General features: G+C 39.8%; 3 protein-coding genes and 3 long non-coding RNA genes across 6 annotated transcripts in view; 3 read left to right on the forward strand and 3 right to left on the reverse strand.

Annotated features, from left to right (window-relative positions):
• Nucleotides 1–4,042: 4,042 nt before the first annotated feature.
• On the forward strand, nt 4,043–125,598 carry LOC129534642 (uncharacterized). Its single transcript, XR_008681292.2, has 6 exons — nt 4,043–4,105; nt 5,960–6,049; nt 112,732–112,821; nt 115,613–115,754; nt 118,170–118,330; nt 125,377–125,598. It is a non-coding gene; the product is annotated as an uncharacterized lncRNA (long non-coding RNA).
• SDHAF3 (succinate dehydrogenase complex assembly factor 3) lies at nt 111,299–180,087 on the reverse strand. Its single transcript, XM_004045798.4, has 2 exons — nt 178,854–180,087; nt 111,299–112,069 (listed from the first exon to the last, which is right to left on the reverse strand). Exons 1-2 carry the CDS (start codon nt 179,025–179,027, stop codon nt 111,866–111,868), a joined length of 378 nt encoding a protein of 125 aa, XP_004045846.1. The 5' UTR covers nt 179,028–180,087; the 3' UTR covers nt 111,299–111,865.
• Nucleotides 150,699–178,169, reverse strand: LOC129534643 (uncharacterized). The gene is made up of 3 exons (XR_010134710.1): nt 178,020–178,169; nt 153,973–154,118; nt 150,699–150,982 (listed from the first exon to the last, which is right to left on the reverse strand). It is a non-coding gene; the product is annotated as an uncharacterized lncRNA (long non-coding RNA).
• A 92,466-nt stretch (nt 180,088–272,553) lies between the features above and the next one.
• Nucleotides 272,554–277,247, forward strand: DLX5 (distal-less homeobox 5). Its single transcript, XM_004045794.5, has 3 exons — nt 272,554–273,116; nt 275,010–275,194; nt 276,314–277,247. Exons 1-3 carry the CDS (start codon nt 272,762–272,764, stop codon nt 276,641–276,643), a joined length of 870 nt encoding a protein of 289 aa, XP_004045842.1. The 5' UTR covers nt 272,554–272,761; the 3' UTR covers nt 276,644–277,247.
• Nucleotides 277,248–285,348: 8,101 nt separating this feature from the next.
• Nucleotides 285,349–288,358, forward strand: part of LOC101153017 (uncharacterized) — a 46,660-nt gene continuing 43,650 nt past the window's right edge. The window contains exon 1 of the long non-coding RNA XR_008681395.2: nt 285,349–285,542. This is a non-coding gene — a long non-coding RNA (uncharacterized lncRNA). The remainder of the gene's footprint in view (nt 285,543–288,358) is intronic.
• Nucleotides 286,158–288,358, reverse strand: part of DLX6 (distal-less homeobox 6) — a 5,976-nt gene continuing 3,775 nt past the window's right edge. Inside the window, exon 4 of the mRNA XM_004045793.5 lies at nt 286,158–287,563. Coding sequence (XP_004045841.2) covers nt 287,312–287,563 — 252 coding nt within the window. The 3' untranslated portion in view covers nt 286,158–287,311. The remainder of the gene's footprint in view (nt 287,564–288,358) is intronic.

Below are 288,358 nucleotides of genomic sequence, written 5' to 3' on the forward strand. Positions count from 1 at the left end.
AATAAGCTCTGTGAGGATAGAGATCACTTATATCCCACTTTCTGTTGCATCTTCTGCACCAAGAATGTGCTCTGGTACTTTGTGTTTCCTGAAGAATAAAGAAAGAGGAGGCATTTGACCTAGGCTTGAAAGATATAAGGATATAGACAAAAGACTCTTAAAAAAACACACATTTGTAAAAATCAAAGTTACACTTGTAAGTCTTATTTCATTAATTCAGTTCTTTTCCAGCTTGTGATGAATGGCAGAGTGTGGTTCCAAACCTCCCTCTCTGCATTGTCCTGTAACTGCAATCCAGAAAATCATCAACAGGCCTAAGGGCATTGTAAGCCCAGGAGGTATCATGGTTGCTCCATCCAATGAGTGTAGCATCTTTCAAAGGAGTCGCTTTGAAATACACTAAACAATATCATTATTCAATATACACTTGAAACTCTTATTTATAAAACACCTTCAGAATCTGCATCAGTTGCTTTTAAACATCATCAACATCCTCATATTCACAAAGGATCAGAAATCAGAATGGCCTTAGGTCCCTTAACAAGCAAAAAAAAAAAAATCAAAACAAAAAGACAGTTGAGCAAAGTCTGCAAAATTCTGAAGGAACAGGATTATGGGACACATTTACTATGTATATTATAGGTTTCTGATTCATTTTACCCTTTTCAAAGACTAGGTAATATAATATATTATAATAGTAGTTGGGGAGAAAACAAAGATTGAGAAAAAAATCTGTGTTTCCCCCACCCCGATCACTCTAGCTTGACTAAGAAAAATGGAAGCCCCTTTTCTAAGTATAAATTCCAACTCAAGAGTTTTTACTTCGACCTTTGGTAAAAATATACCCTACCCCATTGTTGCTTCTTTTTTAAAACAAATTTGTTATCAAATATTTAAGACACATAAAAAGATATAAAGATTTATAATCATGAACACCTAGATGGCCACCATTCAGTTTGAGAACTAAAATATTATGATAGCTTAAGCTCGTCACATTCCCCTTTTTCCTTCCTGAGCAGGCAGCGATCATCCCAAATTAGATGCTTCTCATTCCTCTGCATTTCTTTATACTTTTCCTACATCTGCATAGAACCCTAAACAATATATTTTTTCATAAAATTGTAAAACTTTAAGCAGCAACATACTACAATATTCTTTTGTAATTTCTTTTTTCTTTTTTTTTTTTTTTTTTGAGACAGACCAGGCTGGAGTGCAGTGGCGGGATCTCAGCTCACTGCAACCTCCACCTCCCATGTTCAAGTGATTCTTATGTCTCAGCCACCTTAGTAGCTGGGATTACAGGCGTGCACAGCCATGACCAGCTAATTTTTATATTTTTAGTGGAGACGTGGTTTCTCCATGTTGGCCAGGCTGGTCTCGAATTCCTAACCTCAAGTGATCTGCCTGCCTCAGCCTCCCAAAATGCTGATTACAGGCGTGAGCCACTGCGCTCAGCCTGTAATGTGTTTTTTGTGCAACATTATGTTAATATACATAGTTATGGTTCATTCATGGACTTACAGTTTGTCTCCTTTTTTTCCTGTTAGGTTGGTACAAAAGTAATTGCAGCTTTTACCATTACTTTCAATGGCAAAAGCCGCAGTTACTTTTGCACCAACCTAATACTATAACCAATACGACCCTGAAGATTTTTGTTCATGTATCTTTGAGTTTATGAGTGAGCTTTTTTCTTTAAGTTTTGTACATGCGAGGAGATTTTCAGGCTTTTATGGATAATACGCATTATCAGTTCACCATCTATTACCAAATTGCTTTCTACAGTAGTTGAATTGATTTGTATACTCTCACAAGGAGTGTATAAAATTACACTTGCTTCACATCATCCTTTATACTTTTAAAATTTTGTCAATCTGATAGATATTTTAATTTTCATTAAAATGACTACTAGTAAGGTTTGTGTGTGTGTGTGTGTGTGTGTGTGTTTCCTCTTCTGATTGCTCTTCTGTGAATTGATGATGATGTTTTCTGCCCTTTTTCTATTAAGTCGTATACTCTTTTTTAAAATTTATACAAGTTCTTCATATATCTTGGATATATGTTGCAAAACTTGTACATGTTGCAAATGGCTTCTTCTAGTCTGTGGCTTGTCTTTTTACCATAATTATGTTATCTTTTGTTAAAAGTTTCAGTTTTCACGTAGTCAACTTCCTCAATTTTTTTATGATAGTTTGTGTTTCCTATACCTTTTTTATCTTGTGCTTTTAAGGGTATTCTCCTATATTTTTTCTAAAATGTCATATATTTTTTCTTTTTTTTTAGGTCTTTAATCCATCTTTTGTGTGTGCTGTGAAGTAAGGATTTGACTTTATTTTTTTCTATTTTGGTAACTAAATGTCTTGGCACCAAATACTGGCTACTAATCTATAAAGCCACCTCTGTCAGATATCAAGTTTTTATATATGTCTGTGTCTAGACTATCCATTCGTTTCCATGGTTTCTATCAGTTCCCATGTTATTATAACACTTTTAAAGTCACTATAACTTTATTATCAATCTTGTTGTCTAGTAGAACAAATCATACCCATTCCCATCCTCCCCCTTCTTCTTCCTCCTTTTCTTCTTCTTCTCCCTCCTCCTCCTCTTCTTCTTTCTTTTTTCTTCTTTTTCTGTCTCAGATGATTATGCTCCTGTGATGTACATTTTCGACCATTGCTCTTTTCTTGCACATTTTCAAATTAGCTTGTCAAGTTCCATAGAAACTGTATTTTAGTTTTGATTGGAATTACTAAATAATGTTTTGGATGAAAGCTCTACAAAATCAAGCCTAAACTGACAGATGGGACTTTTATAATGTGATTCTGTGTAAGACACAAAAAAATTTGCTTTTTAAGTAGCTAAGACTCTGTAAGAGTATGTAGTCCTATCTATTACTTAACTTAATATTCTTTTAACTCTTCTGGACCAAGAAACTGTAGTCATTTTATGGTTCTAAAAAGAGACCAATTTTAAGCTTTTAAAATTTTGGTAGCTCTTATTTTATGTATAAACATTTTACTTTTGATTTTTTAGAAAAACAAAATTTCGGCCGGGCACGGTGGCTCACGCCTGTAATCCCAGCACTTTGGGAAGCCGAGGCGGGCGGATCACGAGGTCAGGAGATCGAGACCATCTTGGCTAACACGGTGAAACCCCATCTCTACTAAAAATACAAAAAATTAGCCGGGCGCGGTGGCAGGTGCCTGTAGTCCCAGCTACTCGGGAGGCTGAGGCAGGAGAATGGAGTGAGCCCGGGAGGCGGAGCTTGCAGTGAGCAGAGATTGCGCCACTGCAGTCCAGCCTGGGCGACAGAGCGAGACTCCATCTCAAAAAAAAAAAAAAAAAATTAATAATAATAATAATAATAATAAAATAAAATGAAGAAAAACAAAATTTCTTTCTCAGAACTGGGATCTTCATTGTAATTAAAAGCATGTTAAGCAGGCACGTGATAACCAGCACTGCCACATATTCTCTGCCACAATCATCTAATAATCGTCCATTTACGTGAAGAGCAAAACAGGCAACAAGAGAGAAAGCGGTATTTGAAGGTTGAAAAAAGAAAACAACATAGTTTGTCTCTTCTAATGAGTATTTGTGTTGGGGGAGTACACAAAAGGAAAATGGAGGATCAAAATAATTTGAAAGTTACAGAAGAAAGCAATTGAGTTAAAAACAAAAATGAAAAAATGGATCTATTGATTAGCTTGATTGCAGCAATTATTTCACTCTATATGCATATATCAAAACATCATGTACACTTAAATATATGCAACTTTTTCTTATATCTCAACAAAGCTGCAAAAATACTAAAGCAATGACACTAAAAGTGGAATAAAAAAGAATAAACAATAAAGTAATATATTTTTAAAGTAAAAATTTAATTTAGAGTATGTTTTAGAGGAGTCAGCAGTATTGTTTTATCAAAAATGCTCTTAGTAAATATCATTATATTTTCAATTCTCATCTCTTCCCAGCCTGTTTTGTAAATCTCCATTTTTGCTGTGTCTTCTGATTTTTTGACTAGCTCTTACTTGTATTCTCTATCACTTTAGTCTAACAGCTTCAAATTTAATTAACTGCTGATTGTTCCTGAAGATATGCTAAGGTAAGGGTTTCTACAACTTTTTTTTTTTTTTTTTTTTTTTTCCAGTTTGCTGAATGAATGAGAACTGGCTGTTGTGGTTCCTCAGTTCCTGGGTAACTGTGAAATCTCAAAAGCTTTAGTAGCAGTACACTATTAACAGCTAATATTTTTAACGCCAAGACTATGTGCCATGTCAAAAATTATATGAGAGTTTATTTTATGAGGCTTAGCAAAATTAACTTGCCCAAGTTCACACATCCAGTCAATGTCAGATATGAGACTTAAACCCAGAGATGTCCAGCTCTAAAGTTTACGAGAGAAAACATCAATGTGTCTGTTATTTATTGATATTGCCGTAACACACAATTTACTTCTGTAAAAGCATGTGAAATGCATTCTGTTTTTCATATTGTTAATTTCAGCTGAAATAACACTTTTATATATATATGTTACAGAATAGGGGATATTTGCAGCCAGAAGGAATAACTTCCTACTCCCTAACCTTGTGTTTTAACTGTTATAACCTATTATTGTTTCCAAAACTCTTCTGATTTCTTTATTCTCTTTTTTTGCTGCTCTGATCCTTAGATTTGCTCAGGTGATTATCAGAATTTCAAAATTATATCACTAAAGCTTTTATAATGCTTAAGAAAGACAGAAGTATATGTCTCAATCTTTTCAAGCTGCTATGACAAAAGATCATAAATTGGGTGGCTTATAAACAACAGATACTTATTTTTCACAGGTCTAGGGACTGGGAAGTCCAAGATCAAGACACCAGCATTGGGTATCTGGTGAGGACTGACTTCCTAGATGGCCATCTTTTCACTGTAGCCTCACCTGGCAAAGGTGTGAGGGATTTCTTTCAGGCCTCTTTTATAAGAGCAGTAATCACATTCATGAGGCCTCTGCCTCCTATAACCTAATCACACCCAAAGACATCACCCCCCACCTCCTAATACCATCCCCTTAAGGGTAGGATTTCAACATATTAATCTGGCCGGAGAAACAATAATTCAGACCTTAGCAGATAAAATAAATTAAGTAATGTAGAATGAAAAAGAAAAGATTTTTTTCTTTTTTTCTTTTCTTTTTTTTCTTTTTTCTTTTTTTTTGACAGAGTCTTGCTCTATTGCCTATGCTGGAGTGCAGTGGTACGATCTTGGCTCACTTCAACCTCCACCTCCCAGGTTCAAGCAATTCTCCTGCCTCAGCCTCCCAAGTAGCTGGGAATACAGGTGCCCACCACCATGCCCGGCTAATTTTTTGTGTTTTTAATAGACATGGGGTTTCTCCATGTTGGCCAGGGTAGTCTCGAACTCCTGACCGCAGGTGATCCACCCACCTCAGCCTCCCAAAGTTCTGGGATTGCAGGCATGAGCCACCTCACCCAGCCTAGATGTTTTCCTTAAAAATCTCAATATTCTAGACCAAATATTATTCATAAAATAATACTCCAGGAAATTAGAGGAAAATAAATTATACAGTGATTACTTACACTGAGTGATCTATATATATTATGCCCCATTTATATTTTATAAACAAACAATTTTTAAGAGCTATTTGGGTTTCCAAGACTAAGTAATTAAAATGGCAATTGTCATAATACTGTTACTTATTAATCTAATAAATGATTATCCCACTTGGTACTCCAAATATGTCAAATTGAAAATAGCTTCCTGGCCAAATAAGAATATATACAACTTTCACTAAAATGATTACAAAAGTATATTTTTTCATAGCATTAAAGTAAGTATCATATATATTTCTAACCTGAATAATGTACAAAGATAAATTGTTCTGATAACATTGCTGGCCTCAAGTTGTATAACCAGCCAAAGCCTCTGATACTTAGTATCTCTATTGCTTTCCTAGAGATCAAGATTCCAAAAAAATCCAAAGAACGGGGTTTACAGAAGAAGACTGAGTATTGTCTGACCTCAAGCTTACGGGATGCCAGACCAGGTAAGTGAATTTGTAAAAATAAATAACGGGCTTGGTATTTCTAGAAAGAAATAATAAACAAGAACACCTAGTTCAATGTGGTAAGGGGAAGATATTTTTTAAATGGTAGGACATATCTGGGACTTGATAATTAAAAAATGAAAATAAAAATACATGATGTGGTAAAACTGGCTTTCCAGTTTGAAAAAAGAAAGAAATAGAACATTCTATTTTCTCACATCTTTCTCCAAAATAATTTCCAGGTAGATAAAAAAATCACAAGAAAAAACAGCTTATGGATAAACATTATTATATATTGGAGGAAGGTCTTCCTTACCATGAGATACCATGCCAAATCCAAAAGAAAAATATTGTTGAATTTAACTCCCAGAAGTGATTTAAAATTAATAAATAAATAATTAAAATAATAATAATAGGCAAAGCTAAAAGTAAAAATAAATCTGTATATTTGCATTAATATGATAGAGGATTAGCTCCAAGAAAAATGGTTTCAATAACAGATGGACTGGACAGTAAAAAAAAAAAAAAAAAAAGATACTAACAGGCAGTTTCAAAGAATTAGAAATGCAAATGGTTAAAAATCACATGAAATGATAGAAATGCAACTTCAGACTTGAGGATGCTGTTTTTCACTTATCATATTAGTAAGTATCTTACAAAACATTAAAAATATCCTGAATTCATAAGGGCATGATGAGACAGGGTTCCCACATGCTATTGATAAGAATATGAATAGGTACAACCAGATTTGTAGGGTAAGTAGGCAGTATCAGCTAAAAGTTTAAGTGTGCATATCGTTTAACCCAACAATTCTACTTCTAGGTATTTATCCTAAAATGTTTACAGTATAAATATGTAATGTGTAATGACCATGTATCTAGTCCAGCAATTTGATTGCAGCATTATATGCAAAGCAAATGTGTAAACTAAGCTAAACATACATACTTAGGAGATTGATTAGATAAGCTATTGTACATATAGCTTTTTTAAAAATTGAGTAATTTTATATATATTACCATAGAAAAATATCCGTAATAATTTAAGTGAAAAAAAGTAAGTGAAAAGTAATGTTTTAAGTGAAAAAAGCAAGCCGTAGACTAACATGTCTAGTACATTTGTTTAGAATAATCCTATCTATAACATGTTTATATATGTGTGTATATTATGTATAATTTTATGTATGTATCTATGTTACACAATATTGAATTTGTTATAGAATTATATATTTATTATTACAATTGATAATAGAATAGATGGATGGATAGATAGATCAATAGATCTGATTTTCTTCCTCTTCGTCTCCTATTTCCATTTCTCACTTCTTTGGTAAGGTATCCTTTCTTATTTAGGATGGTGACACTTCAAAGCTATGCTAGAGAGCTGGTTAATATGAGCAAGAGAAAGGTGTGTAAAAGCTTCCATTGTGAAAAACCAAAAAGACCCTTGCCTTGTTCCCAAGGAGGACCTCCCAGGACCTTCCAGGAGGGAGCCAGGCACCAGTGTCATTACCTTGAGAGCCTTCCAGAAGGGAGGGAGTCCTCCATAGTCTGGGACAGACAGGGAAGTATCTGGAGTGGGGAGTGGAGAAGGAAAGAAACTGGAATGAGAAAGGCCTTCCAAAGTCCATTGCAGGCAGACTCTGAATGGACTAAGGGCAACAACTTGAGAAAAATGAAGAATTACTTTGTAGTTGTTTGTTCTGTATTCTATTTGTATTATCAGTGGATGAATAGTAAGAGAGTTATCTTTCTTCCTCTTTCTGGTAATGGAGTATACCTCACACTTTTCCAGATGTTGTTACAGGAAGCACTAGGAATATTTATCAGAAGATTCTGAGATTATGCACTGAATTGTTAAATCCTAGGAAACAGGATGGGGATGAATGTAAAATATTTTTCTACTTCATTCAGTTCTAAATTTTTCAGTTTTTTAGAATTAAAACATAAATTACTAGAAAAAGACTATTATCAATCTTTTTTTCTGTTCCTGTTTTTCCTTAGGCAAAGCATCTCAGAAAGATAAAGATTTGGTTTCCACCATTTAATTATTTTCATCCATCTTTAGTAGAAGAGGATGTAGGAATCAACACATATTTATAAAGCATGTGTTATGTGAATATAGCATTCTGCTCTAGAACATGAAGAAAAAAAAAGATGTTGAGCTTTGATTTTGGGAAACCAGACTACACACATGAAAAGTGATTAATGTAAAGCAGAAGTTACATACCTAGAAATAGTAAGCTTTATGGGTGATAACATATGACGTGAAGTAACTAAGGTCAGAGAGAGAGATTCGTATAACCAAGGAAAAGATAGTCAAGTCACTACTCTAAGCCAAAATCCATTAGTAAGCTTTGAGTATGTGGTGTCAGCAATGTGTTTAGAAGTTAGCTAACAGAGACTGAAAGAATTATGAGAAAACATGAGTCTAAATTGGAGGCATGTGAAGAGCCTCGAGAAAGCTCTTCTCTTCATAGAATCATAAACTTTAGCACTAGCAGAAATCTGATAAATCAGCCTCTTCATTTTATACATGTAAGTAAGTGAGGCCTGGGGAGGATCAAATAACCAGCCAAAGGTCTGCAGCCCGTGAATTAAGGCTGGAATCCAGACCTATTGGCTTGCTACCATTCACAAGAATTACATTCTTTAAGTTATGATTTTGGGTTCTTACTGTCTATCAGTAAAACTAATGTTCAAATATATGTTCTTTTTTAAAGCCTTTTAAAGTATTTTAAAGTCTTTGAGTGCCTATCCATGAAATCTAGGAAGCCATAGATGATCATTCTATGCTTTTTTAGAACAAGATTACTGAGAATGCAACTGAATTTTAGAGACTACCAGTCACCAAGTAAGTTGCTCAGTCACTACTCAGATTATCCCGATAACATTTGGATGTTCAGGAGGGTCTTGGTTAGCACCAGTGCCTATCCCTGCTTCTGCTGAGGATTTTAGCCACAAGTAGGCAAAGATCCCCAAGGTGATAGCAACAGTTTGAAATACACCATTTATGGCTGTCCAGGCAATCTTTCAAGCAGATTAAAATTGAGTCTCTGTCACTGGTTTTAATGGCATAGATTTAGTACCTTTCAGAAAGTCTTTTACTGAAGTGTTTGAAAATTGGAGACACTATCAAATCACATTTCTATTTTATACTCACAACCTTTCAAGAATTTATAGAAATGCTTTATTTTATGGGATTAAATGACTTAATGTATAATGTACATGGAAAATATTGCTTTGAATTATCTTTCACAGAGTTTAGAAACTATTATGAAAAAATGACCTGCTAGTCAAATATTAAATGGTAATGTTTTCCTTCATAATTATTATGCACTGGGGCATAGTGCTAAAATTGCTAATTAATGGCTGTATTAGGCAGGGTCCAATTAGAAGACAGAAACTACAGAGTAATTTGAACAGGCAAAGTTTAACATAAAATTTAATACACAGAATTATTCACTGTAACAGGGGATGGAAGAATTAGCTAGTGAGAAGTAAAGAGAATGCTCAAGAATATAAGAATAGCAGTTGTAGGAGCAGCTACTGCCCTTAGGGCTGAGACATAGCATTTAAAGAAGAGACAGATCTGGGAAAGACCCCTTCCAGAGATCCGTACCCCATTAGAAAGAGCACAGCCATGGTTCAGTGGATGGCAGAGAAGTCTGCTGAGGCTTTGTTTGCTGCTGGTGTACTGGGGAACGCTGTTCACAGGGCTTGCAAGGCTGGCAGCACTCTGCTGCAAGACCTCCTGTGCAGATGCTAGGGGCAGTCACCCACAGAGAAAGTCCAGGTGACATTGGCCACTGGCTGCTGCTGTAGCCTGGCATGGCAGAAAAAGAGCCCACAACAGGAGCCTGCCCAGAAGAAGACACTGCTGCCAGGAAGAGAAAAGTCACTTCTCCAGCATCCCTTGGGCACTCTTCTGACAAAGCTTGACAGCTGGCCAGCTGGCAAAGGAGAAATATTTTCAGGGTCCCGCTGCACTGCTCCAGAGCAGAAAATGAAGGGCAAAATTGGGCTGAGGTGCAGTCAATTGATTAGCAGCACAACTGTTCAGTTGGGTTCTGAAAAACAGTTCTGGTTATCTGTTGTATTAGTCAGGGTTCTCTAGAGGGACAGAAGTCATAGGATAGATGTATACATAAAGGGGAGTTTATTAAGGAGTATTAACTCACATGATCACAAGGTCCCACAATAGGCTGTCTGCAAGCTGAGGAGCAAGGAAGCCAATCTGAGTCCCAAAGCTGAAGAACCTGGAGTCTGATATTCGAGGGCAGGAAGCATCCAGCAGAGGAACAAATGTAGGCTAAGCCAGTCTAGTCTTTTCACGTTCTTTTGCCTACTTTTTACTCTGGCCACGTTGGCAGTTGATAAGATTGTGCCCACCCAGATTAAGGGTGGGTCTGCCTTTCCCAGCCCACTGACTCAAATGTTAATCTCCTTTGGCAACACCCTCACAGACACACCCAGGATCAATACTTTGCATCCTTCAGTCCAATCAAGTTGACACTCAGTATTAACCATCACATCTGTATTCTTCAATTTTATCTCTGTTAAAATGACAACTCCTGTTTAACTGATATTAGTTGTGGGTATGGAGGGTAAGTAAATATCTCCTTTTCACCTCACTCATGTTTCATGGGGGGGAACTTCCTCTCTCCACTGCTTCATCTGGGAGTGGTGTATCTGATTGACCAGTTTGGGAGAATAAACAGGAACATTTGGCTCAGTGGCTTCCTCCTGCTCTTTCCAAGCCAGCCTGCCTTCAGGATGTGTACTTGTTTCATCACCATGAAGGTACATTCAGAAGGACTTGTGTCTAATTCAGGGGCAGAGAGTGTTAGGTGTGCACACATCTAAGCCACATTCTTCAATTCAGCTTTTATCAGTAATAGATAATTTCAACCTCTGCCTTATTTCTGTATGTCCACTTCTCAGTTGGTTCTGAATTCATGTGGGAAAAGACAGGAATGATATTTCATTTACCCAGCTGAAACTCCAATATTAATCTACCCAGCTTCTTAAAGAGAGGCCTATGAATTTCTCATTTCAGCCTGTAGAAACTCTAAATTTGCCCTAACCTCAACCCTCCCTTTACAAGCCCTACCCTAACCACCATGGTGAAGTATAGATTTTGCCCTACAGGAACCCTGCTTCCTCCTTTCCATTCTCTCTCCTCTCCACAGTTTGATGTACAACATGCACTAAAACACACACATACATACACATGTTCATTTTCAAAACTTGACTTTCAGTCATTTCATTGCCACCTCAGTAGTAAAGCTATGTGTTATCTTTGCCAAGGGTGATGAGTTTTTGAATCTGTGTTCTAACTTTGAAGCCTAAGGCTATGAGTAAAATATCCTGCATCAGACAGCTGATGGGGCCACACATATTTTTCCTGGTGCACTTGAAATTGTAGCCACAGACAGTTCCTAAATGACCTACCCAACTTGCCAGTTTTCTGCCTGGGTGCCCCCTGCTTTCAAATGCTAAGACTGAAAGCTTCTATTGACATATGCCCAAATTCCAAAGCCCTTTTCACTTAAATTTGACATTCCCTTGCAAAAATGTGTAAGGCCTCAAGAAGAAAATGAACCACATACAGTTTGTGTGCTCAAGAGTTTACAATCTAAAAGTTAAAATAAAACAAGTACAGAAAAGAGTTACATACGTAACAAATAATATGGGGTTCACAAAAGGTGAAATCACACTTGCTTGGAGTCAGCAGGAAAGGCTTCACTGCAGAGTTTGCATTTGAGAAGGCTTTGCAGCGTAGATATGATTTGGACATACGGAAATGGCACAGGGGCGAGTGGGTGGAGGGTGGGGGATGATAAGGTATGCTGGTGGCAGGAATAATACAAGCCTTCTGACTCTCCAGCCAGGCTCTCAAAGCTTCCATTTACTTTAGGATCTTTAGTACTGGGGCAGGAACGCCACCCACATTGCATTGTTTGGACAGTCAATGACATCTGAATGTTAAAGCTCCTAGGCCCATTCCAGGCACAGAATAGATATTCAATACATGACAGCTAGTGTGAGCAACATTCTCTCAGAAAGGCCAAGCAATACACACAGAACAGTAAGCAGTCGCTTTACCGGGAACTGTAGAGAGAGAAGATAGAAAACTAAGTTTGGAACAGATGGCGGAAAGCCTTTAGTAGCTGATTAAAAAGTGTAGACTGTATGCAATTTGTGCAGTAGAGTCAAAGATTTTGAGCAGGAGAGCGGCATATCTTTTCATTTCTTTTCTTTTCTCTCTCTCTCTTTCTCACCCTCTCTCCTAGAGAGGCTTGTGTTGTCACATTTGTCCTTTTGGAGGGCATACTTTTCAATTTTGTTCCTTACGTGTATCTTATCGTATTATTTTCTCTCACGTCATTCTCCATTCCCGTTCCCATTTCCTTCTCCCACATTGATTGTTCCTCCAGTGTTAATGTTTTTGGAAATGTATGTATCTGTGAAAAAATATACATACTGTATGTAATTTTAGATATGGGTATCCCTGTTTAATGTGTGTAATTTAATATTTTGTAAATATACTGTAGAGACTTTTCTTTTGCACTGTAGAGATTGTTCTTTCTTGATCTACATAAATGCTTTATCTCATAGAGGCTGTTCTCTTCCTTACTTTTTTCCTCAATAGTGTTTGTAATACCTCTCCACGTTGCTGCTCATTGTGCATCTAGTTTATTACTTTTCACTGATGCAGAGAACTCCCTAGTTGTTTCTTCCAGAGCTTACAAATGATTTCCCTCGTGATCAATAACTACATTGCCTCCGACTCCCTGCTGTCATAAGCAATGCTGCAATAAATATCACAATTCGTATCCTATTTACCGAGGACTTGGATTTGTGGAGTCAAAGGGTCATTGTATATTCAATTTTACCAAGCCCCAGAAAGGCTGTGCCCATTTAAATGTCCAATAGCAATGCCTGCAGAGTCCTGTTTCCTCACATCCTCACTAACACTCTATATTCTCCAATCTGTAGCTTTCGTCAGTCTTACAGATATTGTGTCACACACAAACATACATACATACTTATGTACAGATTTTTTTTCTTAGGATAAAATGTGGAATTAAAATATTGTTAAGCATAATCAACAAAAACAGACTACTTTGAACCTACAGAAGTTTTGAATAGATGCTGTGCTCTGAAAGGCCTTATTTTGATAGGAATTTCTTAACAAAGCTTATTGTAGCAACAAATGTTGACTGGCTAAGCCAACAGAAGCAAGGTGCTGATAGTAAATTTAACTGTTTTTCTTTATTTGATATAAAAAGGTAATAAATCAGGTCAAAAAATCTCCCATTGCATTTAAATACCTGCAATGTAATCTTGATGTTTTAAGCCTGAATTAGCTTATGAAATACATTCCTGTTATCCTTTTTTTTTTTTTTTTTTTTTTTTGAGATGGAGTCTGACTCTGTCGCTCAGGCTGGAGTGCAGTGGCGTGATCTTGGCTCCCTGCAAGCTCCTCCTCCTGCATTCATGCCATTCTCCTGCCTCAGCCTCCTGAGTAGCTGGGAATACAGGCACCCACCACCAAGCCTGGCTAATTTTTTTGTATTTTTAGTAGAGACGGGGTTTCACCGTGTTAGCCAGGATGGTCTTGATCTCCTGGCCTCATGATCTGCCCACCTCAGCCTCCCAAAGTGCTGGGATTACAGGCATGAGCCACCTCGCCCGGCCAATAACATTTTCTTTTCTTTAGCATACTGTATTTTTGCAAATACTGTTATAATGTATAACCCATATAACATACAAAATCTGTGTTAATTGACTCTATGTTATCAAGAAGGCTTCCAGTCAATAGTAGGCTATTAGTAGGTAAGTTTATGGGGAGTCAAAAATTAAATGTGAATTTTCAATTCAGTGGGTGGTTGACACCCTTAAACCCTTCATTGTTCAAAGGTCAACTGTATATTCTTTTCCATAAAATAATCTGGTTTTCCATTGCAGTGAGATTTTTTAAAGTTATTTCCTGATTGATGTGTGAGGCCAAGTGTATTATAATGTCAAGATTGACTATTTATTATGTAAGGATTATCTCTGGGCTCTGCCCCTTTGGTCTATTTTTCTACTCTCATGTAAGTTCCAAACTTTTTAAATATTATATTTTCAAATCTGAGAGAGCATGCCCCTCACTTTCACACTTCATTTTCAAAATTATCCCAGCTATTAAAAGACCTGTATTCTGCCATGTTATGCTGATTGTTAAGGTACGGTCTTTCAGCTTGCAGTTAACCTCTGTACTCTCTTTGTAAAATTACATTTCTCCTTTTCCTAGTGGCTTCCTTTTAGACTCTGTCACTGGGGGATATTAAAGGGTGCCTGGGAGGAGGAAGACAAGGGACTTGTTCTTTCCTATCTGCTTTTTTTCCTGTTAGTGTTGCCCCAGCCAAACTTCTTCACCCCGACAGCAGTGTATAACCACAAATATTGATTTATTTGTTTTTCCCCATAGATCCATTTATTGCTGCTTTATATACTTGAAGCTATATTATTATATGCATATATGTTATTAATCGAAACTTCGGTCTTTTTTTTTTTTTCTTCTTTTTTTGAGACAGAGTCTCGCTCTGTCACCCAGGCTGGAGTGCAGTGGTGCGATCTCGGCTCACTGCAAGCTCCACCTCCCGGGTTCACGCCATTCTCCTGCCTCAGCCTCCCAAATAGCTGGAACTACAGGTGCCTGCCACCACGCCGGCTAATTTTTTTTGTATTTTTAGTAGAGACGGGGTTTCACTGTGTTAGCCAGGATGGTCTCAATCTCTTGACCTTGTGATCTGCCTGCTTCGGCCTCCCAAAGTGCTGGGATTACAGGCATGAGCCACCGCACCTGCCCCCCGGGTCTACTTTTAGAATCAGTATATATACGTGTCCTCCTTTATCTCATTTGTTTTAGTTTTCAATTAGTTTTGCATGATGTTGAATAGTTACCACATCATTATTTGGTTCATTTTTCTGTGATACACATTTTTTATTTTCAATTACTCTGCATCCTTTGGGTTTAAATATGTTTTTAAAGACAACACAGTAATAATCCGATTTGAGAGCATCTGTCTTTTTATTGGCATTTTAAACACATTTACATGCAAATTATTATGTTAGTGTTACATTCAGATTCTGATTTCTGCTTTTTTTTTTTTTTTTTTTTTGAGGGGGAGTCTTGCTCTGTCATCCAGGCTGGAGTGCAGTGGCATGATCTCGGCTCACTGCAACCTCTGCCTCCCAGGTTCAAGCAATTCTCCAGCCTCAGCCTCCCAAGTAGCTGGGATTACAGGCACGTGCCACCATGCCCAGCTAATTTTTGTATTTTTTAGTAGAGACAGGGTTTCACCATGTTGACCAGACTGGTCTCAAACTCCTGACCTCAGGTGATCCATCCACCTTGGCCTCCCAGAGTGCTGGGATTACAGGCGTGAGCCATCGAGCCTGACCTGATTTCTGCTTTTTTACTTTCTGTTTTCTATTTCCACACTTTCTTTGTTTAATTTTTTCTTTCTTTCTACCTTCCGTTGAATAGGTAAATTTTTCTTCTGTTAGAAACTTAAAACGTATATTGAGTGTTACAGTAGATTTTCTTGGGCTTCCCCCCCCCAAAAAAACAAAAATCTTAGCATACACTTCCCTTGCTCTGCTCCTGTTGCAATAATAAAAATAGGAGAAAAAAGAAAATATTTCTAGTAAAACAATCCAATAGGTTCCCATTACAATTACAACAGTAGTGTAAAGAAACAATCAGGTCATGCAAAACTAAGGCACACCAGCTGATTAAGATGATATTGTAATAATCCAAACAATGTAATAAGAACTTGATCCAGAGGGTTGGGAATGGAAATGTAAAAATTAATTGAGATTTTTAGTTTCTTAGAGCTAAAATAAACTTAACCTCGATTTCTAAGTTCTACATATAAACATAAAGGACACATTCACAACTTTATCAAATTTTCTTTTCATATATGTGAATATTGGATTAAACATGAATGAACAAGGGGGAAAATATCTGGTTATAATTGAATTAAAATGTGAGAAGAAAGCCTTAACCAGGACATCTGCAGCTGGTGGGCTCGCACTATTCCCACTGGAGTTCTAGGAAACTTGAGTTATTGAAACTGAATTGTGCTAGGGTTATAAATCACTCTGAAAAAAACAGCAGAACAAGCACACAGCTTTATAGAAAGTGTAACAATTCAGCCTATAGCTGAAGCCTGAGGAAGTACTTTTACAATTAAGTGCCTGGTATTAGGTCTAGTCTCAGTAAATAATTTCTCAGTGATTAATTTTGCCTGGTTTAATTGCTGATGATGGATGGCCAGCAGTTGGAAGACTAAATCAAAATTGCAGAAGCAAAGATATTAACAAAATACATTTATTCATAAGATAAACATAGTCTACCCTAGAAAAAGAATGTAACTAAATTAAATTATATTTCTTTATTGCATTGGAGTCTTCATTTTGACCAACCTAGAGATGGTTTTGGAGAATATCTCATGATGAATAAATATTAGCTAACAATTTTTTAAGCTCATTACTCCCTTGTCAACATTAATCATTGTGGATCTTTCCTTCTTCCACAGAAGTAATGCAACATGACATGTAGACTGTAGTTGAAGTTTTAAGAAAGAGTTTACAAGATTTTAAGTTTGAGCTTCCTCAAGTTCCATAATTTCACGTCTTTGAAATGAGTATTTATTGAAATTTAGATTTATCAATTCAACTAACATTTGTCAAGCTCCTAATATGTGTCAAGCATTATACTACTTGATGAGATACAGAATTTCTGCCCACAGGTCTTTCTGAAGTGAGTAGATGAAAATAGAAATGTGGGCATAAGTTTTGCAAGCGAGTACACTAGGGACCCAAAGGGAGGAATGGTGGATGGTACTATATATGTAGCCCTGTCAGGTATAGTAGAGAGATATAAGAATGTTGAAGAGGAAGCCCTTGCTCTGTAAAACAGTTTTGCACTATAAGAAAGGTCAGTACTTTGCCCAACGTTATAAAGCTGCTAGGAAGCAGAGCCAGGACTCAAACTAGCCCTATCCTGTAAGTAAAGAGAAGGCAGTGTGATTTGTCCCCAGCCCCAAATTTGAGAGCTTTTCTGGCTCCTTCCTGGGAATTTCACTTTAAAGCCTTCTGACTGACACCCCTCCAAACACAAACACACACACACACACACACACACACACACACACACAGCTCAGGTCAGACCTGAGTACCTAATTCTTCATTCTTAATAATTAATAAACAACCAAAATCACCAGACATATAGAAAAACACAGCTACATGAAAGGAAAAGAAACCAGACTATTTAACCTTGTACGTAATTGTTATAGAAACAAAACAGAGCTTAAGATGGAAGCCCTTAAGAAGTCAAGAAACTTGAGGCCGGGCGCGGTGGCTCACGCCTGTAATCCCAGCACTTTGGGAGGCCGAGGCGGGTGGATCACGAGGTCAGGAGATCGAGACCAAGGTGAAACCCCGTCTCTACTAAAAATACAAAAAGTTAGCCGGGCGTAGTGGCGGGCGCCTGTAGTCCCAGCTACTCGGGAGGCTGAGGCAGGAGAATGGCATGAACCCGGGAGGCGGAGCTTGCAGTGAGCCGAGATCGCGCCACTGCAGTCCAGCCTGGGTGACAGAGCGAGACTCCGTCTCAAAAAAAAAAAAAAAAAGAAGTCAAGAAACTTGAGAAGCTAGTTCAACCATAAAACAAGAACAAGATACTAAGGAACCAATTACAGAACAAGGAAGAACTTTAAAAAGTTAAAGTAATTGCTCTAGTAAAACAATTCAGTAAGACGGATTGAAAAACAAAGCTGAGAATGGTTCCCAAACACAAAGCAAGAAGACAAAGATATAGAAAATATGAAATAAAGAAAAAAAAACAAAAATGAAATCAGAAGGTCTACCATTTGACTAACAGTGACCCCAAGAAAAGTGAATGGAGAAAATGGAGTGAAAGAAGTTAATAGGAAAATTAGAGAAAAAAAATTTCTGGCCACAGAGAAGGCACACAGAGTGCTGAATACAGTAAATAATATACTTTTTAAATCCTAGAAGCATCCTGATGAAATATTAGGCTGTCAAAGATAAAAAGAAGACAGTAAAAGTTTCCAGAGAGAAGAAAATAAGAAACAATTGAGAATCACATGGTTGTTATTTTTAAAACCAACGTAATAATGGTGGATTACTACAACCTTAATGTTATAGTCCCATCCATCAAGGTCCCTTTAGCCAATACCCAATATTGTTCAAATTGCTCATCCAATTCAATCAGGAACTTCTAAATATTTTACTCTCATAGACTGGCTAACATGTTTTAGTGCCTACTTCAACAATCTCTCAGCTGCAGTTTGCCTCTACCGCCAAAGGGACACAATATACCTTTTCCAGGCTACTCATGGGGTAGGTCTCAACAGTTTGGTCATCACGCACAGTCTCTGCAGACAAGTTCTTAATTACATCCATCATCTCCAGGAGCACAGTTACAGCATTATGTCAATGCTGTCCTCCTCCAGTGAGGTTCATATGATACACTCTTTAAGGACATGTAATTCAATATCTTTTCTTACTTTTTGGGTTCTGAAGGCAACGTATTTACCATTTACAAATTAAAATCAGCAGGCACTCCTATTAATGCCCTCATTAATTTCCCTTCTCCTTCTCTACACTTGAGAACCTCAGATTAATTCTGAGGCTTTGGCAACCTCTTCTAATGCTTCCCAAGATCTCCAAACCACTTCTGATGGCTATAAGTTGCTCTAGAGCCTCTGATGCAAAAATCTGCCTATTTTCACCTCAGGGTATACACCATTAAAACAATAAATGACTGTCTACCCACTGCCCTCTACTAAAAATACAGATTCTTGTTGACCTCGAGCCTGTGACACTCTATACCCAGGTGCTCATTATGCATTAGGTTATAGAAACAGTGCCCCACAAGCTCAGCATGGCTACTGAGGCCTCAATACAGGATGGAACCAAACCTGGGGCCTCTGGTATATTCCACCTGAAGGAGGAGTTGGCTTCCCTTGTCCCCAGTTTCTTGCCAGATGCCAGAGTACTGGGGAAAGTCATTCCTCCCCCTGACCTCTTGACTATCTGGAAAGCCCCTTAGGATAAACTGAGTGAACAGTAACAAGAGTTTGTAGACGATGCATGCATGTGGCACTCTTAACTATCATATGTGATGAGCTTAGTGGAATACTGCCACTTTCTATCCCTTAGCCGTCATGTCCCTAATAAAGAATGGGACCCCAAAAAACACATTTAGCCAAACCTAAGAGAGCTGTCTTAGTACTGGATGTCCTGGTCTCATCTTCATTTTCGTTATAAACCCTTGGGTCATTACCTAAAACTTGTACCTTTCAAAATTTAAAAAAAAAAAAAAAAAAAATCTGGGAATCTCTCGCCTCACAACACCCAAAAGTTTGTTTTATCCAGGTCTTGGCCTATCTTAATAAATTTTCAATCTTGCCCCCATTCCACAAGGGCTGGAGGCCAGATGGAAGGCACATACTTTCCTGGGACTCATTAATAATAGATTTTCCTATAGGCCAGGCATTTGCTCATCTGATAACCCATTTACACCTAAACTTCCACATGCTCAAAACAAACAAACAAGCAAACAAAAACACCCTGTCAGATGCAGCTTCACACCATTCTGTTGATGGCCTTATCACTATTGGTTTGGGCATTTATACTGATTTGCAATCCAGAGGCCTACATCAACTTAAGTAGGTACCCACTTAAAAGGATACCCCAGTCCCACAATCCCACACAAGTTTGCAAGGGCCCAAAATAACGCTTCAGCTGTCATTGCCTAAGATGACATTGCAAGACCATCCCAAGACCTTATTGTTGGAGATGACTTTGCCCCCTGTGCTGGAGACTTCACCTCTTACACTAAAGTCTCCACTCAGCAACACCCATGGGCTGCCTGTCCTAAGGCACAAAATTGACACGTTTAAAATTTTCTTTCTGAACTCACTGTCTGCTTAGCCCGTGATCCTGGTATAGTCCTTGCTGTCTTCTAAAATACACCCCTACACTTCCATGCCTAAAGGAAAACCTGATAGAGGTTACTAAATTAATGATGATTATTGCTTTCCCCAGGAGGCACCTATCTCATATTAAACAACCCCTTGGCCCCCTGGGGAGAAGACTGACTACTCTGTGGTGCCTTCTCCTACTGTAACCCCATCCAGCTTTCTACCACAGCCTCTTGACTTGCATCTCCAACCACAACCACTCCTTCCTCTTGGCTAGAAACAATACCACTAATATTTACATATACTTTGCTCAATTATTAGTTCATAACCAACAACATAACTGCCATACTGAATGCTTAATTTCTTGGGAATGATATTATTCTCCTTGCAGTCAATATCTTCACCACTCAAGCTACAACTGTCTTACATTTAAAATATCATGCCAGGGCACCCAGGGGTGGATTGTCATCAATTTGTTTAATAAAGTGCTGCCTCAGCACCCATTTTTAGGACTGCCATAAGTTATTTGAAGCCCAGTCATATACTGTCACCTTTGGCCCAGTTAAAACTTTCCCTCCCTGTGTGGTTGTTTGCAATACAGCCCGTTTTTTCCTCATCTCATTGAACCAAACCCAACATATTCCACAGGTTCTGCCGTGATAAAACTTAATGGTTAACACCAGAGTCTTGTAAACAAGTTCCCCAATTCACAGGTGTTTTCTTTAAAGTAAAAAATTCACAACCCCTGAGGAAAGTGTAAGGGCTAACACCCGTGCACCTTAATAAAGTCCTGGCCCCACAGCTCTCCTCTCTGTCTCTTGCTCCCCACCCGTTGGTTGAGCTCCCTGCCACCTCTAGCCTTGCCGTCAGCCTCCTGTTGACACCCCTAACCTCTATGTGATCTGTAAGTAATAACCTTCTTGTGTTTCATGCATTTGGTTTTACATCCTCATTGTGTCTCACCTGCCTGATACACCCGAATCTAACTTTCTCCTAGTCAGGGCTCTCCTAGAAAGTGGTTATCTTGGTTTATGGTCACTCTTGAGAGAAAGACCTCAAAATCAAATTAAAAGTAAACCATAACAATAGAAATCATAACAGTGACTTTTGCTATTAAGAAGGCAAATTTGCTATTAATAAGATGTACTATAATAGGAAAAAGCTATAACCCATAGACACATCTAACCATAGACACACTCAAAGCATATCAATCAGCCCTCTGGATGGAAGCGTCTCAGAAATTAATCGAGAGTAGTTTTTGGCTAACTGCCTATGCTGATTCTCTGACGTTACAGAGCAGTGCATTCTAAGGGGACAAAATGACTTAATCAAGGAAGAGCATGAATAAAGCCATTTTCAGACAAGCAATGACAGAAAATTTAGCCTTTCCTCAAAAGTCATTTAAAGATGTATTCAAAATGCAGGAGGGAAGGAAGAAAGCACAGTTTAAGAAAACTGTATAGCTCCAACCCAAAACGGCCAGGAGCGGGGATTCCTAGGACGATGGTTATGCAGTGAGCCTAGAAAGCAGACAGGAGCCAGAGGCTGCTTCAGAAGGGAGTTTTCAGGGACAGGGCTACTACAAACAATTGAAAAAATGGGTGAAAAGTGAATCCACATGATCATGAAGTTGCAACATTCTCCCTGGTGTATGGATCACTTGATAGTAACCCTGGACCCCTGAATAAACCCTGCACTTATCTCCAAACTACTAGTTGGTATTATATTAACAATTAATTGTTTGGTTATTCCACTTTCAATTCATACATGATATGGAGTGGGTGTAGGATAGAGAGGGATGGGGAGACTACAGCTTCTCAATTTTAGCTCTTTGTATTATTTAATTTGATACCATTACATATTTTGATTTTTAGAAATTTAGATTGATAGAAATCACTAGGTATAACAAAATTTTAATATTGTCTGTTTACAAAATCTTCACTCCGAAACTCTCACTGTATTTTTCCATTAGTTGTATTCATGCTGCCTCAGTTTTCTGGGAAAAGCCATTTTACCTTCCAAAAGGAATTGTCTTTGGCTTTTGGACAGAAAATAAGGCACTAATTATGTAATCCCTTCCCAGGAACTAACTTCATATAAAGACTAAAATGCCAGTATGGTTTTGATCCTTGAACAACACAGGGGTTGAGGGAAATAATCCAACACACAATCAAAAATCCATGTGAAACTTTTGAACTCAATAATTCCAGTGATAGTCTCTGTAGTAGTAAGTCCCCAGCAGGTCAGAACTGGGATCTGGAAAGTATTTCTGGAGACCTAGGCTAGCTTCTACTCTTTTGCCTGCCCTATACTTTCCTAAGCATTGATTCCTGCTATTAAATCTCTTCCTGATTAGTAATTGAAAGAAGCCATCATTTTTCTGCAAAGAACCTTAACTCCAAAGTTGTATTTGGTTCATTCTCTTTCATTACACCCCAAGCTAAGCAGTAAATAAGTCCTGCCAGTTTTTCTGCCATAATTTTTCTTGTGCCCAGCCACTCCTTTTCCTTTCCATATTTTTATAATGTAAAGGGAAGAGCAACCTTGGATCCTAGAATCAACTGGCGGCCTTGCTATTCCTAAGCTATGTTTCTTTGGACAAATCACTTAATTTCTTGGAATATTCCACAGTTGTAAAAGGAGATTGTTGCCAGTTTATAAGATATTGTGAAAATTAGAGATACTATTTGATGCTCTGCAAAAATCATCTGGCCTAATGTTTGGTATTTAGCCTTAGCCATGCTATTATTATTAAACTCCTACCTGCTCTTCTTGTTCTTGGATCTTTCTCAGTCTATCTCTGGAAAGAGAGTATGTCCCGAGTATGTTTTGAATAACCATGGAAATACAAAAGTAGCCCTTGACCTCAAGGAGGTTTCAGTCTAAATAACAAAACTGAAGTTTTCTGAAAAGCATGACTCAGATTTGAAAACAAAAAAAGTGACCTGAGATTGGTTTTGGGGGTTTTAGACTAAGAACCTTTTTGGTGAAATCAATGGAGGAATTTTTAGTGTTGATGATCTCTCTGACCAACCAGTGATTGAATTATTTTCCCTCAGTGTCTGAGATAAAATGATTAACTTCAAAACTCAAATTATATTTGCTTTTGGAAAGATGGAGTAAGTATATTTTTCCCTATTCCTCCTGATAAGTGCAACTGAAATCTCTGGAAACAGTGTAAGACAAACAAGAAAATGCTGAAAGGTAGAGAAAATAAGCTGGCCATTAGGGAATATGGGAATAAAGAACAACATGGTGATGAGTTATCTGGGTATTTTTCTTTGGCCTCAAATATTTCAGACTGGAATGAGATTACCATTTGAGTTCGGAGCCTGAGTAAAGCAGATTGTTTTCCCTAATGTGGGTGAGCCTCATCCAATTACTTGATAGTCTGACTAGAACAAAAGGGCTGACCTCTGAGTAAGAGAGGATGTGTTCCTGACTGATGGCCTTTGAAATGGAACATTGTGTTTTGTTGTGCTGTTTTCCTGGCTTTGAACTCAGCTGAAACATTGATTCTTCCTGAGTCTCAAGCTGGCTTTTGGCCTGGACTACATCAGTGGTTATCCTGAGTTCTCAGGTTTTGGGGGGACTGGATTATTGGGAATGAAGGAAGAGAGTAAGGAAAAATATGGGTAAACACTAGGCTTTTCTTCTCCTCCTAAGTTTTCTAAATTATGTTTGGTTGTGGAAGAAAAAAGTATTGGCCAGGTGTGGTGGCTCATGCCTGTAATCCGTTTATTTTACTAATAACTTCCCTACCTACCCCCACATCTACTCCTTGACACTCAAAACAACCTTCCCCTCCCCACCATGGATAACTGATACTTGACTTTTGTGGTAATAATTTTCTTGCTTTTCTCTACACTTTTCCCACCTAAATATGAGCTGCTATACACTATAGCTAGGCTTTCCAGATTTTCAGTGAGATTATTCTTAATCTCAATTATGTAAGGAATAATTTCATTTATGTAAAGATTAAACACCTGGAAAGCTAAGCTACACTGTTTAGCAGTTCATACTTAGATGGGAAAAGTATAGAGAAAAACAAAATTATTACAATTTTATTACAATGTTGCTTACATGGATAAGTTCTCTATTTGTAATTTCTGAGCTCATAGTGCACCCGTCACCCAAGCGGTGAACATTTTACGTGATATTTAGTCTTTTATACTTTACCCTCTCCCAACCTTCCCCCGCAAGTCCCCAAAGTCCATTACATTCTTATGCCTTTGCATTCTCATAGCTTACCTCCCACTTACATGTGACAACATAAGACATTTGGTTTCCCATTCCTGAGTCACTTCACTTAGAATAATTGTTGTTCATTTTTATTGCTCGACAGTATTTCATTGCATGTCTATTCCTCAATTTATTTCTTTTTATAATTAACATAATTCTATATGTTTATAGCATAAAATATGATATTTCGATATATGTATACATTGCGGAATGTCTAAACGCCTTACTAATACTTTTTTAATTTTGCTAGTTATTACGGTAAAGGGATCCCCCAAGGGACACCATCATGACATAGCAATTGTAAATCCTAGGTTATATCCTGGAGTTTTTAAAAGGTGCATCTACTCTCCACTCTTAGAAAGGTAGGTGATTTCCCAATTACTCTTTTCCAGGGATCTTCTCCCCTCTCATTATCTTCATTTTCCACTTCCATCCACCTTCCAAAGACCACCAAATTCAATGTGCATTCCCATTTGGCATTCTTGTTGGCCGAAAGAGGAAACCCTAGGTTATGTGTGGAGAAAATAAGTGCAGCCTGGAGACAGTGGCAGATTATTTCTCTCTCATGGCCCTCTTAGATTTTAACATGCCTCCCCCATGACTCCCTGCCAAGACCCTTTTATTTGCAAAGGTACCTCTATGGTCTCAGCCTCCAGACTTTGGATCACTTCATCAACTTAGAAACACTAGGGATTCTGTAGAAGTAGAGCTATAAAAGCCCTTTGAAGTCTAGAAAGAGTTTTCCGTAATTCAGGCAGAGTATTCTTACTGGTTCCTACAGTAACGTTTCAAATGATGACGAATGTTTCCACTGACCTTTCCTAGGCAACATGCATGCTAATAGTTCTAGTAGGAAATGTCTTTGCATGGCTTGGTACACTTAACAGGTGATTTACCAATGGTAAGAACAGAAGCAACAGACTTAATCTGGAAAATAATTTTAGTTGCAAAATGAGTAATAGTTCTTTTTCACAAATTAACTTTTATTGGCACTGAACTGGTACCAATACTGTATTTCATGGGAAATAAAGAACTCTGAGTAAATTTTTGAGCTCCTTATCTGTGAGCCACTGACCCACATTTCCTCCTTGAGTACACATACCCAAACCTGACCACTTATCTATACGTTTCCTTTCAAAAGAGTGCTGTGGGCCACTGTGCTTTCTAATAATAAAACTATTACACACTTCTTGTAATAATTTAGCTATATGAAAGTATGTGATATAAAATTAACTCTTGATTTTAATTAATCTTTCTATGCTTATAGGAAATATGTATATACACGTATAAGGGTCCTTATATTTCTATTTTAATTTAAAAATCCAGACTATACATATTGTCCTAAATTTTTTCATATAACATATAGTAGACATTTTTCCAAATCAATCCTTTCTTGACCACATATCATAAATCACATATGCCACATATCATCTGAGTTTCTTATAGTGGAGAGGAACCCTCACATTGCCAGAAGCAGATAGAGCAGGTCTCCAGATAGCATGTGAGGACTACCATGTGCCTGTCAGAAATCCACACATTCGGCCGGGCGCGGTGGCTCACGCTTGTAATCCCAGCACTCTGGGAGGCCGAGGCGGGCAGATCACGAGGTCAGGAGATCGAGACCACGGTGAAACCCCGTCTTTACTAAAAATACAAAAAAATTAGCCGGGCGTGGTGGCGGGCACCTATAGTCCCAGCTACTCGGAGAGGCTGAGGCAGGAGAATGGCGTGAACCCCGCAGGCGGAGCTTGCAGTGAGCCGCGATTAGGCCACTGCACTCCAGCCTGGGCAACAGAGAGAGACTCCGTCTCAATAAAAAATAAAAAATAAAAAAAAAGAAATCCACACATTCATGATTAACATTTTCACATATACCTAGTCGTCTGTTTTTGGTGATAATGAAATAAAACCCCCCTCAACTAGAGCTCTTAATTGCTTGAGAGTAGAGTTGAGGATAAGGAGAAAATACTGGGGCTCTAAAAAGGGGAACCAAACCTACAACTTTTAAATTATAATCAAACTAGTGGCCCCAATGTACTGAGTATTTACTGTGTCATAAGCATTGTGGTCAACAATTCACATACATTCTCACAACAACTCTATGAAATGGCTGCTATTTTCCCATTTACAGGCGGGGGGCTGGGACATCGAGAGGTAACTTGCTCGAGGTTATCTGGCTGGTAACTGATTACATTTTCAATTTTTTTTTCTGATAAAAAAATATAATAGTACAAAACAATTTACAATAGAAGATAAATACCAATTCTGCCCACCCAAACGTCAGTTCTGTTATATGTCAGGGATAACTTCTTTTAACTATTTCTGGTTTTATGTTTTCTGACGGTTACAAAGCAATAAGTTATGATTTAACTCTGTATTTTGAATTAACACCTTTGGGCATTGTCTACTGACTCCTAACTATGAAAGATGGGAATTTAAGTCCTTATGTTACCCCCCAAACTGCCCAACTCTCCTCTACATTTTTGACATTTATATTATCTTCATCTTACTGTATACTTTTATGATATGGAACATACATAATCAATGCTTATGACTTTTATTAAAATGTTTCAAAAAACATTCAAGTAGAAAGAAAAAAGATAATAACCGGTAGAGTTACTACTCTGAGATGCTTAACTATTAACATCAATTCTCATTGATATAGAACCTCAGATATTTAAATTATGGTTAAGAAAAATGTACTGTATATTTCCAAATAGCTAGAAGAGAATAATTGTAATGCTCCCAACATAAAAAGATGTTTGAGCTGAGGTGATGGATACCTCAATTACCCTGATTTGATCATTACATATTGCATGCAAGTATCAAAATACCACTTTTACCCCTAAAATTTTAGTGTACAACTATTATAGATGAGTAAAAAACTTTTTTTAAGAAAAGTTTTCATCACCAGCAATAACTAAAACTCTAAAAGAAAGTAGAATTTAAAACTTGAAAGTAAAAAAAAATCAGATGTAGAAGTGTTTAGATAAACTGGATATCACATGTGAAATTCTAGAGTAGATGCTTAGTCTTTTTGAGATTTTTGCTTCCCCATTCCACTTCTCCTCAATTGATCAATGTAAACAGTTTCATGCATGTGTTTTCACACCTTAGATGGTGGTTTTAACATCAATGATGTATACAAATGTAGACCTATGCTTTGGTGGTGGGAGGTGGGGGGACTGTCATTGCTTTTTTTTTTTTTCCATGTGATAATCAATCATATACATTCCAGAGTCTTGCTTTTTGTCACTCAGCTATACATGATGGAAATCTCTTCAAGTCTACTGTTACAATTCAAGCTGATTATGTGTTTATTTTAATAAATATTAAGTTCCTTTCCAAAAGGCTATAACACTTCCTATTTTCATTAGCAATATGAGTACCTTCTTCGCCACTTTCCCCAGTTAACTGCAAGCTCCATAAGTACAGAGGTTTTTGTCTCTTATTCACTGCTGTATCCTCAACACCTGGAATCATGCCTGGCTCATGTAAGGCACTTAATAAATATGTGTTAAATAGAAGAATGCATGAATAAAGAAATGCCAGAACTAGGTTCTCATTCTTGTTAATTTTTGCCATTGTGATGAACAAGAAGTGATACGTCTATATTACTTTAATTTGCATTTTCCTGCTTTTTAGGGAGGTGAAACATCTCATGTTTATTAACCTCTGGGTATTCTCTTATGATTAATTGCTTTTTCATAGCACTTGTTCACTTCTCCACTGGGTTATCTTTCTCATATTGATTTACAGCAGCTTTTTGTAAATTATGTCTACTAACCTTTTTCCATCATATATATTACAAATATTTTTTCACAATTGGCATTTGACTGTGGGTGTGGTGTTTCTTACCACACAAAAAATATTAAATTTTTCTATAGTCAAGTATTTCCATTTCTTCCTTTTGGGTGTATTGGTAGCCAGGCCCAGTGGCATGCACTTGTAGTACCTCCCAGCTACTCAGGAGACGAAGGCAGAAGGATTGTTTGAGCCAGGAGTTTGAGATTGTAGTACACGATGATGGTACCTATGCATAGCCACTGCATTCCAGCCTGGGCAACACAGTGAGACCCCCATCTCCTAAAAAATGATCAAAATGCAAACATACAAATTTTTTTTTTTTTTTTTTTTTTTGAGACGGAGTCTCGCTGTTGCCCAGGCTGGAGTGCAGTGGCGCAATCTCGGCTCTCTGTAAGCTCCGTCTCCTGGGTTCATGCCATTCTCCTGTCTCAGCCTCCCGAGTAGCTGGGACTACAGGCGCCCGCCACCACGCCTGGCTAATTTTTTTTCTATTTTTTAGTAGAGACAGGTTTTCACCATGTTAGCCAGGATGGTCTCGATCTCCTGAACTCGTGATTCACCTGCTTCGGCCTCCCAAAGTGCTGGGATTACAGGCGTGAGCAACTGTGCCTGGCCCAAACATGTAAAATTTTAAAAACTACCTGGTTCCTATTTTATGCTTACACTCTCTGAAATTTTTTCCAGATTTATATTCTGTTTTAGTAAGTTTATTTTTACATGTCCTTATTTAAACTGTGTGTGTTCCAATAAAACTTTGTTTGTAAAAACAGGCAGTGGGCCAGATTTGGCTCACTGGCCATAGTGAACTCTTATTAGAATGCATCAGGGTGATAAAAATTGCAGGGAGGAGCCAAGATGGCCGAACACGAATAGCTCTGGTCTAGAGCTCCCAGCGTGAGCAACACAGAAGACGGATGATTTCTGCATTTCCATCTGAGGTACCGGGTTCATATCACTAGGGAGTGCCAGACAGTGAGCGCAGGACAGTGGGTGCAGTGCACCGTGTGCAAGCCAAAGCAGGGCGAGGCATTGCCTCACTCGGGAAGCGCAAGGGGTCAGAGGGTTCCCTTTCCTAGTGGAAGAAAGGGGTGACAGACGGCACCTGGAAAATCGGGTCGTTCCCATCCTAATACTGCGTGTTTCCGACGGGCTTAAAAAACAGCTCACCAGGAGATTATATCCCGCACGTGGCTCGGAGGGTCCTAAGCCCACGGAGTCTCGCTGATTGCTAGCACAGCAGTCTGAGATCAAACTGTGAGGTGGCAGCGAGGCTGGGGGAGGGGGCGGGGTGCCCACCATTGCCCAGGCTTGCTTAGATAAACAGAGCAGCTGGGAAGCTCGAACTGGGTGGAGCCCACCACAACTCAAGGAGGCCTACCTGCCTCTGTAGGCTGCACCTCTGGGGGCAGGGCACAGACAAACAAAAAGACAGCAGTAACCTCTGCAGACTTAAATGTCCCTGTCTGACAGCTTTGAAGAGAGCAGTGATTCTCCCAGCACGCAGCTGGAGATCTGAGAACCGGCAGACTGCCACCTCAAGTGGGTCCCTGAACCCCAAGCAGCCTAACTGAGAGGCACCCCCCAGTAGGGGCAGACTGACAACTCACATGGCTGGGTACTCCTCTGAGACAAAACTTCCAGAGGAACAGTCAAAGAGCAGCATTCGCGGTTCACGAAAATCCGCTGTTCTGCAGCCACCGCTGCTGATACCCAGGCAAACAGGGTCTGGAGTGGACCTCTAGCAAACTCCAACAGACCTGCAGCTGAGGGTCCTGTCTGTTAGAAGGAAAACTAACAAACAGAAAGGACATCCACACCAAAAACCCATCTGTACATCACCATCATCAAAGACCAAAAGTAGATAAAACCACAAAGATGGGGAAATAACAGAGCAGAAAAACTGGAAACCCTAAAAAGCAGAGCGCCTCTCCTCCTCCAAAGGAACGCAGTTCCTCACCAGCAACAGAACAAAGCTAGATGGAGAATGACTTTGACGAGTTGAGAGAAGAAGGCTTCAGATGGTCAAACTACTCCGAGCTACAGGAGGAAATTCAAACTAAAGGCAAAGAAGTTAAAAACTTTGAAAAAAATTTAGACGAATGTATAACTAGAATAACCAATACAGACAAGTGCTTAAAGGAGCTGAAAACCAAGGCTCGAGAACTATGCAAAGAATGCAGAAGCCTCAGGAGCCGATGCGATCAACTGGAAGAAAGGGTATCAGTGATGGAAGATGAAATGAATGAAATGAAGCGAGAAGGGAAGTTTAGAGAAGAAAGAATAAAAAGAAACAAACAAAGCCTCCAAGAAATCTGGGACTATGTGAACAGACCAAATCTACATCTGATTGGTGTACCTGAAAGTGACGGGGTGAATGGAACCAAGTTGGAAAACACTCTGCAGGATATTATCCAGGAGAACTTCCCCAATCTAGCAAGGCAGGCCAACATTCAGATTCAGGAAATACAGAGAACACCACAAAGATACTCCTCGAGAAGAGCAACTCCAAGACACATAATTGTCAGATTCACCAAAGTTGAAATGAAGGAAAAAATGTTAAGGGCAGCCAGCGAGAAAGGTCGGGTTACCCACAAAGGGAAGCCCATCAGACTAACAGCAGATCTCTCGGCAGAAACTCTACAAGCCAGAAGAGAGTGGGGGCCAATATTCAACATTCTTAAAAGAATTTTCAACCCAGAATTTCATATCCAGCCAAACTAAGCTTCCTAAGTGAAGGAGAAATAAAATCCTTCACAGACAAGCAAATGCTGAAAGATTTTGTCACCACCAGGCCTGCCCTACAATAGCTCCTGAAGGAAGCACTAAACATGGAAAGGAACAACTGGTACCAGCCACTGCAAAATCATGCCAAATTGCAAAGACCATCGAGGCTAGGAAGAAACTGCATCAACTAACGAGCAAAATAACCAGCTAACATCATAATGACAGGATCAAATTCACACATAACAATATTAACTTTAAAGGTAAATGGACTAAATGCTCCAATTAAAAGACACAGACTGGCCAATTGGATAAAGAGTCAAGACCCATCAGTGTGCTGTATTCAGGAAACCCATCTCACATGCAGAGACACACATAGGCTCAAGATAAAAGGATGGAGGAAGATCTACCAAGGAAATGGAAAACATAAAAAGGCAGGGGTTGCAATCCTAGTCTCTGATAAAACAGACTTTAAACCAACAAAGATCAAAAGAGACAAAGAAGGCCATTACATAATGGCAAAGGGATCAATTCAACAAGAAGAGCTAACTATCCTAAATATATATGCACCCAATATAGGAGCACCCAGATTCATAAAGCAAGTCCTTAGTGACCTACAAAGAGACTTAGACTCCCACACAATAATAATGGGAGACTTTAACACCCCACTGTCAACATTAGACAGAGCAACGAGACAGAAAGTTAACAAGGATACCCAGGAATTGAACTCAGCTCTGCACCAAGTGGACCTAATAGACATCTACAGAACTCTCCACCACAAATCAACAGAATATACATTTTTTTCAGCACCACACCACACCTATTCCAAAATTGACCACATTGTTGGAAGTAAAGCTCTCCTCAGCAAATGTAAAAGAACAGATTATAACCAACTGTCTCTCAGACCACAGTGAAATCAAACTATAACTCAGGATTAAGAAACTCACTCAAAACCGGTCAACTACATGGAAACTGAACAACTGCTCCTGAATGACTACTGGGTACATAACAAAATGAAGGCAGAAATAAAGATGTTCTTTGAAACCAACGAGAACAAAGACACAACATACCAGAATCTCTGGGACAGATTCAAAGCAGTGTGTAAAGGGAAATTTATAGCACTAAATGCCCACAAGAGAAAGCAGGAAAAATCCAAAATTGACACCCTAACATCACAATTAAAAGAACTAGAAAAGCAAGAGCAAACACATTCAAAAGCTAGCAGAAGGCAAGAATAACTAAAATCAGAGCAGAACTGAAGGAAATAGAGACACAAAAAACCCTTCAAAAAATTAATGAATCCAGGAGCTTTTTTTTAAAAGGATCAACAAAATTGATAGACCACTAGCAAGACTAATAAAGAAGAAAAGAGAGAAGAATCAAATCGATGCAATAAAAAATGATAAAGGAGATATCACCACTGATCCCACAGAAATACAAACTACCATCAGAGAATACTATAAACACCTCTATGCAAATAAACTAGAAAATCTAGAAGAAATGGATAAATTCCTGGACACATACACCCTCCCAAGACTAAACCAGGAAGAAGTTGAATCTCTGAATAGACCAATAACAGGCTCTGAAATTGTGGCAATAATCAATAGTTTACCAACCAAAAAGAGTCCAGGGCCAGATGGATTCACAGCCGAATTCTACCAGAGGTACAAGGAGGAACTGGTACCATTCCTTCTGAAACTATTCCAATCAATAGAAAAAGAGGGAATCCTCCCTAACTCATTTTATGAGGCCAGCATCATCCTGATACCAAAGCCGGGCAGAGACACAACCAAAAAAGAGAATTTTAGACCAATATCCTTGATGAACATTGATGCAAAAATCCTCAATAAAGTACTGGCAAACCGAATCCAGCAGCACATCAAAAAGCTTATCCACTAAGATCAAGTGGGCTTCATCCCTGAGATGCAAGGCTGGTTCTATATACACAAATCAATAAATGTAATCCAGCATATAAACAGAACCAAAGACAAAAACCACATGATTATCTCAATAGATGCGGAAAAGGCCTTTGACAAAATTCAACAACCCTTCATGCTAAAAACTCTCAATAAATTAGGTATTGATGGGATGTATCTCAAAATAATAAGAGCTATCTATGACAAACCCACAGTCAATATCATACTGAATGGGCAAAAACTGGAAGCATTCCCTTTGAAAACTGGCACAAGACAGGGATGCCCTCTCTCACCACTCCTATTCAACATAGTGTTGGAAGTTCTGGCAAGGGCAATTAGGCAGGAGAAGGAAATAAAGGGTATTCAATTAGGAAAAGAGGAAGTCAAATTGTCCCTGTTTGCAGATGACATGACTGTATATCTAGAAAACCCCATTGTCTCAGCCCAAAATCTCCATAAGCTGATAAGGAACTTCAGCAAAGTCTCAGGATACAAAATCAATGTACAAAAATCACAAGCATTCTTATACACCTATAACAGCCAAAAAGAGAGCCAAATCATGAGTGAACTCCCATTCACAATTGCTCCAAAGAGAATAAAATACCTAGGAATCCAACTTAGAAGCGACGTGAAGGACCTCTTCAAGGAGAACTGCAAACCACTGCTCAGTGAAATAAAAGAGGATATGAAGAAATGGAAGAACATTCCATGGTCATGGGTAGGAAGAATCAATATCATGAAAATGGCCATACTGCCCAAGGTAATTTACAGATTCAATGCCATCCCCATCAAGCTACCAATGACTTTCTTCACAGAACTGGAAAAAACTACTTTAAAGTTCATATGGAACCAAAAAAGAGCCTGCATCACCAAGGCAATCCTAAGCCAAAAGAACAAAGCTGGAGGCATCACGCTACCTGACTTCAAACTATGCTACAAGGCTACAGTAACCAAAACAGCATGGTATATTGGTACCAAAACAGAGATATAGATCAATGGAACAGAACAGAGCCCTCAGAAATAACGCTGCATATCTACAACTATCTGATCTTTGACAAACCTGAGAAAAACAAGAAATGGGGAAAGGATTCCCTATTTAATAAATAGTGCTGGGAAAACTGGCTAGCCATATGTAGAAAGCTGAAACTGGATCCCTTCCTCACACCTTATACAAAAATTAATTCAGGATGGATTAAAGACTTAAACGTTAGACCTAAAACCATAAAAACCCTAGAAGAAAACCTAGGCATTACCATTCAGGACATAGGCATGGGCAAGGACTTCATGTCTAAAACACCAAAAGCAATGGCAACCAAAGCCAAAATTGACAAATGGGATCTAATTCAACCAAAGAGCTTCTGCACAGCAAAAGAAACTACCATCAGAGTGAACAGGCAACCTACAAAATGGGAGAAAATTTTCACAACCTACTCATCTGACAAAGGGCTAATATCCAGAATCTACAAAGAACTCAAACAAATTTACAAGAAAAAAACAACCCCATCAAAAAGTGGGTGAAGGACATGAACAGATACTTCTCAAAAGAAGATACTTATGCAGCCAAAAAGCACAAGAAAAAATGCTCACCGTCACTGGCTGTCAGAGAAATGCAAATCAAAACCACAATGAGATACCATCTCACACCAGTTAGAATGGCAATCATTAAAAAGTCAGGAAACAACAGGTGCTGGAGAGGATGTGGAGAAATAGGAACACTTTTACACTGTTGGTGGGACTGTAAACTAGTTCAACCATTGTGGAAGTCAGTGTGGCGATTCCTCAGGGATCTAGAACTAGAAATACCATTTGACCCAGCCATCCCATTACTGGGTATATACCCAAAGGACTATAAATCATGCTGCTATAAAGACATATGCACACGTATGTTTATTGCGGCACTATTCACAATAGCAAAGACTTGGAACCAACCCAAATGTCTAACAATGATAGACTGGATTAAGAAAATGTGGCACATATACACTGTGGAATACTATGCAGCCATAAAAAATGATGAGTTCATGTCCTTTGTAGGGACATGGATGAAATTGGAAATCATCATTCTCAGTAAACTATCGCAAGGACAAAAAACCAAACACTGCATGTTCTCACTCTTAGGTGGGAAATGAACAATGAGAACACATGGACACAGGAAGGGGAACACACTCTGGGGACTGTTGTGGGGTCGGGGGATGGGGGAGGGATAGCATTAGGAGATATACCTAATGCTAAATGACGAGTTAATGGGTGCGGCACACCAGCATGGCTCATGTATACATACGTAACTAACCTGTACATTGTGCACATGTACCCTAAAACTTAAAGTATAATAATAATAACAATAATAAAAGAAATTGCATAGGGAATAAAAACAAAAACAAAACAAAACAAAAGAACCCAGGTAAAGGTGGAAACCCATCTGCCATTGTGTTTTACATGGGACTCTCCTAAAGCATAATTCCTTATGTAAGTGCATTGGGCACACTCAGGCCACTCGGAGGAGGCAGGAAGTAGGATGCACAGGAGCCTCAAGCACTGGCTTCACCTGCACCAGCCATGTGGCTGAAAGCAATTATTTACTGCTCATGCTTTAGCTTCTCATCTGTGAAATATTTGGGAATATAGTTTGAAATAAGTCATCCAACTTAATTTTTTCAAGTAGATAGCCATTGCTATCAATAAAGTTTATTAAACTATCCTTTTCATACTAGATTGAACTATTACCTGTCATATATTAATTTTCTAATTACTCTGGAATGTATTATGATAGCCTCTATTTTGTCTCATTCACCTAAATGTATTTCTCTGGCTAATAAGCTATTTCAATTGTGTGGCTCTATTTAATAAATTTCCCCCTCACAGCTTTTATTTTTGATAATTTGTGACTGTTCATATAGTCTTGTATTAAAATTTAAGATAATTTTATCCAATATTCCCCCCAAAAAGCATTGGAATATTAATTAAAATTGAATTATATTTAAAGCTTGAAATAATTGAATTTTTATCATTTGTTTTCCCACTTAATGTTAAATGTCTCTTATTTGTCTTTCAATAAGTAATTTCTTCATGTTGATCCTATACATTTTTTGTTAAATTCATATCTAAATACTTTACAGCTTTATTGCTATTAATAATAGATTTTCTATCTCATATTACTAGAGAAGATGTTTGAAATTGTATATATTTTATATTCACTCACATTAATAAATAATCTTTGATTTTATACTTAAAGTTTTGATTTTTATAGTTTTTAAGAAGTAAGCCTTCTAGAACTTTGTGGGGATAAAATTTAATGATCGGCAAAAGAGGTCACTTCTTTTTTTCAAAAGCTATGCCAATGATTTCATTTTCTCGTCTTATATTCTATGTAATCTCTAGTCAAATGATAAATTATAAATGTGATAGTTTTAAAATATATTTTTGTGGGAAACTTGAGTTCTATTGATTCCTGTTCTTGTTTTCTATTTGTATAATCACATAATTTTTATTGATAGTCTGATTTTGGATCATATTTGCATGCTAGGATAAAATCCTGCTTGGTATTATTGCATTATAATTTTCCTATTTGGCTAGATTTAATTTGATTTTTTTTTTTTTTGGTGAGAAAGTCTCGCTTTGTTGCCCAGGCTGGAGTGCAGTGGTGCAATCTTGGCTCACTGCAACCTCCGCCACCTGGGTTCAAGCAGTTGTCCTGCCTCAGCTTCCTGAGTAGCTGGGATTACAGGTGCATGCCACCACACCTGGCTATTTTGTATTTTTAGTAGAGACAGGTTTTCACCATGTTGGCCAGGCTAGTCTCGAGCTCCTGACCTCAAGAGATCTACCTGCCTCGGCCTCCCAAAGTGCTGGGATTACAGGCATGAGCCACCACACCCAGCCTGATAATATTTTTATGTAGAATTTTTACACATGAGTCAGATTGGTCTACAGTTTTGTTTTTGTTTTGAGATGGAGTCTCACTCTGTAGCCCAGTCTGGAGTGCAGTGGCCGGGTCACTGCAACCTCCGCATCCGGGATCCTGGTTTGAGCAATTCCACCTCAGCCTCCCTGAGTAGCTGGGATTACAGACACACACCACCATGCCCAGATAATTTTTGTATTATTAGTAAAGACAGCATTTCACCATGTTGGCTAGGCTGGTCTTGAACTCCTGACTTTGTGATCTGCCCGCCTCGGCCTCCCAGAGTGCTGGGATTACAGGCATGAGCCACTGCGACCAACCTAGTTTCCTTTTTTATACTGACTTCATCAGCTTTTGCTGTTTAACTTGAATGCTGGCTTCATGAAATTGTTGCAGTATTCATGCTTTGTCTGGAATTGTTTAACATTGTAATTGGCTATTCGTGAAGCTATTTGCTTCTGGTATCTTTTGTAATGAAAAATTTTGACTCTCAATTTTTTAAATTGAATTGATCCATTGAAATTTTTAACTTATTTTTGGAATAATTTGTTAATTTATATCTTTTAACAAATAATCTTTTTCTGTAGGTTTTCAAATTTGTTGCCATAGAGTAGTTGCAGATAGTACTGTTACAATTATTTTAATCTCATTCACTTTCATGCTTATTTTCCTTATTTTGCCATTGATAATCTTGTATGATTTTGTTATTGCCGTATTAATTCTTTCCCTATCAGGCTCTTAAAGGTATTATCTATTTTTTGTTGCTTTTTCATTTTCTAAAGATGGATACAAAATTCCTTTATTTTAGCATTGTATCTTTAATACTAAGTACTTTTAAACCTATAAGTTTTTCTCTGAACTGCTTCAACTGAGTCCCATTGGTTTAATACGAGGTGTTCTGTTTTATTGCTTTATAAATATCTTGTCATTTCAGTTTTAATGTCCTCTTTGATTCAGGGATTATTTAGACTCTTTAAACTTTAATCAGTTAAGTTTTTATAATTCATCTTCTAATTTCTAATTTCATCAGATAAAGATCAGAGTAAACGGCCTAAAGAATTCTCAACTTTATTTTTAAAAATGGTAAGGTTTTCTTTGTGGTAAAATGCAAATTTATAAAGAAAAATATTTAGATATATTCTATCTATGACACTAAAAATTCTATACCTAGCTATTAAATAAAACTGTAGACTCTTCTATATTCCTTTTATTGTATAGTATATCTTATTCTGAAAAAAACATTAAAATATTTATTGTACTTTCATCAACATATTCTTGCATATCTAATAGTTTCTTTATACAATTAGCTGCATTGTCATTGTATGCATATAATTCATCATTGTTAAATCATCTTCATAAACTGTACTTATGATGCATCTACTTTTAAACTTATTTTTATTGGCAAAAATTGTATATATTTATGGTATACAACATGTTTTCATATCTATACATTGTAGAATCAATGTATCAATGTTAGTCAAGCTAATTAACTATGCATTACTTACATTTTGTGGTAAGAACACTTAAAATCTACTCTTAGCAATTTTCAAGTATATAATACGTTATTGTTAACTATATTCACCATGATAGTTCAGCATGATAGATCTGTTGAACTTATTCCTCTTGTCTAACTGGAGCTTTGTATCCTTTGATCAACATTTCCCTAATGCCCTCCCATTCCCACCCAAGCCCCTGATAAGCAATATCCTACTCTCTACTTCTATGAGTTTAGCTTTTTTAGACTCCACATCTAAGTGAGATCATGCAGCAGTATTCAACCTTCTGTATCTGGTTAATGTCAGTTAACATAATGTCTTCTAAGTTCATCCATGTTGTTACAAATGGCAGAATTTCCTTTTTCAAGGCTGAATAGTATTCCATTGTATATATCTATATCACATTTTCTTTATTCATTCATCTATCAATACATACTTTGGTTGATTCCATATCTTAGCTATTGTGAATAATGACACAATGAATGCGGCATGCAGATATCTCTTCAATAAACTGAATTTATTTCCTTTGGATATATACTCTTGCTGGATCATATGATTATTTTACTTTTAACTTTTTTAGGAAACCCCATACTGTTTTCCATAATGGCTGTACTAATTTCTACCAACAGTGTACAAGGGTTCCTTTTTCTCCACATCCTTGCCAACATTTGCTATCTTTTCTTTTTGGTAATAGCTATTCTAACAGATGTGAGGTGGTATCTCATTATGGTCATAATTTGCATTTCCCTGATTAGTGATATTAAGCATTTTTATATATAAAAAAAGTGACCATTTCTATGTTTTCTTTGGCTTAAATGTCTATTCAAGTCTTTTGCCCTTTGTTTGAGTTATTGTCTTACTATTGAGTTGTTTTAGTTCCCTGTATATTTTGGATATTAACCCCTTATCAGATGTATAGTTTGCCAATATTTTCTCCCATTCCACAGGTTGCCTCATTACTCTGTTTTCTTTGCTGTGTAGAAGCTTTTTAATTTGATACAATCCCATTTGTCTTTTTTTGTTTTTGTTGTTTGTGATTTGGGTCATATCCAAACAGTCATTTCCCAGACCAATATACCAAGAGGTTTTTTTTTCCGTTTTGTTTGTTTTTTGTTTGGTTTGGTTTTTTAGTAGTGTACAGTTCATGCCTTACATTTAGGTCTTTAATCCATTTTCAGTTGAATTTTATATATGACATGAGATAAGTGTCTAATTTCATTCTTCTGCATGTGGATATCCAGTTTTTCCAACACCATTTATTGAAGAGGCTGTCCTCTTACTGTGCGTTCCTGATACCTTTGTCAAAGGTCTATTGACTATAAATGCATGAGGTTTATTTCTGTGCTCTACATTCTGTGCTCTACGTGGTCTATTTGTCTGTTTTTATGTTAGGATCATGCTGTCTTTGTAGTAGATTTTGAGATTAGTAGTATGATGCCTCTAGTTTTGCTCTTTTTGCTCAGGGTTGCTTTGGCTACTTGAGGTCTTTCAGGGTTTTTTATTTCTGTGAAAAAATGTCAATGGAATTTTGATAGCAATTGTATTAAATCTGTAGATTAGATTGGGTAGTATGGACATTTTAACAATATTCTTCCAATCCATGAACACTGGATATTTTTCCATTTATCTGTGTTTTCTATTTCTGCCATCAGTGTTTTATAGTTTTTAGTATACAGATCTTTCACTTCCTTGGTTAAATTTATTCCTAAGTATTTTATTTTATTTTTGTAGCTATTGTAAACTGGATTGCTCTCTTCATTTCTTTTTCAGATTGTTCATAGTTACTATACAGAAACACTACTTATTTCTGTACATTGATTTTGTAGCCTGCAACTTTACTGAATTTGTTTAGTAGTTCTTAAGATTTTTTGGTGGAATGTTTATGGTTTTCTATATACAATTATGTGTCACTTAAGGGTAGAATGCATTATGAGAAATGCACTGTTAAGTGATTTTTGTCATTGTGTAAACATCATAGAGTATACTTACACAAAACTAGTTGGTAGAGTAAAAATAAGGTTTTCATTATGGCCTTATGGGGCCACCATTGTATATGCAATCTATCACTGACTGAAACATCATTATGTGGCACATGACTATATAAGATCATGTCATTTGAAAACAGGGACAATTTAGATTCTTCCTTTCTGGTTTGTATGCCTTTTATTTCTTTCTCCTTCATGACTGCTCTGGCCAGGACTTCCAGTACTATGTTGAATAGAAGTGGAGATGCTATTTTTTCTGATATTAATATAGCCACTCGTGGGAAGCCCATTGTTAAGTTTGTGACTCCCAAAGTGTCATTAGGTGTAGAAAACTACTATATGGCAGTATTAACATATAAACTATAAAACTTTCTATTTCTTGGATTATTTATTTAATTTCTCTAGAGTAAACCTCTCAGATTTTTGGCCTGGGAATATATTCTCTCTGGTCTGTATTTAGGGAGGTTGAGGATAGGATTATATACGAAGATATCTTTACCGGTAAATTTTTCTTCGTCAACCTCACTTTTTATTCCTGGCCTCGGTTACAACTGCTGAGTCTAAATCAGAATTAATCTGAGGTTCCCATGCAGAGAAGGAGAAGGGAAATTAATCTGAGAACATTTATTTGCTTAGGAAAGTTCAAGATCTTTTAGTACAAATACTTGTTAATATTCCTGAGGGCACAGGATTGGCAGAAGATGGAAGTTTGGCTGAAGAGCCAGGAAAATGTATTTTCTCTCCATTCGTCCGTCATAAGAAGGCTTCTGTAGAGATTACTAGTTGCCCCAACTTTTTCTTTTTCTTTCCAGACAACATGGTTGTTCCCAGTGCAATATAGGGACAATTAACAATGAGGCATTTTGGTTTCTATCAGGTTGTAAGCATGGAAAGATAGATTCTTCTCATGGTTCCATTATTGACTATGGGTCTATGATTGGAAATAGTACCTAGTGGTAAAAGATATGAGTTTAGACATAGACTTCATTGACTCAAATCCTGGTTCCATCATTTAGCAACTTTTGTACGCTTGGCCAAGTGTCTTCATTTCTATAAACTTCAGTCCTCAATTTAAGAGGATGGCTATAATTATGCCTATCTCAGGGTTAACATGAGGAGTAAATGATACAATGTGTTTGTGTTTAATACACCACCTGCCACCTAGAAACCTCTTAATAAGTTGTAGCCGTTGTTGCTACTATTATTAATATTGCTGCGTAACATCATGCTTCAGTTTTCTCATCTTAAGATGCAGTGGGTGGCAGTTAATTTAATTGCTATCTCCTTAGAAATGTGCACATGCAGATTTTCTCTGACAGCCTCTCTGGCTTAAATGTATTTACATCTATTTTAAATGTTGAGACATATAGTTCTTGTTGTCTGACATGGTATTAGTTTCATCCCATTATCAGCTCCCTGTGGTGCTCAATGCTTACCACTTACTAATTACTATAGCCCACCTAGTACTTAGAACACCACTCCTGTAGCTTCGTTTTCTCAGCAGCAATTGTCTGTTACACCCTTGACTAAAGGACTTGCGTTACATTTCTGGCCTTGAGGCACAGGAAGAGAGTGCCTCGAGGTTGAGGGAGTCCATGTTTTTTTGTTTATTTGTTTTTAATCTAAAACAAAATGAGAATTACAAAGGAACTCTGAACTTATACAAATCCCAAACAACACATTGGAATTTTGTTGGCCTTCACTAAGGAAGTAGAAAACCAGATTTATTTGTTGACAAAAGATGACAATAAAACACTGTAAAACTAAGAATGAGCACTTAGCTGAAGTCCATGAAGGGAGAAAGAAATGAGATTCAAATAAGCCTAAGAAAAGTTAAAGCAAAAATTATAAGGACAGAAGTGTGCAATATGCTAATGCTGTTTGTATTAATATGTCAAATAGGCATTTTTTTCTTTTAAAAATGCTCATAGGGATGTGACTAATATAAATTTTTAGACTAATCTAAAAACCATGTTTAATCACAGTTTAATGAATTAGGCAATAGTCATCAGTCTTATCTATACTTTATAGAGTCCAAGGCAAGTGCATCAGTCACAAAGTAAAACCAGCCATTTTGCAAAAGAGGACAGGCGTTGGAGTTAGGGCGGGCTCTGAAATCTGACTCTGTGATTTACTATCTTGGTGACTTCAGACATGTTTTTGTTTCACCTTTGAGCCCCAGTTTCCTCAATTATAAAATGTCAGAACAGCTACCTTAAAATATTGCTGCAGTGACTGGAGATAATGCTCATGGCTTAGAATATATAAGATAATTAAATGGCAGCTATTGAGACCAAAGGATCATGTGTCAGTACTGATGTGAGAAGTATACAGGTATTTAAATTTGTATTAAGATTTGTGTATCATCACCATGGAATACTATTTAGCCATATAAAGAAACGAGATTATGTCCTTTGCAGGGACATGGATGGAGCTGGAAGCCATTATTATCAGCAAACTAATACAGGAATGGAAAACCAAACACTGCATGTTTTCACTTACAAGTGGGAGCCAAACAATGAAAACACATGGACACATGGGGATGGATAACACCCACTGGAAACTGTCAGAGGGGCAGTGGGAGGGAAAGCATCAGGAAGAATAGCTCATGGATGCTGGGCTTAATACTTAGGTAATGGGTTAATCTGTACAGCAAATCACCATGGTACACGTTTACCTAAGTAACAAACCTGCACATCCTGCACATGTACCCCGGAACTTAAAGTTGAAAAAAAAATGATTTATTTGTGTATTGGGAGGAACTTAACCTTGCCTAAAGGGAGGTCTGGCTTATGCTCTCAGCTCCTGGGAGGTAATCTTCAAGCTCTTAGAATGTCCTGCCTCATAAAGATGTTTTCGTTTTTTTTAACCTGGGGGCCTTGGATCACACCAGATAATCTAACAGTATGACTGGAGGACAGTAGTCCTGAGTTGAGTGAGACTGAGTTCAGCCATGTGGGTGGCCAACCATGTCCACGTGACTGAGCCCCATATAAATTCTGGACTCGAAGCTCAGGTGAGTTTCTCCGGTGGGCCCTATTCCATGTGTACTATCAGACATAATTTTCAGGAGAAGCAAACACAGGCCATGACTCCAGAGGGAAAGGACAGCTGGAAGATCAGTGCTTGAAACTTTCCTGGACTCTGCATTGTACATCTATTCCCTTGGCTGATTTTGGTCTGTATTCTTTTGCTGTAGCAAACTGTGGCTCTGAGCATGATAGATTACAGTGAGTTCTACAAGTCCTTTTAATCAACAATCAAACCTAATGGTAGAATTGGTGAACTCTGGACCTGCAACTGGTGTTAGAAGTGAGAGTGGTCTTGGGAACCCAGAAATCTGCATTTGGTGTCAGAAGTGACAGTGATTTTGTGGATTGTTCCCTAACTTTCCTATTGGCTTTGAAACTTCCCTGTAAATCTAAAATTATTCCAACTAAAAAGTTTTTATTTAAAAGCAAAACTAAAAAGAACATAGAATCTAGATAGATAAAGCCAAAAGTCTTGGGCTTAATATGGGATATTAGGTAAAGGATTTTCAAAGCTAAGGAATGAAGCACCAAACAGCACCATCAAATTTCTCTGTCAGCAGTAACTTGACTTTACTACAACCACTAGTAATGCTGTCACCAGGGCTACTGCTGCCTCAGAAACATAACTTTGCGAACTCTGGAAAATAACCACCACTGCTGCTCCTGTCACCTGTACCAGCAAAAATAAGAGCCCCATTTACAGTAGACCAATCAAATGTACACTACCTGTAAAGAAAGCTTAGAATTTGAGTTCTGACATCTCCCTTGGGGAGGGATGACTTATTTTGTGGGTAGAGTATTTTGTGGAAAAGAGGTATAACCAAGTAGATGATAGAACAAATATATCAAAGAGGAATACAGAGGAATAACTTACTTATATATTATTAGAAAGATATTATTAACTACACAGAGAGGTAGAGTTGGCAAATAAAATAGCAATAAGAGATATTATTAGTTCACCATTTATTATGTGCCAAGCACTGTGAATGTACTGCCTCTTAACTTCCCAACCTCCCAGTATAGCAGGTATTACTATCCCCACACTATAAATGTCAAAACTGGAGTCAGAGAAGTTAAACATGACCAATATCACACAGCCAGCTGAGCTAACTGATTCCTCCCCTTCCTCATACTGCTGCTTTCAGCATGCCACCAAAAGAGATACCTGAAATTAGGTAAACATTTTTACATAAATGTAGAAAAGCTATATTTGAAGTTCATTTATATTCAGTTTTTCTGGAAGAATGATTTTGATTCTAAAATCTTAGTCAATGCCATGTGATCCAGGCATTGTTGTAGTAGAAATGTCTGAGTCCAGCTAAATGCTAATGAGTAAGAAGTCAAGAAAGGCGTCCACTGAGATGGTCACAGTGTGGAATGTTATACAGGTGATGTTCGACATGAAGGATCAGGAGGATCTATCTGGCTTCAGGAAGAGTATGGAGGTTCTTCTTTTTGGAGAAGGGAAGACTGAGTCAGGCCATCATCCCTCTGTTTAGCTCCTCATCTGGTGGAGCCTGCTGAGGCCATGGTGATGACACACAGTAAAAATGGCCTTGCCTGTTTTTACACTTACAACAAGTTTATCATTAGGAAATTGTTTATCTTTTACCTTGTGAACTGTCATTAGGTTTTTGCCAGAAACTTAAAATATATACTTCTATATTTAGCTGAAATATTACTGGTTGAAGATTATAAAAATTTGCAATAGAAATCTACATATGGGAAAATATGAAGGTGGCGGGATAATTATTTTGACTTGCCACATTTAAAAATTTCTCTTATCTGTGAAGATTTCAATGATACGGACTTACTTTTGCAAGTCTGTGGTATATGGTTCAGTATCTATGAACAGTGCTTTCTTTAGTATCTAAAAGAAAGTGTACCGGAGTGATCTATTTGGTAGGTAAATTATATCAGCTGATCCTCTGCTTAAAACCCTTCAATGGCTCTCCTTTGCTTTTAGAATAAAATCCAAATTTCATACCGCAGTGAAAATTACTTGCTTGCATTTTTATTTTATTTTCTGATTATAATCATATATAATTATGAAGTACACAGTGATGTTATGATATATATATATATACACACACACATATACATACAGTATGGAATGGTTGAATCAAGCTAATTAACATAGCCATCTTAAATAATTATTTATTGCCTACCATCTAACTGCAACTTTCTACCCTTTTACGAACATCTCCCCATTTACCCCACCCTTCAGACTCTGGAAACCAGCATTCTACTCTCTGCTTCTAAGAATTCCATTGTTTTAGATATTTCACATGTAAGGGAGAACATGTAGTTTTTGTCTTCCTCTTCCTGGCTTATTTCAATTAATATAATGTTCTCCAAGTTCATCCACGTCATTGAAAAATGGCAGAATTTCCTATTTCTCAAGGCTGAATAGTATTCCATTGGGTAAATCTACATTTTCTTTATCCATTCATCTGTTGCTGGATACTTAGATTGACTCTATAACTTGGCTATTGTAAATAACACTGCAATGAACAGGGGAGTGCAAATACCTTTGACACATAGTAATTTCAAGCTCTTAGAATATTTACCCAGAAGTGGGATTGCTGGATCATACAGTAGTTATATTTTTGGTGTTTTCAGGACCTTATATATTATTTTCCATAATGGCTGTGCTAATTTATATTCCCATCAACAGTGTGCAAGGGTTTCCTTTTCTCTACATTCTAATCAACATTTGTTATTCATATTTTTCATGGAAATAAAAAGACAGCTGCCACACCATTCTGAGATGTATGAAGTAAAATTTCATTGTGGTTTTAATTTGCATTTCCCTAATGATTAGTGATGTTAAGCATTTTTTTCACATACTGGTTGGCCATTTGTATGTCTTCATTTGAGAAATATCTATTCAGGTCCTTTGCCCATTTTTAAATCAGGTTATTTGTTTTTTGCTATTGAGTTTGAGTTCCTTATGTTTTTGCATGTTAACCCCTTACTAGCTGTGTTGCTTACAATATTTTCTCCCAATCTGTAGATTATCTCTTCACTCTGTTGATTTCTTTGCTGTACAAAAGCTATTACTTTGATTAAAATCCCAATTGTCTTTCTTTGCTTTTGTTGCCTGAGCTTTTGGGGTCAAATCCGAAAAAAATACTGCCCACATAAATGTCATATAGTTTTTCTCCTATGTTTTCTTTTAATATTTTTATAGTTGTAGGTCGTTCATATAAGTCCCTAAACCATTTTTAGTTGATTTTATTATGGGGTGAGATAGGATCCAATTTTATTCTGTGTAGTTTTTGTGATTGCCTAGCTTTTTCAGCACTCTATTGAAGAGACTTTCCTTTCCCCATTGTGTGTTCTTGGAACCTCTGTCAAAAATCAATTGAGTATAAATGCATAGGTTCATCTCTGGGAGCTCTATTCTGGTCCATTGGCTGCTGTTTTTGTTTTGATGGCAGCGCCATGCTGTTTTAATTACTATAGCTTTGTAATATAGTTTGAAGTCAGGTAGTGTGATGTCTCTGGCCTTTTTCTTTTTGTTCATGATTGCCTTGGATATTCAGGATTTTTGTGGTTCCATATGAATCTTAGGGTTTTTCTATTTCTGTGAAAAATGACATGAGAATTTTGATTGTATTGCATTTATAGAAAATTTGGGGTAGTATGGACATTTTAACAGTATTCTTTCAATCTGTAAACATAGAATATCTTTCAATTTATGTCTTCTTGAGTTTCTTATATCAACAGTTTATAGTGCTCAGTGTACACATTTTTATTTTGTAGCTGTTATAATAAATGGGATTATTTGGCCAGGTGCAGTGGCTCATGCCTTTAATCCCAGTACTTGGGAAGGCTGAAGCAGGCGGATCACTTGAGGTCAGGAGTTCCAGACCAGCCTGGCCAACATGGCAAAACTTCATCTCTACTAAAAATACAAAAATCATCCAGACATGATGGTGCCTGTAGTCCTAGCTACTCGGGAGGCTGAGGCAGGAGAATTGCTTGAACTGGGGAGGTGGAGGTTGCAATGAGCTGAGATAGCACCACTGCACCCCAGCCTGGGCGACAGAGTGAGATTCTGTCTCAAAAAAAAAAAAAAAAAAAAAAAAAAAAAAAAAAAAAGGTGGGGGAGATTGTTCTCTTGATTTCTTTTTTGGATAGTTGGTTAGTTCATAAGAATGCTACTGATCTTTGTATGTTGATTTTTTTTTTTTTTTTTTTTTTTTTTTTTTTTTTTTTGAGACGGAGCCTTGCTCCGTTGCCCAGGCTGGAGCAGGGTGACGTGATCTCAGCTCACTGCAAGCTCCACCTCCCTGGTTCATGCCATTCTCCTGCCTCAGATTCCCGAGTAGCTGGGACTACAGGCACCCATCACCACACCCGGCTAAATTTTTCTGCATTTTTAGTAGAGACGGGATTTCACCGTGTTAGCCAGGATGGTCTCGATATTCTGACCTCGTGATCCGCCTGCCTTGGCCCCCCAGAGTGCTGGGATTACAGGCATGAGCCACCACGCCTGGCATGTATGTTGATTTTTATATCCTGAAACATGATTGATTTTTTTGTTATCAGTTCTATAATAGTGTTTTGGTAGAGTTCTTAGGATTATCTATGTATAAGATCATGTCTTCAACAATTTTGCTACTTCCTTTCCTATTTTTGAATGCCTTTTACTTATTTCTGTTGCCTAATTGCTCTGGCAAAAACCTCTATTACTATATTATATAGAGAAGTGATGAGAATGAGCATCTTTGTCTTGCTCCTGATCTTAGAGGAAAAGCTTTCACCTACTTCCTTCCTTATGTGGATGCCTTTTAGTTTTTCTCTTGTCTAATTGCTCTGGCAACGCTATGTTTAATAGAAGTGGTAAGAGTAGGCATCCTTGTCTTGTTCCAAAACTTAGAGAAAAGGGCTTTGTTACTGTTGAACATAAAGTTAGTTGTGGGCTTGTCATATATGGCCTTTATTGTTTTGAGGTATATTTCTATACCTGATGTGTGAGGAGTTTGTATCGTGGAAGATGTTGAGTTTTGTCAATTTTTTTTCTGCCTCTAATGAGATGACCATATGGTTTTTGTCCTTCATTCGGTTAACATGATGTATCACACTTACAGATTTGTATATGTTGAACCACATTTTAATGTGTTGTTAAATTTGGTTTGCTAGTATTTTGTTGAGGATTTTTGTGTCTATGTTCATTAAGGTTACTGCACTGTAATTTTCTTTTTTTATAATGTTTTTGCTGGCTTTGATATCAAGGTAATGGTAGCCTCACACAAAATGCTTGGAAGTGTTTCTTCCTCTTCAATTATCTGGGAGAGTTTGAGAAGGGTTGGTATTAGATCTTCTTTAAAGGTTTGGTGAGATTCAACAGTGAAACCATCAGGTTCTGGGTTTTTCTGTGATGAGAGATTTTTGTTACTGATTCCATTTCCTGACTTGTCATTGGTCTTTGAAGGATTTTTTTTATTTCTTATTGATTCAGTAGTGGTAGGTTACATGTGTCTAGGAATTTATCCATTTTTTCTAGGATGTCCAATTTGTTGGTATATGATTGCTCATAGTAATATCTTATGATTCTTTGTGATACGGATTTTATAATATCTCCTTTTTCACTTCTGACTTTATTTGTATCTTCTCTTTTTTTCCTAGTCTAGGTAAGAATTTGTCAGTTTTGTTTTCAAAAAGCCAGTGTTGGAAGGAGGGGAGACAGTTTGATCAATGGGTACAAAATTACACTTACATAAGAGGAATAAGTTCTGGTGTTACATTGCACAGTAAGGTGATGATAGTTAACAGTAAGACATTGTATATTACAAAAAAGTGAAAAAAGAGGCTTTTGGATGTCCTCATCACAAAGAAATGATAAATGAATGAGGTGACAGATATGCTGAATATACTGATTTGTTCATTATGTAACATATATGTATTGATGCATCAAATTGTACCCCCATAGATATCTGCAATGACAATGTGTGAATACAACAATTTAATAATTTAAGTTTTTAAAACCAACTCTTGGCTGGGCACAGTGGCTCACGCCTGTAATCCCAGCACTTTGGGAGGCTGAAGCGGGCAGATCACGAGGTCAGGAGATCAAGACCATCCTGGCTAACACGGTGAAACCCCATCTCTACTAAAAATACAAAAAATTAGCCAGGCGTGGTGACAGGCGCCTGTAGTCCCAGCTACTGGGGAGGCTGAGGAAGGAGAATGGCATGAACCCGGGAAATGGAGCTTGCAGTGACCCGAGATCACACCACTGCATTCCAGCCTGGGCGACAGAGCAAGACTCCATCTCAAAAATAAATAAATAAGATAAATCAAATAAAATTAAGTTAAAAAAACCAACTCTTGGCTGGGCGCGATGGCTCATGCCTGTAATCCCAGCACTTTGGGAGGCCGAGGCAGGTGGATCACGAGGTCAGGAGATCGAGACCATCCTGGCTAACACAGTGAAACCCCGTCTCTGCTAAAAATACAAAACAATTAGCCAGGCATGGTGGTGGGCGCCTGTAGTCCCAGCTACTGGGGAGGCTGAGGCAGGAGAATGGTGTGAACCCGGGAGGCAGGCTTGCAGTGAGCCAAGATCGCACCACTGCACTCCAGCTGGGCAACAGAGCAAGACTCCGTCTCCAAAAAAAAAAAACCAACTCTTGATTTCATTGATTTTTTTTAAATTGTTTTTCTATATATTTTATTCCTTCTCTGGTGTTTATTTTCTTCCCTCTACTGACTTTGGGCTTAGATTGTTTTCTAGTTTCTTGAAGTATAATGTTAGGTCATCTATTGTAGATTTTTCTTCTTTTTTGAGATAGAAATTTATTGCCATAAATTTGCCTCTCAGAACTTATTTTGCTGCATCCCATAGGTTTGATATGTTGTGTTTCCATTTCTGTCTGGCTCAAGATATTTTTTGATTTCTTTTTTTCTTCTTTGGCACATTAGATATTTAGTAGCCTGTTGTTTAATTTCCACATACTTGTGTGTTTTCCAAGATTTCTTATGTTATGGATTTTGTAACTTGATACTATCATCTTCAGAAAATTTTGTTCAGACATGTTTTATTTCTTTTGTATTTGAGACGGAGTCTCACTCTGTTTCCCAGACTGGAGTGCAATGGTACGATCTCAGCATACTACAGCTTCTGCCTCCCAGGTTCAAGCAATCTTCCACCTCAGCCTCCTGAGTAGTAGATATGCAACACCATGCCCAGCTAATTTTCATATTTTTAGTAGATACAGGGTTTTACCATGTTGGCCAGGCTGGTCTCAAACTCCTGACCTCAGGTGATCTGCCCACCTTGGCCTCCCAAAGTGCTGGGATTACAGGTGTGAGCCACCAGGCCCAGCACATTTTGCTTCTTAATATATGATTTATCTTGGAGAAAGTTCCAGGTACCCTTGAGAAAAATGTGTATTCTGTTGATGTTGCATAGAATGTTCTGTATACATCTGTTAGGCACATTTGGTCTAAAGTATAGTTCAAGTCCGATGTTTCCTTATTTTTTTTTAATTATACTTTAAGTTCAGGGATACATGTGTATAACGTGGAGGCTTGTTAATAGGTATACATGTGTCATGGTGGTTTGCTTCACCTATCAACCTGTCATCTATATTTGGTATTTCTCCTAATGCTATCCCTTGCCTAGCCCCCAACCCCGCAACAGGCCTTGGTGTGTGATGTTCCCCTCCCTGTGTCTATGTGTTCTCATTGTTCAACTCCCACTTATGAGTGAGAACATGGGGTGTTAGGTTTTCTGTTTCTATGTTAGTTTGCTGAGAATGATGGTTTCCAGCTTCATCCATGTCCACGAAAAGGACATAAACTCACCCTTTTATGTGGCTGCATAGTATTCTGTGGTGTATATGAGCCACATTTTCTTTATCCAGTGTATCACTGATGGGCATTTGGGTTGGTTCCAAGTCTTTGCTATTGTGAACAGTGCTTCAGTAAACATATGTGTGCATGTGTCTTTATAGTAGAATGATTTGTAGTCCTTTGGGTTATAATCCCAGTAATGGGATTGCTGGGTCAAATGGGGTATTTATGGTTCTAGATCCTTGAGGAACTTCCACACTGTCTTCCACAATGGTTGAACTAATTTACACTCCCACCAATGGTGTAAAAGCATTCCTATTTCTCCATACCCTCTCCAGCTTTGTTCTTTCCTTTTTGATGGCCATTTTAACTGGCGTGAGATGGTATGTCATTGCGGTTTTGATTTGCATTTCTCTAATGACCAGTGGTGATGAGCTTTATTTCATGTTTGTGGGCCGCATAAATGTCTTTTGAGAAGTGTCCGTTCGTATCCTTCACCCACTTTTTGATGGGGTTGGTTTTTTCCTGCAAATTTGTTTAAGTTCTTTGTAGTTTCTGAATATTAGCCCTTTGTCAGATAGATGGATTGCAAAAGTTTCTCCCATTCTGTAGGTTGCCTATTCACTCTGATGATAGCATCGTTTGCTGTGCAGAAGCTCTTTAGTTTAATTAGATCCCATTTGTCAATTTTGGTTTTTGTTGCCATTGCTTTTGGTGTTTCAGTCATGAAGTCTTTGCTCATGCCTATGTCTTGAATGTTATTACCTAGGTTTTCTTCTAGGGTTTTTATGGTTTTATGTCTCATGTTTAAGTCTTTTTTTTTTTTTTTTTTTTTTTAGGTGAAATCTCTGTCACCCAGGCTGGAGTGCAGTGGTGTGACCTCAGTTCATTGCAACCTCCACTTCCCAGGTTCAAGCAATTCTCCTGACTTAGCTTCCCAAGAAGCTGGGACTACAGGTGCCCCCCACCATGCCTAGCTAATTTTTGCATTTTTAGTAGAGATAGGGTTTCACCACGTTAGCCAGGCTGATCTTGGACTCCTAACCTCGTGCTCCACCTGCCTCAGCCTCCCAAAGTGCTGGGATTACAGGCATGAGCCACCATGCCCAGCATATTTAAGTCTTTAATCTATCTTGAGTTAATTTTTGAATAAGGTGTGAGGAAGGGGTCCAGTTTCAGTTTTCCACATGTGGCTAGCCAGTTTTCCCAGCACCATTTATTAAATAGGGAATCCTTTCCCCATTTCTTGTTTTTGTCAGGTTTGTCAAAGATCAGATGGTTGTAGATGTGTGGCATTATTTCTGAGGCCTCTGTTCTGTTCCATTGGTCTATATATCTGTTTTGGTACCAGTACCATGCTGTTTTGGTTACTGTAGGCTTGTACTGTACTTTGAATTCAGGTAGCATGATGCCTCCTGTGTTCTTTTTGCTTAGGATTGTCTTGGCTATACAGGCTCTTTTTTGGTTCCATGTGAAATTTAAAGTAGTTTTTTTCTAATTCTGTGAAGAAAATCAATGGTAGCTTGATAGGGATAACATTGAATCTGCAAATTACTTTGGGCAGTATGGCCATTTTCACGATATGGATTCTTCCTATCCTTTTTTTGAATCTCACTCTGTTGCCTAGGCTGGAGTGCAGCGGCGCAATCTTGGCTCACTGCAACCTCCGCCTCCTGGGTTCAAGCGATTCTCCTGCCTCAGCCTCCTGAGTAGCTAGGATTACAGGCACATACCACCATGCCCAGCTAATTTTTATATTTTTAATAGAGACAGGGTTTCACCATGTTGGTCAGGCTGATCTCAAACTCCTGACTTCGTAATCTGCCAACCTTGGCCTCCCAAAGTGCTGGGATTACAGGCGTGAGCCACCTCTCCTGGCCGATTCTTCCTATCCATGAGTGTGGAATGTTCTTCCATTTGTTTGTGTCCTCTCTTATTTCCTTGAGCAGTGGTTTGTAGTCCTCTTTGAAGAAGTCCTTCACATCCCTTGTAAGCTGTATTCCCAGGTATTTTATTCTCTTTGTAGCAGTTGTGAATGGGAGTTCACTCATGATTTGGCTCTCTATTATTGGTGTATAGGAATGCTTGTGATTTTTGCAATTGATTTTGTATCCTGAGACTTTGCTGAAGTTGCTTATCAGCTTAAGGGGATTTTGGGCTGAGATGATGGGGTTTTCTTTTTTTTTTTTTTTTTTGAGATGGAGTCTCGCTGTGTTGCCCAGGCTGGAGTGCAGTGGCGCGATCTCAGCTCACTCACGGGTTCATGCCATTCTCCTGCCTCAGCCTTCCGAGTAGCTGGGACTACAGGTGCCCACCACCAGGCCCGGCTAATTTTTTTTGTATTTTTAGTAGAGACAGGGTTTCACTGTGTTAGCCAGGGTGGTCTCAATCTTCTGACCTCATGATCCACCAGCCTCGGCCTCCCAAAATGCTGGGATTACAGGCGTGAGCCACCACGCCTGGCAGATGGGGTTTTCTTAATATACAATCATGTCATCTGCAAACAGACAATTTGACTTTCTCTCTTCCTATTTGAATACCATTTATTTCTTTCTCTTGCCTGATTGCCCTGGCCAGAACTTCCAATACTATGTTGAATAGGAGTGGTGAGAGAGAACATCCTTGTCTTGTGCAGGTTTTCAAAAGGAATGCTTCCAGCTTTTGCCCATTCAATATGATATTGGCTGTGGGTTTGTCATAAATAGCTCTTATTATTTTGAGAAGTTCCATCAATACCTAGTTTGAGAGTTTTTAGCATGAAGAGGTGTTGAATTTTGTCAGTGGTCTTTTCTGCATCTATTGAGATAATCATGTGGTTTTTGTCATTGGTTCTGTTTGTGATGGATTATGTTTATTGATTTGCATATGTTGAACCAGGCTTGCATCCCAGGGATGAAGCCGACTTGAGCATGGTGGATGAGCATTTTGATGTGCTGCTGGATTCAGTTTGCCAGTATTTTACTGAGGATTTTCATATCCATGTTCATCAGGGATATTGGCCTGAAATTTTCTTTTTTTGTTGTGTCTCTGCCAGGTGTTGGTATCAGAATGATGCTGGCATCATAAAATGAAAGAGGAAGGAGTCCCTCTTTTTCTATTGTTTGGAATAGTTTCAGAAGGAATGGTACCAGCTCCTCTTTGTACCTCTGGTAGAATTCAGCTGTGAATCCGTCTGGTCCTGGACTTTTTTTGGTTGGTAGGCTATTATTGCCTCAATTTCAGAACTTGTTATTGGTCTATTCAGGGATTCAACCTCTTCCTGGTTTAGTCTTGGGTGGGTGTGTGTGTCCAGAAATGTATCCATTTCTTCTAGATTTTCCAGTTTATTTACACATAAGTATTTATAGTATTCTCTGATGGCAGTTTGTATTTCTGTGCAATCAGTGGTGATATCCCCTTTATCATTTTTGTGTCTATTTGACTATTGTCTTTTCTTCTTTATTTGTCTGGCTAGTAGTCTGTTTTGTTAATCTTTTGAAACAACCAGCTCCAGCCAGACACAGTGGCTCATGCCTGTAATCCCAGCACTTTGAGAGACTGAGGCAGGTGGATCACGAGGTCAGGAGATCGAGACCATCCTGGCTAACATGGTGAAACCTCATCTCCACTAAAAATACAAAAAATTAGCTGGGCATGGTGGTGCATGCCTGTAGTCCCAGCTACTTGGAATGCTGAGGCAGGAGAATTGCTGGAACCTGGGAGGTGGAGGTTGCAGTCAGTGAGATTGTGCCACTTCACTGTAGCCTGGGCAACAGAGCGACACTGGGTCTCAAAAACAAAAAAAAAAGTACAGAAAGAATAAAAGAATAAAAAGTTTCTGTAATCATTGATTTTTTTTTTTTTTTTTTTTTTTTTTTTTACGGAGTGTTGCTCTCACCCAGGCTGGAGTGCAGTGGCGTAATCTTGGCTCACTGCAAGCTCCGCCTCCCAGGTTCCAGCAATTCTCCTGCCTCAGCCTCCCAAGTAGCTGGGACTACAGGTGCCCGCCACCACGTCCAGCTATTTTGTATTTTTTAGTAGAGATGGGGTTTCACCGTGTTAGCCAGGATAGTCTTGATCTCCTGACCTCGTGATCCGCCCGCCTTGGCCTCCCAAAGTGCTGAGCCACCACACCCAGCCAATTGTTTTATTTTTTTTTTAAGGGTTTTTCATGTTTCTGTATCCTTCAGTTCTGCTCTAATCTTAGTTATTTCTTGTCTTTGCTAGCATTTGAATTTGTTTGCTCTTGGTTCTCTAGTTCTTTTAATTGTGATGTTAGGGTGTCAATTTTAAATCTTTCCTGCTTTCTCCTGTGGGTATTTAGTGCTATAAATTTCCCTGTACACACTGCTTTAGCTGTGTCCCAGAGATTCTGGTACATTGTATCTTTGTTCTCATTGGTTTCAAACAACTTATTTATTTCTGGCTTAATTTCCTTATTTACCCAGCAGTCATTTGGAAGCAGGTTGTTCAGTTTCCATGTAGTTGTGTGGTTTTGAGTGAGTTTCTTAACCTTGAGTTCTAATTAGATTGCACTCTGGTCTGAGAGACTGTTTGTTATGATTTCTGTTCTTTTGCATTGACTGAGGAGTGTTTTACTTCCAATTATGTGGTCGATTTTAGAATAAGTGCTATGCGGTGCTGAGAAGAATGCATATTCTGTTGATTTGGGATGGAGAGTTCTGTAGATGTCTATTAGGTCTGCTTGGTCCAGAGCTGAGTTCAAGTCCTGAATATCCTTGTTAATTTTTTGTTTTGTCGATCTGTCTAATATTGACAGTGGGGTGTTAAAGTCTCCCACTATTATTGTGTGGCAGTCTGGGTTTCTTTGTGGGTTTCGAAGTACTTGCTTTATTAATCTGGGTGCTCCTGTATTGGTTGCATATATATTTAGGATGGTTAGCTCTTCTTGTTGCATTGATCCCTTTACCATTATGTAATGCCCTTCTTTGTCTTTTTTGATCTTTGTTGGTTTAAAGTCTGTTTTATCAGAGACTAGGATTGCAAACCCTGCTGTTCTTGCTTTCCATTTGCTTGGTAAATATTCTTCCATCCCTTTATTTTGAGCGTGTGTATGTCTTTGCACATGAGATGGGTCTCCTGAATACAGCGCACTGATGGTTCTTGACTCTTTATCCAATTTGTCAGTCTGTGTCTTTTAATTAAGGCATTTAGCCTGTTTACATTTAACTTTAATATTGTTATGTGTGAATTTGATCCTGTCATTATGATGCTAGCTGGTTATTTTGTTTGTTAGTTGATGCAGTTTCTTCATAGCGTCAATCGTCTTACAATTTGGTATGTTTTTGCAGTGGTTGATACCAGATTTTCCTTTCCATATTTAGTGCTTCCTTCAGGAGTTCTTGTAAGGCAGTCCTGGTGGTGACAAAAATCTCTCAGCATTTGCTGGTCTATACATGTTTTTATTTCTCCTTTGCTTGTGAAGCTTAATTTGGCTGGATATGAAATTCTGGGTTGAAAATTCCTTAAGAATGTTGAATATTGGCCCCTACTCTCTTCTGGATTGTAGGATTTCTGCATAGAGATCCGCTGTTAGTCTGATGGCCTTCCTTTGTGGGTAACCCGACCTTTGTCTCTGGCTGCCCTTAACATTTTTTCCGTCATTTCAACCTTGGTGAATCTGACAATTATGTGTCTTGGTGTTGCTTTTGTGAGGAGTATCTCTGTGCTGGTCTCTGTATTTCCTGAGTTTGAATATCAGCCTGTCTTGCTAGGTTGGGTAAGTTCTCCTGGATAATATCCTGAAGAGTGTTTTCTAACTTAGTTCCATTCTCCCCATCACTTTCAGGTACACCAATCAAATATAATCAATCAAATACCAATCAAACCTCTTTTTGGAGGCCCCAGCAGACAAGAGTCCAGCTGCCCACATCAGTAACCCCTCATCAACATACACTTTAGTGACTCTCTTTCTTCACTGTCACACTTCTCCATCCCCTTCACCATGCTTCCACCACCCACCTCCCCCATAAATTCTTGCACCTAAATGTCATCCATCAACACTGTGTTGCTCTTTCGGTACAATTGTTTGCTGCTCATCGCTGCTTATACTACCGAGACAATGGCACTGCAGTTCTAGGAAACACACGACCATTTTATTGTCCTGGCTTGATGTTTTTGTCACGTCGAGTTCTTCCCCAATCTACATTGAATTCCAAGACCCTTTCAGCCCACATTCTCTCTGATAGAGCTCAAGTAGTCTCAGTTGGAACAACAACAGATTTTATACACAGATTAGTTTTACATACTGATTTATGAAGGATTAGTGGTCATAAATATATAACCACATCCTATAAGCAACAGAGTCTTTGAATGGTTTTTAAGCAAGGAATAACATGAATTTTGTTTTACAAAAATCACTCTGGAAGCTAAAGTGGAACATGGGATGAAGGAGGGTAAGAATGAAGATAAAAAGCAAGGAGGCCATTTATAATAAACCAGTTAAGAAAATGAATTCAGGGAATACAATTGGTGACCAGGAGACAGATTAGAGAGAAATCATAGTACAGTATTCTTAAAATACTCTACTATGCACCTAGAGACAGTAAGCACAAATGTCTCTAGGTGCCATAGACATTTGGTGACATCAAGTTTTTGTTTATATTCAAAATTATGAGTTCTACAAAAGGAAAATTAATAACAATAAACAACATATCACAGTCTACAACTGCCTCAAATGGTCTCTAGAGCTGGGACTTAACTTCTTAGGGAGTGCTATGAAAGAGTTTTCCAGAATCTGGAAACTACTGATGGTATGTATGTGTAATTATGTGTACTTTTGTGGAGAGATGGTTCATAGCTTTACAAATACTCCAATGGGTCCAAGACTCAAAAGAGAAAGCTTTAGCCCAAGAAATGAGACAGATTTCAAACACCATTCCTTCTCATTGAAGCCTGTAAGCCAGCTGTTGGTGCATGTTATGCAGAGCTTCTTCAGAATGGAGAGTAACTAAGCCCTGCAACATGCAAGTTTACACTGATAAAATTCTAATCAGTGAAGAAGACAAGGCCTGGATATTAAGGCAGGAAAGTATTTGGCAGTAACTGATAGGAAAGTGTGAGATGGAGATACAGCACAAAGGCCTTCTTAAGTTTATGTCAAGTACCTCCATCAAAGCTGACTGAGAAAATCAGCTTGGGTGCAGTGTCTCATGTCTGTAATCCCAGCACTGTGAGAGGCCAAGGCAGGAAGATCACTTGAGCTCAGTATTGGGGGAATTTGCCTCCAATATTTCAATGTAGTTTCTTTCTATTTTCCATAAGTGTCGGCCGGCTGAGAAATAAAAAGAGACAGTACAAAGAGAGGAATTTTACAGCTGTGCCACCAGGGGTGACATCACATATCAGTAGGACCATGATGCCCGCCCAAGCCTCAAAACCAGCAAGTTTTATTAAGGGTTGCAAAAGGAGAGGGGGTGTAAGAACAGGGAGTAGGTACAAAGATCACATGCTTCAAAGGGCAAAAAGCAGAACTACTGATAAGGGTCTAACAAAGATCACATGCTTCTGAGGGAATAGGACAAAGGGCAAAAGCAGAACTGCTGATAAGGGTCCAACAAAGATCACAAGACAAAGGGCAAAAGCAGAACTAATGATAAGGGTCTATGTTAAGTGGTACACGTATCATCGTGATAAACATCTTAAACAACAGAAAACAGGGTTTGAGAGCAGAGAACTGGTCTGACCACAGATTTACCAGGGCGGAGTTTTTCCCCACCCTAGTCAGCCTGAGGGTACTGCAGGAGACCAGCGCATATCTCGGTCTTTATCTCAAACGCATAAGACAGACATTCCCAGAGCGGCCGTTTATAGACCTCCCCCCAGGAATGCATTCCTTTCCCAGGGTATTAATATTAATATTCCTTGCTAGGAAAAGAATTTAGCAATATCTCTCCTACTTGCACGTCCATTTATAGGCTCTCTGCCAGAAGAAAAATATGGCTCTTTTTGCCCAACCCCGCAGGCAGTCAGACCTTAGGATTGTCTTTGTTCCCTAAAAATCGCTATTATCCTGTTCTTTTTTCAAGGTGCACTGATTTCATATTGTTCAAACACACATGTTTTACAATCAGTTTGTACAGTTAACACAATTATCACAGTGGTCCTGAGGTGACGTACATCCTCAGCTTATGAAGATAACAGGATTACGAGATTAAAGATAGGCATAAGAAATTATGAAAGTATTATTTGGGAACTGATAAATGTCCATGAAATCTTCACAATTTATGTTCCTCTGTGACGGCTCCAGCTGGTCCCTCCGTTCAGGGTCCCTGACTTCCCGCAACAGCCCAGGAACTTGAGACCAGCCTGGGCAACATAATGAGACCCCATCTAGAATAAAAACAAAAATTAGCTGGGTACAGTGGCACACTTAGATCCAGTTCTTAGGAGGTAGAGACAGGAGGACTGCTTGAGCCCAGGAGGCTGCGGCTTCAGTGAGCCATTGTTACACCACTGCACTCCAGCCTGAGTGACAGAGTGAGAACGCCTCTCTTAAAAAAAGAGGAAAATAAATAAGCACAGGCTTACAGGCTTTACAGAATGGGTGAGGATAAACGAGAGCTGTTTTCAAATATGGGAGGGGAAGATGGAAGCAGTATCAATGCCTAAGGGGCCAAAAAGTGACCAGAAAAAATGCTATTGGTCAAAGCTATACTAGCCCACATGGTGCTTTGCGGATTTTAAAAAGCCTCCCTGCTTTTTCCAAGGGGATGCCATCTTGAGACAGGGCCCACAGCTTAGTGTGAGGCATCCAGACTGGATTCCAGACCCCACCAACCTACTCAGCTTGCTGTTTAGTGCAGGGCTACACCTGCACAGCAGTACACATGGCCCTGCCTCTAGCCTACATGGACATTTGGGTCAGCATATCCACAGCCCTCCTGCCACATCCTTGCAACATTCCCTAGCCATTCCCTTCTCTACACCCAGCTCTTCAGACCCCTAACCCCTATCAGAGCCATGCTAGATATTCCCTACACCCTTCCCATTATCTAGACAAAAAGTTTGTTTACTCATTATCACCCTCTAACAGGCTTCTTAGCCAGGTCTTCCAACATCTTCCCAACCTCGCCCTTCTCAAGGCCACCTCTATTACATTTACACCCTGTTGTTGAGATCATCCCTAATATTATGCACCCATGATTTTCCCAGAAGCCTCTCTTCCCTTTTCTCATTCTTTTTTTCTTCACATTTCTCTCTTGCTTTCCTGATGTGTGTTATGTGAGCATTTCTTTGCCACCCATTGGTGTCTGCCATTTCTTCCCCTGTGGTCTAGTTTAGTATGGTGGTGTTTTGCAGAAGAGGATGGTTCTCCAGCAAAGGCCCCACCCTCAAGCCTGGATCCCATGGCCCTAGGTGAGAAGTATTCTTGTTTTTGTGCCCAAAAAGTTGCCTTTTGGCCTGCCATGCCCCCTATCCTGTACCCACATAAACTCCAAATCCCAGACTCCAGAAGCAGCAGACAAGGAGACAAACAGTAGAACAACACAGAGAAAGAGAAGGAATGTCTGGAGGAGTTCAGGTGGGGACAGTTAGAGAATCAGCCACTGGACGGCCAAACTCCAGGGGAAGATAATCTTCCCACTACATCCCTTGTCCAGCTCCCCATTCGTCCTGCTGAGAGCCACCTCCACCACTCAGTAAAACTCCCACATTCATGCTTCAAGTCTGTGTGTTTCTCAATTCTTCCAACACGCTGGACAAGAGCTCAGGATACAGAAAGCTGTCACACTGGCCCCCTGCCTTTGCAAAAAGGCAGAGGGCCCACTGAGCTGGTTAACCCTTAAGCCATCCCTGGACAGTGAGGCTAAAAGAATGCACTGTAACGTGTCCACTTGGGCTTTGGAAGTCAGAGACACCCACCCATAGATGCTGCTGTGGGGCTGGAGCTCAAAAGCACTCACCCCAGTTCCTGCACCTGCCTGTGTGCCACCTCTCTGGTAAGGGGTTTAAGCTTGCAGCTGCTGAACAGAGAACCACACCCCTGTCACACCTCCTGTGGCGGGGGCCAGAGAACTCTCCCATTTCACTAGGACCCTCATGGCAGTTACACTGCCAAGGTCTGCAAGATCCTCTGTTGCTCCTAACTAGAGCTAGGCTGTCAATGTTCAACGTCAAAGGGGCTGATGTCTGCCCCAGGGGGTGTCATCTGCCATTGATGCTGACACTCATACTGCTAGCATCTTAGGCTGTCAACATCTCATTATCCTTTTATCTTTTTATTTTTTATTTTGAGGCAAGGTCTTGCTCTGACACCCAGGCTAGAGTGCAGTGGCAGGACCACAGCTCATTTGTAGCCTTGGCCTCCTGGGCTGAAGCAATCCTCCTGCCTCAGCCTCTGAAGTAGCTGGGTCTACAGGTGTGCACCACTGCATCCAGCTTCACCATTCTTTTCAATATATTCCCATGCTATTTTTAAGAATTAATTAACCTGCTTTTCTCTTGTTATATACCAATGTTATTAGAATTTGAGCTGCCAACAGTTTGGTAAATTATCAAAGAAATTTCAGTTAACATGAAATAGCAGTGAATATTTGTGAATCTAATATCTGGGTCAAACCTGTGTAAAGAATAAATAGTATTTCATTCCACTGACAATTATAAAGACTTCAGTTTAATTAATTTTCATTCATTTAATATTAGAGGGGAGCCCTAGGTGAGAAATACATTTATACCACTTCAGAGATTAATGAATTTCCTGCTACAGTACTTTCACCTCTTTTCCCTAGAAATGTTCCATTTCTGGCTACTATTTATTAAAGCTGCCTGTGATCTTAATTCTAAATCAGGATTCAATTGTACAAAGATAGAGTGGAAGGCATAGACCATGACTACTGTGGGATTTCCCCTAAGATCCTTACTATATGTTTTAGGTTGAAGTGTACCTCCAGAAAGATGAAGCCCTAACTTTCAGTATCTCAGAATGTGAGCTTATTTGGGAATGACATCATTACAGATGGAATTAGTTAATACATGATCATACTGGAGTAGGGTGGGTCCTTAATCAATATGGCTGGTGTCCTCAGAAGATAAAAATTTGGACAGAGAAGGGAGACAGCCGTGTGAGGACTGAGGTAGAGATTGAAGATTTGCTGCCACAAGCCAAAAAACACCTCAGGCTACCAGAAGCTGAGACAAGGTAATCCCAGCACTTGGGGAGGCTGAGGTGGGTGGATCACCTGAGGTCAGAAGTTCAAGACCAGCCTGGCCAACATAGTGAAACCCCATCTCTACTAAAAATACAAAAAGTTATGTGGTGGTGGGCGCCTGTAATGCCAGCTACCAGGGAGGCTGAGGTGGCAGGAGAATCGCTTGAACCTGGGAGGCGGAGGTTGCAGCGAGCCGAGATAGTGCCACTGTACTCCAGCATGGGTGACAGAGCGAGACTCCAACTGGAGAAAAAAAAAAAGGGATAGATTTTCCCCTTTGAGACAGGAGAGTTCCCCGGCCCCCCTCATAAGATGTGCGACAGGGGTGTGATTGTCTGTTCAGCCACTGCAAGCTGAAACCCCTTACAGGACAGGAAGCAGGCACACAGGCAGGTGCAGGAACCAGGGTGGACACTTTCGGGCTCCCGCCCCATGGCAGCATCTAGGGGTGGGTGCCTGCAACTCCTGAAGCCCCAGTGTTATGGTGCTCTTTTAGATCTGCCATCCGCAGACAGCTTAAGTGTTAACCAGCTCAGTGACCCCTTGGTACCTGGGCCCTTGTCCAGTGTCCCAGAAGAATACGGCCACACACGACTTGAAGGATGAATGCAGGGGTTTTATTGAGTGGTGGAGGTGGCTCTTAGCAGGATGGATAGGGAGTTGGAAGGGGGGATTGAGTGGGAAGATGATCTTCCCCTGGAGTTTGGCCATCCAGTGGCTGAACTCCTGTCTGACTGCCCCAAGTCGAATTCCTCTCGGTGTTTAGACATTCCTTCTCTTCTCTCTTTTTCTGCTGTGCTGTTCTGCTGTTTGTCTGCTTGTCTCCTCATCTGCTGCTTCTGGAGCCTGGGGTTTGAGGTTTATATGGGGACAGGATAGACGGCATGGCAGGCCAAAAGGCAACCTTTTGGGCACAAAAACCGGCATGCATGTCCTCACTTAGGACCACGGGTATCCAGGCCTGAGGGGAGGCCTTTGCTGCGGAACCACCCTCTTCTACCTAGTATTTCCCTGTCTCCTGTCCATATCACCTAGAGAATCCAGAGGGAGCATGACTCTGCTGACTCTAGAACCATAGGAGAATATATTTCTGTTGTGTAAGCCACCCAGTTGGTGGTACTTAGTTACAGTAGCTCTAGGAAACTAAAACACCATCCAAGCAATAACCCTGCCGTTAGTTCATTTGTTGAATTAGTCAGCAACCACTTATTAGGTGTCCACTGCTGGCTCCCTAGGCTAAGTGCTAGGATACAGAGATGAATGACATGGTTTCCGCTTTTAAGGAACTCACAATCCCAGGGAAGTGGGGTCGGGGGCAGGGGGCAGACACACCAGCAGCCAGGACTATCCAGAGAGATGCATGGTAAAAGACAGAAGTAGGTACCAGACACTGTAAAAGTAAACACATGAACTTAATGCCTAAGGCAATTGAGGAAGTCTTGATGGAGGTGACACTTAATCTAAGGAACAAGTAAGAATTCTATACAATGAAAGGAATAAGGGCTTTCAGAGACAGAGGGAACAGCATTAGGAAAGGAATTCACCATGATATTTTGCTGGCATGGCAAGTTAGATCAGATTATCAACTACATTGAAATCCACAGGGATAACCTCCTATATTGGCATTGAGGAAAACAATCATAGAGCTCTGACTTCTAATATTACAGGGAATTATCTTAAATTATTTGTTTGACTGCTCGAAATAGGTAACTGTTGTCAAATGATAGACTCCTTCAAAAACATCGGGCTTAGGCTCATGCCTGTAATCCCAGAACTTTGGGAGGCTGAGATAGGTGGATCCCCTGAGGTTTGGAGTTCGAGACCAGCCTGGCCAACATGGTGATACCCCATCTCTACTGAAAATAGAAAAATTAGCCAGGCATGGTAGCACATGTCTGTAATCCTAGCTACTCAGGAGGCTGAGGCAGGAGAATTGCTTGAAACGGGGAGGTGGAGGTTGCAGTGAGCCGAGCTTGTGGCACTGCACTCTAGCCTAGGAGACAGAGAGACTTGGTCTCAAAAACAAAAAACAAAAACACCTGGCTTAGATAAGGTACAATTCTCCCTAAACTGTTCACCTTAAATAATTTTAGTATTAATGTCTTCTAGAAATAATAGGATCCAAAACAGTCACTAGTGCCAAATGACAGGTTCCTATGGTGAGAGGCATTGGTGCTTTTGCTGCTAGTGAGACCAGAAGAGGACCATTGCATTTCTGTCAGATTGATTAGCTGACTAGCAGAGGGTCATTTGGACTAAATGAGAGCTAAATGAGTTCATTTAGGTGGTGTCAACCTGTGGCAGATTGATTTATCTGTTTTTTATGCAGAACTCCAAGGGAACAATGCCAATTATTTCCACAAATGGAAAGGAACAATCCAGCTATCTGGGGAGTGTCTTTAACATGCCTATTTCTTTAGGGAATTAGACGTTTCTTTCTTCTTTCCTTTCCCTCCCCATTCTTCTACTTTCCTTCCTTCCTTTCTTCCATCCTTCTTCTTTAGGAAAATTATTTTGAAAATTAAAAAGGTAAAGTTCAACATAAGTTTAAATTCTTCCTAGGCCTTTGCTAGGAACATCAACATTGTCAGGGACATCAATTGTTAGCATTTATTGACTACTTTTTATTTGCCAAGCACCATGTTAAGAGCTTTACAAGTTCTACCTCATTTCATCCTAATAAGTCTTTGAGGTAGGTATTACATTTCCATTGTGTTGCAAATAAGAAAATTGAGGCTTAATGATATGAAGTAACTTGCCCACAGTGGCAGCTTTAGAAGAAAGACTATGACAGGTAGGACTCGACTCAGTCCTTCTAACATCATAATCCATCTTCCCAATTGCAGTCCTAGTGCTTCTTAAACTTAATGTGCATGGAAACTACCTGAGACCCTTAAAATGAGGGGCCTGAGATCATGCATTTCTACCAAGTTCCAGGTGATAACAGTCAGCAGCCACCTTTTGAATCACTAGGCTATTTACTGACATAATCTGCTCTTTCAAGAAAAGCAGAATCCCAGTTTCCTGGAATGCTAAAAGTCAAATGGTGAAACTACCTGTTCAATTTAAAGTCTTCAGATAGCTTCTATTCCTCTGTGCTCTGCTGATTCATTCCTCCCTCTCTACTAATAGACTTCTCTACTAATTTTCATCCCTTTTTGTCTTTTCCCCTGTCATTTAGGACAACCCTTAAATTAGCAAAGGAATGTTCTTTCCATAAATCCTTCCTCTGTACCATCATGCTCCCAGGTAAAACCTCAGGTTCTTAGTCTGTATTTTGAAGTCTTTCCCCATCTTTATTTAGCCTCTTTCACTTCCTGCTATTCATCCTACTCTTTATTTTACCCAATCCTGAAATACGCCCTCTCAGTCCTTTCTTTAATCCATCAGGAGCAAAACACTACTTAAATTTAAACCTGCAATCTTTTCTATGTTAGGATCATTTTTGTGAGAAAACAAGTTTAGAACCAATGTCATAAAATAATAAATATTTGATTAGCCCCAGACTTTATGAAGTCATCACAATTGAATCTTTGGGCACATTTTAAGTGTGAAATGAAGACCTGTGGATCTCAAGAAGGCTTGGCAATTTGTTTGTTTTCATGTCACTGAGGTGAACAAACGAAAGGAATCATATTGTATTCCTTTTTTCCCAGGGGTTGATAAAGTTCCAAAGAGCTCTTTTGAGCCCCCGTTCTTCTGGCCTCTCCATATTCGCTCCATTCCCCAGTCAATAAAGTCTCTAAGACCTTTTCAGGCAAAAGTATAGCATACACTGGTCTCTAGCATTGCTATAAAACCAAGGGGAAAAAGCCAAAAGAGCTGGAGGTCATTCTGAGAACTAAATAACTCAAGATCTATAACGTAGGTTATTAGTTTCAAAACTGAGAGCTGAGGCCGGGCACAGTGGCTCAGGCCTGGAATCCCAGCACTTTGGGATGTCGAGGCTGGGGGACCACTTGAGCCCAGGAGTTGGAGACCTGCCTGGCCAACATGGCGAATCCCCATCTCTACTAAAAATACCAAAAAATTAGTTGGGCTTGGTGGCGCATGCCTATTGTTCCAGCTACTCAGGAGGTGAGACAAAAGAATTACTTGAACCTAGGAGGTGGAGGCCACAGTGAGCCGAGATCACACCACTGCACTACAGCCTGGGTGACAGAGCAAGACACTGTCTCAAAATAACAACAACAAAAACAGAGAGTGGCCCATGAAGAACAGTGAAAGCAAAACTCAGAACACAAAACTCTCAGTGGATGCGCTTCACCAGCTATGTCCTCAAAAGAACTGGTTTCAACTGCACAGGAAGTCAGTCCATTTATTAACATGTTGCATAATCTATATATACTGTCCAATTAATCACCTACTGTATTTGCCAAACTTTACTGTTTTCCAAAATTGAGCTCATCTTCAAAGAAAGATAAACAGCCCCTAAGAAATACTCAAAATAATTTGCCAAGGATATTTATGGTCCGCCCCTGCCCCACGAGATGGAGTCTTGCTGTCACCCAGGCTGGATTGCAGTGGTGCAATCTTGGCTCACCGCAACCTCTGTCTCCTGGGTTCAAGTGATTCTCCCATCTCAGCCTTCTGAGTAGCTGGGAGTACAGGTGTGTGCCACCACACCCGGCTAATTTTTGTTTTTTTTTAGTAGAGATGGGGTTTCACCATGTTGGCCAGGCTGGTCTCTAACTCCTGACCTCTTGATCCACCCACCTCAGCCTCCCAAAAGTTTTATGTTCTTAATCTCTTCTTAGTTATCCTCGTAATCTGGACCAAATGAATTGTTATAATTAGGTTTCAGTTCATTAAGTTTATAAAAATACACTGAACTGAGATTTTTGGTGAGCATGCTGCAGTGAGATGAATACCACTTGTCAGTGAGAGGATTTTTCATTTCTAAATGACTTAAATCATCTTTCTCAGTCCTCCTTCTGTAATAATTATGCCCCTTCAACATCTTTCTGAATCTTTATATCATTCTAAGTAGGTAAGGATATTCCTATGGCAAGGACTTAGGAAACAAGTTGATGAAGAAAGGTAAGCCAAATAGATCCCAAAACAGCAAATAAATGGTTACATCATTGATATTCAATCATTGATTTTTGTTTTGTTTTGTTTTTACTTGTGTACCACAGTTCCTTTAGGGATTTTTTTTTTTTTTTTAAGAGACAGGGACTCATTCGGTCCTCCAGGCCATCATAGCTCACTGCTGCCTCAAATTCAAGGGCTCCTCCAGCCTCAGCCATGCAAGCATCTGGTACTACAGGCCCATACCACCATGGCTGGCTAACTTTTAAAGTTTTTGTAGAGACGAGGCCTCACCTTGTTGCCCAGGATGGTCTCAAACTTGTGGGCTCAAGCAGTCCTCCCACCTCAGTCTCCCAAAGTGCTGGGATTACAGACATGAACCACCATGCCCAGGCCCTTTATGGATTTTGACTCAGGGTGTCATGATCTGGTTCTTCTCTTCATCATGTTTTTAGGTCCCATTGAGGCAGTGCTGTGGACTGAATTGTGTCCCCCACCCAAGTTTAAAAATTAGAGCTCTAACCCCCAGTGTGACTGTCTTTGGAGATAGGGGCTTTAAGGAATAATTAAGGTAAAATTGATTTTGGACGTCCAGCCCCCAGAACTAGGAGAAAAGAAATTTCTGCTGTTTAAGCCAAAAACTCTGTACTCTGTTAACTTCACTGTTATGGCAGCCCAAGCAGACAATACAGGCAGTTTCACTTTTGCCTCAAGTTGATAAAATGCCACCCAACACAATTGTTTTGTATGTAATGCTATTAATAAAATTTTTCCAGAAATTAAGTGCGTTCAAAATAATATAAAATATGCTTAGAGAGTTTAGGCTTGTAAAACTGAATATTATAAATGTGAATTGAAACCAACTGACTTCTATACAAGTCATATTAGAATAAGAGTGAGTAAAATACTTCACAAATCTGGAAATAGCACAGAGATAAGAGCTAGTCTGACATGGCATGATATTTTAATTCAAAGGTATCAATTACACATAGCCTATCTGGTCATGTGTCTTCTGCAGTGCTAAAGCTCGGAGATTTAGAATAGATTTGCCCCCAAATTATGGAATTATATAATGTTACAGCTGAACTAACTGCTAAAGCAATACAGTCTGAATCTCTCTTGTGGCAGCTAAGGAAGCTGAAAACCAAAGTGAGCAGGTAATTTGTCCAAAGTCACAACTTAGGGCAGGTAGTTTTAGTGGCCCATCACCAGACACCAAGTCTGGGGAATTTTTAGGTTACCTTGTTTTTGCTTTTAAGTGGTCAGTGTTTTGGTCCACACAATATCTATTCTAACCTCCTTATTTGACTTCCTGGGGCACTGATGTCAGAAAAGCTCAAAACTGCAATTCCCAGACTCCCTTTCAGCCAGAATTCCACATGTGACCTGGTGAAAGATAAGAATTAACAGCTGGACTGTCACTCTTAGTTTCAGGGATGCTTGAACATAGTTTGATCTGTAGTTGAACTTCTTGACATATCCACTGTGGCTAAATAAGACTTCTAAGACATTCCTAAGTACTGTACCTAGTTGTTGAGATGGTTCATTGTCTAAACTGTAATATATGGACCGTAGCTGCACTAAAGAATGGAAGCATGGCATACAGCCTTTGGAATGCTGAGGATTAGCTGAGACTTCAGGCTTCAGGGATCCTAAACTCTATGACTTTCCTATGTTGATGTGATCCACATTCACTTCAGCTTGTCATTTGTTGTGACCAAAACATGCCCCAATGTATGTGCCTGGGGACATCAGAAACTGCACCCAAGGCTTCTGAGACACTGTTGCTCTGGATGCTGTCTCTTCTGTATCCTTTCTAAGAGCTAGTTAAATGTTGTGGTGGTAAGTTTGTGCCTTGAAAGTTTGACTAACAGTTCAAACTAGGAACTCACTCTAGTGACTATGCACCTAGGGTCTGCCAAGCAGATCCACCTGCATGAGACTTGGAGGCAGAAGTGAGCACCAGGTGACCAGGTGATGAAGCCCACAGGAAAAGCCATCAGATCTTTTAGTGGGCATGACAAAAGTATTTGGTTTTTCTGGGGCAACTCCAGTGTCTATTGTCCAGTCTCTAGCATCATCAGTACAAGCAGCAAGCTATTGCAGCAGGGATTTTTTTCCGTTATAACCAACTCAGGTATGGTGGGATACTTTTCCCTACTCTTTGCTCCTGACTACTTAAATTCTGTGGGCCAATCAGTTCCTTTAAATATGCATCTTTTTATTGGGTAGAGGGGACTCTTTCTGCATTAAGAACCCTGGTCAATAAAATTAGAACCTTTTGTCTATCGCATTGAAGGGATTATTCTGAACATTTTACTTCAGTTTGGCTTTAATTCCTATGTAAAACCCAGGTCTGAATGAAAGCTATTCATCTACACACTGTAAAGTTCAAGACTTGTTTCTAAAGGCTTCTGCCTGAAATTCAAACTCCCACAAAGCTTCCTACAACTTGTTTATGATTCTTTGATCATCTCCTGAGGTTTTCAATCAGGCAGTCAGACAACCAATGGAAGAGGGAAGGAAATTGAGGCCCATGGTTAGCTCTTTCTTGGGACCCCATTGCTGTGAGATGTTTGGATAATTCGGGAGACCTCTCTGGCCTCGTGAACATTAAAACAGTCAAAAACAAGGAAGCTTTGGGAGAAAGAAATGTTTCACAAGAGCCTGGCTTACCACAGCAGAGGAGGGAAGAAAACCAGTACAATGGAGCAGTCCCTATGCATCTTGCCAAAGTAAAAATGCTTCACCCTGACTCTCACTGGCTACCACTTATCACATCAACATGGCTTAGCTTTAATAGTCAATGGGATAATTGGCCAAAATATGTTTATGGACCATCTGATAGGTATTGAGACATTGTGAAAGCTACAAAAAGAAAGACACACAAGAAGTTTGTGTATAAGAATTAGTCTCTTTCAATGTGTTTGGCAGTGTTAGAAAAATTCCGGGGAAGGAGACAGAGATCAGTGTGGAGACAGATGGAGACAGAGAAAGCAGAATGGGTTGGCCCATGGTAAGGACCCTGAAGCTGCAGGTCTCTAAAAATGAAGAGGCATCAATGGAGAGGAGAGGAGGAAGGCAGAAGGCTTTCTATACAGGGGGAAAACGGTTTGAACAAAGTACCAGAGGAAACAGAAATGGAGACAGAACTGAAACTCAGTGGACTTATTTGCTTACAGAGAGATGATTACATGGGTGAAGCAGGAAAATAAAGGACAGTGGCTAGAATAGGGTCCTAAGTCTTTCATTTTATTGCTCTGCCTGCCCTCAGATAGAGAAATGCAATACTGCAGCAAGTAGTAAGGCTCTTTTCAGTGTGCAGCTGCCTCCTTTATGTCTTATGAACTTACGATTCAAATTGAGTGGCTACGAATGTGTAAGCAAAGCCTATAAGCTTTCAAATGAAATAAGGAACTACTGGCCATTTCTCATTCTGATGTGTGTAGGGAAATGTTTCCATCCATTTGCTCATTTATTCAATAAGCATTAAGTACCCAATAATTAAGTATTAATTTCAACTGAGCACTTACCTGTGCCTGGCTCAATGCATTAATGTTGTAGCAGAGACAGACAATTGCTTCTCATTTAACAGAACCCAGGACTTAACCCTTTTTGTATTAGAAATGACAGTGAATTCATCTAAAAGACTGTATTCCTCAGCCTCCTTTGTGGATGTGGGTGTGTGGCTCAGATCGGGCCAGGAGCAGTTGGATACAGGGGTTCTGGGAAAACTCCTTAGAAGGGATGCAGACTCAGTCCTTGATCCACCCTCCTTTCTGTTGCCTGAAACATGGCTATGTTAATGGACCTTCTCCCGCTGAATCATGGTGGCATAAGGAAGCCACAGTCAGCCTAGGACTCTAATGACAACATGAAGCAGCCATACCAGGTCTTTACTGCCCACTTCTTTTTTTTTCTTTCTTTCTTTTTTTTTTTTTTTTTTGATATGGAGTCTCACTGTGTCACCCAGGCTGGAGTGCAGTGGTGCAATCTCGGCTCACTGCAAGCTCTGCCTCCCGGGTTCACGCCATTCTCCTCCCTCAGCCTCCCAAGTAGCTGGGACTACAGGCGCCCGCCACCACGCCTGGCTAACTTTTTTGTATTTTTTTTTTAGTAGAGACGGGGTTTCACCATGTTAGCCAGGATGGTCTTGATCTCTTGACCTCGTGATCTGCCCGCCTCAGCGTCCCAAAGTGCTGGAATTACAGGCGTGAGCCACTGCGCCCAGCCCTCCTTTTCTTAATATACACGATAAAAATGAATGCCTACTTATCTTCTTTAAACTGACCACAATTCCTAACTGATGTTATCTCATTTAGTATTCATCACCTTATGCCCTTAACATATGTAAGAGCAGGAAGAATCCATTACAAACAAACAACAAAGCTTAGTATCTGAGAGTTAAGCTCATTCACAGAATCCAAGAAAGAAGAAAAAAGTTTCTGTTTGTCTCTTAGTCACCTGTTAGTCCATACTAAGTTCTTACACGAGCAAACATAAATCCACCTTTTTCTTTTCTTCATTCAAGTATTGTCAACTCATCTTTTAATCTCTTATCTCTTCCCCTAGCGTTACACTTCTTTTCTGACTGTTCCCCCAGAGCTGGTCATTCTGAGTTCTCTGCTTTGCCCTTTGGCCAAGCTAGGATGGGGTTAGAGTAGGGAGTAGAGGTTGGGAGTCAGGGACTGAGGGGGGAAATGGCATCAGGTGAAGGGCCCTCTAAGCAGGAAAAAATAGGATAAACAAAGTACAGAAAAAAATAGGAATGGGGAGGGAACTGTGAGTGACCCCCCATTTGCTTAATGAGAGAGGATCAATATGGACAAAGGAGGGGGGATAATGAAAAAGGAAAAAAGCTTGAGCTGAATCCTGAGATTCTGAATGTAGGAAAATCAGACTCAGGAGGAAATCGGTCCTTTATGGGTCAGTTTGATGATAAAACATTTATAACAAACATTTTTAATTCTAAGATTGTCGCCTCTTAGTATAATCAATTGCATTTCCTGGCTAACAGAATGTGTACTCTTCTCTGTATTACCAAAAGGTCCCCTTTTATTATCCTAGTCGGGCATAGACCAGAGACCCAGGAGTATGGATGTACACTCCACTTCAGAAGTGGGATGTTTACTCCTTTGAGATAGTTACTATTATTTCCATTTATCATATGATAAAAAAGAGACCAATAATTTAAGTAATTTGCCAAAGATCACAACTGGTCAAAGGCAAAGGGAGAACTCAAATATGGATATGCCTCTACTACTCTACTACTTCCTTTGATGTCTGACACCATGTGTGGCACAGGAGATATAAGGCTGGGTAAAAAATGGTTCTTGCCTTAGGGGATTTCTCAGTCTATCTGGTAGCTTGATATACAGTAAACACAAATAAATAATACTAAGAGAGCATAGAGGAAGAAACAAACAAATAGGCAATGGTTTATAGAAAAGTCTCTTACAGGCCGCACGCAGTGGCTCATGCCTGTAATCCCAGCACTTTGGGAGGCTGAGGTGGGCGGATCACAAGGTCAGGAGATCAAGACCATCCTGGCTAAAATGGTGAGACCCCGTCTCTACTAAAAATACAAAAAATTAGCTGGGCGTGGTGGCGGGCGCCTGTAGTTCCAGCTACTCGGGAGGCTGAGGCAGGAGAATGGCATGAACCTGGGAGGCAGAGCTTTCAGTGAGCCAAGATCGCACCACTGCACTCCAGTCTGGGCGACAGAGTGAGACTCCGTCTGAAAAAAAAAAAAAAAAAATCTCTTACAGCCCTTGAAGCAAAGTCTCTTGAAATCACCTTTCTTTTTTGACCCCATCCTTAGGGTTTAATTGAAAACTGGTGATTTTCTGGAAAGTCTTAACTTATTCACTTGTGGTATTTCAATGAATATTCATTGAATACCTTCTGTGTGCAAAGCACTGTGATTTATGTTCCTCTAAGGGGTTGACAAATGGGTGAGGAATGGTCCTACCCTTCAAAAAGTTTAGAAGAAAAAGTATAAAAAATTAAAGGCATAAAAATCATAGGCTAACAAATTCTGTAAGGGGAATCAAAGGTAAAAGGTAAGAATACCAATGTGCTTTCATCTGTGATCTTTGGTCTCCTTTAAAGGTTGATTCATTCATCTACTAACTCATTTGTTAAAATTTTTATCGAGTCTTTACTAGATAAGTACCACGCTAAGCTCTGGTAAGTCAACAAAGAACAAGAGACAACATATGCCTCAGGAGTGCTTATAGACCACGCATTCCCAAGAAGGGGCATCGGAAAGGGGGAAAGTAATATCACCCACAGAGTGGATAAAAGTTGGCTGTTGGTGGAGGTGGAAGAAAATCTTTTTAAAAAACATATAAGACACAGACATGCAGTACAAAAATATATAGCATATACAGGTCATTACATTTTTAAGGAGGAAGGGAATGGTGATTAGGAACAAAATGTCTAAAAAGATTCTTTAGATGGGTGATGATAAAAAGGGCTGAGAAATGCTGATATAAACGATTTACCAAGCAATTTCTACATAATGTGCTAAATGCTGTGATAAGAATGAGTCAAGTGGGCTGTGGGAGTACAAAGAAGGGAGACCTAACCCAGATTTGGAAGACAGGAAAGACTGCTTAGCAGGCAATATCTAAGGTCAAAAAGCATGCAAGAGCCAGAAAAGGGATAAAAATGTGTTCTAGATATATGGAGCAGTATATGCAAAGTGCTAGGGCTGAGAAAGAAAGCATGCGGCACTAATGGTACAAACTTCACCATAAAGTTCAAGTTTGAAAGGGGAAGGGATGATATGAGGCTTCTACTCTTATCCAAAAACTGTTTTTAAAAAAATTCTAATAGGTCACTTGGCTGAGACAGCCATCGTGCTTTAGGTTTCTATGTGAGCAGACCAAAGCCCAATGTAAACAGTAAAATGAAACAAGAGACTTTGCCAATCAGAAACTGCCAACTAACCTCTGAGATTGTTTCCACGTGAAACCAATCAATGTCTTTGTTTTCCCTCCACATAAACCTCACTGCCCATGCTGCTGTGGTGGTGCACTCTGAACCTCTCCTGAGTTCTGCCAGATTCATGAAATAATCTTTGGTCAAATAAACTCTATTACATTTCTGTTGTCTAAAATGTTTCTTTAAGGGTATTGCATAAGGGTGCCACCTTTTGAATGTGGTCCAAAGCAATAAAGGGCTCTGTAGCAAGTCAAGACTGCAGCACAAGCTATTCTTCCACTTGGGACTTATGATTAGCAGATCCAATGAGACATAAAATGGCTGTAGCAAACAGAAATGATGTATGGAGTCTCTGACAGACAAAATAAGAAAAATCACAGCATAGGCTTCTAGGGTTGAAGCAAAGTCACACTCCCGTCAGCAGATAACTATCCTCATTTTGAGAAACAATCTTTTCTATGAGGCAATGGTATAGACTAAATGCTAACTGTATCAAGTGAGCATGCAACCTGGTGTGTCTATAAAAAACTGGGTGTTACCTGATTTGCTGAGCCATAATTTGAATATATACAGCAGCCATCTATTTTCAAGTTCTATAACTAGATGGCTCAGATTTCTTTGACACTTCTGTTGCATTCCCTCTGTTTTTTTTTAAATCAATCCACACTTATGGCCCCATGGGAGTTCCTATGACTAAGAAGGAAAAAAGTCAGTACTGGTTTGTAGATGTCTGTATACAGTATATTAGTACCCACCAGAAGTGAATGGCTGTAGCATTATAATCCCTCTTGAGAGGATTGGTAATGAAGGGCATTAGTAATAGAAATTTATCTCAATGGGCAAAACTTCAAGCAGTTCATTTGATTGATCACTTTGCATCAGAAGGAAGACAAAAGAATGTATCTATATTGATTTATGGGGATTTGTTAACACTTGGGCCTGATGATCAGGGACTTGGAAAGAACAAGATTAGAAGATTAGTGACAGCAAGGTCTGGAGAAGTATGAGGATAGACCTCTCAGAATGGGCACGGTGTGAAAATATTTGTATTTCAACTGATGGCTTATCAAAAAATATCCAAAGCATGTCAACCACAAAGCAAAAATCTGTATCAGATACACAAAACAAAAATATAAAGGATTTAAAGTGTGCCACTCCAAAAAACAATCACACTACAAAGTCAGCAAAAGAGGAAAAAAGAAAAAAGTCTATAAAACAACCAGAAAACAATTAACAAAATGGCAGTAATAAGTTCTTACCTATCAATAATTATCTTGAATGTAAATAGATAAAATTATCCAATAAAAAGTCATAATGACTGAATAGACAAACAACAAGACCCAACTATATGCTGCATTCAAGGAATTGATATCAGTTTTAAGGACACATAAACTGAAAGTAAAGAGATGAAAAAAGATTTTGTACAAATAGAAACCACAAAAGAACATGGGTAGCTATACTTAGCAGACAAACTAGACTTCAAATAAAAAACCGTAAAAAGATAAAGACAACATTCTGCAAGGGGGTCAATTCATCAGGAAGATATAATAATTGTAAATGTATATGTACACAACATCAGAACACCTAAATATATAAACTATTAACGGATATGAAGTGTGAGAGAGAGATTATAGCACAATAATAGTATGGGACTTCAATAATGGACACATCCAGACACAAAATAAGAAAACATAAGACTTGAAAAATGCTTTAGACCAAATGGACCTAACAGTGATAATACAGAACATCCCCTCCAACGGGAACAGAATACACATTGTTCTCAACTGCACATGGAACATTCTCCAGGATCATATGTTAAGCCAAAAGACAAGCCTTAGCAAATTTAAGAAAGTTAAAAATATCAAGCACCTTTTCTGACCACAATGGTAAAAAACCAGAAATCAATAAGAAAAATGTAAACACAACATACTAAAACATGAGATGCGCAAAAGTAGTGCTAAGCAAAAAATTTATAGCAATAAACACATTGAAAAGGATATCAAATAAACAATGTTATGCTTCAAGGAAATAAAAAAAGAGAACTAAGCCCAATGTCAGTAGAAGGAAACAAAGAGATTAGAGCATAAATGAAAGAGACTGGAAGAACAATACAGAAGATCAGTGAAAATAAATTTTTTTTGAAAAGATAATTGACTAATAAAAGTCAGAACTCAAACTTGGAACTGAAAAAGACATTGCACTAATAACACAGAAACAAAAAGGATCATGAGAGACTATTATGAAAAATTACATTCCAATAAATTGGATAACTCAGAAAACGAATAAATTTCTAGAAACATATGCCACGACTGAACCAGGAAGAAATAGAAAATCTAAACAGATGAATAATGAGCAGCAGATTGAATCAGTAATTAAAAGTCTTCCATCATAGAAAATCCCAGGACCTGATGGCTTTACTGCAGAATCAACCAAACACTTAAAAAACTGATACCAACTCTTCACAAATCCTTGCAAAAAATGGAAAAGGCAGGAGTACTTCCAAACTCTTTTTATGAGGCCAGCATTACCCTGATAATGAAACCAGAGAAAGACACTACAAGGAAAAAAACACATTCAAAAACACTGCAGGCCAATGTCTTCAATATACATCAATGTAAAAATCCTCAACAAAATATTAGCTAACTAATTTCAACAACATATTAAAAAATAATTTACCATGATCAAGGGGAATTTGCCCCAGGGATGCAATGATGTTTCAACATACACAAATCTATAAGTGTGATACATCATGTTAACAGAATAAAAGACAAAAGCCATGTGGTCATCTCATTAGATGTAGAAAGAACATTTGACAAAATTCAGCATCTTTGAGGGCATTCCAAGACGGCCGAATAGGAACAGCTCTGGTCTGCAGCTCCCAGCATGATTGATGCAGAAAACGGGTGATTTCTGCATTTCCAACTGAGGTACCTGGTTCATCTCATTGGGACTGGTTGGACGGTTGGTGCAGCCCACAGAGGGCGAGCCAAAGCAGGGCAGGGTGTTGCCTCACCCGGGAAGTGCAAGGGGTCAGGGGATTTCACTTTCCTAGCCAAGGGAAGCCGTGACCCACTACCTGGAAAAACAGGACACTGCTGCCCAAATACTGTGCTTTTCTCAAGGTCTTAGCAACTGACAGACAAGGTGATTCTCTCCTGTGCCTGGCTCAGTGTCTGCCATGCCCATGGAGCCTTGCTCACTGCTAGTGCAGCAGTCTGAGATGGATCTGTGAGACAGCAGCCTGGCTGGGGGAGGGGTGTCCATAATTGCTGAGACTTGAGTAGATAAAGCTTCCAGGAAGCTCGAACTGGACAGAGGCCACCCCAGCTCAACAATGCCAACTGCCTCTAGACTCCACCTCTGTGGGCAGGGCATAGCTGAACAAAACACAGCAGACAACTTTTGCAGACTTAAACTTCCCTGTCTCACAGCTCTGAAGAGAGCAGTGGTTCTCCCAGCACAGCGTTTGAGCTCTGAGAATGGACAGACTGCCTCCTCAAGTGGGTCCCTGACCCCTGTGTAGCCTAACTGTGAGACACCTCCCAGTAGGGGCCAACAGACACCTCATATAGGTGGCTGCCCCTCTGGGACAAAGCTTCCAGAGGAAGGATCAGGCAGCAATATTTGCTGTTCTGCATCCTCTGCTGGTGATACCCAGGCAAACAGGGTCTGCAGCTCACTCGAACAGACCTGCAGCTGAGGGACCTGTTAGAAGGAAAACTAACAAACAGAAAGGAATAGCATCAACATCAACAAAAAGATCATCTACACCAAAATCCCATCTGTAGGTCACCAACATCAAAGACCAAAGGTAGATAAAACCACAAAGATGGGGAAAAACCAGAGCAGAAAAGCTGAAAATTCTAAAAATCAGGGTGTCTCTTCTCCTCCAAAGGATCGCAGCTCCTCACCGGCAACAGAATAAAGCTGGATGGAGAATGACTTTCACAAGTTGACAGAAGTAGGCTTCAGAAGGTCGGTAGAAACAAACTTCTCTGAGCTAAAGGAGGATGTTCGAACCCATCCCAAGGAAGCTAAAAACCTTGAAAAAAGATTAGATGAATGGCTGACTAGAATAAACAGTGTAGAGAAGACCTTAAATGACCTGACGGATGTGTCACGAGAGCTTCGTGACACATGCACAAGCTTCAATAGCCAATTCGATCAAGTGGAAGAAAGGGTATCAGTGACAGAAGATCAAATGAATGAAATGAAACAAGAAGAGAAGTTTAGAGAAAAAAAGAGTAAAAAGAAACAAACAAAGCCTCCAAGAAATATGGGACTATGTGAAAAGACCAGATCTATGTTTGATTGGTGTACATGAAAGTGATGGGGAGAATGGAACCAAGTTGGAAAACACTCTTCAGGATATTATCCACGAGAACCTACCCAACCTAGCAAGGCAGGCCAACATTTAAATTCAGGAAATACAGAGAACACCACAAGGATACTCCTTGAGAAGAGCAACCCCAAGACACATAACTGTCAGATTCACCAAGGTTGAAATGAAGGAAGAAGTGTTAAGTGCAACCAGAGAGAAAGGTCAAGTTACCCACAAAGGGAAGCCCATCAGACTAACAGTGGATTTCTCAGCAGAAACCCAACAATCCAGAAGAGAGTGGGGGCCAATATTCAACATTCTTAAAGAAAAGAATTTTCAACCCAGAATTTCATATCCAACCAAACTAAGCTTCATAAGTGAAGGAGAAATAACATCTTTACAGACAAGCAAATGCTGACAGATTTTGTTACTACCAGGCTTGCCTTACAAGAGCTCCTGAAGGAAGCACTAAACATGGAAAGAAACAACTGATACCAGCCACTGCAAAAACATGCAAAATTGTAAAGACCATCGATGTATGAAGAAACTGCATCAATTAATGGGCAAAATAACCAGCGAACATCATAATGACAGGATCAAATTCACACATAACAATATTAACCTTAAATGTAAATGGGTTAAATGCCCCAATTAAAAGACACAGACTGGCAAATGGGATAAAGAGTCAAGACCCATGAGTGTGCTGTATTCAGGAGACCCATGTCACATGCAAAGAGGCACATAGGCTCAAAATACAGGGATGGAGGAAGTTCTACCAAGCAAACGGAAAGCAAAAAAAAGCAGGGGTTGCAATCCTAGTCTCTGATAAAACAGACTTTAAGCCAACAAAGATCAAAAGAGACAAAGAAGACCATTACATTATGGTAAAGGGATCAATTCAACAAGAAGAGCTAACTGTCCTAAATATACATGCACTCAATACAGGAGCACCCAGATTCATAAAGCAAATCCTTAGAGACTTACAAAGAGACTTAGACTCCCACAAAATAATAATGGGAGACTTTAACACCCCACTGTCAATATTAGACAGATCAATGAGACAGATGGTTAACAAGGATATCCAGGACCTGAACTCAGCTCTGCAACAAGCAGACCTAATAGACATCTACAGAACTCTCCACCCCAAATCAACAGAATATACATTCTTCTTAGCACGACATCACACTTATTCTAAAATTGACCACATAATTGGGAGTAAAGCACTCCTCAGCAAATGTAAAAGAACAGAAATCACAACAAATTGTCTCTCAGACCACAGTGCAATCAAATTAGAACTCAGGATTAAGAAACTCACTCTAAACCACACAACTACATGGAAACTGAACAACTTGTTCCTGAATGACTACTGGGTAAATAACAAAATGAAGGCAGAAATAAAGATGTTCTTTGAAACCAATGAGAACAAAAACACAACGTACCAGAATCTCTGGGACACATTTAAAGCAGTGGGTAGAGGGAAATTTATAGCAGTAAATGCCCATAAAGCAGGAAAGATCTAAAATTGACACCCTAACATCACAATTAAAAGAACTAGAGAACCAACGGCAAACGAGTTCAAAACCTAGCAGAAGGCAAGAAATAACTAAGATCAGAGCAGAACTGAAGGAGGTAGAGACACAAAAAACTCTTCAAAAAAATCAGTGAATCTAGGAGCTGGTTTTTTTAAAAGACCAACAAAATTGATAGACTGCTAGCAAGACTAATAAAGAAGAAAAGAGAGAAGAATCAAATCGATGCAATAAAAAATGATAAAGGGGATATCACCACCGATCCCACAGATATAGAAACTACCATCAGAAAATACTATAAACACCTCTATGCAAATAAACTAGAAAATCTAGAAGAAACAGATAGATTCCTGGACACATACACCCTCCCAAGACTAAACCAGGAAGAAGTTGGATCTCTGAATAGACCAATAACGGGCTCTGAAATTAAGGCAATAATTAATAGTCTACCAACCAAAAAAAGTCCAGGACCAGACGGATTCACAGCCAAATTCCACCAGAGGTACAAAGAGGAGCTGGTATCATTCCTTCTGAAACTATTCCAATCAACAGAAAAAGAGGAAATCCTCCCGAACTCATTTTATGAGGCCAACATCATCCTGATACCAAAGCCTGGCAGAGAACCAACAAAGAGAATTTTAGACCAATATCCCTGATGAACATTGATGGGAAAATCCTCAATACTGGCAAACTGAATCCAGCAGCACATCAAAAAGCTTATCTACCATGATCAAATTGGCTTCATCCCTGGGATGCAAGGCTGGTTCCACATATGAAAATCAGTAAATGTAATCCATCACATAAACAGAACCAATGACAAAAACCACATGATTATCTCAATAGATGCAGAAAACGCCTTTGACAAAATTCAACAGCCCTTCATGCTAAAAATTCTCAATAAACTGGGTATCAACGGAATGTATCTCAAAATAATAAGAACTACTTAGGACAAATCCACAGCCGATATCATACTGAATGGGCAAAAACTGGAAGCATTCCCTTTGAAAACCGACAGAAGACAGGAATGCCCTCTCTCACCACTCCTATTCAACATAGAGTTGGAAGTTCTGGCCAGGGCAATCAGGCAAGAGAAAGAAATAAAGGGTATTCAATTAGGAAATGAGGAAGTCAAATTGTCCCTGTTTGCAGATGACATGATTGTATATTTAGTAAACCCCATCATTTCAGTCCAAAATCTCCTTAAGCAGATAAACAACGTCAGCAAAGTCTCAGGATACAAAATCAATGTGCAAAAATCATAAGCATTCCTATACACCATTAACAGACAGAGTCAAATCATGAGTGAACTCCCATTCACAATTGCTACAAAGATAATAAAATACCTAGGAATCGAACTTACAAGGAAGTGAAGGACCTCTTCAAGGAGAACTACAAACCACTGCTCAATAAAATAAAAGAGGACACAAACAAATGGAAGAATATTCCATGCTCATGGATAGAAAGAATCAATATTGTGAAAATGGCCATACTGCCCAAAGTAATTTACAGATTCAATTCCATCCCCATCAAGCTACCAATGACTTTCTTCACAGAATTGGAAAAAACTACTTTAAAGTTCATATGCAACCAAAAAAGAGCCTGCATTGCCAAGACAATCCTAAGCCAAAAGAACAAAGCTGGAGGCATCACGCTACCTGACTTCAAACTATAATACAAGGCTACAGTAACCAAAATAGCACGGTACTGGTACCAAAACAGATATATAGACCAATGGAACAGAACAGATGCCTCAGAAATAACACCACACATCTACAACCATCTGATCTTTGACAAACCTGACAAAAACAAGAAATGGGGAAAGGATTCCCTATTTAATAAATGGTGCTGGGAAAACTGGCTAGCCATATGTAGAAAGCTGAAACTGGATCCCTTCCTTACACCTTATACAAAAATGAATTCAAGATGGATTAAAGACTTAAATGTTAGACCTAAAACCATAAACACCCTAGAAGAAAACCTAGGCAATACTGTTCAGGACACAGGCATGGGCAAGGACTTCATTACTAAAACACCAAAAGCAATGGCAACAAAAGCCAAAATTGACAAATGGGACATAATTAAACTAAAGAGCTTCTGCACGGCAAAAGAAACTACCATCAGAGTGAACATGCAACCTACAGAATGGGAGAAAAGTTTTGCAATCTACCCATCTGACAAAGGGCTATATCCATAATCTACAAAGAACTCAAACAAATTTACAAGAAAAAAACAAACCCCATCAAAAAGTGGGCAAAGGATATGAACAGACACTTCTCAAAAGAAAACATCTATGCAGTCAACAGACACATCAAAAAATGCTCATCATCACTTGTCATCAGAGAAATGCAAATCAAAAACACAATGAGATACCATCTCATGCCAGTTAGAATGGCAATCATTAAAAAGTCAGGAAACAACAGATGCTGGAGAGGATGTGGAGAAATAGGAACGCTTTTACACTGTTGGTGGGAGTGTAAATTAGTTCAACCATTGTGGAAGACAGTGTGGTGATTCCTCAAGGATCTAGAACTAGAAATATCATTTGACCCAGCAATCCCATTACTGGGTATATACCCAAAGGATTATAAATCATGCTACTATAAAGACACATGTACACGTATGTTTGTTGCGGCACCATTCACAATAGCAAAGACTTGGAACCAACCCAAATGTCCATCAATGATAGACTGGATTAAGAAAATGTGGCACATATATAACATAGAATACTATGCAGCCATAAAAACGGATGAGTTCATGTTCTTTGCAGGGGCATGGATGAAGCTGGAAACCTCCATTCTCAGCAAACTATCAAAAGGACAGAAAACCAAACACCGCATGTTCTCACTCATAGGTGGGAATTGAACAATGAGATCACTTGGACACAGGGCAGGGAACGTCACACACTGGGGCCTGTTGGAGGGGGTGGGGGATGGGGGAGGGATAGTATTAGCAGAAATACCTAATGTAAATCATGAGTTGATGGGTGCAGCAAACCAGCATGGCACTGGTATGCCTATGTATGAAACCTGCATGTTGTGCACATGTACCCTAAAACTTAAAGTATAATTTAAAAAAAAATAGAATCAATTAAATCAGTGGCTTTCAAAAAAATTCAACATCTTTTGTCATTAGACACTCTCAATACATTAGATATAGAAGGAATATACCTCAACACAATAAAGATCATATATGATAAGCCCACAGTAAATATACTCAACAGTGAAAAACTGAAATCCTTTTCTCTAAGATCTCGAAAAGACAAGAATGCCTACTCTGATTATTTCTATTCAGTGTAGAGTGGGAAGTCCTTGCCAAAGCAATTAGACAAGAGAAAGAAATAAAAGGCATCTAAATAGGAAAGGAAGTAGTGATATTATTATTGTTTGATGACAAGAACTTACATATAGAAAAACTACAAAGATTTCACCAAAAACTGTTGAGTTAATTTAAGAATATAATAAAGTTGTAGAATACAAACTCAACATACAAAAATTAGAGGTCTTTATGTACACTAACAATGAACATTCCAAAAGAGAACAATCCTATTTACAGTAGCCATAAAAATAATTTAGAAATAAATTTAATCAAGGAGATAGAGACCTGCACACTAAAAACTATAAAATGTTAATAAAATAAATTGAAAAAGACACAAATAAATGGAAAGATATCCCATGTTTCTGGATTGGAAGAATTGACATTGTTTAAATGTCCATAATACCTGAAGTGATATACAGATTCAATGCAATCCCTATCAAAATTTCAATGTCATTTTTCATGGAAAAGAAAAAAACAATCCTAAAATTCATATGGAACAACAAAAACCCCAAATAGCCACAGCAATCATAAGGGAAAAAAAAAACTGGAGGCATCACACCACCTGACTTTATATTATAAAGCAGCATGGTACTGGCATAAAAATAGACTCATTGACTAATGGGAAGAAATACAGAGCCTGGAAATGAACCCGTGCACATATGGAGAACTGATTTTCAACAAAGGTGCCATGAATACAGGAAAAAGACAGTCCTTAATGAATTCTGTTGAAAAAAATTGGATATCCAGATGCAGAAGAATGAAATTAGACCCCTATCTCACACCATATGTAAAAATCACCTCAAAGTGGATTAAAGACTTAAACATAAGACCTGACACTATAAAACTACTAGGGGAAAACGTTCTGGAAAAACTACAAGACACTGGTCTAGGCAATGATTTTCTAGATTTGACCCCAAAAGCACACTCAATAAAAGCAAAAAGAGATAAACAGGATTACCTCAAAATAAAAATCCTCCACACAACAAAGGAAACAACAGAGTGAAGAGACAACCTAAAGATCAGGAGAAAATAGCTGCAAGCCATGCAGCTGATTAGGGGTCAATATGTAAAATATGAGAGTCAATTCTATACAAAGAAAACAAATCTGATTTAAAAATAGGTAAGGGAACTGAATAGACATTTATCCAAAGAAGATCTACAAATGGCCAACAGATACTAGAAATATTGAGCATTTTTTCATAATTAGAGAAATGTAAATTAAAACCACAATGAGATATCCCCATACACGTGTCAGAATGGCTATTCAAAAGATGAAAGATAATGAGTATTAATGAGAATGTATAGAAATGGGAACACTTGGACACTATTGGTGGAAACATAAATTAGTACGGCCATTATAGAAAACTGTATAGAGGTTTCTCAAAAAACTAAACATAGAATTACATATGATTCAGCAATCCCACTTTAGAATATTTACTCAAAATACTTGAAATCAGTATATTGAAGAGATGTCTGCATTCCCATGTTCACTGCAGCACTATTCACAGTGGGAAAGTTATGGAGTCAGCCTAAGTGTCCATCAACAGAGGAATAGATAAAGAAAATATGGTATTACACAAAATGGAATACTATTTAGTTAAAAAAATTTGTCATGTGTGGCAATACGGATGGAAGTAAAAAACATTATGCTAAACTAAATAAACCAGACACAGATGAAGACTGCATGTTCTTATTATATGTAGAATATAAAACACTCAAATGCAAAGAAGCACAGAATAGAATGGTAGTTACCGGGGGTGAAGGTGGGGGGGTTGTACAGGAGGAATGAGGAAGATGATGGTCAAAGAAAACAAAGCCTCAATTAGAAGAAATATTTCTTTTTCCTTTAGATGTATTGCATTGCAGACTGAATATAGCAAAATAACCTATTGTACATTTCAAAATCACTGAGAGTTAATTTCAAATGTTCTCACAACAAAAAATAAGTATTAAAGGTAATGAACATATTAATTAGCTTGATTTAATTATTCCATATTATATTCATAAATATCACTTTGGGCCAGGCATGGTGGCTCATGCCTATAATCCCAGCACTTTGGAAGGCTGAGGCAGGTGGATCACCAGGTCAGGAGTTCGAGACCCGCCTGAGTAGCATGGTAAAACCCCGTCTCTACTAAAAACACAAAAAAATTAGCCAGGCGTGGTGGCACATGCCTGTAATTCCAGCTACACAGGAGGCTGAGGCAGGAGAATCGCTTGAACCCAGGAGGCAGAGGTTGCAGTGATCCAAGATCGCACCACTGCACTCCAGCCTGGGCTACAGAGTGAGACTCCATCTCTCAAAAAAAAAAAAAAAATCACTTTGAACCCCATAATTACATGCAATTATAACTTGTCAATTTACAATTAAAAGTTTTTTTATAGGCCTGGCACAGTGGCTCATGCCTATCTCAGTATTTTGGGGGCTGAGATAAGAGAATTGCTTGAGCTCAGGAGTTCGAGACCAGCCTGGGCAACAGTGAGACCTCTTCTGTACTAAAAAACAAACAAACAAAACAAACACACAAACAACCTAATAAAAACATCTACGGGCCGGGTGTGATGCCTTATACCTGTAATCCCAGCACTTTGGGAGGCCAAGGCTGCTGGATCATGAGGTCAGGGAGATAGAGACCATCCTAGCTAACATGTTGAAATCCTGTATCTACTAAAAATACAAAAAATTAGCCGGGCATGGTGGCACCACCTGTAGTCCCAGCTACTTGGGAGGTTGAGGCAGGAGAATCCCTTCAACCCGGGAAGCAGAGGTTGCAGTGAGCCGAGATCACACCACTGCACTCCAGCCTGGGTGACAGAACGAGACTCTGTCTCAAAAAAACAAACATCTATGGTAGAGGATATTCCCAGTAATCAGGTGAATAAATTGACATAGTTTGTGAATATCTTTCAACTTCTTTCTCCAACCACCCTAGTGCTTAATGGGCCTATGTACAAAGTGGCCATGGCGGCAGGGATATGGTGGCAGGATGCTATGCATGGGCTGAATAACATGGACTTTCCCTCACCAAGGCTGACATGGATACCACTGTTGTTGAGCCTAATCTATCAACATCAGAGATCAATGCTCAGCCCTTTGATGTGCCAGTACCCGCTAGGAGACTAGATAGATATCTGGTAGCAAATTGATTCCATCAGTCTCTTCTTTATGAGGAATAGGCAAGGATTTATCCTCATTGGAATGGGTATGTATTCTGGATATGAATTGGGCTTCCCTGTTGATAATACACTGCCAGCATCACAATTTGTGAACCTATGGATTGCCTCACTCAGAATTATGTGATTATACGAATGTTGCTGGTAACCAGGGAACTCATTTCAGAGCTAAAGAAGTGCACAATGGGCTCATGCCCATGGAGTTGATTAATCTCCCAGCACCAATCACCTAGAAGCAGTTGATCTAGTAGAATGCTAGAATAACCTAGTGAAGACTCAGTTATGGTGCCAGTTTGGAGACAATGCCCTGAAAGTATGGGGTTCTATTTTACAGGATGAAGTTTATAGTTTGAATTAGTGACCAATATTTGCTGCTGTCTCTCCCAAAGTCAGGATAGATGGACCTAGAAATCAACATGCAGAATTGCATGTAATTCCCCTCACTATTAGTAACGTACTTGCAGAATTTTTGCTTTGAACTTTGCCAATTTAGAAGACATGGTTCCAGGGGAAAAATGTTTCTACCAGGGGACACAATGATGGTTCTATTGAATTAGAAGTTAGGGCTACCACCTGGCCATTTGGGGTTCTTCATGCTACTGATCCAACAGGCAAAGATGGGGTTAATCAACTGGCTGGGATGATTGACTCTGTTTACTAAGAGGAAATGGGGTTGCTGCCTGCACCGGAGCTGGGAGGACTATGTTTGGAACCCAGAAATGTTTCCGCCTCAAAAGGGCAGGTCCACTGAAGATTCAGGTCCTTCAGAATGAGAGTTTGAGACATCAAACATCACCAGGTTAAAAACAACAGTAAAGACAACTTTGATCTGGTGAAGTTACGGCTGAGAACAAAAGAGACAAGGGATTGGTAGTGAAAGAAGAAAGTTATAAACTATTACCTTGGGACTAGTTATAGAAGTAATGACTAATGTATATATTTTCTGTTTATTGTATAAGTGAGCGTTCATCTCTGTACATATAAATACAAATTTTTCTTTCATATGCTTCCCCTTATTAATTTTCACAAATTTTGTTGGCAGGTAAGTTTACTATTTCCTCTTTAGGTGACCAAATATTCAGATGGAACTGTGACTGAACTTTGGGAGTAGTTATCATAGCCCAGAGATAAATCATTTATGGATGTGGATGCTCTTATTGTTGTAACTTTAGGCTCCTCATTTTGAGAAAAGGATGAGAACATCTTCATTTGTAAAAAGGATAGTTGCATTTCTAAGTGAAAACAGAGTTGTTTTTGTTGTTTGTAAGACAAATACACATAGAAGGATGCGAGCGTGCTGAATAGCTAAAGGGATGGATTTTGCCACTTTCTGAGTTATTGTCCTTTAGCTTCAAACCCACTCTTCTAACTCAGCTTTGTGATGCTGGTGTTAGGACTCTACAAGCTACATTCCTGCTTTGCCAGATGGTTTCCTTAGGCTCTGCCAATAGGGGATACTAGAGGAAAACTACTGGATTGGAGAAGGAAAAGCATTGTTACTTCCAGTTTGCCTCTTATTCTTATTCCTATCAGTGTCCTCCAGGCTCTTCTCACTCTAGAAGCTGCCGCCCATTCTAGTAGCAGCAGTTGAAGCAAATTTACAGTTTCTAACATTTGCAAAACTAGCTGCATCATACTCACTCCACCTAAGACACACCAGCTGTCCGCTGCCCCTCTCCTCCGAGGCCTGAATTTCAGCTACTCGGGGCACACTTCTTTTAAAGTTTGATAATTTTAACCTCTTCCCGTTATTCCCTCAGCCCTAGAATTGATAGCTTCTTCCTGCATTTGCTACCTCTATGACATCTTATTGTTCTCTTTTGCTTTATCAGTTCTTCATAACTAATAAACAACTTTTCATTTTCTGTCAATGAAAATGACTCGTGTAGTTTCTGTCTTTTGAGAGTGGTTTCGGTCTTCTGACTGGAGTCAAGTTCAGCCTAAAACTGCCTTCTCACGTATTTTAAGTTCAGCTTAAAGGTTTCTCCATACAGACAAATACTGTAAACCAGAGGTGTAAACAGATTGTAACCTAATCTTGTTTCAATCAAGAAGTTTTGGCCAATTGAAGGCAGCCAGCTGTTCAAACCATGTTCAAATAAAGCAAACATGAAGATGTAATCAATCCAGCTGTTTCTGTACCTCAACTTCCATTTTCTGTATGTCACTTTCCTTTTCCTGTCCATAAATCATCTTCTACCACAGAGCTGTGCTGAAGTCTCTCTGAACCTATTTTGGTTTCGGGAATGCCTGATTTGCAAGTCCTTCTTAGTTCAATCAAACTGTTTAATTTGTCTATGGTTGTTTCTTTTAGCAACTCTACGTGATTCAAGAGGTAAACTCAAGCTAGATCGTAAAGCATCTAACGATATGCATTGAGGAGTTTGGACTTACCTTAAACAAGATAGCATTGAAGGGTTTTTAAAGCAAGGAAGTGACATAATCAGATTTGAATTTGAGAAAAATTACCCTCATGGCACTCTAGAGAACAGATTGGAGGGGTCAATACTAGAGGAAGTTAGGAAGATATTGGGGAAATCCAGATGAGATAATAGGTTGAACTAAAGTGAAAGTGTGGATAGAAAAAACTGAGTGAATGTAAGAGTTATTAAATAGAATAAACAAGACTTGGTGATAGGTTGAATAAAGGTGGGGAGGGAACAAAAGGAATGTATTTCATGCAGAGGTAAGGAAGAGAAACACATCAAAGATGACACCCAGTTTCTGGTAATGACAGCTAGGTGATTGTTGATAAAAAGAAGCCCAGACAGGGTGATCAGGTTTAGGGCAATTGAATGAGTGGAGTTTTGAACTATGGTCTTTGGGTTTTAGGATAGCTAGGGGTAGATATCTAAGGAATTCTTGGATTCAGAGGTATGGAGCTCATGAGAGAGATGTAGCCTGGGGAGAGATCTGGATATCATCAAATACATGGTTCAGAGAGCCAAAGGAGTTGATGGAGTACCCAGAGGGGGAATGGAGTAAGAAAGATCTAAGACCAAAATCCTAAGAACAAAATGTGAGGATGTTTGGTGTGGTACTTTGAGTAAGCAGGTGTTTCTTTTTCTTGCTTTCTTTTCTTTTCTTTTTTTTTTTTGCAGACAGAGTCTCGCTCTGTTGCCCAGGCTGGAGTGCAGTGGTGCATCTCCGCTCACTGCAAGCTCCACCCCCCAGGCTCATGCCATTCTCCTGCCTCAGCCTCCCAAGTAGCTGAAACTACAGGGGCCCACCACCATGCCTGCCTAATTTTTTTGTATTTTTAGTAGAGACGGGGTTTCACAGTGTTGACCAGGTTGGTTTCAATCTCCTGACCTTGTGATCCGCCTGCCTCGGCCTCCCAAAGTGCTAGGATTACAGGCGTGAGCCACCGCGCCCAGCCACAGGTGTTTCTTTTCATTCCTAAATTTGAAAGGTACCATTAACTGTGTCCAGAGTTAGGGCTCATTTACATGATCTCAGGAAATTTGCCTTGCAGTCTTCTTTTGGAAGAGTTACTATCATCTAGTGTTGACTGCCATGCCTGCACTGTCTCCCTACACAGGCGACTCTACTGGGACTACCCTATTGGCATCACTATTTGATGACCAGTACGGGGTGCTCGTCTATGAGGAACTGATGCAGAGGTACCTAAAGGAATGCTTGGCACCCTACGAGCAACATGAGAACCTTTGAGTGGGTAAGACCACTGAAAAGCAAGTGTCTAAAATGTCACTTGATGAGGACACAACCAATAGGTGCTGAGCCAGTAGGTTACCTTTAGCAATTCAATAACATTTTCCTCTGGGAGGAAGTGTAATAGGATAATGGTTAAAGGCATAGGTGCTAGGAAAACTAAAAAGGTTGAAATCCCATTTCTTGCTCTTATCAGCTATTCAACACCTAGCAAGTTACTTCATTCCTCTAAGCTTCAGATTATTCATCTATAAAACAAATAGCAAATCATAGGGAAATTGAGGTTTAAATAATTTATGTAACATGATCTATATAATAGATGAATAGCTATATACTATATGTAATCTAATAATAACCAATATAAATCTCAGTATGTGGCATACATTCTATGTTAACTACATGTGCTTGATGTCAGTTTATTGCCTCTCTTCTCCAAAGTGATTCTGCCTTACTAGCTCTGTGATGATGGAGATTTAAATATTTTTCCTTTGTAGTGAGAAAATATCTAGCTTTATCAGTGGAGAGTGCTGGAGGATCATTGTAAAAGCAGGGATTTATCTAGTGTGCTGCCATTTTTGCTTCTCCTTTGTTCCTACTGCACGGATGCCAGCAGCATGTGTGTTGGGACACCAGCATACTCCGCCTACCTGCGCGTCCAGGATGTATAGTCTCTTGCCAAGCTTGTAGCCTGGCCTGGACTGGTGATCACCTCACCTGGCACTCAGGACATTATCAATGAACATCTCATGCTATGGGGCACCCTGCTCACAAGTAAACTCCAGATGCCCTGACTCCCTCTTTGTGCCTACCTGGCTATCAGCCTCTGCCCATCCATACCTGAGTTGCTTATTGTGTAACTCTAGACACAAACACTGTGCACTCCAAGCCACACATTTCCTTAGGCCTCATACCCTCTGTGTGCCTGTTACCATCCTCAACCTGCTTGCATTGCATAAGGTTGTTAAGACGCCCAGATATCCACACTACATATCCATCTGTACACGGCCTTACCAATGAGCAGAATCTCCAAACTCCCAATTCCTCTGTAAGCCTGCCTGCCTGCCAGCACCATCACACCTGCCAGAGGGTAGTTTCCTGCTTGCTTAGCAACTATACACTAGCTCTAGCCTGGGCAACACAGCAAATGCCTCTGCTATCCACTAGGTTCTGAATCCCAACCTTGGGAAGGGCCTCTCTTTCCAGGTTTGTTCTTCTGTGGGTACTCTGCCTTATCCCTAGGGTATTCCTTTGAGTTCTCTTTACAGCTTTATAACAGTTTTACAGTTACTTCCCTACTTAATACTTTTTATATTAAACTTTCCATATTCAAATTGATCGTTTGTTCCAGAATGAACACTGACTACTATACTATTTTTAGATATTATTTTATTCAACTAATATTTATGGAGTCCCTGCAATGTGGCTGGCACTTTATAAGTATTGGTCAAACATCAGAGAACAAAACAAACTATCTGACTTATGGAACTTGCATTCTCCATAGAAAGACTGAGATTGGGCTCTCTCCTCCTGCCACCCAAGATGCCAAAAAGAAAGGCCAATGGGAAGAAGCAGGTGGCCAAGAAAGTGGTGAATCCCCTGTTTGAGAAAAGAATTAAGAATTTTGGCATTGGACAGGACATCCAGCCCAAAAGGGAGCTCACCTACTTTATGAAATGGCCCCATTGTATCAGGTTGCAGCTCCAGAGAGCCATCCTCTATAAGTTGCTGAAAGCGCCTCCGGCGATTAACCAGTTCACCCAGGCCTTGGACCGCCAAACAGCTACTCAGCTTCTTAAGCTGGCCACTGACCAGAGAAAAAGCAAGAGAAGAAGCAGAGGCTGTTGGCCTGGGCTAAGAAGAAAGCTGCGGGCAAAGGATATGTCTCTGTTAAGAGATCACCTGTCCTTCAAGCAGGAATTAACACCATCACCACCTTGGTGGGGAACAAGAAGGCTCAGCTGGTGGTGACTGCACAGGACATGGATCCCATCGAGCTGGTGTCTTCCTGCCTGCCCTGTGTCATAACATGGGGGCCCCTTACTGCATTATCAAGGGAAAGGCAAGACTGGGGCATCTAGTCCACAGGAAGACCTGCACCATTGTAGCCTTCACACAGGTTAACTTGGACAACAAAGGAGCTCTGGCTAAACTGTTGGAAGCTATCAGGATCAATTATAACGACAGATATGAGATTCCCCATCACTGGGGAGGCAACGTCCTGGGTCCCAAGTCTGGCTCACATTGCCAAGCTGGAGAAGCCAAAGGCTAAAGAACTTGCCACCAAATGGTTAAATGTACACTGTTGAGTTCTCTGTACATAAAAATAATTAAAATAATACAAATTCTCCTTTAAAAGAAGACTGAGATTGGGGCAACAGAGTTAAACAATGTGAGATGTGTCTTTGGGTCTAGAAGACATAAAGGTACCCTCACATGTTTCATAAAGCTAAGCTTTGAGAACAACTGCAATATTTTGAAGATATTCACTATACTATTTTACTGAAGTGTTACAATGTTGCCTTTCTCCCTACTGTAGATTAGTTGGTTTAAAATATTATCTATTCCAAATCCCATTCATTCAAACGTTTTTACCATAATCTTTTTCTTTAGTCATATTTTAAAATCAAATTGCTATTGAGTGAGCTTATCTTACAAGTTCATTATGATATACATTTTAAATGTAAAATTTTACTATTCTTGTAGCCTGGTGCTTTGTTCTCCTTTCAGTCATCTAATGTGAGTGGCAGCATTTGTTAGATATGCCATTACTATGCAGATAGTTATTCTTTTAATGTTGCTTAGCAACAATTATTCAACATTCAGCTCCTTTCAGCTTTCGCACGGATATATTTTGAAATCCTGAAAAGGGTGTACTATTTCAGGTATCTGGCATTGAACTCTATTATTTCTTTGCTAAAACATTATAAGCTAATCTTACAATTTGTACAAAAATAATACATTTCCTAAAGCCCATAACTGCCAACGGACCCCAGCACTTCTGCATGTTTCTGTAAGTCAGACTTAAAGATGTCTAAAATACTCAACTAGTTGGAATAAGTGAATTTATATTTCAAATTCATTAATCTCGAGAGTCAAAATGCATTCCTTGATCAAATAAGTTCTGAAAATAAAAGGGCAAAAAATGTAGTTAAACTAGATACATTTATCAGCCTCTTGAAATTCCATAATTTTATAGGAATCAAGTTGATATAACAAAGGTCCTGTAGTCTTTCCTCTATCAGGTCTCTTAACAAAAGGAAAATGCAAACAACCCTCAAGTGTTGTTCATTGTAAAACCAATTTTTTGAAACACATCAACATAAAATGCCAAGAGCTAGAAAATAAGGAGCTTTATAAAAAATGAAAGCAACAATTACAATCACAAAAGTAACCATTAGGTCAATTTTCCCTCTTAAGCAGATATATTCCTACATGACATATTAACCAAATTCTTGAAGTGTTATGAATAATTCAAAACTGGGGGGAGTTGGATTACATTGAAAGGGAGCTAATCACTATAAATGAAAGAACCTGTGGTTGATCCTTAATTGAAATAATTATTTTCTTATTTTTTTAGTTTTACTCACTCAAGGTATGTTGTTGGTTTAGTTTGTTTTTAATATAGCCGTGAAAGTCAAGCCCAGAAACCCATCAGAATTTCCTAGACAGCTTTTTTTAAAAGTACAAATGCGGTGGCTCACGCCTGTAATCCCAGCACTTTGGAAGGCTGAGGTGGGCGGATCACGAGGTCAGGAGATCGAGACCACCCTGGCTAACACAGTGAAACCCCGTCTTTACTAAAAATACAAAAAATTAGCCAAGCGTGGTGGTGGGTGCCTGTAGTCCCAGCTACTCAGGAGGCTGAGGCAGGAGAATGGCATGAACCTAGGAGGTGGAGGTTGCAGTGAGCCGAGATTGCACCACTGCACTCCAGCCTGGGCGACAGAGCGAGACTCCGTCTCAAAAACAAAAAACAAAAAAAACTACCAATGCCTAGGCTCTATCCTACACAGTTTCTTCAGGGTGGGCACCCAGCAATTTGTATTTTTTTAAAAATCCATCATTGTACTCAATGGTAAAACACTCTCATTTATAAGGCTCAATATGCACTGGGAGAAGGAGGAGGGGTTCCATATCATGTCCACTCTTTCTTTCCTTGATCTTGAGCAAATGTCTCCAAATGCCTTTGGACTGTCCATTTAGAGATTACACTTTATCTCTCTTTCCCATGCCCACACTTTGAACAATTATCTTTTCCACTCCAGAAGTTTTTAGTAGCTTAAAAATGGAAGTCAACGACATACACATACAATTTGAAGAATAATTATAAACACTCTTATAAACATAACACAGCTTAGAATATGAAACATTGCCCCCAAGGATCCGAGAAGACCCCATGTCCCCATTTCCAGTCACAACCTTGTTAGTGGAGTTAAACACTATTTAATTTTTGTGATAGTAATTTGCTTGCTTTCTTTAACGTTTTACCATGAATACCTGCATTCCTCACGATATTGTTTTGTTTAGCCTGTTTTTCAATTTTGTACTAATGCATTCACACCATATTTATTTGACTTCTTTCTTCAGTGTATATGAAAATAATAGTTCATTCAGGTTTGCTGCTATATGACTATATCATAACTTTTTTTCCATTCTACTATTGAGGGACATTAGCATTGTTTCTGGTTTGACAAAAACAAGCAGTGGGGAAAGGATTCCCTAGCTAACAAATGGTGTTAGGAAAACTGGCTAGCCATATGCAGAAAACTGAAACTGGACCCCTTCCTTATACCTTATACAAAAATTAACTCAAGATTGATTAAAGACTTAAACATAAGACCTAAAACCATAAAAACCCTAGAAAACTGAAGCTGCTAAAATAATTCTTATATGAACATTCTTGTATAGTATCCTAATTCACACATGCACAAAATTGCCTAGAACTGGTTTTGTGGGTTGCAAAGTAATAGTAACAGCAATAACAATAATAAATGCTTTGTAGTGTTTATTACATTCCAGGTACTGTTCTGAACATTTCACACAGACTAGCTCATTTAATGCTCACAACACTATGAAAGCAAAAATTGGTTTTGGGGTGGGGAGACAAACTTTACTTTTATGAATCAAGTCACATGTTCAAGGTGAAAAAGCTAGGAAAATGAAATTCAAATCAATGCAGTTGGCAGAAGTGTCTGTACTCAACCATCATATTACAGTGTAATACCATGAATGCAATAACATGAAAAATGCAATAGTATCATGCATAATAATCTTCAAATTTACTAGAGAATATCAAAATGTATTCCAAAGACATTATACTAATCTACACTCCCACCAGCAGAATAAGAGTTTTTATTATTTCCTTATCTTTGTCAACACTTGTTATTGTCAGACTTTATTTTATTAAACCTGGAAGTTGTGTAATGTAATCTGATTGTAATTTCTATTTAAGTTTCCCTATTACAAATGAGGCCAAGGATTTTCTTCTGTTAACTGACCATGTAAATTTCCTTATTTGTGAACTTACTCTTCAATATCTTTGCCCATTTTCTATTGGAATTTACCCCTTTTTCATTGATTTATAGGAGTTCTTCAGATGTTGTTGGCCATTAATATGTGTAGCAACGATCTTTTTATACTCTGAGGCTTGTGTCTGCATTCTTTACTACTTTTAATAATAAGCTTTATGTTAATCAGACTTATTCATTTTGTTCTTTAGAACTTGTTGCCTTATTTTAAAAGTTCTCTCCTACTCCAATATTTTGAAGATACTCTGTATTATTTTCTTGCAGTGTTGTAATACTGCCTTTCATATTTTGATCTTTAAGAAACCTATAACCAATTTGAGATACCAAAGTTTATTTTTTCCTAGAAAAATACCACTTTCCAGAACAGTTTATTGAAAAGTAGTCATTTCTCCATTATACTGCAGTACATCATTGCCATAAGTCAAGGCACCCTATAATAAAAGGCTATAATATCTTAACAATTAAAGCTATATTTTGACATCTGGTAGGGTAAGTTTGATTATATTGTCCTTAAGGGTGACTTGGTTATCCTTGGCCCTTTACAATTCCATATAAATTTTAAAATAAGCTTGTCAATTAAAAATAAAAACATTTAGAAATTAGATGAAGACTGTGTTGAAACTACAGACCATTTGGAAACAAGGTATTTACAATATTAAATATTCTAATCCTTGACTGTGGAGTGCCACTTCCTTTAAGACTTCTTTAGTGTCTTTAAGTAAAAAGTTTACGGCCGGGCGCGGTGGCTCACGCCTGTAATCCCAGCACTTTGGGAGGCCGAGGTGGGCGGATCACGAGGTCAGGAGATCGAGACCATCCTGGCTAACACAGTGAAACCCCGTCTCTACTAAAAAATACAAAAAATTAGCCGGGCGTGGTGGCGGGCGCCTGTAGTCCCAGCTACGTGGGAGGCTGAGGCAGGAGAATGGTGTGAACCCGGGAGGCGGAGCTTGCAGTGAGCCGAGATCGTGCCACTGCACTCCAGCCTGGGCGACAGAGCGAGACTCCGTCTCAAAAAAAAAAAAAAAAAAAAGTTTACAATTTCCTCCAGAAATTTTTTTTTTAGTATAGTTAATTCCAATTATTATTTTTAATTTTTTTAAATTATACTTAAGTTCTGAGGTACATGTGCAGAACATGCAGGTTTGTTACATAGGTATACACGTGCCATGGTGGTTTGCTGCACCCATCAACCTGTGATCTATAATAGGTATTTCTCCTAATCCTATGCCTCCCATAGCCCCCCACCATCTGACACACTCCCAGTGTGTGATGTTCCCCTCCCTATGTCCATGTGTTCTCATTCTTCAACTCCCACTTATGAGTGAGAACATGCAGTGTTTGGTTTTCTGTTCTTGTGTTAGTTTGGTGAGAATGATGGTTTCCAGCTTCATCCATGTCCCTGCAAAGGACATTAACTCATCCTTTTTTACGGCTACATAGTATTCCATGGTATATATGTGCCACATTTTGTTTATCCAGTGTATCATTGATGGGCATTTGGGTTGTTTCCAAGTCTTTGCTATTGTGAACAGTGTTGCAGTAAACGTGTGCATGTGTCTTTATAGTAGAATGATTTATAATCCTTTGGGTATATACCTAGTAATGGGATTGCTGGGTCAAATGGTATTTCTGGTTCTAAATCCTTGAGCAATAGCCACTGTATTCCACAATGGTTGAACTAGTTTATACTCCCCCCAACAGTGTAAAAGTGTTCCTATTTCTCCACATCCTCTCCAGCATCTGTTGTTTCCTGACTTTTTAATGATCGCCATTCTAACAGGAGTGAGATGGTATCTCATTGTGGTTTTTGATTTGCATTTCCCTAATGACCAGTGATGATGAGCTTTTTTTAATATGTTGGCCACATAAACGTCATCTTTTGAGAATTGTGTGTTCATATTCTTTGCCCATTTTTTTGATGGGGTTGTTTTTTTCTTATAAATTTGTGTAAGTTCTTTGTAGATTCTGGATATTAGCCCTTTTCAGATGGATAGATTACAAAATTTTTTCCCCATTCTGTAGGTTGTCTGTTCACATTGATGATGAGCTTCTGCACAGCAAAAGAAATTTTTAATTTAATTAAATCCCAATTGTTAATTTTGGCTTTTGTTGCCATTGCTTTTGGTGTTTTAGTCATGAAGACTTTGCCCGTGCCTATGTCCTGAATGGTATTGCCTAAGTTTTCTTCTAGGCTTTTTATGCTTTTAGGTCTTACATGTAAGTCTTTCATCCATCTTGAGTTAATTTTTGTATAAGGTGTAAGGAAGGGGTCCAGTTTCAGTTTTCTGAATATGGCTAGCCAGTTTTCCCAGAACCATTTATAAATAGGGAATCCTTTCCCCATTGGTTGTTTTTGTCAGGTTTGTCAAAGATCAGATGGTTGTAGACGTGTGGTGTTATTTCTGAGGCCTCTGTTCTGTTCCATTGGTCTATATATCTGTGCTGGTACCAGTACCATGCTGTTTTGGTTACTGTAGCCTTGGAGTATAGTTTGAAGTCAGGTAGTGTGATGCCTCCAGCTGTGTTCTTTTTGCTTAGGATTCTCTTTCTTCCGCTTGATCGATTCGGCTATTGATAGTTGTGTATGCTTCACAAAGTTCTCGTGCTGTTTTTCAGCTCCATCAGGTCATTTATGTTCTTCTCTAAACTGGTTATTCTAGTTACCAGTTCATCTAACCTTTTGTCAAGGTTCTTACCTTCCTTGCATTGGGTTAGAACGTGCTCCTTTAGCTCGGAGGAGTTTGTTATTACCCACCTTCTGAAGCCTACTTCTGTCAATTTGTCAAACTCATTCTCCATCAGGTTATGTTCCCTTGCTGGTGAGGAGTTGTGATCCTTTGGAGGAGAAGCAGCATTCTGGTTTTTGCAATTTTCACCCTTTTTGCGCTGGTTTCTCCCCATCTTCCTGGATTTATCTGCCTTTGTTCTTTGATGCTGGTGGCCTTCAGATGGGGTTTTTGTGTGGACGTCCTTTTTGTTGATGTTGATGCTCTCAACCTTTCTGTTAGTTTTCCTTCTGTCAGTCAGGCCCCTCTGCTGCAGGTCTGTTGGAGTTTCCTGGAGGCCCACTCCAGGCTCTGTTTGCCTGGGTATCACCAGCAGAGGCTGCAGAACAGCACAGATTGCTGCCTGTTCTTTCCTCTGTAAGCTTCGTCTCAGAGGGGCACCTGCCAGATGCCAGGTGGAGCTCTCCTGTCTGTCGACCACTGCTGGGAAGTGTCTCCCCGTCAAGAGGCATGGGGGTCAGGGACCCACTTGAGAAGCAATTCTGTCACTTAGCAGAGCTCAAGCGCTGTGCTCAAAGAACTGCTGCTCTCTTCAGAGCCAGCAGGCAGGATGCCTGTCTGCTGAATCTGCACCCACAGCCGCCCCTTCCCCCAGGTGCTCTGTCCCAGGGAGAATAGGGGTTTTCCCTCCAGAGAATTTTTAACATCTTTTTCTAAATTGGTTTCTAAGTATTTAATATTTGTTGATAAAATACTTACAAATTTTCATGCTGCTTTTTGCTGCTACACAGAAATTCAATTGATAGCAATTATTGCATCCAGCAAACTTCTCTTATTCATCTGAACTTGTGGAAATTTGTGGATTCTTCTAGATTTTCTACATATACAATTATATTTTCAGAGACTATCAGTTTTGAATTCAGAAGAAGAAATGACAGATATCCTTGTCTTTTTCTCAATCTTAAAGACAAAGCTTTCGACGATTCATCATGTTTGCTGCTGATGTTCAGTAGAAACCCTTTCATTGATAAAGTGCCCTTTATACCTGGTTTGCTAAAAGCATTTTTATCATGAATGGATACTGAATGTTTAGCAAATGCTTTTTCTCCATCTAATGAGATGGTCATAATTAAATCTCTTTTAATTTATGTGATCACAGTAATTGATTTTTTTATGTAAAAACAACTTTGGATTCCTGGCATAAACCCAACTAGTTCCTGATGAATCATCCTTTGCTGAATTTGTCTTGCTAATACTTAGTTTAGAATTTTGAATCTATGTTCCTAAGTGAAATTGGCCAGTAATTTTCCTTTCTCATACTTCATTTGGTTTCAGGTATTTGCTGGGCCCATATAGTTAAGGAGTACCCCTCTTTTCTGAAAAGGCTTAAGTTTGGAATTACTTTTTGAATACTTGTTAGTACTCACCAAATAAGTTGTTTAGGCATGGAATTTTCTTTCTGGGAATATTGTAAATTATTGATTCAGTTATTTTGATGGCTATTGAACTATTGTATATTTTGGTAAGCTATGTTTTTATTAAAATTCATCAATTTCTTCTACGTGTTACAAACTTATTGGTTTTAAGTTATTCATAATAAATTTAACATCATAATAGGAATATTTATGTCCTCTTCTTCATTCTAGATACAGGATATGTGTGCCTGCTTTTTTCCTTAACTTTGTCAGAGGTTTATCACTGTTAGAAATCTTTTTCAAAGATAAAACCTTAAAATAAAATTCTGCTCTAGTCTTTATTGCCTTCTAGTTTCTTTCAGCTTATTTTGTGTTGTTTTTCTATAACTTAAGATACATGCTTCTTTCATTAACATTTAGTCTTTCCTTCTGCTAGACACGTTTAAATCTATCAATTTCTTCCAAGTGCTGTTTTAGCGGCAACACATACATTTTAAGTATTTTCATCACTGTCCAGTTCCACTTATATTTTAGGTTAGGTGAGCATTTCTTTGACACATGGGTTACCTTGAATTGCGTTAACATCCTCAAATATGAGGCTGCTTAATCATTTACTTACCAGGTAATGCCAAACTTTTTTTTTTTTTTTTTTTTGAGACAAGAGTCTTGCTCTGTCACCCAGGCTGGAGTGCAGTGGCACGATCTCAGCTCATTGCAACCTCCGCCTCCTGGGTTCCAGCAACTCTCCTGCTTCAGTCAGCCTCCCAAGTAGCTGGGATTACAGGCATGCACCACCACACCCAACTAATTTTTGTATTTTTAGCAGACACCGGGTTTCACTGTGTTGGTCAGACTTGTCTCAAACTCCTGACCTCAAGCGATCCACTCACCTTGGCCTCCCAAAGTGCTGGGATTACAGGCGTGAGCCACTGCACCTGGTCAGTAATGTCAATTTTGAATTACCTTCCTAGTGGACTGAAATTTTCATTATATGACTCTTTCCCTAGCAATTTCTTTTTTCCAATACTAATATATCTACATCAGCTTCCTTTTGGTTTGTATAATTTTACCCATCACCTTACTTTACAAAGGTTTGTATTTTATGGTTTAGGTGTTGTCTTTTATAACAGAATATAATTGGTTTCATTTTTTAATCAGTTAACAATCTGCCTTTAACTGGATAACTCAATCCATTTACATTTAATGTAATTACTCACATTTTGGTTATGTCTACTAATACTGTCTCATTTTTTTCTACTTATTCTGTTCCTTCTATTTCTCATAATTTTTTCTATTTCATTTTTCCACTCTACTAGTTTTGAAGTTATATATTCATTTCTATGTAACAATCATTTGTAGTGGTTACACTAGAAATTACATCTATACTTACATCTGTTAATATCTTTTTTTCTACTTACTCTGTTCCTTCTATGGTTTTTTCTATTTCTTATTTTATAATTATTTTTCCTATTTCATTTTTCCATTGTACTAGCTTGAAAGTTATATATTCATTTCTATATAGCAGTCATTTGTAGTAGTTACACTAGAAATCACATCTATATTTACAATTAATCAGTACATTTTATTCACTTCTCACACCATCTAAACTTAAAGCACTTCCTTCAATCATTACCATACCAATTGATGTATTATTCTTGTATATTTTTAAATCTCTCATTTTTAACCCCATGAAACATCAATATTCAATATAATAAAAGCTCCTTCAGAGTCATCCATTTTTACAATCTAATTGGTCTTTTATTTCTTCTCATTACACAAATAAAGCACATCCTTTTTTATTAAAAAGAAACTTTTTAAGTTCAGAGGTATATGTGCAGGTTACATAGGTAAACTTGTGTCATAGAGGTTTGTCGTACAGATTACTTTGTCAGGTATTAAGCCTAGTACCCATTAGTTGTTTTTCCTGATCCTTTCCCTCCTGCCACTCCCCACCCTCCAACAGGCCCCAGTGTCTGTTGTTCCCCTCCACGTGTCCATGTGTTCTCATCACTTAGCTTCCACTTATAAATGAGAATATGTGGCATATGGTTTTCTGTTTCTGCATTATTTTGCCAAGGATAGTGGCTTCCAACTCCATCAACATTCCTGCAAAAGACATGATCTCATTCTCTTTTATGGCAGAATAGTATTCCATAGTGTATATGTACCAGATTTTCTTTTTACACTTCCACCAACAGTGTATAAGCATTCCTTTTTCTCCATAACCTCACCAGCGTGTTATTTTTTGACTTCTTAATAGTGGCCCTTCTGACTGGTGTGAGATAGTTTCTCATTGTGGTTTTGATTTGCATTTCTCTAATGATCCATGATGTTAAGCTTTTCTTATATGCTTGTTGGCCACAGGTGCATCATCTTTGGAAGAGTGTCTGCTCATGTCTTTTGTCCATATCTTAATAGGGTTGTATTTTTCTTGTAGATTTAAGTTCCTTCCAGATAGTGGATATTAGAACTTTGTCAAATACATAGTTTGCAAATACTTTCTCCCATTCTGTAGGCTCCCTGTTTGTGCAGCTCTTTAGTTGGAATTAAATCCCATTTGTTAATTTTTGCTTTTGTTGCATTTGTTTTTGGCATCTTCATCATGAAATCTGTATCCGTGCCTATGTCCTGAATAATATTGCCTAGGTTGTTTTCTAGGGCTTTTATAGTTTTGGGCTTTCCATGTAAGTCTTTAATCCATCTTGAGTTGATTTTTGTGTATGGTATAAGGAGTCCAGTTTCAATCTTCTGCGTATGGCTAGCCAGTTATCCCAGCACCATTTATTTATGGGGAGTCCTTTCTCCATTGCTTGCTTCTGTCACGTTTGTGGGAGATCAGATGGTTGTAGCTGTTTAGCTTAATTTCCAGGCTCTCTATTCTGTTCCACTGGTCTATATGTCTGTTTTTGTATTAGTATCATGCGTTTTGGCTACTGTAGTCATGTAGTGTAGTTTGAAGTCGGGTAGTGTAATGCCTCCAGCTTTGTTCTTTTTGCACAGGAGTGCCTTGGCTATTTGGGCTCCTTTTTGGCTCTGTATGAATTTTAAAATAGTTTTTCCTAGTTCTGTGAGGATGTTATTGGTAGTGTAATAGGAATAGCATTGAATGTACAAACTGCTTTGGGCTGCTATAAGGTCATTTTAATAAAATTGATTCTTCTTATCCATGAGCATGGAATTTTTTTCCATTTGTTTGTATCATCTCTGATTTCTCTGAGCACTGTTTTGCAGTTCTCCATGTAGAGATCTTTCACCTCCTGGTTCACTGTATTCCTAGGTATTTTATTCTTTTTGTGGCAACTGTGAATAGGATTGCATTCCTGATTTCACTCTTGGCTTGACTGTAGTTGGCATATAGGAATGCTACTGATTTTTGTATGTTATGTATCCTGAGATTTTGCTGAAGTTACTTCAGCTTAAGAAGCTTTTGGGCTGAGATTATGGTGTTTTCTAGATACAGAATCATGTCATCTACAAACAGAAATAGACTTCCTCCTTCCTATTTAGATGCCCTTTCTCTTGCCTGGTTGCTCTGGCCAGGACTCTAATACTATGTTGAATAGGAGTAGTGAGAGAGAGAGAGAGTATGCTTTTGCCCATTCAGTATGATGTTGGCTGTAGGCCTGTCATAGATGGCTCTTATAATTTTGAGGTATGTTCCTTCAATACCTACTTTATTGAGAGTTTTTAACATGAAGAGGTGTTGAATTTTATTGAAAGCCTTTTCAAAGCACATCCTTTATAATTTCCCTTAGTGAGAATCCGCAGGTGGCAACCTTGCTCATATTTTGTTGTCTGACACTATCTTTTTTCTACCTTCATTCCTGAAATACACTTGCTAGGTATATAATTTTAAAATGGAATTTATTTCTCTCAACACATTAGAGATAGTCATTCAACTGGTTTCTGATTTCCATTATTGTTCTTGAGAAGTCAGCTTAAGATTAGTTGTGAGGAAGATTCACTGTGCACTGCTTACCACTTTAGCCCACTGCATCTTGCACTGCAGTCTCTACTACTTCCAAGAGTCTGGTGAGACAGGACATTCACACACACGTTTCATGAAGTCGTCTTATTAATTGTAGGTAGGCAGTAAGGAAAAACAGTAGCCCAGGATTCATGACAAGCAAGTCTCCAAAGGCTGAGGAAAGCTGCCTAGGGCAGATTGGGACTCATCTGTGCATACTCTACTTGCACTGTCACTGAGAGCCCCTGGGTTTTGAAAGCCGTACGCCCTAGGAGGTGACATGGGCTGCTGGGTTAAAGTGGTGAAGGACACCCTGTTCCAGGAGGGACAGGAACAGAGCCTGGGTTGTTCTGGACAATTCTTTATTAGGATGTTGTATTCCTGGCACATTTCTACAAGAACTACAAGTGAGAAAGTGGAGAATAGCTGGGTCACCAAAGCCATCCAGGGACTTGTCCTGTACTAGCTGAGGTTCCCTTGTGACTTTTGTTTCGGCTGCTTTTACAAGTTATTGGCATTCTGCTGCTTCAATACGGTATGTCTAAGAATGAGGATTTTGTATCTATCCTGCTTAGGATAAATCCATAGACTATGTGTTTCATTGATTTGAAAAAGTCTCAGGAAATATAGCTTCAAATATTGGTTCTGCCTCGGTATCTATCTGAAACTATTAGATATACATTACACTCTTGTGTTTTAACCACCTCTCATATCCTCAAGTTTGTTTTTCATGCGGAATTCTGGATAATTTCTTTTGGTTCTATATTGCAGTCACGTATTCTCATCATTTCAAGTCCATCTTGTCTTTTGAACTCGTCCATTAGGGTTTATTTTTTAATTTTAGTTATTCTATTTTCTACTTCTATAAGTTCTATTTGGTTCCTTTTCAAATATGCCAGGCTACTTTTTATAATGCCTTGTTTCTTGCAGATATTTCCAAATAACTTTTAAGTTTAAACATGTGAACACGTTTTATATTATACATGTGTTAATGCCAATATCTGAGTTTTCTGGTGGTCTGTCTCTGCTGCCTCTTAGTCATGGTGCTAGCTTTCCATGTGGAGTCTGCTTGTTTACTGAAACTTGAGGATTCACTTTTCTGGAAATTATCTGTGACCCGAGTATCCTCAAAAGCTTGTTTACATTTGTCAGGTACTCATTCTGGGGCCATATATTAAATTTATAGCTTAAGTTTTGTTTTAGTACACAGATGACTTGAATCCAGGATAGCCTGCAATTCTGTACAAGTACTGGAGCAAGTTTTCTTCTGGCTCACTCTAACCCTGAGGGTATATATAGTCTTTAGGGTCCTGTCTTTCTGGAAAAACCGTTTATGACTCTCCAACTTACGCGGGTTCTGTGCTTTGTCTTCTGCCCACTGTGTCCCAAAGGACCATCAAAACCAAAGTAGAAATTCATCTTAGGGTAAAAGAGGCTTTGCCAGTTTCACTTAGCAATATTGGCCTTATAATTAATCTCTTAGGGTATTGCCAGCTCCTAGAAGCTTCTAAAAAATACTTTTTCTACTCTACCTAAAAGTTTTCATTTTCAGCAGAACTGCTCAGATTAGCATTGTTTGCCACATTACTGAAAAGAAAATCTAAAATTTTATTTAAAATCCCATATATTTCATAGCATCATTTTCTCACCTATCAATGTCAGGAAATGTTCCATGTCATTAAAAATTCTTCATAAACCTACATTTAAACTACTTCGTTATACATGTCATCACAACTCACTTAACCTTTTAAGTATTTGGGGGAGTTCTGCTGTCCCAAATTCACTCAAATATCATTTTTAATAACATGATTATGTGAAAAACTGCACATTCCTGAATATCTTTTCTTTAGGATAGAATCTTAGAAATAAAATTTACGGGTTCAAAAAGTACCATTGTTCTTAAAGTTCTTAATACATATTTCCAATTTATTTTCAATAGGCTGTATCATTCCTCTCAACCACCAAGTACAATGGTAAGAAGCCAACTGTGCCATGTATCACTACCATTAAGTACAATCCAAACACCCTCCTCCACTCCAAATGTTAAGCAGGGAAATAGGATTTGCCTATCACTAAGGTGACTGGCTGCAAATAACATACTAAAAAAACAGGCTGGAGACAAGAAAGCCACATATAGATTGCTACAGAAAAAAATTGTAAGTCTAAAGTATCAGACTAATAGTCGGAAAAGGGGGAATGAGTGATTTAGAGACAGTAAGGCAGTACAGTGTATCAGCCCTAACTATATAATAAACTGCCCCAGAATGTACTGATTTAAAAGAACTGCCATTAATTTAGCTTGTAATTGGCAATTTGGACTGGGATTAGCTGTCATGGCTAAGTTCACTCATATAAATGTGGTTGGCTGAGAGCTGGCTGGTCTAGGATGACTCACCTTTGCTCCACATGATCTGATCCTCTGGTAGGCCAGCCCTAGTTTGCTCACATGGCAGTTGGACAGATGTCCAATAGTGCCGGCAGAAGTATGCAAGGCTCTGAGGGCCTAGAACCTAAGTTTGCATAATATTACTCCCTCATTCTTTTGAGCAAATCAAGTCACAAGGCATGCAGATTTGAATAACTGAAAAACAGATTAATAGGACGCACTGCAAAGTTACCTTGCAAAGGGCATGGGTATAAGGAGTGGTAGAGAACTATGAGCATTTTGTGATCCACCATGTAGTGTTGTCAGAATTGCTGAATAATGAGGAAGAGGCCTGTAGGGAAATGGTGAAATCGAAGCAAAATTGCAAAAATCTGAACTGGTAAACTGTGTACATGTTATTTTTTTATTTTTATTTTTTATTATACTTTAAGTTCTAGGGTACATGTGCACAACGTGTAGGTTTGTTACATATGTATACATGTGCCATGTTGGTGTGCTGCACCCATTAACTCGTCATTGCGCATATGTTGTTATTCACTGAAAAGGGAAGAGAAGTATATTTGATTTTAAACATGAGTTGGAAATGTCAGTCTCAAACACATATCTGAAGTTCAGAAATGAGATTAAGAGGCTCCATCAAAAACTACAAGAACTGATAAAATCAGTAAAACTGCAAGATACAAAATCAACATATAAAAATTAATAACATCTCTGTATGCCAAAAGTGAACAATCTGAAAAAATTTTTAAATCCCATTTACAATAGTTACAAATAAAATTAAATACCTAGGAATTAACCCTTTAATCAAGAAGTAAATGATCTCTACAATGAAAACTATAAAACAATGAAAAAAATTGAAGAGGACACAAACTATGGAAAGATATTCCATGTTCATGGATTGGAAGACTCAATATCATTAAAATGTCCATATTAACAGATTCAATGCAATCCCTATCAATGCCATTCTTCACAGAAACAGGAAAAATTCTAAAAATTATGTGGAACCACAAAAGACCCAGAATAGCAAAAGTTATCATGAGCATAAAGAAGAAAACTGGAGAAATCACATTACCTGACTTCACATTCTACTACAGAACTATAGTAACCAAAACAGCATGGTACTGGAATAAAAACAGACACATAGAACAATGGAAAGAAAGAGAGAATCCAGTAATAAATCCACACATCTCCATACATCTACTGGCCAGGCGAAATGGCTCATGCCTATAATCCCAGCATTTTGGGAGGCTGAGGCAGGCGGATCACTTGAGGCCAGGAGTTCGGGACCAGCCTGATCAACATGGTGGAACCCCATCTCTACCAAAAATGTAAACACTAGCCAGGCATGGTGGCACATGCCTGTAGTCCCAGCTACTCAGGAGGCTGAAGCACAAGAATCACTTGAACCTGGGAGGTGGAGGTTGCAGTGAGCCAAGATCATGCCACTGCATTCCAGCCTGGGTGACAGTGACACTCTGTTTAAAAAAAAGAAAGAAAAAAACAAAAAAACCCCACACATCTATAGTGAACTTATTGTTGACAAAGGTGCCAGGAACATACATTGGAGAAAAGACAGTCTTTTCAATAAATGGTAGCGGGGAAAACTGGATATCCATATGCAGAAGAATGAAACTTGACCCCTATTTCTCACCATATACAAAAATCAAATCAAAATGGATTAAAGACTTAAATCCAACACCTCAAATTGTGGAACTACTATAAGAAAACACTGAAGAAAATATCCAGGGCACTGGTGTGGACAGAAACGTAATACCCCACAAGCACAGGCAACCAAAGCAAAAATGGACAAATGGGATTACAGTACATTAAAAAGCTTCTGCACAGCAAAGGAAATAATAAACAAAGTGAAGAGAACCCAGGGAATGGGAGAAAATATTTCCAAACTATCCATCTGACAAGGGAGTCATAACCAGAATATATAAGGAGTTCAAACAACTCTATAAGAAAAAAATCTAATAATCAGATTTAAAAATGGGCAAAAGATCTGGTAGACATTTCTCAAAAGAAGACATTTAAATGGCAAACAGGCATATAAACAGGTGTTCAAAATCACTGATCATCAGTGAACTGCAAATCAAAACTACAATGAGATAGCACGTCACCCCAGTTAAAATGGCTTTTATCCAAAAGACGGGCAATAACAAATGCTGATGAGAATGTGGAGAAAAGGGAACCCTTGTGCAGCTTAGGTGGGAATGTAAATTAGTACAACCACTATGGAGAACAGTTTGGAGGTTCTTAAAAAAACTAAAAATAGAGCTAGCATATGATCCAGCAATCCCATTGATGGATACAGATGACAAATAAGAAAAGTCTGTATACTAAAGAGATATCTGCACTCTCAAATTGCAGCATTCTTCACAATAGCCAAGTTATGGAATCAGCGTAAGTGTCCATCAACAGATGAATGGATAAAGAAAATGTGGTATACAATAGAGTACTATTCAGTTATAAAAAAGAATGAGATCCTGTCATTTGCAACATGGATGGAACTGGAGGTCAGTATGTTAAGTGAAATAAGGAATGAATAATACCTAGTATTTCACAGCACAAGGTGACTATAGTCAATAATTGTACATTTAAAAATAACTGGATTGTTTATAACACAAATGATAAATGTTTGAGGGGATGAATAGCCCATTTTCCATGTGATTATTACACATTGCATGCCTGTATTAAAATTACCTCATGTACCCCATAAATACATACATCTGTGTATCCACAAAAATTAAAAATTTAAAAATGAGATTTAGGTTGGTGTTAGTGATTTAAGAGTAGAGCTAATATTTGAAGCAACAAATGTGTAATGTGAGAGTCCTGAGGATGAAATCCCACAGAACATCATATTTTTAAAAGTGGGGGTAGGGAGGAGAAAATTTATAATCTAAAGAAGTAGGCAGTATAAAAAGCAGAAGTGGTTTAAAAGCAGAAGAAATACTATCAAATCTTCAACTTATCAACCTTACAGTGATTAATATCCCATTGATTTTGGCAAGTGAGTGGTTAGCCTGGCTAGAGCAGCAGGTGAAGTAAAAGAAAAAGACATGGAAGGTACTGCTCAGTGGCTGGCTGAAGTGAAGGATCACAGAAACTAGGGAGTCTGTAATGGAAATAAAAGCAGTAGTAGAATGACACTGAAGGCACCAAGTAGTCAAAGGACTGATAAGTTTATGTATCAGTTTACTGTTAAAGACCACTCCCTATTACCCAAACTTTTAGTTCACGAACTTGGTGTCCCAGTATTAGCACAGTGCATCTAGGCAAAACAGCAAACAAAACTTAGTTTTGTTTATTAAGTAGTCCAAACAACTTATTTGTGCCAAAACAATTTAGCACCTGTTGGACACTATGCAACTTACACTGTAATCATATTGACCAACACTACCTACATTTTCTGTTACTCACTCATCTTCTGTGATATTTGCATTTTTATCACAGCAACCACTAAAAGCCCAGCTTCACAAAAATCTGTCATTAAAAAGAATGTGGCAATATAACTGTAAAACTGAAAATCCTTGCACTAGTAATGTGTGTGGTGTCCAGCAAACACAAATGTGACTGTGATTTCCTCAAAGTTAAAATATCCTGCAGCACCCCTGAGTTCTCTGAGGTGCCCAGGGAATCTCAGTTTATAATTTCGGAACCATAGCCCTATTCCCTATCCTTGCTTTTATTTTTCTCAATAGTACTTATCACCCTACATATTTTATTTCTCTCCTTTAGAATGTGAGTTCCATGGGGGTAGCAGACTTTTTGTCTTTGATAAGTGCTATATCGCTAATACCTAGAATGACATCTGGCAAATGCAGGTTTTTAATAAGTATCTGTTGAATGAATTGTGCAGTGGGAGTAAGAAACTGATTATATTGTTAAGAGATAGTGGCAAAAGCACAGGATATTGAAATTCATAATTTCAGATGCAAAACAATTCTGAACAGAGCGAAGGTTTAAGTGTAGCCATGGCATGAGTGAGTGGTTGAATGAAAGTGAATAATGCCAGATAACTCTCAGTCTGCTGGTTAAGTAAACGACATAAATACTAAGTCACCAAAATAATGGCAAGATTTGAGGTTAAGTCAAGTGCCAACGAACAGAAGGGAAGTATACCCTAAAAGAAAAAAAGCCACAAAGGAACGAGTTCTTAAGCGAGGGTGGCATAGTGATGGGTTGAAAGGGACAATAGGATGGGTCTCTTGTAAAGTGGGAGTTGTGGCCCACTTTACAAGACTACAGCGAAGCAGCGTCTTCAGAACTATTAGGTTTCTATTAGGCATGATGAAAAGGATAATGCTGTAGAGTTTGCAGATGTATTTGTTCATGATGAACGAGGGCTCCTGAATGCACAACTAGATTTTAAACTTCTTGAGGGCAGGAGCTTTGTCTTCTCCATTGTTGTATCCCTGAAGCCTGTTATAATATAGACGGAATAATTATTGATTATCTTTCTCAATGAGAAAGACCAACAACAGATCAGACTGACTCAAAAAAAAAAAAAAAAGGATGGAAGAACGGACTACGGTGGCCCTAGCAGGTATATACAAAGAGAGAACACATGAGACACCAACCCAGAGAAAACATGTATCAGTTTCTAAAGAGATGACATAAATTGCAAGTGCATCTAAAAAAATGATCGTTTCAGAATCTTGGAGTAAGCCTTCCTAACTGTCTTAGTCTCTTCGGGCTGCTGTAACAAATTACCATAAACTGGGTGGCTTATAAATAGAAATCTGTTTCTCACATTTTGGAGACTGCAAAGTACAAAATCAGGGCACCAGCAGAGTCAGTGTCTCATGAGGGGCCACTTTCTGCTTTAACATCTTCTCATTGTATCCTCATATGGTAGAAGGGACAAGAGAGCTCCCTGGAGCTTTTTTTTTATACGGGCACTAATCCCATTCATGAGGGCTCTACCACCTAATAGTATCACACTGGGAATCAGGTTTCAATAACTACAGATACATGTCATTTAGCATAATATTTTTTAAAATCCACATTTTAGGTTGTAAATGGGGTTACCGTTTTTTAAATTTGAGATCTTAGGAAAGTTTCTTATACTTAAGTTGATTTGTAATGTCCTCAACTATTTGAGAGTCTCAATGTAGCTACACATTATTTCAAGGGTTGTTATTAACAAACAAACACTGGAGGAAACGTATTAACTTTGTAGAGTTTATTATACAAATGATGATAGTAAAATAGTGAATTTTAAAGCTTCTTCCTAACCTTTCATTGTGAAGGAACAGTGATGAAGGGAGAAGAGACATTCAGAAGAAAAATCATGTATGTATTATTAAAGTAGAAATAATAAAATGTTCAGAATGACAATGTATTTAAAAAATAACCTTGTTGGAATTGTACATCTATCATTATCACAACATACTTATTTGATGAAGCTAAAGAAAAGCCAGAAGACTAATATGGCTGGATGAGAATAGCATTTTAAAACGTTTTCAGCAAAATTCTAGAAATTTGTCCATTTTAGATCCATTATTTGCTGTTTAGTTCCAAAACTGAATTTCATACAAGTGCTATTATTCCAATAGTTTTTTCAATTGTCACTAGTGATCTTGATCCATATATTGCATTCATAATATCAAAAATAAAAGAGTATTTCATTAATAACAGGTGTTTTCAAAGCTTAAATATATTTCAAAAACCAATGACAGTTAAAGTAGGGGTTCTAAATTTTTGCATGTCTTATTAAGCTTCTTTGTTGTATAGACTAAAATTTTGGTTTCGTAGACTCAGAAATACTAAATTGCCTATTGGGTTTTGTGGCTTCTTGCATCAGCTCCTGCAACTGTCCAATTTGTTCATCACGAAAGTCATTAAGTTTTTCTTCTGGGAGGAAGGTGCCAAAACATGCTTTTCCAGTTGAATTTTGTCTGTTTTCATTAGCCTGTTGCGATAACACTGTTGCATACACCTAAAAAGATAAAGAATGAAGGTTATAGATGTAAAGTTTAAATAATATTTAACATTAGAGGACTTGAATTATAATTCTGAGTCACCTATTTTTCCTCATCAGTAAATGCAGAAGCATTTGGTTAAGGAGATATAAATATAGTTGTGAAGATACAATTCATTGATAATTTCATGTATATCTATTTTTAGCACTTTAAGCTTTTTAACCAACTTTTAGCAAAATTTTTAACCTGGATATAAGTAAAGAGTGGTGAGTCCCTGGATGGGCTTCAGAAGCATGCATAAACCACCTCAAACCATATGCAAAATTGTATTTACACAAGTACGGACGTCATTTCTGGGGCCATAGCTTTCAACGGATTCTCAAACAGGAACCATGGGTCTTTTTTCCCCCAACTTTTATTTTAAACCTGCACATATATCCCCTAGATACAAGGGGTACATGTGCAGGTTTGTTAGATGGGAATAACTGCATGATGCTCAAGTTTGGGTACAGATCCTGTCACCCAGGGAGTAAGCACAATACCCAACATGTAGTTTTTCAACCCATACCTCCCTCCAGTAGTCCATGCTGTCAGTTGTTCCCAGTTTACATCCATGTGTGCTCAATGTTTAGCTCCCACTTAAAATTTTATTTTTCTGTTCCTATGTTAATTTGCCTAGGATCATGGCATCTATGTTGCTGCAAAGGACATGCTTTCATCCTATTTATGGCAGCACAGTATTCCACGGTGACATGTAACACATCTTCAAGTGAGTCTAAATTCGTTCCTATGTCTTCAATTACAATTTTAATTTAAAATATACTAGAGAAAAACTTCTTAAACCTTTAAGCCTTCAATGTTTAACAACCATCTGTGTCAAGAAAAACTTTTTCATGTTCTAATTTTGCTCTTATTAAGTACATTCAGCCTAATATTCCAACTATCCCCATCTGCACGCACAAGTGCCACTGTTTTGAAACAGACTCACTCTAAAATTAATCTTTTAAGCAGACAAAGTACCAAAGTATTTTAGTTCATGAAGTTAAAGTGAATGAACTGGCTAACTCTGGATAATGCTGCTACCTGATCTAGCTTGAGATATATAAATTGCTTGTAATTGCTGGAATGGCAGCATTGCCAGAGCAACTTTAATTCCAAACATTCCAAACCTATGGAGAAAATATTTTTTCCATGATTTACAGAAATCCACTTATTAAGATGAAAACATTTCAAGTTTTATCAATTCCACTTCTATATGCTTCAGGGCAGGCAGGGTTTTTCAACCTTGGCACTATTTTGTGTGTGTAGGGGGGGTAGGGGTGGGGAGGGGTCGGTGAGAGTCTGCATTGCAGGATGTTTAGCAGCATCTCTTGTCTCTGACCACCAGATGGCAGTAACACCCCTCTCCCAGTCTTTAATCTAAAATGTCTCGAAACACTGCCAAAGGTTTCCTGGCAAGGCAAAAATCACCCTACCATCCTAAAGAAACTTTCAAACATGTGAACAAGTACCATGCACAAGAATGCTGATTGTTAAAGCAAAAAAAAAAAAAAAAAGAAATAATTGTACTTCAATAGGAGAAAAGTCAAATACACTGAAATTTACTCAGATGATAATAAAGATGTCACAACAAATAAGCTACAAGTCTATGTATCAACACGGATGAAACTCCAAAAAATAAAATCTAAAAAGCAGGCTTTAAGAAATTATTCATTTGCAAAAATGGACAACTAAGGAGCTCTAAATAGCAAAAACAGAGGACTCACAACTCACAATTTCAAAACTTAACTAGAAAGCTACATTAAACAAAAGTGTGGTACTGGCATTAGAATAGATATATAACACCAATAGAATGAGGAGTCCAGAAGTAAATCCTTACATATATAGCCAATTGATTTTTGATAAAGATGTCAAATCCATTCAGTGGAGGAAAGAATAATCTAGGCAACAACTGGTGCTGGGAAAACTGAATTTCCACATGCAGAAGAGTGAAGTTAGACACCCCATCTTCTACCATATACAAAAATTAACTCAAAGTGAATCAAAGACCTAAATATAAGAGCTAAAATCATGAGAATCCTAGAAGAAAATATATAGGTAAATCTTTATGACCTTTGATTTGGTAAATCTTTATGACCTTTGATTTGGCAATAGGTTCTTAGATATGACACCAAAAGCCCAAGCAACAACAACAAAAATAAACTGGACAGTATCAAAATTAAATACTTCTGTGCATCAAAGGACACCTAATAGTAAAAAGACAAACTACAGAATGAGAAAAAATTTGCAAATCATATCTGAAAAGGGTTTATTATCCAGAATATATAAAGAACCACAACTAAAAGACAAATAGCCCAATTTAAAAATGGGTAAAGCACATGAATAGACATTTCTCCAAAGATATACAGATGGCCAAGTACATGAAAAGATGCTCAAAATCGTTCGCCATTATAAAAATGTAAATCAAAACCACAATGAGATGCCATTTCACCCTAAGATGTCTACTATAATAATTTTTTAAACCCCAGAAAAGTAACAGTTGGAATAAACTAGAATCCTCATACATTGATAATGAGAATATAAAATGGTATAGCCACTGCAGAAAAGATTGGCAGTTCCTCAGAAAGTTAAACACACAATTACCATATGATCCAGCAAATGCACTCATAGGTATATACCAAAATAACTGAGAACAGGAACTCAAACACATACTTGTATACATAATAGACGACATTTGGAAAATAACCTAGATGTCTACCAGCAAGCAGATAAACAAAATGTGGTATACACATACAATGGAATATTTATCACCCTTAAAAGGGAATGAAGTTCTGATCCATACTACAACATGGACAAACCTTGAAAACATTATGCTAAGAAGCCAAACATAAAAAGACATATTGTATGATTCCACTTACATGAAATATCTAGAATAGGAAAATTCATAGACAGAAAGAATAGATAATACTAAGGGCTGGGAGGAGGTAGGAGAGGGTGTTATTGTTTAATGGCCACCGAGTTTCCGTTTGGGTGAGGAAAAATCTAGAATAATGTCTCTACAATGTATCATTTACAGTGTCCAGGAAAAAAATTAAAAAATTATTACAAACAGTTAAGAGAAGAGGCAATCAATGGAGACCAGTGCCTGAGATTATTCAGACATTAGAATAAGCAGAGATAGATTTTAAAGCAGGTACTATAAATGTTAAGTATGTAAAAGAAAATACGGTCATCATAAATGGGGCAGATAAATCTCAGCAGAGAATGAGGAATTATAAGAACCAAATAAATTCTAGAACTCAAAAATGCACTATCTGGAATTTTTTAAACGTCACTTAATAGTAGACTGGAGATGAAAGGAAGATTCATGAACTTGAAAATACAGCAATAGAAATTATCCAGTTTTAAACAGAAAAAAACTATTTAAAAAATGAGTAAAAGTTCAGTGATCTGTGAAACAATGCCAAAAGATCTACCGTAAGTTTAAGTGGAATCCAAGAAAAGAGTAACTGTCTTAGCAGAAAAATAAATTTTAATGGGTATCTTATTTTTTTTTTGAGACGGAGTCTTGCTCTGTTGCCCAGGCTGGAGTGCAGTGGTGCGATCTCAGCTGACTACAAGCTGTGCCTCCCGGGTTCACACAATTCTCCTGCCTCAGCCTCCCCAGCAGATGGGACTACAGACGCCCACCATCATGCCCAGGTAAATTTTTTGTATTTTTAGTAGAGATCGGGTTTCACTGCATTAGCTAGGATGGTCTCAATCTCCTGACCTCATGATCCACCCGCCTCGGCCTCCCAAAGTGCTGGGATTACAGGCCTGAGCTACTGTGCCTGGCCGGATATCTTACTTTTATAAAGTTTTATGAATTTTAATGAATATTTTAAGGAAAAATAAATTCAAGAAGCTTAGCAAGTTCCAAGCAGAATACAAAATACTATACCTAAGCATATGATAGTTAAATTGTTGAAAAATAAAGCAAAAATATTTTTTAAAAGTTTAAAAATATATATATATCATTTACAAATATATGCAAATGTACAAAACATAAAAACAAACATGGAAACAACCAACATCAGGATCCTGATTACCTCTGAGGAGTAAGAAGGGGGAATGGAATTTTAGCTGTACCTTTTAATATTTATTTACTTTAAAAAAGTGAACTAAATATTTCAAAATATTAATATTTGTTAAATCTGAGTGGTGAATACATAACTTTCCCATTTTTGAAAATTTTCATAACTTTGTGCATAATTTCAGAGAACATTTCACTTAGGGTATAATTTATAATAATTATGGGAATAATGTTTTTTATGGAAAGTAGAAATACATTTCATGTGTGAGAAATGATCAATGAATGAACATCTTGGGTAGAAAGACTCACGAAAAGGAACAAAAAAACCCAACCTTTCCCCCGTACACCACCCATTACCGACTAGTCTTTGACTCCATGTACTTGCAACAGCATTCCTTTCCTGGCAAGAGAGAAAAATGGCCAAAATAAAAATAACTTCAGGACCACAATTTGGAGGTTTCCAGATATAGGAAGAAGCAGCAGTAAAATGTGAATTTATGACTAAGTCACCCCGCCAAGCATATCTACCTGGAGGGAAGAGACTCAGAACAGAAAAATACTACACTACACATTAACTAACAGCATCCTTTGGTTTCAAACTGTTATGCTGGGTTCTAAGAATAAAGCTATCCCGAAAGTTAGAAGATTCCTATGATTGCTCTCTTGAACCAAAGAGAATGTGCAGTGCTTCCTCAGGGTAAGTTAAGCAGCTGCTTCAAGTAGCAGAAAGCTGTCGAAGAGAGACACTTTTGAGTATGGTGAGAGCAGGTGCAGTGGGCTGAATGGTGTCCCCAAAAGATGTCAAGTCCTAATCTCTGAAACTGTGTTACCTTATATGTATATTACAGGTTTTTATGTATATTACAGGTTTTGCAAGTGTGATTAAGGATTCTGAGATGAGATTATCCTGATGGTCCTGAAAATACGGTCACAAGTATTCTTAGAGGGGATGAGAGAAATTAGGCATACAGAGGAGAATGTGATATGAAGAAAAAATAAGTTTGGAGCGATATGGCCATAATTCAAGGGAATCCTGGATCCACCAGAAGCTGAAAGATGTGGATTTCTTCCCTAGAGCCTCTCACTCTTTAATTAGGCCTCTCCAGAATACACTACCATTGTTTTAAGTCAGGCTGTGGTAATTTATTACAGCAGACACAGGAAATTAATACAGCAGTGAACTACAGAAACACAGTCTTAAAGTCTCCTAGTAGAAAAAAACTAACCTTCATGCTATACTGTTTCCCACTAGAGTTTTTGAAAAGGCAGAGAAGCTGTAGTACCAGTTTGTCAGTGATAGAACAATTAAATATTATAAGGCCAGCTGTGCCTTCACTCTACTCTCTAATTCTCTACCTGTATATTAAACTTGCTTATAGTCTGAATCAAATTGATACTATTAAATTACTGGTATGGTCGAGCACACTGGCTCACACCTGTAATCCTAGAGCTTTGGGAGGCCGAGGCAAGAGGAGTGCTTAGTTTTTAGTAAACCAAACATCACACATTCTCACTTGTAAGTGGGAGCTAAATGATGAGAACTCATGAACACAAAGAGGGGAACAACAGACACCTACATAAGGGTGGAAGAAGGAGCAGAAAAGATAACTATTGGATATTGGGCTTAATGACTAGGTGATGAACTACTAATCTGTAAAACAAACCCCCGTGACACAAGTTTACCTATGCAACAAACCTTCACATGTACCCTCAAACCTAAAATTAAAATCTAAAAAACGTGTCAGTTTAATAACATTAAGAAAACAATCAAATTATAAATTAACTTAAATTACTTCAATTTTAGAACTCATTTATCTATTATACAGATGTTTTTAAAGAATAGAAATGAACTATCTTAGATTTCTTCTTACCAGCATTTAGAATCAAACTAAATAAACCATTACAAGGAATAACATAGAGAAACAACCAGATATTACATGCCTTCTGATATTAGTACATATTACCAAAACAACAACAACAAAACCAAAAACAAACAAAAAAATACACCTAATAAGCCTCTACATCTAATTATCAATTTACAGGAAACACAAGAGACCTAAGTGTTAAACATCACCATGGGAATGCAATCAGCATGATTCAGACTATGAAAAACTACATAACAACGCCAGTCTCAGAATAAAGGAAAAATAGCAACTTTACAGTGAAGAAAGGTGAAAGATACCACCTCAATGAAATGATCAAGGTAAACATGACCGGTAGTAAGTCACACTGCCCTCATGTACCTCCCGATAATTAGGCACTGAGAAGATGTATCACCTCGGTGGTATTCTTCCCAATAATGCACAACCTCAGTCTAATCATAAGAAAACATCAGATAAAGTTCAATTAAGGGACGCTCTATAAAATAACTGATCAGTACCCTTCAAAAGTTTTAAGGCCATCAATGACAAGGAAAAAGGAAGGAAGGAACTATTACAGATTAGAGGAAACTAAGGAGCTCTGATGACTAAATGTGATGCAGGATCTTGCATCAGGCCCTGGAACAGAAAGAAAAAATTCCTATAAAAGCTGGTGAAACTGAATATACTCTGTAGTTTAATTAATAATAAAATATTGCATCAATGTTCGCTTCTTAGTTTCTATAACAGTACTATAGTTATGTAGGCTATCACAGGGGAAGTAGCTGCAGAAAGGTATAGGGAACCTGTACTATCTTTGCAACTCTCTTCTGTAACTCTAAAATTAACTCAAAGAGCTAAACAAAAGAATTTTAGATTTAACAGGTGTATCAACTAATTATAATACTTTCTTATTTGAACAAAAATGCTCACAGTGGCTCATGCCTGTAATCCCAGCATTTTGGGAAGCTGAGCTGAGTGGATCACTTGAGGTCAGGAGTTCGAGACCAGCCTGGCCAACATGGTGAAACCCCGTCTCTAATAAAAATACAAAACTTAGCTGGTGTGATGGCATATGCCTGTAATCCCAGCTACTCAGAAGGCTGAGGCAGGAGAACTGCTTAAAACAGGAGTGGGAGGTTGCAGTGAGCTGAGATTGTGCCACTGCACTCCAGCCTGGTGACATAGCAAGACTCTGTCTTAAAAAAAAAAAAAAAAAAAAAAGCTGCTAACAAAAAGAATCAGGAAACTTTAAAAACTGACTGGATGTTTGGTATTAAGAATTATTTTGGCCAGGTGTGGTGGCTCACGCCTGTAATCCCAGCACTTTGGGAGGCAGAGGCGGGCAGATCATGAGGTCAGGAGATTGAGATCATCCTGGCTAACACAGTGAAACCTCGTCTCTACTAAAAATACAAAAAATTAGCCAGGCGTGGTGGTGGGCGCCTGTAGTCCCAGCTACTCGGGAGGCTGAGGCAGGAGACTGGCATCAACCTGGGAGGCGGAGCTGGCAGTAAGCCGAGATCACGCCACTGCACTCCAGCCTGGGTGAGACAGTGAGACTCTCATCTCAAAAAAAAAAAAAAAAGTTCTAATTTTGGAGGTGACATAATAGTATGGTCATGACTTTAAAGAGTCTACATTAAAATATCTAAGAAAAATTTTATGTTTGTGATTTAAAAATCTGGGAGAAAGAGAAATAAGTGGGGGTACAGATGAAACCTGATTGGCCATGAGTTGACAACTGTTGAAGTCGAGTGATAAGTACACGGTTGTTCATTATATTTTCTCTACATTTTATATGGTTGAGATTTCTCTAAATTAAAAAAATGCATATATACACATGCATATATACATTCATATATAACTTAAAATTAGAAACATTCAACTAAAACTATTTCAATAACTTCTCACTTTCAACTATGGGTTTGAAATTTCTTCTCAACAAAGCTTCCCAGGTAGTGGTGCAGTCCACAGCCTGCTAGGAAGCAGGCAAGCGTTACCACCTGAGCTCTACCTCCTGTCAGGTCAGCAGTGGCATTAGATTCTTACAGGAGCATGAACCCTATTGTGAACTGCCTATGCAAAGTATCTAGGTTATGTGCACCTCATGAGAATATAATGCTTGATGATTTGAGCTTGATGATCTGAGGTGGAGCCATTTTATCCCAAAACCATCCCCTACAACCTGCAGAAAAACTGTCTTCCACAAAACCAATCCCCAAAAGGGGACCGCTTACAGTTCTTTGATAAAGCCTTGATTTACCAGTAGTTTTTCTTCTGTTTCTAGAAATATTTCTTAAACATCTTATTATAATAATTTTTTACAATACACATTTTTAAAATCCAAGTAAGGCATACCAAAATCATTTTTAAATAGGTTTCACAGTAATTTCCTCATCAAAACAGTGGGATTTCAGAACTGTCACTTTAGCACATAGCTGGTGAACCTTTATTTAATAATTCACTTTGTGTACCATTAATATTTTTATTTATAATGTAAATCATTGAAATTCCCCACAGGCTAGAACCAAAGTGGCATAAAATTCCTTATATAACTGACATACAAAAATTGAGACTGAGACTGACTGGTTCAATAAACAAATATGGGCCACAATTTAAGATTCCAATAATGAACAGTGTTGGAAGAGAATTGGATTTGAATATGGAAAGGTGATAAGAGTCACAGAAAGACAAGAACCAAGAAAACAATGGATTTCGGAGAGTTGAGGACTCTGAGTAACAGGACTATGAAGGCAGAAAAGCTACTGGACCCATTCATCCCTTAAAAAATACATGCATATAGAAAGAGGTATAAGGATTGGTCACATTAACTATAGTTCATCTAGACTACAAAAGAGCATGCAATAGTTAAAAAGAACAAGGTCAAACATGTACTGACATGAAAAGCTTCCCAAGTAAAATAATCAACTTGCAAAATATCATGGATATATGCCATTTGAATATGCTACAAAACATGTACAAATTTAAAGAGGCTGAAAGGATGGCCAGAAACTTTTGAAGAATAGTTTTTCATATTTTGTTCTGAACACCTCAACCCTGTACTGTTTTGATATTTTATAATAAATATCATTTAAGTAACTAAATGAAAGGGAAAGAAAGGAAGGAATAGCTATAGGAAAAATTTGCGGATAAGGAAATTACAGCTCCAGTATTTCATTTGTCCTTAACAGCAGAGATCAAAGCAATTTTGCAGATTGTAATTAATATAATTTGAACACAAGCTTTAAAAAAGAAAATCTAAGTTCTCATTATTTTGTTTAATCACGTATCTAGTATTTGCTCATCTGTGTTTTCTAAAACAAAATTACAACTAAATGGCCCCAAAGTAATAATGATATATGAAAATCCAAACTGTCAAGCTCTGTAAATAAAGATAATTAGTTGCCTCACAAAAGGCTATTCTTATTTAGAAAAGCATGTAGCACAGGCCTCCTTTAATACTAAAACCAAATGGTTTAAAACATTTTATGAAAATAGCATTATTAAGGTACTCATCAACTGTATAGAGTTCAAGAAAATACCAAACTATATGACATGTCCCATTAAAAACTTGACTTTTTAAATATTTTATATACAAATAATTTCCTCAATAGCATAAAAAAAGATTTTAGGTTAAATCATAAAAATGCTGTCACAATCAGAATTAGTCTGATGCCTTTCTTTTGAATTACAAAAATTATAAATTCCCTTTAAAATAGGCATAAATTGTGCTACTATTCTCACAACTTCCTGGATAGCTAAAATGACAGTAATTTTTTATAGTTTTGAAAAATTATTTGTATTCTTCAATGTAAACAACCAAACGAAAGCCAATTATTATCTAGGAAAGAAAAAGGTAACTTTCCCCCAAAATTTATTCAATTATTATAAGATTCTCTTTAGCAACACTGAACCAACAAACCTAAGTTGGGAGCATTTGGTCAAGCCTTCCCTAGAGAACTTATTAAAAATATCATGCCTCCTAGAGGAGCAAAAACAAAAAACACTCCTCTCCACAAGAAACCTGAAAGTTACCTGAATTACAATAACTAAATTCAAAGACACTTTGGGGATTTGAAGCACATCTACCCAAGTCATTAATACAGAATAGAAGCACATCTACCCAAGTCATTAATACAGAATATATTATAGAAAAAGAAAAAAGAACCTATGTTGGCAATGATAATAAATTTGGTTTCTTGGGCTCATTCTGACGAGGTTTTATGATTTTCAAGTCAAAGATGATAGCTTATACATGCTATTTCTTAGCCCACAAACACTTGTAATATGTAACACTTTGATATACAGAGTGCAAAGAATAGAAAGTAACACTAGTGTCACTAACAAGTGAATTTCTCAGGTGGCCATGAAGCTTAGCCTCTGTGAAGTCAAATTCCCCAGGTTCCTCTGTAAACCAAACTCAAGATTCACCTGTGACTCCCAGAGATGAGCAAAAAAAGGTGTTAGTTGTGACACAGCACAGCAAAGATAAAAAGAAAAAAAAGCAAGAACATAGAAAGTTCTTGGCTAAGGAAGTAGTAAGGGAATGCCATAGAAAACCTAGTTCACAAATATTCTTTACATTTGTCTACTATAAACTCTATGTCCATGATATTGGACACTTACAAATCAAATGTCATAATGTCAGAAATGAGAAGTCAGCACAGAAAATAAGCACATTCTTGTTTATGAAATTCATCCCAAAGTTCCCAGAAACAATAATAGCACTGTACTTAAGATAATATTACATAACTTATTTTACTTAATCTAAAAATGTATTCATAAAACTAATTTTAAAAATACATTTTCCTGATCATTTAGGTGAATGGACTACTTGTACATTTTATGTTATATATATAACCTTTAATTTATTCTTTAGTAATGTTAGAATACAGTGAGGCACAAGGAAACTTTCTGGAGTAATACATTTTTGTTACCTTGAATGTGGTGACAGTTTCATGGGTGTATACATATTTCAAAACTCACCCAAGTATACACATTAATACGTGTGGTTCACTATGCATCAATGACACCACAGTAAAGCTGTTACATTAAAAAAAAAAAAAAAAAACGAACTAGCCAACTCCTTACCTTACTCACTTATACCTCACTGGAGGTGAGGATGGGTTCTAGCAAAGTAGCAAGAAAATAAGTTTAACTGTAATACCTAAGGATGACAATGATCCAGTTAGATAAGAATGTATATACACTACTGATTTAAAAATTGATGGGGAACAAAAAACAGCATATAAAGCTAATATACAAAACTCAAAAAAAGCTTTTGAAAAAATTCTTCCAAATATTTTACTATCAATATTAGTCATCAAAAACAACTAAATTGTAATAGTTAAGAAAACAGAACAAAAAATTTCACTCCTAGACATTAAAAACAAAGAGTTCAAAACTATAATTTTATTTTTCTTTTTTTACATTTTTTATAATCAGGCTTTTTCTTTTCACTCTACAGAAAAACTGCATTTAGCAATAGATTTTTAACTACCTGTTCATCTGTTGTAATGCAGGTTAATTCTATATTTAAAAAAATTATATAAACTAAAGGACATGATGCATTCAAATTCTATTTTGATGTAATCTGTTTAGAAAATCACCAATTTATTGAGAAAATAAAATTAGTATGTTTTATAACAAATTATTTACATCATTATAGCTGTCACCAAAAAAATGTATAGCAATCTGCATAATTCTTACTCTCCAAAGGAATCTATTATAACATCAAGTGAGTTGCATCAAATCAAGTATTTTAAAAATTATATTTGATATATATTGAAATTGACAGTACTTTCACAGTTCAATTTGGGGTAATACTGATCCAAAGCAGACGATCATGATATTAATACTTTTTTTTTTGAAACAGTTTCACTCTTGCTGCCCAGGCTGGAGTGCAGCGCCGCGATCTTAGCTCACTACATTCAAGTGATCCTCCCGCCTCAGCCTCCCAAGTACCTGGGATTACAGGCGCCCACCACCATGCCCAGCTAACTTTTGTATTTTTAGTAGAGGCAGGGTTTCAACATGTTGGCCAGGCTGGTCTTGAACTCCTGACCTCAAGTGATCCGTCTGCCTCCCAAAATATTGGGATTACAGGCGTGAGCCACCGCACCCAGCCCTGAAAGGCAAATTTTAACAGAAAATTTAAATATATTCTAATGTCTTACAAGTTATCTTCTGCATTTGTTATTCTAATTAACCAAATGAAAGAGTGTAGCATTATCACAATCACATTTCACGTTACCCAGAGTCTACATATCCGTAATCAAACTAAAATATCAAATAAGATAGCTTACTCACTAAAGGAGAATATAAGAATAAGTATATAAGAAATGAACAGGATATTTATTTATAGGCTAGAACAGGATATTTATTTATAGGCTAAAAGAAAAGGGAACAAAAATTAGTTAAGTAACATAATAAAAAATGTAAAAGGCATGAAGAAAACACAAAAGCCAAGTGTATGAAACCTCTCACCTTGGAGTCAGCACCTATCCCAATAACACCCCCGGTTAGCAGGAAGAAGTTAGAGCAGGTGTCACACTTTTTCCATCTTCATTAGCCCACACCTTAAGATTAAGGTGTTATAAAACCCAAAGGAAGGGATTGAAACCATCATTGCAAAATTATAACTAAGACAGTGAAAGAGATCTGACCTAACCAACTCCATCTTGCTTCTCATGTCCAAGGTATCCTTATTCATTCCTGGGCACAGGTTGAATTAACTTTGGGAGAATTTAGTTTACAGTTTGAAACAAAGATAACACATCTTTCCCAAAACAAACCCCCTTCTTGCCTGGGAACTAGACTGCTGTTGTAGGACTAACAAATTAGCCAAAAGATTATGATTTCAGACTCATGCAGCTGGAGGCTACAAGATTCTGACCCTCCCCCAAATTGCTCCTGGGGATAATATCACTATTATGAAACTTAAGATTGATGCAGGATTTTTTGCTCTAAGCTTAGTTCAGCTAAATCCAGGTTCTTGTCTCATGACCAGGAAAAATTAGGCACGTGAACACGTTGAAGGGTGATGAGGGCAGAATTCATTAGGCAAAAAGAGGGGGTCCCACCAGCAAGCTCCCACCTCACAGACTGAATACCAGGGCTCCCACACATAAGCTGAAGAGACCAGGCTCCTCCCCTGCATAAAGCACGAATTCCTGGTGGCTCTACCCCATTCCCCCCAGTGCATGTGGGCCTCTAGTTCACTGTGGGCATGCCCAGGCAAGACCCTGTGCAGGTATTCCCTTATCTGCACAAAAACATCCAGTGTAAACACTTGTGGGTGGATCAGAGATTCCCTAGGGACCCTTCCCTATCTACCTAGGCATTTGTCTGCCTCCTGCCTCTGTCAAGATCAGTGCTTGTTTTGCAGCCCCTGCACTTGGATCAGCTGGCACCACCCAGATCGATAAACTGGCTCATCTGATCTGTGGGCCCCCCACCCAGTGCAAGAGGATAGCTTCAACTCTGTATGATTTTATCTCTGACCCCACCAATTGGCACTCCAGACTCACTGTCCCCCACCCACCAAATTTCCCTTAAAAACCCTGATCCCAAATGCTTGGAGAGATTGATTTGAATAATAATAAACTCATCTCCTGTACAGCCGACTATGTGTGAATTACTCTTTCTCTATGGCAATTCCCGTTTTGATAAATTGGCTCTGTCTAGGCAGCAGGCCTGGTGAACACATTGGGTAGTGTATTAGTCTGTTGTCACACTTCTCTTAAAAAAACTACCTGAGACTGGGTAATTTTTGAAGAAAAGAGGTTTCATTGACTCACAGTTTGTTAGCCTTAACAGGAAACATGACTGGGAGGCCTCAGGAAATGTACAATCATAGCAGAAGATGAATAAAAAGTAAGCACCTTTTTCACATAGCAGCAGGAGAGAGAGCCACACTTTTAAACCATCAGATCTTGTGAGAACTCACTATCATGAGAACAGCAAGGGGGAAATCTGCCCCATAATCCAGTCACCTCCCACCAGGCCCCTCCTCCAATTCGACATGAGATTTGGGTGGGGACACACATCCAAACCATATCAGGTGGTTACACGTAAATCCACCCTAACACACTCCTCTTTAACTGCCTTGGCATGAAAAGAAAAAAAAAAAAAATCACTGAAAGTTGTAAAATTTTATCAAGCATTGTCAAGAAAGAAAGTGCCTAGATCAGTCAAATTAGTATGTTGATGCCCTGAGCGAGACACTATAGTGGGAAAAGAACATAAAATCCATTTTAAGTTTAGTCATAAAATCCATTATGCATTGTTCTATGCTGAATTAATAACTTTTAGACAGCAATTATTATTTCTACTATTCTATAAGGTCCTTCATCTGGCTCCTTATTTCACCAGCATCATTACAAACTACCTATAATTCCTATAAACCTAAAGTAAAATTCTAAGCCCCCCCCGCCCCCGCCAACTAACTGGCCCCTTCTCTTGGCCAAGGGCATTCTAAAGTAAACCTGAAATATTAGTTCAGGTCATGATGGGAAAGGGTGGTCAAACATGCCTGATCATACCTTCTTCCCTTTGGAATTCAGGCACAGCTGACCAGCATTAACATTAAAACAGAAACCTTAAAACTAACAGAACAGACTCTGTAAGTCTTATAATCTGTTCTCTCCAAAAGCTGCTATCAGGAGACTTCATCTGCATAACAAGAACCTTCCACTCCACAACCCCTTATCTTAACCCGGACACTCCCTTTTATTGCTTTCAGGTCTTTAAACTCTTTCAACCAATTGCCCATCAGAAAATCTTTGAATTCCTCCTATGACCTGGAACTCCCACCCTCCCCAATTTGAGTTCTTCCCGCTTTTCAGACTGAACCAATGTACATCTTACATGTATTTACTGATGTCTTATGTCCCCTAAAATGTATAAAGCCAAGCTGTTGCCCAACCACCTAGGGCATATGATGTCAGGACCTCCTGAGGCTGTGTCACGAGCATGTCCTTAACTTTGACAAAAAACTACTAAGTTAATTGGTTGAGACTTGTCTCGGATAGTTTCTGGTTTACATTCCCAAATATTCTATACCCATCCACGCATCAGCAGCCATATATTCTATTTGGAATGTCCTTATTTACTTCATGGAACAAGATGTCAAGACTCAGTTCAAATGTCATATTGTTGAGGACACCTGTACCCCTGCCCCAGGTTTGCCTCTATGCTCCCTTGGCAATTTGTACAAAGTTTTTTTTATAGCAGACTTCTTACTGTTGATGTTGACAGCAAAGTCCTCAAGACACAGGATCATGCCAAGACACCCACATCCCTTCACTGTCTAGCAATACCAGGCATTGATACACATTTATTAAAGAAAAAAGGAAGAGAATAAAATGTGTAAACTGTGCTGACCAGCTAAAACCTGTATTCACAATTCACCTGACAAATTTTGTTTTACAAGGCAAACTGCCAACTTAGCCTTGCAGTCTGCATATTAACCTCTTCAGTTTCACAAAAACACATAGAACTTGAACAAATTTGAATGGATGAGCTTGCAAATCTAAATATCAGAATTCAGACCGAGGTTTATCCCAAGAAAATGAGGATACTCAGTGAGGATTAGTATAAACATGATTATTTGGAGGTGTTTCTCCTTTACACCATTTTACAAAATCTCACCTAGTCATTTAAATTCTTCAATCACAAAAAAAGTATTATTAAAAAGGCAGCAAAGTCCCTTTAATTCCACATTTGAAAGTCAAATGTTGATTTTCAAATAAATACCCATAAAAAACATGCTAATGGAATGCTAACTGGTAACCAAAATAAAAACAAGCAAAAAAAAAAAAAAAAAAGTAGGAAAATCCTTTGAGATACCTGAATTGATGTGAAGTCAAGAAATTTACTTTATTTTATATTTTCTTTGAGATGGAGTCTTGCTCTGTTGCCCAGACTGGAGTGCAGTGGCACGATCTCGGCTTACTGCAAGCTCAACCTCCTGGGTTCACGCCATTCTCCTGCCGCAGCCTCCCGAGTAGCTGGGACTACAGGTGCCCGCCACCACACCTGGCTAATTTTTTTGTATTTTTTTTAGTAGAGATGGGGTTTCACCAAGTTAGCCAGGATGGTCTTGATCTCCTGACCTCGTGATCCGCCCGCCTCAGCCTCCCAAAGTGCTAGGGATTTAATCTTTTAAAGAGTGAGTTATATTCAAAGAACTCCAAGCTATTGTTTTCCATTACAATTTCGTCACAGCCATGACACATTATTTCAAACTATGTTCCCTAATAGGTTTATCTTGCCATCTTTCCTATAGTTTCAGTTCACTATGTAATTGTTTATATAATAATATGTTGCTTCAGTATGATGCAAATTATGGAAATTATGTTAGTCTATCATCCCTCCATCCCCACATTGGTAGATCAGTTTCACTTCAAATCTCCACCACTAGTTACTCACTGTGTGTGATGAATTCACGCAACTCAAGATGACTTAGGGCATAAATGTCATAGCTATATAAAAGAACTATGAACCGGAAAGGCACGGTGGCTCACGCCTGTAATCCCAGCACTTTGGGAGGCCAAGAGGGGTGGATCACCTAGGGTCAGGAGTTCAAGACCAGCCTGATCAACATGGAGAAACCCGTCTCTACTAAAAATACAAAATTGGCCAGGCGTTGTGGCGCACACCTATAATCTCAGCTACTCAGGAGGTAGAGGCAGGAGAATCGCTTTAATCCGGGAGGTTGTGGTGAGCCGAGATTGCGCCATTGCACTCCAGCCTGGGCAACAAGAGTGAAACTCTGTCTAAAAAAAAAAAAAAAAAAAAAAGAACTATGAACCAATACACCTTTAGTTTAGAGATAATAATTACCTTGCCGCCATACAATCTGTTAAATAAGCAGGAGGCCATTAGCCTGAGGCTGTCCTAAGTAACAAACTGCAAGCTGATTTTGTAACAAATAGCCAGTTTCAACCAATCACAGTCAAGCTTTAACCAATCACAAGCAACTAATAAGAGGTGACAGCCCGCTGGCAGTCCTCACAGCCCTTGCTCGCTCAGGGCGCCTCCTCTGCCTGGGCTCCCACTTTGGCAGCACTTGAGGAGCCCTTCAGCCCACTGCTGCACTGTGGGAGTCCCTTTCTGGGCTGGCCAAGGCCAGAGCTGGCTCCCTCAGCTTGCAGGGAGATGTGGAGGGAGAGGCGCGAGCGGGAACCAGGGCTGCGCGTGGTGCTTGCGGGCCAGCTGGAGTTCTGGGTAGGTGTGGGCTTGGCGGGCCCCACACTCAGAGCAGCCGGCCGGCCCTGCTGGCCCTGGGCAATGAGGGGCTTAGCACCCGGGCCAGCGGCTGCAGAGGGTGTACTGGGTCCCCCAGCAGTGCCAGCCCACCGGCGATGCGCTTGATTTCTCACCGGGCCTGAGCTGCCTTCCCGCTGGGCAGGGCTCGGGACCTTCAGCCTGCCATGCCTGAGCCTCTCACCCTCTCCATGGACTCCTGTGCCACCTGAGCCTCCCCAACGAGCGCCACCCCCTGCTCCACGGCACCCAGTCCCATCGACCACCCAAGCACTGAGGAGTGCAGGCATATGGCACAGGACTGGCAGTTAGCTCCACCTGCAGCCCCCATGCGGGATCCACTGGGTGAAGCCAGCTGGGCTCCTGAGTCTGGTGGGGACGTGGATAACCTTTATGTCTAGCTCAGGGATTGTAAATACACCAACTGGCACTCTGTATCTAGCTCAAGGTTTGTAAACACACCAATCAGCACCCTGTGTCTAGCTCAGGATTTGTGAATGCACCAATCGACACTCTGTATCTAGCTACTCTGGTGGGGATGAGGAGAACCTTTGTGTCTAGCTCAGGGATTGTAAACGCACCAATCAGCGCCCTGTCAAAACAGACCACTCGGCTCTACCAATCAGCAGGATGTGGGTGGGGCCAAATAAGAGAATAAAAGCAGGCTGCCCAAGCCAGCAGTGGCAACCCGCTAGGGTGCCCTTCCACACTGTGGAAGCTTTGTTCTTTTGCTCTTTGCAATAAATCTTGCTACTGCTCACTCTTTGGGTCCGCACTGCTTTTATGAGCTGTAACACTCACCACGAAGGTCTGGAGCTTCACTCCGGAAGCCAGCGAGACCATGAGCCCACCGGGAGAAACTAACAACTCCGGAAGTGCCGCCTTAAGAGCTGTTAACACTCACCGTAAAGGTCTGCAGCTTCACTCCTGAGCCAGCGAGACCACGAACCCACCAGAAGGAAGAAACTCTGAACACATCCGAACATCAGAAGGAACAAACTCTGGACACGCCGCTTTTAAGAACTGTAACACTCACCGTGAGGGTCCGTGGCTTCATTCTTGAAGTCAGTGAGACCAAGAACCCACCAATTCCGGACACACTAACATGCCACCATGCCCAAATACTTCCTGTGTCTGTGTATCCATCTGAATATCTGAACATGGGACTTAAGACTTAGTTTTATAAAATGACTGCCTCTAGGAAGCAAACACACAAAAATGGGAAGGGATGAGACACGGCAATGATGCTTTTAATGCTTTGATACTACCTGATTTTTGAGACTATGTAAACATAAAACTTAAAAAAAATTAAAAAGAATGCTTGATGATTATGTTTTTTGGGAGGTAGGATAGGAGTTTCTGAACTAGGCCCCATTTTGCCAGGGTCTCATTCCCTGCTTCATACATTTCTAACCTGCCATCACCTCCTGAAGTGAAGTCTTTCTTCTGGTTTTCTTGGTTCATCCTTATCTCTGCTGTTTAAATTTCTAAGAGAGAAATAAGTCAGTATCAGCATTGCCTGGATTTTGTTAGAAATGCACATTCTCAGGTTTTGTCTGAGATCTACTGAATGAGAGAACAAGATTGGGAGGCCAGGAATCTGTGTTATAAGAAGCTCTCCAGATTTTTCTGGTGTAACTTAAAATTTGAGAACTACTCCTATAATGGTTTAACGTTCTTCTTTTCCTAATTTCTTCCACAAAGGCTACATCCTCTCAATTTCCATACAAACACCTACAAAAGTGCACAACCCATGCAGAAGATACAGTCTGTGTAAAATAAATACCATAAATGCCTGGGGAAAAAGGGGGCAATTATCATAAACACTACTCTTTATTCTGCTCTCAAATGCCATGAATTTCTAGATGTTTAATAATAAATCTGAAATGTTTTAAGTGGTTAATGAAAAGAAACAGTATGGAAGGGATGTCCCTGAGTCCTTTTCAACAAATAAGAATCACTCTCTTTCTTACCTGCAAGTTAAAGACATCTATCTTAACACTAAAAAGATGGGTGTACTTACAATACCACTCACTTTTGACCACTTTGATTCATGCTCTCTTAATTCTTAAAATCAAATAAAACCACAGAAGGCTTTCTGTGGCACATGTCCATAAATACTAATAAAACAAAGCTTCTAAGGATTATTTTTAAATCAAATAATTTTAAATCAAAACTTTTAAAATCAGATTTACAATAGCCCAGGAAGATGGGGAGAAACCAGCGGAAAAAGGCTGAAAATTGCAAAAACCAGAAAGCCTCTTTTCCTCCAAAGGATCAACTCCTCGCCAGCAAGGGAACAAAACTGGATGGAGAATGAGTTTCATGAATCAGAAATAGGCTTCAGAAGGTGGGTAATAACAAACTCCTCTGAGCTAAAGGAGCATGTTCTAACCCAATGCAAGGAAGCTAAGAACCTTGAAAAAAGGTTGGATGAATTGCTAACTAGAATAACCAGTTTAGAGAAGAACACAAATGACCTGATGGAGCTGAAAAACACAGCAGGAGAACTTCATGAAACGTACACAAGTATCAATAGCTGAATTGATCAAGCAGAAGAAGGGATATCAGAGATTGAAGATCAATTTAATAAAATACAGTGAGAAGACAAGATTAGACAAAAAAGAATAAAAAGGAACTAACAAAGCCTCCAAGAAATATGGGACTATGTGAAAATACCAAATCTACGTTTGGTATACCTGAAAGTGATGGGGAGAATGGAACCAACTTGGAAAACACTCTTCAGGATATTATCCAGGAGAACTTCGCCAACCAAGCAAGACAGGTCAACATTCAAATTCAGGAAATACAGAGACCACCACAAAGATACACCTCAAGAAGAACAATCCCAAGACACATAATTGTCAGATTCATCAAGGTTGAAATGAAGGAAAAAATGTTCAGGGCAGTCAGAGAGAAAGGTAAGGTTACCTACAAAGAGAAGCCTATGAGACGAACAGCAGATCTCTCTGCGGAAACCCTACAAGCCAGAAGACAGCAGGGGCCAATATTCAACATTCTTAAAGAGGCCGGGCCGGGCACAGTGGCTCACGCCTGTAATCCCAGCACTTTGTGAGGCTGAGGCGATAGGATCATGAAGTCAGGAGATTGAGACCATCCTGGCTAACACGGTGAAACCCCGTCTCTACTAAAAATACAAAAAATCAGCTGGGCCTGGTGGCGCTTGCCTGTAGCTACTCAGGAGGGTGAGGCAGGAGAATTGCTTGAACCCGGGAGGTGGAAGTTGCAGTGAGCTGAGATGGCACCACCGCACTCCAGCCTGGGTGACAGAGCAAGACTCCATCTCCAAAAAAAAAAAAAAGAGGCCAGGCGCGGTGGCTTGTGTCTGTGATCCCAGCACTTTGGGAGGCTGAGGAGGGAGAGGAGATCGAGACCGTCTTGGCCAACATGGTGAAACCTCGTCTCTACTAAAATATAAAAAAAACAGCCAGGCATGGTGGCACGTGCCTATAATCCCAGCTACCTGGGAGGCTGAGGGGGAATCGCTTGAACCTGGGAGGCGGAGGTTGCAGTGACCTGCGATCGTGCCACTGCATTCCAGCCTGGCAACAGAGCAAGACTGTGTCTCAAAAAAAAAAAAAAAGAATTTTCAACACAAAATTTCATATACAGCCAAACTAAGCTTCGTAAGTGGAGGAGAAATAAAATCCTTACAGACAACCAAATGCTGAGAGATTTTGTCACCACCACTACAAGAGCTCTCGAAGGAAGCACTAAACATGGAAAGGAACAATTGGTACCAGTCACTGCAAAAACATACCAAATTGTAAAGAACATCAACACTATGAAGAAACTGCATCAATTAACAGGCAAAATAACCAGCTAGCATAATAATGACAGGATCAAATTCACACATAAATATATTAACCTCAAATGTTAATGGGCTAAATGGCCCAGTTAAAAGACACAGACTGGCAAATTGGATAAAGAGTCAAGACCCATCAGTGTGCTGTATTCAGGAAATCCATCTCACGTGCAAGGACACACATAAGCTCAAAATAAAGGGATGGAAGAATATTTACCAAGAAAATGGAAAGCAAAAAAAAGCAGGAGTTGCAATCTTTATCTCTTATAAAACAGACTATAGGCCAGGCGCAGTAGCTCACGCCTGTTATCCTAGCACTTTGGGAGGCCAAGGCAGGCAGATCACAAGGTCAGGAGTTCAAGACCAGCCTGGCCAACAGGGTGAAACCCTGTCTCTACTAAAAACACAAAAATTAGCTGGGCATGGTGGCGGGTGCCTGTAATCCTAGCTACTTGGGAGGCTGAGGCAGGAGAATCACTTGAAACTGGAAGGCTGAGGTTGCACTGAGCCAAGATTTCACTGCACTAAAAATTTAAAAAAAAAAAAAAAAAAAAAAAAGGACTTTAAACCAACAAAGGTCAAAAGAGACCAAGAAGGGCATTACATAATGGTAAAGGGATCAATGCAGCAAGAAGAGCTATCTTAAATATATATGCACCCAAATTCATAAAGCAAGTTCTCAAGAGACCTACAAAGAGACTTAGACTCCCACACAATAATAGTGGGAGACTTTAACACCCCACTGTCAATACTGGACAGATAAATGAAACAGAAAATAAACAAGGATATTCAGGAGTTGAACTCAGCTCTGCACCAAGAGGATCTAATAAATATCTACAGAACTGTCCACCCCAAATCAACAGAATATACATTCTTCACAGCACCTCATCGCAATTATTCTAAAATTGACCACATAATTGGAAGTAAAACACTCCTCAGTAAATGCAAAAGAATGGAAATCATAACAGTCTCTCAGACCACAGTGCAATCAAATTAGAACTGATGATTAAGAAACTCACTCAAAACCGCACAACTACATGGAAACTGAACAACTTGCTCCTGAATGACTACTGGGTAAATAACGAAATGAAGGCAGAAATAAATATGTTCTTCGAAACCAATGAGAACAAAGACACAATGTACCAGAATCTCTGGGACACATTTAAAGCAGTGTGTAGAGGGAAATTTATGGCACTAAATGCCCACAAGAGAAAGCAGGAAAGATCTAAAATTGACACCCTATTATCAAAATTAAAAGAATTAGAGAACTAGAGAAGCAAGAGCAAACAAATTCAAAAGCTAGCAGAAGATAAGAAATAACTAAGATCAGAGCAGAACTGAAGGAGATAGAGACACAAAAACCCTTCAAAAAAAATCACTGAAGCCAGGAGCTGGCTAATATCCAGAATCTACAAAGAACTTAAACAAATTTATAAGAAAAAAAAACCCCATCAAAAAAATGGGCAAAGGATATGAACACACACTTCTCAAAAGATGACATTTATGCGGCCAACATATGAAAAAAAGCTCATCACCACTGGTCATTAGGGAAATGCAAATCAAAACCACAATGAGATACCATCTCACTCCAGTTAGAATGGCGATCATTAAAAAGTCAGGAAACAAAAGATGCTGAAGAGGATGTGGAGAAATAGGAACACTTTTACACTGTTGGTGGGAGTGTAAATTAGTTCAACCATTGTGGAAGACAGTGTGGCAATTCCTCAAGGATCTAGAACTAGAAATACCATTTGACTCACCAATCCCATGACTGGATATATACCCAAAGAATTATAAATCATTCTACTATAAAGACACATGCACATGTATGTTTACTGCATCACTATTCACAATAGCAAGACTTGGAACCAACCCAAATGTCCATTGATGATACACTGGATAAAGAAAATGTGGCACATACCACCATGGAATACTATGCATCCATAAAAAAGGATGAGTTTATGTCCTTCACAGAGGCATGGATGAAGCTGGAAACCATCATTCTCAGCAAACTATCACAAGAACAGAAAACCAAACACCACATGTTCTCACTCATAAGTGGGAGTTGAACAAGGAGAACATATGTACACAGGGAGGGGAACAGCACACACCAGGGCCTGTCAGAGGGTGAGGGGGGCTAGGGGAGGGATAGCATTAGGAGAAATACCTAATGTAGGTGACGGGTTGATGGGTGCAGCAAACCACCATGGCACGTGTATACCTATGTAACAAAACTGCACATTCTGCACATGTACCCCAGAACTTAAAGTATAATAAAATGAATAAGTAAATAAGAAACCAGCAGAGAAACTTACTGTTGTAATCATTCCTTGTGTAATCCCAACCAAACAGCAGCTAATTGTGAAGTCGAGTCCCATAGACTATATAGATGCTTGCTGACTTATGATGGGGTAGTGTCCTGACAAACCCACTGTAAGGTAAAAATACCAATAGAGGAAAATAATTTAACACACTTAACCTACCCAAGATCATAGCTTAGCCTATCCTACCTTAAACATGCTCGGAACACTCACATTAGACAACAGACAGGCAAAATAAACACTGGCAACACAGTATACTGTAGAGTACTGTGACTGAGTGGCTGATTGGGACCCAGCCACTGCCCAGCATCATAAAAGGCTATTGCACTGTATATCGCTAGCCTAGGAAAAGATCACAATGCAAAGCACAGTTTCTACTAAATGTGTTTCACTTTTGCATCCCTGTAAAAGTAAAAATATTTTAAGTCCAACCATCGTTAAGTGGGGGACCATCTGTACTTTTTTTTTTAAGAGATGACAAAGAAACTGAAACAAGTAGAAATTAATGTTTGTTTATACTAAATTCCAAAAATAATTTTCCTACTTAAAAAAGAAAAAGAAAAGTCATATTGCGCCTACACTGACCGTTCTCCAAAGCTCAGGCTTCAGCAGCCATTTGTCATTCCTTCCACCAATACACCTCTATGTTCCAGAGCTTCAGCATTGCCAAATTCAAAACCTAATCTCAAGTCTGACCACCTCTGCCTTTCACCACAGTCACATATTTACAACCGCCTACAGCGCATCTCCATTTGGACACTTTTCCATTGGCCTATTCTTTTTTTTTTTGGGTGGGGGGGTTAGGTTATAGATTAACAGCATTCCAAGGCAGAAGAATTTTTCTTAGTACAGAACAAAATGGAGTCTCCTATGTCTACTTCTTTCTACACAGACACAGTAACAATCTGATCTCTCTTTCTTTTCCCCACATTTCCCCCTTTTCTTTTCGACAAAACCGCCATCATCATCATGGCCCGTTCTCAATGGTCGCTGTCTCTTCAGAGCTATTGGGTACACCTCCCAGACGGGGCAGCCGGGCAGAGGCGCTCCTCACTTCCCAGACAGGGCGGCCGGGCAGAGGCGCTCCTCACTTCCCAGACGGGGCAGCCTGGCAGAGGCGCTCCTCACTTCCCAGACGGGGCAGCTGGGCAGGGGCGCTCCTCACCTCCGAGACAGGGCGGCCGGGCAGGGGCGCTCCTCACTTCCCAGACGATGGGCAGCCGGGCAGGGGTGTTCCTCACCTCCCACACGGGGCGGCCGGGCAGGGTGCTCCTCACTTCCCAGACGATGGGCGGCCGGGCAGGGGTGCTCCTCACCTCCCAGATGGGGCGGCCGGGCAGAGACGCTCCTCACCTCCCAGACGGGGCGGCCGGGCAGAGGCGCTCCTCACTTCCCAGATGGGGCGGCCGGGCAGAGGCGCTCCTCACCTCCCAGACGAAGGGCGGCCATTGGCCTATTGTTAACAAATCCTTGTCATTATCTTTCCTTTCCTAATGTCATCGGGATAGTACCATCCTCAGACAAAAATCACAGAATCAGATGGCAGCAAATATGGCGGAGTAGAGAACACCAATGGTCTAACCCTCCAAAAAGCAATAAATAAACTGGCAAATACTGTCAGAACCAACCTTCTTGAAACTCCCGAAACTAATGGAAAGCTTACAGCAACCAGGTAAATGTTTAGTCAAGAAAAAAAGAACTAAATCTCAGTAGGACAGTTTTGTGGCTTTTTAACTCACTCTTATCTACTTCCATGTTCCCCAGATGACCAGTGGCCTTGAAGACATCAGCCCACACTCCTGGTAGACATACTCAGTACCAGAGGGAACTGAATAGGCCTTATTCTTTAATAAAAAGGAAAAAAAAATTGGGGTTGTTTGTTATGACTTATTTGGTGATTTCCTGGAGGACCAGCTCAAAGGGACTGCCTTTCTCTTGCTTGACTTAGAACTCTCCCTGTGCTGAGGGGGCTATTTGGGAAACTTCAACAAAAATATGTAAAGCAAATGTTAGTCAGTGCTGCCTGGGGCAAGGGATATTGGGGGAAAACAACAGACTAACCAAAAAACTTGGGAGGAAAGTCTGGTGAATGTGATGCTCTGGTGAATAAAGCTTTGAAAAGCACCCACATATTTCTGGAAATCTAAAAGGTCATACACATGGCTACAAGTCTAAAATGTTAAGGAAGTTTAGATTCTAGCATCACTGCTTAGAGGAGATTACCCCCAGGAGAGCTGCCTCAACAGGAACATCTACGAACTATGTTTTAAGAACAAGACATACATTTTTATCATACTAAGCCACTAAGACTTTGGAATTATTTGTTATAGAAGCTGGCACTAATTACGTGGAATAATACAGACTTGAAGGAATCTAAAAGACGTGTATGCCATTTTGCTGGAAAATAATAGAGAACTTATTTAAATAAAAATGCGTAACTTTATACTATGTTCTGTTCAGTTAGAATCTCAGCAACTATACTTTCCTTATATCATTGAATTGCTAACAGTAAACAGAAAAAAGAAAAAAACAGGTTGTTTACACGTGTATACATTTTTCACTAATTTACATTGAGCCTTACACTGTAACAATTTTAAAGCTGTATGAATCAAATTTTTATAAGTTGAAGTATTTTAAATTAACTACAGAATGAAATAGTTTATTCCTAAAAAGTTAGCTAAAGTTAAAAATCTCCTGTTAGTCCTATTTTATCACAGCTTAAGGTCATAGTCCATACACTGGGTTTCTTATAGTGATCCTGGTCTATATTATTTTTTAATTATTTTTTCCAATGACACTGGTCATGCATCTTTCCATTTCAAAGAATTACTCATAAACATGGGGAAACTCGCTGGGTACAGTGGCTCACATCTGTAATTCCAGCACTTTGAGAGGCTGAGGCGGGTAGATCACCTGAGGTGAGTTTGAGACCAGCCTGGCCAACATGGTGAAACCCCGTCTCTATTAAAAATACAAAAATTAGCCAGCGTGGTGGCAGGCACCTGTAATCCTAGCTACTCAGGAGGCTGGGGCATGAGAATCGCTTGAACCCGGGAGACAGAGGTTGCAGTGAGCCGAGATTGTGCCACTGCACTCCAGCCTGGGCAACAGAGTGAGACTTTGTCTCAAACAAACAAAAACACGGGGAAACTAAGATGTTTATAGGATCAGAAGAAATGGAAACATTAAACAACAAAAAAAGGTTCATGGGTAAAAGCTTTCATATTCTATATTCGTGGAAATGTAACTGTTAGCCTGCTATAAGTGTTCTCTCAATTAACCTAGTCCCCAAAAGGAAATTTTAAGACAAGTAACCTAGCAATGATTGTATTTTTTTTTTTTATACTTTAAGTTAACCTGTGCACAACGTGCAGGTTAGTTACATATGTATACATGTGCCATGTTGGTGTGCTGCACCCATTAACTCATCATTTACCATTAGGTATATCTCCTAATCCTATCCCATCCCCCACACCCCACCCCACAACAGGCCCCGGTGTGTGATGTTCCCCTTCCTGTGTCCATGTGTTCTCATTGTTCAATTCCCACCTATGAGTGAGAACATGCAGTGTTTGGTTTTTTATCCTTGGGATAGTTTGCTGAGAATGATGGTTTCCAGCTTCATCCATGTCCCTACAAAGGACATGAAATCATTTTTTATGGCTGCATAGCATTTCATGGTATATATATGCCACATTTTCTTAATCCAGTCTATCATTGATGGACATTTGGGTTGGTTCCAAGTCTTTGCTATTGTGAATAGTGCCACAATAAACATACATATGCATGTGTCTTTATAGCAGCATGATTTATAATCCTTTGGGTATATACCCAGTAATGGGATTGCTGGGTCAAATGGTATTTCTAGTTCTAGATCCTTGAGGAATCACCACACTGACTTCCACAATGGTTGAACTAGTTTACAGTCCCACCAACAGTGTAAAAGTGTTCCTATTTCTCCACATCCTCTCCAGCACCTGTTGTTTCCTGACTTTTTAATGATCGCCATTCTAACTGGTGTGAGATGGTATCTCACTGTGGTTTTGATTTGCATTTCTATAAGGATTCCCAGGGTTCTAACTAACTACAAGGTTGGAATTCCAATATACAACCCATCTTGTTTGTCAGGAAATAGAAGGGAACTGTCACAGCAAGGATACCAGGTACAGAAGTCTAACTTGAAAAAGTCTAGAGAATGTAAAAAAGAATCAACTCAGGAAGCCAGTAAAATGACGACTTTTGAAATTCTTTTAGTACTCTACTAGACAATTAGTATCCAGAGTCAAACGTCAGTACCCCAGGGATACAGAGATTATACACAGCAAGGCAATCCACTAGGGTAAGGGGAAAAATAACAGAATTCCTATTTAAATTTTCTGGTTAGAAAACCAAACACCACATGTTCTCACTTAAAAGTGGGAGGTGAACAATGAGAATACATGGACACAGGGAGGGGCCTGTCAGGGGCTGGGGGACTGGGGGAGGGATAGCATTAAGAGAAATACCTAATGTAAATGACGAGTTGATGGGTGCAGCAAACCAACATGGCACATGTATACCTGTGTAACAAACCTGCACATTGTGCGCATGTACCCCAGAACTTAAAAGTATAATTAAAAACATAATTCACTCCAAAAATATACATATGTAAAACATTAAAAAAGAAATTTTTTATTAATATTTATAGATTATCCTTAGCATCCTCATGACTGTGTAACATACAGTCTGGGTCACGTAGAATACAGGCAATAAATAATATGAGGGAAGAACAGAAGTTCTCCTGTTCCCCTGCACTGAAGAAACCTCCACCTATACCCCTGTATTTGCTTTTGATGTATGCTATTTATATGTGCTACAGTTTGATATGTCAGTTAAATGGATTTAAATTTATATTATCTAGTTTAAACTAACCCCTAAAATGGACAGATAACTTCAAAAGATGCCCATAAAGAATGTTCTGAAGACAACATTAATAATGCAAGCACAAGCAAAAGATAACAGTGGAGAATACTTTTCCAACTATTAGTGCAAGCTCATCAGCCACATTAATGAGGTAAAAACAATGGCAATAATGTACACCTGATATGGTGGGAATGGCACTTTACCTCTATGGTTTTCATCCCAACAACTCAAAACCCCAGTTTTTTCATGAGAAAGACATTAGACAAATCCCAGTTGGGGGACATTCCACAAAAGACTATGTGTACCTTCAAAACTGTCAAGGTCATCAAAAACAGGGAAAGGCTGAGAAACTGTCACAGCCTAGAGGGCTAAGGTGACATGACAACTAAATATAATGTGATCTCCTGGGTGGAATCCTGGAACAGAAAAAGGTCATTAGGCTAATGACCTAAGTTAATGTGAATAAAGACTAGGCTAAATGTGAATAAGAATGGACTTTAGTTAGCAATACTGTGTCAATATTAGTTCATTAGTTATGACACACGTACCATACTTTTTTAAAAAATGGCAATATAATTAAGTCTAAAAACAACCTAAAACTTTCAAAAATATCAAGAAGACTACTTGGAATGCAAATTGATATCTACTGTTATTAATGAACACTCCCCACTAGGTAATGTATCATGCTTCGGATATTAGCTAATTGTAAGACAGTTCAGAATTTATAATATATATAAATATATATGCTCCAAAAGTTTAGAGACTACAATTCTAGAAAATAAGTAGTCACCATGTAAATAACTAGATGTGATACTACTGTCCATATATCCCCAGTTACTTATTGTATATACACCGAATATCAAATGCTAAGGATATAAAGATGATCTCACAGTTTCTGATTTAAAGCAGCTTGTAATTCAGTGGGAAAGCACACAAGTAATAAGGTAGTTAATCACCACACAATATAATGAAGAGCAGCAAGTGCATAATAATTGCCATAAATACAAATGAACAGAGTTCAGTGGGAGCACTTGGGCTGAGAAATGAGGCATGGGGCAGAAAAGGTTTCCAGGAAAATGTGCCATCTAAGCTGAGTCTAAAAGGATAAGAAGTTGGCCAAGCTAAATCAAAGGAAGGTGTTCAAGAAACAAGGACCAGTATGCACAGGAGTCCAGAGCTACACTGTCCAATAGAGAAGCCACAAACCAAGATGACTACTGAGCACTTGAAACATTATTACTGAGACTGAATGAGGAACTCAATTCTTGATTTGATTTCATTTTAACTTAAATTTAAATTTTAAAATTGAAGCAATTCAGCACAGAAAAGATATTAATGCTCCCCAAATTGACCTCTAGTTTAATGCAATTCCAATCAAAATCCCAGATATGGTTTTTGTACATAAAGACAAGCTTATTATAAAATGTACAGTGGAAAATAAGGTTCTATTATAGCCAAAGCAATTTTGAAATAGATGAATTAAGTGAAAGGAGTAACTCTTTCTGATGTTAAGGATTAATGTATTGTCACAGGTAACAAGGCAGTGTGATAGCTAACAGACATGGAATAGAAAGAAAACACTAGACTGACAAATATGCCTAATTGATTTTTTACTAAGGTACCCGAGTAATTAAATGCAGGAGAAATAGTCTTTTAACAAATTACGCTGAAGCAACTGGATATCCCTAAGCAAAAAATAAATAAATAAACCTTGACCTAAAACTTCAAATCATATGGAAAAGTTAATTCAAAATAGATCATGGGCTTAAATGTAAAACATAAAGTTATCAAAAATAAAAATAAAAACAAAAAACAAAACAGGAGCAAATCTTCAGGACCTAGAAGTAGGTAAAGAGTTCTTATACTTGACACCAAAAGAATAACCCCAAAAAGGAAAAAATGATAAACTGGGTTTCATCAAAATTTAAAACTTCTGCTCTGAAAAAGACTGTGTTAAAAGGATAAAAAAACAAACTACAGCCTAGAAGAAAATATTTGCAAACCACATAACTGACAAAGGACTAGCATTTAGAATGTATCAAAAACTCTCAAAATTGGAAAAAAAAAATCCAATTGGAAAATGGGCAAAATAAATGAGCAACATTTCACCAAAGACAATATAAAGGTGAAAAATAAGCACAAGATGTTCATCATCACTAGTCATTAGTGTCAGGCCTCTTAACCCAAGCTAAGCCATCATATCCCTTGTGACCTGCACATATACATCCAGATGGCCTGAAGCAAATGAAGATCCACAAAAGAAGTGAAAATAGCCTTAACTGATGACATTCCACCATTGTGATTTGTTTCTGCCCCACTCTAACTCATCAATGTACTTTGTAATCTCCCCCACCCTTAAGAAGGTTCTTTGTAATTCTCCCTACCCTTGAGAATGTACTTTATGAGATCCACCCCCTGCCTGCAAAACATTGCTCCTAACTCCACCGCCTATCCCAAAACCTATAAGAACTAATGATAATCCCACCACCCTTTGCTGACTCTCTTTTCGGACTCAGCCTGCCTGCACCCAGGTGAAATAAACAGCCTTGCTGCTCACACAAAGCCTGTTTGGTGGTCTCTTCACACGGATGCATGTGACAATTAGGAAAACGTGAATTAAAACACGAGATATCACTATACACCTTAATTAAAACAGCCAACATCCAAAACACTGAGACCATCAAAATGCTGGCAAGGATACGCTACAGAAACTGTCATTCACTGCTGGTGGAAATATAAAATGGTCACTAAAACGCTGGCAAGGATACGCTACAGAAACTGTCATTCACTGCTGGTGGAAATATAAAATGGTCACCAAAACGCTGGCAAGGATATGCTACAGAAACTCTCATTCACCGCTGGTGGAAATGTAAAATGGTACAGCCACTTTGGAAGACACTTTACAATTTCTAACAAAACTAAACATACTCTTACCATATGATCCAGCAATTGCATTCCTTGGTATTTATCCAAAGAAGTTGAAAAATCATGTACACTCAAAAACCTGCAAACAGATGTTTACTGCAGCTTCATTCATAATTGACAAAACTTGGAAGCAACCAGGATATCCTTCAGTAGGTAAATGAACAAACTGTAGTACATCCAGACAATGAAATATTAATCAGAGCTAAAAAGAAATGATCAAACCATGAAAAGACACACAGGAAACTTAAACGCATATTACCAAATAAAAGCAGCCAAGAAGCCAATTTGAAAAGGCTACATTCTGTATGATTCCAACATGTAACATGCCAGAAAAGGCAAAACTAGGGCGAGAGTACACAGATCAGTGGAGAAACCACCTTTGCAAAAATTACAAGTGAGAAAATTATGACAGCGAAAGAGATATGATCTAATCAACTGCATCGTGACTTTAACCTCCCAACTGCCCTTGTTCATTCCTAGGTGTAGGTCTAGCTAACTTTGTGAGGAATTTACACTTTAATTTTGAAACAAAGACAGTGACAGGCCCTCCCCAAAACAAACATCCTCCTTGCTTGGAGACTAGATCACCTTTGTAAAACTAACAAATTTGCCACAAAATAAGAAATAATGGCTCAGGGCCAGATGCAGTGGTTCATGCCTGTAATCCCAGCACTTTGGGAGGCCATGGCGGGAGACCATTGCTTGAGGTCAGGAGTTCAAGACTGGCCAAGATGGCAAAACCCTGTCTCTACTAAACCACCACGCCTACAAAAATTTGCTGGGCATGGTGGCACACATCTGTAGTCCCAGCTACTCAGGAGGCTGAGGCACGAGGATCGCTTGAACCTGGGAGGCAGGGGTTGCAGTGACCTGAGATTGTGCCATTGCAATCCAGCCTGGGCGAAAGAGCGAGACTCCATCTCAAAATAAATAAATAAATAAATAAACAAAATAATGGCTCAGAAGTCACGCAGTCAGAGGCCATAAACTTCCTAACCTCCTCAATTGCTCCTATGGATAACATTACTACTGTAAAACCTAAGACTGATGTTTGACATGTTTTTCAGACCCTGCATTCTAATGGATCCACTGGTGTTACCCAGACCCATAAACTGGGATATCTGGTCTTGTGACCTCCCACCCAGGAACTGACTCCATGCAAGAGGACAGATTCAACTCCCTATTATTTCATCCCTAACTTAACCAATCAGCATTTCCCATTCCCTAGTCCATGCCTGCCTAATTATCTTTCAAAAACCCTAGCTTCCAAATTTTCAGGGAGGCTGATATGAGTAATACCAAAACTACAGTCTCCAATTTAGTTGGCTCTATGTGTATGAAACAGTTTCTCTATTGCAATTCCCATCTTGATAAATTGGCTTCATCTGGCAGAAGGCAAGTAGAACCCATTGGGGGTTACAGTTGTGGGTTATCAGAGATTGGTGAGGGGGATGAACCGGTAGGGCAGAGAGAATTTTTAGGGCAGTGAAAATATACTATATACTACTATAAAGATGGATACATGTCGTTATACATTTGTCTAAACTCACAGAAAGTAAGAAAACAAGAGTAAACCCTACATGTAAATGATGAACTCTGGGTGATCTTAATGTGTCAATGTAGTATTGGGGCTCAGAAAATGATTCCCCAAAGTAAGGCTCTTTGGTATCATGACTGGGGAACAGCAGGGAACCAGTGGATGCAAGCTGAAGTTTTCTCTGAGGACCCCTAATCTGCCTAAAGATGGATCTGGAAAGACCGTACCACAGGAAAAAGAGACTAAAGGTTGGCCGAGCGTGGTGGCTCATGCCTATAATCCCAGCACTTTGGGAGGCCGAGGCGGGCAGATCACGAGGTCAGGAGATCAGGACCATCCTGGCGAACACTGTGAAACCCTGTCTCTACTAAAAATACAAAAAAATTAGCCAGGCATGGTGGGAGGCGCCTGTAGTCCCAGCTACTCGGGAGGCTGAGGCAGGAGAATGGCATGAACCCGGGGGGCAGAGCTTGCAGTGAGCAGAGATTGTGCCACTGTACTCCAGCCTGGGCAACAGAGGGAGACTCCAACTCAAAAAAAAAAAAAAAAAAAAGGACTAAAGGTTAGCAACCTCACCCAGAGCAGCTTTACCCATTCTTTGGAGGGCTGCTCGAGATATTTTCATCTATGTAACAAGACAACCTTTGTTCACTAGATTTCTTCCCCTCATCCTCCCAAAGCCTGTCTGTCCTCACCTCCACTCCCTAGAAGCCCCAAGCCCCTATTTCTTTCTGCAGCTACAGATATTATAAAAATTCCAATCATCTGGCCTGAGTCTTTTATTTTGTGAGACTCTTGTGTATATGCACATAATAAATCCGTATGCCTTTCTCCTATTAATCTGTCTGCTTTCAGTTTATCAAAGATTCAACTACAGAAACTTCGGAGTGTGCAGTAAAAGTTCCCGTCACCCCTACAGTTTGTTCATCTATTGTAACAAATGTACTACTCCAGTGGGGGATGCTGATAATGGGAGAGGCTATGCATATGTTGGGGCAGAAGGTATATGGAAAATCTCTGTGCTTTCCTCTTAATTTTGCCATGAACCTAAAACTAATCTTAATATATTAAGTCTTAAAACACACTAACAAACAACTGACAGCCAGGCGCAGTGGTGCAGGCCTGTAGTCCCAGCTACTGAGTATTTTAACCCCACTATTCAGACTACTGATCGGAAAAAGATTCCTAGGCTGGGCGCGGTGGCTCACACCTGTAATCCCGGCACTTTGGGAGGCCACGGCAGGAGGATCACAAGGTCAGGAGATCAAGACCATCCTGGCTAACACAGTGAAATCCCATCTCTACTAAAAATACAAAAAATTAGCCGGGTGTGGTGGTGGGCACCTGTAGTCCCAGCTACTCGGGAGGCTGAGGCAGGAGAATGGCGTGAACCCAGGTGGCAGAGCTTACAGTGAGCTGAGATCAGGCCACTGCACTCCAGCCTGGGGGACAGAGCAAGACTCCATCCCAAAAAAAAAAAAAAAAAAGGAAAAAAAGATTCCTTTCAAAGTATTACTGCTCACTGACAATGCACCTGGTCACCCAAAAGCTCTGATGGAGCTATACAAGGAGATTAATAATGTTTTCATGCCTACTAATACAACAACCATTATGTAGCCCCACGGATCAATTTTGACTTTCAAGTCTTATTTTAAAAATACATTTTGAAAGACTATAGCTGACGTAGATGGTGATTCCTCTGATGGATCTGGACAAAGTAAACTGAAAAACTCCTGGAAAGAATTCACCATTCTAGATGCGATTAACAGCATTTGTGATTCATGGGAGCAGGTCAAAATATCAACATTAACAGGAGTTTGGAAGAAGTTGATTCCAACCCTCATGGATGACTTTGAAAAGTTTGAGAATTCAGTGGAGTAAGTAACTGCAGATGTGGTGGAAACAGTAAGAGAACTCTACTTCAGAAGTGGAGCCTGAAGATGTAACTGACTTGCTATAATCTGATTATAAAAGTTGAATGGCTGAGTTCTCTCTTATGGATGAGCAAAGAAAGTGATTTCTTCAAATGGAATCTACTCCTGGCAAGGATGCGTGAACAGTGTTGAAATGACAACAAAGGATTTAGAATATTACATAAACTTAATTGATAAAGCAGCAAGAGGACTTTGAGGGGATAGACTTCAACTTTGAAAAAAATGACTACTCTGCATAAAATGCCATCAAACAGCATTGCATGCTACAGATCAATCTTTCCTGAAAGTGTCAATTAATGCAGCACACTTTATTGTGGTCTTATTTTAAGAAATTGCCACAGCTACTCTAAACTTCAGCAACTACCCCCCTCATCATTCAGCAGCCATCAACATTGAGGCAAGATTCTTGATCAGTAAAATTATGACTTGCTGACAGACAATCATTAGCATTTTCAGCAATATTTTTAAATTAAGGCATGTATATTCTATTTTAAGACAATGCTATGACACACTTAGTAGATAATAGTGTAAACATAACTTTTATATGCATTGGGAAACCAAAAAACCCACATGGCTCATTTTATTGCAATATTTGATTTTTATCACAATATCTCCAAGGTATACATATGTGCAGTTTGCTCCTACTACAGTGGTTTTGCCATTTAGTATACAGTACAAATCTGCAACTATGTATTGTTTGGCAATGCTTTTTATTTTGCAACTAACCCTTCTGGCACCAGTAAGCTTTAAAAAGAAAGTGTATCTTGAGTGAAAAACTGAAATTTTTATTTCTAAAACCCAGTTGACAATAAACATGCAACATGGAGACTACCGCAATCTCACAGACTAAATGTAAATCAAAGACACAAATCAGCCAGGCACGGTGGCTCACACCTGTAATCCCAGCACTTTGGGAAGACAAAGCGGAAGAATCGCTTGAGCCCAGGAGTTCAAGACCAAAGCCTGGGTAACATAGTGAGACCCATGTCTCTACAAAAAAAATAGGAAAAAAATAGCCAGGTGTGATGGCGCACGCCTGTAGTCCCAGCTACTCAGGAGGCGCAGGTGGGAGGATCACTTTGGCCTGGGAAGTTGAGGCTGCAGTGAGCCAAAATCATGCCACTGCACTCCAGCCTGTGAGACAGAGTGAGATCCTGCTTCAGAAAAAAAAAAAAAAAGACACAAATCTACTGATTGTGCATCAGAATCTACTTTTTAAATTACTGTACATGGAGACAATAGGTATAGCTACAGATAATATATATTTACATATTACACTGAGAAGCACAATTTTTTCATTTAGATCAAATCACTAATCATCTAAGTTAATTTCACTCATTTTTATTCTAGGTTATCTTACGCACATATAAAAAGTAAAGCAATAGTTGTTAGACTGTTAACAAAAGAACTACTTTGAAAAAAGTTGAATGCTGTTAGCTTTGTATCAGTGATAGTAGATGCTTCAAATGGAAAAACCAGTTAAATTAAATCTAGGAACAGGCTGAATTGTTTATCAAATTCATGGAGTCAAAGTAAAACTATTGGTGACTATTTGTTTATTTTTATTTTTAAGAGACAGGGTCTTGCTTTTTCGCCCAGGCTGGAGTACAGTAGGGCAATCATAGCTGGCTTCAGCCTCAAACTTCTGGGCTCAAGCAATCCTCCAGCCTCGGCATCCTGGGCAGCTGGGCCTACAGGCATGAGCTGTCATGCCTGGCTAATTTTTAAAACGTTGTAGAGACAAGGTCTCACTTTGTTGCCCAGACTGGTCTCCATCTCCTAGCTTCAAGTGGTCCTCCTGCCTCGGCCTCCCAAAGTGCTAGGATTATAGTTGCAAGCCACTGTGCCCGGCTGGAAATTCATTCCTAAAGGTGAAACATCTGATGTTATCATGTTATTGTAAATTCAGTTTTTAAAAAGTTCAGCAGTGGCTCACATCTGTAATCCTAGCACTTTGGGAGGCTGAGGTGGATCACTTGGGGTCCGGAGTTCGGGACCAGCTTGACAACATGGTGAAACCCCGTCTCTACAAAAATTATCTGAGCATGGTAGCATGTGCCTGTAATCCCAGCTACTTGGGAGGCTGAGGTATGAGAATTGCTTGAACCTGGGAGTGAGAGAGGTTGCCGTGAGCCTGCACTGCAGCCTGGGAGACACGGCAAGACTGTCTCAAAAAACATAAAAATAAAAATAAATAAATAAATAAAAAGTTCACCACTGAAGATAAAATTATTTTTTACAGTGATAACACATTTTGGTGGAGCAGAGTACCAAAGTAAGAAACAATGTTCTTATTACAGTCTTTGAGAGGAATGTACATGCAATTGGTGGTCCGTACACAATTTATAACCATGCCCAAACTGTGACATTCTAATAATCAAAACAGAATCTGCTGTCAAATTGACACTTGGCTAAAAATCTGTATTTATACAGTAAGAGTAATATATAAAATTTTTGTAACAAGACTGCTATTGAGCACAAGCACTTCCCCATGGCAGCATGAGCTTTCCTTTTGGGCTGCCTATCATATAGATTTTAGAAATCCTGCAGCCTTTTCAGAACTAATTTGCAAATCAACCTAAGTACCCTACAATGATGCTGAAATTTCTTATAAACTAGTTCCCTAGATTTTGGTTGCATTTTGTTCAAATCAGTAGGAATTATTTAATCAAAGTACTGGACAAATAAACAAAAAGCTTAAGCTTTTAATGAAGTGTTTTTGAAAACAAAGCTTATAACTAGAAGACAAATTTACTAAAAAAAGAAACAATGAATTATGAGAGCACAAATAATGCACAAGATCTAATTTTGAAATTCTATAATTGCGTATCTATCTCAACTTCTGAAAACAATCTTTTGAAGGAACTCCTAGTTATACTGCGTATACTTATATTCATACCCAAATAGAAGAAAATTGAAAAGGCCTATGATTTTCAAGCATGTGAATTTGGCAAAACGTTTAAAATAATCCTAAATACAGATAATTTATCTGACATGTTTTATCCTACAGAAATATCTGTCAGAGAAAACTAATCTAAATGGAGACAATAAGAGTACCTACTGGCCAGGCGCAGTGGCTCATGCCTGTAATCCCAGCACTTTGGAAGGCCGAGGCGGGTGGATCACGAGGTCAGGAGATCAAGACCATCCTGGCTAACACGGTGAAACCCCATCTCTACTAAAAATACAAAAAATTAGCCAGGCGTGAGAATGGCATCAACCCGGGAGGTGGAGTTTGCAGTGAGACCAGATCGTGCCACTGCACTCTGGCCTGGGCAACAGAGTGAGACTCCGTCTCAAAAAAAAAAAAGGTACCTATTAAAATCTTTGGGCTTAACTATTTATAATTTAAATGCAAAAAAGTATTTATTTGAGAATATCCTCCATTGGGCAAAATTTGCTGAGTTTCTTTGGTATCCCAATATCTATAGCAGAATAGTTTTCTCTATTAATCATAAAATGTAACTTCAAAAAAGATATCAGGCAATTAAAAAAATTAAAACCAAATTGCAAAATCTGTATTCTTCAGAGACAAAAAGTGACACTGTATTACAGACAGGAACAGATAGAAAGTACATAAATATGTCTCAAGAACAATTATTTTATGTTCTTTTTGTAACATTTATACAATCACAATAAAAAGTGTTTTGCCTTCAAGTATACAAATGTTTTATATTTTGGAAAATTTTTGAGAAGTTATAAAGAACTGTTTCATAGTTCTAACAACATAATAAACACAATTTATATGTCAATAAATACACATTTCAAAAATGTGTGTATGATGTGATTTTAGTGTTTCTTTTACTCCCACAAGTGTCCCAGTTTTGACAACAAATTATACAGCCAAACTAATAATAGACAGGACAAAACATCAGCACATTTAAAAAGGCCAGAATATTACTGGCCAAAAATAAAAAATGTCATGTTATCTCTTTGCTTTTTAAACTAAATTATCTGTCATCTAGCGTTCAAAAGCGGGGGGGGGGGGGGGGGAAGCCTATTTAAGTTTTCACAAAATTTCCAAATCTCTATTTTTATCTTTTCCAAGTCATCAATGATATAACTCATAATTTCACAATTAATCTGCTAACTATAAAGCAGCATCTTCCTTAAAATTTTTATTATAAATATATTTTATTGTAGTAAGAAGTACAAAAATTTACTCAAAAACAATCATGTGTTTGATGGCTGCCTTCCAAGACTGGGAAATCCCGAAAACGAAGATTCTCTCTCTGTTGGGGTTTTGAATTACTATGAATCATCAGGCTATAGAGCAGGATCTGAAACATGGAAGGCATTTAATAAATGTTTATTGAATGAAATAATTTCTTCAATTAAGACAAAGAAAATTTAAGAGAACACTTGACAGTGACAGGGAAAGGAAGCAAGAATCAAAATGGTAATGAGACAATGAAGCGGTCATTCAAAATTCTAGGTAACACAAAAGAATGTATGTTGAACCAATTCCTTAATTTCTAAAATAAAGTCAAATAAAATTTCACATATTGGGTTTCATATATTCATCTAGAACTGGTAAATAAATGCCTTCAGTATCCCTTAAACTTACTAAGAAAAATGACTTTTACCAAACCAATTATTTAAACACTATTCAGTGATTACCCATGAAGCCTTCAAAAATGGATTAACATTGTATATAGTAGAAAAAATATTTACTCCCTTTTAAAATTAGTTAAAACATATATATAAAATAGTCAAAGTGGCAACAAATCTGTAACAGACAATTCAAATATGAAATGTACTAGTCAGAATGTAAAAAGACAAATACTACTTCAGATAAAATTTAAAGTTTTCATTTAATCTTCCCAGACATAAGTATCTTCTGCCATCATGTGGAAATTTCTGAAATTACATGTACACACAAAATTAATGTTATCAAGCTCCTAGAACTGATAAAGGAATTCAGCAAAGTTTCCAGATACTAGATTAATGTACACAAATCAGTAGCTCTTCAATACACCAATAGCGACCAAGTGGAGAATCAAAACAAAAACTCAACTCCTTGTACAATAGCTGCAAAAAAAAAAAAAAAAAAAAATACTTAGGAATATACCTAACCAAGGAGTTGAAAGACCTCTACAAAGAAAACTACAAAACACTGCTGAGAGAAATCACAGATCACACAAGGGGAAACACACCCCATGCACATGGATGGGTAACATCAATATTGTGAAAATGACCATACCGCCAAAAGCAATCTACAAATTCCGTGCAATCCCCATCAGAATACCACCATCATTCTTCACAGAATTACAAAAAACAATTCTAAAATCCATATGAAACCAAAGAAGAGCCCACATAGCCAAAGTAAACTAAGCAAAAAGAACAAATCTGCAGGCATCACACTATCTGATTTCAAACTGTAAGACCATAGTCACCAAAACAGCATGATATTGGCATAAAAACAGGCACACAGACCAATGGGACAGAATAGGGAACCCAGAAATAAACCCAAATACTTACAGCCAACTGATCTTCGACAAAGCAAACAAAAAAGTAAAGTAGGGAAAGGACAACTTTTTCCACAAATGGTGCTAGAATAATTGGCTAGCCACATGTAAGAGAATGAAACTGGATCCTCATCTCTTGCCTAATACAAAAATCAACTCAAGATGGATCAAGGACTTAAACCTAAGACCTGAAACTATAAAAATCCTAGAAGATAACACTGGAAAAACCTTTCTAGACATTGGCTTAGGATTTCATGACCAAGAACCCAAAAGCAAATGCAATAAAAACAAAGATAAATAGCTGGGACCTAATTAAACTAAAGAGAAAAGGACAGTCAGCAAACAGACAACACACAAGAGTGGGAGAAAATCTTCACAATCTATACACCTGACAAAGGTCTAATAACCAGAATCAACAATGAACTCAAACAAATCAGTAAGAAAAAAACAAACGATCCCATCAAAAACAGTAAAGAATGTAAGTAGACAATTCTCAAAAGAAGACATACAAAAGGCCAATGACCATATGAAAAAACGCTCAGCATCACTAATGATCAGGGAAATGCAAATCAAAACCACAAAGTGATACCGTCTTGCTCCTGCAGGAATGGCCATAATAAAAAAAATAAAAAAATAATAGATGTTGGCGTGGATGCGGTGATCAGGGGACTTCTACACTGCTGGTGGGAATGTAAACCAGTACAGCCACTATGGAAAACAGTGTGGAGATTCCTTAAAGAATTAAAAGTAGAACTACCATTTCATCCAGCAATCCCACTACTGGGTATCTACCCAGAGGAAAAGATAATCTTTTTCATTATTTGAAAAAGATACTTGCACATGCATGTTTATAGCAGCACAATTCACAATTGCAAAATCATGGAACCAACCCAAATGCCCATCAATCAATGAGTGGATAAACAAAGTGGTGTATACACACACACACACACACACACACACACACACACAGTGGAACACTACTCAGCCCTAAAAAGGAATGAATTAACAGCATTTGCAGTGACCTGGATGAGACTGGAGACTATCATTCCAAGTGACGTAACTCACGAATGGAAAAACAAATATTGTATGTTCTCACTGATACGTGGGAGCTAAGCTGTAAGGATGCAAAGGCTGTAAGAATGATACAATGGACTTTGGGGACTTGGGGGAAAGAGTGGGAGGGGTGTGAGGGATAAAAGACTACAAATATGGTGCAGTGTATACTGCTCGGGTGATGGGTGGACCAAAATCTGACAAATCACCACTAAAGAACTTACACATGTAACCAAATACCACCAGTACATCAATAACTTATGGAAAAAGAAAAAAAAATTAATGTATCAGACTAGGGTATTAGCTTACCCTAGCAGTCTCTAATATTTGAAAAGATTAACCCAGTTTTTAAACAAAGTGAATATTCTTAGAAGAATTTAAGAAGGGGCCGGGAGTGGTGGCTGACGCCTGTAATCCCAGCACTTTGGGAGGTGGAGGTGGGTGGATCACTTGAGGCCAGGAGTTCGAGACCAGCCTGGCCAACATGGTGAAACCCCCTACTAAAAATACAAAAATTAGCCAGATGTGGTGGCGTCTGACTGTAATCCCAGCTACTCGGGAGGTTGAGGTGGGAGAATCGCTTGAACCCAGGAGACAGAGGTTGCAGCAGTGAGCCAAGATCGCACCACTGCACTCCAGCCTGGGCAACAGAGTGAGACTCTGTCTAAAAAAAAAAAGAATTTAAGAAGAAAATAATCCTGTAAAGTTGCTCCTTCTTCCTGAGAGAAGATAGTGGTGTTCATTTGTACCTTAAGGAAATTGCATGCAGACACTCTGTTTCATTTTCTTTCCAAGACTCAGCAGTTATGGCTCTTCTAGGCCTTTTCCACTTCAAGATCTTAAATTCCTTAAATACTGTCTCCTTTTCTCTCCCTCACTTTAGGCACTTAAAACCCTATAATAAATCGGAAAAGAAACAGGAGTATTAAGCTACTTTAACTTGTTCTGAATAATTAGAAACTAGAGATGCTTGATACTAGTTCTATAAAGACAAAAGCTTATTAATAGCCAAATAGCAAAAAAACAAAATTAAAAACTGAACCAGCTATGCATACAATCATATGCCTAATGGGTTGACAGTATTATCTACATAAAGACATGAATTAAAGTGCTTGGAATAAGCCTAATGCCCTAAATTCTCATATATTTATAAAATACAATTTCAGAATTTAAGACTTTGTTTACATTATTAATCTTTATAAACACTACAATTCAGCCCAGGCGCGGTGGCTCACGCCTGTAATCCTAGCACTTTGGGAGGCCGAGGTGGGCAGATCACGAGGTCAGGAGTTTGAGACCAGCCTGGCCAATACAGTGAAACGCCGTCTCTACTAAAAATACAAAAAAATAGCTAGGCGTGGTGGTATGCGCCTGCAATCCCAGCTACTCGGGAGGCTGAGGCAGGAGAATTGCTTGAACTCAGGAGGCAGAGGTTGAAGTGAGCCGAGATCACACCACTGCACTCCAGCCCAGGCAAGAGGGCAAGACTCTGTCTCAAAAAAAAAAAAAAAAAAAAAAAAAAGACAACAATTCACACATTTCATTGCTCAATTTTTTATCCAGCTGTGGTAATTAGCATATTTGGTCTTTGTCAAAAAATAATCACTCATTTTTCTTTTGGGGGGGGAAAAAGACTTACTGAACATCTATTAAAACATACTACTGTCCCATTAATTTTACAAAGATAAGTAGAACATTGTTTTTGTTCTCAATGAACTTACCATCAACTAGTGGCAAAAAGGTGTACATAAGCAACTATAATACAATGTAGATAACATTAAGTACCAAAAGAGACTGTAATCCCAGCACTTTGGGAGGCCAAGGCAGGGGGATCACGAGGTCAGGAGATAGAGACCATCCTGGCTAACACAGTGAAACCCCGTCTCTATTTAAAAATACAAAAAAATTGCCAGGTGTGGTGGCAGGCGCTAGTCGGTAGAGCATGAGACTCTTAATCTCAGGGTCGTGGGTTTGAGCCCCATGTCGGGCGCCAGATATCGGGGGAAATTCACCCCCGATATTTCACATAGGTTCTTTTCTATTTTCCCTAAGTGTCAGCCAGTCTGAGAAATAAAGGGAAAGAGTACAAAAGAGAGAAATTTTAAAGCTGGGTGTCCGGGGGAGACATCACATGTTGGCAGGTTCCGTGATGCCCCGAGCCGTAAAACCAGCAAGTTTTTATTAGTGATTTTCAAAAGGGGAGGGAGTGTACGAATAGGGTGTGGGTCACAGAGATCACATGCTTCACAAGGTAATAAGATATCACAAGATAAATGGAGGCAGGGCGAGATCACAGGACCACAGGACCGGGGCGAAATTAAAATTGCTAATGAAGTTTCAGGCACGCATTGTCATTGATAACATCTTATCAGGAGACAGTGTTTGAGAGCAGACAACCGGTCTGACCAAAATTTATTAGGCGGGAATTTCCTCGTCCTAATAAGCCTGGGAGTGCTATGGGAGACCGGGGCTTATTTCATCCCTCAGCTACGACCGTAAAAGACAGCCATCCCCAAAGCAGCCATTTCAGAGGCCTCCCCTCAGGGATGCATTCTCTTTCTCAGGGATGTTCCTTGCTGAGAAAAAGAATTCAGTGGTATTTCTCCCATTTGCTTTTGAAAGAAGAGAAATATGGCTCTGTTCCGCCTGGCTCACCGGCAGTCAGAGTTTAAGGTTATCTCCCTTGTTCCCTGAACATTGCTGTTATCCTGTTCTTTTTTCAAGGTGCCCGGATTTCATATTGTTTAAACACACATGCTCTACAAACAATTTGTGCAGTTAACGCAATCATCACAGGGTCCTGAGGCGACATACATCCTCCTCAGCTTACGAAGATGACGGGATTAAGAAATTAACGACAGGCATTGGAAATCACAGGGTATTGACTGGGGAAGTGATAAGTGTCCATGAAATCTTCACAATTTATGTTCAGAGATTGCAGTAAAGACAGGCATAAGAAATTATAAAAGTATTAATTTGGGGAACTAATAAGTGTCCATGAAATCTTCACAATTTATGTTCTTCTGCCATGGCTTCAGCTGGTCCCTCTGTTCGGGGTCCCTGACTTCCTGCAACATGTAGTCCCAGCTACTCGGGAGGCTGAGGCAGGAGAATGGCGTGAACCCGGGAGGCGGAGCTTGCAGTGAGCCAAGATCGCGCCACTGCCCTCTAGCCTGGGTGACAGAGTGAGACTCCATCTCAAAAAAAAAAAAAAAAAAAAAAATACTACCAAAAGAGAAAAATACAACTTGAGGGAAATTTAAGACATAGAGATTTCTTTCCATTTGAAGAATTAATCAATTAAGAATTGACAGCACCATATGAAGGTTGTTTTGAAAGACACTTTAGGGTTTGGCCATGCAGACAAAGACAGTAAAACATTAAGCCAAATGAACAGTCAGAGTCAAAACAACTTGAGGCCACTTTCAGAGAGCAATGCTCAGTTAAGTGACTAGAACATAGAATTCATGTCAAAGAACATTGAGATAAAGGTAGGAAAAATATATTCGGGCCAGATTTTGCAGTTTTGAACGTCACGTTAAAGAGAGGTCAATGGGAAAACACTGATGGGTTTTGACAAGGGTAATAAAATGATCAAAGTTGTATTTTATAAGGTGACAGTTAAAAGAGACTAAAGGCAAGATTATTCATGAAATAACTATAAACATCCAGAGGTACTGACAATTGGAATGGAGAGAACAGGTCAGAGTTCTGATACCGTAAAAGAAAACAGTCAACAGGATTTGGCAACTAACAGCATACAGAGGATAAGAAAGAAGAAAGACTTAATTAAGAATAACAAAATTACAAAATTTGTTTTCAGAGCACTCTTACCTGGAATTCTTGTCTCCTTCCTGTCAACCTACTTCCTACCCCACATTGATAGCAGCAGGAGGCAGACAAATGCCTAGGCAGACAGGGGCAGGTCCACAGTGAAACCTCAATTTCAAACCAAAGGCAGTTTAAAGCTTAAAAGTCAAGCTATGAGTCTCAGATACATCTACAGGCCAGACTGAGAACCTCTCTTCCTGTCTGGTGCTCTTTCCTCTGATTGATCCTCACCCTTCACCTATTTTACATACACACACCCTTCCCTAATTGGCTTTTTTACACTGTCATGCCTACCTTTGAGTGGTGCCTTTGTTTTAGCCTTTTTTGCATACTCACAAACCAATCAGCATACACTCCCCCATTCTGAGCCCATAAAAGCCCCAGACTCAGCCATATTTTGGAACTGCCCGTCTCCGGGTGTGGGGGACTACCCACCTTCCGGTGGGGGACCACTCACTTTGAGTCCCCTCTCCACTGAGAACTGTTCTGTTGTTCAATAAAACTCTTCTCTGCCCTTCTCACCCTTCAGTTCTCAGTGTAACCTCATTCTTCTTGGACACAGGACAAGAACTCAGGAACCACCGAACACAGGTAGGAAAAAGGCTGTAACACTGTGGCCTTCTGCCGGCACCGGGCAGCGCCCCCATGCAGTGAGAAGCAGCAGCAGGGCCAGGCCAGCCCCCAAGGCACTGCTGGGAGCAGGGCAGTGGGACTGAATGAGCTGTAGCACAGGCAGGCTGGGGAACACCTGGCCAGACACAGGCTGAGTGTGGATCCCGTGACAAGCACAGGATCTGGGCCAGAGTGCAAGCCAGGCGTGGTCCAATGGACCTAGTGGGTAGGCGCCTCCTGCAGTGAGCCTGGGCACAAGCAGGGACCAGATGGGGGTGTCACTGGCCACAGAGGTCTCCAGCTGGCAAAGCAGCACCAAAAAAATACTGTGTCAACATTAAAGCTAAAATATCTAACATTTGTTGAACACTTACTACGTGTAAGGCACTGGACAACTATTATGCATATACTGTCTTATTTAATCCTTAACCTTAGAGGTAAGTACTGTTGCTATGCCCATTTTACTGATGAGGAAACCAAGGCTTAGAATGGTTAATCAAATTACCCAAGGTCACAGAGTAAGTGGCTAGATGTTAATCAACGTCAGATAATCATTAAAAGTGTTAGTCATATTAAATTTAAAATGTAATCTCTCATATGGATATACATATTTTTAAAATAAACTCAAAGATAAAATGACCTTCAAAAGCCAATGAGGGCTGGGCAGTGGTGGCTCATGCCCATAATCCTAGAACTTTGGGAGGCCAAGGCAGGTGGATCACCTGAGGTGAGGAGTTCAAAACCAGCCTGGCCAACATGGTGAAACCCTGTCTCTACTAAAAACGCACAAAAAATTAGCCAGGTGTGGTGGCAGGCACCTGTAATCCCAGCTACTCAGGAGGCTGAGGCAAGAGAATTGCTTATACATGGGACGCGGACGTTGCAGTGAGCTGAGATTGTGCCACTGCACTCCAGCCTGGGAAACAAAGATTCTGTCAAGAAAAAAAAAAAAAATGCCAGTAGGGCTTGGCACACAGGCTCACCCCTGTGATCCAGCAATTTGGGAGGCCAAGGCGGGTGGATCACTTGAGGTCAGGAGTTCGAGACTAGCCAACACGGTGAAACCTACTAAAAATACAAAATTAGCTGGGTGTGGTGCCACGTGCTTGTAATCCCAGCTACTCAAGAGGCTGAGGCAGGAGAATTGCTCAGACCCAGGAGATGGAGGTTGTGGTGAGCCAAGATGGTGCCACTGCACTCCAGCCTGGGCGACAAAACGAAACTCCATCTTAAAAAAAAAAAAAAAAAAGCGAATGGAATGAGGGCATATGAAGGAATGGCCAGTGACATGGCAGATATATTGGGTAGATAATCATAAATTCAACAGCTAAGAAAGAGAGACGCTTTCCCTCTCGTACTCATACTACTCATACTCCAAATCACTGTCATGCTGCCAAAAGACCAGCATTCACAACTATTATTCTTTAAGACACAATGGGTCTCACCCTATCACATATTGATTTGTGGCAGGCTCATAAAGTCCTTAAAGATCCTGACTATGTATTAATATCCATAACCCCTAAAAAATAGTAGACATTGAATAACTGAGTAAACAACTGAACTCAGTTGGGCTGCTTCTGTCTAGTTCTCTCCAACATAGTGTGAACACCCTCACATAGTTCAAGGCCTACATTTTGAACAATTTCTCCATATCCTTGACTTGAACTTGATCCTGAAACCTCTGCTCCTGATCTGTTGTCTCCTTTCTAGTTTTGAACTTAATAATGTCCTGTGCATTATCCTTGACTCTCAACTTGTTAAGGTCATGGACAAATATAGCTGGCCTGATTTATATTACAAGTGTTTCTCCTAGTTTCCAGGAAATTTCTAAGAGTTCCCTAACCCACAGACTCCCTCCTCAGTTATCAAGGAAAGGATTTAATTTCCATGGGCTCTAACAGAACGTATGTTAGATCATGAAAGGGTTCTCCTTTGACTGACAATGTAAATCTAGTAGGCTATGCAGAGGATGTGAGAGATGTGGACAAGTTCCCAATGTTCTCAGCTTTAGTTTGTATAAACTTTCCCAAAGAAAGAATATAATAAATACTAGTGAGGCTCCCAGACAGCCCTGAAAAACAAACAACCAAAAAAAAAAACAAAAAAACCCTATATTTAAAGAAAATGATGCGGTTAAATATTACACAATAGGAATCACATTTTATTTTATTTTATATTTTCAGTATAAATCTACCATTTTATATTATATTAAGGACTAGGTAACTGCTTACGGCTATTTCAAGCATTCAAACTAAGAAGATGAATTATCATTACTATCTTCCAAGTATTAAGCAGAGCAATAAATTGCTGGATATTAATCAAACAATAGTAAGTAGTAAGTGAACAAACATTATATTTAAATGCACCATATACATCTACTTCTTTAACTACAGACTAAGCTAAATTTAGCAAAATAATTTCAGATTCCAGTTATGCTTTTAAAAGAGAAAAAAACTTCTGAATAACTTTTTAAACTTTGCAAAACTTCACACTACCCATTACTATTTAAGAAAATACAGTTTAAAAGCATACTGTACATAGTTCAATCTTACATAAACTCTTGTCACCCCCTTAATTTAGGCTGTAAAGAATATTTTGATAGCATTTTGTTAAAAAAAAGTGGAACTAAAATAATCTGGCAGGTCTTACTTACTGAAAGTACCAAATCGGAATTCTTCACATGAAACAGAAATTTTCTTTTCAGATACATGCATCAAGATTTCTAGACATACCCTATTTAAAACAAATTTGATTTATGCAAATACAGGTTTACACAAAGAAACAAATTACAGGTTGATAATTCACTTTTCAAAAGGATTCACAAAAGAACTCTTTTAATTAGTAAGTTTGCCAATATACCTAAAAGTTATATTTCAAAAAAAAATCAGTTTATAAAGAATTCTTCAGAAATACACTCAAGGGTATTAAATTAGTTACAGTTAGTTATAAGAGTATCAAGCTTCAGAAACTCCTATTAGTCTTTGTCCTAACAGCTCGACAAATATTGCAGGTGAAACCAAATACATTAACTGAAAATGGCATAGAAATGCATATTTAAGATAGTCTCTGATAAATACATTTATATCTATCCTAATCATCATGAACCTACCAAATTCTTCTTTAAAAATATATACAGGGACTAGCCCGGGCACAGTGGCTCACACCTGTAATCCCAGCACTTTGGGAGGCCAAGGCGGGCGGATCACGAGGTCAGGAGATCGAGACCATCCTGGCTAACACAGTGAAACCCCGTCTCTACTAAAAATACAAAAAATTAGCCAGGCATGGTGGTGGGCGCCTGTAGTCCCAGCTACTCAGGAGGCTGAGGCAGAAGAATGGCGTGAACCTGGGAGGCGGAGCTTGCAGTGAGCCGAGATTGAGCTACTGCACTCCAGCCTGGGCGACAGAGTGAGACTGTCTCCCAAAAAAATATATATATATACACACATACACACACACACACACACACACACACACGCACATACATCACACACACACACACACACATACATATGGGGACTAGCAAATAATGCAGTCAATAATGACTAAAGGTGACCCCAAGAAACCAATGGGCTAAAATCTACTTTCCCTTCTTTGTATAGGCCAGAAGTACAAAAAGAAAAATCCAGAGATCCCCATTAGTGTTGCAGGTTTTTAAGAAGTCCTCTTGCAGGTCGGAGACAACGTCTAAGAAAGGAAATCTAAATTTGATGATCTGGGAATGAAGCATTTTGGAGCAGCTAAGAGAGGCAGGAAGAAGGATCCTAATGTCCACAAACTATCACTGCCAGCTAGCTTCTTGTTCTGTTTAGAGTTGTATCCTAAGAACAAATCCACAAACACTGGCATCTTAACTGAAGACCAAAATGTTAGGTATGATGTAGAGTACCCTTACTGATAACAAAAAGCAGCCTTACAATAATAAGGAGGTAAAGCTGAATGAGAAATATGACAAGGATGTAGCCACTTCAGGAAAATTTGACAGTGCAAAGGAGAAAGCTAAAGTTCCTGGGGGGGAAAAAAAAAGAGGAGTAGGATGAACAGGATGACAGGAGAAAGAGAGGGTTAAGGAAGGGGGTATGAAGAAGAAATAAAACTGAGCATCTCTTTCCATGTAAAATCCAGAGTAGGGAAAACATCATAATACACCTCTCTGAGAATGTCTCTGCCCTTACTAGATTTAATTACAAAATTAGAATATGATCACATGTCAGTTTCTCTAAAAGTGTTCTGAAAATCTTAAGTATGTGCATTAAACAGTCAGGGGTGTTATGAGCACTCAGAAACTGTATCAAACTTGCAAAAATGTCCAAACATTTTAAAGTAAGAACATCTTCTCAGCTGGGTGAGGTGGCTCACACCTGTAACCCCAGCACTTTGAGAGGCCAAGGCAGACGGGTCACCTGAGGTCAGGAGTTCAAGACCAGCCTGGCCAACATACTGAAACCCCATCTCTACTAAAAATACAAAAATTAGCCAGGCATGTTGGCAGGCACTTGTAATACCAGCTACCTGGGAGGCTGAGGCAGGAGAATCACATGAACCTGGGAGGTGGAGGTTGCAGTGAGCTGAGATCATGCCACTGCACTCCAGCCTGGGAGACACATCAAGACTCCATCTCAAAAACGAAAGTTCTTTTCACTCCGTGCATCTTTCTCTTAGCCTTATAAAAGCATTTAATGATAGTCACAGCATTTTTCTTTTAAAGTGGTGTTCATTCTGGTTATTCACCAGTAATCCAGAGTTATCAGTTATATATATCTATAGCTTATAAAATAAATAAATCACAAACTCTTGAGGCCCATGATTGGAAGTGTGAGGCAATAAACATGTTACTTTTGGGAAGGGCCACATTCAAGGCATGTGGTGTGAAGCCAGATTCACTGAGGCTGCAGGTGGCAGCCATCTCACCCAGGTAGCTGCTGTAGCTGTTTTTGCAGTTATGTGTTTGCTATATCATCTGCTGCCATTCTGAGCTTTGGAAAGTGGGGAGGGAGTCAGCTGCATGAGAAGTGTATGGATTGGTTTTTAAGTGGGATAGTTCTTAAACAAACTATAGACCTCTTCATCAGTAAAGAGTTATTGCACCAAAGTCCAGAAACCATTCCTACTTAACCTATGACATGTACAATAATATTCCGGTTTTGGCCTTGGGTTTTTGTTTGTGTGTTTATAACAATGAAATGTCTTTTAAAGGAAAATAAACCATACTATAATTTTTAAATCTATTCGAATAAAGCACAAATATTTTAGTGTTTTAGAGCTCTGAAAGCAAAGTGCAATTTACTTTAGAAATGCTTTGAGTTACACTGATTTAGGAGTAAAGAAGAGCAAAAACTTGTAAATGAGGCAAATACCATTCTCCCTCCTCTAGGGTTAAGCTAATTAAATTTACACACAAAGAGAAGAATCTGAAATTTTTCAGGCCTAGGAAAAATAAGTAAGTAGTAGTTTAATCCATTAACATGTGTAATAGTAACAATGATACCTCAACAGAAAGAAGGTGGTAAACCTAAAAATAAAGGATTGAGGGCAAACTTACAATATGCATTCAGTACTGTTCAGGAAAAAAGGGCAATGAAGCTGTAGGACCCATAAAAATAATCACTAAAGGGATGTTTTCTACTGCAGACACAGTGAGGTCTGATGAAAAAAGCTCTCACGCCTACCCACTCCCTGTCATTTTAATTCCATGTTTACCAGGCAACCTTCTAAACACTAATTCAGTTTCCCAGAAAGCTTAATAGAGGTCCACAATCCCCTGAAGTCAAAGAAGTTCTTAAGAACAAAAGCTCTTTCAGAACTTATCTGGCAGCAAATCCTTACATAAATGTACATAAAGTCTTTATTTACTCCACTTACTGTGAATATTCAAATTTTTTCTGCAGACATACTAATGTATTTGATTACAGTACCACCCTAGATCCCACTCGGTGTTTCTTAAAATTCACTAAATACTACTTCTTCACTTTCTAAAATCTAAAAAAAATACATGATTCTGAAACATATCTGAAAGGGTTTCCCCTGGAAGTAAATATAAATATTCTAACTCCTGGAAATGAGAGCCCTCTTCACTAGCCCCCACTCCCCTAGCAGCAGAAAAAATAAATCAGTATTCTTATTTATATTTCAATGTTATACAAATTTAAGTAATGTGAGTCTGCTGCCAAAAATCTGATCTTTTCTGGTTATGTTGGTAAAGTCCAACTCCAGACTATAAGATCAATTACCAGACCCTATATGATCACAATCAAGGTGGCACATAGCTACCTAGAATATCTTTCTGAAGCCTACTGGTTTCTAAGCCAAGGGGAGCCTATTTACCTGTCTTCCACCCTCCCTGATTGATGTGTCAGAAGAAGACAAACCAACAGTTAACCTATACCCCTCCCAATCCTACCTCACTGACAGCCTTCATTCACCTTCTATAAAACATAGGGGACAAAGGTAAAAAATTAAAATGGAATACAGTTACTACATGGTAACTTAATTTTTATCAAATTTAGTGGAAAATCATTGAATATTTAAGTATGATCTCTAAGAAATTAAACATAAGATTATTCACATTGCTTAACAAGACATAATACTAGACCAGATAGATGACACTGATGATAGGTACCAAATAGATAACCATGATGATTTTCTGATCTCAGTTTAGAGCCCTAAAGATTCCAAATATTTTTTCTAACGGTTACGTAAAAAAGAACTATTTAGATACATTTTGAATCTACACGTTTAGATTTTCATTTATTTCATTTACAAAACTCAACAAGAAATCATACAAAATATATAGATGACATTAACATTTATTAAACATGAAAAAGTCTGAATTGAACCTACAAAATTTTAAAGGCAAAATTAGGAAATGTATATATAAGGCGCTAGTAGCTGACTCACTGAGCATGTCTGCCTCAAGTCCTTTGTGAAAAAGACTGGTAAAAATATTAACTACATCCAGTGCATTTAAAAAATTATCCTTAATAACCTTCTTATGATTACTAAAGTAACACCTGATTTTTGCAGATAATCAAGAAAATCTGAGGTACACAGAAGACAATTACAATCATTCTTAATCTTATCATCCAAAGATAAAGTTTATATGTAATTATGTTACAGTTTTTCCATGTTATTAGTTCTTCTGAAACACCATTTCTAATAACTGCATACTAACCCATCCATCATGTGGCTATAATTTCATTATTCTATCATTGGATATCTACAGTAATTTAAAATTCTCACTTTACTACAGATATGCAACACAGCAATTAACATCTTTGTACGTAAATCACAGAATGACCTATTAGAGTCTCTTTTGCCCATTTCTTTTAGTAAAGCTTTAAGTTTTTTCCTATTGAGCTAAATAAGTTCTTTTCATATTAATGTGACCAATCACATATTAATCCCAAACATTCTATTTGTCTTCATAATTTAACCAAGCCATTTGATTCAATAGTTTAACTCGCCTCATAATATAATCACATCTTAAGAGGTAAAAAGGAACTTTTGGTCCATCCCTAATTCAGGGGTAAAATATATTTTCCCTCTTGAGACAACTAAGGCCCAAAGAAACCTTTCAAAAAAATCACACAGAAAACAAATATGTGCCTGATTATTTAAAAAGTTTAACAGTTACAGCCCAGCAATTTCCATTCTCATCTCATTACTGAAAACAATCTTTCAAATAGAAATATCAGGCAATTAGCACTTCAGGCTAATAAACATAAAAACAAATTATTACTTAAATAATATTTAGACACTGATTTACAAGACATTGTGCTAGAAGTGTAGAAGATAAAAAGATGATTAAGAAGATATCTTTTCCCTCAGGAAAAATATAAAAACTGAAGAATCAAATAGACAAATTGTAACAAGCAAACAAGCAAGATTCAAAGGAAAAAATCTGTAATCATTTTACAGCACAAAAGTTTAATAGTTTTTTGGAAACACTAATTTTAAATCTTGACTAGACCTTCATAAACTAAGAACACAACATTTTTGTCCTATCTAGCTATATGATACTGATAGCAGCAGGAGACAGACAAATTCCTAGGCAGACAAGGGCAGGTCCAATGAAACTGACTTTCAAGCCAAAAACAGCCTGGAGCCTGAAAACCGAGCTGCCAGTTCCTGGCAAAGTCCATGACCAGATAGAGAACTTCCTCCCTGCCTTTTCAGCCAATCAAATGGTGTTTTTTCCAGGCCTGCCCATGGACCAATCAGCATACACTCCTCCATTCTGAGCCCATAAAAACCCCTGGACTCAGCCACAGGTGGAGACTACCCCCCTTCAGGTAGGGAATACTATCCACTTCAGGTCCCCTCTTGTGTGGAGACTGGAATAAAACTCTTCTCTACCTTACTCACTATGTGGTTGTCCCCATAACCCTATTCTTCTTGGATGCAGGACAAGAACCTGGGACCTGCCAAATGGTCGTAGCCCTCCCACCCTCTGCCATCACAGGGCTGCGGCCACACGTGACGGGAAGCACTGGAGGGGCAGGGCCAGCCCAAGAGCCACAGGCCAGAGCAGGGCAGTGGGAATGAACAAACTATAACATGAACAAGCTGACCAGCTCACCCAGCTGCAGGCAGTGACACACTCCCACCAGCTGGGCTACAAAAGAAGAGCTAGGACCCTTCTGGGGGACCAGACCCCAGGACTTCCCGAGCCAGAGCTGTAACATGCCCCAGTTTGCTAGGCTGCAGACAGCAGAAACAAGCTGTCTTGTTTACTCATTGTCGGTGTTTTTGTGATGGTTTATTGAACGGTGATTTGTCACACATATAATGTTTTCTACATCAAGTTTTTTTTTTTTTTTTTTTTTTTTGAGACTGGGTATCACTCCGTCACTGAGGCTGGAGTGCAATGGCACTGTGTGGGCTCACTGCAACCACCTTCTCCAGGATTCAAGCAATTCTCCTGCCTCAGCCTCCCGAGTAGCTGGGATTACAGGTATCCACCACCACACCCGGATAGTTTTTACATTTTTAGTAGAGACGAGATTTCATATGCTCTAACGCCCCCTTTGGGGCTCCACAGTTCCTGGCATCTCCAAGTTTTGGGGCTCCACTGCCTTCTCCTCATCCTGATGCTGGCACCCAAGGTGGAAGCTGCTGTGGTATGCCTGGTCCAGCCACGGCCTCGCACGAAGCCAGTGCCTGAAGCTGCCCATCCCACCGCAGACCCACCACAGCAGCCGGCACACCTGGCTGTGCACCATGGCTGGATCCCACACTCGCTTGCTCACATACCCTTTGCTGCTCTGTGCCTGGCTCGCCCTCAGCAGACATGGGATCCAGGCTGGTAGCGTAAGCCGAGCGCAACCTGCCAGCCTGGGTGGGCAGAGCATAGAGACTAGTGGCCAGCTCAGAACTAAGTGAGGCCTGGGCAGGGGTGCTGCCGGCCAGAGATTTCCGGCTGGCAAAGCGGCACTGAAAAAATCCTGCATCAGTATCAAACAAGTCATTTTACTTCTATAGGCCTTAGTTTCTTCATCTTTAACATGAAAGGATTTCCAAGTAAAGATGGCAGACTGGGGATATCACGAGAGCTTATTTTTTATCTCCTCTCCCTTCCAAAGCCAGACTAAACTAGCAGTAAAGCAATTTTTAAAAGGAATAATCCATAATGACTAGAGAACAAGAATGGAGCCATTAGCAGCCAAGCAATTTCAACAGATTTTCTGAAGATGGAAAGCAGAACAGTGTAAATAATGAAGCAAAGCAGACACAGGAGGCCACAGTTCTGAATACGAACAGAGAATACACCTAGAGACAGCCAAGCTGCCAAAATCAAGTGAACTCAAACACCAGGTAGGCAGGAAATCAGGAGCAGGAAGCAAATACAGGCAAGATTAACCTAAAAGTAATTTCCCAATCAACAAGCCTATCTATATGTATAGTTCTTGGTTAGTTTCTTATTGTTTTATTCATAAATATGGACAGATAACCAAAATTCTCAAGACATTTGGAACATGAAAGAGACCAAAATAAAACAAAAAATGTCCCCAGAAGAGATAAACAGGAAAGAGTACATTGCTTTTTATTATAAGCCCTTCTACACTAATTAATTATTCTAAGCCATATGTATCTATTACTTCAATTTAAGAAAAAAGTTAATCTCTGCTACTAAGGAGGCTGAGGCAGGAGGATCACTTGAGCCTAGGAGTTCGAGAGCAGACTGGGCAACAGAGCAAGATCCTATCTCAAAGGAAAAAAAAAGTGCACCAACTGAAAAACAGGGGCTTAACAAAACAATCAGAAGCTCTCTTTCAGTTAATTCTACTCCCCATGTAAAACTTCAGTTGTATACAGTGTTCTTATTAAGCAACCATAAACTACATTTATTTAATAAAATAGTAAGAATAAGGAAAATTAATATTATCCACATATTCTTTCCCATATTTTTCATGAATTGTAATTTCTTTTTATTTTCCTTTCATGCATATATAATTATCACCTTAAATTTTGTACAAAAACTTCAAATTTTAAGATTGCACATTACCTATATACATACCTCTACACACACAATGTTTCAGAACTATGACCACTAGCATATTAACATTATCATGCTATTACTATTATTTTAAATCTGAAAATTTAAATAAATTTTGAATCATTTAAATAAAAGAAACATACACCTGTCTTCCAGTAACATACCATGAAGTCAATAATATATGCAATATTGATCAAACTATAATTTTTAAATACTTTGTTACTTTATCATGAGCATTGTTGTAACACATTTTATAACACCAATAAAAATTAAATATTCCTAAGTAGTAATATCTTAAAAGCTTCACTAATAACGCAAGTGTTTCAGACATGAAAAAGTAGAAAACATTCATGTTGCAAGGATAAACTGTTTTGTATCTTCTCTTGTACCCCTTTTTAAACCATTAATTAAGGACCACAGTATGGCTAAAATGTTTTAAAAGTTAAAACTTGACTTTGGGAGGCCGAGGCAAGTGGATCACTTGACGTCAGGAGTTTGAGACCAGCCTGGCCAACATGGTGAAACCCCATCTCTACTAAAAATATAAAAACTAGCCAGATGTGGTGGTGGACGCCTGTAATCCCAGCTACTCGGGAGGCTGAGGCAGGAGAACTGCTTGAACCCAGGAGCAGGAGGTTGCAGTGAGCCGACGCAGTGCCACTGCACTCCAGCCTCAGCGACAGAGGGAGACTCAGTCAAAAAAAAAAAAAAAAAAAAAAACTTGATGTAGAAAACATGTATGTGTGACAAATCACCATTCAATAAACCATCACAAAAACACCGACAATGAGTAAAATGCAGAATTAACAATTTGACTGAGACCCAACTGACCCACTCATACTTGGGAGATGTATCCCTGACACATACAATCCATTCACTAAACAGAGAAGCAGTTCATTCCTTTTCTACTGCAAGCTAAAACTATAAATCAAGATGTTCAAGAGCAACAAAATGAGGTCCACAAATTAGGTAAGAGAAGCATACATTTATAAAAACTAGCCAAATACCCATCCAATCCTAATTATACTAAGGAAACTCTAAATATAGGTGACATGCCACTTAATAATACATGTGTATATATGATACATACATACAAATGATGATCCACTTCAAAATCATATATAAGAAAAAGACATCCCATGAGAGTTACAAAGGGATGGCTACCTGAAGTCTGAAGCATTTCCTCCTCTCGAACAAATGCAACAAAATAAAATGGGAAAGAAAATGTTATAATATCTAAATTATCACACAAGTATAAAGAATTAAACATAATCAAGAAGTAAGAGCAGTTACAGTCAGTCCGTGATACCGGGATCATTGCCTTTACTTGAAGAGAAGAAAAAGAAAATGGATTCTCTTGGATCTGGCAAGATAGCCAAATAGGAACAGCTCTGGTTGGCAGCTCCAAGCGAGACCAATACATAAGGCAGGTGATTTCTCCATTTCCAACTAAGGTACCCTGTTCATCTCACTGGGACTGGTTAGGCAGTGGGTGCAGCCCATGGAGGGCGAGCAGCAGCAGCATGGGGTGTTGCCTCACCCAGGAAGCGCAAGGAGTTGGGGGGAGGTGAGGGGCTCCCTTTCCCAGCCAAGGGAAGCCATGAGGGACTGTGCTATCCGGCCCAGATACTATGCTTTTCCCATGATTTTTGTAATCCGAAGACCAGGAGATTCCCTCGTGTGTCTACACCACCAAGGCCCTGGGTTTCAAGCTCAAAGCTGGGCAAGCTATTCGGGCAGACACCGAGCTAGCTGCAGGTTTTTTTTTTTTTTCCGTACTCCAGTGGTGCCTGGAACCCAGGCGAGACAGAACAGTTCACTTGCCTGGAAAGGGGGCTGAAGCCAGGGAACCAAGTCATCTCGCTCAGCAGGTCCCACTCCCATGAAGGCCAGCAAGCTAAGAACCACTGGCTTGAATTTCTCGCTGCCAGCACAACTCTGAAGTCGACCAGGGATGACAGAGCTTGGTGGGGGGAGGGGCATCTGCTATTACTGAGGCTTGAGCAGGCTGTTTTCCTCTGACAGTACTAAGGACTGGGACGAACTCAACATAATGCAGCAAAGCGGCTGTGGCCAGACTGCCTCTCTAGATTCCTCCTCACTGGGCAGGGCATCTCTGAAACAAAGGCAGCAGCCCCAATCAGGGGCTTACAGATAAAACTCCCATCTCCCTGGGCCACAGCACCTGGGGGAAGGGGCAGCTGTGGGCACAGCTTCAGCAGACTTAAATGTTCCTGCCTGACGGCTCTGAAGAGAGCAGCGGATGCTGACAAGGAGGGCTTTCGCAGGACGGTGCTTGAGCTCCACTAAGGGACAGACTGCTTCCTCAACTGGGTCCCTGACCCCCATGCCTCCTGACTGGAAGAGACCTCCCAACAGGGGTTGACAGACACCTCATACAGGAGAGCTCTGGCTGGCATCAGGCCGGTGCCCCTCTGGGACGAAGCTTCCAGAGGAAAGAGCAGGCAGCAATCTTCGCTGTTCTGCAGCCTCTGCTGGTGATACCCAGGCAAATAGGATCTGGAGTAGACCTCCAGCAAACTGCAGCAGATCTGCAGAAGAGGGGCCTGTTAGAAGAAAAACAAACACAAAGCAGCAACATGAACATCAACAAAAAAGACCCTCACACAAAACCCCATCGAAAGTAAATCCATGAAGATGAGGAAACACCAGCACAAAAATGCTGCAAATTCCAAAAACCAGAATGCTTCTTCTCCTCCAAATGATTGCAACTCCTCTCCAGCAAGGACACAAAACTGGATGGAGAATGAGTTTGATGAACTGACAGAAGTAGGCTTCAGAAGGTAGGTAATAACAAACTCCTCTGAGCTACGGAAGCATGTTCTAACCCAATGCAAGGAAGCTAAGAACTCTGACAAAAGGTTACAGGAACTGCTAACATAATAACCAGTTTAGAGAAGAACATAAATGACCTGATGGAGATGAAAAACACAGCACGAAAACTTCATTAAGCATACACAAGTATCAAGAGCCAAATCAATAAAGAGGAAGAAAGGATATCAGAGATTGAAGATCAACTTACTGAAATAAGGCATGAAGACAATATTAGAGAAAAAAGAATGAAAAGGAACGAACAAAGACTCCAAGAAATATGGGACCATGTGAAAAGACCAAGCCTACGATTGACTGAGGTTCCTGAAAGTGGTTTCTTTGAAACCAATGAGAACAAAGAGACAATGTACCAGAATCTCTGGGACACAGCTAAAGCAGTGTTTAGAGGAAAATTTATAGCACTAAATGCCCAAATTAGAAAGTGAGAAACACCTAAAACTGACACCCTACCGTCACAATTAAAAGAACTAGGGAAGCAAGGGCAAACAAATTCAAAAGCTAGCAGAAGACAAGAAATAACTAAGATCAGACCAGAACTGAAGGAGAGACATGAAAAACCCTTCAAAAAAATCCATGAATCGGAGCCGTTTTTTTGAAAAGATTAACAAAACAGCCGCTGGCCAGACTAATAAAGAAGAAAAGAGAGAATAATCAAATAGACACAATAAAAATGATAAAGCATTCCCTTTGAAAACCAGCACTAGACAATGATGACCTCTCTCACCACTCCTATTCAACATAGTATTGGAAGTTCTGGCCAGAGCAATCAGGCAAGAGAAAAAAATAAAACGTATTCAAATAAGAAGAGAGAAAGTCAAACTGTCTGTTTGCAGATGACATGATTGTGTATTTAGAAAACCCCATCGTCTCAGCCCAAAAACTCCTTAAGCTGATAACTTCAGCAGTCTCAGGATATGAAATCAATGTGCAAAAATCACATGCATTCCTATACGCCAATAATAGACAAGCAGAGAGCCAAATCATGAGTGAACTCCCATTCACAATTGCTACAAAGAAAATAAAATACCTAGAAATACAACTTACAAGAGACACAAAGGACCTCTTCAAGGAGAACTACAAACCACTGCTCAAAGAAGTAAGAGAGGGCACAAACAAATGGAAAAACCTTCCATGCTAATGGATGCGAAGAATCAATATTGCTAAAATGGCCATACTGCTCAAAGTAATTTATACATTCAATGCTATTCCTATCAAGCTACCATTGACTTTCTTCACAGAACTAGAAAAAAAATTACTTTAAATTTCATATGGAACCAAAAAAGAGCCCGCATAGCCAAAACAATCCTAAGCAAAAAGAACAAGGCTGAAGGCATCACGCTACCTGACTTCAAACTATTACTACAAGGCTACAGTTACCACAAGAGCATGATACTGGCACCAAAACAGACATATAGATGAACGGAACAAAACAGAGGCCTCAGAAATAACACCACACATCTGCAACCATCTCATCTTTGACAAACCTGACAAAAACAAGCAATGGGGAAAGGATTCCCTATTTAATAAATGGTGCTGGGAAAACTGGCTAGCCATATGCAAAAAACAGAAACTGGACCCCTTCCTTACACTTTACAACCAACTCAAGATGGATTAAAGACTTAAACGTAAAACCTAAAACCATAAAAACCCTAGAAGAAAACCTAGACAATACCATTCAGGACATAGGCATGGGCAAAAACTTCATGACTAAAACACCAAAAGCAATGGCAACGAAAGCCAAAATTGACAAATGAGATCTAATTAAATTAAAGAGCTTCTGCTCAGCAAAACAAACTACCATCAGAGTGAACAGGCAACCTACAGAATGGGAGAAAATTTTTGCAATCTATCCATCTGACAAAGGGCTACTATCCAGAATCTACAAGGAACTTAAACAAATTTACAAGAAAAAAAAAAACCATCAAAAAGTGGGCGAAGGATATGAACACACCTTTCTCAAAAAAAAAAAAAAAAGACATTTATGCAGTAAACAAATATGAAAAAAAGCTCATCATCACTGGTCATTAGAGAAATGTAAATCAAAACCACAATGAGATACCATCTCATGCCAGTTAGAATGGCAATCATTAAAACGTTAGGAAACTACAGATGCTGGAGAGAATGTGGAGAAATAGGAACACTTTTACACTGTTGGTGGGAGTGTAAATTACTTCAACCGTTGTGGAAGACAGTGTGGCAATTCCTCAAGGATCTGGAACCAGAAATACCATTTGACCCAGCAATCCCACTACTGGGTATATACCCAAAGGATTATAAATCATTCTACTATAAATGCACAAGCACATGTATGTTTACTGCAGCACTATTTACAATAGCAAAGACTTGGAACCAACCCAAATATCCATCAATGATAGGCTGGATAGAGAAAATGTGGAACATATACATCATGGAATACTATGCAGCCATGAAAAAGAATGAGTTTATGTCCTTTGCTGGGACATGGATGAAGCTGGAAACCATCATCCTCAGCAAACTAATACAGGAACAGAAAACCAAAAACCTCATGTTCTCACTCCTAAGTGGGAACTGAACAATGAGAACACATGGACACAGGGAGGGGAACATCACATACCCGGGCCTTTCAGGGGGTGGGGGGAAAGAGGAGGTAGAGCATTAGGACAAATACCAAATGCATGCAGGGCTTAAAACCTACATGATGGGTTGATAGGTATAGCAAACCACCATGGTACATGTATACCTATGTAACAAACCTGCATGTTCAGCACATGTATCCCAGAACTTAAAATACATTTTTAAAAAAAAGTACTTCCTTTGCAGCAGTAGCTAGGAACAACTACATACAGATGGAAAAAAAAAAAAAGAAAAGAAAAATTCCAGCACTATACAACTACTTTCATTCTCTTAACTCCTAAATGTTAATGTTCTATCTTTGACCAACTTATACCCAAAAGGGGCACTTCCACCCACATCTTTAGTCTACCAACTACAGGTAATAACTTCCAAATCTCTGTCTCCAGCCACAATCTGTCTCCTGAGTATCAGACCAACACATATCTCTCTGAACATCTTCACTTAACTGTCCATGAGAATTTTTAGCACAAAGCACACCAAACTGAACTCATTCCCAATCTGTTCCTCCTATATGACTATTCTGGTTACTGGTATCATGCTCCAAACCTGAGAGTTATCCATTCTGTTTTCTTCTCCTTCACTAATACTGTATTAGTCAACAAGTCAAGTTCCACTCTACTTTAAAAGAAAAAAAAAAAAACCTCATAAATCTATATCCTCCATTTTCAAGGCCTCTGTCTTGGTTTAGGTATATACCTATTTGAGACTGGGATTACTACATCCATCTACTAACAGTTCTCCCTACTTTCAATCTGGCTTTTACTTCAATTATTCCTCTATATTGCTGCTAACATGATCTTTCTAGAATGTAATTTAAGTCATTTCCACCATTTAAAAAGCTTTCAATGATTCAAAATAAAAACTTAAAACCCTTAGCAGAATATCCTGTCTCCTGCCACCTCTTTAGCTTTATTTCTTCCTCATCTTCCGTGTAAAACACTAAATTCCAAACACAACACTGCAGTTCCTGGAAAAAAGTCATACTGTTTCGGCCGGGCGCAGTGGCTCACGCCTGTAATCCCAGCATTTGGGAGGCCCAGGTGGGCGGATCATAAGGTCGGGAGATCAATACCATCCTGGCTAACACAGTGAAACCCCATCTCTACTAAAAATACAAAAAATTAGCTGGGCGCAGTGGTGGGCGCCTGTAGTCCCAGCTACTCAGGAGGCTGAGGCAGGAGAATGGCATGAACCTGGGAGGCGGAGTTTGCAGTAAGCCGAGATCACGCCACTGCACTCCAGCCTGGGCGATAGAGCGAAGACTCCGTCTCAAAAAAAAAAAAAAAAAAAAAAAAACCTCATACTGTTTCTTACCTCGATGCCTCTGCATATGTTATTCCCTCTTTCTAGAAGGTTCTCTTTTTGATATGGTAAATTTGACCTACTCAAGACTTAACCATCTTGTGTAGCTTTCAACTTCCTCCATTACTCCTTAATCCCACAGCATTTAATAGACACTCTTTCATACTATATTACAATTGTCTATCCTTTTCTACTAAACTTTGAACACTGTGAAAGTAAAATACATTTATTATTCATTTTTGTGTCTTAAATGCCTAGCACGTTGTCTGGAAATAGTAAGTGATCAAAACTATCTGAAAAATGTTTCTGCCTTTTTCTAGAAACAAAACAGTTAAAAAATATTCCCCAACAGACACAGAACAAAACAGGTACTTAAGAAAAACAACAGGAACCAGGCAAGAGACAACTCAGAAAAATACATGGGACAGAAAAAGAAATACACATGAAGTCTCTTCAGGTAGCTCCTGAGAGCACACTCTTCTGTGCTCTTTGTCTCATATTCTCTCACCAACATGTTTTATCTATTTAATCTTCAATGCTTATTCTGATTTCCTAGAAAATAAGTGGTAGGCACAGAGAGAAAAATAGAAAGCCTTACTTAAACAACTATTCCTCAAAAATGAGCACAGTCAGAACTTTTAAAATGCCATAATAAGACCCCTGATCTATGGAGTCTCAATTTCACTTCTAATAGTTACCTCCTAAGAGTTGAGATTACAATGCACATTTTACAAACCAGTTATCGTACATTCTCCCTTAATAGATTCCCAAAAACTCTTCCTGAACTTATATTTTTTCTCTTATGGTGAGAAATTACATAAATCCACTGTTTACTCTGTAAACATGCTTTTACATTTCTATACTTAAAATACTTTCCTTCCACGTTGCCCCACTTGGTCCCTGAACAAAAACTCCCCCCAGCTGAATTCCCTCTACTATTTTATTGCCAGTTTTCCAGGATCACAAATGAAGAGAATTAGAGAACTCTCTTCCAAATACGGGGCCTCTAGTGTTCTTGATCCCTTTCTTTTCTCCAGTGGCAACTATACCCAACGTTGCCCCTGATGTAAAACAAATTCAGATTCCATTCAAGTCCATAATTAAGTTTAGATGTGTGTGAGGGACTGGGATCGTGTAGACCAGACTCTACATATTAAGTTAGAAGTCCACAACAGTTACTCTTAGTTTGATGTAAACGTAACCATTACGTAATATTCAAACAACAGGTGCCAAGTTTGTAATGAGCACTAACTGAAAAATAAAGGCATAAAAATCCATGTCATGTCTAGCAGTATCTAGTATAACATAATCATAAATTAGATATTTTGAAGAACATGTCGGGGGAAAAAAGACTTGGAAGTCTTAAGTATATTACTCTCTGGTGATAAAACTTCTGTAGCCAGGTTTTTCTCCCCTCCAATCATTAGCATCTTCTCTAGCCCTACTCTTTCAAAAAGACCAGTTCTTCAAGTATCTTTCCTGGTAGGATCCAACCTACCACGTCTAACTCCCAGGCTTAGATTAAGCTGCCTTGTAACTGTGATAATTATGTTACACAAAGAAATTACTACGTTTAAATTTATCTTTACCCAGCTGCCAATTCATTAATTCCAGTAGATCAACAATGGTCGGGGAAGACAGGAAAACTGTTCTCTACAGACGCGTGTCAACTAATAAATTCAGAAGGAATGAGGGAAACAAAAGAGCCACCATTGGAACACAATGGCAAAATCCATCAATGAATGCTAAAATTAGTAATCATCTGAAAGCCTGAGAGTACCTACCCCCAAATATGTATTAATTTCAAAAGAGAAAATAGTAAGTTTACAGTAGAGACACCACGTGGATTATTACTTTAACCAAGTGATCACAGTTATCATCACCAGTAAGAAGTCATGTTAGTATCATGTGCCCTCTGACATTAAGTGTTGAGACGAACACTTCGCCCATGTGGTATTCTCAGTAATGCATAACATCAATTTAACCATGAGAAAACATCAGACCAACTCAAATTGAGATACATTCCACAAAGTAACAGACCAGTACTTTTCAAAAAAGTATCAAGGTAATGAAAGATAGGAAGACGGAGCAACTGTCACAGAATGGAGATTAAGGAAAAAGAATGACTAAATGCATTGTAGAATCCCCATTGGATCCTGGAACAGAATAAGGACATTAGTGAAAGGGCTGGCAAATTGTAAATAAAGTCTGTAGTTAACAGTATTGCAGCAATGTTAACTTCTTGTTTTTGATCACTGTACCCTGATTATGTAAGATGCTAACACAGGGGGAAACAGGATGTAGGGAACTCTGTACTGTCTTTCTAACTCTTCTGTATGTCTAAAATTATTCCAAGTTTTAAAAAGCTCAATTCCAGTTACCAAGCCTACTAGGTCAACTAACACATTTTTTATTTATGCAGTTCTTTTTTATACCCTCTCTCTCCTACTACCTATTATCAATTTTTTCTGAGTTGCTACTCTTTCCTACTTTTTCCCAAAGAGGCTTCCGTGTGCTTACATTTTAAGACTTCTTAAAATAACCTTATTTCCTCCCAACAGAGAGCTACTCTCCTTCCTGTACGGCCACAAAATGACCTACCATAAAAGATGTAAAATACTTTAATACAGTATCTTATAGCTTCATAACAATTAGCAATACACAAGTGCTTGTAAATACATTTACATACGTAAATTTTGAGATGCATAAACACTTATTTTATAGATAAGAAAATAAGACTAGAAAAACTATGTGATCTGACACTTAAAATGTCAGAGACTGAATCTGAATCCAGTTCTTCAGGCTCCAAAACCAAATTACCTTATTAAAATAAAGTGCTCTGTGTCTGAAAAGCTTCAACTTCCCTGCTTCAGGCAAGCGAATTACATCAAATACACCATGATTTTCAAGAAAGTTCCAAATTTCCCGATTGTTCTAAATGTCGCTCTTAAAAGCTTCAATAATTATACAAAAAAGAATTCTGGAAGTCAGTGCAAAGTTTGTGTTCACCCTAACCATTCTTTTGATTTTTTTTAAAAAGCAGACTTCAGTCATCTCCCCTTCAACTTTTTAGGCCGAAGAATCGCTTACCTCTATTTTCACATCAGCTCCAACTCATGCTTTCAAGTATCTGAGCTGTCATTCCAATCTCTAATTCCATTCATTTCTTTATATTTGCAAATGAAAACTAGGGGCAATCCTGCAGGGCCCCGAGCCCCACGAAATACTCTGAATATCTTTTTTCCTTTACTCAAAAAAAAAAAAAAAAAAAAGTCAAACGACTTATTGCTAATGCACGTGTCTGTTTAATATTTAGCGCAATGGTGCAGGGCGAAGTAACAATGACTTGAGACCGGAGGAAACAACTTTCGCCTGACCTAACTGCCACCAGCATTTTTCTCCTTCACAGTTTGTAATCTCCAACCTTTTGTAATCTTTTTCATGTTATCTGATTTCTGTATCAGCCAAGTGAGAAAATTATTTAAACCCAACCAAAAGCGCTGAGATTATATAGTAAGTTACGGAAATAAACCTTTAAATTTGAAAACTAATAAGAGAACCATTAATTTATTAATGGGCGCTTACTAGGTGCAAAGGCACTTAAAAGGACAAAAAGCTCCTGAGGTCTTTGAGCACTTAACGACGACTTGCTCATTTTTGTGACCTCCTACCCTCACCCTTCGAGCACCTGGCATCTGCAGGAGCTCAAAAGTTGAACTGAACTGGGGACGCTGAAGTAATAGGATCTGCTCTAGTGAGAAGCCCGTGGGAGAAACTTTGGAAAGTGTTACCTGAACAGCATTACGCTAATTCAAACAGAACAGGTTGCTGCTCTGTTTAACCCCGCATGGGGGACTGGAACTAGAAACCTGGACACCGAGGAACCCCAAAGATCTTGGGCAAAGAAAAGGGAGCGTCACTTGCCTCCCATTCCTGCAAGAAACGCTGTGCCTCGTCAGAACCAACGGTCTTATGTCTCCTAAATTCGTCTTTCACGTACTGGTCGCCCAGGGATTTGAGGTCCGGGGGCAGAACACGGTGCAGCTGCAAGACGCGCTTGTACAATGCCCGGACTCGAGAAACGTGCCGCCCCGGCATAGCGCCCCACGCCGACCGCCGACTGCGCCTGCGCAGAGGGACGGCGCGTTCCCGCCCTTCTGCGAACTTGCGTATTAGTGAACCGGAAGGCAGACGAAAGAGGGCGCGCGACCTCTATCCGGTTTGGTCCCTTGCAGAATCAGGTCCTCCCGGAAACCCAAGCTCCGCTGCGGGCGGAAAACGGGTCGATCCTTCTCTAGGAGGGGCGTGGCCCTCGTGGAGTCGCGCCTGCGCCTCGTAGTGGCTTCTTCTGGCCTGCGTCCTGACGACACAGGCCTTCAAAGAGAGAGGTGTATGGTGGGCCGTTGTCACTTCTCAGTCCCACTCCACTGTCTTTTTCATTCAACTTCGTTTCTGTCCTCCTACCAAAGGCCTGAGAAAAGCTTCGTTGAAATCGGGCTCCTCCGGGAATCCTTCCATGGTTCCCAACCCATTTGAGGCATTTAGAGTATTACTGCACCCTGCTTTAGGGATGAGAGTGAGATTAATCTCGCCATCCACTAGCTCACCAACCCACGCTCTTTGCACAGCGCTGTTCTCCCAATTTATACTCTGGGCATGGGCTCTTCCTTGCAAACAACCCAAGTGAGCCCAGAGCTGGCGGACTCCTTAGCCGAAGTCAAGTTGGCTGCAGAAGGATCCTTGGGAAGAGTTTTAAACGTATTGTTTCCAGGGCCACGACCCTGGAGATTCTGGTTAAATAGTCTAGGATAAGAACGATGAATCTAGAAATTTACAAAGCTATATCTTTTGCGAAGGTAATACTGAGAGTAGAACTGGTTTCCAAAGCTGGCAGCTCCTTGTGTTGTCCTTTCCTGTCACACGTTTGGTTCTTCAGCAAATCCTGATGGCGTCACCAACAAAAATGCAGAAATCAACCATTTCGCCCCATGTACTCTACCGCAATCTCTCTCCACTGGATATTGTGTTGGCTTCCATATCTGTGTTCAGCTTCTGGCCATGACCAACTTTGGTCATGCTCCAACATAATTTAAATTAAATTTGGCCTAAAATTTCCTCCCTACTCTGAGTTGCTGTGTAGGGAACTGCAACCTAACTTAGTATGTAAATAAACTGCAACTGAGAGTATATTCTTGTGACAAGTAGCTGAGCTTCAGCCAATCACAGGCTGCCAACTGATCAGACTATGTGCATATAAGGCAAATACTTCATAATGTCCTGCCCAAATAAGACTAGCCCAACTGTAAGCAATCAAGCTGTTTCTGTGGGGCACTTCCTTTTTCTGTCTATAAATACTGCCTGCCCATAGTGCTGGGTAGAGCTCTCTGAACCTCTCCCTGTTAAGTGCTGCTGCCTGATGAATGCCTCATAAATCGTGTGTGTGTGTGCACGTGCGCTCGTGCAAATAAACTTTATTAGATTTAACTTGTTTAAAGTTTTTAACAATCTAAACTGTAAATCAGATCATTTCACTCCTCTGCTCAACAAAAGCCTCCAGGGATTTTCATCAGAGTAAAGCCCAGTCTCTAGCCCTTAAAAGTTTAAATTTTCTCCTATTGCTTTCTCCCTAGTTAGCCAGTTGCAGCCACACTGGCCTCCTAGCTCTTAGTTCATCTTTTAAAAAGCCAGGTACACTCCCAACTGAGGCCTTGGCACTTGCTGTCCCGTCTACTTGGAATGCTTTGCCAAATGTATCTTCCTGGCTAACACTTTTATTTCACTCAGCGCATTACTTCAGGTCCCCTTCTAATGAGACCCTCCCTGGCAACCCTATTTGAAACCCTGCTTGAAGTTGCAACCTCACCAAACCAAGAATTTCTTATGCTCCTCCTCTGCTTTGTTTCTCTCTATATTACTTACATAATTTACTCATGTGCTTATTCTCCATTTATTATCCCCCAACTAGAGTACAAATTCTATGGGGGCAGGGATTTTGTGATTTGTTAGTGACCTGCACTAGGTCTGTAGTAAGCACTCAATAAATATCTGTTGAATTAATGTGTGAAACTCACTAACGGTGTCAGATGCCTCATATTCCTGCTGGTGAAGAAGAGGCAGAAATGTTGAAATTTGTGTGACTGTCTCACAGACCCCAGATTTCTTTCTGTGCAAAAACTTTCTGAAAGAAAAACAAGACACACTCAGCTACTGAAGGCAGGTACTTACTCATTTTAGTATCCTTTTCAGGGCCCACCACAGTGCCACACAAATAGTAAGCACTTCAGTATTTATTGCCTTGAATAGAGCTTCTCCTTTTACTTAAATTTAGGGAAAATAATGTGTTTTAAAAAACACAGAACTTTTTAAAAATGGATTTAATTTGGTATTATGACAAACTGCATTAATGGCAAGGATTGAATGGCAGCGTGGTTATTTTGCTTCAGGAAATTTTTTTCTAACCATACTTCATCTGTTAATATCCCTGTAAAATTGAAAATTGATTTCTTGTCCCCGTTTGTTTTTTTCTGGTTTCCTTTGGAGTTAAAGAACATGTGTAATAAACACCTCTTTCAAGAGCCAACACTCTTATAAAAATGTGAGAAAACATTCTGCCAATGAATTAATTAAAAAATAAAGGAATTAATTGAGCCTAAAGAGAGTAGAAAGGGTCCACAGAGCATTGGAGAATCAATGCTCAAAAATGGCAGATGATGGGTGAAAGAGAAGCCAAGACATAGTGGTGTGGTTAGGCCTTGAGAAGTGGAATCAAGCAATAACAGTGAGAATAATGACAGTTAACCTTTATTTTATTTTTTTTACAACAAGCTGGACAGTGAGCTATGTTTTGAGGACAAAACTTTTCTCTGTTTCCCTGACCAATTTAGGCTGATCAGTGTTCCTCTTGTGGTAAAAATAGCCATGAACTGAAAATAAAATCACACATATTTCTGGCCACCAATCTAGATCACTACACTTCATGCAGACCTTTCCTTTATCCTTCCTTCATGTGTTTCTTTTTCTTATATGTTACTCTGCAAGTGATTTAACCGCTCTGTGCCCAGATTTTCTCACTTGTAAATGAGCTGGGTTAGGTAATTTGCAGTACTTTCCAACTTTACTAATCTCTAACCATGACTTCTCTCAGATTCCCTCCAAAATTTTTTGTAAAGTGAAAGAGAACATATATCCACTCTTAAATAATTGCTTTAAAAATTTTTTGTTTAGAAAAACGTGGGGTAAATGCCTTAAAATTGTATATGGAACACATCACCTAAGCCTTTCAGGGCACACAAAATATAATAACCACCTATAGCCATAGGGATGATCAACACAGCAACTGCACTATTCAGTGTACTGCTTCTGTGGACTACCTCACACACAGCTAGAAATGGAAGGAGGCAGCTAGGGACAATTTTTGGCAAGCAGATAGAGAATTTTGAGGTCAAAAGAGATGGAGAGAATTGGTAAATGAGGAAAAATAAATTAAAGGAGAAGAAATACCTGTATGGAGTGTACTGAATTTTCACTTTGTATTATACTCTAGTCTTTACTAAAATGTTGAAAATAAGACTTGCTTGCAAATAATGCTAAAGCATTTTTCTCTCAAACGGAAGTGAGAAAGGAGTGGGGAGGGGGAGAACTGATGACAAAAGATTTGGAAGCTGCTTTACATCATTAGATAAGAAAACAACGTTTTTACAGTCTTGAATTCAGTTGCACAAGTGGCTCAGTTTTCAAATTATAGTTGCTCAAATTTCAAGTTCTAAATTACTGAGAACAATGAAAAGTCTGGGACAAGATACATCTTCAACCCAAACAGCTCTCACATGCTTAGAGGCCTAGAGAGATGTACAAACCTGATCTGGCCATTGCGACTACCCGTGGTCCCCCAAAACAACACCAGAAATTGTCTTTCATTTCCCACCTTACCTTGGAGTCTCAAAGTTAGGTACATCATTGTGTGACGATGAAAACTGTAAAAAGAAAAGAATTCTTTAACGTTTTTAAATGGTATCTGATATGTCTAATTATTGAAATGCAATGGTAAGATAGCAGATAGTCTTAAAACCAAAATTTCAAGCTTAAACATACTGTTCAAGGAATTAGAAAAGCAAATACATTCATGGAAAGTCCATTCTCTGAAAGTCAATTTAGAAAGCATAATAGTCTTTAGCATTTTTCTGAATTTCTGAAACATGTTACATAAAAAATATCAAAGAGACGGGAGGCTGAGGCAGGAGAATGGCGTGAAACCGGGAGGCGGAACTTGCAGTGAGCCGAGATTGCGCCACTGCACTCCAGCTTGGGTGACAGAGCGAGATTCTGTCTCAAAACAAAAAAAAAATCAAAGAGAAACTTAATGTGTTTGTATCTGGAGAGAAAAAGCAAACCATAAGGAATGTTTTTAAATGTTTATAATTGTTGATTACTGAGAACAGAAAATCAACCGAAAGTCCAAATAAAATGTTATATTTTATAATTTAAAGTATTAATGATATACTATAAGATCTAAGGAGAAAAAAATGACAATTGTTCATAAGCTGAAAAACATTTGACAAATTCAACACCCATTCCTGATTTTAAAATAATAATAATAGCCGGGTGTGGTGGCTCACGCCTGTAATCCCAGCACTTTGGGAGGCCGAGGTGGGTGGATCATGATGTCAGGAGTTCGAGACCATCCTGGCTAACACAGTGAAACCCCGTCTTTACTAAAAATACAAAAAATTAGCCAGGTGTGGTGGCGGGCGCCTGTAGTCCCAGCTACTGGGGAGGCTGAGGCAGGAGAATCACTTGAACCTGGGAGGCGGAGGTTGCAGTGAGCCAAGAGCACGCCACTGCCCTCCATCCTGGGCGACAGAGCCAGACTCCGTCTCCAAAATAATAATAATAATAATAAAATAGAAATCAATGAATTCTGCAACACAAAAGCCAGCATCTTAGTTGATAGAAAAACATCTGACAAAGTAGGCAAAATTTTGTGTAAAAAGGGAAAAAAATGCACATACAGCTGACCCTTAAAGAATGCAAGGGTTAGGGATGACAGTTAAAAATTCATATATAACTTCTGACTCCCCAAAAACATAACTACTGTGCAAAAAGGATAAACTAAAAACTGCATTATCTTGTTCAGTTGATTATATTATTCAAATTTTCTATACTTTCTCTTTTTTTTGCCTCCTCGATCTTTCCATTTCAGTAAGTAGAGCTTAGGATTCACCCACTATTGATCAGAAGCCTTATAATTAGGTAAACAGTTGATTAACACATATTGTATGTTTATTATATACTGTGTTCTTATGATAAAGTAAGATACAGAAAAGAAAATGTTAAGAAAATCATAAGGAAGAGAAAACATATTTACAGTACTGTACTATATTTATCAATGCCATAAGTTTATGTCATCTGTTTCCAAGATGAATTGTATGTCAGAAATGGCTGGCAACCATAAGTGCAGACCTCAATCTATGGTATATATCAAGCAATTTAACTTTTTCTTTTAATGTCACGACTTTTTTCTGCTTCTTGGGAGCACTTCCGGCATTGCTAGTGGCACTTCATGTGGGTCCCTTGGTGTTATTCAAGGTTTCCTGTATTGCACTGGATGCAATAAAAAATATGCAAGAACTGTGACAGATCTCTTTTTACTGGGATATGTGGTTTACTGGAGAGATGAACTGTTCACGCAGAGATTATTAGCATCACACAGTGCTTTATTGTTTTTTGTTTTTGTTTTTTGAGACGGAATCTCCCTCTGTCGCCCAGGCTGGAGTGCAATGGCGCGATCTTGGCTCACTGCAACCTCCGCCTCCCGGGTTCAAGCCATTCTTCTGCCTCAGCCTCCCCAGTAGCTGGGACTACAGGCGCGTGCCACCACCACACCCGGCTAATTTTTGTATTTTTAGTAGAGACGGGGTTTCACCATGTTATCCAGGATGGTCTCGATCTCCTGACTGTGTGATCTGCCTGCCTCGGCCTCCCAAAATGCTGGGATTACAGGCGTGAGCCACTGCCCCTGGACGTAGCATTACACAGTGTTTTAAGCAGATACTTGCAAACCTGAGCTCACCGAAATAGCAACAGGAGGTGGCTATGAAATTATTACAGTAGAACAGTATGAACCACCATTAGTTTTATGCAGTTATGATTTAATACCACACCTTTATGTTTGTTTACATTTCTCTCTACTGGGAATGACCCCATATACAGTTTGTTCGTATGTGTAAGTTTTGATAAATTTTAGCTGTTTATAATAGATTTGGGTATATTTTATGGTAACAAATGATAAAAATAAACTAGTATCTGCATTGTATTTTATGAATTTATGACATACCTCACATTTTCTTAATTTTTTTATATTTTTAGGCTATGCAGTTTGTGAGTTTTGTCAAACTGTCACAAATCTCCAAAAAATTTTCAATGTATTTTTTTTAAATCCACATATAAGTGGACCCGTGCAGTTCAAACTCATGTTGTTCAAGGGTCAACCGTATTTCCTTAGTTGTGCAAAAAGAATAAACTAAAAACTGCGTTATCTGGTTCAGTTGATTATATTATTCAAATTTTCTATACTTTCTCTTTTTTTTTTTGACTCCTCAATCTTTCCATTTCAGTAAGTAGAGCTTTGGATTCACCCAGTATGATTGTGGATTTGTCAGTTTCTCCACATGAGTGTATTTGTTTTTGGTTTGTGGTTTTGGGAGCTATGTTGTTAGACACATTGAGACTTATGATTGTTATACTTTCTTATACCTTTCAATAACATGAAGTAGTTCAAGTTCCTTTCAGTATTTTTGTCATAAATTGTATTTTATCTGGCCAGGCATGGTGGCTCACACCTGTAATCCCAGCACTTTGGGAGGCCAAAGGGGGCAGATCACGAGGTCAGGAGTTCGAGACCAGCCTGGCCAACATGGTGAAACCCCATCTCTACTAAAAATACAAAAAATTAGCCGGGCATGGTGGCACACACCTGTAATTCCAACTACTCAGGAGGGTGAGGCAGGGGAATCACTTGAACCCAGGAGATGGAGGTTACAGTGAGCCAAGATCGTGACACTGCACTCCAGCCTGGATGACAGAGCGAGACTCAATCTCAAACAAACAAAAAATTCTTTTTTATCTGATATTAATATAGTTATAATTGCTTTTGTTTTGCTAACATTTGCTTCAAGTGTCTTTTTATGTTCAACCATTACATGTCATTTTGTTTTTCTCCTCTTTGTTATAACTGGGTTTTATGCAGTCTCTCAGTTGATCAATTTAGCCTATTATTGTGTTTCATGGTCTGTTTGAACTACTCCCTGCTGTCATATTTTGTGTTTTCTACTAACCACAATTTCCAGATTTTTTTGACTGTATTGCCTTTTATTGAACTACCAGTTGGAAACTTTTAAATTCTATTTCTTTTTTTTTTTTTTTTTCTGTGAGACAGAGTCTCGCTCTGTCGCCCAGGCTGGAGCACAGTGGTGCAACCTCGGCTCACTGCAAGCTCCGCCTTCCAGGTTCATGCCATTCTCCTACCTCAGCCTCCCGAGTAGCTGGGACTACAGGTGCCTGCCACCACCCCCGGCTAATTTTTTTGTATTTTTAGTAGAGATGGGGTTTCAGCGTTGTTAGCCAGGATGGTCTCAATCTCCTGACCTTGTGATCCACCCGCCTCGGCCTCCCAGGGTGCTGGGATTACAGGTGTTAGCCACCGCGCCTGGCCTTTTAAATTCTATTTCTGTTGTTCTAGTCATCACCCTTGCATTTTCAACATGTATGCATAATATCGTATTGTTCAAACAATATCTAAGGTTAATCAGTTCCTATATGCTCCTCCAAATAAGACAGGAACATTAGCATGATTTTATTTCCCTCCCTGCCTGTCCTCTGCAATGTCCTATATTGATGTCTATTCCAATTGTAGGTTCAGATTATTGTTCAAATTTAGTTTCCCTATTCTTAGTTAGTGATACACTATCCTCTGTTCTCATCCTGTTCTGCTTGCTCTGTTAACTGTTTCCTGAGGTATAAGTACTTATATTTGTTGAGTTCATTGTATTTCCTGGTATTGGCTTTCCACAAATATGAACAATTCTGACTAGGTACTTACTTTTGTATTTCAGATGCCCAGTTAGTGTGTCTCTTCTCTCAAAGGAAAGACAAGACAGGCTACCAAGGATTGTATGTCTATCAATTTTCAGTAAGAGTAAGGGAGTAGAGACAATGTGCCACTAGGATATCTTGCCAGTCTGAGTATCTTAGTGGGTATCTTAGTCTTACACTTGTGGAAATTCCTGCCCTCTTGTGCGCCCTTGTTATCCACTTAAGGGCACATTCTTATCTCTCTGATCCAATCTCCCATACCCACTGCCTTCACCTGGAGGCAGCCACCTGGCTGCTCCTACTGTGGTACCCTGACTAATCACCCTGTTTGCTGCCAAGACCCTCCCTGCTCATAGTGTTTATCTCTTCCAGGTGTGGTACATTCTGGGAATCACTCTTACCTGCTTCTAGCAGTACTCATGTACTCACCTTTTGGGCTGAGCTTTCTTTTTCAATGAGAGCTACTCTCCATCACCCAGGGAATCTTCACAGTTTCTGAAGTTTCAATACTTACAGTACTGTTATTTCTGGTAAGATTATGAATGTAGTTCCCAATTTTGAACAACACATTATCTCTTTTACATATAAACAGATATTTTACATAACTTGTTTAAAAACTTTAAAACAGAATTCATATTACTATTAAATTATTAATATTAAATTCCCCATCTTTTCCAATCCAGTTACAGCTTTTTAAAATATATGTTATCTCATTTCTAAAGATTAGTAGGAATGGGAGGTTGGGGTGTGTTTCCAGTCTATTATTTTAACATTTGAAGAATGATATATTATTTTCAGTTGTAAAAAAAAAATGAAATGTAAATGTCCAACACCAAGGAATTAATTAAATTATGATATAGCCATATAATAGAATATTAAATATGCTTTTAAAAATGATGTTAAGTATGATATTTTAATGACAAAACACATCAAATTATTGTTAATAATAAAGAGTAGGATACAAATATATATAATATATATGATTTTAGTCATTTTTTAAAAATAGAAACTCTAGAAGCAAACATGCTAAAATACTTACTGGTAAGATTATGAATGTAGTTCCCAGTTTTGAACAATAAGTTATATCTCTTTTACATGTAAAAAGATATTTTACATTACTGGCTTAAAAACTGTTGAAAACAAAGAATTCATATTACTTTCAAGTTTCCATAAAAATCTTGACAAAAGCTGATCAAAAATTAGATGATATCGCAAAGAAAAATTTAAACGCATTTTTTTAAAACAAGGAATTTTATAGATCTTATTCTCTGACCATAATGCACAAAATTAGAAAATCATAATACTTACTATGTAGCCACAAAAATTAAAACAACACAAAAGTACAACCACTCAAAAATTCTAAAGCATCCTTATACATACATCTTAGAACAAAGAAAGGAACATAAAAACAGAATATTTAGAAAATATTAAAAAGATACTTAAGGGCTGGGAACAACACAGAACAAAATGGATTATATTTCAAATTGTGTGATCATATACTCAGGCACTCATCTAGGAAGACATTATAGACGAGTGGAATCTAAGCTGTGCCTTGAATAATGATATCATATAGACAGGTTAAGAAAAGACCTGAGGTTTTTCAAAAGAGAAAAACAACATGAAAAGCAACACTGAGCTTGTGTTGTTAGAACAGTGAAGAAACCAAACTGATTAGAATAATGAATAGCCTATTGTAGGCAGAATTAGAAAACAGTCCTTTAAAAAATAGGAATATTTGTTTGGATCTAAAAAGAATTATATATGTATAATATATAGTATTATATAATTACATATCTTTATATATTTATTAACGTATAATTTTACAGGTGGTAAAATGGGCCAGAGAAGTTAAGTGACATCCTAAGTTGAATGGGTGTCGATTATGAAACTGGTCCAATTGTCCCATAAAATTGATGTTTATGGTTTCTTTTGAATAAACATAGAAATTGACCCTCCCAAGACTTTTTTAGTTATTCCCTATATTGTTTAAGGGATAATGGCAAGAAAAAAATATCTGGGAGATTCTTAAGACTTAAGAAAGTTACATTTTTCTTATCTGAGTTACTTTCTCAGGAAACCAAACATCAGGCCTTCCACATAGTATCAAGGAACTGAAACTTACTAAATCACTGCATTTGGACAATGAGATGCCAGATCCCTTAGCCATTATTATTGCCTAACTGACCACCTGCTTCCTGTTGACCAATTCCTCTTCCTTACCCCTCCCTAATTCCTGTTTTCCCACACATAGTTACTTTTCTTTCCTGGTATATAAACTTTCAATTTTAGTTGGTCAGGGAGATGAACGGAGATGGATTTGAGACTGATCTCCGATCTCCTCAGCTATAGCACCTGAATAAAGCCTTCTTCCCTGGCAATAGTCTGTCTCAGTGATTGGCTTCCTGTGTGGTGAGCAGCAGGACCTAGACTGAATCCCTGGAGTTTCAATACCAATTATATAAAGTCTTAAAAGGCACACAAAGTAGTTCACCATTTACAGAGTAGGAAATGAGGAGTTACTGGGAGATGTGAGTCAAGAGAATTGGTGAAAGCAGTCTTTTAAAAACAATCTGGCAGCCATGTGCAAAATAGACTATTGAATGAATAAATACCTTCATTTAAACAAAGGGCCTTGCATGAATCCACGATGACAACATGCCTGTTTGATTAACTCAACTGTCTGCACTTGAGCCAAAGAAGACAGCAAGAGATTTCCAGGAGTTCATAACACATAGAGGCAGGCAGAGCTGTGGGAGCATGGGCATGAGACTATGAAGGACATTGGATTTAAGGACTGACCGGATATGAGGAAATGGAAAAAAGGCTGAATCTAAGAGGTTTTCATGTTTTCCTTTGTGGATGTATAATTGAAGACAGAAAGTCCGGAGAGAAAACTGCTTGTGGAAATGCATTTTATTTTAATCACACTGAGTTTGAATGGGGCAGGCTACCCTACATGATGCATTGAAAATTTACCTAATAGTGTCAGTGCAGTTCCTTTAATCGTCTAAGTCAGTGGCTCTCAACATCTGCTGTATATTACATTCACCTGTGAAACTGGTAAAAAAAAAAAAAAAAAAAAATACTGTTTCTTAGGCCTCATTCTAAACTGCTTGAATGAGGCCTCAATTCAAATCTCCAAGGGTGGGCTGAGACATTGATATTGCTTAGAAGCTCCGGGCAAGGTGATTCTAATGTGCAGCCAGGATTCAGAACCAGTGATCTAAATTCCCATCTTGGAGACATTTGAGTTCTGGGAAAGTACACAAGATATTACGGCACTGTGTTAAAAACTAATTATTAAATGTTCAGCCTTTTCTGTACTAAAGAGTCCTTGCAACAATGGGGGAAAATATTGTTATATAGTTAAGAATATTTTAAACCGTAAAAGTGAAACTTCTCTCTGAGGAGGAGAATGTAAAGTGAAAACAGTAAAAACATAACTTTGAGTTATATCCGCATTTATAAAGTAGGGGGAGGTGATTATAATGTCATGATCTGAAGAGCACACCCCAGAATCTTTCCACATGCCATATCCGCAATACCACATGTTTCTCCAGGAAAATGATTTAACTTTTCGAGATAACTAATGAACATTTGGAATACAGCTTACTTATACAATCATCTCTTGATATATATGGGGAATTGGTTCCAGTGCTTCTCCTCTGCTCCCCAGGTACCAAAATCTGCAGATGCTCAAGTATATGATAAAAAATGGCATAGTTATTTGCAAATAACCTATACACATCCTCCCGTATACCTTAAATAATCTCTAGATTACTTACAATACCTAATACAATATAAATAGTTGTTATACTATATTGTTTAGGGAATAATGACAAAGAAAAGTCTGTATATGTCAGTACAGGTGCAATTGTTTTTCTGAACATTTTTGACCCTGAGTTGGTTAAATCTGTGATGCAGAACGCATGGATATGAAGGGCTGACTGTACAATGTTGGCACTCTTAATAAAGATCCATAAAATCTCCATTATCTATATCTTCTTCCTTCCTACTCTCCTTCAACCCAAACCTTCCACCAGAACTCTTGATTATATCCCAACTCTTCTGAGTGTCTTCATAACCCCTTGTTCTTTCTCTCACAGGCATTTTCAATTATTTTCTTCATGATATTATTTCATTGAGCTCACAAACACGAGAATACTTCAGGTTAAAAGAAAATCTCTCTATTCTGCCTCCCCTTTAAGCGACCATCCTGTTACTCTGCTTTTTTTCATTGACTTGAAAATATACATTCCTATTCCCACTTTCTCCATCTCCATACCCATTCCTCATTTAAGCCCCTGCCTCCTCTTTTTTTTGAGACTGAGTCTGGCTTTGTCACCCAGGCTGGAGTGCAGTTGTGTGATATTGGCTCACTGCAACCTCCACCTCCCCAGGTTCAAGCGATTCTCCTGCCTCAGCCTCCCAAGTAGCTGGGATTGCAGGCTAATTTTTGTATTTTTAGTAGAGACGGGGTTTCACCATATTGGCCAGGCTGGTCCTGAACTCCTGACCTCAAGTGATCCACCCGCCTCGGCCTCCCAGTGTTGGGATTACAGGCCTTGAGCCACCACACCCAGTCCATTTGACCCCTTTTAAACTGGCGTCGGCCTCACTATTCTTCTGAAATCTCTTTCTTCAAAGTCACTAGTCATTTGCTTCTGTTCACACTCCTACCCCCTCCTGACTTCCTAGAAGCCTTTGCATCTTTGCCTTCCACACATTTGTGCTGCCCAGGCGATCCCACCTTCAGGACCCCACTCCCTCTGTCTCCTTAACTGGCTGTAGTTCTTCCAGCCCACAAATGTGAACACGTTCGAAGGCTCAATCCAAACATGACTCCCTGTCAGCGCTCTTGTCCCGGCCAGCTGTCCCCAGCAATTACTGATGCTCTGCTGCCCCCGCCTGGCCAAGCCCATTCTAACCACTTCAAAGGCCTCACTGGACCCTTATCTGGAAAACCGCCAGCATAAGCTTCTCAAAAAGCCGTTCCAAGCCTCATGCACACACCTCTGACCTCTCCACAGTTAGAGTCTTGCTCTCTATATAACCACAGGGTAAGTCCAAACTGGGTGTCCTGTCATCCTTTCAGAGTCTCTGTTCAAGCTAAACTCATCAGTTTTCTCCAAAGACTTTTCTCTCTCCACGCATCTGTGACATCTTTCCTTCTCTTGATACATGTTATTGTCGAGGAATCCTTGTTTTGACGCTACTTTTGTAAATCAGTTGCTTTTTCTCCTTGCCATTGCCCCACCTGCCTAGACTCTGTATCTCTCAGTTGAAGGATTGCAACAGTCTTCTAATTGCATTTCCTTTCTTTAGTTTTTTTTTCTACCTCCAATTAATAGGACATAACATATTCAAATTGATCTTTTTAAAACACGGCTTCACTCAGGTGTCTCCCACAGCCCACCATCTTCCAAAGCTTTCCCACTGTCCTCAGAGTACAACCTGTGCCCCCAGGATATAAAGTCACATTGTAATCAAAGGCAACTGGCAGCCACACTATTACTAACTCACTTTTTCATAGCACTGTACTTTCATAGTACATAGCACTCTTAAAATTGAAGGAAAAAAATCTAAATAATTCAGACAAAGATATCAACTTCATAAGGCCATTGTCATTTAACCTACAGAAAGCAAAAGTCAGTAAATATATAAACAAATGCAAAAAAATTGACAAGGGACATTATCTCCCTTCTCTCTGTCCTCCTCAAATTAGAATGAATTTACAGTATCTATTCTGTTTTGTTGTTGTTGTTTATTTCAATAGTTTTGGGGGAACAAATGGTGTTTGGTTGCACAGAAAAGTTCTTTAGTGGTGATTTCTGAGATTTGGCGCACCCATCACCCAAGCAGTGTACACTGTACGCAACGTGTAGTCTTTTATCCCTCACCCTCCTCCCACCCCTCCGCTCAAATACCCAAAGTCCATTATATCATTCTTATGCCTTTGCATCCTCATAGCTTAGCTCTCACTTATAAGTAAGAACATATGATGTTTGGTTTTCCATTCCTGAGTTACTTCACTTAGATAATGATCACCAACTCCATCCAAGTTGCTGCGAATGCCATTATTTTGTTCCTTTTTATGGCTGAGTAGTATTCCATGGAATACTATATATTCCATGGAATACTATATATTCCATGGAATACTATATATTCCATGGAATACTATATATTCCATGGAATACTATATATTCCATGGAATACTATATATTCCATGGAATACTATATATTCCATGGAATACTATATATGTTATGTCCTATTAATTGGAGGTAGAAAAAAACTAAAGAAAGGAAATGCAATTAGAAGACTGTTGCAATCCTTTAACTGAGAGATACAGAGTCTAAGCAGGTGGTGCAATGGCAAGGAGAAAAAGCAACTGATTTACAAACGAAGTGTCAAAACAAGGATTCCTCGACAATGACATATATCAAGAGAAAGAAATATGTCACAGATACATGAAGAGAGAAAAGTCTTTGGAGAAAACTGATGTCATTTATATATATATATATATATATATAACATATATATATATAATATAATACCGTGATGTGTGTGTGTGTGTGTATATATATATATATATATATATATATATATATATATATATATACACTACGGTTTCTTTATCCACTCATTGATTGAAGGGCATTTGGGCTGGTTCTATATTTTTGCAACTGCAGATTGTGCTGCTATAAACATGCATGAGCAAGTGTCTTTTTTGGATGATGACTTCTGTTCCTCTGGGTAGATACTCAGTAGTAGGATTGCTGGATCAAGTGGTAGTTCTACTTTTAGTTCTTTAAGGACTCCCCATACTGTTTTCCATAGGGGTTGTACTAGTTCACAGTCCCAACAGCAATGTAAAAGTGCTCCTTTTTACTACATCCATGCCAACATCTATGGCCATTCTTGCAGAAGTAAGGTGGTTTTGCACTGCAGTTTCGATTTGCATTTCCCTGATCATTAGTGATGTTGAGCATTTTTTCATGTTTGTTGGCCATTTGTATATCTTCTTTTGAGAATTGTCTATTCATGTCCTTTGCCCACTTTTTGATGGGGTTATTTGTTTTTTTCTTCTGGATTTTTTTGAATTCCTTGTAGATTCTGGATATGAGTCTTTTACCAGATACATAGCTGGCAAAGATACTCTTCCACTCTGTGGGCTGTCTGTTTGCTGATTATTTCTTTTACTGTGCAGAAGCCTTTTAGTTTAATTAGGTACCATCTATTTGTTTTTGTTGCATTTGCTTTTGGTCATGAAGTCTTGGTCATGAAGTCTTCGCCTAAGTCAATATCTAGAATTGTTTTTCTGATGTTATCTTTTAGAATTTTTATGGTTTCAGGTCTTAGATTTAAGTCTTTGATCCATTTTGAGCTGATTTTTGTATAAGGTGAGAGATGAGGATCCAGCTTCCTTCTTCTACATGTGGCTTGCCAATTACCCCAACACCATTTGTTTAATACAGTGTCTTTTCCCCACTTTATGTTTTTGTTTGCTTTGTTAAAGGGCAGTTGTCGGCCGGGTGTGGTGGCTCATGCCTGTAATCCCAGCGCTTTGGGAGGCCGAGGCGGGCAGATCACGAGGTCAGGAGATCGAGACCATCCTGGCTAACACAGTGAAACCCCGTCTCTACTAAAAATACAAAAAATTAGCTAGGTGTGGTGGCGGGCGCTTGTAGTCCCAGTTACTTGGGAGGCTGAGGCAGGAGAATGGCATGAATCTGGGAGGTGGAGCTTGCAGTGAGCCGAGATCGCACCACTGCACTCCAGCCTTGGCGACAGAGCAAGACCCTGTCTTGAAAAAAAAAAAAAAAAAAAAAAGGTCAGTTGTCTATAAGTATTTGGCTTTGTTTCTGGGTTCTGTAGTCTGTTCCACTGGTCTATGTGCCTATTTTTATACCAGTACCTTGCTTTTTTGGTAACTATAGCCTTGTAGTATAGTTTGAAGTTGGGTAATGTGATGCCTCCAGATTTGTTCTTGCTTAGTCTTGCTTTGGCTATGCAGGCTCTTTTTTGGTTCCATATGAATTTTAGGAACGTCTTTTCTAGTTCGATGAGGAATGATGATGGTATTTTGATGGGAATTGCATTGAATTTGTAGATTGCTTTTGGCAGTATGACCATTTTCACAATATTGATTCTACCCATCTATGAGCATGGGATGTGTTTCTATTTGTGCCATCTATGATTTCTTTCAGCAGTGTTTTATAGTTTTCCTTTCAGAGATCTTTTATCTCCCCGGTTAGGTATATTCCTAAATATTTCTTTTTTTGCACCTGTTGTAAAAGGGGTTGAGTTCTTGATTTGATTCTCAGCTTGGTCATTGTTGGTGTATAGCAGTGCTGCTGATTTGTGTACATTGATTTTGTATCCTGAAAGTTTACTGACTTCGTTTATCAGATCTAGGAGCTTTTTGGATGAGATTTTAGGGTTTTCTAGGTATACAAACATATAATCGGTGAACAGTGTCAGTTTGAGTTCCTCTTTACTGATTTGGATGCTATTTGTTTCTTTCTCTTGTCTTATTGCTCTGATTAGGACTTCCAGTACTATGTTGAATAGCAGTGGTAAAAGTGGGCATCCTTGTCTTGTTCCAGTTCTCAGGGGGAATGCTTTCAACTTTTCCCCATTTAGTATAATGTTGGCTGTGGGTTTGTCATAGATGGCTTTTATTACCTTGAGGTATGTCTCTTCTATGCCAATTTTGCTGAGGGTTTTCATCATAAAGGCATGCTGAATTTTGTCAAATGCTTTTTCTGCATCTGTTGAGATGGACATGTGATTTTTGTTTTCAATTGTTTGTGTAGTGTATCACATTTATTGACTTGTGTATGTTAAACCATTGCTGCATCCCTGTTACGAAACCCACTTGATCATGGTGTATTATCTTTTTGATATGCTGTTGGATTTGATTAGCCAGTATTTTTGTTGAGGATTTTTGCATCTGTGTTCATCAGGGATATTGGTCTGTAGTTTTCTTTTATCTTATGTCATTTTCTGGCTTTGGTATTAGGGTGATACTGACTTCATAGAATGATTTAGGGAGGAATTCCTCTTTCTCTATCTTGTGAAATAGTTTCAGTAAGATAGGTACCAATTCTTCTCTGAATGCCTGATAGAATTCAGCTGTGAGGCCGGGTGTGGTGGCTCATGCCTGTAATCACGACACTTTGGGAGGCCGAGGCGGGTGGATCACGAGGTCAGGAGTTCTAGACCAGTCTGGCTAACATAGTGAAACCCCATCTCTACTAAAAATACAAAAAATTAGCTGGGTGTGGTGGTGTACACCTGTAATCCCAGCTACTCGGGAGGCTGAGGCAGGAGAATCACATGAACCTGGGAGGCAGAAGTTGCAGTCAGCCGAGATTGTGCCATTGCACTCCAGCCTGGGTGACGGTGCGAGACTCCGTCTCGGGAAAAAAAAAAAAAAAAAAAAAGAATTCAGCTGTGAATCCATCTGGTCCTGGACTTTTTTTGATTGGTAATTTTTTTATTACTGTTTCAATATCACTACTTGTTACTGGTCTATTCAGAGTTTCTATTTCTCCCGGATTTAATCTAGGAGGGTTGTATATTCCCAGGAATTTATCCATCTCCTTTAGGTTTTCTAGTTTGTGTGCATAAATGTGTTCATAGTAGCCTTGAATGATCTTTTGTATTTCTGTGGTATCAGCTGTAGTATTTCACATTTCATTTCTAATTGAACTTATTTGGATCTTCTCTCTTCTTTTTTTGATTACTGTTGCTACTGGCCTATCAATTTTATTTATCTTTTCAAAGAACCAGCTTTTTGTTTCATTTATCTTTTGTATTTTTTTTGTTTCAATTTTATTTAGTTCTGTTCTGATCTTTGTTATTTCTTTTCTTCTGCTGGGTTTGGGTTCTTGTTTCTCTAGTTCCTTGAGGTGTGACCTTAGGTTGTCATTTTGTGCTCTTTCAGACTTTTTGATGTAAGAATTTAATGCTGTGAACTTTCCTCTTCGCACTTTTTTTTTGCTGTGTCCCAGAGGTTTTGGTAAGTTGTGTAACTATTATCATTCAGTTCAAAGAATTTTTAAATTTCCATCTTGATTTCATTATTGATCCAAAGATCATTCAGGAGAGATTATTTAATTTCCATGTATTTCTATAGTTTTAAGGATTTCTTTTGGAATTAATTTCCAATTTTATTTTACTGTGATCTGAGAAGCTATTTTATATAATTTCAATTTTCTTAAATTTATTGAGACTTGTTTTGTGGCCCATGATATGATCTGTTTTGGAGAATGTTCCATATGCTGATGAAAAGAATGTATATTCTGCAGTATATTCTGAGTAATCCCAGTTACTCGGAAGGCTGAGGCAGGAGAATCACTTGAACCCGGGAGGCGGAGGTTGCAGTGAGCCGAGATCTCGCCACTGCACTCCAGCCTGGGCAACAGAGTGAGACTCTGTCTCAAAAAAAAAAAAAAAAAAAAGCAAAAAAGCGTCTGTGTAATTTAGCTATTTAATATGTAAAAAGCATTTAGAAGACCAGGCATAGTGGCTCATGTCTGTAACCCCAGCACTTTGGGAGGTCAAGGCAGAGGGATCTCTTGAGCCCGGGAGTTCGAGACCAGCCTGGGCAACAGAGCAAGACACCATTTCTACAAAAAAATTGTTTTAATTGTCCAGGCCTGGTGGTGCATACCTGTAGTCCCAGCTACTCGGGAAGCTAAGGTGGGAGGATCACCTGAGCCGGAGAGATTGAGGCTGCAGTGAACTGAGATTGTGCCACTGCACCCCAGCCTGAGCAACCGGAGTGAGACCCTGTCTCAAAACAAACAAAAAACAAACAACAACAACAAAAAACATTGAGAATAGTTAGTGACTAGCACATAAAAAGTGATTATTAGAGTTAACAATGATAATAATGATGATGATATAAATTCGTAGTCAGTAGAAACTTTACCCACTATTTTAAAAACTACGTTTTTTAAACCTAATTTTCACTTTAGAACATAACATTACTGTTAGATATATACAACTTAAAATTAACTGAAATAATGATATGATATAACCATATATGACTGTCTAAATTTTTTTTTTTAAATAGTGTCTCACTTTATCATCCAGCCTGGAGTACAGTGGCATGATCTCTGCTCACTGCAATCTCCATCTCTGGGCTCAAGCAATCCTCCCACCTCAGCTCCAGAGTAGCTGGGATTACAAGCTTGCGCCACCATGCCCGGCTAATTTTTTGTGTTTTTAATAGAGGAGGTTTCACTATGTTGTCTAGGCTGGTCTTGAACTCCTGGCCTCAAGTGATCTGCCCGCCTTGGCGTCTCAAAGTGCTGGGATTACAGACATGAGCCACTGCGCCCGGCCCTTAAATATTTTCCAGGCCGGACTAAGAGTGTTTAAACAAACACTTTTTCCTCCCCCATAAAATAAGACTTTGACAATTAATGACTACAGTATTTTTTTACAAACATATTAGCAACTGTTACAAAGATCTTAGAATTATGCTTAGAGCAAATCACAAAATTATTTCATTCATTTTAATTATCTTATTTACTTGAACTCCAAATGGCCTTTCGGATAGTACAATAATGTTCTTAATCGATGAGATTATTTTAAAATGTAACAATGTCACAACATATGCATCCATTAATGAAATATACATTTCAAAGTTATGTCAAATGGGATCTATACTAACAAAAACAAAAAAGAAAAAGAACACAGATGTATTCTCCTTTATGGATGTATGATGGAATTATAGCCTTTTCAGGAACTCTAGCAGAATAAACATTCTATAGAGACTGTATTTTGCCATCTATAGGAATATAATATTAAAGAAATTTTTTTGTTCACAGGTACCAAATTTAAATACAATCATGCCCTGCATAACAATCTTTCAGTTAACAATGGACCACATATACAACAGCGGTCCTAAGAGATTATAACGGAGCTGAAACATTCCTATTGCCTAGTGACGTAGTAGCAGTCATAGTATCATAAAGTAACACGTTACTCACCTGTTTGTGGTGATGCTTGTGTAAACAAACCCATTGTACTGCCTGGCCTATAAAAATACAGCACATGCAATTAGGTATAGTACCTAATACTTGATAATGATAATAAATGACTTACTGGTTTATGTATTTACTATACTCTACTATCATTTTTATTTTTTATTTTTATTTTTTATTGAAAATAAAAATGTGGCGCCTGCCACCACACCCAGCTACTTTTTTGTATTTTTAGTTGAGATGGGGTTTCACCGTGTTAGCGAGGCTGATCTCGAACTCCTGACCTCAAGTGATCCACCCACCTCAGCCTCTCAAAGTGCTGGGATTACAGGCGTGAACCACCGCGCCCAGCCTATTCTTCATTTTTAATTTTTTTTATCAGGCTCCTAATGAGCCCATCAGATCAAAAAGGGCTGCCAATATTCCTAAGGGATTCTTGAGCACACAGAATGTTTTCCATAGCACTCCTACTGGAGAAGCTACCTAATGTCTCAAGAAGTTGGGTCTGAGAAAAGAAGGATTTTCCTAGAATGCCTTCACCCTAAATGGGTGCTTCTCAAACTGTAGTGTGCTCACCAGTCATCTGGGTATCTCGTTTAAATGCAGATGCAGATTCAGCTGGTTCAGGGAGGGAACTGAGATCCTACATCTCTATCAAGCTCTCAGGTGATGCCGATGCCACTGAACCATAGACCACACTTTCAGAAGTACAATCCTAAAATGTAGTCTGTTTTATAAGCTAAAAGAGAGTGACATTTTGCTTCCCCCAATTAAATTCTGTTTATTATAGTATGTATAATGTAGATATTTTAGGTGACTTGTAAACAATTATAATTTCTCTAAACTGACATGCAATGTAAAATCATTAAACAGGCCGGGCATGATGGTTCACAACTGTAGTAATCCCAGCACTTTGGGAGGCTGAGGCGGGTGGATCACTTGAGGTCAGGAGTTCGAGATCAGCCTGGCCAACATGGTGAAACCCCGTCTCTACTAAAACTATTTTAGAAATTTAGCAGGGCATGGTGGCACGTGCCTATAATCCCAGCTACTCGGGAGGCTGAGGCGGAAGAATCGCTGGAACCCGGGAGTCAAAGGTTGCAGTGAGCCGAGATCGCACCACTGCACTCCAGCCTGGGAGACAGAGCAAGACTCCATCTCCAAAAATATATAGAAAAATACAGTAAAATAAAATCATTAAACAAAGGAGCGAAAATAAAGCTTCAGTATATTATTTTTGTTGTTGTTGTTGTTGTTGTTTGTTTGTTTTTGAGACAGAGTCTCGCTCTATCGCCAGGCTGGAGTGTAGTGGCATCATCTCGGCTTACTGGAACCTCCGCCTCCCAAAAGCAATTCTCATGCCTCAGCCTCAGAGTAGCTGGAATTACAAGTTTGTGCCTACACACCAGGCTAATTTTTTTATTTTTTGTAGAGATGGGGTTTCACCACTTTGGCCAGGCTGGTCTCAAACTCCTAGCCTTAAGTGATCTGCCAGTCTTCGCCTCCCAAAGTGCTAGGATTACACGCATGAGCCACCGCACCTGGCCTCCAGTATATTCTTTGAGTTAAAGAGCTAAGGCAGGAGAAGGATACGAAAAAGGTGAAGGCCAATCATTCTCACATTGGAAGCATGGTCTTCAGGTTTGGGGGCCTGCCCAGCCAGGGTAGATAGCTTTTATATAGGGTATGGCAGGGCAAGTGAATCCTAAGCACTTAAGGCTAAAAGTGTTCACGAAAGTCTACAGTTGCTTAATCAAATTGCTTTTATGCCGTTGGATCATCATTACATTACCCCACAGGGAATTTAAACATAACATAAACATGTATTTAAATGAACTTGGAAGAAAGCTTGTTGTCCCCTCTCCTGTTTTAATTAGATATGTCTTATATAAGAAATATATAAATGCAGACTCTGTGGTTTCCCTGGCAAGGCTACGGCACTAAGTAAATCCACTTTAAAACTATTTTGTTTGCTTTTTTTTTTCCCTTAATTAAGTTTTTTAAGTTTCCTTAGCTCTCTGTGTGGCTGCTTCAGCTCTGGCAGCTGGGTTTGTGGTGAAGGGTTGGGAGAACGCATACCAGCCTCCCCTCACCCCTCCTAATCACACCCCTTGTACAGCTAGATAGGAAAGTAGAAGAAACTGGAAAGGAAAACATCCCAACCAAACAATAGATGCCCTTCATATAAATCCCCTGTCATGCTTAAGAAAAGCCCATTATTTTATCTAGCACATTGATGGTGGGAGGAGGGGCTTTACTCGAAAGCTTCTATTTCTCCAAGTATGTGGATGGCTTTCCAAGGCTTATGGAAAACAAGGATACTGTCCAATTACACAATGCCAATGTATTAAAATATGCTGCTGGCCCAAATGCTATCTTCAACATAGATCTCTGTACTGCAGGCTCCTAGATCAGGGGCTGCAATCATGTGCTAGCAAAATAACCAACATGGGACAACATAGAGGCCTCTGGTTTCTCTCTTCTTTTCTTAAAGCCTTAGTGAAGAAAGCCAGGGTTGACAAATGGCACACGCTGCTGAATGCTATTTAAATTAGAAAGCTGAATGGTTTCAAAGCTATATGCGTTTTTCATCTGCCTTTTTAAATTTTGTTTTGTTTTAGTTTAATATTAATTAAACCATAACTGCTGCTAAAATTGAGAACAAAAAGTAGCATATGCATAATATGACCTGTGTATGTTGATACAGCTGGCTCCAAACATGTGTAATTAAGCTAATGATGACTCATATAAGATATAGGTATATATTTGTATATCCCTTTTATGTTCTAAGACTACATCAAGGAAAAAAAATTAGTAAATCCATGTAGTATGTTTTAATTTATGCTTCTCTTTTTCAGGTTAGGTACTTGGTTTCAATACATTAAAATTTATATATGAACAAAGATATGCATAGAAAAAACACTGGAAGAAATACACCTAAATGTTAATAGCGATTATTTCTAAAAAGTAAAATTAGAGTTGATTTTTAATTTAAAAAAAAGTTGTCTTTCTTCTCCCCACCCCTTCCAAAATTTCTAAGTGCTTTGAAACAAAAACAAATGAAAACGACTGTATTACAAGCAGAAGTATGTTAATGATTTTTCTTGATATTTGTTCCACAACTATTTTACATAGATCACTTAATTCAGTCATTCAACACAATTTATTAAGAATCTCCTTTGTCAGATGAGTAGGTTGCGAAAATTTTCTCCCATGTTGTAGGTTGCCTGTTCACTCTGATGGTAGTTTCTTTTGCTGTGCAGAAGCTCTTTAGTTTAATTAGATCCCATTTGTCAATTTTGGCTTTTGTTGCCATTGCTTTTGGTGTTTTGGACATGAAGTCCTTGCCCACGCCTATGTCCTGAATGGTAATGCCTAGGTTTTCTTCTAGGGTTTTTATGGTTTTAGGTCTAACGTTTAAATCTTTAATCCATCTTGAATTGATTTTTGTATAAGGTGTAAGGAAGGGATCCAGTTTCAGCTTTCTACATATGGCTAGCCAGTTTTCCCAGCACCATTTATTAAATAGGGAATCCTTTCCCCATTGTTTGTTTTTCTCAGGTTTGTCAAAGATCAGATAGTTGTAGGTATGCGGCGTTATTTCTGAGGGCTCTGTTCTGTTCCATTGATCTATATCTCTGTTTTGGTACCAGTACCATGCTGTTTTTGTTACTGTAGCCTTGTAGTATAGTTTGAAGTCAGGTAGTGTGATGCCTCCAGCTTTGTTCTTTTGGCTTAGGATTGACTTGGCAATGCGGGCTCTTTTTTGGTTCCATATGAACTTTAAAGTAGTTTTTTCCAATTCTGTGAAGAAAGTCATTGGTAGCTTGATGGGGATGGCATTGAATCTGTAAATGACCTTGGGCAGTATGGCCATTTTCACGATATTGATTCTTCCTACCCATGAGCATGGAATGTTCTTCCATTTGTTTGTATCCTCTTTTATTTCCTTGAGCAGTGGTTTGTAGTTCTCCTTGAAGAGGTCCTTCACATCCCTTGTAAGTTGGATTCCTAGGTATTTTATTCTCTTTGAAGCAATTGTGAATAACCCAAATGTCCAACAATGATAGACTGGATTAAGAAAATGTGGCACATATACACCATGGAATACTATGCAGCCATAAAAAATGATGAGTTCATGTCCTTTGTAGGGACATGGATGAAATTGGAAATCATCATTCTCAGTAAACTATCGCAAGAACAAAAAACCAAACACCGCATATTCTCACTCATAGGTGGGAATTGAACAATGAGATCACATGGACACAGGAAGGGGAATATCACACTCTGGGGACTGTTGTGGGGTGGGGGGAGGGGGGAGGGATAGCATTGGGAGATATACCACCAGCATGGCACATGTATACATATGTAACTAACCTGCACAATGTGCACATGTACCCTAAAACTTAAAGTATAATAAAAAAAAAAAAAAAAAAAAGAGCAAAATAAGAAAAATAAAAAAAAATAAAAAAAAAAAAAAAAAAAAAAAAAAAAAGAATCTCCTATGTACCAGGCACTGTGCTCAGGCATTGGGAATGCATGAATATACATACATTACATATTTTCATCAAACAAATATCTTACCAAATATTCTCCATTGGCTTACAGAAGGGTACTAGAAATGCAGGCTCCAAGGTACACTGATCTTCTTCGAAACTACCCCTTATTCTCTACCTTTCCTTAATGGAACTGAGAGTAGAATTAGTCTGACTAAGCAAGATTTTTTATCACTTTATTTTTATCTTTAGTGGAAAAAAAGTCACCTAATGGTAACTGCCTTCAGCCATGAAAACACAAATGTGCAAGTCTTGTGTCCATCTTTTCAGAGCTTTGTGCCAAGAACTGGTAATGATAGAGCAGCCCCCACAATCCCCTGAGGCAGGGACAGGCCTGGGGAGGTGGCAGTGAACCACTTCCCTCACCCTTCTGAAGACACTTGTACTGTATTTAGGAAGCCCTAGAGAAAGCTGTGTGGGACCAGGCTCACCAAACAGAATAAACAAGAAGTGATCAAACACTCAAAGACCAAAGTCTGTAAAAGATGCTTAACTAGTTAAATATAGATCTTCATAATAGAACTTTTGTATATGCCCCAGGTTCCAGAAGAAACCTCTGTGATTATCAAGTTCCATCCATCTAACATTTAAATTCTAATGTAGCTAAGTGGTGCTTCATCAATGTCTAGGTGTAGCGTGTTATTTAAAAACATCTCCAGCCAAGCCCACCCTGTTGCTTTCCACAATAGGCAGCACATTTCAAAGTTTCCTTGACTGCATAGTCAAGGTTTTTGATAAACTGATCCTGGCCTTTGTTCCTCCCACTTCATTCCTGCATAGCCTTTCACTTCAGTTAACTGGGATAACTAGCCAGTCCTGGAAAGTTCCTCCCACTTTCCCGTTTTTGTCTCTTAATCCCAAAAGCCATCCTTTCTTTTCTCCATTTTATCTATTCTCCAATAATACACGACATTCACTTACTTCTTCAGGAAACTTCCTGAGAGGACTTCAACCCCCAGCATGTCTCTATCCTTGGACTCCACTGTGCTTCTCTCTATAGACCTCATTGGGCCATGAATAGGTGTACGGAGGCAGATGGTTTGGATTGAGTGGGGTGCAGTACCCTGTCTACACACTCTTAGAGTGTCTTCTCTCCCTAGCTTCTTACCATTCAGTACTGGCACCTTGATTTTGCTGTCTTTGCCATAAGACGGCCAATCTAATACAGAGCTTAGTTATGTCTTCAATGAGCCAAAAGCCCCTCTTGTATTGCAGAGTACATAATGGGTAATTAAATATTAAATCATTTTTCAATGATCTAATTGCTCAATTTTTCAAGATTGAGTCTATCCAAATAGACTTTGTGCTTTCTGGAGGGAAGGACCACCTCATTCTTCTTTCATCAATTAGAGCTCCCAGTGCAGTGCTTTTCACATGTTAGGTGCTTAATAAATATGTGTTTGTTGATGTATTTCATATTCAACACTATCAATAACAAAGTGTTCCCATAGAGATACCTCAAAGCAAAAAATGTGTCTTATAAATCTGGAGCTGGTCAGCTCTCCAGCTCCACTCTCTTTGTACTCTTAGCCAGACTCCTTTTATAGTTTGGGTGTATATTAATTAATACACATGTTAGAATAGCTGAAATCTAGAATACTGATAACAAACACTGGAGAGATGTGGAGCAACAGAAACTCTCCTAATTCTCGTTTATTGCTGTTGAGAATTCAAAATGGTATGACCTCTTTGAAAGACAGTTTGAAACTGTCTTATGAAGTTAAACATACTCTTACCACATGATTCAGCAGCTGCACTTCCTCCCAAATGTGTTAAAAATTATGTACACACAAAAACCCTCACTGGTATGTGTATATCAGCTTTATTCATTACTGCCAAAACTTGGAAGCAACCAAGATATCCTTCAGTAGGTGAATTAATAAATAAACTGATGTATTAGGACAATGAAATATTATTTAGCACCAGAAAGAAATGAGCTATCAAGCCATGAAAAGACATGGAGGAAACTTAAATGTGTATTACTAAGTGAAAGAAGCCAATTTGAAAAGGCTATATACTGTATAATTCCAACTATATGACACTCCCGAAAAGCCAACACTTTGGAGACAGTAAAAAGATTAGTGATTGTCAGGGGTTAGGGGAAGGGAGAGATGAATAGGTAGAGCACGGAGGATTTTTATGGCAGTGAAAATACTCTGTATGATGCTATAATGGTGGATACATGTCATTATACATTTGTCAAAACCTATTAAATGTATAATGCTGAATACTAATATAAACTATGGATTTTGGGTAATGATATATCATTGTAGGTTCATTGATTGTGACAAATGTGCCACTCTGGTGCCAGATTTTGATAGTAGGGAATGCTAAACAAGTTGGGGGGCAGGGGAATGGCAAGGATTATAGTGGAAATCTCTGTACATTCTGCTGTTTTGTTGTGAACCTAAAACTGCTCTAAAAACAGTCTATTTAAAAGGCAGGTGTGGGGGTGGGGGGATTCCTAAGTGGGTTCTACAAAGGAGCATTCCAATTAGAGAAGCCAAAGCTGCATCTCTCTAAGTCCCAGCCTCAGATACAGCTTCCCCCTGCTTGCTGAAACACTTCTGTGGGAGCCCTAGGATGCCAATGTAGAAAGCCCTCTTACCCTGAGGCTACCTTGCTGTGAGGAAGCCCAAACCAAGCCCCACAGAGAGTCCACATGGAAAGGCCCTGAGCTATGTAAAGAGATATGCCTAGCCAGCTCCCAGCTGTCCTTGCTTCCCTCCTGCTCCACCTCAAACCACTGTCTGACTGTAATCACATGAGAAATGCCAGAGCTAAAACTGCCAAGCTGAGCCCTTCCTGAATTGCAGTCCCATAAAAATAATGAAAGATGATAAAATACCTGTTATTGTTTTAAGTCCATAAGTTTTGGGGTAGTTTGTTACACAGCCTAGATAACCAGAACAGTCACCAGAAGTACGGAGGCCACTACCCAATTTTGCCTGGGCCCATGAGGGAAAAAGGGTATTTCTGCTCAGAGGCTTTGCTGCCTCAGAATTTTAGCCTACAGACCATAGGTTTGGAGTCAAGAGTCTCAGTCTTTATTCTTTGCTCCAACTTGATTATGAAGAATGACTTCATGCAATTCACTTGATTTTTTCAGATTCTACATCTACAAAGTAAAGAGAATCTGTCCTTGTTTTCTACATGGCTCTTAAGAAGCCTGTGAGGGTCAACAGGATGTCATAGGAACAATCCTCCCAAGGCAGGTGTTCCGTAAATGTAAACTGTGACTTGATTTCCTCACGCTTTCCCGTCTTCATGAAGGTCTTGTAAGACGCTGAAGTAGTGTGAAGTGGATGCTATAATAGTTCATTAACTGGATTTACCTCCAACACAACTCCAGCAGACTCAATAGAGACTCCAGTGAGTCTGTTACCTCCTGACTTGTTAAATTACAGGGGAAAGCACTAGCCTCTCCATGATTGTACAGAGGAATGCTGCTTCCCATGCTAAATCTCTCTTCTGTAACTCCATGGGGTCAGTCCCCATTACTTTTCAATAGAAGAAACAGGATAAAAAATTCTCTTCAAAGGGCCTCTTTTTATGACTTTGCTCTCTGTGAGATCTCAGGGAACATATGTGGTTAGGATCGTTTCTTCCAGCACCACAGACTTTTTCAAAATCCCTCCTTTGGAAGCCAGCAAGTCTCTTATAATCCCTCTGGAAATAGCTTTTCCCTGAGAATAATCACCCTGGCAATGAGGCAGGGAAGAACACATAACTATGTCCCAGGAAAGCCATGTCGGAGGCCCTCATTTAATGCCAATTCTATACAATGCGAGTCCTGAAGGAAAATATCGCCTTAATAGAGAAATCAGGCCCTGTGGCTGCTTATCCTGGGTGGTCTGACAACCAGGTAGAAAGCAACTGCAGGGACAGTTCTTAACCTAGGTCACTTCTAATGTTCAATGGTAAGAAGGAGATATTAAAAATTAATTATTTAACTGTCTATTCAGATTTTATCAGGTCTCCAATCAGACAGAAGCAGGATCTGGAATAGTTTCTACCCTAAAACCTAAAATTGAAAAAAATTAAAAATATATAGGTATGCACTTTTACTTATATACAATATGAATTGTTCAATTGTTGTAAATTTTCTTGAAAACCTTGAGCAGGCTATTTATTAACAGTAAGGACAAGAATGTTCAATATTTTTGAAAAACAAGAAAGATGGGCACAGATCATTGATACTGCACTAACTAGGAATCTGGAAATGTAATTAAGTAGTTATGTTGAATTTAGTGAAATTGGTTTTAGTTGCATCAGGATAACTGATAACATCGCATAGAAAGAGGTAAATTTAGAAGAACATGTTATATTTCATAGAGTATATTTTAGGTGATGTTTTCTTCACTTTCCACCCTTTCCACAACCCCATTTCTGCTAGAGTAGGAACACAAAGACATTTTGTTTCTGGCTTGTGTAGGCTCCCTTCAATTTTTAAAAATTGAATGTGAAGCAAACTCAATTCTAAAGGCTACCTTGACTCTTAACATTGAAAGTATCAAAAATAATTTTTGGATAAACGAAAAGATACTTTTTTGAAAAAAATAATGTATTCAAGTTACTAGAAATTTTTAGATTGACTTTTTTCTACTATTACAATTTTTAAGTCTTTCAGGTCTTTTCATGGAAGCTTTCAGGGCTCTATCCCAAGGCATTAACTTCTGTTAACAGATCTGTCCTGGCTTCTTATTGGCATTTATTCCTGTGCCACCCACGTAGAACTCCAAATGTGGATCCAAGGATTGCTGAGCTGTGAACACTCTATTTGTGTAATTCTGCCAGTGACCACCCTTAAACCTCAAAAGAATCAAAGGAAAGCAAAGATATGCTGAAATTTTAAAAAGTTTTTTTAAAAAAACCTTGAGGACACTTACAAGAATGTGAGTTCTTCTATACTGCATTCTGTCAAATCTGAGTCCGAAGGGTCAAGACCACCTATGTACAGTTTTCAGCAGCTATTGGCTCTGGGCATGACCTGTGGTGAAGTTGTATGCGCATATGTACCAGCCTGCCCAATGCTGCCACATATGTTGCCAGCCTACCCAACGAAAAAATCAAGACTAACCACAGCCTGAAAGAGGAAACTGTCATCTGCTGCAAAAAGTAGGTGAATTGTGAGCCTTGGATCAAAACACTTTCTTTTACCTTCCTCAATACTTAAATAGGATTTGTGTGTGTGAGAGTGCTGTATGCGCATGCAAACTTTGTACCTTAAACCATAACATAAAGACATAAGACAGTAAGGCTTCGTCATCCAGCAACTGTGGATTAGACAAAAGTTAAACAAAAAGAAGATATAGTAGTCATTTGAACCTTAACTACTAACTTTCTTGCCAACATCGCCGGCAATAAAAACTTTGTTTTGTCTTTATTCCAATTTGTAATTTCAATTTTATTCAGTGTTCTGAATTAAAGTGAGGAGAACATCAGTTAATTATAAGTTAATTTTGCCATAATCTGGAATAAATTAGATGATTGTTTAGTTCAAATAAATATATTGTAATCATAAATTGGGATTTCAGACTTCGAAGGGAGCTTTGAAGTTACTTCCCATCCAAACCTCTCATTTTAGAGATGAAAAAAATGGGGAATCCAATATGATTAAATGACCTGCCCAAGGTCATATAGCTAATTAAAAGCTAAGCAAGAACTAGATATCATGTCCCCTGCTTTCCCATTAGGGGGTTTGTTTTCTTCTATTACATCTCAGCTTTTGGTTAGTCATAATAAGAGGTGGCAGTGGCCTGGATTAAAGAAAATAGCAAATAGACCTCCTGCCCCTTTCTTTGTTCTTTGGCTCTTTGAAAATTGGACTGTTTTGTTGTTAGTTTAATTATTTTTATATACTCTGCATCATCTAACATAGTGTACATTTTTTCAGCAAAAAATGTGTTAATTGCACTGAATAATTAGAGAAATTAACTGATGTTATCTTTTGAGAAACAGCAGATTAATGTTAATATTAGCATTAAGGATGGTGAAGGAAAGCTGTTAGCCAGGTGGAGAATGACAGAGGAGGAAGCTGGTTTGGAATTCACATTTTCCATTTCCAGACCACAAATAATAATCCACATGGAGGCAATAGAGACTTAACAGGAAAATACAAACAGCAGTATTATTCACATCATGCGGATAAGCCATTCCTTTTTCTCATTATCCTTCTCATGTTGCTAATGAATCATGTCTAACTCTCTTTCTCAAAATTTGTTCCTTCTTTCTCAGATATAACTTAAATCATCTCCTATTGTATATGGTACAACCAGCCCTGAGCGTATGAGATTTCAAAATAGATTGCTAATTACACTTTTTGCAGAAACAGTATTGTGTCTTACAAAGAGCATTTGAACTGAAAATTAGGAGACATGGTTTCTAGATATGGACCTGCCAATAAGAAATTGTGTGATTTTGGACTAGTTGTGCAAAGCCAGTGGTGATCTCCCATCTCCCTTCCAACTTAAAGATTATGTGGCTCAATACCCTTTCCTAATGAAGTCACAAATAGTTATTAAATGCTACCTGGGCATTTATTTTTCTAAAAAAGGTAGCTATCTCATTTAGAGAGAGCAAACTTAACATACCATGTTATCACTATCATGAATAAAAGACTCAAGTGACTTGTTAGGCACCAAGGGGGTTGAAGGGATAAAAAGAGATACATAGGCCAGGCACAGTAGCTAACATGTGTAATCTCAGCACTTTCGGAGGCCGAGGCAGGAGAAACACTTGAGCCCAGGAGTTTGAGACCAGCCTGGGCAACATGATGAGACCCTATATCTACAAAAAATACAAAAGAAATGTAGCCAGGTGTGGTGGCACACACCTGTAGTCCCAGCTACTTGGGAGGCTGAGATAGGAGAATCTCTCGCATCTGGGAGGCAGAGGTTGCAGTGAGCTGTGATTGTACCACTGCATTTCAGCCTAAGTGACAGAACCAGAACTCGTCTCAAAAAAAAAAAAAGAAAAAAGAAATATAAAACAGGTTCTCTGCCCTCAAAAACTTTAACAAACCAGCTGGGGAAAGAGAACCCATCTATAAGGGAACAAGTAACGTTCATATTGTCACTGTCCATGTTAAGGGTCTAATTGGTGTCCAGTTGGTTTTATTTGGGTAATGTTTTTTAAACAAGTACTAAGCTAGGCTACATAATCTTTGAACTCTGTAGGCATACAGAGGGAGAAAAATGTGACCTAGACTAGAAACACATATCCTAAAACTGGAAGACTGCAGCAAGAGCAGCCAAAGTACTCTTTCACATAGATAGACAGTGGAACCAGGGCAGTCACACAGGGCCCCACAGTTGGGTTTTAACGCTCTGTGGTTGCTGCCTTGAAATTCTTAATAACATTATCTTTGAATATGGATTTTGTGAGTGAAGTCCAATGGGACAATGGAGCATGCGTCAGGACCTTGGAGCTTCAGCTTCACATGGTCCTGCCTCCCTCTACCTGCCCTGGAGAGGCTCTCAGGAGTCTGCTCCCCTACTCCCTGTCATTCTCCACCCCAGTTCATTTCCCCCTCTCCTCCCTACAATGACTGCCATCCTCTGCTCCTGGCGGGAGCATGGGGGTAGCATAAAGAGGATAGAGTTAGGTATCTGCATTCTGGCATCTCAGGATAGGGCATGGTGGCAGCCCCTGAGCCCTGGGTTGACAGCACCACTGCCCAAACATCTGTTGAGCAGCCCATCAGAGGCTGCATCTAGGTGGGCTGGGTGGGAGGCGGGGGCAGCCTCTCCCCTATCCCACCTAGATCCTGAGCACATTTCAGCCCTGAGGTTTAAAGATGCTTGGGGATCACCCATCTCCTGTGGATTGAGGCAGCACTCTCAATTTCCATAGACCCTAGCCCCACTGAGTGGTATGGGTTCATGGCTGGCAGGAGCAGAACCTGGTAACTGACTCAGTACCAAGCATGCATGTCCTTGTGCAGGTGTGAGGATTCACACTCACCCCACAAGTACCCTCTGCTCCATGCCTGAGAGGAATCTTCTCTTCCTCCTTCCACCTTTCCCGAGTATGGTTCATATTTGTCTCTTCTGGCCCACTAGAGGCAGGAAATTGTCTGTTCACTTTTATACTGTGCTCTGACATTTGCATTTAAAACTGGCATTACACAATATAAAAATAAATGGAAAATTTGTAATAAACATTTAATATCTACATTTTTCTTTACTTAGAATGACATTAAATAGCAAATAAAAACACCAAGAAAAGTTTGAGAGGGAAACCATGGAAGAAGGAAAAAAGCTTCATACCTACTGATATAGTTTGGCTCTGTGTCCCCACCCAAATCTCATCTTGAATTGTAATTCCCATGTCTTGAGGGAGGGACTGGTGGGATTGATTGGATCATGGGGGCGGTTTCCTCCATGGTGTTCTCATGATGCTAAGTGAATACTCATGAGATTAGATGCTTTAAAAGTGTTTGTCAGGTCCCCCCTCACTCTCTTTCTCTCCTACTTCACCATGGTAAGATGTGCCTGGCTTCTCCTTCGCCTTCCACCATGATTGTAAGTTTCCTTAGGCCTCCCCAGCCATGTGTGACTGTGAGTCAATTAAACCTTTTTCCTTTATAAACTACTTGGTCTCGGGTATGTCTTTATAGCAGTGTGAAAATGGACTAATACGGTGCTTTCCTCCCTGATTTTTGACAAGGGCTCCCCATTTTTATTTTGCACTAGGCTTTACAAATTATGTAGTCAGCTCCACAAAGAGTAAGAGGAATTCTGTCTTTAAAACGTTTATTTACTTGCAATTATGTTTATATAATTGCAAAAAGTTTAAGGATTTCCAATAATTCCTAATATCCTACTCTTTTTTTTTAATTTGTCACCTCACCGTTTCTCTGAAGACTCCTCAGGTTTCCAGAAAACCTGAGTTTTAGTATCAGATTCTTGGAAACAATTGTTCCACTATCACTTGCACCATTTTTGTCAGTCATTTTGAATAAAAACTATTCACTAAATACAAGCTAAATGGGAGAAAGAGAGCCCCTAAAAGAATAAACGTATTGCCGGGCACAGTGGCTCACCTCTGTAATCCCAACATTTTGGGGAGCTGAGACGGGTGGATTGCTTGAGGTCAGGAGTTCAAGACCAGCCTGGCCAACATGGTGAAACCCTGTCTCTACCAGAAATATGAAAAACTAGCCAGGTGTGGTGGCATGCACCTGTAATCCCAGCTCCTCAGGAGGCTGAGTCAGGAGAATCGCTTGAACCCAAAAGGCAGAGGTTGCACTGAGCTGAGATTGTGCCACTGCACTCCAGCCTGGGCGACAGAGCGAGACTCTGTCTCAAAAAATAAAACATAAAATAAAAAGAATAAACAGTATCTACTACACGATACTCTCAATTTGGGATAGCAGAGCCCTAGTCCTCCTTGGCCTAATAATACACCCCACTAGGTGTCATTGGCTGAGAGAGTACATTAATACTTAGAGCATGGGAAAAATATATTAAACATGCACAATCATGATTTCACTTAATATATTTGTAAAGACAAATACTATGCAAATTATGGAACAAATCACTTGTACGCTATATATCATTAAGGAGCCATGTGCTTACAATTTTGTATCCTGCATTCTTCACTTAATACTTAAATGTTTCTCCCAATGTATCTACTATAATTAGCTTATTATTTTCTTACTTCTGGATATTAGTTGTTTCTGGTTTTGTGCTTCAAACTCCCATGTTTAGAATTGCTTCCTTAGGATATATTCCCCTTAGGACAAATAATATGATATTGATTTAAAAAAATTGATATTTTCAAATTGCTCTTAAAAATGTTACAGAAATTTCTAGTCCACAAACTTGAGCATTTCAGTGTCTTGGTCCATTTTCTGATGCTATGACAGAATATCAAGGACTGGGTAATTTATAAAGAAAAGTTTACTAGGCTAATGGTTCTGGAGGCTGGGAAGTCCAGGAGTATGACACCTGGCATCTGGTGAGGGTCATCACAGGTGGAAGAGCAGAAGATAGAGGGCAAGAAAGTAAGTGTGAGAGACAACTAGCTTTTCTAACAAAGCCACTCCCACAATAATTAAATCACTCTCACAGTAAGAAAAGTAATCCATTCATAAGGGAGTAGCCTTCATGACCTCATTGACTCCCAAAGGCCCTCCTCTCAACACTACCACAATGGCAACTAATTTTCCAACACATGAACTTTTGGGGGACACATTCAAACCACAGCATACAGCATCCTTTCCAACACTTAAATTTGTCACCTAATTATCAATTAATTAATCATTTCTCAATTCACAAAGTAAATCGTACCTTATTGTTTTAATTTGCATTTCCTTGATTACTAGTAACACTAAACATTTACTAATCATTTTTTAATACCTCTTTAGTAGACTGTCTTTGTATACATGTATACCTTTACAAAATTAATAGGATATTACAACATTAGTGCTGAGCTTACATCCTACCAGCAAAGTAATGCTGGCAAAAATAAATTCTCTTTCCCAAACTGATGATCACTAGATTGGATACGAAAACACACACACACTCTTGACCAGTCATCATAGGTAAAGGATAGAGTAGTACCTTCATTTTCAAGGCTTTGGTCATATGCCCAACCCACTATGCTGGTGGATGGAGTCATCCCTAGTTGAGCTGGGAGCAACAAACATCACTGCCCAATACAAATTCCTGAAACAGACTCAGGAGAACTACACAGTCTTCTAACTTTAGACATCATAGCATATGGGGTTCAGTGTATTTCCACACCTTCAATTGGGTATAAATCCTCCTGAGCTAAAGGGAATTGTGGAACAGCTTATCACAAAACGACCATTTGTAAAAGACAGAATGTACTTGCAGGTGATCAATTATCAAGTACTTAACTTCCTACATATAAAAACTAATGCTCCCTTTTAGAACCAGGCATCTGTTAAAAGCAAGCATTGGATGAGATCTATTGTATACAGTATTTTATGAAAACATTAAGTTGTATCTTTAATGCATGTCCAAACAAAACTTACCTTGACACATCAGCCATTATTATCTTTTCCTCTGAGTAAAATGTGTCTGGATTGAAGTAGAACAATAAAAACCTTTGCACAAAAAATGGAAGAGTATCTCTTTTAAGAGATATACTTTCAGCTTATAGTGTTCAGAGAGATGTAAACCATGAGAAGTTGATTGAAATGAATTTTGAAAACTTGAAGCTTAACAGTGCAGAGAAGTATACAATAAAAGACTTCTCTGAAAGTGTAAACAAAAGGAGTGATTACATAAGATTACCTCTTGGTTATTTGGTCTTTTTAGTATACTCTTTCTGCTTATATTTTGATCACAAAGAGACCAAGTATCATGAAGCATCCATTGTTACTTATGTTGGTCCTGAAATGTAAGTTAGTATTATGTTCTTCCCTTCTGTTTTTCACTGCCCCTTTCATTGTTGTGGGGAGTGGGGAGGTGTGAAGGTGTGGGGGGTATGGGGATGCACAAAGAAGCTAACTTGTCTGAAGTCACACAGACAATGACTAACAGAGCCAGGAACCAAAATCCTGTTTCCTCTAGTCTAATCCACTAAATCCCTCCAACAAGCGTCATAACCTCAGCAATTGGATTTTTCTGGGTGTGCATTCCAATGGCTAGAAATCAGGCAAACTGTAAATGACACCAGCAAGTGCTAACTATGAACCAGTGAGCACCCAGAGCTGAACCCAAATCTCAACTCTAAATACTCTGTAGTCAATCTGTGTTTCATATAATTTTTTTGAGCTCTCCTGGATATTATTTTAGCTCTGGAAAGAGAGTTGGTTAAAAACTTGGCATCAAGTGTGCAAATAAAATGAAATGAATACATTTTTTTAAAGAGTTCAAATGTTTCTTCAAAACATTGGTTTAGAAGCTGTCGAAGCAGCCGTATTTAATTAAACAAATGCTAAGAAACCTCATGTTTTTGGTGGAGCAAGCATGGTTTCTGCCATCTGTCTTTTGCAATTGTAGAGTCTCTGTATAGTTGAAGTGGTAAAAGAAATCATGATTGGTTTCTTCCCTAGCAAACATTTTTCATGAAAATTATCACTGTTCTTAACTACTAGCAGAATGAACAAAATATGACAAAATAGATATAAAAGGAATAGCATTTCCAAGTAGTCTTTTGAAAAGGTCCTGATTTCGGTGATATTCTGTCCATTTCCTCATTCAAAACACATATGCAGTTGTCACCTATTCCAAAATGGACATCATTTTTAAAAGGAGGAGATTTTAAGCAGATGGATGAACACATGTTTCTTGATTTTGGAGATAGCAGAGTACATGCAAATGCCTTGAAAACCTATAGTTAAGAAAAATGTAGAAAAATGAGATGCCACATGTGCTGTACAATATAAAACAAGTTGAGAATCAGGAAGGGGATAGGATTTGATTTTTCCCCTTAGATCACAAATACGTGCAGTTTTTTTTATTTGCAGAGTTGGAATAATAATGTTACTCTTACTCAGAAGGACATTTTATGGTTACCAGGTAAGAGGATTTTAAAAGCAAATACTTAGTAGTAGTATTACAATCATGACAGATTCTTACCTCTAAAATTATTTGCAATGTAGAATCATATAAATCCCATGTCCAAAATATTTCTTGACTGTTTATGTTCATTTTAATTGTCACTAATTCATTTTCTTAATTTAAAATGGCATGATTGCATAATCAGACTGCTGCAACCATCTCCCAACTCATATCTCTACCCCTTTTTTTTGCTGAGGGTTGACTTTAAAGACTTGAAGTCATGAAAAGTTTATAGCTCCCTCCCTAATCCTCTACATAATTTGAACAAAACTATGCTGTATATTTTTTAAAGTTTTTAACATGTGATTTTGGAAAACAGTTTGCCTTTTACTGGTTTTCAAGGTAGGCATGTGACTTTTTTCATTTATGTAGCATTATTGTTTGGGACATAAGTGCCTCTTTGGGTGCTCTGCATTTGTATATTAATTAGAATCTAGAACTAAGTTCTATAGATGTAAAAAAAAGCCATAAAGGTCACAGCTTCATATTCATGAATCTTAATTAAAATTTCAAGCTCAAGAATCACTGCATGGTACAACAGAAATGCCACTTATGTGGCACTTCATACTTTTGCAAGAGAAAATGCTTTGGTGAAGCACATATCTGTTGTTTTTGCCTACTAAGCATCCAGTAACTGTTCTTTCCAGAGCCATGCTTCACTCATTGGTTATATACTTGAGAGGATGTAAATCAAATAAACGAGCATGTGATCCAGGCTAGTCCAATCAGAAGGTCTCTTCCTGGAATCTGAATCTGGAACAAGTAACAAAGATTTAAAAAATTCATGTTTATTCATCCTGATGGTAATGGCTCCCACTACCTGTATTTCTGGAAATATTCTTCTTTAAAAATCAAAGTCAAATAAACTTTTATTTTCAGTGTGGTTGGTTACATTTAGAATGAATTCATCACTACATTAAAAGCTGACAAACAAATAAAAGCTCCCCATGCCAAGCTAGCTATGTCTTTGATCTTTGTAAAATAAGACTTTACATTTTTGACTACTGAAGGCCTGGTCGTCTGAGTATCTGTGTTAAAGAAAAAGATTATTCAATGACACTTATTAAAATGTGATAAAGCATACTTTATTCAGGACTATCAAGATAGGTATAGGGCCCACTGCACTGGGAGTTTGCAGTAGGGCAGAGAAACTGGGCTTAACACTAAATATAGCAAGGGCAAATAGGAATTTAGAACCAAGGACCAGAATGGAGCCAGTGGATAGAAAATTACTGGAAGGAAACATCAGAGGTAAGGGGGATTCTGGCTAAATCAAAATAACAAGATTCTTTTCTTTTTCTTTCTTTCTTTTTTTTTTTTTTTTGTTGAGACAGGGCCTCGCTCTGTCACCCAGGCTGGAGTGCAGTGGTGCAATCTCATCTCACTGTAGCTTCTGCCTCCCAGGTTCTAGTGATTCTCTTGCCTCAGCCTCCGGAGTAGCAGGGATCACAGGTGCCAACAAGATTCTTGCTAAAGACAAGCCAAGGTGATCAGACCTTGCTGGGTGGATGATAGAGGAACCCAATCAGATTCTAAGGGTAATCAGATAGTGAGAGTGGGAGGATCTTGCTAAACTGATGTGGCAAAGTTCTTGCTAAAACTGAATCTTATAAGGAAGTACACAAAAGCACCTAGCAGATGGTTCAGGAGCTTGACCAAAGTTTGGTCAAGCAAAGAATCTCTGTCATCTCACAAGCTTTTAAATAAGACTCTATTCTAAAACCAGAACACTTATTGTGTAATGAAGAATCTGACTGGCTTTTGTCCCTGCTTCTTGGGCGACACGAAATCCTTGGGATTTCACAAGTCATAGGAGTATCTTTGTTACTTTTGAGCCTCTTGGATCACACCAAGAAACTCTTTTAGTTTATAGTAAAAGATGCGATGACTCAGGATGGAGGCTGGTCACCAGAATGACCAATCACATAATAATTAGAAGGTGGTGGCTTTGTGTCGGGAGGAAGACAAGCCTCGTGTCCATGGGAAAGGGCATAGAGCTTGTGGAAGCCTCCCTCCCAAATCTTGCCCCACGTGTCCCTTCATCTGGCTGGTCTTGATTTGTATCCTTTATCATAAAACTGCAGTCATAAGTACAGCACTTTCCTAAGTTCTGTTAGCCTTTTGAGCGAATTATCTGAGGGCCTCAAGGGAACTCTGAATCTTGAGCCAGTCCGTCAAAAGTGCAGGTGCCCCGAGAACTCCACTTGTGGTTGGCCTCTAAAGTGGGGGCAGGCTCACTGGGGACCATGCCCTTTAACCTGTGGGCACCAACTCCAGATGGTTAATGTCAGAATTATATTGCAGTGCAACAGGAAGTGAAAGGGTAGCACCCTTTCTCTACTTATATTTAAAACCCAGTCAGATTTTCCACAGCAGTGCAAAGTGCAGGTGTCTGATTCTTCCCTTTGGTGCTGAGTTGGTATGTGCGCAGCGGTCACACTCATTCCTCAGCATGTCACTTGTCCCTCCTCATGGCGTGATCAGATTCCTCCCCATGAATACAAGTAAAGGGTCGTAAGAATCAAAGTGTCTTTGATGAGAAAACAGGGTGTGAGAAAGATTCATTTACTCATCCAACAAATATTTACTGGGCACCAACTCTGTGCCAGGCGTGGTTGTAGGCTCTGAGTATGAGCCGTGAAGAAAGTAAAAAATCCTGCCTCTGGGGTTTCTGTTATTTAAAAGATCATCTGCCAGGCCTTGCACCCAAAAGGGGCTCCACATCTGTTTGTGCAATGAGTAAATGAGCACTTCTTACCCCCTAAAGAAAAGTTATTTTCTGCAGTAGAGTTTAGTGGCAACACACACACTCTGTCTCTGTACTCTCACAATATAGAACAATTCTGTGACAACATGGATGGGGAATTTTCCCCATATGCAAAGCAGTTCTCCGGTAGATACTAAGTGTCCTCTAACTGAATTCAATTCTGACACTATCTACTGTCAGATCTCACAGGTTAAGGCCTCAGTCTCACAAGAATGCCCTCTACTTCAGACACCAATTGCCAGTCCCAGGTTGTCACCTGTGCTTCTCACCTACTAGCCACAAATCAGGGTTCCCATGACCCTCCTCCTTTGATTCCAATAATCTGCCAGGAAGGCTCACAGAACTCAGGGAAACACTCCACTCACCTGTAGGTTTATTACAGAAGATATTATAAAAGATAGACATGAAAAGCCAGATTAAGTGATACACATGGCAAGGTCCAGAAGGGTCCCAAGCACTGGAGCCTCTGTGCCTGTGGAGGTGGGGTAGGCTGCCCCACCTCCACTCAGGCACGTGGATGTGTTCACCAACCTGGAAGCTCTCCTGGAACTATTCTAAGCTCTCCATCCTTTTGGATAATCTTTGGGTTCTGGCAACAATATCCGAGCAATTTCCTTTTTTGTTTAAGTTAGCCAAAGTTGATTTGTGTTTGCTGCTTGCAACCAAAGAACTCTACTTCATACAGCTTTTGTGCCTTTTTAATTTAAATACTATTTAGAATAGATCGGGCACAGTGGCTCACACCTGTAATCCCAACACTTTGGGAGGCTGAGGTGGGTGGGTAACTTGAGGTCAGGAGTTCGAGACCAGACAGGTTTCAACCTTGTCTCTACTAAAAATACAAAAATTAGCTGGGCGTGGTGGCGCGTGCCTGTAGTCCCAGCTACTCAGGAAGCTGAGGCAGGAGAATTGCTTGAACCCGGGAGGCAGAGGTTGCAGCGAGCCGAGATCACACCATTGCACTCCAGCCTGGGCAACAGAGTGAGACTTTGTCTAAAAAAAAAATTAAATAAATAAATACATACACACATACATACTATTTATAATACTTAATAGTATTTAATTTCACAGCAAGGAAAGTTATGAAATAATATAATTAAAAAGAGAAAACCTTTTAGCTGAGTGAAATGGCCCATGCCTGTAGTCCTAGCTACTTGGGAGTCTAAGGTGGGAGGATCACTTGAGCCCAGGAATTTGAGGCTGCAGTGAGCTATGGTTGCACCACTGCACCACAGACTGGCAGCCTGGGTGAAAGAATGAAATCTGTCTCTAAAAATTAAAATTTTAATTTTAAAAAAGGAGAAACTCTGTAATGCATGTAATTCTGGTCACTTCTTTCTTTAGTGTCTTTTAAAATAGAAGATAGTGCTAAGAATATTCTATTTTTTTTTTTCCAGGACCCTCCACACACCCCAGCACCATTTGAGCAGCCATTAAACTTGCTATTAGTCCAAAGGGAGGCTGCTCAAACACATTTCTGATTGATGTTAAGAACATCTACAACTTTAGATCATCATGGCAGACGGGAGGCAGGACTAGATTGCAGCTCTGGACAGAGCAGCGTGTGGAGGCTCACATTGTGAATTTTAGCTCCAGATCGACTGCAAGGACAAACCAGCAATCCTGAGAGGAACCACAGACCCTCTGAAGGTAGCAGACTGCTCCTTCAGGACCTGGGGGTCACGCCAAATACTGTGATTGCCCCAACTGTGGAAGTAGGAAAGGGAGACCCTCCTCTCCCAAACACACACCCCCACTGGAGAAACTGAAGGACTGTTTGTGTGAGAAGTTTCTGACTTTACCTGAAGCTGAGTCAATTTAGACAGCCAAGTGAAATACAGGGGTAGAGGAAGCAAGAGAAAAACCCTGGGAATTTGCTGGGTCCCCAAGCAGGCCATTCCTGCCTGGTACCACAGGGATCCATTGGGAGGGTGGCCAGAGAAACGGGGGGCGGGGGGGGTAAAACTCCACAGGTAGAAGAAAATCTCTAGCTGAACTTTGTAACAGTTCAAATGGGTTGAGAAGCCTTCTGGCCAGAACTCAGGGAAGGTCACAAATCCAGTGAGCAGACTCCACAAGCGGAGGAAGAACCAAGCCCTTTTCTTTTGCAGCTGGGAGATGGGTAGCCTGGGGCAAGTTTTGAAGCCTGTCTCGCCCACTGCCTGGAGACAGACTAGGGGGTGTTGGGGAGGGGGGCAGGGAAGGGGCGGGGCCGGGAGTGAGACTGGCCCTTCAGTTTGCATGGGAGCTGGGTGAGGCCTGTGGCTGCCAGCTTTATTCCACTTCCCTGACAACCTGCATGACTCAGCAGAGGCAGCCATAATCCTCCTAGGTACACAACTACAGTGACCTGGGAATCTCAACCCTATCTCCCACAGCAGCCTCAGCAAGATCTGCCCAAGGAGAGTCTGAGCTCAGACATGCCTAGCCCTGCCCCCACCTGATGGTCCTTCCCTACCCAGCCTGATAGTGGAAGACAAAGGCATATAATCTTGAGAGTTCTGGTTCCCCACCCACCACTGGTCCCTCGCCATACTACTACAGCTGATGCTCTCTGAAAAGTGCCACCTCCTGGCAGGAGGCCAACCAGCACAAAAATAGAGCATTAAACCACCAAAGCTAAGAACCCTCATGGAGTCCATTGCACCCCTCTGCCACCTCCATTGAGACGGGCACTTGTATTCACAGCTGAGAGACCCGTAGGTGGTTCACATCACAGGACTCTGTGCAATGAACCCTCAGTACCAGCCAGGAGCTGGTTAGACTTGCTGGGTGGCTAGATCCAGAAGAGAGACAACAATCACTGCAGTTCAGCTCACAGGAAGGCACATCCATAGGAAAAGGCTGAGAGTACTACATCAAGGGAATAATCTGTGGGACAAAAATATCTGAACAACAGCCTTCAGCCCTAGACCTTCCCTCTGACAGAGCCTACCCAAATGAGAAGGAACCAGAAAACCCAACTCTGGTAATATGACAAAACAAGGCTCTTCAGCAGCCCCCCAAAAATCACACTAGTTCACCAGCAATGGATCCAAACTGAGAAAAAAATCCCTGATTTACCTGAAAAAGAATTCAGGAGGTTAGTTATTAAGCTAATCAGGGAGGCATCAGAGAAAGGTGAAGCCCAATACAAGGAAATCTAAGAAATGATGTTACCGGGGGATCCTTGCTCCCAGAGCTCCCAAGATGGTGGCAGGCCGCTTCCAAAATGGCAGTGGGCCACTTCCTAGATGGTGGCAAACCTCGTGTTCTCTGACCTGGGGTTCTTGGCCTCATGGATTCCAAGGAATGGAATCTTGGGCCATGCAGTGAGTGTTATAGCTCTATTAGAAGCCGTGGGTCATGGAAGAGAACCGTGGAACCCAGTGACTAGTGTTCAGCTCCATTAGGATGAACCTGGGCACTTAGCCATGCAGGAACAATGGCAAGCATTTAGCCTGATCTGGAGTGGCAGTGGGCGCCTTGCTGGATCAGAAGCACAGTGGACACCCTGTCGGATCCGGAGGGATGGAAGTCAGCAGCAGGTCTGTGACGGCGGCAAACAGCAGTGGTGGACGGCAAGCAAAAGCTCAGCTCGAGTTGTAAAAAACACGGACCAGAAGAATGCAGTTGCAAGATTTAATAGAGTGAAATAGAATGAAAACAGAGCTCCCATACAAAGGGAGGGGACCCAAAGAGGGTAGCCATTGCCAGCTCGAATGCCTGGGTTTATATCCTGATCATTGTCCCTCCCACTGTGTTCTCAGGTGATAGATGATTGGCTATTTCTTTATCTCCTGTTTTAGCCTAATTAGTGTTTTAGTGAGCTCTCTTTCCTACCTGATTGGTCGGGTGTGAGCTATGTTGCAAGCCCCAGGTTTAAAGGTAAAAGCGGTCACCTTCCCAGCTAGGCTTAGGGATTCTTAGTTAGCCTAGGAAATCCAGCTAGTTCTGTCTCTCAGTGACACAAGAAGTGAAGGGAGAAATATTCAAGAAACTAGGTAGCTTAAAGAAAAAACTGTCAAAAATTTAGGAAACTTTGGACACACTTTTAGAAATGTGAAATGCTCTGGAAAGTCTCAGCAATAGAATTGAAAATGTAGAAGAAAGATTCAGAGCTAGAAGACAAGGTCTTTGAATTAACCCAATCCAACAAAGACAAAGAAAAAAGAATAAGAAAATATGAACAAAGCCTCCAAGAAGTCTGGAATTATATTAAACAAACAAACCTAAGAATAATTGGTATTCCTGAGGAAAAAGATAATTCTAAAAGCTTGGAAGACACATTTAGGGGAATAATCAAGGAAAATTTCCCCAGCCTTGCTGGAGACCTAGACATCCAAATACAAGATGCACAAAGAACACCTGGGAAATTCATCACAAAAAGATCATTGCCTGGGCACATTGTCATCAGGTTGTCCAAAGTTAAGGTGAAGGAAAGAATCTTAAGAGCTTTGAGACAGAAGCACCGGCTAACCTATAAAGGAAAACCTATCAGATTAACAGCAGATTTCTCAGCAGAAACACTATAAGCTAGAAGGGTTTGGGGCCCTATCTTCAGCCTCCTCAAACAAAATAATTATCAGTCAAGAATTTTGTATCCAGCAAAACTAAGCATCATATATGAAGGAAAGATACAATCTTTCTCAGACAAGCAAATGCTGAGAGAATTCGCCATTACCAAGCCACCACTACAAGAACTGCTAAAAGGAGCTCTAAATCTTGAAACAAATCCTGGAAACACATCAAAACAGAACCTCTTTAAAGCATAAATCACACAGGACCTATAAAACAAAAATACAGGTTAAAAAACCAGAAAATACAGGTTAAAACACACACACAAAAACGAAATACACGGGCAGCAAAGAGCATGATGAATGCAATGGTACCTCACATTTCAATACTAACGTTGACTGTAAATGGCTTAAACTCTCCACTTAAAAGATAAAGAACCACAGAATGGATAAGAACTCACCAACAAACTATCTGCTGGAGACTCACCTAACACAAAAGGACTCACATAAACTTAAAGTAAAGGGGTGGAAAAAGGCATTTTATGCAAATAGACACCAAAACTGAGCAGGGGTAGCTATTCTTATATCTGACAAGACAAACTTTAAAGCAACAGCAGTTAAAAGAGACAAAGAGGGACCTTATATAATAGTAATATTCCTGTCCAACAGGAAAACATCACAATCCTAAACATATATGCACCTGACACTGAAGCTTCTAAATTTATAAAACAATTACTAATAGATCTAAGAAGTGAGATAGACAGCAACATAATAATAGTGGGAGACTTCAGTAATTCACTGACAGCACTAGAGAGGTCATCAAGAGAGAAAGTCAACAAAGAAACAATGGATTTAAACTACACCTTGGAACAAATGGACTTAAGAGATATATACAGAACATTTCATCCAACAACCTCAGAATACACATTCTATTCAGTAGCGCGTAGAACTTTCTCCAAGATAGACCACATGATAGACCATTAAGCAAGTCTCAATAAATTTAAGAAAACTGAAATTACATCAAGCATTCTCTCAGACCACAGTGGAATGAAACTGAAAATTAACTCCAAAAGGAACCTTCAAAACAATGCAAATACATGGAAATTAAATAAACTACTCCTGAAGGAGCATTGTGTCAAAAATGAAATCAAGATGGAATTTTTTTTTTTTTTCTTTTTGAGATGGAGTCTCGCTCTGTCGCCCAGGCTGGAGTGCAGTGGCGCTATCTCAGCTCACTGCAAGCTCTGCCTCCTGGGTTCATGCCATTCTCCTGCCTCAGCCTCCCCAGTAGCTGGGACTACAGGCACCCGCCACCACGCCCAGCTAATTTTTTGTATTTTTTAGTAGAGACGGGGTTTCACCATGTTAGCCAGGATGGTCTTGATCTCCTGACCTCATGATCCGCCCGCCTCGGCCTCCCAAGGTGCTGGGATTACAGGCATGAGCCACCATGCCCAGCCTCAAGATGGAAATTAAAAAATTATTTGAACTGAACAATAATGACAAAACCTACCAAAACCTCTGGGATATAGCAAAAGCAGTGCTAAGAGGAAAGTTCATAGCCCTAAACACCTACAGCAAAAAGACTGAAAGAGCACAAACTGACATTATAAGGTCACACCTCAAGAAACTAGTGAAGCAAGAACAAACCAAACACAAACCCAGCAGAAGAAAGGAAATAACCAAGATCAGAGCAGAACTAAATGAAATTGAAACAAAAAGCAATACAAAAGATAAATGAAACAAAAACCTGGTTCTTTGAAAAGATAAATAAAATTCATAGACCATTAGCAAGATTAACCAAGAAGAGAGAAAATGCAAATAACCTCACTAAGAAAAGAAACAGGAGATATTGCAGCTGATGCCATCGAAATACAGAAGATCATTCAAGGCTACTATGAGCACCTTTAGGCACATAAATAGAAAACCTAGAAGAGATGGATAAATTCCTGGAAAAATACAAACCTCCTAGCTTAAATCAGGAATTAGATACCCTGAACAGACCAATAACAAACAGCAACATTGAAATGGTAATTAAAAAATTACCAACAACAACAAAAAAAGTCCAGGACCAGACAGATTCACAGCAGAATTCCACCAGACATTCAAAGAAGAATTGGTACCAATCCTTTTGACACTATTCCACAAGATAGAGAAGGAAGGAATCCTCCAGAATTAATTCTATGAAGCCAGCATCACCCTAATACCAAAACCAGAAAAGGGCATAACCAAAAAAGAAAACTACAGACCAATATCCTTGATGAACATAGATGCTAAAATCCTTAACAAAATACTAGCTAACTGAATCCAACAACATATCAAGAAGACAATGCACCGTGATCAAGTGGGTTTCATACCAGGGATGCAGGGATGGTTTAACATACACAAGTCAATAAATATGGTACAGAATTAAAAACAAAAATCACATGATCATCTCAATAGATGCAGAAAAAGCATACATTATACTGAATGGGGAAAAGTTGAAAGCGTTCCCTCTCAGAACTGGAACAAGACAAAGATGCCCACTCTCACCACTTCTCTTCAACATAGTACTGGAAGTCCTAGCCAGAGCAATCAGACAACAGAAAGAAATAAAGGGCATCCAAATCGATAAAGAGAAAGTCAAATTGTCACTATCTGCTGATGCTATGATTGTTTACCCCGAAAACCCTAAAGGCTCCTCCAGAAAGCTCCTAGAACTGATAAAATAATTCAGCCAAGTTTCCAGATATGAGATTAATGTACACAAATCAGTAGCTCTTCTATACACCAACAGTGACCAAGCAGAGAATCAAATCAAGAACTCAACCCCTTTTACAATAGCTGAAAAAAAAAAAAACAAAACTCAGGAATATACCTAACCAAGGAGTTGGAAGAGCTCTACGAGGAAAACTACAAAACACTGCTGAAAGAAATCATAGATGATACAAACAAATGGAAACACATCTCATGCTCATGAATAGGTAGAATCAATATTTTGAAAATGACCATACTGCCAAAAGCAATCTACAAATTCAGTGTAATCCCCCTCAAAATACTATCATCATTCTTCACAGAATTACAAAAAACAATTCTAAAATGCATATGGTACCAAAAAAGAGCCCGCATAGGCAAAGCAAGACAAAGCAAAAAGAACAAATCTGGAGGCATCACACTACCTGATTTCAAACTATACTATAAAGCCATAGTCACCAAATCAGCATGATATTTGTATAAAAATAGGCACATAGACGAATGGAACAGAATAGAGAGCCCAGAAATAATCCCAAATACTTATAGCCAACTGATCTTTGACAAAACATACAAAAACATAAAGTGGGGAAAGGACATCCTTTTCAACAAATGATGCTGGAATAATTGGCTAGCCACATGTAGGAAAATGAAACCGGATCCTCATCTCTCACCTTATACAAAAATAAACTCAAGATGGATTAAGGACTTAAACCTAAGACCTGAAACTATAAAATTTCTAGAAGATAACATTGGAAAAAACCCTTCTAGACATTGGCTTAGGCAAGGATTTCATAACCAAGAACCCAAAAGCAAATGCAATAAAAACAAAGATAAATAGCTGGGAGCTAATTAAACTAAAGAGCTTTTGCACTGGAAAAGAACAGTCAGCAGAGTAAACAGACAACCCACAGAGTGGGAGAAAATCTTCACAATCTATACATCTGACAAAGGACTAATATCCAGAATCTACGAATAACTCAAACAAATCAGTAAGAAAAAAAAATCCCATCAAAAAGTGGGCTAAGTACATGAATAGACAATTCTCAAAAGAATATACAGAAAAGGCCAACAAATGTATGAAAACTGCTCAACATCACTTATGATCAGGGAAATGGAAATCAAAACCACAATGCGATATCACCTTACTCCTGCAAGAGTGGTCATAATAAAAAAAATAAAAAAATAATAGATGTTGGCATGGATGAGGTGAACAGCGGACACTTCTACACTGCTGGTGGGAATGTAAACTAGTACAACCATTATGGAAAACAGTGTGGAGATTCCTTAAGGAACTAAAAGTAGAACTACTGTTTGATCCAGCAATCCCACTACTGAGTATCTACCCAGAGGAAAAGAAGTCATTATACAAAAAAGAAACTTGCACATGCATGTTTATAGTGCACAATTGACAATTGCAAAATTATGGAACCAACCCAAATGCCCATCAATCAACAAATGGATAAAAAAACTGTGGTATATATGATGGAATACTACTCAACCATAAAAAGGAATGAATTAACAGCATTTGCAGTGACATGGAGGAGATTGGAGACTATTACTCTAAGTGAAGTAACTCGAGAATGGAAAACCAAACATTGTATGTTCTCACTGATATGTGGGAGCTAAGCTATGAGGACACAAAGGCATAAGAATGATACAATGGACTTTAGGGACTTGGGGAGAAGAGTCAGAGGGGGGCAAGGGATAAAAGACTACAAATATGGTGCAGTGTACACTGCTCGGGTGGTGGGTGCACCAAAATCTCACAAATAACCACAAAGAACTTACTTATGTAACCAAATACCACCTGTACCCCAATAACTTATGGAAACATAAAAAAAGTAAAAAATAAAAATAAAAATATTAACCTGATTAAATAAAAAAGAATGTCTACAACTGAGGAGCCATTCCCTCATGGTCTCAGTGTTCTGAGGTTTCTTCTTATTCCTGTAACTGAGAGCTGAATCCCTCAGGCCAGTTCACCATAGGACTCTCTGATGGAGAGGAGCAAGGAAGACTTGGAGTTGATAAAGCAGTGGATATGTCCATTTCAGCTGTTACCCAATCAACCCTCCTTTCATGATGATCTTCTGAGAAACAAAATTCCTCTAGCCCCACTAGAGACTTTCAAGTAAATGTTTTATTTTCCAGATTATTTGTAATATCAAAATTTAACTATACAGACCTTGAAAAGCAGTAGCAAAATGAATAAATCCAAAAGAATAGCATTTAAACTACACATCTCAAGATGCTATACATTTATGTGAATAGTGCAAAAAATATTGTGTAAAACCTCTGTTAGAATTAGCTAGTATTGTTTTTTTGTTTTTGACCATCAAAAGACCAAGTGCCAAATGACTATTTTTGTGTCTGAAAATCAAATTTATCCCCAAATAATGAAAATATGATCATTTTCCAAAAAATAAAGTTTCAGAACAATGTATATGGTAAGATCCCATTTTGTAAAACCAAGTGCAAATATATTCAAGACACATTATTTTCCCATTTTAATGTAGAGGTGTTTTTCAAACCCAAAAAACTATGATTAAAATGGCAGTTCATCATATAATCACTGACATCTTAAAAATGAAAAATATTATAGATAATTTCAATGTTTCCAAGTACAGACATAGTTACTGTACTGCCCAATCTCACTTTATAGAAAAGGCTGGTTAAGGTAATTTCATAAAATATATAAATTCATAAACACCATTGCTGTCTCTCTTCTTTCTGAAATTTTGCACATGCTATTCCTCTACCAGTTTACCTGGAATACTTGCCCCTTCCTCTACCCACACCCCATTATTTACCTGCTAACTTTCATTTGTAAGGCAGTGTTCCCTAGACTAACTTAGGTTCTCCCGCTATGTGCTCTCATAGCATCCTTTACTTCCCCTCCTCAACACTCCTCATACATCATATGTATTTGTTTATGTCAAAATGTATACTCCATGAGGGCAGGGACAAAATATGTCTTGTCCTCAGCCTTAGCCAGAGTGTTTATCAAGGTGCCCAGGATATGGAAGACATTCAATAAATATTCATTGGCTAAATGATTGAATGATTGATTGAATAATCAATAACCTGGTCAAACAGCAGGTTATCAATAAATATGCATTGAGAGAAGAAAGCAATGGAGAAATGGAGACTGACAATCAGAGTTGTGCTGAGATATAAAGGAATGAAGATAATGCACTCAACTGGATAACTCCCACCTTCTCAGAGAAGTAGGGCCTTAAGAAAATACCAAGGTAAATGACATGCAACAAAAACAAATCATATGCAAACGAATGCTGATTTTTTTCAGATGTATCATATTTTCTTCCACTCCGTCATTATTTTATGCATGCTTGATTTATCTGTATTTAAAACTCTATCAGTTCCACCACTTTTTAATATGATGACTATATTAAATCAAGGAACAAAGGGCACTAATGTTTTATTATTTTAAGATAAAACCTATTTTATGCATTAATCCTGTGAAAGATGAGCGAAGAGAGTATGGGAATAGGTAATTGTCTTTCTTCATTTGTGATTTGTTTGTCTGTGCATCTTTGTGTTTATGTGTTCTGTATGTATTTTTATGGTTTTTGGTGAAAATAACTACCTCATTGGGTTTGAGTGGAGAATGTTATGCACATTTTAAGCATAACATCAAAATTTCATCTTTTTTTCCCTTATAATTCTTGAGTTGCCAAGGTTTTCTCTGATAATTTTCTGATATTTTCCCTATCATCACAGAGGGACGATTTCTTTATCCCTAACTCAGAAAAAGCATTAGGCCTAGCCTTGAAATGAAGGTTTTCATAATATTTAATCTTTTTTTTTCTTCCTTTTGCTGCAACTTAAGTCCCATTATCCCTAGTCCTATCCTTGTTGACTAATGAGGATAATTGGTCCCTTTCCTCCTGGAAACATTCTTTTATGTATTTTGGAGAGTTATTATGGCCCTTTTCAGTTCTCTCTTCTCTAGGCAGAACAGGCCTTATTCTCTTAACCTTTCCTCACAGAGCTGATTTTCCAAACCTTTGATCATTTTTGTTCTTCCCCTCTGAACTCTCTCCAATTTGTCTGTCTCTTTAAAAACGTGGTGACCAGGAGAAAATTCAATCCTTCAGTTGAATCTTAACCAATGTGGTATTAACCCGGCCAATGCTTAGTGGATATGGAATAGAATCTTAAATATTATTTATCCAAATTCTGATATGTAAGTTCCCTTTATTTAAAACATAATAGAAACTAGGAATTTATTTTGGCACTCGGTGTTCCTTAGATAATCCACGATAGTGTACCATCGATTTGAAAAGCATGGAGCCATCAAACAATAGTGAACAGAACTTGAGTTACAGATATAGGATAACATTTTTGGAGTAGATAGTAGATGATCTTCCTAAAGGAAGGGAAATAGAGCTTTTCAAATACAAAGAGAGATTTCCACACTATTTTGTCATTTTGCTCTGTTGTATAGTATCTAATGTTTGTAAAATAATTCATTCTATGTTGGTGTTCCCTTGAAAATATTCTGGGAATACATTTTTACAACAACTCAAGTTGGTATAAGGCTTATTTATTGTTTCGTATCTCAGCTTAACATTATACTAACAGTTACTAAAAACTAGAGTCCACCAACTAGTTGGACAAGAAGAGATAGAGTTGTTCCACTGAAACTTGAGGAGAAATTAAGGAATGGTTTAGATAAGGATTTGTTTTAGATATGTTACATCATTTAAAAACTATGGGCCAGGCATGGTGGCTCATGCCTGTAATCCTAGCACTTCGGGAGGCCGAGGTGGATGGATTACCTGAGGTCAGGAGTTCAAGACCAGCCTGGCCAACATGGCGAAACCCCATCTCTACTAAAAATGTAAAAATTAGCCAGGTGTGGTAGTGGAGATGCCTATAATCCCAGCTACTCGGGAGGCTGAGGCAGGAGAATCGTTTGAGTCTGGGGAGTGGAGGTTGCAGCAAGCAGAAATGGCGCCATTGCACTCCAGCCTGGGTAAAAGAGCGAAACTCCGTCTTAAACAACAACAACAACAACAACAAAACAAACAAACAAAATAAACGACTATGGAAAATACAAAAAAGACATAAAAGATATCAACTCTTGCTTTGGCAGAGTTTTAAAACTTGCAGATCAGACAAGACCAAGAAGCATGAAACACCAGTGAAGCCATTTAATGCTTCACTGTGTGGTACTAAGTGTAAATGAAATGGAAATTCAGAGAAATGAGAGGTTGGCATAAGCTTGAGGAATAATGAAGATATGGCTTTGTAGAAGGGATGAACTTAAAATGAGCTTTGAAAAATAGATATCAGAGAAGAAAGGGAGCGAGAAAAGGAGGAAAAAAGGCAAGAAAAGAGAAAGGACTATGATGGATCCAGAGAACAGAAAAGAAACTAACTTGGCTGGAGTAGAGAAATGAGGAATTGTGAGAAATAAGTACAGTGGGTGATTCTTATGAGTGGTTTGAAAGCCAGGCAGGTACGTATGAATTCAATGTGGTGGGCAGCTCGGGACAACTGAAGCATTGATGACAGTTACTATTTGGGGAGATTAGTCTGGTGGCAGCCTTCTGTGTGATGGAGTATAGGGGCAGGACAAAGCAACTCTGAGCGTTCTAATCATGACGAAGGTCTTCAGGCTGTCAGACTTGTTTTGTCATTTTTTTTTTTTTTTTTAATATTTGGGCCCGATTGTTCTCCTTTTGCTATATTGAAAGGTGACTTTCATACAAATCAAAGAAACACTCAGTTAAACATTTTAGTCCTGATCTATCAATACTTGTATTTGAAACAACTTAGAGACCCAGAAAGACCATTTAAGGGTAGATATTAGCAGAGAGATTCAACTTTAAATGCTTAACTCTGATATCACTCTTTTTTGGGAAGGGTTTGGGGAGGAAGAGAGGTGAGGAGATGCAATTAGTGTGACCACTAGATGTCACTGTTGCTAGGTTGCCTCAAGGTTAGATGCACAGTATTCAGTGGGCTTACAATGAACTTTTTCAGTTCAGGAGAAAAATTTAAAATCTCTAATACTTGCAGCCAAAATGCTTCCCAACTCAGCTCTCCTCCACATCCAATCTCTGCCCCGGAGGAAAATTCAAGCTACTTACCTGAGGGTATGTTATAATTTTTAAAATAATCAGGCTGCTGTTTTTGCATTTTTGCTTCTTAATACAGCTTCCCTCGTTAGCACTGGGTTTTCTGAGGTACTGTAGGCAGGGCTGTGCTATTGTTTCTTTTTTTTTTTTTCCTTTTTGAGACAGAGTCTTGCTCTGTCGCCCAGGCTGGAGTGCAGTGGCGCGATCTCGGCTCACTGCAAGCTCCGCCTCCCAGGTTCACGCCACTCTCCTGCCTCAGCCTCCCCAGTAGCTGGGACTACAGGCGCCCATCACCACGCCCGGCTAATTTTTTGTATTTTTAGTAGAGACGGGGTTTCACCGTGTTAGCCAGGATGGTCTCGATCTCCTGACCTCGTGATCCGCCCGCCTCGGCCTCCCAAAGTGCTGGGATTACAGGAGTGAGCCACAGCGCCCGGCCGTATTGCTTCTTAAGCAGTAAACTTAGCTATAATGATGTGATGGATTTGTTCTTTTTCAAGTGATTTTGGAAATGTTTTAATCATTTAATATCTGACCAGGAGTGTTTGATTTAGTTGCACAGGTTTACTGTGACAGCAGAACTCCAGAGTTCTGTGTTCACTGTTTTAGAATGTAGCTTTTAATATAGTGGATTATTTGGAAGCCCAAAGCACACTTTCTTACGTGTTTACACAGTCCTAAATGCCACGCCATTAAGTAGATTTTGGATATTTTAATTATTTTAGATGTTTAGGCTGTAGCTTATGATCTGAACATAGCATCTTATAACAACATGTTTTGTGTACATAATAGGGGCTCTTAAGTAGCACTGTATGTACCCTTTGTAAATACATGCTACATAAAATACCTTATAAAATATTTAATGACCGTCTTCTATAGTAACTGAGCTGTATTTAACCAAAATTCCTGGGGTTTCTTTCTACCCCACAAAGATACTATTTAAATTAAGGTGGTCAGAAGCTAACTGCACACTAAAATGTAAGCAAGAATTTTTTAAGCCTGCAATCTTAAGCATCTGGATTTTTTTTCCATCTCCTGCTTTCTTGGGATTTTTTTTCCATCTCCTGCTTTCTTGGGGTAACAGAAGCATTCTAGTTCTTATTTCTATCACTAATGGTAACATCATAAAAGAGTTAAAGATAAGGATATCACAAACTACTATTTTATTGATTTAAGGTGATTAAAGAAAAAGATGTATTATTGTCCTTCAAACTTGTGTAAGTGAGTACAGTTATTTTATTAGAAATAATTTTTGTGATGGTTCCAAGCCTGATTTTTTGCCCCTGAACTTTGGGAGACATACATGAGCAGGTTTCCATGCGATACTTTTCTCCCAGACTTCTACATCCCTAGAGAACTGCATAGTGACTTCCTCAACCAGAATCTTAAGAGCACAAAATCAGTGAGACTCATCTCACACCATGATTTCAGAATATCAGGCATTATAGATTCAGGCCAATGTAGGGAACTGAAAAGATTCTGAGGGCAAAGACCTTCAAAATCCCAGACAGGATGTGCTGGTCCAGCAGTGTGCAAACAGCCAGCTTTGTGAGGACACTGTGGATCTACAAAAGGAGAATGCTCTTCTTTCTCCTCTCATAGCCTCTAAAGAAAGCTTTCTGTTCTGTCTACCTAACTCATCACAAGGGAGAGATCTTGGCTGACAGATTCTCTGAGCAGCATCCATGCAACTTGAAATTAAATGACCACATAACTTTACCTCTCTATACATACCAAGAAGATATGAAAAAGTACATCATTAATTAATTAATTTTTATTTTACTTTAAGTTCCGGGATACATGTGCAGAATGTGCAGGTTTGTTTCATAGGTATACGTATGCCATGGTGGTTTGCTGCATCTATTGACCCTCATGTAATTTCCCTCCTGTCACTCCTCATTCCCCAAAGGTGTGTGCTGTTTCCCTCCCTATGTCCATGTGTTCTCATTGTTCAACTCCCACTTAGGAGCGAGAACATGTGGTGTCTGGTTCTCTGTTCCTGTGTTAGTTTGCTGAGGATGATGGTTTCCAACTTCATTCATGTCCCTGGACATGATCTCATTCCTTTTTATGGCTGCATAGTATCCCATGGTGTAAATGTACCACATTTTCTTTCTCCAGTCTATCATTGATGACATTTGGGTTGGTTCCATGTCTTTGCTATTGTAAATAGCACTGCAATAAACATACGTGTGCATGTGTCTTTATAGTAGAATGATGTACACTCCTTTGGGTATATACCCAGTAATGGAATTATTGGGTCAAATTGTATTTCTGGTTCTAGATCCTTGAGGAATTGCCACACTGTCTTCCACAGTGGTTGAACCAATTTACTTTCCCATCAACAGTGTAAAAGCATTCTTATTTCTCCACAGCCTTGCCAGCATCTATTGTTTCTTGACTTTATTATTATCATTTATTATACTTTAAGTTCTAGGGTACATGTGCACAATGTGCAGGTTTGATATATAGGTATACATGTGCCATATTGGTTTGCCGCACCCATCAACTCCTCGTTTACATTAGGTATTTCTCCTAATGCTATCCCTCCCCCAGCCCCCCACCCCCAGACAGGCCCCAGTGTGTAATGTTCCCCACCCTGTGTCCAAGTGATCTCATTGTTCAATTCCTACCTATAAGTGAGAACATGCGGTGTTTGGTTTTCTGTCCTTCTGATAGTTTGCTGAGAATGAAGGTCCTCTGTAAAGGACATGAACTCATCCTTTAGTATGGCTGCATAGTATTCCATGGTGTATAAGTACCACATTTTCTTAATCCAGTCTATCATTGATGGACATTTGGGTTGGTTCCAAGTCTTTGCTATTGTGAATAGTGCTGCAATAAACATGTGTGCATGTTTCTTTATAGTAGCATGATTTATAATCCTTTGGGTATATATCCAGTAATGGGATTGCTGGGTCAAGTGGTATTTCTAGTTCTAGATCCTTGAGGAATTGCCACACTGTCTTCCACAATGGTTGAACTAATTTACACTCCCAACAGTGTAAAAGCGTTCCTATTTCTCCACATCCTCTCCAGCATCTGTTGTTTCCTGACTTTTTAATGATTGCCAATTTAACTGGTGTGAGATGGTATCTCATTGTGGATTTGATTTGCATTTCCCTAATGACCAGTGATGATGAGAATTTTTTCATGTGTCTGTTGGCTGCATAAAAGTTTTCTTTTGAGAAGTGACCATTCATATCCTTTGCCCACTTTTTGATGGGGTTGTTTTTTTCTTGTAAATTTGTTTGAGTTCTTTGTAGATTCTGGATATTAGCCCTTTGTCAGATTGGGTAGATTGCAAACATTTTCTCCCATTCTGTAGGTTGCCTGTTCACTCTGATGATAGTTTCTTTTGCCGTGCAGAAGCTCTTTAGTTTAATTAGATCCCATTTGTCTATTTTGGCTTTTGTTGCCATTGCTTTTGGTGTTTTAGTCATGAAGTCCTTGCCCATGCCTATCCTGAATGATATTGCCTAGGTTTTCTCCTAGGGTTTTTATGGTTTTAGGTCTAACATTTAAGTATTTGATCCATCTTGAATTCATTTTTGTGTAAGGTGTAAGGAAGGGATCCAGTTTCAGCTTTCTACATATGGCTAGCCAGTTTTCGCAGCACCATTTATTAAATAGGGAATCCTTTCCCCATTTCTTGTTTTTGTCAGGTTTGTCAAAGATCAGATGGTTGTAGATGTGTGGTGTTATTTCTGAGGCCTCTGTTCTGTTCCATTGGTCTATATCTCTGTTTTGGTACCAGTATCATGCTGTTTTGGTTACTGTAGCCTTGTATTATAGTTTGAAGTCAGGTAGCGTGATGCCTCCAGCTTTGTTCTTTTTGCTTAGGCTTGTCTTGGCAATGCGGGCTCTTTTTTTGGTTCCATATGAACTTTAGTTTTTTCCAATTCTGTGAAGAAAGTCAGTGGTAGCCTGATGGGGATGGCATTGAATCTGCAAATTACTTTGGGCAGTATGGCCATTGTCACGATATTGATTCTTCATATCCATGAGCATGGAATATTCTTCCATTTGTTTGTGTCCTCTTTTATTTCGTTGAGCAGTGTTTTGTAGTTCTCCTTGAAGAGGTCATTCACATCCCTTGTAAGTTGGATTCCTAGGTATTTTATTCTCTTTATAGGAATTCTGAATGGGAGTTCACTCATGATTTGGCTCTCCACTTGTCTATTGTTGGTGTATAGGAAAGCTTGTGATTTTTGCACATTGATTTTGTATCCCGAGACTTTGCTGAAGTTGCTTATCAGCTTAGGGAGTTTTGGGGCTGAGACTATGGAGTTTTCTAAATATAGGGTCATGTGATCAGCAAACAGAGATAATTTGACTCCTTCTCTTGCTATTTGAATACCTTTTCTTTCTTCCTCTTGCCAGATTGCCCTGGCCAGAACTTCCAATACTATGCTGAATAGGAGTGGTGAGAGAAGGCATACTTGTCTTGTGCTGATTTTCAAAGGGAATGCTTCCAGCTTTTGCCCCTTCAATATGATATTAGCTGTGGGTTTGTCATAAATAGTTCTTATTATTTTGAGATATGTTCCATCAATACCTAGTTTATTGAGTGTTTATAATATGAAGGGATGTTGAATTTATTGAAGGACTTTTCTGTATCTATTGAGATAATCATGTGGTTTTTGTCATTGGTTCTGTTTATGTGATGGATTATGTTTATTGATTTGCATATGTTGAACCAGCCTTGCATCCCAGGGATGAAGCCAACTCAATCATGGTGGATAAGTTTTTTGATATGCTGCTGGATTCTGTTTGCCAGTATTTTATTGGGGATTTTCACATTGATGTTCATTAGGGATATTGGCCTGAAATTTTCTTTTTTTGTCATGACTCTGCTTGGTTTTGGTATCAAGATAATGTGGGCCTCGTAAAATGAGTTAGGGAGAAATCCCTCCTGTTCAATTGTTTGGAATAGTTTCAGAAGGAATGGCATCAGCTTCTCTTTGTACCTCTGGTAGAATTTGCTTGTGACTCCACCTGGTCCTGGGCTTTTTTTGGTTGGTAGGCTATTAATTATTGCCTCAATTTCAGAGCCTGTTATCGGTCCATTCAGCAATCAACTTTTTCCTGATTTAGTCTTGGGAGTGTGTATTTGTCCAGGAATTTATCCATATCTTCAGATTTTCTAGTTTATTTGCATAGAGGTGTTTACAGTATTCTCTGATGGTAGTTTGTATTCCTGTGGGGTCAGTAGCAATATCCACTTTATCTTTTTTTATTGTGTCTATTTGATTCTTCTCTCTTTTCTTTTTTATTAGTCTAGCTAACAGCCTATCTGTCTTGTTAATTAAAAAAAATAAAAACAGCTCCTGAATTCATTGATTTCTTTGGAAGGGTGTTTCGTGTCTCTGTCTCCTTCAGTTCTGCTCTGAACTTAGTTATTTCTTGTCCTCTGCTAGCTTTTGGATTTGTTTGCTCTTGCTTCTCTAGCTGTTTTAATTGTGATGTTAGGGTGTCAACTGGAGATCTTTCTAGCTTTCTGATGTGGGCATTTAGTGCTATAAATTTTCCTCTTAACACTGCTTTGGCTGTGTCCCAGAGATTCTGGTACATTGTCTCTTTGTTCTCATCCGTTTGAAAGAACTTCTTGATGTCTGCCTTAATTTTATTATTTACCTGGGAGTCATTCAGGAGAAGGTTGTTCGATTTCCATGTAGTTGTGTGGTTTTTAGGGTGTTTCTTAATCCTGAGTTCTAATTTGATTACACTGTGGTCTGAGAGACTGTTTGTTATGATTTCAGTTCTATTCCATTTGCTGAGGAGTGTTTTACCTTCAACTATGTGGTTGATTTTAGAATAAGTGCCATGTGTCACTGAGAAGAATGTATATTCTGTTGATTTGGGGTGGAGAGTTCTGTAGATGTCTATTAGGTCCACTTGATTTAGAATTGAGTTCGAGTCCTGAATATCCTTATTAATTTTCTGTCTTGTTGATCTGTCTAATATTGACAGTGGGGTGTTAAAGTCTCCCTCTGTTATTGTGTGGGAGTCTACATCTCTTTGTAGGTCTCTAACAACTCGTTTTATGAATCTGAGTGCTTCTGTATTGGGTGAATGTATATTTAGGATAGTTAGCTCTTCTTGTGGACTGTTTTTCCATTATGTAATGCCCTTCTTTGTCTTTTTTTTTTTAGACAGAGTCTTGCTCTGTTGCCCAGGCTGGAGTGCAGTGGCACAATCTCGGCTCACTGCAAGCTCTGCCTCCCAGGTTCATGCCATTCTCTTGCCTCAGCCTCCTGAGTAGCTGGGACTACAGGTGCCCGCCACCACGCCTGGCTAATTTTTTGCATTTTTAGTACAAACGGGGTTTTGCCATGTTAGCCAGGATGGTCTCGATCTCCTGACCTCGTGATTCACCTGCCTCGGCCTCCCAAAGTGCTGGGATTACAGGTGTGAGCCACCAGGCCTGGCCTTTTTTGTCTTTTTTTATCTTTGTTGATTTAAACTCTGTTTTGTCAGAGGCTAGGATTGCAAACCCTGCTTTTTTTTTTTTCTTTCCATCTGCTTGGTAAATTTTCCTCCATCCCTTTATTTTGAGCCTATGTATGTCTTTCCATGTGAAATGGGTCTCCTGAATACAGCACACCAACAGGTCTTGACTTTTTAATTCAGTCTGCATCTTTTAACTGGGGCATTTAGTCCGTTTACATTTAAGGTTAATATCGTTATGTGTGAATTTGATCTTGTTGTCATTATGATGCTATCTGGTTGTTTTGCACACTAGTTGATGCAGTGTCTTCATAGTGTCATTGGTCTTCATATTTTGGTGTGTTTTTGCAGTGGCTGGTACCTTTTTTCCCCCCATATTTAGTGCTTACTTCAGGAGCTCTTGCAAGGCAGGCCTGGTGGTGATGAAATCCCTCAGCATTTGCTTGTCTGGAAAATATTTTATTTCTCCTTCACTTATGAAGCTTAGTTTGGCTGGATATGAAATTCAGGGTTGAAAATTCATTTCTTTAGAAATGTTGAATATCGGCCCCCACTCTCTTCTGGCTTGTAGGGTTTCTGCTGAGAGGTCCGCTGTTAATCTGATGGGCTTCCCTTTGTAGGTGACCTGGCCTTTTTCTCTGGCTGCCATTAACAGTTTTCCTTCATTTCGACCTTGGAGAATCTGATGATTATGTGTCTTGGGATTGATCTTCTCGTGGAGTATCTCAGTGGTGTTCTCTGTATTTCCTGAATTTGAATGTTGGCCTGTTTTGCTAGGTTGGTTAAGTTCTCCTGGGTAATATCCTGCAGTGTGTTTTCCAGCTTGTTTCCATTCTCCCTGTCTCCTTCAGGTACTCCAATCAATCATAGGTTCAGTCTTTTTACATAGTCCCATATTTCACGAGGCTTTGTTCATTCCTTTTCATTTTTTTTCTCTCATCTTGTCAGCATGCCTTGTTTCATCAAGGTGGTCTTCTAACTTTGATATTCTTTCTTCCACCTAGTCAATTCAGCTATTGATATTTGTATATGCTTCACGGAGTTCTGGTGCTGTGTTTTTCAGCTCAATCAGGTCATTTATGTCACTCTCTAAATTGGTTATTCTCATCAACTATTACTTTAATGACCTTAAAAAAAACTTACTTCTTTAAAATATCATGTACTGTGATGAATTCTTGTGCTAATTGTGTGTATTTGAATTTGTATACACTGGTTTCATTTCCCAGAGTAAATATACATTTCTTTTTGCAAGTGAGAATGGAGATACAAAAAAAATTTACATTGGCAAAATAAAATGAGACATTGAAACAATATGGATAACTTTTTTTTTAAGTTCTGGGATACACGTGCAGAATGTGCAGGTTTGTTACTTAGGTATACATGTGCTGTGGTGGTTTGCTGCACCCGTCAACCCGTCATTTACATTAGGTATTTCTCCTAATGCTATCCCTCCCGTTGCCCCCAATGCCCTGTCAGGCCCCAGTGTGTGATGTTCCCTTCCCGGTGCCCGTAATGTTCTCATTGTTCAACTCCTACTTATGAGTGGGAACATTTGGTGTTTGGTTTTCTGTTCCTGTGTTAGTTTGCTGAGAATGATGGCTTCCAGCTTCATCCACGTGCCTGCAGAGGATATGAACTCATTCTTTCTTATGGCTGCATAGTATTCCATGGTGTATATGTTCCACATTTTCTTTATCCAGTCTATCATTGATGGACATTTGGGTTGGTTCCAAGTCTTTGCTATTATGAATAGTGCTTCAATAAACATATGTGTGCATGTGTCTTTAGAGTAGAATGATTTATAATCCTTTGGGTATATAGCCAGTAATTGGATTGCTGGGTCAAATGGTATTTCTAGTTCCAGATCCCTGAGGAATTGCCATATTGTCTTCCACAATGGTTGAAGTAATTTACACTCCCACCAACAGTGTAAAAGCATTCCTATTTCTCCACATCCTGTCCAGCATCTGTTGATTCCTAACTTTTTAAATGATTGCCATTCTAACTGGCATGAGATGAAATCTCATTGCGGTTTTGATTTGCATTTCTCTAAAGACCAGTGATGATGAGGTTTTTTTTAATATGTTCGTTGGCCACATAAATGTCTTCTTTTGAGAAGTGTCTGTTCATATCCTTCCCCCACTTTTTGATGCAGTTTTTTTTTTCTTGTAAATTTGTTTCAGTTCCTGGTAGATTCTGGATATTAGCCCTTTGTCAGATGGACAAATTGTGAGAATTTTCTTCCATTCTGTAGGTTGCCTTTTCACTCTGATGATGGTTTTTTTTCCTGTGCAGAAGCTCTTTAGTTTAATTAGGTACCATTTGTCAATTTTGACTTTTGTTGCCATTGCTTTTGGTGTTTTAGTCATGAAGTCTTTGCCCATACCTATGTCCTGAATGATATTGCCTAGGTTTTCTTCTAGGGTTTTTATGGTTTTAAGTTGACGTTTAAGTCTTTAATTCATCTTGAGTTAATTTTTGTATAAGGTGTAAGGAAGGGGTCCAGTTTCAGTTTTCTGCATATGGCTAGCCAGTTTTCCCAAAACCATTTATTGAATAGGGAATCCTTTCCCCATTGTGTGTTTTTGTTAGATATGTCAAAGATCAGATGGTGGTAGATTTGTGGTGTTTTTTCTGAGGCCTCTGTTCTGTTCCATTAGTCTATATGTCTGTTTTGGTACCAGTACCATTCTGTTTTGGTTACTGTAGCCTTGTAGTATAGTTTGAAATCAGGTAGCATGATGCTTCCAGCTTTGTTCTTTTTGCTTAGGATGGTCTTGGCTATGTGGGCTCTTTTTTGGTTCCATGTGAAGCTTAGAGTAGTTTTTCCAATTCTGTGAAGAAAGTCAGTGGTAGCTTGATGGGGATAGCATTGAATCTATAAATTACTTTGGGCAGTATGGCCATTTTCACAATATTGATTCTTCCTATCTATGAGCATAGAATGTTTTTCCATTTGTTTGTGTCCTCTCTTATTTCCTTGAGCAGTGGTTTGTAGTTCTCCTTGAAGAGGTCCTTCACATCCCTTGTATGTTGGATTCCTAGGTATTTTATTCTCTTTATAGCAATTCTGAATGGGAATTCACTCATGATTTGGCTCTCTGTTTGTCTGTTATTAGTGTATGGGAATGCTTGTGATTTTTGCACATTGATTTTGTATCCTGAGACTTTGCTGAAGTTGCTTATCAGTTTAAGGAGTTTTGGGGCTGAGACGATGGGGTTTTCTAAATATGCAATCATGTCATCTGCAAACAGAGACAATTTGACTTTCTCTCTTCCTAATTGAATACGCTTTATTTCTTTCTCTTGCCTGATTGCCCTGATCAGTATCATTTGTTAACACTATGTTGAATAGGAGAGGTAAGAGAGGGCACCCTTGTCTTGTGCTGGTTTTCAAAGGGAATACTTTCAGCTTTTGCCCTTTCAGTATGATATTGGCTGTGAGTTTGTCATAAATAGCTCTTATTATTTTGAGATATGTTCCATCAACACCTAGTTTATTGAGTGTTTTTAGCATGTAGGGGTGTTGAACTTTATCAAAGGTCTTTTCTGCATCTATTGAGATAATCATGTGGTTTTTGTCATTGGTTCTGTTTATGTGATGGATTACGTTTATTGATGATCACATATGCTGAGCCAGCCTTGCATCCCAGGGATGAAGGCAACTTGATCGTGGTGGATAAGCTTTTTAATGTGCTGCTGGATTTGGTTTGCCAATATTTGATTGAGGATTTTTGCATCAGTGTTCATCAGGGATATTGGTCTGAAATTTTCTTTTTTGTTGTGTCTCTGCCAGGTTTTGGTATCAGAATGATGCTAGCCTCATAAAATGAGTTAGGGAGGATTCCCTCTTTTTCTATTGTTTGGAATAGTTTCAGAAGGAATGGTACCAACTCCTGTTTGTACCTCTGGCAGAATTTGGCTGTGAATCCATCTGCTCCTGGGGTTTTTTTGGTTGGTAGGCTATTACTGCCTCAATTTCAGAATTTGTTATTGGTCTATTCAGGGATTTGACTTCTTCCTGGTTTAGTCTTGGGAGGGTGTATGTGTCTCAGAATTTATCAATTTCTTCTAGATTTTCTAGTTTATTCACGTAGAAGTGTTTATAGTATTCTCTGATGGTCATTTGTATTTCTGTGTGACCAGTGGTGATATCCCCTTTATCATTTTTTATTGTGTCTATTTGATTCTTCTCTCTTTTCTTTTTTATTAGTCTTGCTTGTGGTCTATCCATTTTGTTAATCTTTTCAAAACACCAGCTCCTGGATTCATTGATTTTGTTAATGGTTTTTTTGTGTCTTTATATTTTTCAGTTCTGCTCTCATTTTAGTTATTTCTTGTATTCTGCTAGCTTTTGAATTTGTTTGCTCTTGATTCTCTAGTTCTTTTAATTGTGATGTGAGGGTGTCGATTTGAGATCTTTCTAGCTTTCTGATGTGGACATTTAGTACTATAAATTTCCCTCTTTTTTTTTTTTTCAGAGTCTCATTCTGTTGCCCAGGCTAGAGTGCAGTGGCATGATCGTGGCTCACTGCACCCTCGGCCTCCCGGGTTCAAGCAATTCTCCGGCCTCAGCCTCCTGGATAGCTGGGACCACAAGTGCATGCCACCATACCCAGCTAAATATTGTATTTTTAGTAGAGATGGGGTTTCACCATGTTGGCCAAGATGGTCTCGATCTCCTGACCTTGCGATCTGGCTGCCTTGGCCTCCCAAAGTGCTGGGATTACAGGGCATGAGCCACTGCACCCAGCCTACTAAATTTCCCTCTTACGCTTTACCTCGTAGTCATTCAGGAGTAAGTTGTTCAGTTTCCATGTAGCTATGTGGTTTTGAGTGAGTTTCTTAATCCTGAGTTCTAATTTGATTGCACTGTTGTCTGAGAGACTGTTTGTTGTTTCCATTCTTTTGCATTTGCTCAGGAGTGTTTTACCTCTGATTTTGCAGCCAATTTTAGAATAAGTACTATGTGAGGTTGAGAAGAATGTATATTCTGTTGATTTGGGGTGGAGAGTTCTGTCTATTAGGTCTGCTTGGTCAAGAGCTGAGTTCAAGTCCTGAATGTCCTTGTTAATTCTCTGTCTTGTTGATCTGTCTAATATTGACAGTGGGGTGTTAAAGTCTCCCACTATTATTGTTTGGGAGTATAAGTCTCTTTGTAGGTCTCTAAGAACTCGTTTTATGAATCTGAGTGCTCGTGTATTGGGTGAATGTATATTTAGGGTAGTTAGCTCTTCTTGTTGCATTGATCACTTTAGCATTATGTAATGCCCTTCTTTGTCTTTTATGACCTTTGCTGCTTTAAAGTCTGTTTTATCAGAGACTAGGATTTCAACCCCTGCTTTTTTTTTTTGGCCTTCCATTTGCTTGATAAATATTCCTTTATCTCTTTATTTTGAGCCTATGTGTGTCTGCACGTGGATGGGTCTCCTGAATACAGCACACTGATGGGTCTTGACTCTTTATCCAATTTGCCAGTCTGTCTTTTAATTAAGGCATTTAGCCCATTTACATTTAAGGTTAATATTGTTATGTGTGAATTTGATCCTGTCATTATGATGCTAGCTGGTTATTTTGTCTATTAGTTGATGCAGTTTCTTCATTGGGTCAATGGTCTTTACATTTTGGTATATTTTTGTAGTGGCTGCTACCGGTTTTTCCTTTCCATATGTAGTGCTTCCTTCAGGAGCTCTTGTAACACAGGCCTGGTGGTGACAAAAATCCCTCAGCATTTGCTTGTCTGTAAAGGGTGTTATTTCTCCTTCACTTCGGAAGCTTAGTTTGGCTGAATATGAAATTCTGGGTTGAAAATTCTTTTCTTTAAGAATGTTGAATGTTGACCCCCACTCTCTTCTGGCTTGTAGGGCTTCTTCAGAGAGATCTGCTGTTAGTCTGATGGGCTTCCCTTTGTGGGTAACCTGACCTTTCTCTCTGGCTGCCCTTAACATTTTTCCCTTCATTTTAATCTAGGTGAATCTGACAATTATGTGTCTTGGGATGCTCTTCTTGAGGAGTATCTTTGTGGTGTTCTCTGTATTTCCTGAATTTGAATGTTGTCCTGTTTTTCTAGGTTGGGGAAGTTCTCCTGGATAATATCCTGAAGTGTGTTTTCTAACTTGGTTCCATTCTCCCTGTCACTTTCAGGTACACCAATCAACATAGGTTTAGTCTTTTCACATAGTCTCATATTTCTTGGAGGCTTTTTTCATTCCTTTTCATTTTTTTTTCTCTAATCTTGTCTTCACGCTTTATTTCATTAAGTTGCTCTTCAATCTCTGATATCCTTTCATCTGCTTGATCGATTCAGCTATTGATACTTGTGTATGCTTCACAAAGTTCTTGTGCTGTGTTTTTTAGCTCCATCAGGTCATTTATGGTCTTGTCTAAACTGGTTATTCTAGTTAGCAGTTCCTGTAACCATTTATAAAGGTTCTTAGCTTCCTTGCATTGGGCTAGAACATGCTCCTTTAGCAGGGAGGAGTTTGTTATCACCCACCTTCTGAAACCTACTTCTGTCAATTTGTCAAACTCATTCTCCAGCCAGTTTTGTTCCCTTGCCGGCGAGTAGTTGTGATCCTTCGGAGGAGAAGAGTTGTTCTGGTTTTTGGAATTTTCAGCCTTTTTGTGCTGGTTTTTCCTCATCTTCGTGGATTTATCTACCTTTGGTTTTTGATGACCTTCTGATGGGGTTTTTGCGTGGGCGTCCTTTTTGTTGATGTTGATGCTATTGCTTTCTGTTTGTTAGTTTTCCTTCTAACAGTCAGGCCCCTCTGCTGCAGGTCTGCTGGAGTTTGCTGGAGTTCAGACCCTGTTTCCTGGGGTATGACCAGCAGAGGCTGCAGAACAGCAATGATTGCTGCCTGCTCCTTCCTCTGGAAGCTTTATCCCAGAAAGGCATGCACCAGATGCCAGCTGGAGCTTTCCTGTATGAGGTGTCTGTCGACCCCTGCTGGGAGGTGTCTCCCAGTCAGGAGGCATGGGGGGTCAGGGACCCACTTGAGGAGGCAGTCTGTGCTAGGAGATCCACTGCTCTCTTCAGTGCTGCAGGCAGAAACGTTTAAGTTTGCTGAAGGTGGGCCCACAGCTGCCCCTTCCCCCAGGTGCTCTGTTCCAGGGAGATGGGAGTTTTATCTCTAAGCCCCTGAGTAGGGCTGCTGCCTTTCTTTCAGAGATGCCCTGCCCAGAGAGGAGGAATCAAGAGAGGCAGTCTGTCTAAAGCAGCTTTGGAGTGCTGTGGTGGGTTCCACACCCAGTTTGAACTTCCCTGCGGCTTTGTTTCCACTGTGAGGGGAAAACCGCCTACTTAAGCCTCAGTAATGGTGGACACCCTTCTCCCCACCAAGCTCGAGCACCCCAGGTCAACTTCAGACTGCTGTGCTGGCCACACGAATTTCAAGCCAGTGGATCTTAGCTTGCTGGGCTTCATGGGGGTGGGATCCACTGAGCAAGACCACTTGGCTCCCTGGATTCAGCCCCCTTTACAGGGGAGTGAGCAGTTCTGTCTCGCTGTAGTTCCAGGTACCACTGGGGAAAAAAAATACTCCTGCTGCTAGCTTGGTGTCTGCTGAAATGACCTCCCAGCTTTGTGCTTGAAATCCAGGGCTCTGGTGGTGTAGGCACCCGAGGGAATCTCCTGGTCTTCAGGTTGTGAAGACCATGGGAAAAGCATAGTATCTGGGCCGGATAGCACCGTCCTTCATGGCACAGTCCCTCACAGCTTCCCTTGGCTAGCAGAGGGAGTTCCCCGATTCCTTGTGCTTCCCAGGTGAGGCGATGGCCCACCCTGCCTCTGCTCACCTTCTATGTGCTGCACCCACTGTCTAACCAGTTCCAGTGAGATGAATCGGGTACCTCAGTTGGAAGTGCAGAAATCACCCGCCTTCTGCGTTTGTCTCTTTGGGAGCTATAGACCCTTGCTGTTCCTATTCGGCCATCTTGCCTCCCTGTAATGTGGATAACTTTTTAATAACTTTAGATACTGATGAGAAAAGAAAAGAATTTTCCTGTTTTTCCTGAAATATAAATCAGAGATTTATGAATCTCAAATTAAGCTCATAATCTTCAGTTATCTTCATCAATTCTTCTATAACAACAAGCCTTAAAAAAGCTTAAGCAATCTGAAAAACCTGACACATATTTAAGATGTTTACCCACTGGTATTGTGAAGTCTATATTTTTAAGTTACAATGCTTATCCACAGAGACATTTACATATTTTCCATTAAGAATCATGTTAGTAATACTTTAGGGAGTTTGTTAAGTCATTTATAGGATACTTCAGAGCAATCAAAAATAAACTGCTAGTATTACTTTATTCTATCAGAAGCCATACAAATTTTTCCTAATTTATGTGATGCAATGATATTGGTAATGTAGATAGTTATTTCTACTTGAAGTGAAAATATGGCAACAGTAGAAAATCAGATATTTGGTGGAAATTCCAACTTTAAGCTTTATAAAACAGAACTTTTTGATCACTAGTAACTGGGAAAAGAAAAAAAACCTTGTGTTTAGTTTTATGAAAATGTATTTTCAAATTAACAATTATTGAAGTTTGATGGAATGTTTTAATCTGACCTAAAATTTAAACGTTCAGATGGGAAGCCCAGATTAGAGAGGGGAAAAAGCAATGAAAATTCCGGGAAAAGTGTCCCAAGAGAGATATGTGTTCTACATGACGACTTGTCTGGCATTCACTTTAGAAATGCTCTCTCTCCGGATGCTCCCACACTCCAACATGGGACCTATGCCAGTTGCACACCATGTCCAAGCAAAGAGAAGTATCTTGTCTTTCCCAAATCCAAACCCTGCAGTCAATAAGATGGGAAAAGGAGCTTGTGGCTACACAGGGCATAACTGTTTCACAGTATTTAAAGTATGTTTTAAATATATTTTAAAATATGTTTTAAACATATGAATTCCCATATTTGTATGTTTGTTTAGTCAGGTGTTACTGTTTGAAGGTGTGCAGGTGGTTCCCTCCATAAAGTTACCCAGACAAGGGAGCTCAAGTGCAGGCTGACTGTGCACACTGCTAGGGCTGTGGGACCTGAAGGAAGGGGCACCTTTTTCTATTTCAAACAAAGCACCATATGCCCTAGTGGCAGTCTTCCATCCTATATACTGTGCTCTGTCCTTTTCTTTCTTTCTTTTTTTTTTTTTTGAGACGGAGTCTGGCTCTGTCGCCCAGGCTGGAGTGCAGTGGCGCAATCTCAGCTCACTGCAAGCTCCGCCTCCCAGGTTCACGCCATTCTCCTGCCTCAGCCTCCCGAGTAGCTGGGACTACAGGCGCCCGCCACCACGCCCGGCTAATTTTTTGTATTTTTAGTAGAGACGGGGTTTCACCATGTTAGCCAGGATGGTCTCGATCTCCTGACCTCGTGATCCGCCCGCCTCGGCCTCCCAAAGTGCTGGGATTACAGGCGTGAGCCACCGCGCCCGGCCTGCTCTCCTTTTCAAGTGGTGCTATGCACCTAAAGAGAAGCGGCAACGTTGTATATTTCCTGTGTCGATTACAGATGCTTATTCCCCTCCCCCAAAATAAGCAAATAAGTTAATAACCCAACAACTGTGAGATGTAGAGAAATTAGTACATTTTAGAGAGGGTATTTTCAGTTTCTGTCCTCACCTGTGAATGCAGAAAACTACCACCAAAAGCAATAATCACGGAGGAAAAAAAGAAAAGAAAAGAAAAGAAAAGAAACAAAGAAAAAGCAGGGTTTTTAGGTACTCAGGGAGGTGGAACAGAAAGACCTCTATGGTGCTGTGCTTTGAGGAGCCTGAAATGCCTGGAAAACCACCCAAACATCTTCCCCACTGCCTTGCTGAAGGTCATGAAGGGTTAAGACATGCATTCTCAATGGGGATAATATTCCCTTCAGGTGTGCGGGGGATTGGTTCTTGGGGGAAAAATTCTTGCTCTTTTTGTGTACGGCTGTATAGAAATTCTGTAGAGACAGACTGCCTATCTGTAGTAGTAAAATTCCATAGGGGAGATGATTAGCAAAAAAAAAAAAGTCTGTAAAGTTTCCTGGGTCAGGGGGATACAATGAAGAAAATCAGGTTGAGAAACACTTGATTAGGCATTTTCCTCAGAAAAGCCCTGTCAAGGCTATGTTGGTCAGAACAACATAGAATTAAATGATGAATCAACAATTACTGAGCAAACAATATGTGCAGAGTTCTATATTAGCTACTATAAGAGAACCCAAGAGACAAAAAATTCCGTCTCTTATTTTTAAGGTATGTATTGATTAGTTGGATTGAGAGAATCTAGCACCCAATAAATAGATGTTGATATGGGTATCAATGTGCAAATACATAAAGAACTATTCAGTGAATAAGACCTACTATTTAATAGCACATCAGGGTGACTATAGTCAATAACAACTTTTTTTTTTTTGAGACAGAGTCTTGCTTTGTCACTCAGGCTGGAGTGCAGTGGTGCGATCTCGGCTCATTGCAACCTCTGCTTCCCAGGTTCAAGCAATTCTCCTGCCTCAGCCTCCTGAGTATCTGGGACTACAGGTGTGGACCACCACACCTGGGTAATTTTTGTATTTTTAGTAGAAACAGGGTTTCACCATATTGGCCAGACTAGTCTCAAATTCCTGACCTCAAGTGATCCACCTGCCTCAGCCTCCCAAAGTGCTGAGATTACAGGCGTGAGCCATCATCCCTGGCCAATAATATCTTAATTGTATATTTTAAAATAAGGAATGTCACTGGACTATTTGTAACTCAAGAGATAAATGCTTGAGGGGATGGATGCCCCATTCTCCATGATGTGCTTATTTCACATTGCATGCCTGTATCAAAACACCTCATATATCCAATAAATATATACACTACTATGTAACCACAAAAATTTTAAAAGAAATTTAAAAATATATTTAAAAACTATTAAAAACATGTTTAATAATATTAAACTATTTATGAAAAGGGATAAATAATGGTACAAACAATAAGATCAAGGATAGCTCAAAGGACAGAAAGATTAGGGTGGTGATCAGAGAGGGTTTCATATAGCAAATGGGATTTGAACTAGACCTTAAAAGATAGAAGGACTTAAGAGATGGAAACGCCCCAAACAAGACTGAGGACTCGCATCAAAACACAGAGTAAGACTCTCAAGCTCAGAAGGAAAGTAAAGTCTCAAGGATTCTAGGAGTGAGGTTAGAGACACATGCCAAGTTTTGGAGAGTTCGAAGATTGTGCTGAAAACCTCTTTGTCCCACCTCCATTAAATTTTTTTATTATAGCAATTCTAGTGCATATAAAGTGGAACCCCATTGTGGTTCTTTTTATTTTACATTTTTATTCAGTAAAATATATGTAACATAAAATTTGCCATTTTAACTATTAAGTGTAAAGTTCAGCGGCTTTAAGTACATTCACATTATTGTGCAGCCATCACTACTATGCATCTGTCGAACTTTTCCATCATCCCATACTGAACTTTATACACATTAAAAAACTCCCTACTCCTCCCTTCCCCCAACTCCTAGGAATCACTGTTCTACCTTCTGTCTTGGTGTATTTGACTATTCCAGGTACCTGTCTTAGTCCATTTTCTGTTGCTTATAACAGAATACCTAAAGCTGGGTAATTTATAAAGAAAAGGGGCCGGGCGCGGTGGCCTACGCCTGTAATCCCAGCACTTTGGGAGCCCAAGGCAGGCGGATCACGAGGTCAGGAGATGGAGACCATCCTGGCTAACATGGTGAAACCCCGTCTCTACTAAAAATACAAAAAAAATTAGCCGGGCGTGGTGGCGGGCACCTGTAGTCCCAGCTACTCAGGAGGCTGTGGCAGGAGAATGGCGTGAACCCAGGAGGCGGAGCTTGCAGTGAGCGGAGATGGCGCCACCGCACTCCAGCCTGCGCGACAGAGTGAGACTCTGTCTCAGAAAAAAAAAAAGAATTTATTTCTACAGTTATGGAGGTTGAGAAATCCAAGGTTGAGGGACTACATCTAGTAAGGGCCTTCTTACTGGTGGGGACTCTCTGCTAAGTCCTGAGGTGGAGTAGTACATTACATGGTAAGTGGATTGAGTGTGCCAGCTCAGGTCTCTCTTCCTCTTCTTATAAAGCCACTAGTCTCACTGCCATTATAACTCATTAATTCCTTAATCCATGAATGGACTAATCTCTTTATGAGGGCAGAGTCCTCATGATCCAATCACCTCTTAAAAGACTCTACCTCTCAATACCACCTATTGGGGATTAAATTTCAACATGAGTTTTGGAGGGGACAAACATTCAAACCATAGCAGTACTTCATATAAGTGAAATCATACAATATGTGGTCTTTTGTGTCTGGCTTGTTTCACTTAGCACAATGTTTTCGAGGTTCATCCATGTTGCAGCATTATAGGAATTTCATTCCTGTTGAGGTTAAATATATTCCACTGTATATCCAGTCCTTTCTTCTTGTTCTTTCTTGATCATTGGAGCTAAGAGATTAAAAATACAAGCATCCTTTTGAAGACCTTAGAGCACTATAACCATGAGAAGGCTGGATGACCCAAGGTTGAGAGATAGCCACTGAAAAGACCCTCCAAATAAGCATAGATAAAAATCCCCTCCAGGACAGGATGGGTAGAGAGTGGTACAGAAAGCATGCCAGACCAGCAATCTGCATCCTGGGCCTCAGTTGGGAAGGTGTTCCCAGGAGAGCTTCAGGGTGGCAGCTACTGCAGTGACTGAGGAAGATCAAATACTGGGGGTTATAGCAAAAGGAAGGAACTGTATTCCAGGAAATAAAATCAGTGAGTGACTTGGTGTCAAGTACTATTGTTATTTTGACCCTCAGGGCTTGAGGGAAAAGAAAGAAGCATGCAGAAGGCTTGGTCTACCTCAGGGCTGCAAGGTGGTTTGGAGAGAAAAAGCCTGAAAGGTAAGAAGATAAAGTGGTTATTGTGACATATGACAGAAAGAGAAGAGGCAATAGGATATATTATTACTTCTGTAGGTTTATCAGTTAGCTCTTGGTGCATAACAAACCACCCCAAAATGTAGTGGCTTAAATGAAAATTTAGTGGCTTAATGAATCTGTGAGTTGGCTGGAAGATTCTGTTCATCTGGGACAGGCTTGGCTGATCTAAGCTGGGCTCACTCATGAGCCATCTGTTAGGTCAGCTGGAGGCTGGCTGGTCTAGGATGACCTCATTTGAGATGGCCTGAGTCCTCCTCATAAGGTCTCTCTTCTGCAGCATGCTGGCCAGAGCTGGCTCTCATGCTGACAGTAGAAGTCCAGGAAAGCAATGAAAGACCTCCTGAGGCATGGGCTTCAAACCGGTGCATCATGATTTCTGCTGTGTTCTTTTGGCCAAAGAAAGTCACAAGTCCTGTCTGGATTCAAAAGGTAGACTCGACCTTTTCATGGAAGGAGCTGCAACTTTATGATACAAAGTCGATACAGAGAGCAATGGAGAATTTGGGCCATTTTTTGCAAGCTCTCTTACCACCAAAGGAGAAATGTAAGAGGGCTTCAAATGTACAAATTATGCATATAAGAAAAAAAATCCTGTTTCTTTATTTTCATAACCAATCATCTTCCTCATGAGACCCCATTACCCTAAGTATGAATCTGGGGTCAAGAAAGCTGAAAAGTTTAAGTGTCTTAGTCTTTCTGTTATAAAATCACTTAGCAATAACTCTATCTCTTTTGAAAACTGCTTCCTGCAGATTCTCTCTCTCTTCCACTGCTCCTCTCCATGGTGGCCTCTCATTGTCAGAGAGGTTCATGTGATATCATGGCAATGATGGAGCTGTGAATAGTCATCCAAGTCCTAGCTGCTCTCTGCTGAGGTGTGGCTGGGCAGGTCCCTGATCCTTTTGCACTCAGGTCTGCTGAGGGATGCCTGAGGAACTTGCAGGTTATTCTCTTTATTGATTCACACACAGTGGTCTTCTCTTGCTGACTCTGTTCCATCATGACTATAGCCATTGCTGTAATCCTCTATTGAGTGTCTGCTATTTTTTTCCTGCCCCTGAACAAAATGAGTTCTGTGAGTAGTTTCATATGAGTATTGTCACCTAACCCCTCCCTACAACAGTCCCTAAATAAGACTACCAGCTCCCCAGTCAGCTATTCTTCACATTGTCCCATGAAGCATGCAGAAATTTCTGAGTGCCTGCACATCACATGGGAACTGAGGAAGAGTAACAATAGCCCTCTCCTTAACCATTCTTACCAACGTCTCTACCTTTCTGGACCCTCCAGGTTCGAAAGAGGCTACTTTGCATGGTGGCCTCCGCATTCCCGTTAGAATCACAGCAAAAGCCTCTTTCTTCTCAACCCAGCCCACATCCCTATACCTGCAAATTTCAGCCCAGAGTTGGAAGCTATGACCTATGCCTCTCCTACTTTGCTTCTTCCTCTACACCACTTTCCTTCTTTTCTCTACTTTTCCCATGTGGAAGGTGGGGGGCACAAAAGCCAGGCTTTCTCTCATTTTTAAGTGGCAGAAGTTTTCCCTACATCATATCCGGCTCCTTTAGTGTCTCCTATTGATCACAATTTCACAGTTAAGTTCCACCCCACCCCACTGAAGAGTCAGAAAGGTTAAATTTGCCTGGTGACATTATTTCATTCTCTTCAGCTTTAAATAGTTCCCCCTTTTAAGTAATTCGGTCTATTTCAGGTTTATGGCTCAAACTCTGAGATTTTCCCCCTTCATCCTGCTGCACCCCAGGATAACATCTGCGAATACGAGGCAAGGCTGGGGAGGATTTGTGTGATCTAAAGGCAATAAAGGAGACAGGGTCTCAGATTCACATACTAGTCTAAGCCGCAAAGGTGGCTGGGCAAGTCCTGTGACCTTTGTTAACTGAAAGATGTCTGCTAAGCCTGCAACTTTGTCATTGAAATAAATCACAGACTTTTTTTCACACTTCAGGTATCAAGGCTATCTCTTTATATCATCAGCATTTTGGAAACATGGTAGTTATTATACTTGCCACTAGATCTTGTAATTTAATGCATTAATAAAGAAGAACACACATTACTGTATCACAGATTTGCATTTTAAGATACTTTGTTAACTGTGTTTCAAAATAATCTGTTTTAATTGTAATCTTTTGGCTTTTATTTCATACATTTAAAACCACTGTTCTAAAAAAGAGTTCATAGGCTCCACCGGACTGCTGCAAGGATCCATAATGATTCAAAAAGGTGAAGAGCCCTTGCCGGAGGACCTGAGGGTTTTCCATTGGCTTGGAAAGATTCAGGAGGATCACACAGAGGGTTTTAATGACCCAGATGAAAGTAATGAGTCCATCAGTTTTGCCACATTCTATTGGCTGGAACTTAGTCATGTGGCTGCCAACTGACTGCAAGAGAATATAAGAAATGTAGTCTGGGTGTCTTTCAGGAAAAAGCAAGTTTGGTGAGCTTCTAGCCAGCTCTGACTCAAGGGCAAAACACTCTGTTTGTAGTTTCCCCCTTGTTCCTAATTTCTACTCCAGAACATTAGTGCAAAGGAGAATCTGACCACTTGCCTTCCTGCTACTGATTTGCTCCTTCTCTTCCTCATACTCCCAGAAGGAATTGCATCTTCCTTTGACCTTTGTCTCAACTTGAACTCTGCCACGTCTTATCTCTCTTCTACTCTAGGGCAGATTTCCACAGCCTCCCCATCAGAGGCAGAAGGTAAATCTTTCTTGTTCTATGGCGAAAACTCTATGACAGAAGTTGACCCGACTTGGCTCTGGATATGAGAGCTGTGGGACAACTAGTAATTAGGTATTACCAAAGATAAATATATAAGTTTAATATCCCCCTCCCCCAAATAGCATCCCTGTTACAAAAATAAGACGAAGGGGCAGTTAAGACTCATTGAAAAGTTTTCCACCTTTGTGACTAGGAGAATTTTTGAGCTTCTTAAAGAAAGAAGAAAGTCTGAAGCATAATGATAAGTTCCATCCTAACTGAGTTGGAGGTGATTACGGAGTAAATTTAAATGTCCACCTGAAGGTGTATAAGTGGAATTCAGGAGAGAGGTCTGAAAAAGAGAAGTAGAATCTGAGATATGTGCATAAATAGATTCATATGCAGGCAATCTCAGCACTAAATGAGTTATTCAGGATAGGACACTGACAGGCTCCATGTGACAGATTCCAAATTCTGCCTTGGGGTAGAAGAAAGATATTACACAAAAAAGAAGCAATCAGAAGAGTAAGAGAAGAGCAACCAGACAGTAACTTGAGTAACAAAGATGACAAAGGGGTCATGCTGTTGTCATCTTTGTATTCATCACACTTATGTAAGTACTTATCATTATAGTAGATGCTCAGTCGTGTGTTAAGAAGGATAAAAGGAAAGAAGGGAGGAAGGCAAGAAATAAAGAGGGAAACTGGATCAAGATGTGATTATGCTATGGAAGCCAGGTGTGGTAGGCAGAATACGGCCTCCCAAAGGTGTCAATGTCCTAGTTCTGTAAATAAAGTTACCAAATATGGCAAAAGGGACTGTGCAGAGGTGAATAAGTAAGGTTACAACCTGGAGGTGAGATGATTATCCTGAATTATTTGAGTTGGATTAATCTCATCATATGAGCCCTTAAAAGGAGAAGAGTAGCTCAGAGAACTGTGATGTGAGAAGGTCTCCATTCACCATTGCAGACTTTAAAGGTGGAGGAAGCGAACCATGAGCTAGGGAACATAGCAGCTTGTAGAACCTGGGATCAGCATTCAGCTGACAGACAGCAAGAAAACCAGGACCTCAGCTCTACAACTACAAGGAATCAAATTTTATCAACAACCCCACAAGCAGGAAATAATTCCCCCTTAAAGCCTCCAGAAGGAGCACAGCCTGCCAGCACCTTGATTTTGGGCTGGTGAGGCCCACACCAGACTTGTGACCTACAGAACTATAAGATAATAAATTGTGTTATTTTATGGCACTAAGTTGGTGGCAATTTGTTATCAGGAGAAGTCAGTAAGATATAGATTATGGCAAGGCAAAGGTACACAAAACTCTTGTTACTTCGTCAGTTTTAGGTTAGTAGCTCATAAAGGTGATGAGTGCCCTGATGAATAGAAAATATGTAAATGAAAAAGCTCTAGTGTATAAGACAGTTCTCCAGGGGTAAAGAGCCTGTGGGAAACCTTAAATATTCATAAAAGTCTTAGGAACCTACAGGAAGGAAAAAAGACATACTTAAAGACAGAAGTCAATTTAGATAAATTTCACCTATTTTGCAATTTTTCTCAAGGTTGAACATGGTAATAAACAGTACTCTACAACCTGTACTCTTATGCTAGGTATTTTTTTGTTTTGTTTTGTTGCCATTTGTGATTATTTCCTGGTAGAAACGAAGATAATGAAAAGGAGAGAAACTCAGTTACTACATTTGTATTTTATAGACTGTGATGAATTATCAATAATAAAGAAGCACAAAAGATGAGTGAAGTAGATTCATTAGTAATTCCATCTTGAAGTGTAATATGCTGTTATCAGATAACAAAACATATCTGTGTAAACTCAGAAAGTTACTTAATTTCTCTGGCCCTCAGTTTATTCATTTTTAAACTCAGATATAAAAGCTTTCCTGCCTACAGACAAAGAGCTGTACCAAGGTATTTCTTGAAGCCGTTTCCAGATCTAAAATCTACGATTCAGGACTACTTACTTCCCGCCCCCCGCAACAGACAAATCCACCAGTATCCTTATTTCAGACCATCATGCTTTGAGGTTAGGGAACGATGAAGTCAGAATTGCTATCTAATATATTTAATCAAAAGCTGTCTAGATGCCTGAAGAATAGACTTCAGGGCTTGCAAACAGGGTTTATCTGAAGCATCATCTCCCATCAGTTGATTAAGGCTGACTTGAGTACTGTGGTAAGAAGGATTCTGAGGCCAATTCCAGGCTGAGTAAATCTTGTGCTTTAATCTTGAAATTCAAGTGGGATGACCACTAGAGGTGTAGGAAGGCAGGGTATGGCTAAGTAAACTGCATATTGACCATCTCTGCAATGTGGGTTAAGGGTGATTAGGAAGCATAAAGATCTACCATTGACATTGCTTGCTGTTTCCTGGAGGATACAATATTTGAACTGATCCTTGAAATGGATATACAAGATTTTGGTAGCAGAGGAGAAGGAAGAAGTCTCTCTTAACGTTCATCCACCTCATTTCTAGTTGCCTTCATATACACCAAGACTTCTTTGCAACTAGGATTTTGCAATGCAGAGTAAATGGCTTTGTATCCCATGTAGAAAACAGAAGTGAGAGGCCATTTTCACACACCTTTTTGCTTTTATTGATAGTGACAGGGTATGGAAATATAAATTTTTGTGTTTTCTCCCCAATCACATTCCAGTGTTTTTTTGTTTTTCGTTTTCCTCCAGCTCCTTTCGTTGGGAGGCAATTACAGCAGCAGTAATGGCAGCAGCTTCTGATCCTGGGGTTATTGCTACAGCAGTGGGTTCTGAATTCAGTCTTTCTGGTAGCACCCTTCCTGGTGCTCCAGGAGTTGTCATTAGAGGCCCAGCTTAGACCCTTCCTCCAACCCTTCTGACACTTTGTAAGCACCCAGTCCCTGGCATTCAATTCCTTGCTGCCTAAAACATTTAGAATGACTTCTGCTTTCGACACTGAACTCAGAGATACGTAAGAGAACGAACAGTCAACGAGGTAGACCTGGAAAAGTGTTCGATATGATCAGGCAACAGGGAGAAAATCAACTTGGCTGAAGAAATGAGATGGATTTGGAAGCTAAAAAAGATGGAGCTATACTAGATTGTTAGGGTTGGAGCAGATTCTGGAAGACTTTGGTACCACGATGTGAAGTTTAGACTTGACCTATAGGGAATAGCGATCATTGTGATAGGTGACTGGAGTGGAGCTTGGAGAGCCTGAAGGTGCAAAGACCAGTTGGAGGCTATTGCAATATGGGGGATGAGATGAACTGAGTGGTAGTCAGGCTGGGAGTGAAGAGAAAAGAGTGAATTCCAAGGTCTAAGGAAAGACTGAAAATTGTGCCTAAAATATAAATGATGCAATATTCCTGACCTCAAAAGCCCATTTCTTAAACATACTAGTTTGCCACAAAATATATATGGCTGTAAATAGGCCAATCAAGATAGACATATGCGTAATTCCAGGTGTTATGATTTGATTCAATTACAGTGAAAATTTGTATTCCTCTCATTTGGTTTCTTCCTTTTGCAGGTGGGTGGGGGAAAATTTGATAAAACAATATTAGTTAAAGTCAGATAAGCTGGTTCTGATCCATCTACCAGCTCCATCCACTGATACTGCTGTTTTACTGCTGAGTCATGGCAGAAAACATTCAAGGAAAATCATGATCCCTGTGACTTCTCCAGGCAGTGTAAACGTAGCAGAAGAAGGGCCAAGAGTGAAGAAATGTCCCCTAAGAACTACCACTTTCAAGCCGCCAAAGTTTCTGCTCTAGTTCCCAGACCAGTCAAGGTCTCCTGAATTATAGGAACTGCTCCACTTTATTGAGTGTCTACTGTGCCCAAGCATTAAGCTGAGAGTCTTATATCTGTTATCTCATTTTACTCTCATGATAATCTTTATGATACATATTCACTTCATACAAATGAGAAGAAATGAGAAAACAAAGTGAAGCTCAAAAAGTTTGCAAAATTTTAACTAATTCATACAATTAATTTATTTCATCACCTTAAAATTGGAACTCAGGGTGAATTATATGATTTAGAAAAAGGAGTCAGTTCATCCTCTCCTCAAAGACAACACTGAGTCTCTCAAGTCTAGGATGTCATTGGTAAGGCATTATCAATATTTTAGAAAAATATATGAAGAAAGTATAGAGGCTTTTCAATAATCAAGATTTCTATAGTTCTAAAGTTGTTTCTGTATCATCCTTTGATCACAACATTTCCTGATTAATGATTAACTTTTAAAAGTTATGTGATTTTTCTCAGACCAAATCAATTCCATTTAAGATGGACACTTTAAATAATTCCAGATTACTTGTCTCCCAAAACTCTCACAAAACCTAGAAGAATTGATTCTCAATAATTGCCATGATAGTCCTGAAATGGAAACTAGAAAAAGTGGTATTCTTGTGGAATTTTCTCACTTGTCTGCCCTTTCAAGACAGTGATTAGTTACTACAAATCTTCACACCCAACTTTCTTAGGCTTAAAAACATCAAGGAAGTTAAGAAAAGTTCAGCCACTGCCTGGTTCTGTAATATTGTCTAAGTCACTCCCTTTCATTATCCAACTTGGTAAAAAAAAAAAAAAAAAAAAGGAAGTTTCACTGGATCCCAGGAGTGTTGGGCAGACCAATTAATAGCTATAATATGCTTTCAATTACAGAATGCTATATCTGTATGTGCTAACGTTTTTTCAGTAATCATGTTAATACCCTATTCATTTCACTGGTAATTGTATAGCACCATCATAATGTAATGATGTGCACCATGCAAAAGTCAGGTGAGATGATCTAATGATGTCAAGATGAAATGCTGTCAGTGTAAATCTAAAAAGATAGTATAACACTGTCAAAAATGAAAGGAAATTATGGTATTGTAAGTTCTACTACCATTAAAAGATGTAAGAAGGAAAGGGTTCCACAATCTGGGGCAATGTCTGTTATGACAGATCTGCTCAAGCAACTTAAAAGACAAACTGGCATTCCTCATCTAATTTTCTTTACCCAAAGAGTCTTTATTAAAATTTTCTGTTAATTTCCTACATGAATGTCTTCAAGCCCAGAATAGGACTATGATTCTCAAAAGCAACTTGTGTTTGAAATATTCACTGTTCTTTGGGTCTATGGTCCAATGTTAATTGTGCCAGACAGTCATTTCTCTTGCAAGGGCAGGAGTACGTTTAAAAAGTTTTGTGAAAAGTAATAGTCCTCAAAGTTTCACTCTTTGAGGAAACCTAGGCAGTAAGGGAAATCTTTGTTATACATGGCACACCTCATGTAAGAAAAGAAATACAGTGCGTTAATGCATGGTCACTGTAGGCAGAAGCATTTATCTTCTCTATATACAAGATTTCGAAAAGCCTTAGGAAGTTCTGAGATGAAAAGGAAACAGATCAGGCACAGTGGCTCACACCTGTAATCCAACATTTTGGGAGGCCGAGGCAGGTGGACCCTTTGACCCCCAGGAATTCCAGACCAGCCTGGGCAACATGGCAGAACTCTGTCTCAAAAAAAAGAAAAGAAAAGAAAAGAAAAATATCTTTTAGTATACTTATACTTTTGTGCATTTGGAAGCCTCAGGTATCAATTCTCTAAAGTTTTCTATTATGTGAGGCATTCAGATTAAGTGCTTTAAAAAATATACAGGCACAATTTCTGCCAAAACTATTAAAAAGATAATAATCAAAATGAAGTAAAGGATATAGAGTGAACAATTAGGAAAATGTTAGATAAGGAAGTGAACTTTGTTGTACTCAGAGAGTCTACCATTCCCTGGGGAACTTTTGTGTGAGTTGGAAATAGATGCTCCTTTCTCAGTGCAGATGCAGTCCCTCACTTGGGTATTTGGCTGGGCAAGTATAGTGTGGGCTGGATTCCACCTCCCACTCCCCTTCACCATTCCACACTCATGTATTGCACAACCTGCATACACCTGCATACGCCATATGTACAGGTGGCGGTCCTGACCATCCCTAACCTACTGAGGATAGGCTATGTAAGTCAACCCCAAGGCAACTAAAAAAACCTAAGCTTTGCTAACCAGGCAAGTTTCCATGATGCCAGGCTACTGGACAGGACTTTCCAAGATGGCCTCCTGAAGGACTTTGGAGTGTATGAGAAATATGCCACAAAATCAAGGTTTAGCCAGGACTATTCCAATTTACTCCTATTGTCCCAGTAATTATCAACCCCTTTTCACTTTCAAAAATGTCCCAGTTTGGGCCAGGTGCGGTGGCTCATGCCTGTAATCCCAGCACTTGGGGGGCCGAGGCGGTCGGATCACCTGCGGTCGGAAGTTTGAGATCAGCCTGACCAACATGGAGAAACCCCGTCTCTACTAAAAGTACAAAATTAGCCAGGTGTGGTGGCGCATGCCTGTAATCCCAGCTACTCGGGAGGCTGAGGCAGGAGAATCACTTGAACCCAGGAGGTGGAAGTTGCAGGGAGCCGAGATCCTGCCGTTGTACTCCAGCCTGGGCAACAAGAGCGAAACTCCGTCTCCAAAAAAACAAAAAAGTCTCAGTTTGGATAAGTTATATGGTCATTCTATACATAACTTTGTTAAAGAAACTGAACATTTTGCCAGAATAGTCTGTAGATAGATGTGTGAGACACGTATATGAAAAACAAGAGAAAATAAAGAATGGGGGCAAACGGTGGGACAAGATCTGCTGCTTAGTTTTATGTGTGTTTGTCATCAGTTATTTCCAGGGACCAATTGCTCATCGACATTTAACATCAGTTATAAAACTAAGCTTTCTATTAAGAGAAATTTTCCCTGAATTTTCCTTGTTCCAACACTAAAAAACGCCCCACCTCAGATTTACAGTATATTTCCATTCAATTTCCTCAGATGTGGATACTAATACCCAACAATTGGATTCTAAAGAAAAGTGAAACTGATTAAAGGGAAACGAAACTGTTGATATAAACAAACTATCATTGCCGGACATGGTGGCTCAAGCCTGTAATCCCAGCACTTTGGGAGGCCAAGTCAAGCGGATCACGAGGTCGGGAGATAGAGACCATCCTGGCTAACACGGTGAAACCCTGTCTCTACTAAACATACAAAAACAAAATTAGCTGGGCGTAGTGGCTGGCACCTGTAGTCCCAGCTACTCGGGAGGCTGAGGTGGGAGAATGACGTGAACCCGGTAGGCAGAGGTTGCAGTCAACTGAGATCGTGCCACTGCACTGCAGCCTGGGTGACACAGTGAGACTCCACCTCAGAAAAAAAAAAAAAAAAAACACACACACACACACACACACACACACACACACACACAAAGTGTCTGGAATTGGGTTCTTGGTCTCACTGACTTCAAGAATGAAGCCGCTGACCCTCATCGTGGGTGTTACAGTTCTTAAAGGCAGCGTGTCCCAAGTTTGTTCCTTCTGACCTTCACATGTGTTTGGAGTTTTTTCCTTCTAGTGGGTTCGTGGTCTCGTTGGCTCAGGAATGAAGCTGCATACCTTCGTGGTCAGTGTTAAAGCTCAGAAAGGCAGTGTGGACCCAAAGAGTGAGCAGCAGCAAGATTTATTGCAAAGAGTGAAGAACACAGCTTCCCAATGAGGAAAGAGACCCCAGCAGGCTGTCAGTGCTGGCTCAGGCAGCCTGCTTTTATTCTCTTATCTGGCCCCACCCACATCCTGCTGATTGGTCCACTTTACAGAGAGCCGATTGGTCTGTTTTACAGAGAGTTGATTGGTCTATTTTGACAGGGTGCTGATTGGTGCGTTTACAATCCCTGAGCTAGACACAAAACTTCTCCACCCCCACTAGATTAGCTAGATACAGAGTGTCAATTGGTGTATTTACAAAGCCTGAGCTAGACACAGAGTGCTGACTGGTGCCTTTACAAACCTTGAGCTAGATACACAGTGCCGATTGGTGCATTCACAATCCCTTAGCTAGACATAAAGATTCTCCAGGTCCCCACCAGATTAGCTAGACACAGAGCGCTGATTGGTGCATTTACAAACCTTGAGCTAGACACAGAGTGCTGATTGGTGCATTCACAATCCCTTAGCTAGACATAAAGATTCTCCAAGTCCCCACCAGATTAGCTAGATACAGAGTGCCGATTGGTGCATCCACAAACCCTGAGCTAGACACAGGGTGCTGATTGGTGTGTTCACAAAACTTGAGATAGACACAGAGTGCCAATTGGTGCACTCACAATCCCTTAGCCAGACACAACGGTTCTCCAAGTCCCCACTAGACTCAGGAGCCCAGCTGGCCTCACCCAGTGGATCTCTCACTGGGGCCGCAAGTGGAGCTGCCCACCAGTCCTGTGTGGTGTGCCCGCACTCCTCAGCCCTTGGGCAGTCGATGGGACCCGGCTCCGTGGAGCAGGGGGCTGCGCTCATTGGGGAGGCTCAGGACATGCAGGACCGCAGGGTCCCGGCGCGGGGGACGGGGGAGAATCAGGCATGGCGGGCTGCAGGTCCCGAGCCCTGCCCCGTGGGGAGGCAGCTAAGGCCCGGCGAGAAATCCAGTGCAGTGCTGGTCGGCCAGCACTGCTGGGGGACCAGGCGCACCCTCCACAGCTGCTGGCCTGGGTGCTAAGCCCCGCACTGCCGTAGGCCAGCAGGACCCCCCAACCACTCCGAGTGCGGGACCGCCGAGCCCACACCCACCTGGAACTCTAGCTGGCCTGCAAGCCCTGCGTACAGCACCGGTTCCCACCCGTGCCTCTCCCTCCACACCTCCCCGCAAGCCGAGGGAGCCGGCTCCAGCCTCCGCCAGCCCAGAGAAGGGCTCCCACGGTGCAGCGGCGGGCTGAAGGGCTCCTCAAGCACGGCCAGAATGGGCACCAAGGCCGAGGAGGCACCGAGAGCGAGTGACGGCTGCAAGGGCTGCCAGCACGCTGTCACCTCTCAAAACAAAACCAAACAACTACAACTAAAACAGCCACAGCTTATTGTATGTGTCTTTAGGTCTAAGAACACACAAAAAATGGAGAGTAGCAACAGAAACGTTATTTTGGTATTTAAAGCCTCAATTCTATGCTTTTGTTTTCCACAGGGTATAGGATTTCTGGTTTTTAGAGAACTCCTATGCAATAAACTTATTAGCCACAGGATAATAATTAAATTTCTTTTTTTTTCTTTTCTTTCTTTTTTTTTTTTTTTTTAGAGATGGAGTCTTGCTCTGTCACCCAGGCTGGAGTGCAGTGGTGCGATCTTGGCTAACTGCAACCTCCGCCTCCCGGGTTTACACCACTCTCCTGCCTCAGCCTCCCAAGTAGCTGGGACTACAGGCGCCCACCACCATGCCTGGCTAATTTTTTTATTTTTATTTTTTTTTTGTATTTTTAGTAGAGACGGGGTTTCACCGTGTTAGCTAGGATGGTCTCGATCTCCTGACTTTGTGATCTGCCCGCCTCAGCCTCCCAAAGTGTTGGGATTACAGGCATGAGCCACCGCACCTGGCCTTAAATTTCTTTCTTAATCTGTCTGCCTCACATTCATCTATATAAAATGGATAATAATGGCACCTCCTTACAGGCTGCTGTAAAGATTAAATGAAATAATACACACAAAGCATTTAGCATACAGTAAATGCCTATCATTGGTTTTGAGATTTTTTTTTTGTTTTTTTTGAGACAAGGTCTCACTTTGTCACCCAGGCTGGAGTGCAGTGGCATGATCATGGCTCACTGCAGCCTCAACCTCCTGGGCTCAAGTGAACTTCCCACCTCAGCCTCCCAAGTAGCTGGGACCACAGGTACATGTCACCATGTTTGGGTAATTTTTAAATTTTTTGTAGAGGTGTCACTACATTGCCCAGGCTGGTCTCAAACTCTTGATCTCAAGTGATCTTCCCACTTTGGCATTCCAAAGTGCTAGGATTACAGGCATGCCCCACCTCGCCTCGTCTGAATTGTTGTTGTTGTTATTGTTGTTTAATATTAAAACAGTAATAAGTTTACTTCAGTCCATGACCAACTCTTTTTGTATGTGCATATAGAGAGCATTTTGACCATGGGAAATTTTAACTACTCTTAGGTAACAACACAATTTACATAGCGTATGTCAAATAGAAAGTTGGGAAATCAGGTTTCTTCCTGCCTTACTTGCCTCTCAAGAATATTGTGAGAGTAAACAATCAATTATACGAGAACTTTCTGGAATTAAAAAAGTTTAAAACTCTAAGCAAATGCAAGGAATTATTATTATAAAAGTGGATTATTTGGGCCTCAGTACATTAATCTGTCAATTAGGTATTCAAGGAATACCTTTCATTCAAAACAAATGTATTTGAAAGTGGATATCCATTATCAAAGCACTAACCAAATATAAAATTCCTAACTGCAAGTTTTATCAGTGTTATCTCCTCTGGCCCAATCCCTGGAGAGCAGATGAGGTGGCCATTTGTCTTTCACAGACATGGGAGCGCTAAGCCAGGCATCTCTCATTTTCAGGAGCATGCTGATCTGCAGGGACTGGAGCAGGAGGCTAGGCAAGCCCAGTGGTTAGCCTCCATGCCCATGGAGAAAGTGACAATTGCAAGGATGGTGATGGGAGGGATTAGGTAAGAGAGGGGGAGATGGCAGCCCTGCATTGAGCTGGAAATTCCATGCCCAGATATTCCTAGGCATAGTGTGAGACAGAGGGAATACAAACTTGGCACTGTTCAAAGGCCAGGCAGGCACTTTACTCCCAACAGCAGTAGCTGGCAGGCAGTGCCACCACATCAGCACTCAAACCCACCAATAAAGGGTGAGGTAGGAATGCCAATATGGAATATGAGCAAGTTCAAGTTAAATGAAAGGCAAATATATAAAAGTTGAGGACCACCCAAAACAGGCAGACATAGCTGCTTCTCAAGGCACTGTGAAAGTATAAGTGAATTATATGTGAAATCCCTTTGGGAAAAACCATTTAAAGGTCTATAAAATTTGCAAGACATGCCAAATACTCGCCATAAGACTCTGAAGAGGAATGGAGCCCAATAACGTACTTGAAACATTTACAGAACATTTTTCCTAAACTGTGATTTTTAAGGCCATGTTGAGTTTTAATGACCCTAGTAAAAGGGAGTCACAAAGAAGTGACTTTCATTCCAACTTCTCTGAGAAGTGTTCCCTAAAAGACAGTCCTCGGGTGGACAAGTACTTTTTCCTGAATGTTCCCCAGTGATTATTTTAATTCAGAGAGTGCAAAGTAGATCTATTTCTATCATTTCGCTTTCTGTTCTTTGGCCTATTTCTCTTCTAATCTCTTCCATTATTCTTATAAGTTAGGAAGAATTACCAGGCAATTTTAATTATTAGATACTTTCCCCCCTATTTTTGTGCCAAATTAACAGGCTTCAGGAATAATTCCATTAAAAGTATTATCACTTTAGCAAATATGATATCCTCTTTGGTTCATCTATTTATCCTGATGCTAAAACATTCTTCCTATCCTCTCCAAGTTTGCTATGCAGGTTAACTGCTAGCAACCTAGCACAGTTACTCTATAACATAACCCTAAATGTGTCTGAATCTCTTGAATGGCATGTGTAAAAAGGCTGTAACGGTGTACCCATGAAGCAGCTAGAGACCCAAATAACAAAGAAGGCAACAGAGAACTGTAGGGAATAATGGTACATTCTGAATTTTTTCATGTATGAATACAGTTTTTCTTGCCTATAGTTTTTGTTTATCTGATTTGTTGATTTCCAATTTTGCTTTTTTTATTCTAAGAAATTATTTAATGCAATGCTGGTATATACCTTGCTAACATCCTGAGTGTCATAAGAAGTATCTTCTCCTTCTCTAACTCCAAGGATTCCTGGAACTTGTAAGAAAAATTCCAGACATCCCTAAACCTCATTTTAGACTAATAGTGGTGCATGCAGACGCATAGTAGGTTGTCTGCAAAGTGAGGTCTGTCCAAAAGTTGGAGCAACAACTACAGTGTTCCTTGATTCGCTAAGTAACCAACTGAAACGCATGCATCAAAGGGGGAATGCACACAAACTACTGGACACATGCAGTTATATGCCCGAAATTATAAATCAGGATGCAGCAATAAATTATACTAAGGTATATGTTTATTATACTTTGCTACATGTACCATCCAAGAGCCTGCTATGTTGAAACAGTAAAATAAAATAAAACTGAAGACTTAATGTTGAAAAAGTAAAATTTTGCTTAACTGCCCATGGGCTATATACATTGAGTATTACTAAGCTTCTCGCTGCAAATAACGTATCTTTTCTGCCCACAATTTTTAAACGTGACTCCGTTGCTGTCAGCTACACTTCACTTGGAAAGCTATTGACTTTTCCTTTCTGTTGCCTTAATTTTATTCTGCAGGAGCACAGAGGGATGCAAGTCCAGGTGGGCACTGCAGCTTCGACTGATTGTGCTGTGTAACACAGCAGGGAAACCTCTTATCTCAGGCTGGGGTTGCCTGTTTAAGAATTTTTTTCTTTATAAAAGGTAAAGGTAGTAAACACAGCTGTAGAGAAAGGTTTTGTATTTTCTTTCTGTTTGTTTTAATCTATTAAAATGATATAATTAGGGCAGATGGTAAAAATGCCTATAAAATTATACTATCTGCCCTTGTGCATGCATGTTGTGGGCCAAGTTTTACGCAGCTCACAGTGTTTGAATAATCTGGCTTTGGCTTCAGAATTGGTTTTCTGCATCTCTGCATACATTATTGTCAGATCATAAAATACAGTGGCTTAGGATCAATGAACTTTAAAATTCTAAATAGATCTTGGAATTGGGATGTTATTAAAGATGACTGAAGCTTCACTCTTGCTATTTCCTTGCAAGAGGTGGATCATTGCTCTGAATTCCTGTCTGTCAATTACTTTTCTTTTAACTCCACAAGGGGTATTTTTAGAATTTGGAATATTTATATATCTTTAAGAAGAATAAAGGTTTTGTAAATAGTACCACAGCCAAACCTTCCTTTCAAGAAGATGAAATCCGAATTTAGGATGAAGAATATGCCTCAATTTCAGTTTGCAAAGACATATAATAATATAATCCCATTTACTTCCTAGTTAGATGAACTTGAAGTGTTTTCAGCTGTGGTATATTAAATTTGTCTCATAGAGAATAGATTTGAGTGGATACTTAAGGCGTTTTCCTAGCTAGTTATGTTTAAGTTAAATGAATAAACATATTTTAATGTCTTAATTATAAAAACAAAACGTGTAGAAGTCTATGATCTGCCCTATCATTGGGAAATAAACCAAAAATCTTATTAGGTTGGAATTAAGTGGAAAATAGTTTTTCCCTCTGGGGATTTTTAATTTATTCAGAATATTTATATAATTGCCTACTAGTGAATCCTTTGAGATTTACTTTGTTGGGGATGCTCTTTAACTCCAAACACATTTTTCTTGAGGGCAAGGGGATATTATAATTAATTTCAGCATGGGAGGAAACCTTTTTTCTATTTATCCTGTTACCCTTCACACCCACTTTCCCTCTTCTCTCTCCCTAGATAAACTCACTGTTGATTTAAATGGGCTCCTAAACATTTTAGCTTGGGCCTAGTTAGTTCAGCCTCATAAACACATGGGAAGAAGTTTGAACCTACATGGGGAATTAAATAGTTTTCCTAACTCAGATGAACCACCTCTGAATGCTAGATCCAAGTCAGTGTGCCTAGCCCTCTATTGGGAGACAAAGGCCATTCAGTTGCATTGCCAAAACCAGTGACCAACAACTTGTGCTATTTTTGAAAGCCTTTGCTACTTTTGCAATCATAACTCCTATCTTTTCATCCCACCCTAGTTCCAGGAAATGTGCTTTTTCTATACAAATATCAAATTGAATATTTCAGAGCTGTTACCTTAAGTTATTAAACGGCCTTAGTGCCCCAGCTCAAAGATAACTGCAGCTCCATTGTAATAAAATGATTACTCAGGTCTACCTCCACAAAATGTTTGACTTAACCAGTTTTGTTGTGTTTGAGATTTCTGGGATGAAAAGTGCTCTAAATGGATCATGATAAGAGTGAATTGCTCAGAGCATTTTTCACTGGACAGATAAAGAAAGATAATGGATAAAGCAGTGCAAATAAAAAGAAAAATAAACCTCACCCCCAAAACTGGACTTTTAAAGAATGAGTATTCTACTGATAAAGTCAAAGTGCTTTTTATACCAAGTGTGCCTATACAATGCTAGCATCATATTAAGGGGTCCTTTATTTACCTGAATTATGCACATCCAATTGATGTGTACAATGTTTTATATAAATGAAAGTTTCCATATTAAAAATACCTTAAATTCGTAAATTAAATATTTTCAACTGCACTGAATTTTCTGAGTTTCAAGCCCAAAAGAAAAGGTGTTCTACTGTTGGCACTTCTATGAGTAAACAGATCTCCAGATAGGCTACATGGAGAAAGTTGAGTAAATGCTGTTATTAAGATTTTCTGCTACCCCACCCCCTTCCGTGGCTCTCTCCCTGCAAACTCAGTGGCACTTATTTCAGCCCATAGTAGTGAATGACCGAAAGCTTCCCAAGCACCTCATCTAACTAAAGGAGGGCCTGCTTCTTCACAAATGTCTAGGAAAGGCGGCCGGGGGCGGTGGCTCACATCTGTAATGCTAGCCCTCTGGGAGGCCAAGTTGTGTGGATTCCTTGAGGTCAGGAGTTCGAGACCAGCCTAACCAATATGGCAAAACCCTGCCTCTACTAAAAGTACAAAAATTAGCCGGGCGTGGTGGCAGATGCCTGTAATCCCAGCTACTCAGGAGGCTGAGGCAAGAGAATCGCTTGAACCCGGGAGGCAGAGGTTGCAGTGAGCCAAGATCATGCCACTGCACTCCAGCCTGAGCAACAAAGCAAGACTCTGTCCAAACAACAACAACAACAACAACAACAACAACAACAACAACAACAATAATAATAAAAGGCTAGGAAAGGAGCATCATCCTTGATGCCTTCCAGTTACCCCAGGTGGGGACACTGAAGGAGCGCCTTACACCTAAGAATTGAGGGATAGGGCAGGGGGCACCAAGAAAAAGGTGACCCAGAAAAAGGTGAGCCGGTGGGAGGAGGAAGGAAAAGTATGAATGTACAAGAAGGAAAGGAAAGGGCATGGGAATTGAGAGAAAGATGTATTGGAAGTACAGAGAAAGAAAGCCACCTGGAAGTGAACTCTAACACTAAGGACCAGTCGGTGTCCGGCCAGTGACTGAGCTTGGGGTTTGCCATTTGAGCAATGTTGCTCGAGGACACTGGGTGGCGCTCGTGGTAAAGACTTGCACTTATCTTAGGGTTTTCCCCCCCGCTACTTCCCCTTCCCTCCCTTTGCGGATTTCAGCTACTAAAAGATGAAATTACTTACATTCTTCCTACGTGTCTCAGCGGGAAGCGCACTGCTGGAAGAGTTTGATGCCGTGGGGCTGTTTCTCCACGGCTGGATTTGTCGGTGGATTTTGAGAGGCAATAGCGTCCAGCCTGCTGGCCTTAGGACAAAGCTGGAGGCCCTAGTGTGAGAACTGCCTCACAACACCAGCAAAAGTTTGCTGCTCCGAGAGCCGGGATACTGGCCGGTGTATGTCCTGAGCGTGGGTCCGAAGCCGCAGACAGGCCCGCAGAGCAGCCGGCAGTGCACAGAGTTACAATGCCTATATTGTGAAATTAAATAAAACTGTATTGTGAACAGACTCTCCGCTGCTTTTAACTTAGTGCTTCCTCTCCCTCCCAGCTGCCTTTAAGGAAGGGGTGGAGTGGGGAGTGGGGTCAACCTAGAAAAGAGGAACAAAATCAAGAAAGTTGAGGCTCTGGACCTGTAGAGACACATCCAGATTTGGTCTCACCCAGAAGCAGAATGGCTCAAGTCCGCGTGAGGGCCAACGTTCTAACGCTTTAGGAACCGAAACAAAGAAGTTAAATTCTTCCCTCCCGGCCCACTCCTTTTTGTCTTTTATGAAATGTGGGAAACAATGTCCATTTTGACTGCGGAGTTTTGGGGGGGTGAAATTTAGCAAGGTCTAGAACTAATTTGACATTGTAACATTATTTTCAATCGGATCCCGAACTTCTAAATTTTGCCCCAATTCTGCAGCTTCCAATCCCATCCTGTTTAGAATCTGCCATCTCAGCAAGGTGTAATGGCATTGCTAGGAACACCCTGTTCAGTATAACCATGTGGTAACTCAAATCTCTATTTAACCAAAAGTGTCGAAGATAGGGGACCAGAGGAAGGGAGGCCTGGCTCCCTGCCCACTTGTCTTTCCCGGGAGGTGCTTTGAACTGTCCTTGGCATTGATCTGAGGAAGCGATTTCTGTAATTAAACGGCAGTGTGTATCAGGTGACTCGATGGGCGCCGATAACTTCTCCAGAGCAGAGCCCAGGACCGCAGACCCATGTTTCCCTCCTGTTCTTTAGCTCCTCACAGCCTACATCTAGACGGTTAACAGCCTGTCGGTAATCGACAGCGTCAAGTCAGGGCTGGCTGGCAGCTGCAGCTCTGTTTACCCCGAAGTCTATCTCAGAGAAGCCCGCGGCAGCCCAGGCCCAAAGCTCGTGACTCGGGCCAGTGGGAGAAGGAGAATGCTGCTGGGCTCCAGTCTCCCGGTGCTGAAGTTTCCCCCGAAAGGAAGTGCGACAATAGCTGTGTTTTTCTGGTGCAGTCCAGACCGCAAAGGCAGGGAGTTGGTGCACGCGCGGCAGCTCTGCTTTGGAGTTCCTGAGCGGGGCTGTATCTTGCTCTGAGTTCCAGACACCCTACCTCTACCCGTCGGCCTGTTTTAGGCCGAGTGGCTCCACACTCCAAGTAAGGCTAAACTAATACTAGACACAACTAACACTGACGATTTCTTCTTCGGTAGGAGGGAAATCGGAGGGGAGGCCAGATAACCCTAGATAGCCTGTGGAACTCCCAGATTGCCGGTCTTGGACCCCGTAAAGGAAGATGTAGGAAGGCCCCAATCAGGATCTAGTCCCCGGAGTTGCCTATTTGAGGGGAGTAACAATGGGGATTGGGAGAGACTTTTATGCTGAATTTCTAAACTCCCAGCTGAATCACGACTAGAACAAGGATAGCACCTCCTGAAGAGCAAAGTTTAGATCTCGTGTATCAACTGAATGATTCTTGAATCCTTTCTTCCCTTGCATACGAGCTAAGTAGGATGTCTTTGCAGCGGGAAATAAAGGGGAGAGGGTACAGAAATCCGGGTCTGGGAAATGGAGAGACTGGGCCACATTCATGGAGCCAGGAGGGGGAAATCAATGAGCATCATCTGACTTTGCAAAGGCTTTGATCCTTGTCTCCTTCCCCACTTCCGAGACTTTCCCATTCTTTCCTGGAGGTATGGCAGGTTATACATGGATCCATTCACCTTTGCGGGAGTCTTTGGCCACTGAACATAGTTAAAGAGCCTTTATTCCAATGTCTTGAAAATAGATGAAAATATTAAACAGAAGTGGAGCTGTTTGGCTCTTTTTGCAAGCCAGCAACGAGGATTTGGGCTTCCTTAAGTTATATGTGTTTAAGACAGTAATTTTTAAAAGTCATTATAAGGACTTTGGGCTGCAGGAACTCTCCCTGCCATTCACCGGCTTAATGGACATTGTGCGTTCTTGGGCATTCCTATCCAGCCCGCGTCCGGGAGATACTCATCTCCTGCAAAGGAAGGTGCCTCTTTCCCCAAAGAGCAAATTTTCAAAACATGTAAGTTGCAACTTGCTTCCCAACACTCCACTAAAAAACAAACAAACAAACAAACAAACAAAAAATGCTGTTTCCCTTCCTTCTTGCCTCCATCCCACATCCCCCCGCTCCCCACTCCCTGCACCTTGACTCCCTATTTCAGTATCAGTGTTTAATTCTACACTCGCCTTTGGTGCAGCCCACGGGGGCGGGGTAGTGGGAAGCAAGGAAAGATGGTCGCCCACCTCATTCCCAAAACGTGCACTTTTGAGGCTTCTGATTGGAACACATTGTCCCCAGACATCACAGAGCCTTGTGCTGTGGCTTCTGCGATGTCTTTGGAATTTATTAAAAACAGATAGACTAAGACCCCTCCCCACTCCACAACAAGCAAAAACACACACAAGCGCGCGGGCGCGCACACACACAAACACACACACCCCCTCCGTACCCCCCACCCCCTTTTTAAGCAATGCTTTGTTGTGCTAAAACTAGTTGGACGAGTTAGGGTGTTACTGCTGCTCCCGAGGCCCTGGCCAATAGAACCAGATCCACCCCGCTGTGCGTAAGCGCGCAATTAAGGATTTAACCAAGGCTGTGCTGCGCCTCAGCCAGCAGTCAGCCGGCCGGAGACAGAGACTTCACGACTCCCAGTCTCCTCCTCGCCGCGGCCGCCGCCTCCTCCTTCTCTCCTCCTCCTCTTCCTCCTCCTCCCTCGCTCCCACAGCCATGTCTGCTTAGACCAGAGCAGCCCCACAGCCAACTCGGGCAGCTGCCGCCGCCACAACAGCAAGGACAGCCGCTGCCACCGCCCGTGAGCGATGACAGGAGTGTTTGACAGAAGGGTCCCCAGCATCCGATCCGGCGACTTCCAAGCTCCGTTCCAGACGTCCGCAGCTATGCACCATCCGTCTCAGGAATCGCCAACTTTGCCCGAGTCTTCAGCTACCGATTCTGACTACTACAGCCCTACGGGGGGAGCCCCGCACGGCTACTGCTCTCCTACCTCGGCTTCCTATGGCAAAGCTCTCAACCCCTACCAGTATCAGTATCACGGCGTGAACGGCTCCGCCGGGAGCTACCCAGCCAAAGCTTATGCCGACTATAGCTACGCTAGCTCCTACCACCAGTACGGCGGCGCCTACAACCGCGTCCCAAGCGCCACCAACCAGCCAGGTACATGGACAGGGGGAAGGCTGGGCAGATACAGGGCGACTAGGACGCTGGGGGCGCGAGATGGGGTGGTAGATTGGGGGTCACAGCGGTTCACGGCAGTGGGGGCGCACGCGGCAGAAGGGAGTAGGACTCAGACCCTCCGACAAAGAGAGTTTCTCGGGCCAGCATTTTAGGGATTTTTAGTAGGAGAGCCCTGTGGAGGTTCGAACTAGCGTCTCCCCCCTCCGGCACCTTCCAAGGCCCTTCAGTCGCTGAATTCCCAGCTTGCCCGGCCAGGAAGCCGGCTAGGCTGGAAAGGGGATAGGGGTGGAGAGAAGAAAGAATCAAACAGCTCCTGGCGTTTGCGTAACAAAGAGAAGGTTAGTTGGGAATTTTGGTAAGCGTGCTGGGTTGGTGCGAGTGGGAATAGAAGGCTGCCTCAAAAACTCAGTCAGGATTAGTTTGAGAGCCGCCACAAGCTAGCACGGTGCGGGTGCCCTGAGCACGCTGGGTGGGGATGGGGGGTTAAGGAGTTGTAGCCAGCCAGAGAAGAGCGCGCCGAGAGTTTTGCGGTTTATCCAGGCATTTCCAAAAACAAAAAGCCACTTAAAGGTGGAGGAGGGTTGCTGAGGGGTCACGTTGTAGGATAGATTTTTTTTTCTGTCTCCATAGGCGCCCACAATTTGTCTTTCCGTCCTCCTTTTTCGTCCACTTTGAAACTTACTTAGAGAGTTTAAGAGGGTTAGTGAGCTTGGGCGGTAAGAGAAAGGCATGAGGCTCGGCGGAGAGGTTTTATTGGTAAGGTTTGATCTCTTCCCACCAGCACATTAATAATCCTGCTAATATTAGCATCCCCTACTCTGGCAGAATTGAGACCACAGCCCTCATCCTCCACACTTCTCCCTGGAACTTGACACACACACACACACACACACACACACACACACACACCCTGGAGAGGTTCTCCGTCAGTTCCAGAGGGGTGGTAGTTTTGAGGAAGGGGAGTTGTAGCCCCAGGGCACGTTTGTACAACACGCGTTTGGCAGTCCCTCCCCCTCCCGCCCAAACCCATACTCATGACAGTGAGAATCTCGTCCTGACCTGCCGCCCCTTTCCTACGAAAACACCCCACCACCGGTTCCCTCTCAGTGTGTGACTCTTGCTGAACTTTAAAAGAGAGCCCGGGGTTGAGGTGTCTTCGTTTCTTTCACTCTCTCTGTATTCCGTGCATAAGTGGAAGATTTTTTTTTTTTTTTTTGCCAAGAACATATTAAGTCTATTTGTAAAAGAAACCAGACACATCTGTGCCCTCGCAGATCTGCAGCGAGATTATGGGGGCTGCATAATCGACCCTCTGTCTGCCGCGGCCCCGACCGCTTGCTGCTGAAGTGAAGGAGCATAGTTTGCTTGTGGGTCTTTGAACTTTGGAGACCTCGGTTAGCGTCTTCCCTGCCCAAGCGTCTGGCTTCTGCGGGCGCCCGAACAGACGCCGACAGAAGCAGGGTCACGGCCCAGGGCCACCTCCTTGAAGCCTGGGGAGGGGCTGGTGTTCTTGAAGCCTGGGGAGGGGCGGAAACGCGGGGGAGCACAGGGTGGGCGTAAAAACAAGTCCGGGAGAAGAAGGAACGACCGCAAGAGCTGAATCCCAGATGCCAAGGAGAAAGCAGTGTTGTAGGAAGCGCTTTGCACAAACTATCTGAATGAACAGAGTAGGAATTAATCAGAGGCTATCCCGCTTTTCCATATTTGGGGTAGGAGCATATTTATCGCGGTCTTGAAAAGCAAAGGTGGTGGTGATATGAGCAAAGAATGAAGACTGAGTGGTAAGAAACTCTAGGACTCTATTTGAGGCCCTTCCGCAAAAGGGGCATTGTCTGGTGACAAGCTTTAACTGAGTCTGTTTTGATTATTTAGAGAAAGAAGTGGCCGAGCCCGAGGTGAGAATGGTGAATGGCAAACCAAAGAAAGTTCGTAAACCCAGGACTATTTATTCCAGCTTTCAGCTGGCCGCATTACAGAGAAGGTTTCAGAAGACTCAGTACCTCGCCTTGCCGGAACGCGCCGAGCTGGCCGCCTCGCTGGGATTGACACAAACACAGGTAAATACGCCGCTGCCATGTACTAGACCTGCCTGAGCTGCACGTCTGGTTGGGTCGCGCGGTTCAGTCTCGATGGGACTGGAGCTGTTTCGACAGTACCCGTGAGAAACTAACAGACCCAAAGACACCAGCCCCTATGCTTTTCCCTCGGTGAGTCAGGCCTTGAGACGGTGGGGATGGGATTCATCAGCGGTCTGGAGATACCTCCCACTAACCGCGCCCCCCGCCCCCACCCCGCAGCGGGCCTCCGGAGCTGTGGGGCCAATTTCGCGGGTTGAAAGCAAGCGGAGGGTTATTTCTAGGGCGGCCTAGGCAGCCCAGAGCAGCTATCTGGTTTTCTTAACAATGTAGAGCCTCCTCGGGGTGAGCAAGGCCTGGTGTTCTCGCGGTGGTCTCAGGCTAAGAAAAGGCTGAGAACGTCGCCTGGAGCGGAGAAACTGAAGGGTCGTGCCCTGAGCCTACGGGAGCTTCAGGCCACGGCCACCGAAGGGTCGCGAGGTTGGGGGCGCTATTGTACGTGGGAAGTCTTCCTGGATTGTCCCATTCCCTTTACTCCTCCAACCCAGCTGGGGCCTATGGAAGCATAAAGAATGTTCGAGTCGCCGCCAAGAGCTGCAGTCAGATTCTGGCCTCTCTGAGCTGCAGAGGGAGTGAAGGGAGTAGGACGGGAGGTTGGGAGCTCGCTCCTTTTTCTTACCACAGGCGGGCGTAGCCCGCCCCACGCCCCTTCCCCGCCGGGCTCGCGCGATTGTTTTGGAGACCTTCGCCGCGTTCCGCGCGTCCTGCGCAGGCTTACACGAGGCGCGCCGCCGCCGCGGACACTCGGGCGCACACCCGCCGCGCTGGCGTCCCCCACCCCCAGCCCAAACAAAAGACAAGCCTTGGGGTCGTGGCCTCGCTGGGCCGGGGCGCCCCGAGCCGGCCAGGGCGCCCTCTGGGGCCAGAGCTCCATGGTTTGCCTAAGGCATAGCTTCTTGGCGGTAGGCCGCAAGCGGCGGGGAGACGCCAGGCAGGGCTGGGCCGCCCAGAGGCCCGAAGATGCCTCCAGTCGCCGCCCCGGGGAAGGCGCGGGCGACCTCTGAGTGTCCCGGTAACGTGTGCCTTTGTTCCCCAACTCAGGTGAAAATCTGGTTTCAGAACAAAAGATCCAAGATCAAGAAGATCATGAAAAACGGGGAGATGCCCCCGGAGCACAGTCCCAGCTCCAGCGACCCAATGGCGTGTAACTCGCCGCAGTCTCCAGCGGTGTGGGAGCCCCAGGGCTCGTCCCGCTCGCTCAGCCACCACCCTCATGCCCACCCTCCGACCTCCAACCAGTCCCCAGCGTCCAGCTACCTGGAGAACTCTGCATCCTGGTACACAAGTGCAGCCAGCTCAATCAATTCCCACCTGCCGCCGCCGGGCTCCTTACAGCACCCGCTGGCGCTGGCCTCCGGGACACTCTATTAGATGGGCTGCTCTCTCTTACTCTCTTTTTTGGGACTACTGTGTTTTGCTGTTCTAGAAAATCATAAAGAAAGGAATTCATATGGGGAAGTTCGGAAAACTGAAAAAGATTCATGTGTAAAGCTTTTTTTTGCATGTAAGTTATTGCATTTCAAAAGATCTCCCCCTTTTTTTACAGAGGACTTTTTTTGCGCAACTGTGGACACTTTCAATGGTGCCTTGAAATCTATGACCTCAACTTTTCAAAAGACTTTTTTCAATGTTATTTTAGCCATGTAAATAAGTGTAGATAGAGGAATTAAACTGTATATTCTGGATAAATAAAATTATTTCGACCATGAAAAGCGGAATGTTTCTGAAAAATACTTCATTCTGCCCCTCTGATAACTGGCTAGTGAAGTTTTATTGAAGGCAACTAAAGAAGGACAAGCTCTGCAGAGATCCAACAAGGCAAAAAAGAAAACAAGTCGGGGGTCTATGCATGCAGACTGTATATGTATATATGTTCAATGCTATACTTTGTGTGTGTGTGTGCATATATATATATATGGCATGTTTATAGTACTGCCATATCTCATATAATTGTTTCAGGTAGAAAGTAATGCTGAAATAAAAATACATCCCTCTCACCCTGTATGTGAGTTAGAAGGCAACAGAAATCCTTCAATAACCCCTCTGAATTCTAAGCTCAAAGCAATTATCTTGGAGAAGCGCCCCCACCCATCAGCCTCTGTGTAGTGCCAGAGCAATTAGACAAATTACCCTTCAAAGGGAGTTTCCAGAGATGAGAAAATGAGAAGAAAAAGAAATCTAGCCTCACACCTATTACATTTTTTAAAAATCTAAAATGTTTGGAGCATGGCAAATGATAGAACCTTGGACTCTTTGGAGTATGATTATAAATGTATCGGCTCTTTTCGAGAGATGAAAACATTGCAGATATTGTGAAGAGGGAACTTCAGGGTTGGGGAAAGGAAGGAATGAAAGCATTGTGGCGCCGTGTTGATTTCATTTTGTGTGAGATAATACTCTTAATATTTCCCTTCCCGCCTTCCTTTTTTCAGGAAGGAGCTTCCTCTGTTTTGCTTTTACATAAAACAGTGGCAAAACAGGTTCTAAATGATGCAAAATAGAATCTGTTTACGAGGATTTCTCCTTTGGGAAGCCTTCTTTGGGACAGAGAAGAAGGACTTGCTGCAGCTGTGCCCTGTGTCCCTTCCTTCTTCTTGCACTCCTGCATGTAGATATCAACAGCATGATCAGAGCTACGCACTGCGCCTAAAGACCCAGGCCTGAATTGTAGGTGTCTTTCTGTCTGGCCGTCCTTCAGTGGGCCGGACTCTCTTTCCTTAGGATACGAAGGAAAATGTTGCGTTGGAAATTACAAGATGCATGTGAAATATTTTACAGCTAGGAAGTCAGCAGCAATAAATGTGACAAAAGAGCCTTCTTAAAGTGGGGGTAGATTAGAGCATAAAAAATTATATCCTGTCACTGAGGATTTCTCAGAAGGCTCTTCCAGGTTTGGGAGACTAGACCTGAAAAGGCACGCTATGTGCCTTGAGGGGAATTTACCTTACCTACATGTTTCTCTCTCTCTCTCTCGTCTCTCTCTCCTCTCTCTCTCTCATTTTCTCTGTCTCTCTGCCTGCCTCCTCCTCCTCTTCTCTCCCTACCTCCCTTCCACCTCCTTTATTTTTTTCGTTCTCTTCTCCTTTACTTTTTTTCTAGAAGAGTTACCAGGCCCGCCAGTGTGGAACAGCTTGCTTCTTGGAGGAATCAGTATTTTGACCGCTCTTTAGACATACCCCGCAGCCTGGCTCCGAGGCAGAACTACGCCCGGCAGCCTGGCCTGTGGACCCCTCCTCCGGCACCCCCAGCGGCCGCGACTCAATATTTCCGTCTCCCCAGTCCGCTCCAGCCGTACTTTCTCGGAAGGAGCACTGGGTGCGGGGAAGAGGGGGCAATAGGAAGGTTTGCGGGGGGCGGGGGGCGGGAAGCCAAAGGGTGCCCCATTTTGTTTTCTGCGCTCACAGAGAATAGGGGGATTGGGGAAGAGATGAAGATATCCACTTCCTGCTTTTCTTTCTTTGCTTGTAAGGATTTCGGGAGTTTCCATTACACCGAGAGCTAGCGCTTTATTTCTGGCGACTCCGACTGGGAGAAACCCGCGCCCGCGGTGTGCCAGCGCCTGGCTTTCCCCTGCGCGGACGCCTCTCCCTGCCAAGGGGTGCGTGTTTGGGAAGGTTGGGGGTGAGGGCGCACCCACTGCACACCTCCAATATTTCTCACCTACTGGCTGCCTGTGAGTGGCAAGAATGTGCTTGGAACATACTGTTTTCCTTTGTGCACACAAAGAGGGCAGATATTTTTCCAGCTGTCCCTATCATCTCCCCAGCCCCATTACTGGTGGAAAAGAAGGGGGATCCCTTCCTCATCCCTATTCACCGGGCGCGGCCGAGCTGAGGGAAGGGAGGGTTCGGATTCTTCTAGAGAAAGAGGGAAGCTCTTTTTAAATGACCACTCCTCCACCCTAGCTTTGAGGCTGCTTGTCGTTAAGATCACTAAAGCCTCATTGCGAGGTGGCCCAGACCAACGCCGCGCGGACACAGACTTGGTTTCAGGATTCCTTCCCTTGTGCCAACCTCACTTCTTCCACTCGCAAAGCCCTCTTCTCTCGTGCGGTTTTTATTTTTTAGCTTGGTCTGGGAGCCGTGGACAAAAATATTCTGGTAAACCAGTCTGCAGCGGGCTTTCCCTGGCCCCATGGGGATTCTCTCAGGGGAATTTAACTCCCTGCCGTCCCGAACCCAAGGATGTAAAAATAACAGATCTTCAGCAAAGTCTAAAAATATCTATGTGATGTTTCTCTCCCTTGCCCTCCCTTCCACCTTCTCTTCCTCTCCATTGTTTTTCCTACGTCGAATATAAACGTGCTCCACTCCCCAGCATATTCCCGGACCAGCCGGCCCCACTCTTGACATCGCACTGGGTGACCCCTCTGCCTGCCCCTTCCGGTTTCCACTTGCCTAGCTCTCAGTATAGTGCTCCCAAGACGAATCATGTCCTTTCTAAGATTAATGCTCTTTTCAGTGGGCGTCTTCATACTCCCCACCCCTTACTTACAACACCTCACCCCCACCTTCAGAGCTCCTCACAAACCCCAGGAAGGCTGGGGCATGCGGTCAGGGCCAGCGCGATTCCTCGGTGCCCAGACCACCTCCTGGGCCCTCCTGTAAGAGATCAGATAAATTGGCCTTTGTTTGAGGCTCGGGTTGAGCTAGGCGGATTTCTGCCCTTTTTCCCCCCTTTTTCCTGGCGGCCACCTCCTTGTGGGACAAGAGGCGGCCTGGGGATCCGAGAGAAGCCGCATTCCTGTGGGTGCCAGGCGGCTCCAGTGCTGAGCCACAGGGCCTGAGACACACACACAGAGGAACCCGCAGACCTCGCTGCCCTTGATCTCGCTCGCTCGCTCTCCCTCCCGTCGGGGCACCCACCCGGGAGCCTGTCCACTCACACTCGGATCCACCCAGGGCACGGCCTCAGGCCCGAGAGCGTTGATCCGCACAAAGACACAAATGCACACAACCCCCTCCGGTGACACAGGCCAGGCCAGGATCTCCCCGCCCATGTCAATCTCCTCTCTCCCGCCCCTTATCCCACAATCCCAGACGCGTCGGCTGGCCTCCTCTGGTTCCTTTGATCCCACCGGACGCCCCACGGCTCGCGGCGTCCTGGCCGCGCCGTCCTGGGAGTCACCCACAGCGCGCCAAAGCCAGGCTGCGCTCACCTCCTCCCAGCGCACCCTATAGCTCACTCCAGCCTTGACACCGCTCAGTCTCCTGAGCTCTCCAGCCCGAAGAGCCTGGGATGCCTGCTGGAACACTGCCCCCACATCCTCCTTCTTAGCGCTTCCTTGTATTCTGGGAGAGGGACCTTTAGGCTACCCAACCGCCCCTCCTCTCCGCCCCATCCCTGCAACCCCTTGGATCGCGCGCCTCCCAATGGTCACTGGGATCTTGCCAACCTAGAGCTCTCTAGCCCTCCCGGAGGCACACCCAGAGGGCAGACGCCCTCGGGCACCTCTGGGAAGCTCGCCACGCCGGCGGATCCGCCTGCGGTCACCCAGCTCCTCCACCCTTAAGCACCCCCTCCCACAGTAGCCGGTGGAGGCTCCCGCCGCTCCAGAGCTTGGGGAGGGGGCGCTGCGGCTTGCTCTCGGCCTCGGCTCGCGCTCCCAGGTTGCCCGCGGTCTTTGCACACAGTGCTTGGTTTTTTTCAACCTCAGCCCAGTCGCAGCGAACTCTGGGCCTTAAAAATAGCCCAAATAGCGGTGGCACATGTGGGATTGGTTAAATATTTTCTACGCAGCCCTGTCTCTTCCCCCCACCCCGCCAACCCCTAGCGTTTTCTGTTGCATCTGACAGGCTTTAGATTCCTCAGGGCAGAAAGTATACATTGTATCTATTGCGTGTGTGTGTGTGTGTGTGTGTGTGTGTGTGTGTGTGTGTTTGGGGTGGGGAGCCTTTCCTTTCAATCATCCAAGGCTGCCGGCTGTAATGTTAATAACCTGTTTTATAGGTCGGGCTCTAACCGTGAAGATAGGAACTGAGGGAATTTACATGAACCTCTCTTTAAAGCAGATGAGAGTCCTGTTTTGCATCAATTAAATGTTCCTGCTCTTTTGTTCACTTGGACTTCTTATTTGCTTCTGATTTATGGGATCCGAAGGAGTCTCTTTGCCAAAAGCACATGTATTATTGAGTCTGTTCCACATCCTAAACCAAGATTTATATAAAACCGTGAAATACCACACATTACGACCTTTCACCACAGGAAGGAAAAAAAATGGCTTTATAACATCATTCTACACACATACCCTCCCTCTCTCCTAGCTTCGGTAAGGATTCTCTGTGGGATCTTCACCATGCAGTCTAGTGTATTTTTTTTTTTTAAGAAGTGGGTGAGGGTGAAGGGTGGTAAACAGTTCCCAAGCTATGATTTATTTTAAAGGCTTTTTTTTTCTTCTCTCGCTAACCAAGAAGACAGAAACCTGCCAATGGAAGCTTATTGTCATCCAGGACTATTTCTGCCACTTGCCATTTGCAAGGTCAGGGAAGAGGGGCGGAGGAAGAGCAGGATATGGACTCAACTTTCATCTATAAACAGGGGTCACTAAACAGGGGACATTTCATTATTGCCCTTAAATTCACAAGAGCTAGGAAACCTGCTTGCCATCCTGCAGGGTGGCCCTGGTTGGGCAGCTCCCGGGTCTGTGAAGTGGTGGGAGGAGGGAGAGTCGACACACATTGGCCCAGAGGCTAGAAAAGATGCCTAGGAAATTCTCTGTATTCATGGTGGGAAAATTGAGCTCCTGGGGATAAATGGGCTTTAGGTATCTTTGACTAGGAGGTCCCCACCAGGAACCAGAACTAGACTCCAGAACCCTCCACCAGGGCAGGGTTCATCCTCCTGGAAGAAACAGCTTGAACCCCTAGAGCTCTTTGACTCTGGGACCAGCATAGTCCCCCAGCCTGTCTCCAGCCTCTCTTGCTCTAACTCTCCCTCTCTTGCTCTAACTCCCTCCTTCTTTGGTCCTCCTATATTTTAATAAGATTGACCTTGCTCATTTTAGCACATTGGTGACAGGTAGCAAAAGAAGCAGCTGGACTGGTTTATATGGGGGGGGGGAATGTTAATTAATAAAAGTTAATGATAGGATTAAAACCAATAGCCAGCCAAGCCAACTGGAGAAGACAGCTTCCCAGCCGGCTATATTTAATTAGCAGCAATTAATACGTTTTCTGCTAATATCCTTTAGGATTCTATGACTTAGTTCCTGCTGAAAGAGAATGAAGACAGAGGGCAGAAACACAAGTGCCCAAGGGCATTTTGCTTGGATAACAAGAGAGACAGCAAATTCATTTAAGAAAATGTTCATAAACAAGTGACAGGAACACTCTCAGGCGATTTTGTGGAAACAATGGTGAAACTGACAAATGTTCTTTGCTTTGGGGGAGGGACACCTTTTTAAAACAGGAAAATGTTTCTGGAGAGAGAAGGGGGAAAAAAAGACAAGGGGTTGGAAAAAAGAAAGAAAAAGAAAAATTATTTTAGACTCCAGACAAGCAGCAGATGCAGCAGCCCTTGCAAACACATCAGCCCTGCACTATTGAAGATTTGGACATGAAATGCTTCAGACCACTGATTTGCTATTTTCTTAATTCTCGCTCTTCTTTTTCCATATGAATCAAACAGTCTTTTGTCCTTCAGGGTTTGATTTGATCGCTACTGTTCACATTTCACTTTTGTATTTTCCTCTTCCTATACCATTACTCATTGAGTGCCCTGTGAAATTACAATCGTACATTTTCAGCTCAGCAACCCATTTGCAGTGCAAAAATAGGGTCTAAATAATGGCTGAATTAGCCCTACTGGACAGTTTCAGATGTAACACTCTGTAATAATTATATTGCAGGCTGGATTAGGATGCTATTATCATAATCTGGACGTTTACAATTATCTGTAATTTGCAAAGATGCGCCAGGTCTTGATTACAGCAGTTTTTTTTTTTTTGTACCACGCTAACCATCACTAAACAGTGACAGTAATAACAGCTAATTTTGCTGGCAATATAAGAGGTGCTGGGGTGTGCAAACAATTTCACACCTGGATGTGCTCACTCAACCAAGAATATAGAGAAAGAGCTTCTGCCCTGAGACTCAGAAAAATATTCTCCTGTGCTTCGGTTCAGTATAGATTTCTAAACCCTGATCATTGCTTAAGAGATATTCACTGAGGGTAAGTTTTTATTTCTTGCATACTTGAAGGAACAGTTCTTGTTTCTCTTCTCACACTTTCCAAGATACATGTTGCCGTTGTAATTTATCATGGGCTACAACTTTGCTTTATAGATTTCTCTATGCTGACCTTTTATCCCCTTTAACAGTAAAAAGGGTTGTTATTCTGTTGAGTGAAAGGATTCGAGTGAGAATGGGATCCTTAAGTATTCGATTTGTCTTTCTTGTTTTCTATGTTGTTGATGTATTTGGTGCAGCTTGTGACTGGAGCCTCCGAAAAGTACCATGTTTCTATAAGGTGTGGAGAGACTCGGCTGGAGATTCCAAGCTAAAATCTATTTGAAAATTATTATTCACAGCTAATCCTAGGTAAATCCAGAGAGGTCTTTACACGTGGCCATGATTTTAGATTTTGAGGCGACAAGATATCAAACGGAGCTCGCGACGGGGCTCCTTTAGAACCACAGGTATGGGGACATTTGCAAAGGCAGGTGTAGTCTAATGAATCTCTGGACGGTGAAGCCCCTTCGACATCTTTCCTCCACTTGGGGGAAGGTTTCCGGAATAACTGGCCTCTGAACCCCTTCAAGGCTGCTTTTCAGGGTCTTTGCCTCAAGCTGGTGTGTTGGGGCGGTGGGGGTGGGGGGAGGCTATGCGGATCTTGGAGTTACTGCCCGCCGAGCACAAACGCTGCGACCTTGGGGTTGGAGGGGCATGATTGGCTGAGACGCAGAACCGAGCTAGGGAGCTAGAAAACCCAGATTTAGGGACGCACCAAGGAAGTCTCCAGCAAGAAGCGGTGCTGTTCTATCTATAGATGACTCTGTTTCCTGACCGTGTAGACATTGTAAGCAACTAGAGATGTTAAGTGCCTGAGAAATCTTTGGCTTTCCATTCCAGTGCAAAAAGGCCTTTCTCCGGCGGCAGAAACCTTTTGACTAAGTTGTGTCAAAAGATAATGAGATGTTTATTGGTGCCAAAGAGAAATCGTTCTCTTCATCCCCTCCCTCCTCTACCCCACCCCCAGCTATTGTTCTCTCTCTCCCCCACTTTATCTCTTTTTAAATAGGAAATACGGTCAGAACTAGGCTCCACAGCTCGAACTCTGCAACCTCCGGAGAAGTTCGAACGTGGGGAGGCGTAGTAGGCACCACCACTGGGCGATGCCTTTCGCCCACGCCCCTCCTACCAATCCCTCCCTCGGGAATCCGCTTACCATAGGGTCAATACATTCTAAAGAGTGAAAATATTAACCCTTAAGGTTCAGAGGATCCAGAGAAAGCCCAGTTCCAAGGGCAGTCTGGGGTGGGGGGGACTACTTGGCAGAATTTCTTGTTTAATTAAACTCCTGTTAAGAGATAAAGAGATAGATACAAATGCATCATGACAACACCTCGAATATGTCAACATGCATTTGCCGGGTTTCAGAATGTTATGCACTCACAGTGGTTTGGCATGTATCTGGTGAATTTTTTAAAAGAAAAATTAGTGTTGGTTTCGATGTATGGTAGCATTCTCCCTAACATAATTTGAATAATTCAGCAAAGCCCCACTACCAGCTGTACTTCTGCAGCCTCTTCCATTCTTTTCAGCATTATAATTTTGGTTAATTTTCAATTTTAGGTCCTACGTCTCTGCAATTTGTGTATGAATAACAGAATAATTTCCCTCTTTTGTTTCGCCTTTCCTGTTCCTGAATCTAAATAAAGATGGCTTTTTAGTATTAAAAGTGGAAGAAAATTACAGGTAATTATCTTTGACGGTAAAAACGCTGTAATCAGCGGGCTACATGAAAAATTACTCTAATTATGGCTGCATTTAAGAGAATGGAAAAAAACCTTCTTGTGGATAAAAACCTTAAATTGTCCCCAATGTCTGCTTCAAATTGGATGGCACTGCAGCTGGAGGCTTTGTTCAGAATTGATCCTGGGGAGCTACGAACCCAAAGTTTCACAGTAGGAAGGGGGAAAAAAGAAAAGAAAACATTTTTCCTAATGTAACAATGCGAATGCTAGAAAATGACAAGACTGATCGGTTTTAAACCATTCTGAAGACTGACTGAGCGTGGAAGTTGCTCAACAAAAAAAGGAACGGGTATATTGGTAAGTAGTCTTTGCTTTGTGTCTAATTATAGTGACTGTCCTTTTGCACGACTGTATGTCGCTGTCATTATATGGAGCACTCTGAGTATCTCTATTGACTTCTGATAAATGGCTCAGTGGTTTCAAGGTTCATAATTTGAAGGATGCCCAGGTCTGTAGCCATTAATTCTCGCAGTATGAGGCTTCCTGCTTGTATGACGAAAGGACTTTTCATTTTCATTATTTCTGTGCTTTCCCCAAGATCGGAAGGATGTATTTCATCCAGGATAGTGCATTTTCCTACCTAGCTAGCTGGCAATGGGTTTTAAACATTAAGTAGGCATAATTGTGCACTCTACTCTCTATTTTTTTCTTTCCTATATTTTAAAAAACTGCATCCAAGCAAAGACAAATATGGCTGTATTATTTTGGCTGGGAAAAGGGAAAGGAGAATACTCAGTTTCAGCACTAGAAACTACTGTGATGTCTAGAAGTTAACTTGAGGATAGGTCATTCTAATGTTTAAAACATAGATAAATGTGTAGAAATTACAATAAAAATGTAATATGTAAAGAAAGTTGAAAGAACATCCATGGTTAAAGTACCTAAGACAAAGGCTAGTGTGCAAACTGACATCTTTGCAGGCACTTGATGTTCATATATATACATATGACTTCCCATATTAGGAAATAGGAATTTTTTTAAGGGTGATAGAAAATTTAATGGGGGGAAGGGAAGTGAGGGAGGAGGGAGGAAAGAGAGGGACAGAGACACACAGAGAAATATACAAGACACTCAGCGTTTTGTGGCTTTTACTCCATATATGAAAGAAGACAAAAACATACAAAGTATATGTACAACTAAAATTCAACAATATATACAGAAATGTTTCTTGATATAAACGTCCCTATTAGCTTTGTGAATGCCACCAATTCACCTAGTAAAGGTGTCAAAGCAATAGAATGGTGATTTTGATTGTTTCCTCCGTCTTTTCTGATTCCAGTTCAGGGTTTGGGGGGGTGGGGTGGGGAAAGAGTGGTTTTTGTTTTGTTTTTTTAATCAACCATCATTCCTGGTCATTGCATTTTGATAAAACATGCAGCATTCCCTTTGTAGCAATGTTCTCATCTTACAGCCACTTTTTCCTTTTTCTTTAGAGAAGGGCTGTTATGTGAGGAATTTTCTTTTTCTCGTCAGTCTGGGAATGGTAAATAAAAATGCAGGAGTCCAAAATGCTTCTCTTTCACCATGTAATGTCTTAAACTCATTAAACAAGTAAAAACGCTGCCATGTTTGTGCAGATTCTTCTGGTTGGGGGAAAATCTGTTTTTAAAAAAAGTCATTTTGATGGATACTCCCAAAGAGAAGAAGAGACTCAGAGCCTGGATCCCAAGGGGTAAGAGAAAATATCCTTACAGTAAGGGGTTTCAGGAGTGCTGGCATAGAAACCAGTTTCTCTCTCACACATGCTCTTTCTCTCTCTCTGAGATGCAAGATCAATTACTGACGTTGCTCAAGAGAGAAGGTAAATGAGAAAAAAGGTGAAAAGGCAAAAAGAAAAGAAAGGTAGAAAGGAAAAGGAAAGAAAGAAGGAATGGAGGAAAGGAAGAAGTAAAAAGAAAGGAGAGGGAGAGAGAGAGAGAGGGAGAGAGAATGAGCCTAGTCGGCTTCTCGCCACACTTATGAGCTCTCCTAAGCCTGCTCCTTTGGCTCCTTTTCGCAGATACAAGCAGGTCCCGGATCCTCTTTTCCTTGTTCAGACGTTTCCCTAGGGTGTTCCCTTGGGCAACTCACATCATCTGTGGTCTCTGCATCGTGTCCTGGTGTGGAGAGGAGTACCAGTGAGAATAGCCAGGCATGTAGCTGTTGGGGGGCATACTGACACCCTTGGCCGAGGCAGAAACGTCCCAGACTGGAGGCAGCGCTGGCGAGCGTGGCGACAGGGCCGCCGAGCCCTGGAGGGGGTCGCTCTCATGAGGATTACTGCCCTGCTTCAGCAGTTTCTTAAACTTAGAGCGTTTGTTCTGAAACCATATCTTCACCTACAAGAAATGCAGCAATCATTAGGCCCATAAACATCAAACCAGTGCGTCTAACGTCACTCAGGGATTTAGAAGCAATATTAAAAAAGCAAAAAAACAAAAAACAAAAAACAAAAAACAGCCACCGCCAACGCCTACAAGCCAAGTCCCCGCCTCCTTCCACCTCTTTCTAGCCTCTTACAGTCCCACTTCCTACAACGTACTAGGTATCTTGCCTGGATACCTAAAGTTATTGTAATTCTAGAATTGCGTGCTAGCGTAGGTTTAAAACAACAGTATAAATAAGAAAAAGCTGAATGAGATGACCAGGTCCAAAGCCTAAAGGATTTTTAAAAGCAGCCCTTTCAAATCAAAGCCATTCAATTGAATGCACCTCCTCTGAAAGTCTTGTCATTTTACATAAAATTTAGTAATGTAAATTTAGTCTATGTAAAATGACTATTTTACACAGTCATTTTCTCCCTGTACATGCGTAGAGATACCCAAAAGCTGTTATCTCTATACAGGTACAAGGAGCAAATGACTGAAGAAATTAAAGCCTGTACATTTATAACTAAATGCCTTGAATATATCTATGCATATATTGCATATGCCATAGATTATACATGAAGCATCTTTCTCCAGACATAAATATATCCCCATAACCTTGCAGGGATTAAGGACTACAGCTCCTTCATTCCCTATTTTGTATGTTGCCTAATCAAACTGTGGTCAAGGATCATCACATGATTGTTAGTATAGTAACTAAAAGTCAAAGGGCTTCTGAAAATTAAACGTGAATCGGGAATCTGGGAT

Source organism: Gorilla gorilla, chromosome 6, assembly GCF_029281585.2.
Source record: "Gorilla gorilla gorilla isolate KB3781 chromosome 6, NHGRI_mGorGor1-v2.1_pri, whole genome shotgun sequence".
Lineage (NCBI taxonomy): Eukaryota > Metazoa > Chordata > Mammalia > Primates > Hominidae > Gorilla > Gorilla gorilla.

Coding starts and splice junctions, on each gene's coding strand:
- SDHAF3 (XM_004045798.4), bottom strand. CDS start 179,027: ATGCCGGGGCGGCACGTTTCTCGAGTCCGGGCATTGTACAAGCGCGTC. Junction 112,070..178,853: donor GTTTCTTGCAGGAATGGGAG/GCAAGTGACGCT, acceptor TTATCTTTTTAG/GTGTATGCAACAGTGTTATC.
- DLX5 (XM_004045794.5), top strand. CDS start 272,762: ATGACAGGAGTGTTTGACAGAAGGGTCCCCAGCATCCGATCCGGCGAC. Junction 273,117..275,009: donor AAGCGCCACCAACCAGCCAG/GTACATGGACAG, acceptor TTGATTATTTAG/AGAAAGAAGTGGCCGAGCCC. Junction 275,195..276,313: donor TGGGATTGACACAAACACAG/GTAAATACGCCG, acceptor TCCCCAACTCAG/GTGAAAATCTGGTTTCAGAA.